Here is a 274,486-nt window from a genome sequence, read left to right as displayed (position 1 = left end):
GATTTTCTTTCTTTTTTTTTTTTTTTTAAGATTTTATTTATTTATCTCTGAGAATACAGAGAGAGGAGAGAGAAACAGAGACACAAGCAGAGGGAGAAGCAGGCGCCATGGAAGGAGCCCGACGTGAGACTCGATCCCGGGTCTCCAGGATCAGGCCCTGGGCCGAAGGTGGCGCTAAACCGCTTGAGCCACCTGGGCTGCCCCATACATGGATTTTTGACTGTAGAGTGGGGAGAGCAGAGTGTGACTGCCCCTAATTCCTGTGTTGTTCAGGATCAACAATAATATCTTTATACAAACATCTAGTAACTTCCAATTTTTTCTCTCAGATAAAATCCTCTGGGTATAATTGGTGAATCCAACAGTATGTGTGTCCGTAGTGAAACACATTTTGCCAAATCACCCTACAAAAAGATTCTACCAACTTGAACTGTACCACTGAGGCCACGAAACACGGGGTACCTGGGGGCTCAGTGCTGGAGTGGCCACCTTGGGCCCAGGTCGTGACCCTGGGGCCCGGGACAAGTCCCGCATCGGGCTCTGCGCAGGGAGCCTGCCTCTCCCTCTGCCTGGGTCCCTGACTCTGTCTCTCATGAATAAATAAAATCTTTAAAAAATTAAAAATAAAAAAGGCCGTAAAACAGGCCATGCCATGGTCCGCTTCTCGGCAGCCTCCGCCTGGCTGCACGCTGACGCGCTACCGCCACCCCTCACGACAGCTCACGCCCCCAACCTTGCAGGCTTCTCTCATCGCTCTCTGGTCCCTTCATCTTGGACACGCCGGGTGAGCGCACGAGCACGAAGTCCAGGTGAACCTCTGGGACGTCAGACAAACGAGGATTAAGGCCCCAGCACACGGTCACCTCAGGTAGGCTGCTGGACTGGGTGACATCAGGAATTGTGCACAACAGGTCACCTCTTATTTCTAGATACTTGGGTGTGTCACCGAGGACCCTGCCCATCTTGTTCGTCACTGTCCTCTGCCCCAGGGCAGCACTCGACACGGGAAGGCACCGGTCACCACCCGCGGGCTCAGGAACAGGCGGGCCTCACCTGCGCACCGCCTGTCTGTCACATGCTGTGCTTTCTTGCGGTGTCCTCACTACTTCCCCACATACGGCTGCCGACAGCCCATGGAGAGCACGGGTCACATGGAGGGACAAGTGAGGGACTCGGAAAACGGGAGCCCCTCCGAACCCCTCTGCCCGCCTTGCAGGCTGTGTACGCTCACTGAGCGTGGGCTACGCAGGCTCTGATCACCTGTGCACCACAAAAGAGCTGTTTCTAAATGAAAAGGTGAAATTAACTTTTAACGAGTACTCCTTATTGGGGATCCCTGGGTGGCTCAGCGGTTCAGCGCCTGCCTTTAGCCCAGGGCGTGATCCTGGAGTCCCGGGATCGAGTCCCGCGTCGGGCTCCCGGCATGGAGCCTGCTTCTCCCTCTGCCTGTGTCTCTGCCTCTCTCTCTCTCTCTGTGTGTGTGTGACTATCATAAATAATAAATACAATTTTTTAAAAAAATACTCCTTAACTTCTATAATCACTGGGTATTATTCTATCCAAATGCATCATTCCTGAACCTTCCGTCTTGTGTATGCTCAGATGTGAATCCGAGTCCTACACTCGGGCCCCACAGCATCACCGTGAACGCCAGGCAGTCCTCCCTGGGCCTCCACGGCTTTCCTGGAGCGGAGCAGAGCTGCAACCGCTTCAGGTGTGAATAAGACCCAGGACCCTCAATGCTTAGGAGGGTCCAACAGCTCCTATAGCTTCCAGTCCCTGCCAGCGGCGGGCACAACTGCAAGAGGCAGTTCACGGCCAATCACATCTACTCAGTGCCACAGTCACACTGGAGACAACAGGGCCGACAGCCCAGATCTGGGGGTGATTGCTGAAGTGCAGGCACACTTCCTTCCTCCTCATTTAGGAAACACAAAGCACCGAGATAAAACAGAAACAAGGTCCAGGCTGTGTTGCGTCCAGTTGTCAGTTGCCAGAAATGTAACAGCAGACCAAGTACAGTGCATAGGCATGGACTTCTCCAGATACACCATCAAAAAGCACAGCGTGGCCCCACCAGGATCCTTTTCAAACTCACTCCGAGCTAAGCTGAGGGAAAGCCTGCTCCAGACACAGACACAGTTCAGCTGAGCAGCAGGAGGACAGTACTTGCCCTCAGTGTGACAATGGCAAACCTTTCTGGAACTTTTTCTATGATTTTTTAAATTTATACATGAGAGAGGCAGAGACACAGGCAGAGGGAGAAGCAGGTTCCATGCAGGGAGCCCGACGCGGGACTCGATCCCAGGTCTCCAGGATCACGCCCTGGGCTGAAGGTGGCGCTAAACCGCTGAGCCACCTGGGCTGCCCTGGAACTCAGACTTTTAAAGCTTCTTGACTAATGTATTTTTAGAAAAAATCCTGAATTTGTTATAAACATTTCAGTAATTAGGAAATAGCTGTCAATATACTGCTAATGATTCAAACTAAAACTAAGCCTGTAACTCCTAAGCTTCTGGAGCACTTTAAGTAAAAAGTATCCTGGAATTTACAAGTCAAATTGTTTCAAAGTATTTTGTAACTATTTATCTATATAAAGCAGAGTTGTCTTAATTCACTAAGCAATCAAAAAATAAAAGTCAGATACTTAGAAGACTGATAGGAGACTCCCACCATGACCCGTGCCCTGTAAGAGCGCAGGGCCGCTGACAGAGCAGGAAGGCACGAGCTTACACAGCACCTAAGAGCGTGCCAGGCACCAACCTACGTGTTTTGAGCACCTAATTCATTGATCGTCACACTAATCTTGGGAGGTAGACAGGTATCACCTTCATTTCCCGCAAGGCGCGGGGCCCAGGGGAGGTGAGGAACTTGCCGCCCCACGTCACACAGCAGCTGGTGAGGGATAGAGCCAGATTCCGCTCAACAGTGTGGGCCTAGAACCTGAGCCCTGAACTAGTCCCTGCGCCGTCTTTATCTGATAATGGAAGTTGTACAGCTGAGCCCACAAAGTCAAGTCCTAGGTGGAAAGCACCACTGTCTTACAAGCCACGGCCACGGTCAGAAAGATTTCTGAAAATCCCTGAAGCTGGATTATTGGTTGTGATAATGAAAGGGGGCTGTTTAGTGGATGCAGTAACTACCTCCTACAGACAAGAAACAGTTCCACTCAGAAAATATAACTTGTGCACTGAATTAAAACAAAAACCACAACTGTAGGAAGAAAAAGGATGTTTCTCATTTTCTTTGATCTGAGATTTGTTCATCTGTTGACAGAGCTTGATTCTCCAATCAAGTAAAGCGTAGGAGACACCAAAAGCTTAAGAAAAATATATTAGGAGAAAAATAAATTGGAAAAATTCTACCTGTAAAATTTACCACTTTTTCCTGTCAAATGGCAAAAAAGCCCACCATTATATTAGCATACAGAAGTCCTGACTTCACCTAAGAAGCTTTTGAAAACTTGTATTCCACAAAAACATAACTTAAAACACTGAAATATGTAAACAGAAGCCACTATAATTTATGGCTACAGGGCAGCCCGGGTGGCTCAGCGGTTGAGCATCTGCCTTCGGCCCAGGGCGTGACCCCAGGGTCCTGGGATCAAGTCCTGTATGGGGCTCCCTGCAAGGAGCCTGCTTCTCCCTCTGCCTATGTCTCTGCCTCTCTCTCTCTCTCTCTCTCTCTCTGTGTCTCATGAATAAATAAATAAAATATTTTTTTAAAAAATTTAAAAACACTTACTGTTACAAATATTATTTTCTAAGCAGTCATTTATCAAGGGTCAAGAGTCCCATATACTCTATTAAACCCATTACTTGAGTTCTCTACGCCCTCCTGTTCAGCAGGGACAGAGAATGGCCCGCAACAACTACACCGTGTTCTCCCACTGCAACCAGCGAGACCTGAAGACGAGGCAAACACACACGACGCTTCAAGGTTCACACCCACCAGAGCAATCAGAGTTGGGCCGTGCCATCTGGACCACCCCTGCACCCCCACCCCGTCCAGGGGGGCAGAGGGCCATGAACCTCCTATTTAATTCTCAAAACCAGCACCCCACCCACCCCTCCGCTCTGCCAAACATGAGATAAAATGCAGATTCTTTGAGGGCTGCAAAAAGGGAGACACCGTGAAATGTCACCTACTCTTACCTTGTTTCTCTTTTTCTTTAAGCGGATCGGTGTTGTAGACTCGGAATCCGTTTTCCATCCCACATGCAAAGCATCCTAAAGTGTGAGAGAGACACGTTAATCACTGCAGTGAGATCTCAGCTAAGGACCCCAGGCCCAAAATGGCAAAAACAAGGGGACTGGAGAAAGCTGCCTTTCCTAAGCCCCTTGCAGATGCTCTGACCACACGGACGTGGTCTGCTCTCGCCACAACTACCCTCCCAGGGCTGCTATCACACGACGTGCATAACCCAGCACAACACTTTCGGCCATCTAACTTGAAAAAGAGCCTTTGGAATCACTCCCGCTTCCTCCTGCAGGGTCGTTCTCTGGCATTGCTGAAGACCAGCTCTGCCCAAACACTAATTCCGGGAGGGGCTCACCAGCTACCTCCACAAGCCCTTCCACCGCCACACGCTTCCCTTAACACCTGCCTCTAGCTAACACTCACCACTGGCTTTCCCACTCCGAACATGTCTCTCCAGTGCTGTGTGTCATACACCAAGATCTGGAAAGGCAATGACAGAACAGGAAAGCCCAGGCCTCCCAGAGGACAGCTGCGAGCCAGGAATGCCAGCAAGTGTGGACACAGCAAACCGGGGCAGGGGAGGAAAGGGCTGCTGCAGTGCGGCCTTTCAGAGGTGGCCTGAGGCCTCCCACGACCTCCTCCCACCTGTCAACAAGCCTAAGCTTTAAATCCGTCACAGTCACACACCAGGTTGTTAATGGTCCAATTAACGTCCACCCAAAAGGCCAAGATGGTGAACATGACAAATATACAGTACATTTAGAGGCCTGGGACCTCTCAACCCGCTGGTGGACTGCAAACCACTACCACGGCTCTGGGACACTGTGTGCGCGAGGTACGACAGTGGTCAGCTCCACCCCGACGTGCATATGCCCTGCAGAAGTGACAAGGCATGTTCGTCCAAGGCGTGCATAAGAATGTTCACAGCTGCACTAGTACGTCCTAATAGCCAAAAACTGGGAACCCACCCAAATGCCCCCTCACCCTACAACGGTAGATTGATCTACAATGATCCTCAGCAGTGTGGAAAATGTGTCACAAATGTGATGTTGAAGAAAAAAGTCAGACACAAGAATAGAGACAAGCAAAACTAATGCACACCGCTGTGAGACGGCAGCGGGGCGGTGACTGGACGGAGCACAGGATGGCCAGGTGGGTTGGGTTCCTTAACCTGACCGCTGCTGGAAGGTGATTTCAGGTTGGCAGACTCGCCAAGCTCAACACTTAGGGCGTGCGTGCTGTCAAGGATGGCCTACTCCCATAAAAGATAGAAGGAAAGGTATTGCAAACATCCAAGGTTGGCGACCGCCCTCTAGAGAGGCTGGGCATCATCCTTGCTGTCTTCATCCAACTTTTTCCCACAGAGGAAGCCCCGCCCAAAGCTGGGGACCCCACGGAGCCCGGGTTAGCTGGAATCACGGCAGAGCTTGCCCCACAGACAGGCACACCTTGCGTCATTCTGCTTCCCAGATCCTGGCGTCTTCCTAACTGAAGGTTGGCAGCGCTGCCTCCACTACGTCTATCAGCACCCTCGCCCACAGCACCTGCTCACTCAGGTCTCTGTGTCGCGTTCTGGTAACTCTAGTAAGATGACAAGCTTTTCCATTATTAGCTCTGTTACGACGATTGGTGATCAGTGATTACGATGGAGACGCAGATGATGGCTAGTGTTCTTCTAGCGATGAAATAGTTTTAAGACCCTACCTACTCGGGCAGCCCCGGTGGCGCAGCGGTTTGGCGCCGCCTGCAGCCTGGGGTGCGATCCTGGAGACCCGGGATCGAGTCCCACATCAGGCTCCCTGCATGGAGCCTGCTTCTCCCTCTGCCTCTCTCTCTCTCTCTCTCTCTCTATGAATAAATAAATAAAATCTTAAAAAAAAAAAAAAAAAAAAAAAGACCCTACCTACTCATCTGACAGAGTGAGAGACAGAGCACAGCAGGGGGAGCAGCAGGAAGAGGGAGGGAGGAGCAGGCTCCCCGAACAGGGCGCCCGATGCAGGGCTGGATCCCAGGACCCTGAGACCATGACCTGAGCCCAAGGCAGGTGCTCAACTGGCTGAGCCACCAGGCGCGCCAGCAATGAAGTATTTTTAATTAAGTTATGTGCAGCGGTTGGGTCACCCAGCATCTGCAACCCCCAGCATCTGCCTTCAGCTCAGATCATGATCCTGGCATCCCAGTATCAGGGTCCTGGGTTAGAGCCAGAGCCCCAGCCCCACATCGAGTCAAGCTTCTTGCTCAGGGGGGATCGGCTTCTCCCTCTCCTTCTGCCACTCTCCCTGTTTGTGATCTCTCCTTCAAATAAATAAAATATTTCTTATTTTTAAAGATTTATTCATCCATGAGAGACAGAGAGAGGCAGAGACACAGGCAGAGGGAGAAGCAGGCTCCATGCAGGCTCCCTCCAATGTGGGACTGGATCCTGGGACCCCAGGGTCATGCCCTGAGCCAAAGGCAGATGTTCCACCACTGAGCCCCCCAGGTGTCCCAAATAAATAAAATCTTTAAAAAACTAAGGTATATATACATTTTTCTTTTATTTTTTTTAAGATTTTATTTATTTATCCATGAGAGACACAGAGAGAGGCAGAGACACAGGCAGAGGGAGAAGCAGGCTCCCTGCAGGGAGCCCGACGCAGGACCCGATCCCAGGTCTCCAGGATCGCGCGCCCTGGGCTGAAGGCTGAGCCACCCGGGCTGCCCTACATTTTTCTCTACGCGTAATGCCACTGCCCACTTAAGAGACTATGGCATAGTGTAAACGTAACTTGTACATGCCCTGGGAAATCAAGATATTCATCTGACTTTCCTGTGATCGCCCCTTACTGCAGTGGTCTGGAAGCAAACCTGCAGTATCTCCAAGGTGTGCCTGTCCGGCTCCTCACATAGAGCCCACGTGCAAATACACCACGACTACACCACCCCCTGCCCCAGCCCCCACCGCCCACCGCCCCCTCCCAGGAACTACAGTGAAGCAGGCCAAGGATAGCAATCCGTGGCCTCAGGTCTTGATCCAGGGACGAGAAGCAACTATATGGAGAAAGGGTACACACTCAAATTTGAGTTTCCCAAGGGGCTAGAAAGAACATTGGGAGCCAAATTATAGAAATGTACATGTCAACACTTTTAAGAGTCTTGAAGACCATCACGCAAATTTTCTCTAGAAGATAAAAGTTTAAATGTTAAAAATTATGAGCCAGTTTTTTCAAAAATGATTTCTTGTATACCTGAAATGAATGCAATGCTATGTGTCAACTATATTCCAACTAAAAAACTCTTAAAAAGCAATGACTTCAAGCCAAAAGTTGCAAGGAGCATTAAAAATGCTGAGTAGAAGGGTGCCTGGTGGCTCAGTCGGTTAAGCATCTGACTCCTGGTTTCAGCTTAGGTCATGGTCTCAAGGTTATGAGATCAAGCTCCCTGTCCACAGGGATCCCTGCTCAGCAGGGAGCTGGCTTGGGGTTCTCCTCGCCCTCTGTGGCCCCCTCCTGGTGTGCACACGCACACACTCTCTCACACACACTTTCTCTCTCAAATCTAAAAAATGCGGAGTAGAAATTAAAAGTCGTATGTGTAAAAACAAAATATAATAAATTCAACTATCTAGCATAAGTTGAATAGAGAACTGACCCAAGGGTAACCAGAAGGTTAAGTATAAAAGCATATTTTTTCCTTCAAAAACATTAACTTTACAATTTGTTACAATGAAATGAGCTAGGCCTACAGAAAGGGATTTTTCAGACAATTGAAATACAGCCTTTTAAGAGCCACAGCTGTATTTTATTTATTTTTTGAGAGGAGAATTCCAAGCAGGCTTCAATGGATCTCACGACCTGAGACCCCTACGTGAGCCCAAGCCAAGACTCACAGGCCCCACCGACCAAGCCGCCCAGGCGCCCCACGCAACTGTATTTTAAAAGAAAACAACCTTTGATGAACCTTTGTAAAAATACCGTAAACTTCACTGGTTTCTTAATCCACATCATTACAAGCCCTGATCACTATACTGAAATTTAATTTGAAGATTCCTCCCTCAGGATCAAGGCAGGTCTAAGAATGATCGTCTTGCGTTCAATGAGTTCAAGTCACTGAACTTTTTTTTTTGTTGTTGTTTTAGATTTTATTTATTTATTCCTGAGAGAGGCAGAGACGCAGGCCGAGGGAGAAGCAGGCTCCCTGCGGGGAGCCCGACGCGGGACTCGATCCCGGCCCCCGGGGTCGCGCCTGAGCTGGAGGCAGACGCTCCACCCGAGCCGCCCGGGGCCCAGCTGTTCACTTTTGTAAACACAAAAGGTACCACCAGTTTTCACAGTTACTTCTCTCCTTTGCTACTTGGCTGCCATCTCTTCCCATTTTTTTTTAAAGATGCTATTATCCGTGAGAGGCGTGGGGCGGAGGCGGATCAGACTCCCCAGCGAGCGGCGCGCCAGGTGCGTGACTCAATCCCAGGCCAGGTCGTGGGATCGGGCCGGAGCTGGAGGCAGACCCTTCACCGATCCCGGCGCCCCCACACCTACTTCTTAGGGATTCGTCACGCCGCCGTCAACTCCTTCAAGGGATCTCTCACGCGGGCCTCCTCTGCGCGTCAGACCCCAGCACGGTCGGCCCCACTCCTGCTGCCCCGGCAAGCGCGTGTCCCCGCGGCCCCCGCGGCCCGCCCCGCCCCAGCCCCGCGGGGCCCCGCGGTCAGCGCCCGGGCAGGTGTGGCCCCCGCAGGCAGCCCGCGACGCCGAGCGCCGAGCACCGAGCGCCGAGCACCGTCGGCTCCGCCAACGCCGCGAAGCTCCCGAGCCGCCGCCCCCGCGGGCCTTCCGCTTGCATCACCCGGGCCTCGGCGGCCGCAAGCCCTTCCCGGAGGAGCAATCACCGGGGCGGCCCTTGGCGCCGCCGACTTCACGCAGCGAGGGAAGAAGCGCCGGCGGGCTCGGGGCCGCTCAGGACGCCGCCGCCGCCGGGGCTACAGCGGCCGGGCCGCCTCGGGCCGCCTCCGACGCGGTGCAGCCGAGCCCCCGAGAGCGGAGCCTCCGCCGACCCGGCACACGCGGCGGGGGCGAGCCGAGGGCCGAGGGCCGAGCCGAGGGCCGGGCTGCCCCGGAGGGTGCGGCTCCCGGAAGGAGCGCGGGCTCGGCCCGGGTGGGGGCGGCGCCGGGGGGCGGGGCGGGGGGCGGCCGGGAGGAGGGAGGGACGGCGGGGGCGGGGGCGGCGGGGGGCGGCCGGGTCGGGTCGGGGGGCGTCGGGGGAGGACTCGGGTCGGGTCGGGGGCGTCCGAGGAGCGGCCGGGTCGGGTCGGGGGCGTCGGGGGCGGGCCCGGCCGGGGTCGGGGTCGTCCGGGGAGCGGCCGGGTCGGGGTCGGGGGCGTCGGGGGAGGACTCGGGTCGGGTCGGGGGCGTCGGGGGCGGGCCCAGCCGGGGTCGGGGGGCGTCGGGGGGCGTCGGGGGAGCGGCCGGGTCGGGTCCGGGGCGTCGGGGGCGGGCCCGGCCGGGGTCGGCGGGCACCGAGGGAGCGGCCGGGCCGGGCGGGGGCTGAGGCTCCGGAAGAGCCCGGGTCGGGGCTCGGGCGCGCGCAGGGGCGCCCTCACCGTGGTCCTGGTTGAAGCCGGCGTAGAGCAGCCCGTTGCCGTGCGGGTTGCACGGCAGGAGGTTCATGGCGCCGCCGCGGAGGTCCGCCGCCCCTCAGCGCCGCATGCCCTCGGGGAGGCCGGGCGCCCGGTCCCGTCTGTCCGGCGGAGGCCGCCGCGCCGGAAGCGAGGGGCGGACGTGCGTGCGCGCGCAGCCAGGAAGCCGCGGAGCGCCGAGCGCATCCACCTGGGCCCGGCCAGGGCGGCGGGGGAGCGCCGAGAATGTCACGTGCGCGGGGCGGGGCCGCGGCGGGGGCGGGGCCTCCGCGGAGGGGCGGGGCCTGGGGCGGGGGGTCCCGAGGGCAGCCCACGCGGGACGGCGGTGCGGCTCCCAGGGGCGCCCGCGCCCCACCGCGCCCCTCGCGAGCAGCCGGGCCCAGAGCCCCAAACGCAGGGAGAGGCTCCTCCCCGGGAACCATGTAAATTAAGTGTAAGAGACTTCTTATTGGTTGAAAACAGCGAAAATAATAACAATACAGGGCAGCCCCGGTGGCTCGGCGGTTCAGCGCCGCCCGCAGCCCAGGCAGTGACCCCGGGGTCCCGGGATCGAGTCCCGCGTCGGGCTCCCTGCGTGGAGCCTGCTTCTCCCTCTGCCTCTGTCTCTCTCTCTCTCTCTCTCTGTGTGTGACTATCATAAATAAATAAAATAAAATAAAAAGTTTTTAAAAAAAAAAAAAAAGAAAAGGCGAGATGATAGAGGGGATGGCTACCTGAGGGGAGGCTGACGCTGCTGCCGTGCAGCCACAGCCAGCACATGCTGAGCATGGCCGTCGCCCCCAGGAGCTGGAGGGGGTTCCCCTCGGGGCCCCCAGGCTGTGGGGACATGGGTGTCCCTTGTTGAGCCATCTGCTTGCGGCAACCCCAGGACACCAGCACGGCCCACTGGTAGCTCACAAGCCTTCAGGCCAAGATGGGAGCAGTGGCTCGAAATGAGGGCCAGGCTCCTCACTGACTCCCTCTCCTAATGGGGTGGGGGAACATTCTTACCTCTCGGACGCACACCGGGGCTGGGCGGAGATGGAGGACGTAGGGAAGAGGTGCGTTGCTTCCCAAAGCCCAGCTCCCTATCTCTAGGAGGAAAACGACATCTAATGTTTTAACAACACAGGCCACAGAAATGCTTCACGGAGCCTCAGGATACCCTGTGTGTCCCCGTGACCCGAGGAGGGTCTCCATGGGGGGGGGGGTACTCTGCGAGGTGTCTGGGGCCATGATGGGTTATTAAGGGTTTTCCAAAATGGGTGGAAATGCTGCACAAAGCGCCTGTGGGGAAGCAAGCGCGTGCCACCACCCACAGCACGCGGTGGTGCAGAGGCACGAATGGGACCGACTGAGCCGCTAGTGTCTGGGTGATGAGTCTCCAGACAACGTCGAGCATCAGACCCAGGTTGCAGAAGCGCACCTCTGGTGTGAAGCTCAAAACGGCGAACGGAGCACGGCTGTTCGGGGGCAGGTATGCACGGGGATGGTCGCAGAAGGAGGGCAAAGGGTGTGGTGTACGCAGAATCGGGGATGGCGGCGCTCCTGGGGGCAAGACCCGGATCGCCCACTGCCGGGGGCACACGCGGTGGGCTGAGTGATGACGATGTCCGCATCCCCACCCCTGTACCCTGTAAATGTGGCTCCTTTCGGGGCAGAAGAGACTGTCCTGGATTGTCCAGGTGGGCCCTGAAGGTAACGACATTTCAAGGAGTGTCACTGTCACCGCAGAGGCAGAGACTGGGGACAGCCAGGAGCCAGGGAGCTGGAGCAGCCCCGAACTGTCTCCAGGAGCTTCCAGAAGGAACCAGGCCTGGCTGGCGGGCAGTGCCCCGGCAGAGCAGCCGTGGGAGACGCGCAGCGTGCGGACGGCTTCGGAGGCAAGGCTCCAAGGCGGCTGCACGTGATTTATTTCACGGGTAAAATGGCTAGAGAGCCTCCCAGGAAGCCGCCACGCATCATCCCCATTTCGAAGGCCGAGTGTGAAGCAGTGGCCCAATTTCAGGGCGGCATCAAGCCCGCAGAGCACGCAGCGGCCCCGTGAGGCGCTCCCCAGAGTCGGGGCGGGAAGGCTGCCCGAGAGGCTGGCACTCGGGCCCACGCCTGACCGCGGCCCCGGAGGGGAGAGCCCGTGGGACCGGGAAGCGGGCAGTGTCCGGGCCGCCTGGACCTGGGCCCGTTCTCCCGCCTTCCAAACACGCTCGTCCGCAGGCGGCTCACAATCGCCCGGGGTCTGGGGAGCTGGGGGCGCCCCGCTCCGGGCTCGGCTCCCTTCCCGCCTTCCCCCTCCTGCCCCAGAACTCAGGGGCGCTGCTCGGGTGGGAAGGGGCGGGAGGGAGCCGCAGCGCGGAGCACGGTGCGAAGCCGGACTCGCACGCTCAGCTCAGCGGCGGATCATGGGAAGAAAGGCTGAGAGGACCCAGAGAGGAGAGAAAGCGGCCGCGGGCTCAGCGGCCCAGCAGACCCCGCCGCGGGTCGGCCCGGGAGGAGGGTCGGGGGCGAGGACGGCGAGCCCTGCCTAGGACGCGGCTCAGCCCCGGCTCCAGCCGCCCCGGTGCCACCGCGGGCCCGTCCCTGGCAGCCATGTGCCGCCGTCCCCACCATGTCCCTCCGTCTGGCCAACAGCCTCCGGTAGCTCTGGGCAGCGAGCACACCCCCTCCTGGCTGGGCCCTCCTGTGTCCATCCGGCTGTCCATGGGGATCCCCTGCGGCTGGACCGCCTCCCTTGCCCCCCAGCACTTGCCTCGATGAGGAGGCTCTCTGGAGAGGGCAGCCGCTCCACCTGCCGCTGCTGGGCAGGCCGATGCCACGGAGCCTCACGTGACCCTTTCTCCCGGGTCAGGGTCCGCTTGTGCAGCCCCTCACCGACGTGAGTTCTCTGTCCCGGAGGCTGCTGCATGGGGCCATGACCTTCACAGGGCGACGGAAGATGCACTTGTCCGTGATGTTTTGAATCTAGATGCTTAAAAAGAGAATTAGAAACATCTGGGGCACAATCAGATATTCCTGATTCCACTCTGGGTGGGTTTGCCAGCGGGGTGGGCCGGGGAAGACACAGTGTGGGAGGCGGTTTTTCCAGGGTTCACTTTACATATTTTAGTACATTCACCACCAAAACATGCACACTTTACTTCCATACCTTCCGTTTGCTAAGAGCACTTTATACTGTGAAGTATGACTTGCAGAAGCATCCTCGGGCCATCCCAGGGCCATCCTGGGCCATCTTGGGGCCATCCTGGCCCATCCTGGGCCATCCCGGGGCCATCCTTGGGGCCATCCTGGGGCCATCCTCAGGCCATCCTCAGGCCATCCTCAGGGCTATCCTGGGGCCATCCCAGGCCATCCCAGGGCCATCCTGGACCATCCCGGGGCCATCCTCGGGGTCATCCTCTGGGCCATCCTGGACCATCCCAGGGCCATCCTCGGGCCATCCCACGGCCATCCAGGGGCCATCCTCGGGGCCATCCTCAGGGCTATCCTGGGGCTATTCCAGGCCATCCCGGGGCCATCCTGGGGCCATCCCGGACCATCCCGGGGCCATCCTGGGCCATCCTGGGCCATCTTGAGGCCATCCTGGCCCATCGTGGGCCATCCTGGGCCATCCTGGCCCATCCCGGGGCTATGATTACAAAGTGCCCCACCCTGGGAGTGCCGAGCATGGTAGAAATGTACCCTTATCCCCGGGGGGCAGGAGCCTGAGATCCAGGTGTGGGCAGAGGCCTGGAGGCTCCTCACTGGCTCGGCCAGCTTCTGGTGTCCCCCTGGGGACCAGTGTGCTCCAGAAACACCGGAAGAGCTCCAGGTCACAGGGGCTTGGGGAACTATAGGATATTCCTTCTAGAACATTACCAGTCGTCTTAAGGAGTGGCCTGGAGCCTGGGCCTAGGCCCTCAGCGGAGACCAGCACTGGCCGGGCTCATTTCTCCTCTCTAGGCCTCACCTGCCCATCTCCAGATAGAGCTGTTGCTTCCAATTCTCAGGCCCCTTAAATATCTAAAAATCTGTATATTGTGTATAGAAACTGAGAACACCTGGGCATCTTCTCATTGATAGTTTTTCTTTCTTTCTTTTTTTTTTTTTTTTTTTGATTCCCTGTAGTAACCTCCCGCTGCTGCAGGGAGATGTCAGGCAGGTACCCCCAGGAAGCTGAGACCCTGCCTGGTGATCAGTAATATGATCAGAATCAGAAAGGACCAGCCGACGGCCCTAAAGAAACAGGTACGCATTTTATTGTCCAGAAACATGTTCTTCAACAACAGGGCGCACTGCATTCCTTACCGAAACGGCCCAAACGGTAGTTTCCTTGCCGATCTGGATGTGTTGTGACTCGACGCAACTAGAGGTATCTTTGGCATTTTCTTCCCTTAGTTTCATAACCTATGGAACGTCTTGTACAAAAAAATGTAGATTTACAGAAAAATATGCATATAAATCACTTATTAATCCCCAAACATGGTAAATAACATAGCAAAAACTGTATCAAATCCGTGTCAGACCCGAGCTGGACGGAACGGCCGAGCGTGATCTCCGACTCCTGCCTCGCCCGTCCACGAGCGCGTGGGTGTGAACTGCAGGTTCACAAAGGGCCCTCGTGAGGTCGTGGGGTCGAGGGTGATCTCTCTCTCCCGCTGCTTTCCAGAGTCGCTGCACCTCACAGTCACTGCGTGAGCCGCCGCACCTCCAAAGCAGGTCTACGAGGGAGGCCGCGCCGGTGTCGTCGAGAGCCAAGCCCCCGGACAAACACGCGTGTCAAACGAGAGCTTCGTGCTTGTCCGCGGAGAAGCATCGGAGTCAAGCTGTGTCCTCAGCGCTCGGAGCGGCTGGGTCGCAGGAGCGATCGGCAGGTGCGTTCCCGGCCCTGGAGCGGGCTCCCGCCACCCTGTCCCTGTCCCTGTCCCTCGCGGGACTGCCCAGCCTCTCCTGGAGGCCCGTCCGTGCTCCTGCTTCAGGAGACCTTACAGCTGTTCCTGGGGCAGCGCTTGGGTGGGCTCTGCGGCGGCCGGGCGGCCTTCACCTTGCGGAGGCCGCTCCTCTTGTGCGTGGAGCTGGCGGTGAGGGAGTAGGAGCGGCCGTGCATCATCCTGGCGTTGAGGCCGCTGGCCATGGAGAAGGATTTGAGGTGGCCCCTCAGGGCCATGGGCAGCGGGAGCTTGTCCACCAGGTGCACAGGTGTGCAGGACACCACCGCTCGGCAGCACAGGTCCTGCAGGCTCAGCACTTGGGGAAGGAAAGGAAACCGAGTTTAGTTCACGTGCCCGACACAGAGCGACGCCAGGGTGGACCTGCCGCCTCACGGCCTCCCTGCCGCACGCCCCGGGCCGGGCTCTCAGCCCGCCGCGCCCGCTCCCGGCCCTCGGGACACGCCCACCGGCCACCCGGCCACCCGGCCACCCGGCCTCAGGTGCCTTGGACTGGAGACCCGGCTGCCCTCCCTCCAGGCCCCAAGGTGGGCAGACCCGGAGGGGAGATGGCGGCTGCTGAGGTCCTCCCCCAGGACTCGCCTGACCGCGGCGTGGGGTGAGAGACCCCGGGTGTCAGGGTGACCGCCCTCCCACGTGTGACCAGCTGTACAGGGGCATGTTCGAGAGCACGCCTCGGAAGCCAATACTTGGCTCTCGTCTCCACCATTCTTCGTGGGTCAGGCCCCCCGGGATGGAGATGGGGGGCCTCCTGGCACAGCTGCCACCTCCTAGGCCCGAAGGTCAGGCCCGGGGGGCCCAGCAGGAGCTCTCTTGGCACCGTGGCTCTCAGCTGGGGGTGGTTTCGACTCCGCGGGACACTGGGTGTCCATCCACAGCTGGAGGCGGGGTGCACATACTGACCCCCCGGGAAACCTCCCGTCCAAGCTGGAGGCAGGGCTGCGGCCGAGAATCCCTGATTAAAAGAATCGGATTTTGCTCCCTCAACCTCGTGCTGCCCCACTCTACGACTAGCTTGTCTTTCCTTCCTGTGACAGTCGCCTGCTGACGGGGGTGTCAGAGGAAATCCACAGCGGCTGTCCCAGCGGGGTCCCCGCAAGGTGGACGGAGTCGGCACAGGCGTTCGGGTGGATTGACACCGAGGCTCTGAGCAGTTTCCAGCCTCAGGTTAGAGACTGCCAACAGCGCTCGATGCTCCTCTCAAGCTCCCCTCTTTGCAAACAAAATGAGTTAAAGTGAGTCATTCCCGACGCGGTGCTCTTCCCAGAACCGTGGGCGCAGGGCGCCTGCCCAGCGCCTGTGCACACGCGCCTCCGCCTCTGCGCCCACACAGAAATGCCTCTCGTGAACTTCCCGACAGAAACGTTCTAGTGATTTCTCTCAGATTAAACGCATTTACTCGGAGGGTGGACGCGGGTGGGAGGCGGCCCGGGGCGGGAGGAGGTGCCTACCCTTGCTGGGCCTCCAGAGCCGGTCCATCCCGTGCCGCAGCAGCACGGTCCTGGCCAGCTCCGTGAACGACTCCGTGATGTTGAAGTTGCACAGGGGGCTGACCTCGAAGAACGTGACGCCCAGGCGCTCCGCGTAGGCCTGGGCCTGCTCCGTGGGGACCTGCCGCTTGAAGGCCAGGTGCAGCCGGTTCCCCACCAGGATTTTAGGGACCCCAGGGGCATGCTGCAGGGCGAGAGAGAGGCAAGCGGGTTACCTGCGCCAGATCTGGTGCTGGCTGGCACCACTGGGCGCACAGGCAAATGCACTGTCCCGGACTCGTGCCCACCCAGAACCACGGACCGTGTCCTACGGAGGCAGGGTCTTTGCAGATGTGCTTAGTGAAGACTAGGTTGGGGGGGGCCCTAAAGCCAGTCACTGGTGTCCTTGTCAGGGGAGGAGGGGACACGGGACTCACGGGGCGCACACCGTGTGTTGGCAGAGGCTACAGGGGGCGGGAAGGACCCTCCCCTGGGGCCTTGGGAGGGAGCCGGCCCTGTCGACGCTGGATTTTGGACTTCTGGCCTCCAAACTGCGAGACAATAGATTCCTGTTGTTTCCGGCAACGTGTTTGGGCAGGCGGCGGGACAGCCGTGCCACGGGGCGGTTCTGACCCCTCCGCGTCCACACTGGCCGTCCGGTGGCCCAGGAAGCATCCACACTGCAGGCCGGGTGGGTCCCCACATGAGGGCCCATGCTGTTCTGGGAGGTGACTGCCTGCATGCTGCCAGAGCCTCGTGTCTGGGCCACGTGCCCACCCCCCACACGCCACGCGGACGGCGCCTGCCACACCGGGTCGTACCTCGTCGATCTCCTTGATCCACCGGTCGATGCCATCAAAGGACCAGCGGTTGGCGATGTCATAGACCAGGATTACGCCCTGCGGGGAGAGGCACCGGGCTCACCTGCGGGACAGGCGGGCACAGCTCGGGGCCGCGCCGGCCGGGCCACAGGCGACTCGGTCACGGGCTCACAACCAGCTCAACTACCAGTTTACTTATTTTAACAGAAAACCTATTATTCTTACTTATCTACCAAGTAGAGCAGCTAAATAGTCATTCCTGGTGGTATTTCAGGAGCTCGTCAGTGAACCCCCAAATGTCCAGGTGAGGTGGGCATGGGCACCGCATCCCCCATGTCCAGCAACCGCTCTAGGGACGCGGCATGTGGGGGACTGCAGGGCCACCCCCTGGACGGAGCGCTCCCCTGAGCGTGCACACGGGCACACGCACGGCCGCAGGCACACGCAGGCACCACCGTGCCTCTGGGCTGAAGAAGGGCCTCTTGCAGACCTTGCACCAGTCCCCAGGCCAGAGCCGCCCTGCCCTCCAGGTGCCCACTAGAGAGCCGCGCGGGGTCATACTCGGTGAGGCCGACCTCCCGGCTCGGGGGTGTTACCTGTGCGCCCCGGGAGTAGGAGCGGAATATGGTACAAAATCTTCCCTGCCCGGAGGTGTCCCTGCAAAAGACGGTGGAGGCCAGTGAGAGGAAATCACGGCTGCCCCGGAGCCGAGCAAACGTGCTGCACGGGGACGCAGGGACGAGGGTGGGCTGCAGCTCCAGGCCTATCCTCAGTATGAATGGCTCCCCCCACCCCCCCCCCCCGCAGGTGGTGACCCGGGCCTGCCTTCTGAGTCCTCAAGGAGCCGAGGGGGGGGGGAGGGGGCGGCGGGCCCGAGGTTCTGCAGGGCCCGCGCCGGATCCGGGGGTGAGGAGCCGTCGAGGGCAAGGAGGCAGGCCTGGGACGCCAACCACTGGCTTTGCAGGGAGCCCGGGGCTCTCGCCAGGTGGGAACACCCGCCGCACATGAGGGCGAACCCGGGGGGCCGGAGCAGCCGAGGGGGCGCACATGCCGCTGTTGACCGAGAGGGTGGGCCCTGCTAGGACACGCTGCTCACGCGAGACAGGGAGTCTGTAGGAAGGTCTAGTGGGCGCTTGGGGGTGGCGTGCGGGAGGGATGGGCTGAGAGTGGGGCCCAATGGTCTCCCGGGAGAGAGAAGCCCTGGCCTTGCAGGCCTCAGGCCTGGACAGGGGTGGCAGGTGGCGGGCACAGCAGGCAGGGGTCGGGCGACAAGAGGCGAGGGCAGGACACCTGGACCTTGTGGACCCACGGCAGCGGGGAGCTCAGAGAACACCAGGCAGGGCCGTACCCACAACCCCGAACATCCTCGGGGGCTGGGCAGCGGGAAGGGGCCGGGTGCTGACCTCCCCGGGCAGGGGCACCTGCGGATGGCAGCAGAGGGGCGTCCAGCTCATGGGGCTTAGGCATGTCCAGGCACAGAAAGCCATGCAGGTGGTCCAGGGGCAGGGGTAACATGGGGACAGTCGTCAGGCAGGTTGCAGGGGGGGCGGCCAACCCAGTGGACGGTCAAAGCAGGAAAGCCTGATTCTCCCCCCAACCCGGAGCTGGAGGGGCAGAGGCCGGGGGTGACCCAGACCTCAGAGCCAGGGGTGCCGGGGGGTGGGGGGCGGAGATAGAGGCCCGTTCAGACCCGGGCGAGGGCGACTTGCTCCCAACCTCCCACACCTGCTGAGGTCTGTCCCCGTCACATGCGTGGCCCCTCCTGGTACCAGGGAGGCCCTGGGTCTGTGGGGGCCGGGGGCCTCGACTCACCAGAGCTGCAGCTTCACCCTCCGGCCGTCCAGCAGGATGGTGGTGGTCTTGTAGTCGATGCCTGGGGGAGGGGAGCAGCTTAGTGCAGCTGGCCTCGAGGTCACTCTCAAGCCCACGCACCGGAGAAGAGAACCCTCCTGGGGGACAGAAAGGACTTCCCACCCGGCACAGTCACAGTTTTCGAGGTGGACGGACTGGACCCTGCTTGGGTCTCCTGGACTCGCTCGGCCCTGCCCCCCGCCCCCTCCGTGGGGCCTCGGCCTTCCCGTCCCTCGCGGCCCGACCCGCTGCCCGATGCATGCACAGCACAGCCAGGGGACCAGGTCGGGGACTCTGGTCTGGAACCGATTGGCCTGGGTGGGGGGGACCCTGACTGGCCTCTGGCCTCCATGACCCCACCTCCTGTCCTGGGGCTGCTCCCCTAAGCTGCACTCCCAGGCTAAACCCAGATCGGGTCCCCAGGTTATCACACTAAGGACGTGAACTGAAACGTGTCATGTGGGAAATGAGATACGAAGAGTTACTGCGACTGTGTAAAGATAAACCCCGCGTGTATTTGTGCGTGTGTGTGCGGGGGGGCGGGAGGCGGGCGACACCGAGGAGCAGCCCACGTCCACCCGGAAGTTTCTGGAGTGCATTTATGTTTGTTTATCCCAATCTTTCCCTGTTGCCAAGTTTCTCCAAGGAGCATGTGTTTTTCTTCTAAAATCAGAAAAAGCAGGATGCCTGGCCCAGGGCGTGATCCAGGACAGATGGCCATGCCGAGGCTTCGGCGCCCCCACAAAGCCCCGAGAAAGAACAGCACATCCACGAACCGTCCTGTCTTTCAAGTAGGTTGAGCGCGAGACACGGGGTGGGGGGCTCAGCCATTGAGGGTCCGCCTCCGGCCCAGGGCGAGACCCCGGGTTCCCGGGATCGAGTCCCGCGTCGGGCTCCCCGCAGGGAGCCTGCTGCTCCCTCTGCCTGGGTCTCTGCCTCTCTCTGTGTCTCTCAGGAATAAATAAATAAAATATTTTTAAAAATAACAAAGGCTGAGCGCATCCCTGGGTGTGCACGGTGGAAGGTGACACCGGGCTGGCTTTGCATCCTGAGGGGACAGTGCCCAGAGTCGGGGCAGAGCGCAGACATCCCGGGTCGGCAGCTTCAGGCTCCGAGAGATGACCCTTTGGAGTGACCCCAAGGGCTCTTCACAGCCCCTCAAGGTCCCGCTGAGGCATCTGAGGGGCAACCAACGTCCGCCGTCTCGCTTTCGCAGTATCGGTGCTGCGCACAGTGACAGACGTGCGACACACGCGTAACCGAGCACGAGGCGCTTGCCTGTAATAGGGTCCGTGCACATGCAGGCATCAAGCGGACCATGTGCTAAAGAGGGTACGGCCGCATGATACACACGCAGGACGCGCCCATCGAACGTGTAGAAGCAGTCAAAAGCCCACCCGGAGACTGACTTCAGAGTTAATTTCAGAATGTTTCCTTCCCGCCCCGAACCCCCACGGCCGTGCCCCCGCGTGCAGCAGCGAGCAGGCGCCCACGGAGCCGGGCTTTGGCGGGGGGCTCTCGGCGCTCACGGGCTGCAGAGCTGCTCCATCTTTGACCTGGGAGGTGCACCCACTGTTTGGATTGGGTTGGCTCCTTTGACTCACAAAACGTCCTCATGTACTTATTTTTTAGGTCCACAATAAAAAAAATAAGTTTTCATAAATTTAAAAGAATTTTAAAGGGTTAGGCTTTTTTCCCCCGTTTTGTTTTGTTTTATTTTAAGTAATCTCTCCACCCAACATGGACCTTGAACTCACCACCCTTAGATCAAGAGTTGCATGCACCACCAACCGAGCCAGCCAGGCCGTCCCAAGCACCCTTGTATTTTTAAACCTGTGCTTTTTTTTTTTAATATTTTATTTATTCATGAGAGACACAGAGAGAGAGAGGCAGAGACGCAGGCAGAGGGAGGAGCAGGCTCCGTGCAGGGAACCCGACACGGGACTCGATCCCGGGTCTCCAGGATCATGCCCTGGGCTGAAGGCAGCGCTAAACCGCCGAGCCACCCAGGGATCCCCCTGTGCTTGGTTTTTGGTTGCAGCCGTCATAGATGCACATGGGATCAAGTGTCAGAGACTTAACATGGAAAATGACAGGTCCCGGTCCACAGTCCACCACTTTTCTGTATTTCTTCTGCTATGTATCTCCAAATTTGCAAACAACATACTTGTATTCCTACTTCCTGACTTTTCAGGTTTAGGCGTTAATCCAATTCCCACGGTGGAAGGTGAAGATGCAGGTCTCTTTCATTGACTTACTCCACATACTTCTCTCTCCCTTACACACACACACACACACAGTTTAGTTATTTGCATTTTAGCTAGATCAATGTCCAATTTTACATCAATATGACCAAGTAAACAGTATCTGTGGCTGGACCACGTGGTATCCTGTGTTCATATGTCCTTCACATACAACTTTTTGTTTTTACTAGAATTATAAATTGCCTTTTTGTTTACTTGCTTAGTTTTCTCTGCATTTAGCACTAATGCATCCCTAAAAGTTCTTCCAGTTTTCTTTTTTTTTTTTTTTAAGATTTTACTTATTCATGAGAGACACACAGAGAGAGAGAGGCAGAGACACAGGCAGAGGAAGAAGCCGGCTCCATGCAGGGAGCCCAATGTGGGACTCGATCCCCGGTCTCCAGGATCACATCCTGAGCTGAAGGTAGATGCTTAGCCACCCAGGTGTCCCGCTCGGGTTTTGTTAATAAGATGTTGGGCCTCCTGAACCTACTCCACGATTTTCTTAGTGTCTCTTATTTTGCTTCTCTCTCTTTTTTTCAACATTCTGGAAAATGGTCTCAATGTTCTCTTTTATCCTTCCTCTGAAATTTTTATTCCATCACATTTTCAATTTCCAAGATCTTTATTGTTTTTGGATTGCTCCCTTTTGAGGTTCTGCTTCTGGCCATGGCTGCACAGCTCCTACCGGACTGCCTTCTGCAGACAACAACTCAGTGATAGACGATATATAAAAACCAGTGACCCTAGAACACCAAAGAGGGACCGGCTTTCACCACTTTCTCCACTTTGGCGTCATACCTTGCAGCAATCATACAGTTCAGGGCTCACCAGGTGGAAGATGAGCTGGGAAGTAAGATAACACAGATGGGGAGAGAGCAGTAGAGCATCCTGAAAGGCTCAGGCACCAGGACCCAGCCTAGCCTCAAAGGAGGCCTGCCCTTCAACTACCAGGCAGGCCAGGCCGTAAACTCCTCTTCACTTAAGCTGCTTGGAGCTGACTTTTTTTTTTTTTAATTCAAGTTAGTACATATAGCGTAGTATTGGTTTCAGAAATAGAATTTAGTGATTCCACAAGTGACTCCACCCAGTGACCCCATCCTCCCACCGCCCCCCCTCTAGCAACCCTCCGTTTGTTCTCTATAGTTAAGAATCTCTTATGGTTTGCCTCTCTCTCTCTCTGTTTTTATCTTTTTTTTTTTTATTTTTCCTTCCCTTCCCTGATGTTTATCTGTTTTGTTTCTTAAATTCCACATGAGTGAGATCATAGGAATTTGTCTTTCTCTGACTGACTTACTCAGTCAGCATAATACCCTTCAGTTCCATCCACGTTGTTGCAAATGACAAGATTTCATTCTTTTGATGGCTGAGTAATACTCCATTGTATACACACCAATCTTCTTTATCCATTCATCTGTGGATGGACATCTGGGCTCTTTCCATAATTTAGCTATTGTTGATAATGCTGCCATAAACATTGGGGTGCGTGTGCCCCTTCAAATAACTATTTTTGTATCTTTTGGGATAAATCCCCAGTAGTGCAATTGCTGGGTCGTAGGGTAGCCCTATTTTTTAACTTCTTGAACCTTCCACACTGTTTTCCAGAGTGGCTGCACCAGTTCACGTTCCCACCAACAGGGCAAGAGGGCTCCCCCTTCTCCGCATCCTCGCCAACATCTGTGGTTTCCTGACTTGTTCATTTTTGCCATTCTGACTGCTGTGAGGTGGGATCTCGTTGTGGTTTTGATTTGTATTTCCCCAATGCTGAGTGACGCTGAGCATTTCTTCAAGTGTCTGTTGGCCGTTTGTATGGACGTTTCTTTGGAGAAATATCTGTTCATGTTTTCTGCCCATTTTTAACTGGATTATTTATTTTTGGGGGTGTTAATTTTGATGAATTCTTTATAGATTCTGGATACTAGTCCTTTATCCAATATGTTGCAAATATTTCCTCCCATTCTGTAGGGTATCTTTTAGTTTTGTTGTTTCCTTCACCGTGCAGAAGCCTTTTATCTTGATGAAGTCCTAATAGTTCATGTTTGCTTTTGCTTCCCTTGCCCCTGGAGACGCGTCTAGCAAGTTGTTGTGGCCGAGGTCAGAGAGGCGGCTGCCTGTGTTCTCCTCTAGGATTTGGATGGTTTCCTGCCTCACATTTAGGTCTTTAATTATCATTTTGAATTTGTTTTTGTGTCTGGTGCAAAAAAGTGGCTAGTTTTGTTCTCCTGCATATGATTATCCAATTTTCCCAACACCATCTGCTGCAGAGACTGTCTTTTTTCCAGTGGATATTCTTTCCTGCTTTGTCGAAGATGAGTTGACTGTAGAGTTGAGGGTCCTTGTCTGGGTTCTCTGCTCTGTTCCATCGATCGGGGTGTCTGTTTTTGTGCCAGGACCATACTGTCTTGTGGAGCTGACTTTTTGTTTGCACCAAAAATGTCCAGTCCGATAGAAAACCCACAAAGCACAGTGAGTGGAGAGAGGAACAGAAAATGTCTGACATACAAATCCTGGAAAAAGCTATAAAAGATAATGGGTTAACATCTTCCCAGAACAACGTACGCTGACCCGTGTCTCAGACTTTCACTAGCAGTGAACAAGAACTTAAAAGGGAACCCAGCTCCACATTAGCCCATGTGACTGACCCTGAACTCAGTGACTCAGGTGCCAGCTCCCATCAGAACGGCCCTGCTGAATAACCTGCCCCTCCGCTAGGCTCACCCTCACCCCTGACCCCGGCCCCTGACCCCGGGAACACCGACCTAGTGGTTTCCTCTGGAGCCGCGAGTCCCCACCTTCTCCAGGTCTCTCGCACGCCGCGCCCCACAGGCAGCACCTCCCAGAGTGGAGACTTGGGGATGGGGTGGGTGGCGCAAGCGGGGTGGGAGATAAAGCTTGAGAAAGCGCTGCTTCCCCCTGCGATGTGTGCCTTGGTTTCTCCCGGTGGGGAAGGTGGGAGTGGAGACGGGCCACGGCCGCTGGACCACGTAGGTTCCCAGCTGCAAAGGCCCCACACAGAGGAGCTCAGTGGGGCCGGGGATCAAATCCCAGTCCTGACAGGCAGCGGTTTGCTGGTGCTCCCCCGTGCCTCAGTTTCCCCTACCACCTGCTACAGCGCACGTGCCACGGCTACGTTACAGCCTGCGCGCCTACCCCGGCAGCGGCCTCACCTCAGCCAAAGCTTCACCCTTCCCGAAGGCCCGGGTCTCCGCCGCCGACCCCCCTCTGTGGCCAGAGTCTCCTGCCCCCACAAGCTCGTGTCCTGGACCTTTCCCTTTCATCCCTGCCCTGGGTCCTGTTCTCTCTCCTCCTACTTCTCCTAGCTCCCCCTCCCCGACTGTGGCTGCCTCCACACCTGGACATCCGCAGTGTCACGGAGGGGATCAGGACTCATGTTCGCAGCACTCCACGGATTCCCTGAAAACTCTGTCCATCAGAATGAAATAAAAACACGCAAAACCTTCTAGAACAAAGCCTGTTGGAATGCTCATTGAGTGAGTCAGAATAACGCGGAGGAGAGATATAATTTTAGCCTTCTTTAAAAAAAAAAAAAAGGAAGCGTCAAATGCCAAGCCATTCACTCCACTTTTAGCTCCGCATGATGAATAAATAATTTAGTTCAGCTCATGCACCACCTGCTTACTTCTATTTTAGTGAGTGAGCAGGCGTTAAATGTGTGCCGTCACATAGCAGAATTCTCTTCTGGTGTAAATATTGGTTAAATATCACTTACAAACATGTTCATCTTTGAGTAGCTGACTCTGGAGACGTGTGTCTGATGCTGAATGAAAACATCAGAAAGCAGAGCCGGGCCTGCTGGAGGCGGGGAGGGGGCTTCCCTGGGGGGGGCGGGCACATGCTCTGCGGCGGTGGCGGCTGCGCCAGGCTGTGGGCGAGCCAAGCGCCACTTGCTCACTCACTTTAAGATCGTTCCCTTTGGGACCCGGCCTGGCTCAGCCAGAGGAGCGGCCGACCCTTGATCTCAGGGTCGTGAGTTTGAGCCCTGCTTTGGTCGTAGACGTCACTTAAAAATCTTGAAACGGGATCCCTGGGTGGCGCAGCGGTTTAGCACCTGCCTTTGGCCCAGGGCGCGATCCTGGGGACCTGGGATCGAATCCCATGTCGGGCTCCCGGTGCATGGAGCCTGCTTCTCCCTCTGCCTGTGTCTTTGCCTCTCTCTCTCTCTCTCTCTCTCTGTGACTATCATAAATAAATAAAAATTAAAAAAAATTTAAAAAAATCTTGAAACACTGAAAATAAATAAAAATACAATTATATGATGTGACCCTCGCCTCAAAGAAGACAAATGCTCACGGTTCTTCCCTGAGCTGGCTGTGCTTGGCTCTCGGGGTCGGAGGGACCCTCTGGAGGGGAAGCCGAGGGCGGGGAGGGCGCGGGGCGGCCCCAAGCGACCAGATGGCTCTGAGAGCAAGTCACATTCTAGTCGGGGACTCGAGGTGCGATCATCGCGTTCACGCAGCGGCAGAGACTGGAGCGAAGGGCCGTCATCTCTTGGCAGATCTCCTTGGGGAAGTACGTTCCCTGAATGTTTCTCCTTCCTTGTTTTCCTCTTTGACACAACAGAGCGGTGGCTTCAGCTGCTCCCGGAAGAGGGACGGTCCAGGGGCCTCCGGTCACTCGTCCACACAGCTCCTGCCCCTCGCGGCCCGGAGCCACTCGCTCCCCACTCGGGAGCTAGGTTTTCCCGTGTGCCCGGCCGGGGTCAGACGCCCGTCACGCTACCGTGGCCCTGGGCGCCCGGTGCTCGGCGCTGGCCAGCTGCATCGGGAGCCCCGGATTCTCACAGCGTGGGGCCCGGCACCCCGCGCGCCCACCACCAGCGACACCCGGAGTAGCCAAGAACGCCTCTGAACCTTTCCTCGGGTGTGGCCAGGAAACAGCCTCTGTCTCCAGAGTCGCAACACGTCCCATTCACAGGGCTGCCCTCACTGTGGCTCGGGGCCGCCCCTCAGCTTTGGTCCCGGGGGACCTGCACTCAGACCACCGACGGGGCGTGGCGGGCCAGCCCTGCTGGGCCATCCTCCCTGTTCCCTCCCTACTTTGCACGGCCGGGAAGTCTTCACCATCGTCCAGGAAAGAAATGAGGGCAGCAGCATCTTTGACGTTAAAGTGCCCGGTTCTTGATGTATTGGCCCGTTTGCGGAAAGCCCACGTCAGCCAGGGGCTGCCCTCCCGGCCCGGGGGGCACTGTGCGCCCAGGGCCCCAACGCCTCCTGTCCGGGGCAGTCGGGCTGCTTGGTCAGCCGGCAGTGCTGTGTCCTGGCCTGTTCCCGCGCACGGGGGCTGCACGTGTCTTCAGAAGGAGCCCCGACCTCTGGCGTTGCAGAAGCTGGGGTGACATGACACCTGGGGGGAGATGCTCTCGTCCCTGGGCACGGCCATGCCCGCTGAGTGAGTGGCCCAAAGGCGGACAGTAAACCCGCTCACCTGCCTGCGCTCCTGAGGATGGTTTAGGATGAACCACCCCGCACTCCCCTTCCCCATTCGTGGGGAAGACGCGGGGCCTTACTTCATGGTCAGTCACTGTGGTCCCAGGCACTAAGCATCAGAGGGCGAGGGGCGCCTGTTTGTTACCATGGATAGAGGGAGGGGGTGAGGCGCCCGCCAGGGAGGTGCTGGGCAGTCAGCACCGCAGCCGACCAGGCACAAGCACACGGGCTGCCCGGGAAAGCCCACTGAAGACGTCTGCGTGGGTGGCGGCAGGGGCTCCTGTCGGGGCGGAGGCTGGTGGAGGCCGGTGGGTCTGCGAGCAGAGCGTCCAGGGCCTGGAGCCGCCTCCCAGGCTCATGCGGCCGGGTCCTCACAGCCCAGGGGAGCGCTGGGCGCCGCAGCAGGCCCTGGTTGCCCCCAGGCTCTCCACACCCACGGGCACATCCTTTGGGCCACGTGTGCCGAAGCCAGGTCAGCGTGGGAAGGAAGGAGGGAGTCCCCGTGCCAGCTCCCGGCAGGCCCCAGCCCGCTGGCCCACCTGCCAGGGGAGGGCTGAGGCGGGGCGCGCGTGGCAGGACACGGAGGTCCCTTGCAAGGCCTTCCCTCCCTCATTCAAAGGGCAGGGCGGCAGGCAAGCAGCAGCCGCCGAAGGTTCCAGGAGGGATTCTATTCTCCCCTGCAGCCTTGGGGCGGGGGGCTGCCCACGCCGTGACGTCAGAGGCCTGGCCTCCGGAGGGGATAAGCACCCTCCGCCATCAGGCCCCCGCCTGTGGTCGCTGGCAGCGGTGGCCCCGGGAGATGGACAAATGTCCAGCCTGGCCCCGCACAGGCGCTCAGGGCCCGGCGCAGACGCCCAGGCCTGGGGGCTCGGGCTTTGCGTCTCCCGGACGTCAGGCCAGCACGACGCTACTTAGACCCACAGGCAATGGTCCACCCTCCGGGCCGCGCTTCACTCTAGACCTGAAGAAACAGACTTTGCTTCCGAACGAACGAAATTCCTTAGCCTGGAGGTGAATTCAACGTTCTCCACATTCACCACTTTCTTTTCCTCATTAGGGTTACACCTTTTGGCCTTCTGGATTGGGGTCCACTGGAGTTTAATACAGATATTTACGATTCTGGCTCCGTAGATTTTTGTGAGAAACAGAGAGAGAGAGAGAGAGAGAGAGAGGCAGAGACCCAGGCAGAGAAGCAGCTCCCTGCGGGGAGGTCGATGTGGGACTCGATCCCGGGACCCGGGGTCACGCCCTGGGCTGAAGGCAGGCGCTCCACCACTGAGCCTCCCAGGGATCCCTACATAAATAAAATCTGAAAAAAAAAATCTCTTAGCGGGAGGTAAGTGCACAGCCTGCGATGCCAGCGGTGGGCCCCGTGGCCTCCGACACAGCTCGCTGCTTCTCTTCGCCCCAAGGGGCCGGGCGAGGGGTTCGCGGTGCGAGCGGCAGGCCCAGGGCAGGAGCACGTGGCTGTCACCCCGCAGCCCCCGCGGCGCCGTGGCCGGGCCGCTCCCCGTCCTCCGGGGTCGGCGTCACCCTGGTCCGAGCACAGTCCCCGCTGCAGGGAGGAGGCCCCGCAGGACGCGGGGAGACGGGGCTGGATGACGGCTTCTAAGGAGCAAATCTGACCCAATGCAGCTTCAACAGCTTCGGCCACGCGGAGGCAATCGCGACAGGCGTCAAGGGCGGCCACGCGGAGGCCGAGCCGGTGCGGCCCGCGGGAGGCAGAGGCAGGAGCGGGCCGTCCTGAGGAGCGCGCCGCACACGGCAGAGGACGAGGAATGGAGGCTTCGCGCTCCTCAGACCCGGAAGTGAAGGTCTTGTAAATCGTGTTTCGAATCTGCAAGGGGCCGCCCAGGGAGACCGGCAGAGTCGCCGTGAGGTCTGCACACCCGCGTGCGTGTGTCTCCGGGCAGAGCCCGGGCGAAGGCCCCGTGACGAGGTCGCTAAGTGAAAGCAGCCGCGGTCCTCACGGACAGAAGCCACTTCTCCGGGCGCTTCTGAACCACAGGCCCAGCCTCAGCAGCCACCGCCCGCGCTCTGGGCCCGTGACTCACCCTCTCGGGGCCTAACGCCGCGACCTACCTCGGGATGGCCCCTGTCCCGTCTGGGCCCGGGGAGGGCGGCGGCAGTACTATTAGCTGTCCCCAGGAACCGAACAGAGGCCGAAAGATGGGATTTTCCTGCTGGCAGAAGGAAGCTGGCGGAGCGGCGGGAGAAAGTCGTCAGAAAACACCCAGTTTCCGCGGGAAATGGCTGGGAGGAAGGGGGGTGTAGAACTTACTGCCCGTTCCAGCTCCTTCCTTCTCCCAACGCAGACTCGGCAGTCAGAGAAGGGAAGGCAACGCGGCGCTGGAAGCAGGGCCGGCTGGAGCCCGGGAGCCCGGCGGACCGCGACCTCACCGCGACCTCACTGTCCCCACGGGGCTGGGCCGTGCAGGCCTCTCCCCCAGCACCTCCACCCGGAGAAGGCGCTGGCCGGGCACCCACCCTGCGGGCCCCGGCGCGGGGGCTCGGGCCTCGGCTACTCTGGGGGTACCGCGCTGCAGCAGGTCTTCAGAGGAAAGACAGACGCGGAGGGCCCAGCGTAGAAGGAGACGGGCCCAAGGAACAAAGGACAGTCACCCCGATTACTTCATGCGGTGGAACAATGCAGCAGAAGCTGTAAGCCGGTAAAATAAGAGATTTTTAAATGAAATCAATCATTTAAATAAAAACAACTTATTTAAAGATTTTATTTATTTATTCATGAGAGACACAGGGAGAGAGGCAGAGACACAGGCAGAGGGAGAAGCAGGCTCCCTGTGGGGAGCCCGATGCGGGACTCGATCCCGGAACCCTGGGGTCACGCCCCGGGCTGAAGGCGGCGCTAAACCACTGAGCCACCCGGGCTGCCCAAAAAATTTAAATGAAAATTGTACAAGTAAGGAAAAAAAACTGCAGACCGAAACAACCCCACCACTAAACTAATAAAAAAAAAAAGTTAGAAACGTCTAGAAACAGTTTACTAAAGTGAAAGTTAGCAACCAATAGGAAAGGCTTGAGATGCCCACAGAGATCCAGAAGGGAGAGGCAGGTCCGGGCCTCGGAGGGAAGCGGAGGCATGTGGAACGCGACTGAAACCCAGCCGGAGGGTAGCGGGTGGAGCAGGTGGCCTCAGCGCCCCGGGGGGGTACCCACGCTGTGACCCTCACAACCCGCGGGTCTCCGGGGCTACACGGCCAAGGAGGAACCAGGTGTGCTGACCCGGTGACCGTCACCCACGGAGGTCGTCCTGCACTGTCACGAGGGCGCCTAACAGCAGAGGAGGGAGACCGAGGCAGGTTGGATGGTACAGCGCAGTGGACACTGCCGCTGCGGCAGCAGGAAGGGGCCCAGAGCCGGGGAGTGCAGGAAAGTTCTAGAAGCTGGGCAAGCAAGCAGACTCACCGCTGGCACCTCCAGGAAGGACACAGCCCCAGGCCAGGGACACTCAGATAGTAAATCTGTGTGGGGGCCGCTCAGCAGCCTTAAGAGACCTGAAGCACGAACACCAGTCAATGTAACAGTGTTTTAGGGCCACAGAGTCAACTTCCCTGAAGTTAAATATGAAATCCGCAAATTCGGAGGGTGCACAGCGTGCCTGAGGTCCAACACCCAGCGTCCGCGCTGACGCACGCTGACCTCGGCCTCCGCTGACCTCGGCCTCCGCGGCTCACCTGGGGCCGAGGGCGGGGAAAGGCGGCCTGAGGACACCTTCCACCCTCTGACCCCACCCGCATACTCTCCACGGACCACACAGCGGACAGATCTCCTCAAACATGAAAACGCTCAGGAAATACGCCCCTTTCCTGGAAAATGGCTGGAAATGAAATGTAGCTAATTAGAGGGAGAGCAAAACGCAGAGGTCCCAGACCCTGGCGGGGAAAGGATTCCTGTTGCGCAGAAGCCCCGAAGCCCGGGAAACACCTGATGCCGAGGGCCTGCAGGCAGGTAGGCCCAGGACAGGGGAGTGAGAGCCATGGGGGCGGGCGGGGGATGGAAGCGCGGGCTGCAAACGCCCTCTCCCTCCCCAAGCCCCCAGCACAGATGCAAAGTAGAATGTGTCCTTAATAATAATAATAATACTGGGAAAGACTTCAACTTCTTAAAATTTCCTGGAAAGTGTCTTTTTTAACCTAAGTCCTCCCTCGGGGTGGAAGAAAGACCTTTGGGGGAAAGTGCTAATTCTTTGCTTTTACAAATGCTCAGTCTGCAAATAACAAGAAAGAAGGTAACGCAGCAGAGCCACCCAAGCTCTGTTCAAACCACCAGGACCCCCACTCTGTCCACACTCCTCCCACCGGCCCACATCGCTCACCCACTGGGGCTCGTGCCCCCAGCCACGCAGTTTTAGGAGCGCCGTGCTCTATGTGCCCCATGTGTCTTCCTTCACCTCTGCGAGCTCCTGCACCCACTGAGCCCCGGGCCCTGCGGAGGAAACTGCAGACACAACCCGCTGCCCTCCTGGAGCCCGAGCCCCAGAGCGGCGCCGGCCAGCAGGGCCCTGCCACACGGTCACAGGCCTAGGGCCGCTGTTGAGCACTTGACCCGCGATTCATAGGAACCTTTACTTGTGTTTCATTGTAACTACTTTATTTTTTTTTTAAGATTTATTTATGATAGACACAGAGAGAGATAGAGGCAGAGACACAGGCAGAGGGAGAAGCAGGCTCCATGCCGGGAGCCTGACACGGGACTCGATCCCGGGACTCCAGGATTGCACCCTGGGCCAAAGGCAGGCGCCAAACCGCTGAGCCACCCAGGGATCCCCCTACTTTAAATTTAAAAATCACATGTGGCTGATGGCACCACCTTGGATGACACAGATCTGGAATTAGAAACGGAATCTGTATTTTCACAAGCGCCCAGGTTGACTCTCACACCGTCAACCTCAGTAATAGTCCAGGTCCTTGGCATCGGTTCTCCGGAACCTTCCCGACCTCCTCCCAACTTTCTCCCCGGCCCAACACCTCCAATCCCACAGGCCCGCCCCAGGCCATTCCACCCGAGCCTCTCCTCCCTGCTCAGAAGCCCCAGGCTCCCCTCTCTGCCAGCTCTGCTGACCACTGTTTCCCTTCACGTCCCTCACCCCGCAAACTGCCCTGCACCCTGCCCCTCTTGCCTCAACTCAAGTTCATTTGCTGCTGAGGTCCTCTGGACCCAGGACGTCCTCCTCTGGACCGTCGCCTCAATTCTACCCTGGTCAGGGCAGGAAGCACACCTGCTGGCTTGAACATCAACAGACCCCTTGCTGGGCCGCCCTCCTCTGCTCCTGGAGACCCCGACTGCAAGCCCAGGAGATACCCGTGTTGGAGGTGCACCTGGAGCCTCCGACACAAGGGCTGACAGGTGATGGAAGGCAGGTGCCCTTTGCAGCCACCCGCACCGTCAGAGTGGCCTGCCCGGGTGAAGACCTGACTCGGCCCCTGCCCGCTGGTCCAGCTGGATGCCCACCTCACTGGCCTCCCTGGCAGTCTCTCCCTCCTAACGCCGCACACCGCCTTGGGGCCTCTGACCCTCTGACCCCCAGACCCCAGCTTTGAGGATCCTCCGCCCCCTGCCCTCCCTGAGCCCTGTGGCTTCTCCGCCACCTGAACCCTCGCTCCTTCCCTTTACCTGGTGCTTCCCTTCCCGCCCTCAGGCCGCATTCCCCAGGGTCATTTGGGCTTCTTGCCCCCGGGGGCTGTTTGCGGCGGAGGAGCCTCTCCAGGCTGGTTAGTTCTCTTGCTTCCTCTCCCCTCGGCTTCCAGCCCTCCCACGCGCAGAGCCTCCACCTGGGAGCCTCGGCCCCGTCCCCTCCCGCGCGCTCCGCTACCCCCACGCATCCTCTCCAAACGCGCTCGCGGCCTCCTACCTCCTCCCCAAAGCCCACCTGCGTGGTCCGCCCGCCTCCGCCGGGGCCGAGGTACCCCAGAGCCCTGCCCGGCCGCTGGCTGCGCGGGGAAGCGGACCTCGGGGAGACCGCAGACCCACGTGCCGCGCTCCCCACGCGCGGACCCGGGGTGCAGCCCGGCCTCCTGCGGAGCGCGCGCCCGACTCAGGCCGAGGGCCCCAAGCCCCTGGATCCCGGCCCTTCGCGCGCTCCACCGCCTGGCTCTGCGCCCCTGGGCGAGGGCCTCCCCGGCCGCGGCGCCCCCGGCTCCTCGGCGCGCTCCCCCGGGCCCTTGCGCTCCGCCGCTCCACGCCCCCCGGCCCCCCGCGCGCTCTCTGGGCCCCCGCGGGCTCCCCGCCCGGCCCCGCCCGCCCCCTCCCAGCCCGCCGCCAGGACCCCAGCCCCCCCCCGGTGAGCTCCCGGCCCCCCCCCGCGAGCTCCCGGTCCCCCCCCGTGCGCTCCCGGCCCCCCCCGTGCGCTCCCGGACCCCTCCCGTGCGCTCCCGGCCCCCCACCGCGAGCTCCCGGCCCCCCTCCCCCCCCCCGTGCGCTCCCAGGCCCCCCCCCCGTGCACTCCCGGCCCCTCCCGTGCGCTCCCGCCCCCCCACCGCGAGCTCCCGGTCCCCCTCCCCCCCCCCGGTGCGCTCCCAGGCCCCCCCCGTGCGCTCCCGGCCCCCCACCTCGAGCTCCCAGGCCCCCCCGTGCGCTCCCGCCCCCCCACCGCGAGCTCCCGGCCCCCCTCCCCCCCGGTGCGTTCCCAGGCCCCCGCCGTGCGCTCCCGCCCCCCCACCGCGAGCTCCCGGCCCCCCTCCCTCCGCCCCCCGTGCGCTCCCGGGGCCCCCCCCCACCGCGAGCTCCCGGCCCCCCTCCCCCCCCGGTGCGCTCCCAGGCCCCCGCCGTGCGCTCCCGCCCCCCCTCACCGCGATCCCCCCGGGCTCTGCTCCCGGGTCCCGGCCCCGCGCTCACCCGCCGGGTGGCCGTAGGGGGACTCGGCCGCGCCATCCTGCAGGCTCGCCAGGATCTCGCCTTTGCCCACGTCGCTGTCGCCCACCAGCAAGAACTTGAGCAGGAAGTCGTAGGCGCGGACCGGGCTGCCCAGGGTGTTCATCGTGCGGCCGCCGCCGCCTGCGCCCATGCCCGGCCCGCGGGAGGCACCGAGGCCCCGCGGTCCGCCGCTGACAGCACGGAGCCCCGCCCCGCCCGCCCCGCCCCGCCCCGCTATTGGCCAGCCGCAGTTGCTAGGGCGGCTGCGCACGCTCATTGGCTGCGCTGCCCGTCCATCTGCCCTCGTCTCCGCCCCTCCCGGGAGGCTCTGGTCTTCGCCGCCTCTGCCGGCCGGGGGCGAGGCCGGGGCGGAGCGGGGCGGGGCGAGACGCGGCTGTGACGGCCCCAGCCAATGAGGTCCGGAGGTGGGCGGGGCCGGGCGGGGCCGGGGCGGGGCCTGGCCGCCCGGCTGCTGCGCCCTCCACGCGCGGCCACCTGCAGACTTGGCGGGGCCGGTTCGGTTGGCGGACGTGCAGCCGGGAGGCCAGAACCAGGTCGCCTGGCGGCCGGGGTCCCTGTCCCGCGTGAGCCTGGGCCCGCGGTGTCCCCCAGGCCTTCCCGGGGCCTCGTCTTTGTCCCCGAGCGCGTGGGCGCGAGTGCCCGTGTGTGTGCGTGCGCCTGTGCACGTGTGCACGTGTTCGTGTGTGTGCATCGCCGCGCCCTGCATGTGCATGGGTGTGCGCACGTGAGCCTGTGCGCGTGTTTGTGGGGGAGCTGAGGGACCCGCAAGGTGGGGACCCTCCAGGCCTCAGACTTCTCCCCGCATCTAGGGAGTCATGGACGCTGGGCTGAGATTGGCCCGCTTTGCTCTCAGATCCAATCCCCAAATTCCCTGCGGGGATCACCCTGATGGGAATCCATGCCCCCTTCTGGACCAATAGAAGGGCCCTGTAGCAGAGCCTCTGGCAGCACCCGACGGGGAAGATCTCCACATCCTTGGCAGCCCTGTGTCCATCTTAGAATGTCCTCTGAATATGCATAATCAAGGTCCCCACCAGACGACCTCGGGGCTCTAATTACCTTTCAAAGGCCACATCTCCAGGTATTATCACACTGGGATTTAGGGGTTCAATATATGGATGGGAGCATATTCAGTCCACAGCAGGCATCATGGTGGGGAGGGGGGCAGGCCTACCCCGAGCAGGAATGAGCTCTGGGGTGAGGAGCTCTGCCCGCTGAGAGCCAGGGCTGGGAGGTTTGTGCTCACCAATCCCTCAGTCAGCCTTTCCCGGGGCCCTGGGACAGTCTCGAGGTCCAGTGTGGGATGTTTGAACCAGCCCCAGGGGTCTGGATTGTTCTTTGTGGTGATTGTCCTGCGTTGCTGGACAGAGCAGCATCCCTGACCCCTATCCATTAGATACCAGGGCACTCCTCTCCCAGCTGTAACCACTAAAGACGTCTCCAGAATTGCACATCGCCATTCCTCACCTTGAGATGAAAACAGGTCGCCCCCAGCAGTGCCCATGAACACGTCTTGGCTCACGGTGGCATTAGGTGGTAAGGGCAGGTCACCTGTGACCCGGGGGAAGGGGGAGGACAATCTTCCCACACTGTCCTTGGGGCTAGGGGCAGGGGTGTAGAGTGCTCCAGGCCTGTGGTGAGAGCCCCAGGACGTCTGTGCTGACCCTCTCATGGCAACCCTGGGGGGTGGGCTTGTGATCCCTCCTGCACTGAGGAAAGGAGGGCCCAGAGAAACCGGGAGGACCAGAGGCCCTGACCACAGCTCCCAACATTGGAGCTGGTCGGTACAGCAACACAGCCCCAGTTTTATTTTCTTTTGATTTTTATTTAATTGTGGTAAAATATATATAACAATTTACCATTTCACCCATGTTTGAGTGTGCAGCTCAGTGGCATTAAGCACAGTTGCACTGTTGTGCAACCAACACCACCATCCCTCTGCAGAGCGTTTTCATCTTCCTCAAGCTGAAACCTTGTCCCCATTCTGCACGAACTCCCCACCCGCCGCGCCAGCCCCTGGAGACCGCCATTCTACTTTCTAGGAATGTGACCGCTCAGGAACCTCGTGTAAATAGAATCAGGCAATATTCATCCTTTTGTGACTGGGTTATTTCCCTGCGCATGTCTGCACTGTTCACCCACGTTGCGGCAGGTGTCAGAATCTCCTTCCTTTTTAAAGCTGAATAATACTCCATTGTGTGGAGGGACCACATTTTGCTTGTTAATCTGTGGATGGACATTTGGGTTGTTTCCACGCTTTGGCTCTGAGAATAGAGTTGCTTTGAACATATGGGTACAGGTTTCCGCGTGGATGTATAAGCTTTTCTGTCTCTGGTGTCGGCCTGGAGTCACGGGGTCCTGTGGGGACTGTTTAATTGTGGGCCGGCCAGGCACCTGTCCTGTGTCTGCAGCACAGAGCTCGTCCCCCACAGTGGGCGTCGGTGTCACACTGCGCAGAGCTCCATCCAGGGGCCTTACGACGGGAGGTGGAGGAGAGAACGAATACCTGCCATCTCTGGGTGAGATGCAGAATCTCTACATATTTTTATCCCATTTGACTATGGAAACGCGTTTCTTAGGTTTCTTTCTCTGATGCTTAGGTAAAAATAGACTGAGGAACTAAAAAGGGACTGACCGTATTTTCTCCAGAGCCAGGCACTTGCACACACCAATTAACTCTTCTCATTTCTCTCCCCTGCTGACAAGAAGTAAATAGCAACCAGCAGCTGAGCAGAGCTTCACACCGACTGCGTGCTTGCTGGTGACTCACCAAGAATTCTCAGCCAAGGTGCCAGTTGTTCTTCCGCCATAGAAAGAAAACCTATTTTAGGCAAAACCGTAACCTCATGGATGCTCCAGAAAGTGCAAGAGTCAATCCATTTGATGCAGGTGTCCAGGTGCATTCGCTCCGCCGAGACCCCGCCCACTGCCCCGCCCACCCGCGAACCCCGCCCACCGGCCCAGCTCAGACTCCGCCCGCCCACTGCCCCACCCCTCCCCCCAGACCCCGCCCACCCGCGGCCCAGACCCCGCCCCCTGCCCCGCCCACCCTCAAACCTCCGCCCACCGGCCCAGCTCAGACTCCGCCCACTCGCTGCCCACCCTCCTCCCAGACCCCGCCCACCCGCGGCCCAGACCCCGCCCACCGCCCCGCCCGCCCCCAAACCCTGCCCACAGGCCCCGTTCAGACTCCGCCCGCCCACTGCCCCACCCCCTCCTCCCAGACCCCGCCCACCCGCGGCCCAGACCCCGCCCACTGTCCTGCCCGCTCTCAAACCCCGCCCCCCGCCCGCCCTCCTGACCCCCGCCCGCCTGACCCGCTAGAGCCCCGCGCCGGCTCCTGCTCCGCTGCCAGCCTGCTTCGCTCTCGCTGTCTCTATTGCGCTCTCTTTCCCTAAAAGAAAACAATAACCCTAAAGTGAACAGTCAGGTTATAACTCACCCCAGGTCGGGAAATGCAATATGTCCAGGCGCCTCCCCAGTGCGACAGCGTCCCTACTACGTGGCCAACCACTGCCCTGGGGTGGCCTCCCCCAGAAGCAGGTGCAAGGCCCTTACCCGGGCATGACCCAGGGAGCCCCACAGGGTGGGGAGGTGACGGGAGTGCACCCCCTCGGGGGGACCCTTCAGGGTCCCAGGAGCTGGAGAAGCTCAGGCTGGCCGCGGGGGTCCGTGGCAGCTGAGGTCACAGTCAAGGCACCAACGGCATCCGGCTCCGCCACCACCTCTGTGAACTGTGTCCACCGCTCCCCATCCACGGTCCCAGCCTAATCCACCCTGCGCCGCCTTTGGAGCTGGGCTTCCGGTGGGCAATGCGGTCACCCGGGGGCAGTCACCTGGGGGCGGTCACCCCGGGGGCAGCCCGGGCCAGAGAGGCCGCAGCCCGCTTGGCAGGTGACAGGTGCGCAGTACACGGGCCACACAGGGGGGTCTGCGAGCCCCGAGGCCAGGCCCACCAGGAGCCAACCCCGACGACAGCTCGACCTCGGGCTTCTGGCTCAGAACTGGACGAAACTAACTTTGTTGTTAACCCGGTGCAGGGCACTGTTAAAGGGCCGCGCTCAAACCGGGTGTGACCGCTGGCTGGCTTCACTTTATCTTCCCGCCCAGATGTGAATTCCTAAATTACAGAGTTGTGACTTTATGAAAAATGGAATCTGTGTCTCTTATTTCATGTTTTTCCTTTTTGGTAAAGGGCGTGTGCAGCTGCTGAATACAACTGCAGGTTTTGTAGGTTATTGCTGGGTTGTATTCCGTTGATGAACAACCTGAATTTTATTCATCCCTTCTTCAGTTAATGAGATCAACATGATCGTGCCTAGGACCTAGCAGGGTAGGCCATGCCCACCTACGTCACGGTTCCCACGGCTCACGGCGTGACCGGGTCTCCTGCTCGGGGAATTGCACACCTGCCAAGTGTTGGCCGAGCTGGATTCTCACCTGGAGGCTCGATGGGAAGAATCTGCTTCCCAGGACACTGTTGGCTTCAGAATTTGTTCCCTTCTGGCTGTCAGCCCGGGACCCCCGGCCTTTTACCAGCTGCTGACTGGACCCACGTTCACGTCCCAGAAGCTAGGTGCCTGCTCCACGTTTCAGACCCAGCCTTTTCCTTCTGCAAGGACACCAGGAAAATCTCTCGCTCGGGTCTGCTCATACAGAGTCACATAATATAACGTGATCACAAGAGTGATATCCCACGACCTTGGCCACATTCCCCTGGTCAGAAACACGTCACAGGCTCTGTCTGGACTCAGGGGAGGGGAGTAAACAGGTCATGACTCTCGGGGGTCCTTGTAGATGTGTTCACCCCAGGCGATTTATGTTTTACGCTATTATAAGTCATTCTACTCTAAACATCCTTTTGGTGCACATATCCAGGAATTTCTTTCTTTTTTAAAAAAAAGATTTAATTTATTTATTCATGAGAGAGGCAGAGACACAGGCAGAGGGAGAAGCAGGCTCCCTGCGGGGAGCCCGACGTGGGACTGGATCCCCGGACCCCAAGGTCACACCCTAAGCTGAAGGCAGATACTCTACTGCTGAACTACCCGGGCACCCCATATCCAGGAATTTCTATTGGGTTTATCCTGAGACACCCAGGCATCCCCGTAGAAGGTTTTTACATTTTAGGGATTAAAAAATAGAGATTCTAATTCTTTGTGAGTTATACGTATTGAAAGTGCCCTTTCCTACTTTGTGGTTTGTGTTTTCATTCTCTTATCTTTTGGTGAGAAGAAAGTCTTCATTCTAATGACTTTGATGTAGTTTATGGCTAAGGCTTTGCGTCTTGCTTAAGACATCCTTCTCTTAGTTTTTTTTTTTTTTCTCCTGAAAGAGTTATAGTTTTGTCTTTCATTTTAGGGAGAGGCACCAAACATTGTTATGCAGGTTGTGCACTGCCCAGCTCACAGGGTGAGGCTATATCCATATTTTTTTTTTTAATTATTTATTTATTTATGATAGTCACAGAGAGAGAGAGAGAGAGGCAGAGACACAGGCGGAGGGAGAAGCAGGCTCCATGCACCGGGAGCCTGACGTGGGATTCGATCCCGGGTCTCCAGGATCGCGCCCTGGGCCAAAGGCAGGCGCCAAACCGCTGCGCCACCCAGGGATCCCTATATCCATATTTAAAAATGTTTTTCCGGGCAGCCCCGGTGGCACAGCGGTTTGGCGCCGCCTGCAGCCCGGGGTGTGATCCTGGAGACCCAGGATTGAGTCCTGCATCGGGCTTCCTGCATGGAGCCTGCTTCTCCCTCTGCCTGTGTCTCTGCCTCTCTCTCGCTCTCTCTGAATAAATAAATAAATCTTTATTTTTTTTTAAATTTATTTATGATAGTCACACACAGAGAGAGAGAGAGAGAGGCAGAGACATAGGCAGAGGGAGAAGCAGGCTCCATGCACCGGGAGCCCGATGTGGGATTCGATCCCGGGTCTTCAGGATCGCGCCCTGGGCCAAATGCAGGTGCCAAACCGCTGCGCCACCCAGGGATCCCCCCCTTTTTTTTTTAATAAATAAATCTTAAAAAAAAATGTTTTTCCTTCTCTGTGTTAAACCTTCCATCATTATGAAACGACCACCTTTGTCACTAATGCATTTTCCCAGTCCAGCGAGTTGCACCCCTGCAGGGAGTTTATATCATGGTCCGTGAAGCTGACACCCCTGGAACTGTGTGATGTGGAGGTGTGCTTGCCTTAAAATCTATGTGTCTGATACCAATGTAGTTATATTTATAACTTTCGCTTACCTAGTATGGTACTTCATCTGACTTTTCTTGTTTTTAATAAGTTTATTATCATTATTTTTAGTAATCTCTACAATCAATGTGGGGCTTGAACTTATGATCCTGAGATCAAGAGTCAGATGCTCCTCCAACTGAACCAGCCAGGTGCCCAATCTTTTCTTATTTTTATGCTCTACTTTTGACTCTTTTTAAAATTTTTAAAAAGATTTTATTTATTTATTCATGAGAAACACAGAGAGAGAAAGGCAGAGAGAGAAGCAGGCTCCATGCAGGGAGCCCGATGTGGGACTCAGTCCTGAGTCTCCAGGATCATGCCCTGGGCTGAAGGCAGCGCTAAACTGCTGAGCCACCTGGGCTGCCCATTTACTTTTCACTCTTACACAGAACATATAACCAGTTGTGTTTTACTTTTTTCAAGCGTCATGTTTTTAGTTTCTCAACTGGGTTATTTTGTTCACTTATACTTAATGTAATTATCAATATGTTTGGCTTAAATCTACCCTCTTGGGGCACCTGGGCTTCTCAGTCAGTTAAGTGTTTGCCTTCAGCTCAGGTCATGATCTCAGGGTCCTGAGATCAAGACCCACATCGGGCTCCCTGCTCAGCGGGAAGACTGCTCGTCCCTTCCCCACTGCTTGTGCTCTCTCTCTCTCTCTGTCTCAAATAAATAAATAAAATCTTTAAAAAATTAAAAGTCAATTGCTTTTCAAATTCTCTTTTTATCGTACATGGCTCACTGCTATTTTGTATGACCTATTTAATTAGAGTTTCTCATTTATGTACCACTCTCTTTGTTCTTTGCTCCTTCTTGCGTTACAGCTTTACAACCTGTGATTACTTTTCTTTTGGCTGAAAAGCATCTTTTTTTTTTTTTTAAACTTTCCTTTGGCAGCGTCTGCTGGTAGAAAATTGCACCACTAGAAATAAAAGCAAATGGCCTTCAGTCTGAGTAATGTCTTAAAGTTTCAAGTGTTAAGCCCTACAGACTGTATGAACTTGTGCAATTATGCCCCTCTGGTTTCCATGCAGGCTTCCCGTGCCCGGGGTGGCTGGCGTGAGGTTCTGGCCCTCTCCCTTCCCAGCACCTGCATCCCTCCCTGCCCAGGACGGTCCCTCCATCTGCTCGGCTCCCTACCGCATCTCCGCCCTTCCTACCCTCGGCTCTGTGGCCGCTTCCCTCCGTGTAGCTGTGGAGAGTCTGCTCTGCCAGTCTTGAGGTTATTTTCTAGGTTGATTACACTGATGTGGGTGTCCTACTGCACCATCTTCCTGAAGAATGTCTTTATTTCATTTTCACTCTTGAAAAGGTATTTCTCCAGGGCAGTCATATTCCTTTGGTGACAATCATTCCACTACTTTTGGCCTCCAGTATTAACGTCTGGAAACACGTTAGATCTTTTCAAGCAATCTGACTTTCCTTGCTGGTACATTAGGGATTTCATGTGCCCTTGGTGGCTTGCAATTTCACTGTTATTGCCTACATATAAAATTTTAGTCTATGTAGCTTAAGATTTGGGGGGAACTTGCATCTGAGAGTTGGTGTATTTTGTCAGTTCTAGAACATTCTCAGTCATTTTCTGTTCAAGTATAGACTCTTCCTTTCCCCTTTTCTGGAACTGCAGCTAGATATCTACTGTTTTCCATGTTTCCTAGCTTGCCTGCAATTTCCCTCTTTGTCTCCTTGTGCCACATTCTTAATTACTTCTTTAAAATAAAAAAAAAAAGATTTTATTTATTCATTTGAGATAGAGGGCACGAACAAGGGGCAGAGGGAGAGGGAGAAGCAGACCCCGTGCTGAGCTGGGAGCCCCACGAGGGCTCGACCCCAGGACCCCGGGATCATGACCTGAGCTGAAGGCAGATGCTTCACCAATTCAGCCAGCCAGGAGCCCCTCTTCGTGACTTCCGACATCTTCCGATTTGCTAATTCTCTCATCCAAGCTGTTAAATCCGCCCAGTAGGCTCTACATTTTAATTTTAATGTAGGTGATGTAATTACTTAATTAATTAGTGTTTTTTATTTATAAAACCTCTTTTGGTTCTTTATAGAATCTGCTTAGTTAACCTTTCATAGTAAGCTGTGAAAAATATTCAAGGCAAGTCTCACCAAAATGGAGTCAGGCGACCGGCAGGGGCCGCTGGGTGCCCAGCACCGTTACCACTTACAGACCCACGGGGAGAGAGACTCCTCGCAGGTGGTACTACTTTAGCAACCAGGTGCAGGACGGAAGGTTTTCTGCTGCCCTGGCAACAGCCCAGCCAATAGGAGACAGCCGTGGATCAGCCAATGGGAGGCGGCCACAGCCCAGCCAATGGGAGGCGGCCACAGCCCAGCCAATGGGAGACAGCCAGTCCCCACTCCCCGCTAATTGTTTTAATTCGGGCGCGAACTCGAGTGCACAACTTACATATACTACTGTTCGCGTACATCAACTGAATTGATCCGCATCAATTGAATTGAGCTGATCAACGCACAACTCTCCCCCTGAAATGCTTAGCGTGCCCGTCTGCAGCGGAAGGGGGCGCGCAGCTGACAGCCCCGTGACCCTGGCGAACCCCCGGGTCCTGCTGTCCGCGCGGCCTGCACGAGGCTCTCCGCGATGTGGATCGTCGGGCTCTCCGGGCGCCTCCGGGCGTGGACCGGCCGCCCTCCCCGTGCTCCGGTCCTGCCTCGGGCCCTGGGCTGGGCCTCCGCTCTCCCAGAATATCCCATCTTCCCGGTCCCTGCCCTGCCATCCCCTCCGTGGGACGACCGCATCCCGGGAGCAAAGGACTCAAGTCACCGGTTTAGTCGCGAGACGGAAGCCAGCTGGGAATCACGTGCATAAAAACCAAAGCAAACCTCCCTTAAGATGCGGCAGAGGCCAGAAGGGGGCGCTCTGTCCCGGGCCCCGGGTGCGACAGCCAGGACCCGGCCCGGCACCTGCGGCGCCTCACCCAATCCCGGGGCGTCCTGGCGGCTCGGGCCCGCCCCTCAGCGCCTCACCCAATCCCAGGGCGTCCTGGCGGCCCCTCAGCGTCTCAGCCAATTCTAGGGCGTCCTGGCGGCCCGGCCCCTCCCGTCAACGTCTCACCCAGTCTCAGGGTGTTTTGGCGGGTCGGTCCCGCCTCTCAGCGCTTTACCCAATCCCAAGGCGACCTGGAGACCCGGCCTCTTAATCCTCGGCACCTCGCCCAATCCCAGGGTGTTGTGGCGGGCCGGTCCCGCCTCTCAGCCAATCCCAGGGCGTCCTGGCTCGGTCCCGCCTCTCAGCGCTTTACCCAATCCCAAGGCGACCTGGAGACCCGGCCTCTTAATCCTCGGCACCTCGCCCAATCCCAGGGTGTTGTGGCGGGCCGGTCCCGCCTCTCAGCCAATCCCAGGGCGTCCTGGCTCGGTCCCGCCTCTCAGCGCTTTACCCAATCCCAAGGCGACCTGGAGACCCGGCCTCTTAATCCTCGGCACCTCGCCCAATCCCAGGGTGCTCTGGCGGGCCGGTCCCGCCTCTCAGCGTCTCAGCCAATCCCAGAGCGTTCTGGCTCGGTCCCGCCTCTCAGCGCCTCACCCAATCACGTGCGTCCCCGCTGGCGGCGTCTTCCGACCCCGGCGGTCGGCGGCCGCTCCCCGCGCACCATGGAGGCTCTGCTGAGGCGGGAGCTGGGCTGCGACTTCGTCAGGGCGACGGGTCACTCGGGGGGCGGGTGCATCAGCCAGGGCCAGAGTTACGACACGGACAGGGGACGCGTGTTTGTGAAAGTGAACTCCAAGGCGGAGGTCAGGGCGGCCGTAGGCGGGGCGTGGGGTCGGGGGTCCGGGGTCAGGTCAGGGGTCAGGGGTCCGGGGTCCAGGGCTTAGGGATCTGGGGTCGGGGTCTGGGAATCCAGGGTTGGGGTCCGGGGGTTGGGGTCCGGGTCCAGGGGTTGGGGATCCAGGGTCGGGATCTGGGGTCAAGGTCCAGGGCCCGGGGGTCGGGGATCCGGGGTCAGGTCAGGGGTCAGGGATCTGGGGTCCAGGGCTTAGGGATCTGGGGTCGGGGTCTGGGGATCCAGGGTCGGGGTCCGGGAATCCAGGGTCCAGGGGTCTGGGGATCCAGGGTCGGGGTCCGGGGATCCGGGGTCGGGATCTGGGGTCAAGGTCCAGGGGTCGGGGCCCGGGGTCGCGGCCGTGGTGTGGCTGGGGTGGGGGTGAAGCCGCCGCCATCCTTGTGGCTGGGACCCCGTGCGCAGTCCTGCCCGGGAGGCCTGCGGGGTCAGTGGGCTGCGGGTGTGCCGTGCCCCAGGCCGCCCTCCCTCCGGCAGCGTCCTCGCCCTTGTCCCGCCTGTTGTCCCCCGACGGTCCCCCAACTGCTCAGCAGCCCCCCTTGTTCCCGGTCACGTGGCAGCTCCCTGGTCTGACTCCCACCTGCACGGGGTTGGGGCCTCGGGGAGACGGGCCTTGGGCGACCGCCGTGCTGGCGCTGCTGCAGCTGCCTCTTGCATTTCCTTTGTCAGCAGAATCCATTGTCTTTTTCTGTTTTACTGGGATTTGATCTTTGAGTCACTCCCCATGTGGGGGCTGGAGCACAGGACCCCAAGGCCACCCCCCACCCCCGCCCTTGGCGCCCCTCAGAGCCGTCCCTAGCAGAAAATGTTGCCCACGTGGGGGCCTCCACCACCCAGCGTGGCCCTCTGGCCCTGCCCTGCCCTGCCCTCCCCCAAGCTGCTTGCATCTCCCACCCCCACGGAGCAGTGGTTTCTGAGGGAGGCTTCACCTGTGCTGGGCTCCCGAGTCCCCGTCCCCCCCCCGCCCCCGTCCCGTCCCGGGAGCTGCCCCTGACTCTCCTTCCCCGACCCTGCTCTGGGACAAGGTGTGGCCGCGCAGCTGTCTTCCCCGTGTCCCCGGACCCGGGAGTCCTCAGGGCGCGGCCCTTATCTCGACCCACAGGGAGGGTAGCGCCAGGGCTGCTGAGCGCCCGGGTAGGAGGTAGGAGGTAGCAGGTAGGAGGTAGCAGGTAGCAGGTAGGTAGCAGGCCCGCGGTGTCAGCTGCAGCTCAGCTGCTCGTGAGGAGAGCCCGTGAGGTCGGTGCTGTCACCCCTTGTGCCAGCGCGGGGCCTGGGTGACTTGCCGCGGGCCCTGGAGTCCGTCCTGACAGCGGGCGGGCAGCTGGAGGGGCAGCTGGAGGGGCAGCTGGAGGGGCAGCTGGACGTCGCAGGGGAGGGGGCAGCGGGTCCGGGAAGCTGGGCTGCGGCGCCTGTGCTCGGCCAAGGTCTGCGGGGACCCGGGTGCACCCCGTGGCCTGTGCCGATTCCGCTGACGTCCCTGTAGCGTTTTGAGTGAAAAACAAAGAGCAAAAAACCTCCTTTAGAGGGAGCAGGTGCTTGGGGGGCGGGGAGGTGGGGAGACTTGAGAAGTCGGAATGAATTTTGTTGAAATTTCAAGCGCAAGGAGGAAGGACCTGACTTGGCAAAGGTGGGGTCGGGGCTGCAGGCAGGGGTGCCCCCCCAGGAGCAGGGCGGGGCTGCAGGCAGGGGGCCTCTGCGCCCGCGGGTGTCTGCACACTGGGGTGGGCCGGAGCAGTGACCAGGTGGGGGCTGTCGTCGTACAGGTTGCCAGCTTGGGGCGTGTTCCGGGCTAGGACTTGCCCTGGGGAAGGGTCCTGCGGGGTGGGCACAGCGACAAGGGGAAGGCCGGGCGCTGCGGCCTGGGGGAGCCAGGACTGGGGAGAGGACGGGGTGGGCCGCTGGGCCACTCTCCCCTGCGAGGGAGGAGTGGTGGCGGCGTGCACCGGACGTTGGGTGGCACGTTCGAGGCCTTGGACTGCCCCCGAGCACAGAGCAGGGTCCCGGACAGCGTGCCACCCTCGGGCTCCCCCCTGCTGGGAAGCGGGCAGGGCGGCCTTGGTTTGACGTCGCCGCGCTTGAGAAGATGCCGCAGACCGTTTCCGGGAGTGACCTTGCTCCCCTCGCCTTCCCCTCCGTTGTTTTCCGGAAAGGCCAGAAGAATGTTTGAAGGTGAGATGGCAAGTCTGACTGCCATCCTGAGGACGGACACGGTCCGCGTGCCCAAGCCCATCAAGGTCCTTGATGTCCCGGGTGGCGGCAGCGCGCTGGTGATGGAGCACGTGGACATGCGGGCTCTGGACAGGTCTGTGCCCCCCCGGGTTGGCTTTGCTCCTCCTCTGGGTGGTCCCTTCACCCTGAACGCCTGCACCGGGGGTGTCGTTTCAAGGAGCTCGTGGCCCCACGTGTCGTGGGTGCTGCGGGCCGAGGGACACGTGCTCAGCAGCCCAGGGCAGACGCGGTCCCCGAGGTCTGCCGGCAGAGGCCAGGACGGAGCATCAGAGCCCCGGGGCCCGTGTCCCCCGACCCGCTGACGCCCACTCCGTGTCCCCGGACCTGCTGCACGAGCCCGAGAGCAAGCGGGAGGTGTGAGCATGGTCACGTCCACGTGCCTGGCGACGCTGTTTGCTTCACAGCCACGCCGCCAGGCTGGGAACCCAGCTTGCCGACCTACATCTGGAGAACAAGAGGCTTGGGGAGACGCTCCGGAAGGAGGCCGGCACCGTGGGTACGTGGCCGTGTGGGCACGAGGCCGGGTCTGTGCTGGGAACCCCGGGCTGGGGCTCCGCACAGTGGGGGCCGCCCCGTGCAGTGACGCAGCGTTAGGAGGGCGACTATTTCCGAGACTCGACCACCGACCCCCGTCCTGCTGTGGCCCCTGTACCCCTCCTTCCCCGGAGTTGCCTGGCTGCCCCCATGGCTCCTTCTCCCTGAGAACGGCCCGCGCGGGGCTGGGCCTCAGCCTCGGGCCTTAGCCTGCCGTTGGCGTCCACAGAACCTTCCGGGCTCTTCCTCTTGGATGTTTGCTAACCCGTGTGTGGCCCCGGGGCCAGTGTGTGGGCGGACAGCTGACCCACCAGGGACAGATGGCCGCGGATCCGCTGCCCCGTCCGGCCTCAGCACGTGCAGGCCTCGGCACGTGCTCGGGTGCGGGGGAGCTGCAGGGGATGCAGAGGAGGCTCCGTACCTCCGGGCGCGGACATGGGTGAAGGGCACAGCAGGCACAGGCCTGGAGCCCTCCGAGCCCGGGGCCGCCTGGGCAGCGCGGGTGCCAGTTGTCTCTCTATGTTGCTTTTGCCCCCAAGGGAAAGGAGGCGGGCAGGTGGACCGGGCCTTCGTGGACAAATTCGGGTTTGACGTGGTGACGTGCTGTGGATACCTCCCCCAGGTGAGCGGCACCAGCGCCTGCCTCCCCCCCGCCCCGCCGCCCGCCAGGTGGGCCACTGGGGCCCGGACAAGCCCGGCCTCTACGGAACTTAGCTCAGGTCTTTGCCCCCTTCGTCTTTCCTAATTTCTGAGAGGCTGACGCGAGGCCTGCCCACATCACCTGTGGGTGAGCTCGGAGATGCGGGACCAGGTCAGGATGCAGGTTCTCCAGGTGGCGGGGTGCGAGGGCCTTGCATGTTCCAGTGGTAGGATTTCGTGGCTGGCTGCCCGCGAGCATCCCCCCACTTTTCCCGGGGCCCAGCACACGCTGAGCGGGGGGCCAGGTGGCTTCACGAGGGGCTCCCTGGGTGAGCTGGGAGCCTCCTGGGGTCCGCAGGGGGACGCCAGCAGGTTGGCAGTGAGAGGGTGTGCGGTGGGGGCTGGGCTCCCCGGGGCCCTCGGCCGGTCCTACCCCCTGCCCCCCGCCTGCAGCTCACCCCGCGTGCGTGCGGACACCTGGCTGGCAGGTGGGCCCTCCTGCCGGTCAGCGTCTCCAGCGTCTCCTCAGAGCGTCTCCTCCCACGACTCCTCGTGCTGGTGCTCGGGTGGGCAGTCCTGGGGGGCTGGGGGGGGGCCGGGGCTGTGCTCCACCTGAGCGTGGGCTGCCCAGAGCGCCTGGAGCTCCTCCGACCAGCCTCTGTGCTCTGCCCCGGGAGGGTCCCACTCCTGGGACGGGGTCTGGGTCCCAGCCTGGCCCAAGACACCCCGCCTGCTGGCCGCACACCCCCGCGGCCCAGCCCTGCAGCGGTGCCCCTCCGCTCTGGGCCTGCTCCTTCAGTCCTGGCATTGCCCTCTGTCCACGCAGGTGAACGACTGGCAGGACGACTGGGTGACCTTCTATGCCCGGCAGCGCATTCAGCCCCAGATGGACATGGTGGAGAAGGGGTCTGGGGACAGGGAGGCCCGGGAGCTCTGGTCTGCTCTGCAGGTGAGGGGAGGCCTGAGGCAGGGCCTGCGGGCGAGTCTGCACAGGAGGAGGCCTGGGCCGGGGTGGGGGCTCCGTGGGGGCTCGTGGTCCCTGCGCCCCGCCCGGGCGTCTGTGCACTACACCCTGCAGGAAAGCATCCGTGTCCCTCCCACACGTGTCGTGTCGCTCACTTTGCTGAGGGCGCCTGTCCTCCCTGCAGCTGAAGATCCCCGACCTGTTTCGTGACCTGGACATCGTCCCGGCCCTGCTCCATGGAGACCTCTGGGCCGGAAATGTCGCGGAGGACTCCTCTGGGCCCGTCATCTTTGATCCGGCTTCCTTCTACGGCCACGCGGAGTACGAGCTGGCGATAGCCGGCATGTTCGGAGGCTTCGGCCGCTCCTTCTACTCCGCCTACCACGGCGCCATCCCCAAGGCCCCGGGCTTCGAGGCTCGCCTGCAGCTCTATCAGCTCTTCCACTACTTGAACCACTGGAATCACTTTGGATCGGGGTACAGAGGGTCGTCCCTGAACATCATGAGGAACCTCGTCAAATGAGCTCCCGGGCCCGGAGGTGCAGGTGCACCAGGTCCGCGCCTCCCGCCCCCGACGCCCCCCGGCTCCCCCCCCCCCGTCTCCCCCGATTCTTCACACTGACTTCCCAGCCCTGTAAGTACCAGGAGGAGAGGCTCCGTCCTCCCGAGGCCGCACGTTTCGTTAGACCCATAGCTGGATCAAGCCTCACTGGAAGTGCAGTGCCCGGAGGGACCAGGGCGTGTGGGTCCCATCGAAGCAGCTGCCCGAAGCTGAGGGGGACACGGCCCGCGAGCCAGGTGCTGCTGGGCACTCGCACCTCGGCTCCTCCCGTCTCATCTCTAGGAGCGACTCCGATGTCCGGGGTTAGACGTGGTGTAGACATGAATCCAGAACCGAGAGTGGCTCCGAACGACCAATTTCAACCAAGCACATTCCCTTTCCTTCTGTGCCGCAGGCCGACGGGTCTGGATGCTGATTCTGGGAGCGACCAAACTGCTAGTCTTGGGTAAATTTAGGAGCCGCTGAACCCCCGTTAGCACCCGTCCCGATGCTGTTTTAAAGCTTGCGAGTTACGTACTCCCTTGCATAAACAATGCCGAACCAGTGGCCCTCCCTTGGTCCTGATCCTCCAGCGATGGGCCGTGTTCCTCAGTGGCATTGATGCTGAGAAAGTCTTTTGCATAAAAATTTGAATAAACTTTGAGTGATTTGAGTGATGCACAAGACTGTGTATTTCCTTCATTTGCGTCGTAATTCAACATTTATCTTTCCTGTTTGCAAAACCTTTGTGACCATAAACAGATATGGTCTTGTTTCTTTTATCTTTTTTTTTTTTTTTTTAATTTATTTATTCATGAGAGGCACACAGAGAGGCAGAGACACAGGCAGAGGGAGAAGCAGGCTCCGTGCGGGGAGCCCGATGCAGGATTCAAACCCTGGACCCCGGGGTCACGCCCTGGGCCGAAGGCAGACACTCCACTGCGGGGTCCCCCAGGCCCCCCGACTGTTTCTTTTTTTTTTCCCCACGACTGTTTCTTAAGAGCAGTTTTTTTTTCTTGAGTGTTCAGTAAGAGAAGAGCACAGACCCCGGGTCAGGACGGGGCAGCCTGAGGCCTGTGAGCGTGGCCAGGAGAGCGGCCCCGGGAGGCAGGGTGTGTGTGCAGGGCGCACACGCAGGACGCCCCATCGCGCAGATGCCGCGTCTCCTGGCTGTGGTGCTGCTGCGGGACTTGTCAGCTTTTGAAACTTGGCAGTTTGTCCCCGTCGTTCATTCTAAAGTATCTACGTATGTACCCAATTTTGTACCCATTATTTTTTATGCGTGTACGTATTCTTAAAGTTTTTTTTTTTTTTAATTTTTATTTATTTATGATGGTCACAGAGAGAGAGAGAGAGAGGCAGAGACACAGGCGGAGGGAGAAGCAGGCTCCATGCACCGGGAGCCCGATGTGGGATTCGATCCCGGGTCTCCAGGATCGCGCCCTGGGCCAAAGACAGGCGCCAAACCGCTGCGCCACCCAGGGATCCCTGCGTGTACGTATTCTTATATAAAGAGTTGTCAGCATTGTGTGACCCGCAGGCGGGCACACCCAGGAGCCCGCCCAGGGGACCCGCCGTGGGGGAGGGTGACTCAGCCCAGGGGCCGCTTGGAGGTACCCGAGTCACATCTCCCAGTTGAGCTTGTGACCACACCCAGACTCAGATGCAAAGTCACAGTGCTCTCTTGGGCGGCTCGCACCTTCACGCCGAGGACTGGGGAGCCGGGAGGCCTAGGAGGGGACCCCAAGGGCCTGGGTTTCGGGACCAGTAAGACGGTGTGCAACCTGCCACGTTCAGACCCCGCTGGGCCAGCCCGTGCCCGGGGCCCAGAACGAGGCTCAGCGAGGGCCAGGGTGTCCCGCAGGCCGCGCGGGGGCTCAGGGTGCCTAATCTGGCCGCTCCGGACCCACCTTGGAGCACATATTTGTAATTCTGAAGGAGGGAACAGAGAAAGCAGGAAGGAATTCCTAGAGAGCTGAAGACAAGTTCCCCGGTAGAAGGACCAAGTTCCCTCCTGAACCAGCTCCCCGACCTGCCGGGGTGGCAGGAAAGTCGCCGCAGCCCCCTGCCCAGGGAATTGTCGGGCACCCATGGCACAGGAGACCCTACAAGCCTCCCGAGAGAGGACAGTTTCCACACAAAGAGGAAGAGTCAGCGCAGCTTCAAACGTCTCAACACCAAATGACCTGGGAAGTCACGGAGCAGGACCTTCTCGTTTGTGAGAGAACAGGACCTCATTTCCACCCCGGAGGCCGGCCCCCCGCAGCGTCAACAGAGCAGCGACCTCCGCAGATGTGCAAGAGCCTGAGCCTACCTTCAGGGGTCCCTCCTCCGGGCTTCACCAGGCTGGGGGGGGGGGGTCCTAGGAGGAGGAAGGCACGGAGGAGGAGGAGGAGGAGGAGGGGCGGACGGCCTCTCCACAGATGCCAGTCTCCTGTCCCACCTGCCCTGCCGCCGTGAGCTTGTGCGAGCGTGTGCACAGGGGTGTGCGTGTCTGCACGCCTGTGTGCACATGGGCTTGTGTGCTCTAAGATTCTATTTATCTGACAGAGAGAGAGAGGGGCGGGGAGGGGCAGAGGGAGAAGCAGGCTCCCTTCTGAGCAGGGAGCCCGATGGGGGCTTGGTCCCAGGCCCCGGTCATGCCCTGAGCCAAGGCAGGTGCTCACCGACTGAGCCCGCGGGCGCCCTGGCAGGTGTGGCTTGAAGTTCCCTTTGGGGGCAGCAGGTCTCTTATCGGGGGCCCCGTTCTGGGCGCGGTTGGCCACGTGCTCTCAGAAGCTCCCCGGCAGCCCCTTATCTCTGGAGGCCACTGAGTGGCCTGAGGAACAAGCCCAACAGCAGCCGCGGGGGTTCCCGGGCCGAGCCAGGGCCTCCAGCCTTGTGCAACCGCCTGGGACCCAGCTAGGCCGCGACCGAGGCCGGCGGGCTCCACCCCGGACTGTGTGCGGAGTCCGGCGGGGCCCTGGGCTGGGGTCCAGCAAGGCTGTGGGCGCCCTGACCCTGCGGGCACCGGCAGAGGCGCCGCCCGACTCTGTCCCCCAATGGAAAGCCTCGGCCCGCCCCGCCCCTGTCGCCGTCCCTGTCCCCGCCCTCCAGCTGGTGCGGGCGGTGGCGGCGGCGGGGGAGGCAGACCGCGGCATCAGGACCCATCAGTGGGGGGACAGCCTGCAGGCGCGCCTCCCTGCGGACCAGGCCTGGACCTCGGCCCGGACAGCGCCCCTGTGCACCCCCCGGCCTGGACAGCGCCACCCCCTGACCCCGCGGCCCGGCGAGCCCCCCATGGAGCACCTGCTGCGCGCCGAGCTGCGCACCGCCACCCTGCGGCCCTTCGGGAGCCCCGGGGCGGGCTGCATCAGCGAGGGGCGCGCCTACGACACGGACGCGGGCCCCGTGTTCGTCAAGGTCAACCACAGGCCGCAGGTGCGGCTCCCGCCCCCAGGCCCCTCCACGGGAGCCGCAGGCCCGAGGCTGCAGGGGCGGGTGACAGCTCGGGGCGGGCGGGACGGGCCTGAGCGTTTGGCGGGGAGGCACTGCGCGAGGGTCCGGTCCGCGGGAAGAGGCGGGAGGGGCCGGGACTCCGTGGACTCCGCCGGCGGGGCCTGGGCTGCGACCTGGTCTCTCCGCCCCGTGGGGCCCGCGACTGAGCTGTGCGTGGAGGACATGGAGGCTCTGCGGATGCGGCGGCCCCAGGGCGCGGCCTAGGGGCCCCAGGGAGTCGCCTCCTTCCCCCAGCACCTGCCACCCCGCGCAGGGAATTGTCCGGAACCTCGGGTCAGAGCCAGAACCCCTCAACATGAGCCGCACCCCGGGCAGGCAGTGGGGCGGGCTCCTGCAGCCCTGGAACCCTCCCCTGAGCCCCCCCTGGGCCCCCACCTGCCCTCGAGGCCCCGGGCGCTGGCTCAGGCCTTCTGCAGCCCCCAAGTCGGGGACCGCCTGCCCCGGAGCATGGGGGGGTTGCGGGGTTTAGGGCCGGCCCCCACTGACGCTAACCACCCCGGCCTCACAGCTGCACGGTGGGTTGACAGTCCGGAGGACCCCTTGCCTCGTTTTCCCCTTGGGTGCTTTGGGTGCTTGCCCGCGGGGAAGCAGATGCTTCGGCCTCGCGAGGGTAGTTCCAGGGCTGGAGGTGCTCGCAAGGCTACGCGCAGGCTCGCTCGGAACCTGCTGACCTGTACCTGGGCCGGGCGGCCACCTGGGTCAAATCGGGGTCTCTGCGGGAAGTGTTTTAGAAATAGGACGGCTCCTGGGTCCCGGTCCCGGTGGGGGCTGTGGTCTTCTTCCTGGGTGGGGTGTGTGCCCCCCCCCCCCGCCCGGGCCAGGCCCTGCTGACCTCCCCCTGCTTTCCCTTGGCCCAGATGTGTGTCCCCGTCACTTTGGCATGCCCCCCTGTCGCCCCTGCCACCCCAGCTCCCCCAGCACCCCCTGCTGCCCCCTCCTGCTGCCCCCAGCCCCCCCCTGCTACCCCCCTGCCGCCCCCTGCCTCCCCCTACCACCCCCTGCCTCCCTATGCTGCTGCTCTTTCACTATCATTGCTTGAGGCGGTGAGGTGGGCAGGTAACTGGACGCAGGGGTCCAGTGCAGACCCTCCACTAACCCACATTCTGAGCACCGCACAGTACTTCCTGGCACCCCTGGCACTCCCACAGCCCCAGAGCACCATCCAGAACCCCTGCAGCACCCTAAGATACCTCCAGGACCCCCACAGCCCCCCGAGGAACTTCACAACCTCTATGGCACCCCATGGGCACCCCTGGGATCTCCACAGCACCCCCTGGCACCCTGCAGTACCTCCATTGTACCCCAGCACCCCCAGAAGCTCCCCTGCACCGGCGCTTCCTCACCTCTCAGAGCAAGCACCCCAAGTCCCAGGCACAGCCCCATCCTGGCCGCCTCTTCCTGTCTGAAAGCAGCCACTTTGCACCCCAGCCTCTGAGGAGCCAGTGGCCTACTCTCCAGCTAGTTCTCGGGACCTAGAGGTCCTGGGTGCCCCTGGGCGATCCCGGGTGGTGGCTCCCGTCCGGAGCTCATGGCTTACTCTGGATGCAGGCCCGGCAGATGTTTGAGGGAGAGCTGGCCAGCCTGGAGGCTCTCCAGGCCACCGGCCTGGTGCGGGTGCCTCGGCCCGTCAAGGTGATTGACCTGCCCGGAGGGGGGGCCGCCTTTGTGATGGAGCATCTGAAGATGAGGAGCTTGAGCAGGTGAGTGTGCCCCAGTGTGTATGGGGGGGAGGGAATGAGGAGGGAGGGGGAGGGGAGAGGAGGGGGCAAAGAGGAGGAGGGGAGAGGGAGGGAATGAGGGGGGAGGGGGAGAAAGGGGGAGAGAGAGGGAGGGTGTGGGGAGGGAGGGGGAGGCCCAGAGAGGAGGGAGCAGGCTCTCTGGTTGCCTGGGACCCTGCTTCCCGCGGTTCTGGGTAGAGGAAGCCTGTTGGGCCCCGCAGCCTCGGCCTCTGCTTTGTGGCGCTCCCGTGAGGGCGAACTGGCTGGTGAGGTGCCCCTAGGGGGTAGCTGCAGTCCTCAGGATTTTTTCTGTTAAAGGTGTATATATAGTCAAGGCCTTAAAAGGTGGAAACCACGGATTGATGTGCAGCGGGCACCTGTGGTTCCCTCACCAAAGGCCACGCTGACCTCTTGGTGCCTGAAGATCATCACAGTTTTTTTTAATATGTGATTTACATTTGCGGTTACAGAACTTTGGGGCTGGTCTTTCTTTCTTTCTTTCTTTCTTCTTTCTTTCTTTCTTCTTTCTTTCTTTCTTTTTTTTTAAGATTTTTATTTCTTTATTCCTGAGAGACACAGAGAGAGGCAGAGACCCAGGCCTAGGAAGAAGCAGGCTCCCTGTGGGGAGCCCCATGCGGGACTCGATCCTGGGACCCCAGGGTCACACCCTGAGCTCCCGCGGCGGCGGGGGGGGGGGGGGGGCTGCTTTTTCTTCCCGTGACGTTTTACGCCTGTGCCCCTCCATTCCTGGCGCCTCCCGAGGCTTCCGCTGAGGCCAGCAGCCTGTCGCCGCTTGGTGATTCTGTTTTTCAGAAAGGGTCGTGGTCTGCAGTTCACTTTTCACTTTTTCAAGGAACGGAGAGTAGTTTTTAAGGGATTTGGAGCACCTGCCGCGGCGGAGCGTTTGCGCGGGGCGCCGTGGTTTCCCGCGTGAAGGGCCGTCCTCTTCCCCAGTCAGGCGTCCAGGCTCGGAGAGCAGATGGCAGAGCTGCACCTCCACAACCAGAGGCTGAGGGACAGGTGCCGGGAGGAGGAGAGCACGCTGGGTACGTGACCCGGCCCCGGAGCGCCGGGCGGCCCGATACCTGGGGTTCCTGCCGCCCGCGGGCTGCCCTCCCGGAGGCGGCGTCCACACCGGCTGTCCTCCTCGTCGGGTGGGGAGGGCCGGCTCACGCCCTGCTTATGCTCAGCCCCGCCGGCACCCGAGGCCGCAGGAGCACGCCTGGGTGCTCAGGTGCTCTGGTGCTTGGGTGCTCCGGTGCTTGGGTGCCCGGCTGCTTAGGTCCCTGGGTGCTCCAGTGCTTGGGTCTCTGGGTGCTCGGGTGCTCAGGTCCCCGGCTGCTCGGGTCCCTGGGTGGTCGCGTGCTCAGGTCCCCAGGTGCCCGGGTGCTTGGGTCCCCAGGTGCTCGGGTGCTTGGGTGCTCAGGTGCTCAGGACCCCGGGTGCCTGGGTGCTTGGGTGCCCGGGTGCTCGGCTGGGCTCCACGTTTATAGCAAGACAGCAGCCCTCTCCGTCCACAGGCCGCAGGGCTGAGGGGGCCACGTTCGTGAGCAGGTTTGGCTTCCACACGGTGACCTGCTGTGGCTTCATCCCTCAGGTGAGTGCCGGGCACCCATGTCCTCCCCGGGCCCCCAGAGCGGGTCGCCTGCGCCCCAGGAAGGTGCTTGCAGCTGTGACACGGGGACGGGGGCAGGCGCAGGGGGTCGCTGAGCTGAGCCCGGGCTGCGGGGCGTGTGGAAGGGCAGCCAGGCAGAGGGAACAGCAGGTGCAGGGCCCGGTGATGACTGCCGGGGCTCCAGGCGGGGGGACGGGGCAGGGGCAAGTCCTGGTCACCCGCCCCGGGGCTTTGTAATCCTGTGGCACAAACCCCATTACTTCGGAGGGTACAGGGGCGCCTGGCTGGCTCAGTGGCTTAAACACCTGCCTCCTGCTCGTGAGTGAGGCCTCGATTGCAGGGTCGTGCGTCCAAGCACCGAATCGGGCTCCCCGCTGGGCATGGAGCCTCCTTACAAGCCCCCAGTGTCTGCCCCGTGGTTCTCCGCACGTCCGTGCTGTGCAGCCATCAGCGCTGCCTCGTCGCGGGACATTGTCATCACCTCCAAGAGAAATCCCCCATCAGTTCGCAGGCGGCCCTCATTCCCTGGCCCGCGGGCGCCTAACCACTCGCCGTGGGCAGAGGGCGAGTGTCCCCCGTGGACAGCACCGGCGAGGGCCTGATGAAGCCCGAGCCAGGCTTAGGGCCCAGCCACGGGGCAGCCCTCCCGTCCGGGGTCCCTCGACGCTACCCGCACAGCGGGCTCCCGGCCCGTTAGGACCGGCAATGCCTGCGGAAGCTGCCCCCGGGCTGCGCCGCCCGGAGCCGGGGCTCGGCTGAATGCGGCCCCGAGAGGTTGGGTTTCAGCGCTGCGGGCTCTCCAAGGACTTGGTGGGCCTCGGACCGGGACTCCCCAAGAACAGGGAAGTGAAATCGTACACGGAGCCCCACTGTGTGACGTCGGTGAGAGTGGGCCTGGACCATTAGGGACACAGGCAGCCCCTCTGCCCCTTTAGACTCCACGATCAGGGAACCCATTCAACTCAGCGGCAACTGGCCGGGAAGGGGAGAGGGGCCCGGCAGGCAGGACGCTCAGTCTACCCCGAGCTGGGACAGATGGTCCCGGGTGGGGTGCCCTGCACCAGCCCGGAGCTGCGGGAGGGTCTGCTCCCCGGGCGGGATGAGTGGGGCGACCCTGAGTGGTGGCAGCGGGCTTCTTGGACGCCTCGTGCACCAAGCCCCCTGGGACCACTGGCTCGGTCGCCCGGCTGGTGCGTTTTGTACGCGGCCACTCCCCGGGCACGTGCCTAAGTGCTTGATCCCACACGGGTCACCGGCTGCCGTAGCGACCTGAGGAGGCCGGTGATGTCATGTGAGTCCTCTTACAGATGAGGAACAGCGGTGCCCTGAGGCCCTGGGCTGGTGAGCGGCGGGGGCCAGGAGGGGACCCACGCCTGCTTCAGAGCGGGGGCCCGAAGCCCCGCGGCCTTGGGCCTCTGTCACGGGGAAGGCTGAGTCCCGCCAGCGGTGCGCTCAGGTGGCCGGCCTCTGGCAGCTCAGGGTAAAGTCCTGTCTCTTCATGGGGGGGGGGGGGGGGGATCACCGTCCCCCTGTCCAGGAGGGGGGACTGGGCCAGCCAGTGCTGGTGTCCAGCTCTCGATACTCCATCTGTGCCTTTCACGACGTGGTTGCCCAGAAGGAAGACGGAGCCTTGGGCCCTGGGAGCCTGTGCAGGCAGATGGGGAAGGAGGGCAGCCACCCACGTGCCTCAGGCTGTTTGGGGACAGGGCCTCCCGCCAGCACCAAGGGGGTGACCCCGGGCTGAGCGGCCACAGCACCCGGCACAGGGCGCGTCCACGCTGAGAGCACTGGCCGGGGCCATGTGTCTGCAGGTCAGCACGACGATGCAGGCTCTCTGGAGAGTCCCTCCCCTGGGGGGCTTCCCATAGTAACCCTTTATATGACGTAAACTTTGCATCTTTTTTTTTTTTAAAACCTCTATTAAGGTTTATTTGACATAAAAAAACTGCACATCGAAAGTGTACAATTTGGTAAGTTTTGACACGTGTAGATACTCGTGAACCAGGCACCGTGGTTGGGACGAGTATATCCATCGCCCCCAAGGGTCCTCCTGCCCTTCGTTGCCCCTGGCAACCACCGTCAGTACGGTGGATAATTTGTATTTCATAGCATTTAACGTAAATGGCATCACACGATACGTGCCTTTCTCTGGGTTTTTCCACCCAGCTTCATCACTTCATGATACTCGTGTATGTTGTTGCATGTGCGCAAAGTCTGTTCCTTTGTAGGATGAGCCACAGTCTGTCATGCACCTGCTGACGGGCACCTATTTCCAGGTTTTGCTTTCAAATAAAATAAAGCTGCTCTGAATCTTTGTGTACAAGGGCATGTAGACAAGTGCTTTCACTTGTCTTGAGTAAATACCTAGGAGGGAAACGGCCAGGTCACATAGTAGGTTTGTATTTAACTTAAAAAAAAAAGATTTATTTATTTATTTATTCATTTATTTATTTTTAAAGATTTTATTTATTTATTTGTGAGAGACACACAGAGAGAGGCAGAGACGCAGGCAGAGGGAGAAGCAGGCTCCCTGAGGGGAGACCAGTGCAGGACTCGATCCCAGGGCCCCGGGGTCACACCCCGAGCCGAAGGCAGACTCTCAACTGCTGAGCCCCTCGGGTGTCCCTATTAGAGTGAGAGAGAGCGGGTGGGGCAGGGGCACAGATCCCAAGCTGACTCCCGCTGAGCGCGGAACCCAACGTGGGACTCGATCCCGTGACCCTGAGATATGACCTGAGCCGAAACCAAGGGTCGAATGCTCCACCGACCAAGCCACCCAGGCGCCCCTAACTTCTAAGAAACCTTAGAAACGATTCCCCAGGCGTTCGTCCGTCTGGCATCCCCCGCAGCAGTGGAGGAGGGCGCAGGTAGCTTAGAGCCCGTGTCCGGGTGGGCGAGCGGTGGTCGGTATCCCAGTGGGGCCCCATTTCCGCTGCTGGCCAGCGATGGGCCCTGTGCCGAGGATCAGTGGCGCAGATATTTAGGATCATTCCGTCCTATTCATCAGCCGGCCCGGCCCGCCTTCCTCTGAGACGACTGTCCGTGATACTCTGGCCCCTGAAATCTGCTGCCAGTGCAGCCACTGCAGCTTCCTTCTGGCAGGTGTTGGCAGGCGCGGCTACGGCTTCTCCGTCCCCGCGGCCTGCTTCTGCCTTCCAATGCGCGCAGCTTGGACTCAAGGCTTTTCACTGGGGTCCTTGGCCCCTTTGCACGTAACGTGCTTACGGACGTGGCTGGGGCCGAATCTGTCATCCTGCTGTTTGTTTTCTGTCCTGTTGTCTCCCTTTGTCCTGCCCGTCGGCCCTCTTCTGGGCTGTCTTTAACGGCTTCAGCCTCGTCCCTCCGTTGCCCAGGTGAACGAGTGGCAGGATGACTGGCCCACCTTCTTTGCCCGGCACCGTCTCCAAGCGCAGCTGGACCTCATTGAAAGGGACTATGCTGATCGAGAGGCCCGAGAACTCTGGTCACAGCTACAGGTGGGTGCAGAGGTCACTCCCTGGGACGGGGGCTGTCCTTTTAGGAGCCCACCACACCTGGGCGGGGGCCTCCAGTACACGGAGGTCAAGTGCGGACACAGAAGTGCCTGGCTATTGGCCCACGGGGAACCTGGGGAGGGGATGGTGTCTGGGGACGTACTCGGCCCCGGTGCCATCTCACCGGCTAGGTCACCAAGTACTCGACCTCGAGCGCGGCTCACATGACACGTGTGCACCTGGCTCATCAATGGTGGCATTTACTATTGCTTCCTCACCCTCTCTTGCCCTGTTCCTCTTTCTTTTCCAAGGCATGAATGTCTGATGTGGGCAGCAGATGCCCCAGAGTGACTAGTTTGGAACTAGAACTCTCAAAATGTTAAAAACAGAACTCGTGTGTCCATTCAGGGTGATCCTGCAGAAGAAACGTTATTTAACTGACTGATGAAGTAGCCAGGAGTATATGGAAGAGGCGCAGGGATGTATGTGCTGAAAAATAACAGAATAGTGGTGAAGATTTGCCAAGTTATTTAAAAAAAAAAAAAAGTCCTTCCACTCATGTTATTTGGTTCCTATTCTACGGGACCACCTCCACTGAGGTCTCTACTGTGTGGAGGTCATTAGTGCCGCGGGGCGTGCAGACCTAAATTGGTGATAGTAAGACAGTGTTGCCTCCTCCTGGACCCCAGGATCCTCCTCTCTGGCTTCACAGACCAGGCTGTCGTTGGACTCTGAACAAACGCGAGGTCATCGTTGCCTTATTTCCAAGTATCGGATGAGGCGGCGGTGGCTCAGAGTCCCCGCGGTAACTCCGTGTGCAATAATTATTTTTTCTTTTAGGTGAAGATCCCGGATCTGTTTTGTGGCCTAGAGATCGTCCCTGCCCTGCTTCATGGGGATCTCTGGTCCGGGAACGTTGCTGAGGACGACGTGGGACCCATTATTTACGACCCAGCTTCCTTCTACGGACATTCTGAGTTTGAACTGGCCATTGCGTTGATGTTTGGGGGGTTCCCCAGATCCTTCTTCACTGCCTACCACCGCAAGATCCCCAAGGCTCCGGGGTTCGACAAGCGGCTGCTGCTGTACCAGCTCTTTAACTACCTGAACCACTGGAACCACTTCGGGCAGGGGTACAGGAGCCCCTCCCTGGGCACCATGAGGAAGCTTCTCAAGTAGCAGCTGCCCTGCATCCGCCGCCTCCCTGCTCCACGAACAGGCCGGGCGAGCAGCGCCAGAGATTAATAAAGTCGGGGGCTGGGGATCCCTGGGTGGCGCAGCGGTTTGGTGCCTGCCTTTGGCCCAGGGCGCAATCCTGGAGACCCGGGATCGAATCCCACATCGGGCTCCCGGTGCATGGAGCCTGCTTCTCCCTCTGCCTGTGTCTCTGCCTCTCTCTCTCTCTCTTTGACTATCATAAATAAATAAAAATTAAAAAAAAAAATAAAGTCGGGGGCTCCCGGACCCAATGGCCGTCAGCTGCCTGTGTGCCACGCTCCGTGCAGTTGGGCCCGGGGCACCCGACAGGTTCCAGCAGGCTCATTATCGTGGTCTGGGGGGGATCTGGACGTTTTCAGGGTAATTGGCATAGAGATCACACAGCCCCGGGATTCGCGTGGATGGGGGTGGGAATCACACCTGTCCCCTGGGCTCAGGCAGAGGTGGGGATGGGGAGGTGGGTCTCCCCTGCCCCGCCCGCGGCATCTCCGGGGAGTGGGGCTCGGAGTCCACCCCTGCCCAGGTGGGACACACGCAGCCACCGCCAGCCTGCCCCGCACTGCATTTTTCAGGGGATGACAAGAGGGTGGGGGTCGGGCCCTGCCCACGGGGTGTCTGGGCGTCCACTGCGGTCAGGCGGCCGGGTCAGGCTGCGTGTCCTCCCTGACCACCGGGCCTTTGCTCCTCTTTGCAAAATCACCAACCTGGGGGCCAGGCGCGCCCGCCTTTCTCTTTCCTGAGTCTGGCCTCGCGGTCCCCGCGAGGTCCCCCGCGGCGGGCGAGCCTGTTACCGCCGGACCCACCCGGGACGCCTCCTCCCGGACCTGCGACATTTCAACCCAGAACCTGCGTCGCGCAGGACCCGCGCTTGCCGGACCACGGTGCGAGCCGCGCCCCAGCGTGCAGGGCGGCGGGGCGGCGGGCTCGGCCTGGGTCTCCTCCCGCGACTCGGCTTGCGCGGGCCTCCCCTGCTTCTCTCCGCCCCCCGCCCCTGCTCCGGTGCCCCCCTCCCCCCGCAGGCTGGGCCCCGTGCCGCACCCTCCCGGCTGCACCCGCGAGCTCAGGCCCCGCCCCGGCCCTGCCCCCGCCGCTCCCCGGCCCCGCCCCATCCCGCGCACCAGGCTCCGCCCCCGCGGGCTCCCCTCCCCGGGCCCCGCCCTCCCTCTGCCCCCGCCCCTGGCCTCGCCCCACCCCGCGCAGCAAGCTCCGCCCCCCGGATTCCAGGCCCGCCCCCGGGCCCCGCCCTCCCTCTGGCCCCGCCCCTCTCGCACTGCAGGCTCCGCCCCCCGCAGCTCCCCTGCCCGGGCCCCGCCCTCCCTCTGGCCCCGCCCCTGGCCCCGCCCCCGTAGGCTCCCCTCCCCGGGCCCCGCTCCTGGCCCCGCCCCACCCCGCGCAGCAGGCTCCGCCCCCCCGCCCCGGCCCCGCCCCCTCCCGCGCCGCATGCTCCTCCCCGGGCCCCGCCCCTCGGGGCTCCGCGCCGCCTCCGTGCGCCTCTTTTGGCGGCCGGCGCGCTCCGTAGCGGCCCGAGGCGCGAGGTCGGAGGTCGCGGGGCGGGGCCGGCGTCGGTGGCGACCGCCTGTGCCTCCGCCGTCGCCCTCGGCCCGCGTCAGCCCGCGTTCGCCTTCCCGGAGCTCGGGTGCGGCCGCGGACGCCGAGCATGGCCCTGGGCGAGGAGCGGGCGGCGGGCGCGCCGGAGGACGGGGCGGAGGACGAGGTGCTGGCGCGCGGCAGCGCCCTCGAGGCGTTCGGCGAGAGCGCGGAGACCCGGGCGCTGCTCGGCCGCCTGCGGGAGGTGCTCGGCGACCGTGCGGCCCGGGAGGGCGCCCTGGAGCGGTTCCGAGGTGCGCGCGGGGGGGGGGGGGCGGGGGGATGGGGACGGGGGGATGGGGGCTGGGGGGCGGGGGCCCGCGGGGGGGCGGGGGGGCGGGGGCGAGCCGCAGACAAAGGCGCGGGGGTGGGGGCGGGGCGGGGGGCCGGGGCCTGCGGGCGCGGCGGGGGCACCGCCCTCCCTGACGCTGATTCTCGCGCTTTCTTTTTAGTGATCATGGACAAGTACCAGGAGCAGCCTCATCTGCTGGACCCGCACCTCGGTGAGGACGGAGGCAGGCGCCGCGGGGTCCCATCCTGCCCCAGCTCCAGCCCGAGTCGAGCTCTTCCTCTTCTTCATTTCTAAGATCTCGTTTGTTTATTTATGAGACAGAGAGAGAGAGAGGCAGAGGCAGAGACCCAGGCGGAGGGAGAGGCAGGCTCCACGCAGGAGCCCGACGCGGGACTCGATCCCGGGACCCCGGGGTCACGCCCTGGGCTGCAGGCGGCGCTAACCGCTGAGCCACCTGGGGTCCCTCTTTCATTTATTTCACCCGTCGTCTTTGCTATCTGAGTGTGCTTGTCTGTCTTTTGGTACTTTTCACAGTCGCCGTCGGGGCTGGGTGTTGCGGTCCGGGGAGCAGCGGCTGCAGCTGGGTGCTGGGTGCTGCAGCCGGGTCGGGCGGTCCGCTGTGGGCCTCCTAGCCCGGAATGCCTGCTCCGGCCTCGGACTGCGGCGCTGACCGCGTGGCTGTCGTCCGCCCCTTCCTGGCTTCCTCTTGGACCCGCTCTCCCCAGAGCACCTCAGTCCCGTAGAGCTTTGTGTGATGACGGAATGTTCTAGATCGGCACCGTCCGGCAAGGTCACCACTAGCCACATGGGATTGCAGAGCACGGGAAGCTTGGCTAGGATGACCGAAGAACTGCATTTAAAATTTTATTGGACTTAAATTAAGAAAGGCTCCAAATGTGGCTAATGGCTGCGGTGTTCACTTGAGAGACGTAAGCCTCTGGCTCCCTGCCCAGCAGGGGCGGTGGCTGCCCGACCCCAGAGCACTCCCGTTGTCTCCCTCTCTGCCCTGCCCGGGGCCCTCCCGGCGCCTGAGCGGGGACTGCTTGCTGGGCTGCTCCAGGCCCCCCGGCTTTCCCTGCTGCTGTCCAGTTTCCAAGGCACAGATGACATCTCTTGGCTGTTGTTTTTTCCTCTCTTCTTCTTTGTGAATTTGTGTCACTCTCTTTCCCTTTTTACTGCAGCTGGAGGCGGGTGGTGAGGATTCCTGAGATGAGCATGTGGAATAATCTGCTCTTCTGGTCTCTGTTGTTGTGACGGTCTCTGCTCTGTTTCTGAGTCCCTCCGTCCAGGTCTGTGCTCTGCTCTTCCCCAGGTTCACCTCTCTCCTCTGGCATCAGCTTTTCCGTGTAATTTGGTCTTTCCGTGTTACTGGTTCTGTCCGCATTTAAGACCAAAGGGATGGAGATGAGGGCTCCTCTGCTTCTGTTTCCCGCCAGGCCTCTCCTGCCCGCGTTCTGTTGGGCAGCTGCATCTGGCCACCCAGGTTTTCCCTGGAGCAGGTGAGTTGGTTGAGTTTTCCATCACACTGAGGCTGTCCCGGATGCCAGAAGGAAGCCCGTCCTTTATGTGGGGTGTTCACGTCTCCTCTGGGGAAGCTTCTCTTGTCCTAAGTGGCCCGTTGAGAGTTTTGCTCTGGGACGAAAGCTGCTTGTGCTGAGGTGAGGGGGTACTTACATGCCACGGGTTTCACCATTTCAAGTGTATACTTCCCTGGTGTTTAGTGTGTCAGACTTGGGCAGCCCTCACCACTAATTCCTGAACGTTTCATCATCCCCAGAAGAAGCCCCTACCCGTCGACAGTCACCCCCACGCCCCCTCCAGTCCCTGGCAACCACTAATCTGCTTTCTGTGTCTGCATGTGTGTGGCAGGAACATTTTCGCTAATAGAGTCAGACAATACGTGGACTTTGTGACTGGTTGGCTTCTTTAACTGGGTGTAACGTTTAAAGTTCATTGTGTGATGAGATACTTTGCTAGCTTTTCCGTTTCTTTTGGGTTTCCTTTTTTTTGTTTTTAGATTTTATTTATTTATTCATGAGACACAGAGGCAGAGACACAGGTAGAGGGAGACGCAGGCTCCAATGGGAGCCCAATGTGGGACTTGATCCCGGGACCCCAGGATCACGCCCCAGGCTGAAGCGTCGCTAAACCACTGAGCCCCCCGGGCTGCCCTCCTTTCAGCATTTTAAAAGAGATGGTCCTACTGCCTTGGCTTGTGTTGGTTCAGACAAGAGATCTGTCTTTATACTTCTCTTTGTTCCTCCATGTAACTTGGGCTTTTTTCTCTGGCAGTTGGTAGGATTTTCTTTTTATTGGTGATCTTCAGCAATTTGGAACATGACATGCCATGGTGTAATTTTCTTCCCATTTATCCTGCTCGGAGTTTGTTGAAACTGTTAGATTAATAGGTGTACAGTGGTCATCAAATTTGGAATAATTTTGGCAGTTATTTCTTTGGATATTTCCTCTGCCCTTAGAACTCAGGATAACTGTGTGTTGATGCACCTGACACTGTTGCACGTGGTGCTGAGGCTGCTCTGGGTTTTCCCTTCCTTCCCCCTGTAGTGTAGAAGTTTACTTACTGGGCCTCTAAGTTCTCTCATCTTCTGCAGGATCTAATCCGCTGTTAATCTCATTTAGTTTTTCCTTTCAGATCTTGCTTTTTCCAGCTCTTGACATTACTGTGTTAATGTCTTCATTTCTTGCCTCATGGTGTTCAGATTGTCCGTTACATCCTTGAGCACGTTTTAGTATTTATAGTATTTATGATACTTGCTTTAAAGTTTAAATATTCGGGGTACCTGGGTGGTTCAGCGGTTGAGCATCTGTCTGCCTTCAGCCCGGGGCGTGACCCCCGGGTCCCAGGATCGTCCCACCCCACATGGAGCCTGCTTCTCCCTCTGCCTGTGTCTCTGCCAATCTCTTTCTGTGTCTCTCACGAGTGAATAAATAAAATCTTTAAAAAAAAAAATAAAGTTTATATCTTTGGGGAATTTCTATTGACTGATTTCCCCCATTAGGAGTCACAGTAACTTTAGACAGCCACATGTCCTATAATTTTTGAATGGATTAAGGGTATTGTATTATGATGATGGTGGTTTTACGTTTTTTGTCTTGAGAGAGTGCTCAGATCTGCCAGGCAGTTTAGCTAATTGTAAACCATTTATAGCTTTGTTAGGGCAGTTCTCACTTTTTCTCTAGTTTTTCTCTAATTTAGCCTCACTATTAAGAAAAGACCTCTCTGGAGTGTCTCCTGGTTGCTCTGGGTGCTCAATGACTTTACTCTGACTTGATGGAATTTGAATGTTGGCCCCATGTCAGCTGGGAACTCTTCACCTTACTGCTTTCTTTTCTTTTTTTAAAGATTTTATTTATTCATGAGAGACAAAGAGAGAGAGAGGGGCAGATACACAGAGACACAGGCAGAGGGACAAATAGGCTCCACGCAGGGAGCCCGATGCAGGACTCGATCCCGGGTCCCCAGGATCACGCCCCGGGCCAAAGACGGTGCTAAACCGCTGAGCCACCCGGGCTGCCCAGCTTACTGCTTTTTGATGGTTGTTCTTAACCCGGGCTTGTGGGCTCCTTCCATGCTTGTGAAAATGCATACCTTCCTCTTCATTGCTCTGTCCTACAGATTTCAGCGGACTTAGCCTCCTTGAACCCTATTCTCTGCTCTGTTTGAGTCCTCCCCTCCATGTACTGAATTCTAAAAATCACCTCCTGGCAGACACCCTGGGCAGCTGTACATCCCTGTTGGTTTGTTACCTTGCACTGTCTGTTGTTCCAGTGTCTGAAAATTTGTCACATGCTTGTCTAGTTTTCTAATTTTTGGTGGTGAAACAATTCCATATAATCTATTCTTTTATAACTAGGAGTGGAGGGATCCCTGGGTGGCGCAGCGGTTTGGCGCCTGCCTTTGACCCAGGGCGCGATCCTGGAGACCTGGGATCGAGTCCCACGTCGGGCTCCCGGTGCATGAAGCCTGCTTCTCCCTCTGCCTGTGTCTCTGCCTCTCTCTCTCTCTCTCTGTGTGACTATAATAAATAAATAAAAAATAATAAAAAAAAAATAACTAGGAGTGGAAATCCTTTTTTTCTGCCTTATTTACATTGGTTAGTATGTGCTTATCACTAAATCCTAGTAGTTGTAGGAAGTATCTTTTATAAAGCGTGGTATTAGATATTTGAGATCGTGTAATTTTTAAAAATATTTCTCCTGCATTTTACTTTATTTTATTACCTTTTTTGGAGAGAGAAAGAGAATGCACATGTGTAAGTAGTGGGGGGGATGGGGAGAGGGAGAGTATAGTGTTAGTGTATGTGCTGCCGAAGCGAGCACAGAGAGAATCTGTTTTTAAAGATTTCACCTATACATGAGAGACAGAGAGAGAGGCAGAGACCCAGGCAGAGGGAGAAGCAGGCTCCATGTAGGGAGCCCAACGTGGGACTCGATCCCGGGACTCCAGGATCACGCCCTGGGCCGAAGGTGGCGCTAAACCGCTGAGCCCCCAGGGATACCCAAGAGAGAGAATCTTAAGCAGACTCCCTGCCCGGGGCTGAGGCCGCTTGGGGCTGGATCGCACAACCATGATCTGGGCTGCCATCAGGAGTTGCATGCTTTACCGACTCAGCCACCCACGAGCCCCTCTCCTGCATTTTAAGAGCAAGAATGAATGGTGTATTCTATGTTCTAGAATCTGTTAAGATAAAAATGTTTTTCTTCTTTTTCTCTGTTGATACTTGGATCAAATAGGTTTACTAGTACTTAACCACTCATATTTATAAAGCCTTTTTTTGGCATTTTGTTTTAATATCATAGTTATGTTTAATTTTGTAGTAAATGTTTTGTGTATGTTTTTCCCTAGAATGGATGATGAACTTGTTGTTGGATATAGTGCAAGATAAGACATCTCCAGCTGACCTCATACACCTGGCTTTTAAATTTCTTTACATCATCACCAAGGTAACATTTACACATAGCACTTTATAGTTGACAGAGCACTGCCTTTTTTTTTTTTTTTTTTTAAAGATTTTTATTTGTTGGGATGCCTGGGTGGCTCAGTGGTTGAGCGTCTGCCTTTGGCTCAGGCCATGACCCCGGGGTCCCGGGATCGAGTTCCACACTGGGCTCCCTACAGGGAGCCTGCTTCTCCCCCTGCCTGTGTCTCTGCCTCTGCCTCTTTTCCTCTATGTCTCTCATGAATAAGTAAATCAAATCTTTAAAAAAAAGGTTTTTATTTATTTATTTGACATAGAGAGAACATAATGAGGGACGAGGGGCAGAGGGACAAGTAGACTCCCCTCTGAGGAGGGAACCTGACACTCCATTCCAGGACCCCGGGATCATGACCTGAGCCTAAGGCAGATGCCTAACTGACTGAGCCACCCAGGCACCCCAACAGGACACTTTTTTATATACTTGGTCCATAACTTAGCTTCCAAATATTATTTTTCAGGAAAGATGGTTCTCACACATAAATTGTGGGTTTCATTCTTTTTTTTTTTTTTTTAACCACATTTTAGGGATCAGATGTAAGTGATAGTGATCGGGGTCCTTTGGCTGAAACCACGTCTGAGATATTTAGCATCTTCCGTTGAAATACATCAAGTAGCACCTAGCTAGAAAGGCAGTGGGGGAGGGGAAGAGAGGAGGGAGAGGGGGAGAGAGAGATGACTAATTAGGAGTTTCTTACAAGGAAAAAGTGGGCAAGTTTGGTGAAAATGGAAGTGCTTGTCAAACTTTAATGTGCAGGTGAATTTCCTGGGGATCTTGTTAACAAGGCAGATTCTGAGTAAGCAGGTCTGGAGTGGAGCGTGGTAATCTGCATTCTTAGAGACTCCCAGGTGATAGGCCAATGCTGACCTGCAGACATCAGCAATTGCAATTTTTTTTTTTAAGATTTTATTCATGAGAGACACAGATAGAAAGGCAGAGACAGGCAGTGGGAGAAGCAGGGTCCATGCAGGGAGCCTGATGCGGGACTCGATCCGGGACCCTGGGGTCATGCCCTGAGCCAAAGGCAGACGCCCAACCGCTGAGCCACCCAGGCGCCCCAACCAGTTGCAGTTTTAACCATGGGAGTGACTCAGAACCGTCTCGGGTGGGTTTTGATGGGCTGCGCGGTATAGTAGTGCCTGCTGTGTGGTGAGAGGTCCTTGGCCAGTGAGACGGCTTCGTGGTGGGCTGCCGTGGGCTTACTTCTCTGTGGCTCAGGTGGTTTGAGTGCAGGGTCCCTTCTGGTGGTGTAGCACTGCGTTTATGGAAGCCATAGTGAATTGGGGACCTTTGAGTTTTTGAGGACTTGGTCTCCTGAGTGTCAGAGGGCACTTGTGTAAACAAGGTGAAAGCAAAACTTTCTAGTTTGTAACATGTTTATATGTGTATATATATATATATATTTTTTGAAATTTTAAGTCTTTTTTTTAAGTTTGTTTTTTATTAGTGTTCAATTTGCCAACATACAGAATAACACCCAGTGCTCATCCCATCAAGTGCCCCCCTCAGTGCCCGTCACCCGGTCACCCCCACCCCCCGCCCACCTCCTCTTCCACCACCCCTAGTTCGTTTCCCAGAGTTAGGAGTCTCTACGTTCTGTCTCCCTTTCTGATATTTCCTACCCATTTCTTCTCCCTTCCCTTCTATTACCTTTCCCTATTATTTATATTCCCCAAATGAATGAGGCCATATAATGTTTGTCCTTCTCCGATTGACTTACTTCACTCAGCATCATACCCTCCAGTTCCATCCACGTCGAAGCAAATGGTGGGTATTTGTCATTTCTAATGGCTGAGGAATATTCCATTGAATACATAGACCACAGCTTCTCTATCCATCTGTTTTTTTTTTTTTTTCTATCCATCTGTTGATGGACACCGAGGCTCCTTCCACAGTTTGGCTGTTGTGGACATTGCTGCTAGAGACATCGGGGTGTAGGTGTCCCGGTGTTTCACTGCATCTGTATCTTTGGGGTAAATCCCCAGCAGTGCAATTGCTGGGTCGTAGGGCAGGTCTATTTTTAACTCTTTGAGGAGCCTCCACACAGTTTTCCAGGGTGGCAATACCAGGTCACATTCCCACCATCAGTGCAAGAGGACTCAGGATGTGGAGGATGTGGAGACATCCTCTCCAACATGTGTTGTTTCCTGCCTTGTTAATTTTCCCCATTCTCACTGGTGTGAGGTGGGATCTCATTGTGGTTTTGTATATATTTTTAAAGATTTATTTATTCTATTTTTTTAAAGATTTATTTTATTTATTTATTCAGAGAGAGCGAAGAGAGAGGCAGAGACACAGGCAGAGGGAGAAGCAGGCTCCCTGCGGGGAGACCAGTGCAGGACTCGATGCTGGGACCCTGGGGTCACGTCCTGGGCCAAAGGCAGATGCTCAACTGCTGAGCCACCCAGGTGTCCCCTATATCTCCATTTTTGATGAAGCACATATAATACGTGTTAAGTCAGAACAAACATTTATGAAATGATATAAGAAGCAAAATGGCTTTCCTGTTTATTCTTAACAAGTCATATCGCTGTAATGTGATATAATTCTCTTTGATCACCGTGTGGAGTAGGTGGTGATCTTTGATGATAGAGAAAAATATAATTTTGCTGCTTTCTGTGTTTTCTAATTATGTAATAATGTTTTTTTAACCTGGTAGGTTCGAGGATATAAAACATTTCTTCGTTTATTTCCTCATGAAGTAGCCAACGTACAGCCTGTTTTAGATATGTTTACAAATCAGAATCCCCGAGACCATGAGGTGAGTCTTTTTTTTCTCCTTTTCATTCCCAGCCGCGTCCTTCCTTCCTTCTTCCCTTGTTTGCTCCACTCCTGACTGGCGGGTTCATCTTCCTGTTTCCTTCAATTTTAACTTCTGCTGCTTTGTATCACTCTCTCTTTTCTTTTATTCTTTTGCCTTTTTCGTTTTGTTGCTTTAAATTAATTCCTTTTAAAACATACTCTTTATGAAGAAAAACAATATGCCTACCTACAGCGTAGTGGTGATAACTATATCAACCTTTCTTTTTTTTCTTTAACTTTTCACATTTTTAAAAATTGAAATAAAACTACTTCAGGGGTTTCCAGGACCACCCCTGGTTTGATGATTCCCTGGGACCACTGTAGGACTCTGCGTGGAGTTCTTTTTTTTTAAAAATATTTTACTTATTCATTCATGAGAGACACAGAGAGAGAGAGAGAGAGAGAGAGAGAGAGAGAGAGGCAGAGACACAGACAAAGGGAGAATTAGGCTCCATGCAAGGAGCTCGACGTGGGACTCCATCCCGGGTCTCCAGGATCACGCCCTGAGCTGAAGGTGGCGCTAAACCACTGAGCCACCCAGGGCTGCTCCTGCGTGGAGTTGTTCTTAATGGTTGTGACTGATTAGTAGCAAAATCAGCACAGGGAAAGGTATATGGGGGGAAGTTTGGAGAAATCCAGAAGGAAGCTTCCAGGTTTTCTCCCAGTTAGGTCACTTGTAAGTTCTCCTGGCCCCGAGTTGTGATGGCACCTATGAAGTGTCGTCCACCAGGGAAGGTCATAGAGGCTGGTGTGCAGGGTTTTTCTTGGGGGCTGGTCACATGGGTACTCTGCCGAGCGTGGACTGAAATGCCAGACTCCCAGAAGGACAGCAGGTTTTGACATAAGCCACGGGGTTTGTACAAGTGGCCCAGGCACAGGGCGTCCTCCTCCTCAGGGAATGGTGGGAAGCCTCCTGAGATCCAGGTTTCCAGAGGTCCATGGTGGCCAGCCTTGTTAGCGCGCTTTTCCAGGTTGCTTTGGGAGCGTTCTTTCGCACAGCGTGAGTTCCAAGGAGCACACAGTTCGCAGTTGCACACCAGTGAGTTGTCTGTGAACGCGCCCGATCTCTGTTGAAGGCGCGGGTGAGCATTTCCCCAGCTCTCCCCTGCTTCTCGTGCCGGATGCGTGATCCCAGGGCCGAAGTGGAGTCTTGTTTCGCTGCCCTCCTAAAATAAGGGCACTCCTCTTTGACTGGAAGTTGAGGATAGTTTTTATTCTGAAATCTTTTGTTCTCCATCTTTTGTTTTTCACTTTCTCAATCTGCTGATTGTGTGCTGAAGGGTGCCAGCCAGGAGGAGCCATTAGACTGGCATGTTGTGCTTTTTCTTTGTTCGTTTTGCTGTTTGTTTCGTCTGCGGAGGTAACGGGCTGTCTGACGGCGGGTGTGTGCGGGGGGCACAGGGGAGGCCGGGGGCAGCTCGTGAGGGTCTGTGCTCCAGGCTCTGAGTGGACCGCACCTGACGGGCCTGTGGTGGCATCGAGGGGCGGGGAGGGCGGGAGGACTGTGAGCGGGGCCTACGGGCTACCTCTGTCCTTCGTGCAGCAGCCGTTTTACTTTGATTTAACTTCCTAGACTTGGGAGACGCGCTACATGCTGTTACTCTGGCTCTCTGTGACCTGCTTGATCCCTTTTGATTTTTCACGCCTGGACGGGAACCTCCTTACGCAACCTGGACAGACGCGAATGTCCATAATGGATCGCATTCTCCAAATAGCAGAGGTAACTGTGATCATGCACGTCATTAGCTGCTAGTTAGTGTTCTTTTTCATTCTCATGCTATCTTGATATTAGAGTTTAATTAGCCACACTTTTAACACTTAGGTTTCTTTGACTGCTGTTACTGTTTTTTCAGTGAGGTAAAATTCCATTTCCTAACCTATTTTGAAAGTGTGATGATAATTCATATAGGGGAGAGGATGAATTACTTAGCAAATCTCAATTCTTTGTAGGTAGTGCCAATTGTCTGCTAATCGTAGTAATGACATATGAGAGATCTCGGGGCAGTTGTAAGAGAAAATAAAGGTCCATTTTATTTTTATTTTTTAAAAAAGATTATTTATTCATGAGAGACAGAGAGAGAGAGAGAGAGGCAGAGATACAGGCAGAGGGAGGAGCAGGCTCCATGCAGTGAGCCTGATGTGGGACTCGATCCCAGGACTCCAGGATCATGCCCTGGGCCAAAGGCAGGTGCCAAACCGCTGAGCCACCCAGGGATCCCCTAAAGGTCCATTTTAAATTTGGTTTTTAATTTTTTAAATTATTTTTTTGGTTTTTAATTTTTAATACTGTATAAATAATACATGATCAGCGTAGAAAAATGAGAAAATAAAGCAAAGCAAGAAAGATGCTAAATCAAAGTCCCTGGGGCAGCCTGGGTGGCTCAGTGGTTTAGTGCCTCCTTCAGCCCAGGGCCTGATCCTGGAGACCCGGGATGGAGTCCCACGTCGAGCTCCTTGCATGGAGCCTGCTTCTCCCTCTGCCTGTGTCTCTGCCTCTCTCTGTGTCTCTCATAAATAAAATCTTAAAAAAAAAAGTCAAAGTCCCTCAAATTCTAGTGCCGAGGAATAATAACCCTTATATATTTTTTCATACTTTTTGTGAGGTAGTAATTTGTCTATGTGCATAGTATTTGCATTACCCCAAACTTCAGTGGTTTAACACAACACACACTTATTATCTCATAGTTTCTGTGGGTCAGGAATTTGGGCAGTCTGCATCCAGGTCTCCCAGCTGAAGTCAAAACTCGTCCAGAGTAAGGCTTGCTTTCCTGTTGTCGGGGTGATTGGCATAAGCCAGACCCTTGAGGGTGTTGGACCAAGGGTTCTTTGCTGGCTGTTCCTTGCCATGTGGCCCCCTTAACATGGCAGCGCATTCCCTCGAAACTGGCAGAGGGCAGGGTCTGCTGGCAAGACAGAGCCGCCATGATGTTAGCAAGTCACAGAAGTGGCGTCCTAACCCCTTGCCACATTCTTGGTTAGAAGCAGGTCACTGTGTCCAGCCCACACAGGACGGGTTCCACGAGGTGTGAACACTCGCGGTCGGGTGTCTGTTGAGTGTCTGCTATGTGCTAGACACTGTTCTAATCATCTTTTGTGTGATGACTCACATAATTCTACTGAATGGAGCAGTTTACATTTTTTAATTTTTTAATTTTAAATTTTTTTAGTTTACCTTTTTTTTTTTTAAACAATACTTTTTAAAAGATTTTATTTATTTGAGACAGCGAGAGAGAGCATGAGGGGAGGGGAGGGGTCGGGGAGAACCCAACTCCCCGCCAAGCAGGGACCCTGACGTGGGCTCCGTCTCAGGACCCTGGGATCACGACCTGGGCCAACGGCAGATGCTCAGCCACTGAGCCCCCAGGTGTCCCAATGGCTAACTCTTTCTATCTTCATTTTACTGAGGGGACGATAGTAAAAAAAAATAACTTAGCTGGTTCACTTTACAGTCAGTGGTAGATCAGATTTGAAGCCAGGAAGTTTGCTTCTTGATCCCGAGCTGCTCACTCTGTGCACGCGCCCTTGGTGTCCTGCTGCTCTGCGAGCTGCTTTTTCCCTGGCGTTTTGTCAGTGTGTAGATGTCTTCTCATAATCTTGAAGGGAAACGGTGCTCCACTGAACCCTAATTTTAACGATATTCTCTTGGGGCGCCTGGGAGGCACAGTTGGTTGAGTGTCAGACTCTTGGTTTTGGCTCAGGCCGTGATCTCAGGGTCATTAGATGGAGCCCTGCGTCAGGTGCTGTGCTCAGTGTGGGGTCCGCTGCAGATGCTCCCTCTCCACTGCCCCTGTCCCCTCCCCCACGCCTGGATGTGCATGCTTTTGCTCAGATCAGTCCATCAATAAGTCTTTATTTTTTTTAGGTTTTATTTATTTATTCATGAGAGACACACACACACACACACAGAGAGGCAGAGACACAGGCAGAGGGAGAACAGGCTCCCTGTAGGGAACCTGACATGGGACTCGATCCCGGGACCCCAGGATCAGGCTCTGGGCTGAAGGTGGCGCTAAACCGCTGAGCCACCCCGGCTGTCCCATCGATAAATCTTTAAACAAAATTCTCTTGTAGATGGACATTTAGTTTGTTTCTAATTCTGTGAGAAGTAGTATGGTGATGAGGCACCTTTACATACACCCTGTGTGTATTTGTCGTGTAAATGGGACGGTCAGGTGAGTGGCTGTATGTTCCTAAGGGTTTGGCACTGGGTATGTGATTGTCCCCTAGAAAAAAGATATTTTGTGGATCATTTGGAAAAAAGTGGAGGTGAGAATTGGAGACTTAAGGCAGGCTTCTGAACACAAAATAGTTATTTTGTTTTGACCCTGGGTGGTCCTGTTTGAGTGGGGCCTCCCAACTGCATTCTCACATATTGGCAGGTCCCACGTGTGCTTCGTGGATGCTATGATTTTTTTTTAATTTTTATTTTATTTTTTTTATTTTTTTTTTATTTTTATTTATTTATTTTTTTTAATTTTTATTTATTTATGATAGTCACACACACAGAGAGAAGGAGAGAGAGAGGCAGAGACACAGGCAGAGGGAGAAGCAGGCTCCATGCACCGGGAGCCTGACGTGGGATTCGATCCCGGGTCTCCAGGATCGCGCCCTGGGCCAAAGGCAGGCGCCAAACCGCTGCGCCACCCAGGGATCCCTCTCTCAAATAAATCTTTAAAAAAAAAATCATAGGGATCCCTGAGTGGCGCAGCGGTTTGGCGCCTGCCTTTGGCCCAGGGCGCGATCCTGGAGACCCGGGATCGAATCCCACGTCAGGCTCCCGGTGCATGGAGCCTGCTTCTCCCTCTGCCTGTGTCTCTGCCTCTCTCTCTCACTGTGTTCCTATCATAAATTAAAAAAAAAAAAAAAAAAAGATTTATTTGAGACACACACACACACACACACACACGTAGAATATGAGCAGGAGGAGGAGCAGAGGGAGAGGGAAGAGAACCTCAAGCGGTCTCCCTGCTGAGTCGGGCACTCGACCGCCTGAGCCACCCAGGTGCCTCTGTGACTCCCTGTGATAGCCGCGTGACACGTGTGTTTCAAGGGGTCTGGCCACATGCCGTGTGCAGCTGGGCACCTGCCCTGTGGTGAGCACAGCACTCGGCAGCTGCTGGCGACTGTGGTTCCAGTTTAGGGATGGTTTGTGCAGCTTTGGGATGTGGCCTCTGCCTAGAAGCTTCATTCCGGGTTCTCTGGGGGCTGCCGCGTGTGGGACTGGCTGGTGAGCAGGTCCCCGAGATTTACATGGTGTGTGTAACGGGCCTGTCCTTTATCCTTGTAGGCCTACCTGGTTGTCAGTGACAAGGCCCGGGATGCAGCCGCTGTCCTCGTGTCCAAGTGAGTATCTCTCGGCCGCTGCCAGCTGCGTTGCTTGATATGTGACTAGTGTGCTCTGAGAGGGTTTGTCTTCCGTCCTCTTCCGTGTTCCCCGTGTTTCTGTGTTACCTTGGAGGAGGACACTGGCTGACGGGCCGTGGCCTGGGAAGTCTTTGCTACTGCCCGTTGCTCGTCTCTCTCTCTGAGGAGGCTGCAGAGACCTCCGAACCCGACAATGTGGTCTGGGGCTTTGGAGGTCAGCCGACAGGCCCATCAACAGTGCACGTTCAGAACAGGTGTAGCGGTTATACGTGGGCAGGGCCTCAGCTTTGGGGTGGTGGTGCTTAGATGAGTCTCTAAAGGTCACTTAGAAAGCAGTTAACGCTGTGGTTTGTGGAGGTCATGAGCTTGATTGGATCACTGTGGCTTGGGATGGAAACCCGCACACATTCCCTGTTGACTGAAAAACAGACTGTGCCTCAAACAGGTGAACGTGGCTTTGTCTGATGAGCTGGGTAAGCTGACCCAGTGGCCTCGGCGTCTCTGCAGAACATCAGAGCTGTACGTGAGAGCTGTGTAAACTTGTTCCAGAAAATGTGAGAATGGAAGGAAGCTGGTTTTTTTTTATTTTATTTTATTTTATTTTTTTTTTAAGATTTTATTTATTTGAGAAACAGAGAGAGAGAACACACAAGCAGGGTAGGGGCAGAGGGAGAAGCAGACTCCTCACTGAGGAGGGAGCCCAGGCTCCATCCCAGGACGCTGGGATCATGACCTGAGCTGAAGGTGGACGCTTCACTCATTGAACCACCAGGCATCCCAGAAAGCAGTTTTCCTAAATTAATCTTTCGTAGGATGGGTGACTTAAAATAAGTGTATAGAGTAAATAGAAAATTTGGCTTTTCCCCACTCTATATTTGTGAAAGTTGAAATGGACTGTGAAAACTTTTGGATATTTTGATTGGGAAAGTGGGTAACATCTCATTCAGGGTCCCCTTGTACCTAGGTGTAGCCGTGACCTTACACAAAGTGGTAAGAGAAACCCTTGGGGACAGCTCGGGTGGCTCGGCGGTTTAGTGCCCGCCTTTGGCCCAGGGTGTGATCCTGGGATCCCAGGATCGAGTCCCCCCTCGGGCTCCCGGCATGGAGCCTGCTTCTCCCTCTGCCTGTGTCTCTGCCTCTCTCTTTGTCTCTCTCATGAATAAATAAGTAAATTAAAAACATTTTTAAAAAATAAAACCTTAAAGAAAAAAAAGAGAGAAACCCTTTGTAGGGCAGTGGGGCCCTGGCTGAGGTGTTTGTGCAAGCACTTCCTGCGCCACAGGGCAGAGCTTGTGTAGAACTGATTTTGGGGGGGGGGGGGGGAACAGGTGAGCTCACCTGCATTGCTTCACTCCTGAGGGGAGGGAAGTACTCACTGGACAGAGGTTTCTTGTGATTAAAAAAATGAGTTTCTTTTTAATTGTAAGAGTAATCCCATGTTTTGGAAAATAAAATATAAAGTACAAACTCCACGTGTACCGTCATCTCCCAGAGACGTAACTGCTTCTGTCTTTTGTCCTTCTGTCCGTGGGCACGTTGGAAAACATTATTGTTGTACCAGGTGCCAACAGATGGACTTGGAGCTTCATTCAGTCTTTTTCCAAAACACGATCATGGTGTGAATCTGTTACTGTTTCTCCAGTCCCCTACGGGACGTGCGACTGCTGCTCTGCAGCTTGTTAGCAAAGTCAATGTCATTGTGAACGTCTTACGTAAAACTTTGGACCATTCTGATTGATTCTTAGGGGTGAATTCCTGGAAGGTGAACGGACATTTTAGGTTTTTTTTTTTTTAAGATAGATTTATTTATTTATTCATTCATTCATTCATTCATTCATTCATGAGAGAGAGAGAGAGAGGGGCAGAGATCCGGGCAGAGGGAGGAGCAGGCTCCATGCAGGGAGCCCGATGCAGGACTCGATCTGGGGACTCCAGGATCACGCCCTGGGCTGAAGGCGGCGCTGAACCGCTGAGCCACCCAGGGATTCCCATTTTAGGGGTTTTAAGTGCAATTAACTGGCAGGGTTATCTCTTCCCCATACTTTCATCAGTACTGTGTGTAATTCTAACACATTTGCCAAATTTGTTAAACGGAAAAAACAATGTTTTTATTATTTATTATTACGAGCAGTCCTGAGGGTTTGGTACAGCCATGCTGAGTTTGACTCTGTGGACCATGGCACCTGGCGCCTGGGGAGCTGAGGCCCTGCCCTGTGGTCCTGCCCTGATGTCCTCCGGGAATGGTGACCTGGGGACACAGGCAACCACTCGGCGGGACTCTCCGGCACCACCTAGTGGTCGGGATGAGTATGCAGTTCGCGTGGTTGAGGCTGGTTTTCAGTGCGTTAGAAATGCTCCTGCCGGTTTGCCAGGTGCTGGGCAGGCAGCTTCTCCGAGTGTTCCGGAATGGGCTGCGTGTAACTGCACTGGCTGAGCATCGTCTGATACACTGGGCCGTGGCTGTTCTGAGGGGAGAGAGGGCCCTGAGGTGGGAGGGCTTGTGGTTGGATGAGAGCTTCCCGCGAGGGTTCTGAGGCAGGTGCCAGAACCACGGCTCTGGAGCAGGCCGTGATGTACATGGTGCCAACACCGGGGAGAAGTGGACCAGCGTGTCGTAAAACGGGTTTGCAGAGCTAAAACGGGTTTGCAGAGCGTTAAGTGCAGGGTCCCGCCAAGCGTGTTCTGTGGGGGGCAGGTGAAGGGAGTGAGGTCCTCTCTCCTGACGCTCTCCAGTCCCATGTGTCCTTGGGACGGTGTCCCTGGGCCCTCTGGGAGGCTGCACGTCTCCCCCCGTCTGTCTCTTCATGTTCTTCGCCTGTTTCCCGTGTTTCTGTCTCGAGAGTGGAAGCTTCCCAAGGAGAGCACGGGCTCAACCTGAGCCCCCGAGTCAGATAGCTGAGGCCAGTTCGGTGTGGGGATGGGGGGTGGCTGCTGGCCTAGACCAGGAGTGTGAGAGCGCGCAGGATCTAGCACGTACCATCTGAACGTCCAGAGAGTGCCGAGCTGAGCAGGTGAGGGCTGTGCAAGGGGCTGTGCAGCCTTGGGTGGAGGGAAGGGGGAAGGGAGACCCAGCGCAGGCGCAGGGACAGGGGCCTGGGGCCAGGCTTTGCTGTACGAGGCGGTCCAGTGTCCTGAGGCGAAGGGAAGGGCTGAGTCGTAGGTGTTGGTGGGTTCAGGGTTCCTGGTAGTGTTGGGGCCAGGTAAACGTGGTCCTGCGGCGTAGGGGGCCTCGGGAGGAGTGGGAGCCCAGCAGGGAGGAGACGGGGTGGGGGACTGGCACATGACCTCAGAGGGGGCCGTGGCCTGGGTGGTGTCTGGTATTTTAGATTGGAGAGCGCCCTGGAGAGCGTGTCCTGAAAGGAGGATGTAACCCACCTGCGGAGAACAGATCCTGGTGTGAAGACTCCTCTCGGTGGGAGGACACGGTGGGCCGCAGAGGGGGAGCTCTCCTCTGGGGCCGAGGTTGAGCGCTCACCCTGCCTGTTTGCGTCCTTCTGGCAGGTTTGTCACGCGGCCTGATGTCAAGCAGAAGAAGATGGCCGGCTTCCTGGACTGGAGCCTGCACACCTTGGCCCGCTCCTCCTTCCAGACCATCGAGGGGGTCATTGCCATGGATGGCACGCTGCAGGCCCTGGTAAGCACTGCCCGGGAGGGCGGGGGGCAAGTCGTGCTCACCTTGGAGTCCGTCCTGAAATAGGCCGAGCATAGGGAGACCATTAACCCCAGCAGCGCGGTCCAGCACCTGGCGTGTCGCCACCAGGGGGCGGCAGTGTCCACAGAGCCGGGCGGCGGGCGGGGCACACCCTCGGCGGGGTTCCTGCTGCGTAATCGTGTAGAGTGTGATTACTGGAACCGGCTCTGATGAAGTAGGGCAGGTGATTCGAAATTTGCTTTTGTTCAGCTGCTCGGGTCAGGATGTTAGTAAAAGTGTGTTAAATACACAACAGCACCCGCCCAGAGCGCACTGCTTGGTGCCCACCCCCTGCTCCTCCTGTCTGTTGTGTCGTCTTTTAGTGCTGATGAGGACGTTCCCAGAAGAGGGGCAGCTGCCCAGGCCCTCGTGGTCCGGGTGTCGTGGGCACGGTGCCTCCTCTTTGCTCTTTAAGTGCAGCGGGTGAAACTTGGTTCTCGGCCTTGTTTCTGGAGCTGTAGAGGCCCATGGCCTACTTTCTGGAGGGCAAGGCATTTTGGACTGCCTTTAAATGGAGGCGTTTGGACCCATGACTCAGCGTGACATTTTCTTGGGTGTTGTCCTGTGTGTCAGCTGTTGCCGGGTGGGACGAGGTGTAGGAAGCTGCGAGGGCCAGTGGAAGGTTATCACCCGGGGCAGTGGGCCCAGCTGTGGGAGGGGAGGTGAGCGCCGGGTCGGCCACGGGGCCTGGGGAAAGCCCTCTCCCTGCGCTCCCTGTCCCGGGCGCTTGGGGCACAGACTGCCTGGCCTCTCTCAGGAATGTTCTCGGCGTCTGTTTCTTTCCACCCCTGCCGCTGTTGTCTTTGGGAAGGCCAGCCTTTCAGTTGATGGGAGTATTTTAGGACATTTTATAAAGAAACCTGGAAAAATAGAACGTGTGCTGAATTCCTGTGGTCTGTTGAGGTGCTGCTTTTTTCACGCTTTGTTCCATTCTGTGTATGAACGTGATAGGCTGTGCACTAGGTTTTCAAAAATATTGAGAGATGGGCGCCAGGGTGCCTCAGTCAGTTGGGCGTCCGACTCTTGATTTTGGCTCAGACTGTGATCTCCTGGGTTGTGGAGCTGAACCCGTGTTGGGAACCCGCGCTCACGGGGAGTCTGCATCTCTCCTCCTTGCTCTCTCTTTGCTTCTCTCCCCTCTTGGACATGCATGTGTGCGTGCATGTACGTGCTCATGCGTGCTCTCTCTCAAATCTTAAAAAAAAAAAACCCAAGATAATTCACATACCGTAAGTAATCCACTTTTTTAAAAGTGTATAACTCAGTGATGATTTTGTTTATGGACAAGGTTGCACACCCCTCACCACGATCTAATTCCAGAATATTCTCATCACCGCTGAAGGAAACCGCACACCCATTAACAGTCACTCCCCATTCCCCTCTGCAAACCTTAATCTAGTTTCCATCTCTGTGGATTTGCTCATTTTGAACATTTTGCATAAATGGAATCGTACAAGTGACCTTCGCCACTTAGCATCATGTTTCCGGCTTAGGAAAGTGGCTTAGGTCAGTAATTCATTCCTTTTCACGCCCACTGGGAGTCCACTGTCTGGGAATTCCTAGCTGTTGGGAGTGGGGCTCACTTAAACCTCTGCGTGCAGCTTTTTGTTGGAGCGTATATTCTAGTTCCCTTTGGGTATGAAACAAGAGCTTTTTCTTTAACAGTTTAAGTATTTTCTGTTTTTGAGGTCTTAATTTTTCTCATGGCCGCACACCTGTTACGTCGATGAGACATGGCGTATCAGCTTGTGTAGACGCGTGGCCTGTGCCCTCAGGTGGCTTTCCTTCCAGCTGTGTGTGGAGGTGGTGCTTACAGAGGGTTTTATTGGGATTGTCAGTGTAATTGCTGTAATGGGAGTCAGTGCGGGGCGAGGCTGGCCTGAGAGGGCGCTGAAAGTGGATGCGGATGGGGGGGACATGCGAGACACAGGCTCTCGTCGCCTGAATCCTGGGGGAGCGCCTTTATGTTTTAGCTAATTCTGGTAAAGGATGGGCGAACAGCAGAGCTGTTTTATGTGAAGGTTTGGGTGTAAGTGGATTCTTCATTTTTTGCTGTGAGTCACATTGAGAAGTCTTAGGTCACGGAGAAACCATTGGAAGGTCTGACAAAATGTAGCTGGGGCCTGTGGTCTGCTGTGGCCTGCAGGGCGGAATGCTAGACCCACCTGAGTGTGGGCGCAGGAGTAGGCACAGGCGACCTAACTTCCTCTTGCGGGTATGGTCCTATTTTAGACCTTCTTTGCTCAGTCGGCAATTTGCATTTGGGACGGGCTCCCAGGGTCTCCTGTAGCCCTTGCCCAAAAGCCACCCCTCCAGGAGCCACGGCTGCCTTCGTGTGCACAGGGGCAGCTGGGCCAGCAGGGCGCCTAGCCTGGGGGGCCGGAGCCTGCCGTGACTGCCCCAGGGACCTGCAGGCAGGTGAGGCCTGTGTGGTTCCTGCCTGGGCTGGCGGCGAGGAGGCAGCTTTCCCAGAAGACACGGTGGTAGGCCTGTGCGCTCAAGCCACCTGCAAGAGCTCCCGGTGGCTCACTTGTCCCGGGTCAGGTCCTTGGGGCGCTGGTGCTCTTACTGAAGGCTGGAGAAGGACATGGGGACCCCTATTTGTCTGGTTCTGCAATTGCTCTGCCCTGGGTCCTTTTATTTTTTAAAAAAAATTTTGATGATTGTGTTGTTTGTCTCTAGATTGTTCCCAGGTTTTCTGTTTCTTGCTCCTAGGTGGGAGACGCATGCCTTTGGTGGCAAAACCCAGGGCTGGTGTGGCAAAGGCAGGCCCCGTGTGTTGTCCCGCCAGCTGTGGGCCTGGGTCAGCATTCTCCTCAGTGGGGAGAGCCAGCCAGGAGTGGGGTAGTGCCCGGGACGTCTCCAGGCTCCACACTTAGGAGACGTTCTCTTGTTCTCCTTCCTGAGGAATAGGGAGGTTTTCCCAAGAGCTCCCACCCCATCCGCCCAGCAGGGCAGTGAAGCAGCGTTGGCAGCTGCTCCTCACTGCCCGGAGAGGCGTGCCCTCAGCAAGGTGGGCGACGGCCTGACAGGGCAGCCCAGACCCCAGGGAGGAGAGTGAATGGGATTGCTGGGAAGCGGCCGCCCGCGGGGTCCAGCCTCCCGGAGCCTTCTGCAGCCCCTAGGTCTTTCTGGAATCACACGTCTTGTTTCCTTTTCTCTTTTTCCTTTTCAAAGGGGTGGTTTGGTGTAATTACTGCCGATGCCGCCTGGGCGGGAGGAAGTGGTGTGGGTGCTGGGCTCTCCGAGCAGGAGCAGGTTTCGCCATGAGCTCGTCAGACCTGCACGGCAGAGGCTGGGCGTCCGCTGTGCGTGATGAAACTTGCAGGTGTATTGTGCTTTCGGATTTCATCTGTTTCCTTTGATGCACTTGGCTTCATTTCTATCCACCTGTTCATTAGTGTGTTAGGCAAAACAGGTGAACTCGTAACGAGCACCATCGAAACTAGGGTTGGACTTTATTTTCCTGGAAGCATGTTCCTCTTGCAGCGATGAATTTTAACTCTTGTAGGGGGATGGGGGGGGGGGACTGGAGTCTGGCAGTTTCCTATCACTCGAAGGTCCTCGGGTTTAGTCGTACTTTAAACAATTGGATCATTGCAAATTGGGAAAGTTCAGAGAAGGAAAACCAAGTATGAAAAGTTGGAAATACGCTATGTGGGCTTCCTTATTGATAGCTGGGCCATCCTGGCTTCCACTGCCCAGATCGAAGGGCCCAGGACTGACTGGTGCTGTGGGGTTTCCCTCCGTGCGTGCCCTGTGTGGCTGCGAGGCGGGGGGAACACCGGGCAGGTGTGGCAGTAAAACACTCTCCTCTTCGCCGGTTACGACCGTGTGCCCTCTTCACCGCAAGGCCACTTACCCTTGATGAAAGCACGGCTCTCGTCAAAGGAGAAGACGTTTTGCTGGAAACCTTAAAAACCAAGTGCTCCTGTCCCTGGCGCTGAGTGCGTGTGTGAGGCGAGACGCCGAGGCCTCTCTGGTTTTGCCTGAAGTCTAAGTCAATAAAGGGAGTGTCCAGGTAGAGCGGCTGTCGCTTCTCCAAGGGCAGGATGTACCAGAAACGCACGTCCTGGGCTGCAGGGTGTGTTGGCTCTGCCCTTGGGTGCTTCGCTGCCCTAAGGGAGGCCGATCTGCTGCGGGCCAGTCCCGAGCCTCGGGACAGCCTGTAGCGACGCCCGTGACCCCAGGCGGAGGTGAAGGCCCTGCTCCGTGCTCCCCGCCTGTGGAAGGGAAATAACAAGCCTCTTACCTCACAGGGTGGTGTGGAGGCTAATTAGTGCGTGTCATGCTCTTTGAAGATGAAGAGAAGCCACTTGATTATCCAAAACACTTCTCACGTAGGCTTTGATTTCTCTCCGGGTTCTCTGGAGACTGACACCCTGTGGTTTCACTTGGGGTGCAGCGTGGCCGGAGGACAGACGGTCCCCACGGGGCTGTGCGGCCCCGGCCCCCGCTGGGGCAGGGTCCGGGTGGGGGGAGGCGCGGCAAGAACCATATGAACGTGCGTGTCTTCCAGTACGTGTGTGCACGCGCGTGGTGTTCGTGCGCTGCTGTGGAATTCACGTGATGGGTACCTGCCGTTCCCGCGGGTCTAAGTCCACGGAGCCGCCAGCTCTGATACTGTTTTAATTTCACGGGACTCAGCAGTTTACGCGGGGCGGGCAGCGGGGCGGGCAGCGCGGCGGCCGGAGTCTTGTTGAAACACGCACGGTGTGTGGCCCGGCTTCCCCCGCAGTGACGGGCCTGCTTTGTACGCCGGCCGTGTGCGGAGGCGACGTGTCCTGCTGGACAGGTGCACGCTCGCAGGGAGCCGGCCTTGTCACGCCTCTTGGACGGCCGGGGCCGAGCTTCGAGGGCCGTGGGCCTGCCCTCGGGGGTCGGGCTCTCACGCCTCCCTGGAAGCAGGTGTTCCTCAGGCTTTTCCTTGCCGCTTGGGGGCAGCTGAGGTTTCTCCCGATCCCCCCTTGACCTCTGGCTCCTGCTCCCCCTCCTCCGTCCCAGGGCCCTAGCTCGGTGCACCCGTTGTGCTTCACGCCCCGTGAGTCCCCCTCTGCAGCGTTCACCTGGAGCCCCGGTGCAGGCTTGGGGTGTGTCCCGGCCAGGCTGTCCTGTCCTGGTACGCGGGGCCCTGTGCCCGGGGCCTCTCCGGAGGGGAGCCGGCCAGCCCCGAGCCGGGTCCCCGGCCCCCCTGCCTCCCCCGCCGCAGCTGGGCTCTGTCTGTACCACCCTCGGTGCTGTCGGGGCCGTGTGGGCTCCCCGGGGTTTCGGGCCCTGGGCTGGCACCTGTCGCCGTGCCCAGGGTTAGGAGACCAGGCAGCGGGGAGGCTCTCTCCGTGGGGCCACCCCTTCTTCCTGCCGCCCTGCATCTCCTCGTCCACGTGGAGGGGCCGGGGCCTCGGGTGGGCTCAGAGCCCCTCCCTGCCCTGGTGCACGCGTGTTGTTGGGTTCTCTGTGGCAGGCGTGTCCTTGCACCTTGCGTCCGTCCTGGGGCAGGCAAGTGGGGGACGTGCGATTAGGATTTCTGGTACTTCTCGATTGATTGAGAAAGTTATTTTTATCTAAAATTGTCAGCTGTTGAAGCCAGTGGGAATAACAGAGGCCTCCCGGGGGCCTGAGGTCCTGCTCATCCTGGGTCTGCCCCGCGTGTCCTGCTGGCCCTCCCCCCTCCGCTGTGGAGGCCGCAGCAGCCCCAGCTCTGTTGCTCACGGGTTGATTCTAACCCTCTTAACGGGGAGCTTCCACTTCTCTCAGCTTTGCAGTGTTTGGAACCTGCTGTTAAAGGTCCTTGAGGGTCTTTGTGCGGCGGGTCAGTGTGTGGCATGTGACTGGGGCCCTGAGCTGGGCGGTGGGGGTCCGAGGGCCGCACCCAGCGTGGTCGTTCTCGAGAGGAGAGGAGAGGGCTTGCGTCTTTGGGGCCTGCAGGTGCCTCTGGCCCCCCCGGCTCGCCCCCTTTACTGGCAGGGCTCCCCCTGGAGGGGGTGCAGCCCAGGTGGGCGCTGCCTTCAGGACCCCCCGCTTCTGTGTTCTCAGTGCTCCTCCCGGCAGCCCCAGCTTCCTGCTGTCCCGGGGGGCGGGGGCGGACATAGGCTCCTTCACAGCCCGCGGGGGCAGTGGGTTCCAGCCGGAGGTGGGAGGAGGGTCATTTGCCCTGAACTGTGAAGTGTGTGTTAGGATTCCTCTGCGAAGCGCCGTTGCGGCCGTCCACGAGAGCTGTGGCCCTCGGTGGGCTTGCTGTGGGGCGGCGGAGGACGTGGCCCACCTCTCAGTGCTGTCCACTCGGGAGCTGGTGGGTTCGCTGCCGGCCGTGTTCACGGTTACCTGCGTCGCGTGTGGCCTGACTGCCGTGAGGGGCCCGGAGCTGCTCCGGGTCAGGGGTGCAGGGGGGAGCACCTGGCCGAGCCCTGCCCGGCTGCTCGCCGGTGATCGTGGTAGCACGCTTTCCTGGGGCGCCCGGGACAGGACCACATGTTGAGGGGCCCCGCAGGCTGGTTCAGAGCGTGCTCACCAGCTCCCAGAGCTCACGGGAGCCGCCGAGGGCCCCCGGAGCTGGCGTGGCGTGGGGGGCCTTTTGCCTGGGTCGTGGGTGGAGCTGCTTTTCTTGGCCTTGACTCGGTGGTGCTTCGGGGAGCCTGAGACCAGCGTCTCCTGCTCGGCAGCCGGGCGGACTGGCTCCCGAGCCGCCGACGGCCTGTGATTCACCGCGCACAGAACATGCCCCGGGGAGGGGAAGCTGGTGTGCACGTTGCAGAAAAGCAGGCTTGGGTGGGTAGCGATGGGAAGGTGTGGCAGCGGAGAGTGATTACTAAGAAACTCCTTTTGTTTGCACCTTGCACTGTGCTGGTTTCTAGAACAACAGAAACAGACCCGACGGTCATTTCTCTCAGATCTCAAAGAGGCGTGATTGCTTGTGCAGCGTGTGCAGCTGCTTCACGTTGTGTGCTTCGTGGAGAGAGGAGCGCACCTCCCGCTTGCCGGCCCGGCCGGTGAATCCTTAAGACGGTCAGGAGACGAGAGTGGTTCAGCCCCCCCACCCCCCAACTCACTGCCCCGCGTGTGTCTGCGGAGCCACATGCTCGCAAGAGCCCACGGCAGCGCACGTGCCCCATTTTTATGTGTGAACACAGACCCGGGCGACTGGGGGCCCAGTTGGTAAAGCACCTGCCTTGGGCTCAGGTCCCGGGATCGCATCCCGCGTTGGGCTCCCTGCTCAGCGGAGAGTCTGCTTCTCCCTCTGCCTCTACTCATGCTCACTCTTTCTCTCTCGAATAAATAAATGCAGTCTTAAAAAACTAGCAAAAACAAAGCGCTTTTCTTCCTTGGTGTGTGTGTGCGCGTGTGCGTGTTGTTCCTTCCTTTTCATCCCTTTGCCCTCCGGAGTCTGTTCACGGGTTGGTTCCCGGTGACCCTCCTCTCCAGGTGCACAGAGCGCTTGGGTGATCCTGTGGGATTCAAGGTTGGGAGGAGCAGAGGGACACAGTCCCGGTACCCTGAGGTCGGTCCAGTCAGTGGCTGGGCCTCGCTGCGGGCCGCCTCGTGGGGTGGGGACAGGCTGGGGCCGTTGCCGTGTGCCCGTGCCCAGCGCTGGGCCCGTGTCAGCCAGCGTTCGCCACTTTTGTTCTGTTCTCTTACACTCTGTAAGGAGTTTGGCAAATAAAGAACGTTCACATGAGCCATCACTCCTGGCATGTCATAATATTTTAAATTCTTAATAGTTGGTGAATGAACCCAAGAAACACTAAAGAAAAAAATTTGAGGGATCCCTGGGTGGCGCAGCGGTTTGGCGCCTGCCTTTGGCCCAGGGCGCGATCCTGGAGACCCGGGATCGAATCCCACGTCGGGCTCCCAGTGCATGGAGCCTGCTTCTCCCTCCGCCTGTGTCTCTGCCTCTCTCTCTCTCTCTGTGACTATCATAAATAAATAAAAAATTTAAAAAAAAAAAAAAAACTTTGTTAAAAAAAAAAAAAAAGAAAAAAATTTGAGCAAGCGAGAGTGAGGGGGAGAGAGCAGGAGCAGATAGGGAGAAGCAGACGCCCTGATGTGCAGGGAGCCCGATGCGGGACTCGATCCCAGGACCCCCATGGTCTCGGGCTCATGACCCGAGTGAGGGCCGACTGAGCGCCCAGGGCCCCCCCGGGGAACGCTTCACCTGTCCGGTGCTGCTGGCTGTGCTCCTGGCTGCTCACCGTCCTCCCCTCCTTCCCTGCAGACCTTTGCACCGGCGTGGACCGTCTCTGTGACCCTGCCCCGCGTCCCCATCCTGCTGCCGGGCGGTGTCTGCCGTCCAGGCCGCGACGGTAGCGCTCTGGCCTACAGGGTGGATTTCCTAAGTTGGGGTTTGTTCTCTGTTGGCTAACGGCCCACCCCGGAGCCTGTGGCTTGACGCCACAGCCATTGTGACGATTCTGTGGGTCCTGACAGGGCGGCACGGGGTAGCCCGTCTGCCCCTTGATGCCAGTGGGGCGGCTCGAAGGGCTGAGCTCGCTGTCCGGACCTGGTGTCGGGGGGCCGGGGAGGCCAGCGCACACGGCTCACGTACCTTCCCATCCGAAACACGTAGTTCTACGTTGCGGCTTAAATGCCATTTTGGAAGGAGAGGAAATTCTCTAAGAAAGTCTTAGAAGTGCTCCGTGCTCGAGGCTTGCATGCTGGTGAGAATTAGCCCCCTTTTCTTCCAGACCCGGCAGTGGAGGGTGGAATTCAGGTTGAGCTTCTGGAGCTTGTGAGGGCTGTGAGTCTGGGGGTGGCGCCTGGCTGAGCGAGGGGGCATGGGAGACAGCTCCCCCGGCACCACGGGACGAGCAAACGTGTGTCCGAAGCACGGGGAGCCCTTGCTCACTTGCTGACCAGCACGCCTGGCGCTGCGGGAGCGTGTGGAGCGCTTGCTCCTGAGCCTGAGAGCTGCTGGGCCCGTAGCTTGTGCCCTTTGGCACCTTCACTTATACACGGGTCGTTGAGGAAAACCCCGTGAGGTCCTCCACTCTCCTTCGGCTGATGCCCTTAATGGCATGTGTCAGTGGTGACGCCTTGCCTCCTCCCTAGGCGGACTGGGCCTTACGGTTGCACCCCCAGGTCACAGTGTCCTTTGGGGACGTGGCCTCTCCTGCCTCTTGTGATCCCTTTATCATGTATGGGAACTAGTCTTCTGTTATTCTGTGCTATTTAGAGTAAAAATCAGGAAAGATGCAGTGAACTGTTTTGATAATTTATGTTCTGGATTTGTAAATATGTATATTTATATATATATTTATATTAAATATGTTTTTTAACACTTAACAGAATTTTTTTTTTCTCTTAGGCGCAAATATTTAAGCATGGAAAGCGTGAGGACTGTTTACCCTATGGTAAGGTCTGTTTGTAACAGGATGTGTTGGCGATGTGAGTCGGCCTGTGTATGATCAACTGTCTCTTTCACTTTTTTTTTTTTTTTTAATTTTATTTATTCATGACAGAGAGAGAGAGAGGCAGAGACACAGGCAGAGAGAGAAGCAGGTTCCCTGCAGGGAGCCCGATGTGGGACTTGATCCAGGGTCTCCAAGATCACACCCCGGGCCGAAGGTGGCGCTACACCGCTGGGCCACCGGGGCTGCCCTCTCTTTCACATTTTATCCTGGACGCTCAACTGCTGAGCCTCCCAGGTGTCCCTCAACTGTGGTTTTAATGTGGGTGCCAGACACAGATTGTGCAATTTGGGAGATCATACAAGATCCTTCCCCCCAGGTGCCTGCGTGGCTCAGTGGTTGAGTGTCTGCCTTCAGCCCAGGGCGTGACCCCGGGGTCCCGGGATCAAGTCCCACGTCGGGCTCCCTGCAGGGAACCTGCTTCTCCCTTTGCCTGTGTCTCTGCCCCTCTCTCTTTGTGTCTCTCATGAATAAATAAATAAAATCTTAAAAAAAAAAAAAAAAGATCCTTCCCCCCCCCCCCAGTCTGAGCTGAACGTGCTGTTATTTGCAGCTGCCACCGTCCTCAAGTGCCTGGAGGGCTGCAACCTCCCCGACAGCAATCAGACCCTGCTCCGGAAACTTGGAGTGAAGCTTGTGCAGCGGCTGGGACTGACCTTCCTGAAGCCCAGGGTGGCAAAGTGGAGGTCAGTGGGCCAGGCCTGAGCGACTGTCGGGGAGGCTGGTGTGGGACTGCCTGGGTGCCGGTGGCCATGGCAGAGGACACTGGTTATCCTTTGCTTTCGCTTCATTTTCTGCGTCTCGGTAGTGTCTCTAATTCTGAAGGAAAGGTTTTCCTTTTAGTTTATTTTTCTCCTGTCCCTACATCTTAGGATAATTGAAGCTGGAGTGGTGGTAAGGAAAGTTTGCTTTTGCATTTTATGTGACGTTATTCAGGTGCAATATGACTACCAGTTGGGGCTCATGAAAGGGAAAGCTCCACTAGGGATCACGCTGAGTACAAGCTTCTTTCAAAGAGAGCAGGCTGTTGCTCCGCGAGGTTGATTCAGAAAGCCAGGCTGTCTCTGCCTGCGGACGGAAGGTGTTTTAGCTAATGGTCTGAGGGTAGCCTGTGTTAATTAACACATTGCTGGGGCACTAGTGGCTCCCACAGACACAGACTTCTCTGCTGCGCTTGGAGTACTGTGTTTTTAACGGTCTTTGAATTTTTTTTTTTTTTTTTTTTACAATTTTATTTATTTATCCATGAGAGACAGGGAGAGAGAGAGGCAGAGACACAGGCAGAGGGAGGAGCAGGCTCCACGCAGGGAGCCCGACGCGGGACTCGATCCCAGGACCCTGGGGTCACACCCTGGGCTGAAGGCAGCGCTAAACCACTGAGCCACCCGGCCTGTCTACTCTTTGGGTTTTTTGTTTTGTTTTTTTGTTTTTGTATTTTCATGAGGAACAGGAACCAAGCTCTGTATTGGTTCATTTCTTGTGTTTGAAGCATTCCTCGATGACATCCCTGGCCTGAGACTCCTTGCTGTAGTCCTTAACCATCACACAACTGCAGCCAACCACTTTATCTTCCTTTTCTGTCAGTTTGACAGAGGCCCGTGCATTCCCCTCTTTTCTCGTTGTCATCAACCTTAATTAGGTTGACTTGACGCTCAGCACAAAGCGCCCGCGCCAGCTCGGCACACACCGGCTCCTCACAGTTGATGCAAGCGCACAGAGGTGGGTCGGGCACGTGTCTAAGGCTTTGGCAGCTTTGCAGATTCCCGTGCTAGGCCGTTGTGGATGAGGGTGGTCTTCAGCCTCTTGTGAATCGGTATTAACGTCCATTGATTGTCCCCCAGCAGCAGTGCCTTCCTCACTCTTGAGTGCATCCGGACCTCTGCCTCCGTGTGACTCGGTGGTGGCAGGGACAGAGCTGAGCGTCTTCCGTTTTATTTCAAGAATTGATATGGGTGGCTTGGGAGGAATTGTTCGGTAAAGCTCGACTCAGCCTTTGGCTCAAATTCCAGCAAATTCCAGAGAAGTGTGTTAATGTTCTAGTGATGTTTTACTTAATTAGCCTTGGGGGTCACATAGCTCATTCTGTAAGAAGTTGTTTATGAGACTAAGTGTTAGTGGTTAGTTTCCAAAATGCCTTGGAAAATTAATGTTCAGTACAGTTACTAGGATTCTCCAGGGACACAGAGCCAGTAGGGTAAGTGGGCATGTGCGTGCGCTTGCACGACACTTGTGAAGAATTGGCTCGTGTGGTTGTGGAGGCTGGCAAGTCCCGAGATCTGCAGGGTGAGTCAGAAAGCTGGAGACCCAGGAGGGCTCACGGTGGCATTTGAGTCTAAAGGCAGGAAGAACTCCTTCCCCCGGCGGACGGTTGGCCTCTTTGCTCTGTTCAGGTCTTCCACTGATTGGACAAGGCCCACCCGCACCGGGGAGGACCATCTGGTTTATTCCGTCTACCAGGTTAAATGTTCATCTCGCCCAAAAGCACTCAGGCACGCACAGAGTAACATTTGGCTGAACATCTGAGTTCTCCAGCTCAGTTGGCACGTGGAGTGGATGATCACAGGGACTGTAAACCTTTATGTGGGAAGGAAAAGAACTCAGCAGCCTAATTACTTTATTTGGTTTGCATTTCTGTGTACATTTAATGGAAATCTATCATCTTGCTATTTTTTTCTGTCTCTTCCTTTTTCTTCCATTTTATCTCCTCTGTTATATTTGTGTTTTATCTTCAGTGTCGTTCTTCTGTCGGCTGCCTTCTTGACCAGGAGCAAGCCCGTCTGGCAGGCTGCTAACTTGCTGGGGCTGCTCCCTCCTCCTGGGGCCACGTTAGGGTGGTCTGTCTTCCGCTCCTCTTCCCCGGAGCGCAGCCCTTGCTCCTTCGTCACGCCCCGTCTTCTAGTGCGCGGCTGCCTGGTCTCCCTTGCTGGGCCCACGTGCGGGGACTCTCCAGCCTTACGTGACCGCCGGACTCCGCTCAGCTCTCAGCTTCCCGCCTGCTCTCTCGCGGTGCTTCTGGTTCTCGTCCTGCCCTCACACGTCTTAGGGGTCGTCCAAGGGGACTCCTGTGCACAATTGTGGATTTCCTTCTCAGCAGTTAGTTTTTCTCCGGCGTCTCTCCCCAGATAGTCACCATCTCTGTGGTCGTGAATTCTTTTCATCACCAGGCAAGACTGCTGCTCTGTGCTTGAGCTCTCTTTTCCTGTGCTGCGGTTTAGAGAGGACCTTTGGGGAGGAAGCAGGTGGAGGTGGGGTGCTCCTGGCACCTCCTGCCGTGAGGAATGGTAGCCTGGCCTTGATTGTCATCTCGTGTGTGCCACTGGCTGGTCTCAACTTCCATCCGGGTTTTGTAGTTGTTGATGGCAGAAGGGTAAGCCCGTGGCCGCCTAAGGTCTGTCATCTTTGTAGTTGTGGTTGCTGAGTGTTCGGGTGAGTACGTTCCCGTGAGATAATCAGCGTGCGTACTGATTTGAGAACAGGAGCAAGGGAACGGCCTCGTTGGGTCCCGTGCCGGGCAGGTTATGAGTCTGAGGACGCTCCTGTGGTGGCGGGGGATGCTCTACCTGAGTTAGTGATGTGCTGCTACTCCCGTTCTGACACCTGCTCTCAAGTGTGGTTTTTCTCCCCACACCAGCAGATTCCCTGGACGCCAGCTGTGGGTGTCTCCCTGTTCTCGCCCTGTCTACCCAGAGGTAGTGTCTGATTCCTCAGGTTAAGGGCTCCGTCCCACAAGACTGTCCTGTTCGCCCCCACCTGCATCACTCAGATGCCCGGAGCAGGTCCAGGTTGTCACCTGTGCCTTGACTAAGTATAAATTGGGATCCCCACACTTCCTTCCTCGGGCACATTTAACGTGCTAGAGCAGCTCCTAGAACTCAGAGAAACATTTTGTTAACTAGAGGACCAGTTTACTCTAAAGGGATACAGGTCAGGAGCAGCCAGGTGGGAGAGAAGCGCAGGTGGGGCGTGGGGGCGGTGTGCTCTCTCCCTGGGTCTCACACGCTCACCACCCAGGAGCTCTCCAGACCCCGTCCTTCGGGAGTTCTACGGCGGCTTCATTACGGAGGCACGATTGGTTAAGCCATCGGCCGTTGGCGGTTCATTGAACCTCAGCCCCTGTCCTCTCTCTGGGGGTCAGGAGGTGAGAGTCAGGTTCCAGCCCTCAGTCTCTGGTTGGTTCCCACGGTGACCAGTCTGCATCCTTAGGAGCCTGGGAGCTTCCAGGTCCCTTCATTAATGTCACAAAGGACCCTCCATCCAGAAAGGGACAAAGACCCCTCATGGATTTCTTGTGAAGGACAGAATCCCAGTCGTGTAGCGGTACCCCCGGATTGAGCAGCTTAAAATGGTGCGTGTTTGATGCCCTCATTTCTGTGGATTGGCATCTGGGTGCACCGTAGCTGGGGCCGTGGTCAGGGTGTGTCTCAGACTTCACCAGGGTGTCCGGTTGGGGGGTGGGGCCCCGCCCACGGGCGCGCATGTCCTGGGGGGCCACATTCCCGCGGCTGTCTGCTCGAGGCCTCCCACAGGTCCCGGCACATGGGGCACAGCGTGCGGTGCAGCGTGGCGACCGGCCTGTGTCAGGGAGAGGGGTGGCGAGGCGGAAGCCCCGTCTCCCTGAGCCTCCCTGGGAGGGACAGTCCCTCGCGGCCGCAGCCTCCTGGCCCGGAGCCGTGGGTCTGGCCGCACCAACGGCAGAGGATGGCACGATGTCACAGTGGGCCGTGGTGGGCGGCTGGTGACTGCTGAGCTGCGGGTGACCGAGTGGGTGGCGTCAGGTTCTGTGTCCCTGAAGCTGTGCTCGTGCGCGGCTGGGGGTCCGCCCCCGCCTCCGAGGCAGTGGCGTGGACAGCCGGGGCCAGGCCAGCCATGGACACGCCTGCGGCTCGGCGGCCGGAGGGCAGGGCAGGGCTGCTGGGGCTCGGGCAGGAGCCCTCGTGACCACGTCCGCTGGTGCGCTCACCCCGGCCTCCGGCGCCGCTGCAGGGGCTCGGGCGGTGCGGTGCTCCGTGCTGGGGGTCCCTGTGGGCAGCCCCGTGGGTGCCTCCCAGGGCTGCGCGGCCGCCTGTCGCACACGGGGAGTCACGGCCCAGGCCCCTGGCTCCCTGGAGGCTCGCTCCTGGCGGCCGCGGCTCAGGCAGCGTGTGTTCGCAGGTACCAGCGCGGCTGCCGCTCCCTGGCCGCCAACCTGCAGCCGCGCGCGCAGGGTCCGGAGGGGTCGCAGATGCCCGCGGAGACTGCTGACGGCGACGGCGACGGCGACTATGACGTGCCTGAGGACGTGGAGAGCGTGATAGGTGGGTGGGGCCCCCATGGGCCGGGGGACGCTCCTCCGCGAGCACCGCGTTGGCTGCATGCCCTCCTCCCCTCTTGTGCCTGCGTCACGTGGCCTTCTGGGACCTTCCGCACCTTTCAAGGAGCTTGTGGCCGTTGGCCTGCAGTCCGGTGCCCCTGTGTCTCTTCACCGAGTGCTTCCCCGGGGTGAGCCCGCCCGTCCCTTCTAGCTCAGGACCAGGTACCCCGCCCTCCACCATGCCTTCCCGGGTGCAGCCGCCGCCCCCAGGTCGCCTCCTTGGGGGAGGGAGTGGTGGCTTCCCTGGGGTGTCCCTCCTGCAGCAAACTTGAGGAGCCCTGGGCCCAGGGACCCGAGGACCGTCCCGTGCTCACACAGAGGGCAGAGCCTCATTGCAGGGGCCCTGACACCCTGCCAGCCTCCTGCCACTCGTCCTTGTCGGGTTCCCCCCTCCCCCACTGCGGGGTCTCCCACCGTCGTTGAGCTGTACCCCAGCCTCCCTGTCCACGAGGGACAGCTTGCTCCTCCCCTGGTCCCTGTCACTGTTTCTCACGTCCGTTCTCTTCCCCTTCACAGTGAGCTGCTTCTCAGACTTGTCTACACTTCCTGCTCCCCCAACCCCTGGGGTCCTACGCTGCCCCGGTCACAGTGAACTTGACCCCTGTCCTTCCTACGTGTTTGGTGACCTCGGTCAAGGTCTCCATTGACTGGGGCTTGCCATGCCCTTACCGAGAGGCCTCTGACATCTCCCACTTCCTTCGGGTCTCTGTGTGGCTCTTCCTGGAGTCTGGCCTGTGCCCGAGGCCCCAGGAGACCCTCTTTTCTACACCCTCTGGCCGACACTGATCTCCGGGAAGCCTTCTCAGCGGTGCTTTCTGCCCTCTTCATGTAGTTTCCCTCATGGTGCTCTTGAGTGACCGGGGCAATGCAGGACCTCCCTAGGACGGCGGGGAGTGCGTGCGGCTCATGGTCTCGGCCTTCCTGTGTTCTTGCAGAGCAGCTGCTGGTTGGGCTGAAGGACCAGGACACGATCGTGCGGTGGTCTGCGGCCAAAGGGTAGGTGCCCGCCGTCCCGCTGCGGGAGCTGGGCCCGGGGCCGACAGCTTTTGCTCGGGGCCCGTGGTCTGTGAGCGCCTCCGTCATTCAGCACTTCATGTGTAGTTGAGAGCTGCGAATGCCTTAGAGGTTTTTCGAAGGTGGAATGGTTTTTCCTAATAGATGTTTATTACTTTATGTTCTAATTTTAAAGAACATAAGCTACTGGGGTATGAGGCTCCTTCGTCATCTGGCCTTTCTGGCCGCAGTGGGCAGGACCATGGGCATGCCACGTTCGCCTTCTTGCGTTGCAAAGGTTCCTTTTCTTGCTCTTCCGTGTCCCATCAGCAGCCCCTCCCACCTTGCGCAGGCAGGCACGGCCCCCACGCAGCAAGCAGACACTAGCACGGCCCCCCGAACCCGGAGCCGCGGGCGGGCAGTGCTGTTGGTCCTCTGGGAACCAGAGAGGCCGGGGGCCCCCTTCTCTTCTGGCAGAGAAGGCGTTCACTCGGCAGCAGGCAGCCTCTGAGCCCAGAGTCCCGTGTGGGCGGAGTGGGCTGGGCCGGGAGGGATGCTGACCCAGTCGGGGTGTCCAGTGTGGATGTGGGGGGCAGCCTCGACGCCGGCACGCTGCTGCCGTATGGGCGCACCTGCCCCGTGTCTCCCTTCCTCGGGATGTGCCTGTGTCCGTGTGTTTTTGTCGCTAGGATGGGGCTCCTGCAGGCAGCTGGCCTCGTGCCGAGCAGAGCGTGTGCGAGGCTTGCCCTGGGCCTGCCCCTCGTTGCCGTTCCCTGGAGGGGGGGAGTTTGTGGGGACGGTTCCTCCTCGATTGTGCCCCTCACGGCGGGGGCGATGCTGACGGAGTGCTGTCTCGCTTGCAGGATTGGCAGGATGGCTGCGAGGCTTCCCAGAGAGCTGGCGGATGACGTGGTTGGGTCCGTGCTGGATTGTTTCAGGTACGTGAGACGATCAGACGGAGACATGCTTCCGGCTAAAAGCGGTGGCTCTTCTTTGCTTCTACCCTTTTACATCGTCGTTCAGCTGAGCTTGTCGTCAGAGCCTCCAGAGCCTTTTTGCTTTCCTTTTGAAGTCAAATTTGAGGACTTTGGTTATTTCTGTTACATTTCTGTTATCAGCTTTAGATCCCATTACATTTAATGTGGTGCGGCTTCTCGGAGTCTCTGTGACTTTGAGAAACCTTTGGTGGCCCTGCCGCGGCCCCAGGGAGCACCTCCCTTCCCCTGATGCACCACATGGCTCCTTTCTATTTTTTTTTTTAATATTTATTTATTTATTCATTCAGAGAGAAAGAGAGAGAGGCAGAGACACAGGCACAGGGAGAAGCGGGCTCCATGCAGGGAGCCTGACATGGGACTCAATCCGGGGTTTCCAGGGTCAGGCCCTGGGCTGCAGGCGACGCTAAACCACTGAGCCACCGGGGCTGCTCCTGCTTTCTATTCTTCTCTTCGTTTTATCTTTGCTTTTGGTTGGGTAATATTTTAGTTAAAAATTCAAAATGGAAGGAAAGATGCTGAAGTGCCTCTCTCTGACCTGCCCCCGCACACATCGTCCCCTCCTCCTGGTACCCGAGGGGCACCACTTTTCCTGTGTCCTCCAGGGATATTGGGTGCACAGGTGAGTACATCAACGAGAATGTCTTGGCCATCCCTTCTACACTGACCGTTGCTTGTCCTCCACAAGCTCCACTCGGTCACCTCTGAGGTCCTCCTCCTCTGTGCTGCTTACTGCCCCTGGTGGTTTGGGGCTGGGGTCCCTGGGCCCTTCTGGGCCTTTCTCTCCTGAACCTACCCACTCACGGCTCTGCCTCTTGCTGTTCTCCATTCTCCCGTGACCCTGTACCCTCCCAGGATTGCCCTGCGCTTGGATCTGCGACAGAACTTGCCCTCTGCCACTTGGCAGCACGCTAGCGTGCCCTGGCTCAGCCGATGCAGTGATAACAGTGTTGTCACCTTGCATGTTTGTGTCCACGTCTGCTTGTGCGGTTCGGGCCTTGGAGAGAGTGAGTGGGCTGACGTCTGGCGGCACTGCCTGAGGCCGTGCGGGAGAGGCGCTGTTCCTGAGCCCCCCTGGAGGGCAGGGTAGGGGCCAGCAGGGCGTTGGTCTTCCTGGTTTCCCCTCGGGCCACAGGCCTGATGGAATGTTGTGCCCCTTTCCATAGCTGTTGACCAGCAGCGGTGCACACGTTTAGTTCGGAAACGGGCATTGGTGTAACTGGTGATTGTTGTGGTCATAAATGAGTCGTCATAATGCTGATCTTTTGCAGGTGTCTTTAAGACATCAAATCTCGGGGCGCCTGAGTGGCTCAGGGAGTCTGCTTCTCCCTCTGCCTCCCTCTCTGCTTGTACTCGCTCTCTTGATCGCTTGCTTGCTCTCAAATAAATAAATCTTTTTTTTTTTTTTTTTTGAATTTTATTTATTTATGATAGTCAGAGAGAGAGAGAGAGAGAGCCAGAGACACAGGCAGAGGGAGAAGCAGGCTCCATGCACCGGGAGCCCGACGTGGGACTTGATCCCGGGTCTCCAGGATCACGCCCTGGGCCAAAGGCAGGCGCTAAACCACTGCGCCACCCAGGGATCCCTCGAATAAATAAATCTTAAAAAATATATCAAATCTTAAGAAAAGCATGAAGCATTTTTTCCATTTAAAATCCTAAAGAAAAAAAAAAAAAAGGAAAAAAAAAAGAAAAAAACCAAAAAAATAAATAAATAAATAAAATAAAATAAAATCCTAAAGAACACAAGATGCAATATTAGATTTTGAAATGGTCAGATGGCCTTTGGGACAGACATTTAAAAAACTTGGAACTTAAACATTTATAATTGGAAATAAAAATTGGCATTAGTTGGTGGTGACGCCCACGGGGCAGCACCTCCGTCTGTCTCCGGGAGTCCATGTCTGTAGGCCCTGGCACGCAGGAGTGAGCAGATAAGACTAGGCTTTCTCCTTTCTGCACGTTCTTTTGCTTGTTGCTAGGAGGGATGCAGTTCAGTTAGTTTTCTTAAACATTTCTTTGCCATCAGAATGATGGATTAGTTAATTAATTACTTAATTAAAGATTTTTCTTCATTTATTTATGAGAGATACAGGTGGGGGGAGAGGCAGGCTCCCTGCGGGGAGCCTGATGCAGGACTTGATCCCAGGACCCTGAGGTCATGCCCTGAGCCAGAGGCAAATGCCCTACCGCCGAGCCGCCCAGGCAGCCCAGAATGATGGATTTAGAACAGGAAAGGGCCCTATAATGCCTCCTGCTTTTTGGCGAAGCGTATTTCCATGTTTATATTGGCAGCCGAGTGTAGAACTTCAGGACAGCCCTTAGCACTATAAGAACGACTTCTCGCTATTCATGATCCCAGGGTGGACCTGTAAATGTGAGCTTCCCGACCACTTCAGGGAAAACTTTATTAGATGTACAATTTTACTACGACTTGATTAATTGGCAGAATCATTTATTAAAAGTCTGTGTTTCAAATAGTGCAAAACCAGTTCTCTCACCGGCATTTCATTCTGACATTTTAATCTCTGCTTTAAGCCAGGGAAGGAGGTCTCCTGCCCTCTCTGCTGATGTAGTCCAGCCTTATTTTGATAGAATCCCTGTGCTGCGAGTCCCCGGGCTTTAGTGCCTGTGGCTAGGGTGAGTTGTTGGGTGTGTAGTCCGCTGGCACACGCTGCTGTGTCAGGAAACCTGTGTGGAGCCTGGGTGTCTCGCGGACGCACACCTGTGGCCTGCTTCCTCGGTTGGCAGCACGTGGGGCCCACCTGGGCCCGTGCTTGTCAGCGGGAGACCTGAAGAGAAGCCCTGGACACGGTGCTTATTTACTTCTTCAGCTGTCCGACTCTGAAAACCCACGAGCAGCTTTCAGTGAGGCTCCCGGGAATAGGACGTGGACCTGCAGTGTGTGTGCACGGCGCGAGAAGCCGGCAGGAGCGCTGCAATCTCAGGCTTTCTGTGTGTCTCAGTTTTCAGGAGACGGACAATGCCTGGCACGGTGGCTGTCTGGCGTTGGCGGAACTGGGCAGAAGAGGCCTGTTGCTCCCTTCTCGACTCGAGGATGGTGAGTATTGCAGACATTTGCTTTGCATCATCAGGACGGTTTGTAGCACGTCGGTGCTTTACTTCACCCAGTGTCTGCAGCGTGGGCTGCCGTGAGCACACACCCGGCCTCTGCCCTCACTCTCTGGTGCATTTCTGTGCAGGAGAAAGCAAACTAGACCTGTGTCTTTCAGCTTGCTTATATCAACCTTCCTGACTTTCCAGCTGTCTCTTCTCCCTGCTGTGAAATTTCAATACCACTGGTACAGTGTGTGTTTGCATTCGGGGAGCCATGAACCATTGTAATGTCTGAGATTTTCTTGTCCCTCAGGACTGGTTTTCACCCCTGTGGGGGTGCTGTTGCCTATTAAGAAGTTGTGTACTGCTGCTGTACTCGTCACGTGGAGTGACATCATGGTCCCCTGGGAACAAGAGGAGGGGACGGAGGGCCCGAGGAAGCTTGGTAGCGGGCCTGAGCAGGGGTACGGGGGCACAGTGTGGCAGACGCAGAGGGGCCACCGAGCTCCAAGCTGTGTGTGCCAGCTGTTGGGCCTCCGCACGTGGAGGGAGGGTGGGGCTGTGGCCCTATGAAGCCCGGTCTGGCTGATGGGGATCCACTCTGGGTGTGGACAGAAGTGAAGGATACCCGCAAAGGACGGAGAAGGCCCTATCCGGGGCTGTGTCGCCACAGATGCTCTGGGCACAGATGCCCTGGGAGTTGGCGTCTGTCCAGGATGAAGATGTCTGTGCAGAGGCGGGTGGGGCCCTGCATTGTGCTCTTAGCATCTGAGCTGTGGGGTATCAGGAGTAACGGCTTTGCCCTTGGCATCGCGAAGCGTGAGGAGCCTCTGAGACTGTCAAGATTCTGTTTCCTATTTCTGCTTATTTTTGTGGCAGCTTTACCGAGATAAAGTTTACATACCGTGAAGTTCACCCATTTAGAGTGTACAGTTCAATGGTTTATGTTTACAGGGTTGTGCAACCATCATCATAATCTAATTTCAGAACATTTTTGTTGTCCCACAAAGAAACCCTGTGCTCAGGGGCAGTCACTCCCCCTTTCTCCTTGACACACCCACTGCAGACAACCACTGATCTGCTTTCTGTCTCTGAATTTGCCTTTGCGGGTCACTTTAAGTGGAATCTACGGTAGTGTCTTGTGCCTGACTTCTTTGACTTAGTGTGATGTTTTCGAGGTTCATCCACGTTGTAGCACGCAACAGTAGTACCTTGTCCCTCTTTATGCCTTAATGTTCCACTCACTGTCTGGATACACCAGGCCGTTTATCTGTTCATCAGTTGATGGACATTTGGATTTGTCCCTTTTGGATTATGGATAACGCTGCTGTGAACGTTCGTGTGCAGGTTTTTGTGTGGACGTACGATTCTGGTTCTCTTGGGTATCTGTCTAGGAGTGGAGTTGTTGGGTCATGTGGTAACTCTGTCTTCAGCTTTTTGAGGAGCTGCCAAATGGTCTTCCAAAATGGTAGTACCATTTAAATTTCCTCCAACGGCATATGCAGCTTCCACTTTCTCCACATCCCCCCCAACACTTGTTTTTCTCTTAATGGGTGTGAAGTGGCATCTCACTTTGGCTCTAATTTGCATTTCCATGGTTGGCCAATGATGTTGAGCATCTTTTCATGTGCTTTTTGGCCATTTGGATATTTTTGTTGGAGAATTGTCTGTTCATATTCTTTGCTCATTTAAAAAACGGGGCTGTCGGGATGCCTGGGTGGCTCAACTGTTTAGCGTCTGCCTTCAGCTCAGAGAGTGATCCTGGGGTCCAGAATTGAGTCTCGCATCGAGCTCCTTGTGGGGAGCCTGCTTCTCCCTCTGCCTGTGTTTCTGCCTCTGTCTCCTCTCATAAACAAATAAATAAAAATAAAAACATCTTTAAAAAAAGGTAAATAAGGCTGTCTTTTTGTTGTTGCTGTGAGTTTTTCATGTATCCTGGTAAGTCTTTCACTAGATATAGGATCTGGAGTTTTTTTCCCCATTCCATGGTGGTTTTTTCACTTTCTGGTTGGTGTCATTTGTACCAAAGTCCTGCATTTTGATTTAAGACCAGTCTTCTGTGTGAGTGTGTGACAGACAAGGTGAAATCCCTAAGTGGGTGGTTCTGACTCCTGTTTAACTGAAGGACATAGAGCCTTGCCTCTGCTTTCCATGCCTGAGACTGGCTGGTGTGCATGTGCCCATCGTATCTTATGATGTTGCAGTGCCCACCGGATCTAGCTGCTGGAGTGAGAGAACGTGGGCGTTGGTGTCAGGAATGACAAGTGTCAAGCTGTTGGCTAAAATCTAGAAGATAAAATGTGTCTCTTCGCTTGATTGGCTGGCTGCCTGTGGCCCGGTGGCGTCTTCCATGTGTGCTGAATCCTCCTGCCAGGCCCTTGCTGTGCCTGGCGGGGTCGCAGGGAGCTGTGCCGTCTCCGGCCCGGGAAGGATGGCACCAGGCCTTGGGAACAGTGATTGTTGTCTTGGCACAGGCTCCGAAGCTGACACAGGCTAACATTTGTTCCTTTTTCTTCTTCTTTTCTTGCTCCTCAGACTGGGTAACACCGGTTACGCTCTCTTCAGGTTCACTGATTCTTTCTTCTGCTTGCTCAGATCTGCCATTGTACAGCTCACCTGAAGTTTTCAGGTCTCTTACTGTGTTTTTCAGTTTCAGAATTTCTATATGGTCTCTTTCTATGTGTTCTGTCTTTTTATTTACATTCTGTGTTTGTTTGGACATTGTTCTCTTGGTATCCCTTAGCTCTTTGAGCCTATCTGAAAATTGATTTAAAGTCTTTGTCTCATTTTAGTACAATGTCTGGGTTTCCTCTGGGACAATTTCTCTGCTTTTCTTTTTTTATTTTTTAAGATTATATTTATTCATGAGAGACAGAGAGAAGCAGATACATAGGCAGAGGGAGAAGCAGGCTCTTTGTGGGGAGCCTGATGCAGGACTTGATCCCAGGATCCTGGGATCATGACTTGAGCCAAGAGCAGATGCTCAACCACTGAGCCACCGAGATGCCCCAAAACTGGACATTTTGAATACTATAGCGTGGTAACTGTGGAAATCAGGTTTTCCCTGTTCCCAGGGGTTTGCTCTTGTTGCTTGTTGAAGGTGATCATTGTCCATTTAGTGACTTTTCTGTTTGTAACGACTGTATTCCTTGTTGTGTCTGGTCACTGAAGTCTCCGTTCCATTATGTTGGTAGACTGCCAGTGAGTGACGTAACAGAGATTTCCTTAAGTGCTGAAATTTTGTAGTTTTTTTTTCTTCACTCAGCACTCTCCCGGGTGCTGTGAGTTTTTGATGAGATTTCAGAGTTCTGAACAAGTTGAGTCTGTTTTTGCTGGCTTAATGGTCGTTGTGGTGGAGGGACAGATTCGTGGAGTTCCCTCCTTTGCCATATTCTGTGACATTATCCAAAACTAGCATTTGACTAGCGTTCCGGCATTAGTCTGGGTCCCCTGAGCAGAGACAGATGCTGAGACGGGATTAGATGTGCAGAGATTTTATTAGAGAAGTGCCTGTGAGAGAAGACTGGAAGGCTAGCAGTGCCACTGTCTGGCCCCAGTGGGGTGGGGTGGGGGTGGGGCTGGCGTCTGCAAGCCAAAGTCTGCCACGGAGGCAGTCCTGTGTCCCCGGAAGGGGCCGTGTTGGTGGCACTGCCATACTGTTTCCTTGGCCCAGGTGCCACGGAGCCTGGAGTCAGCCTGCTTTGGGAGGTGGGGCCCGGCTGTGACCGCAGCTCTGTGGTTGCAGAACATGGACCTCTCCTGACCTCGTCGCTCCCCACAGGCCTGTGTACATCAGTTCCCAAGGGAGCAGCCGGGCCTGAGAGGGGTTGCACTCTCCAGTGCTCCTCACAGTCCTGGCACCTTCCTGTTCTGAGGACCATGTGCCTCTCCGGTTTTTAACCTTTGTGTATTTTCTACTGTTGGACATTCCCGTCTGTAAGGAAAGTGAATCGGGCACCCGGCTGGCTCAGTTGGAAGAGCCACGTGACTCTTGATCTCAGAGTTCGAGCCTCACAGGGTGTAGAGATTGCTTAAAAATAAACAAAAACTTAAAAAAAAAACCTAGAAAGACGTGAATACCATAATGAGACCTCTTTGACTTAGTATGTGAAGTAGTCGTTCGGCCCTTCTGAATTAAAGTGCTTTTCTCCTTGATGAACGTGTGTGTGCTTTATTTCACACCTCCCGTGCCCTCTTTCCCCACGGAGTGTGGCATCGTGGCGAAGGTTGAGCTGGTGGTGGGGCAGATTGCCACGGGCTGCTGGGAAGCCTCTTCAGAAGGGTTCTTGTCAGCATTTTGAACTTTTTTTTTAAATTTTTTTTTATTTATTTATGATAGTCACACACACAGAGAGAGAGAGAAAGAGAGAGAGAGAGAGGCAGAAACACAGGCAGAGGGAGAAGCAGGCTCCATGCACCGTGAGCCCTATGTGGGATTCGATCCCGGGTCTCCAGGATCGCACCCTGGGCCAAAGGCAGGTGCCAAACTGCTGCGCCACCCAGGGATCCCTCTTGTCAGCATTTTGTTTCCCTCTTCAGTACGCATTCAAGGTCCCTGTTAGCTGTATTGAGAGACAGTTCACCTGCTGGGCAGTTTACGTATTTAAGGTACATGATTCAAGGTTTTGGGTGTATTAAAAAAAATACATAATAGAAACATTTGCCTTGCTATTTTTACGTGTACAATTCAGTGGTATCAGCCACATTTACAGTTTGTACAACCATTATCACCATTTCTGAAAACTTTTCATCATCCTGAACAGAAACCGTCCTCGTAAGCTCCCCTCTCCCTTCCCCTGCGGCTCCTGGTAGCCACCCCTCTGCCTGCCTCTATGAATTTGCCCGCTGAGGTGCTCCCACAGGTAGAGTTGTACAAGGTTTGTCCATTTGTGTCGGGCTTAATTCCCCAAGCAGGAGGTCTTCAAGGTTAATTCCTGCTGTAGCGTTTGTCAGAACGTCGTTCCTCTGGACGGTTGAGTGGTCTGCCCAGTGGATATCCCGTTTTATCTGTTCATCGATCCGCTTGTGTTGCTTTCATCTTGTGACTCTTGTGAATAATGTTACTGTGAACTTTGGTGTACACGTACCTGTTTGAGTCCTTGTTTTTACTTCTTCGGGGTGTGTACCTGGGAGTGGAATTGCAGGGTCGTAGGGAAATCATTCTGCATTTAACTTTGAGGGTTTATTATTTTTTACATGTAAAGGTTAAAAACTTAGAACTCTCGAGTTGGGTCACAAGCAAATACAGAAAGGTAGTATAGTTAAAAAAGCAGCAAGACTTTTTGTTACAGAGATCTAGGAGTGCACTGTGCTTTGAAATCATTATTATTTAGTGAGAGAGACAGGGAGAGAGAGTGTGGGGGGAGGGGGGCAGAGGGGGACAGAGAATCTCAAGCGGACTCCCCACTGAACGTGGAGCCCAACACGGGGCTCGGTCAGTCTTACTACCTGGAGATCGTGACCGGAGCCAAAATCAAGAGTCTGACGCTGACCAACCGAGCCACCTAGGTGCCCTCCGTTGTGCTTTCAAGACAGATCTGAAGGGCCTGCCAGGGTCTCCGTGGCTGTGACGTGTGACCTCTGGGGGAATTGCATGAGAGGGGTCCGTCGTCCTGCTGCAGGCACACATGCTCCACAGCGAGAATCCGCAGCTGGTGGCGGCCTCTGCCTCCCGAGAGCTCCGAGGCGTGCATCTCCTCCGATGCGCTGTGGCAGGGGGCTGCACGGTCGTTAACAGTCCTGCTTCCTCTTTTTATCACTTCGGATGATGCCTTACACTTTGGGTGAACTTTAAAACATCGTGGTCTCCGAATCTTTGGGCCCTTGACACGGAAGGTTTGTGTTCTTGTGCGTAAAGCCGGAGGGGAGGGCTTGTCTCTGGGTGCCAGGCTTTGGGTCCCGAGCCTGGAACACAGCCCCTGATGTATGGTGTTGCTTCCTGCAGGGTGTTGATTGGCCGGAAAGCAGGGTTATCCTACTTTTGTTCTTTGTCAGAGCATTTAGGTATAAGAACGAGAGAGCCCTGGCGTCATAGTGAAGGGAATGCACGTGCCCCTCACGTTCGTGTGGTTAACTGCGTTTTGGGTTAACCGCATGTGGTTGTCTGAAGGCACACCTCGGCACCCACTGCTGTGCCCCGTGGCCCTTGGTGCATAGCCCAGCTGGTGCGTCAGAGGGCAGGGGCCCTCCTGAAAAGTGGGAGGAAGGGGTCTCCCGAGGGCCCGTGGGGTGGGGCGTGCCGGTGCGGACGGCCTTTTCTCAGGTGGCAGTTGTAGGACCTGAGGCCTGGGGAGCCCCGGGCAGGTGTGCAGGGCCAGACTTGGTGCCTCCTGTTTGTGGCACCACACATGCACGCGTGCCCACACGCACACACGTACACACACAGGGGCAGGGGCTCTTTTTCTCAGTTTGTTGCCTCAGCTTGTTCCTTCCCTCACCGAGTTTGTTGTGCCAGACTAAAACATCACACAGAGTTCATGTGCTCTTAAAGTCACCTATGAGTTTATTGGAAAATTGGCAATATATACATCATTTTAGAAAGTGGAAAACAAGGCAGAATGAGTCGGGAAATTCACTGTAGCATCATGAAGAAGTAGGAACGTATAGCCACTCCCGCGATACGTTTTTCCCTGGTGGAAATAAATTATGTGTATAAATAGCCTCTTGATGTTCGTGTGTCCTCGTAACAAATCACGTAGTTTTTACCTCGGGCACTTTAATGACAGGACTGGGAATGTTTTCTCCTGGCATTTTTTCCCCCCAGTAACTGTTACTTACTTGAAAACATGCAGCAGAATTGTTAGCAAAACAGTTAAAGCTGTTTGTTTTAGTACTAAGGTATTTATAAGAAAAGTATTTTTAAAGCTTTCCTATAAGATGGTGTACACCTAAAAGCTGTCTTTTAGTCTGTGTATTCCATGTGACATTTTACAAAAATGAAAGGCAGTTTAACTCATCAGTCTTAAGTGTATGAGTCATTTAAATATTTTTACAACCAAAAAGTAGAAGCACCTTTGAATATTCATGCTTAATATTTACAGAAACTGAAGTTGCAGTTTTTTCTTTCTTTTGTTCGTTTTTTATTTTTTTGTTTTTTTTGTGTGTGTTTTTTGAGAAGAAAAAAGAAACTGCATCATAAAAAATTGACCAGATACAGTGAAGGCGCCAGTGGAGATTTGCTGCTCTTGCCACCTGCTTGGGAGGCGTGTCTGCATCCCACGGGGCCCGGGCACTAGGACACCCGTGTTCTTTTCCGGAGAGTGAACACTCTGGCTGTGTCGCTCGGCTTCGTCTTCTTGGTCCCTTGCTGGGACTTCCCTGCATCCCTCGGACTTGTCCTCTTTTGCGCTCTGGGTCTGGGGTCACACTGAGCCTCCTGGTTCCCTGTGGCGCGGACCGTGGGTGCATCCTGCTGGCAGGTGGACTCTGGGGCCGTGGGCTCCCCGTCGCCCACCCGGACGGTCCCCGGGCTGTAGGCTGCCAGCTGGCAGAGGGCCACGGCCGCCGTCTGCTTCTGCTCGTCGCTGCTGTCCACCGCTGCCGGCTCCTGGGCCCTCGCGGGGGGCGCCGTTGGGGGCCGTGCGGCGGCGTCGGGGCTGCTGGGGTCTGTCTGCGCCTGCTCGGGCCCATCCTCGGCTCTGGGCGCGTCGGGGCTCGGGGCGGCCGCGGCGGCCGGGTCTGCGCCTCGCGGCGGGCGGTGGAACGGGGGCCTCGGGGGCAGGGCGTTGCAGGGGTCCTTCACCGACAGGTTCAGAGGCACGTCCTGCAGCTCCGCGAAGTCCTTGTACGCGGGGCCGTGCGTGGCTGGCGGAGCCTCTGGTTTCCTGGAGAGGTTCAGCGGGGCTGTCCGGGAGCTGTCCTCCGGGCTGGACGGGGTGGCCTCCGGGCCGGGGGAGGCACTTCCTGTCGCACCCGCACCCGCAGCGTCTCCGCTCGTGGCGTCCAGGCTGGAGGAGAGAGGCAGAGAGAGGCTTAATGGGAACCTTGCCCGGGAAAGCGCCGCTCTGAGGCGCCGCGAGCCCGCACGCGCTTGGCTGCTGGAGCACAACCCGGGCCACGCTCCGGAGATTTTGAAAATGAAACTTTTCTTACCTCTTTGGAGACTCGTCTGTGTTCTCCAGAACCTGCGATTGTGGGTGCTCTGCGCTCTTCTTGACAGGCCTGAAGGCTGTGAGGCCGTGTTCGGGCGGGTGGAGCCGTCCCGGGACGCCGGGGCCTGGCTTGTCCGAGAGGCCGCACGGCCCGGCGCACGGCTGACTTGTCTGCGTGAAGTTGGTGGGACTCGGCCTTCCCGGGGAGCCCGTGGCCGCGCTGCCGGCTCGAGGGCTCATTTTGGTCCCCTCTGCGTCCCTCTGCTCGTCTTTGGGGCGATCTTCAGCCTCGGGACTTGGGCTCCCCTTCTCACACTCGGTGTGCTTTTTGTGGGTGCTGGAAGGACTTGACTTGGACGGACTCAGGGCCGGGTAGAGCAGGGCAGCTTCTTCCAGGAGGTGGGAGCTTTGATCTCTGGAAACACCTGCGACGGCCGGGAGTCTGAGACCGTAGGAGGAGAACGCAGCCTCTGGTCTGTAAAACCCGTACGGAATGGGCAGGTTGGGGTGGTACTGCTGGAAGAACCTGTAATGGTCGTAGGCCGAGGGGGGGTTCAGGTGCTTCGGGACCGGCCCCGGCGGAGGCAGCAGGTGCCTCTGGTCTTGGGCCCCGTAGACAGGCAGCAGGGGGGCATCGCACTCAGGTGAGTTCCCGGCGAGTAGGTAGGGCGAGTAGATGGTGGCCAGTCCGTGCTCAGTGTAGAAGTGCGGCGGGTACTCTGGGATCGCGGGGTGCACATAAGGGGAAATGGCACTAAACCCCTTTGTAGAAGGGATTTTGTGTGGGAACTCGGGCGGGAGGAAAGGCGAGCCAGCCTTCCATGGGTAGCCGGGAGTGTGGAATGCAGACTTGGTGTGGAAGGCGGTGGCTTTGGCCGTGGGGTTGGGCAGCGCCAGCAGTTCGGGGGCCTCAGCGTGTTCTGGCCCCTTCAGCCTGTGCTCCCCCACTGGGACGAATGCCGAGGGCCGCACGATGCCTTCCAGGACAGGCTGGGTGCCCCGCGGGGCTTCTGGAGCTGGACTCGGGGGTGCAGCTTCCTCGTGGAGGGTGGGCTTCTGTCCTGGGCCCCTGTGGGGCCCACGTGCGTGCAGTTCTAGATTTTCCTTCACGTCATCCTTGGTGAGGCTTTGCTGGAGCTTGGCATCAAAGTGTGGGAGCCCGTTGGCGACGGGTTTGGCGGAGGTGGGCTTTGCTGCCGAGTCTGCCTGATTGGTCTGCTTGGGGTCCAGAGAGTTGGATTTGGGGCACTTCGGCACTCGGTCCTGCTCTGACACTAAGGTGATGGAGTTTTTGCAGAGACCGTACTTCATGTGGTTGAACAGGTGAGACTTTTCATTGCAAGTGAAGGGACACTGGAAACACTTATACTTGAAGGGCTTTCCTGGAGGCCTTGGGATGTAATGCGGCTTTTTTGGTTTTCGCTCTTTGAGGAGACTCATGTTCTCTCCTGTGCTGTAGGCGCTGGTGTCCCCCTGGTCCGAGCACTGCCGGCTTCTGGCGAATGAAGGTCTTGCAGTTTCGTGGCTTCTCCTTTGTTTGCTTTCCAAGAGCTTCTATTTGCCGCCAGCTCCACGTGCCGTGGGTCTGATGGGGGGCGTCCTGCTCATTGGGGCCGGGTGCTGCAACAGAGGAGCAGAGCCTTAGGGTCGGGACACTAGCTTAACGGGTCAAGGAGGAACTAGCCCGGCTGCACAACAGGTCACCTGGGGTACAGGGGTCACCGCCCTCGTCGCTGCCCGGAGGTGGTGAGCGCCGACTGCCCCCGACTTACTACCTGGCCGCCAGCCCCCACAACGTTCCTGTTTTCTCAAGTCTGACCTGGAAGAGTCGCCTTGGGGCCAAGAAGCGTGTGGTGTGTCAGTGTCCGCTCTGAGGACACCTGTAGTCCTTTGAGTTTGGGGAACCTTTATCCTGTGACCTGAGGCCTTGGGTGCCAGGAGGTTGTGGCCTGAGGCCAGGTGACTGTTGAGACGCCCCGTCCCCGGCTCGTCCCCCTGGAGTCTGTGGTGCCGACCTGACTGCGCTGACTGTGACTACCGGGGCCTGGCCTGTGTGGGACGCTCACATGGCTCCCTTAGAGCCGGGAAGGGCTGCGTGTGACACGTCGCCAGGGCTCCTTGACCATCCTGTCCCTATTTAGTCATGCTGTGTTCTACGCGTGGGCGCTTAGAAGAGAACATTTAAATACGCAGTCCCACCCTACCGCTTCCAGAGTCCAAAGAAAAAGTCAGCTTTATCGGTGAGTAGCATTTATGCTGTCTCAGATACAAACCTAAGTGCCGTGTTTATGTTGACTCAGGTGGTTTTGAGATGCTATCAAGGTGAGTTTCTTAGCCCTGTGAGGGACCGAACCTTCTCCTTCACGGCTGTGTTTCCGCCGCCCACCTCGTGGTTCTCGCGCTCAGCCCATGCCCGCCCGGCCGGCACACACAGGTGGGTGTGGACAGCTGAGAGCTAGTCCGGCCCAGGGCCCCTGCCTGCCCTTCCTGGCCTTCCCTCCAAATGGTGGTGCCTGTTGGACGGATGGTTGGACTGTGCTAGGCCACCATCCCGGCCTTTACCCCTTAGGAAGTGGGCCCTGGGTCGTCCTTGGCCAAGTGGCGGGCAGGGATGTGGGGGCCAGTGGGGCCCGTCACCTCCCCCAGGGCCCTGGGACCCCGCAGAGGCTGCAGGTGTCTCTGGCCTTCGATCCCTTCCCGCAGGGCCCTCCTGTCCCGGATCCCTGCCCCCTCCCAGGCTTAACCGGAGATCTCAGCCTGGTTTCCTTCAAGGCTGCTCCGCACACCCCTGGGGCACTCTCTCTGCCTCATAACCCGAAACCGAGAACAAAGACGTGAGGTCTGGGAGGATCTCCCAAGGCCCTGGCGGCGCGGCTGGGTGCCCCGGACCAGCCCATGGAGTGACTGTGTCGAGGAGCAAGCGTGTGGGTGGGGAGGCTGGAGGGCAGCGGGCGGAGTCGCCCGCTCCTTCACTCAGAGCTGCGGCGGCGGCTTTCAGACAGCTTAAGAATAAAGTTAAGAGGAAACGATTTAACAAGACTGTTTTCAGATGTAGTTTTGCTTTAAGGAATAGGCAAATGAGGTCAGTCCTGTGCCTCCTGAGCCTTCGTGGATAAAGCGTCACCTTCTAGACATCGGGGTGCTAAAACTCTCAGCTGGAAAGCAGCCTTTTAAAAATGGTAAAAAACGTATGGGAAATTGAAGAGACTTGTTTTTACAAAATAAAACGTTTCTCTGAAATGCCTTCCTTGCGATCCCACACACTGCGATGAGGTCATCAGTGGTGTGGGGGGGGGGAGCAGGTGGGGTGTGGGTGTTCACTGGGATGCCTTAGATTTCTGAGAGAGCTTTCTGATTTTATTCTTAGCAAACTGGTTTCTCTACTCATTTATTCATATTCCTTAAAAACATAAAGAAGCGCTCCCCGCACCCCCAGATGGACTGCCTCTGTTAACCGGCTTCATCATCGTCCCTTGCTTCTAGAGGTGCCTGCTTATTGAGAAGTGCTGGGAAGTACTTTCTGCCCATGTCTGTGGCCCTTCTGTTGAGGAGTTTCTGCAGAGCAGTAGTGGTGAGGCATGTATTTTGGGTGAGAGACGAGACTTTTGGCTGCCCTGTGACCGGCAGGGGGTGGGGGGGTTGTCCCCAGAGCCCGGGGCGGGGGGTGCACATTGACTCACCTTGCCTGTTCCTGCCCTCCCGCTACACAGCTGCAGGAGTTGCAAGGCAGTGTCAGAGCCCGGCTTGTTACACCGGTAAGCAGAGCTCTGCGTCTTTCTAAACTTCCCCTCTTATTAGAGGGAAAAACGTGAAATAACTCTTTATGAGTTCAGCCCATACCTCGGGGGGGTAGGTATGCTCTGGGCTATAAAAGCACAATTTCCTTGCCGCCCGTCAGGAAGCGATTCCAGCCAACCTGGGCCAGCTAGATAAGTCAGCGGGCGTGTACCGGCACGTCTCACCATGCTCCCTGGTTCTGAAGGCGTGAGAACCTCTGCAAGTCAGGTTCCCATGATTGTATAGGATATGTTATGGCAAAGATCCGAAAAGTGATTTCATCACCAGCTAGAAGCATCATGATCAAAATGATGACAGTTGCAAAACTTTATCAAGTGTGAGCCCAGAGTATAGCACCGAGAGTGGACACAGATGCGGCGCCACCAGCATCCCAAACCCCAGGCGGTGGATGAATGAAAAGTTCCCTCAGGATTTAGGAGAATGATTCAGATGCGTTCTACGACGGTGCGTTAGTTTCAGGAGCAGTATCACTTAGCACCGCTGATACTTTTAGGCAAACGTGGAGAAAAACCTATAGCCTATTGATCGAACATCTGTAGGAGGTAGTTTATATACTTAAGTTACCTTAGCGTTACCTGGACGAAAAGCTGGGGCGCTAATTGGTTTTATGTTAATATACGCTTTTTTCAGTCTAATGATGTCATGTGTAAAGTTCTTGTCTGAATTTTTGTTCTTTGTTCGGTTAGCATACAGGACAGTAAATCGCTTCTTTGGGGATCATGCCAGCGCCCTAGGGGGTGAGAGCGTCCAGGGCGCTGACCTGTGGGAAGGGAAGCCTGCGATGGACTCACAGGTGCAGTAGTGTTAGTAACTTTGGGTAAACTGACCTCTCAGGTTGCACAATTCACTAATTAAAACAAGGGAGCACAGCTGCTTCAGATGCCGATGGAGACGGGCGTATTCACTTGGTCGTAAAAATGCAATAATATCAGAGAAATAGGTGGGACAAAACTGAGGCTATTGTAAGCGCTCAAAGGGGACAGCCCATAGCGTGATGTCAGTGAGTTCTCCTGCCCCAGGGACGTTTACGAGGATGAGGGAACTCAGCCTGACTGCCCAGGACCTCGTCAGGCTCGCCCTCTGCAGGGACGCAGTGTGCGACCGTCTCTGCCAGGCCAGCTTGTATCTGCTGGACTTGATGCTCGCTGGCAGCTGCGGGTGTTAAATATTCTGAAAAAAGGGTATTGTTGCCAAAACAACACAGTGGAGAACTAATGGTAGTAAGTTTGGATTTGCATTGGGAGGTGAGGCTTTTCTAAGGATGGCCGGAGGGGGTTCACATGGCCTGTTCCTGGGGGTGCGGGTCTTTCTCATTGATCTGCGACGCAGGACCCCTTTAATTTGGCTTCTGTTAGAGAACTGCAGGGTTAGCACGTCTTAAAGTCCAGGTGTTAGTGTGGCCCTAAACAGAGGGCCGTGTGTTTACTCTTGATCTGCAGGACGTGCTGGGAGCTGCCCTTCAGGCACCTTCCCTCCCTCCCTCAGGGTGGGGTCAGGGTGGCTGTCACTGAAATGCGGGGTCAGCTCTGCGCTCTGCCTGCCTCTGTGGCCTCCCTTGTGGAGTCTTGTCAGACTGAGTGGCCGTCTGAGGGGGAGAGACCGCGGGGGTGGTGACCTAAGGCCACACACATGGGGCCCGTGCGAGCTTCCAGAAGTTGTCCTGTTTTACCCAAAGATGGCCGTTTGTGACATCAGGCATTTTAAACATCTGCTGGGGTTGAGCTGATGTGCTTTTTTGCCTTGGAAAGCGCCGTGAGCCAGCTGCGGCCGCTGCATCTCTGCTGCGGGGCTCCTGCTCATAGGCCCGCGGCGTCTGGGCATAACTGCCCACACAGCACTTTGAGCAGCCTGTGGTTTCGGTTGGCCACAGGGTTTTGTTTGCTTGTTTTTGAAGTTCTAAATTGCCAATGCGCTTTCGATAGGTTCCTAAGTGTGGACAGTTAATGCACTTGCCAGTTGTTAGGATAAAGCGAGTGGCTGGCATGTTTAAAAAGTTTCTAAGGAGTTTGAAATCCAAAAAACAGCCAAGAGAAAAAGATTTTTTTTTTTTTTTTTAGACTTTGATAGGACACAATAGAGGTAATTACAGCTTAGGTTTATAGGACACTGCTGTGACGGGCTGGCTGAGTACGCTTGTCATGCGTGTTGCCCTGTGAACTGAACTAATGCCGTGATGGTCCCTTCGGTGCAGTCCGGCTGTCTGGCAGGGAGCCTCGTCAGGTAGAGCGTTCTGAAGGGCATGCTATAATTACAATATTGTGATGTGGCGTTATTGCATAACCCAAGGACACGCCATTGTCGCCTACCCACTGGGGTGTCGCAAGAACGAGATTTGTGAGTTTTACTCCAATTGAGCTTTTCCAGTGATTAACCGCCACTCCCTCCCTGACTCTTGGTTCTTCATAGCGAAGGATAAACTTCAGGACAACCATGACCTCGGGAGAAAGACAGTTTTCTAGAATGTAGTTTGGAAGAATGGATGTGGGAATAAAACCAGGGCTCTTTCTAGTTTCAGCCGGAGATCCCAAGTCACAGACACACGCTCTTCCTAGTAAGTGTACACAGCCTGTCACCCAGCAGGGCCAGTGCCCCGCGGCGCCCTGCCTGCCTCCTTCACCCGAATAATACCAGTTCGAGGCTTTGGGAGGACTCAGTTAATGCAAAATAAAGATAATAAATGTAGACAGAGTTTGCTTAAATGAAGTCTGACTTTGGTCAGACTTGGCTGGTTGGCCAATAGTTGTCATAACAGATTTACAAAGACTTTTGTAAGGGGAAAAAACCCTTTTTGTATATTTCAGAGTCCTCTTTGGTTTTGTTCTTTTTGTTTTGTAAGCACGTGTCAAGACAGTACTTATTTTGAACTCCAAGAAGTTTAACCGTAAATTCAGCAATTGTCTAAACACACCCACGTAGGTGTTTACATGTGTCTGTACATATACGTGACTTTAGGTTGAAATTTTCTAGAGCTTTAAGGAGCAGAGAAGCACTTAGATACATTTGAGTTTTAGTTTAGATTTTCTGTAGAAATGAGGACTTAATTTCCGAATAAACTTGCTCGTACTCTTAGAATAAAGCGTCAGCCTTATTCAAGTTCTGCGCTAATGGTTTCCCTTTCCAGCAGTGCACCTGCTGGGTCCCGAGTAATCTTCAGAGGACAGAGCAAGGCAGAGCAGATCCCGGGCAGGTGGTTCCCTGAGCCACATAGTTAATTCGAGATACATCTGAGAGCAGTTTTGAAAGAAAACTTGAATCCGAGAAGGAGTACTCACCGGAGACGGGCAGTGCCGGGCAGTGCTGGGAGCGGCTGGTCGGGAGCCGGGGCTGGCGGTGCCCGAGAGCAGGACCTGTTCTCACGCTCGCTCGCCGGCTGAAACTGGAGCCTGCTGTTCCAGTGGGAGGGGTTTAAGTGTAGGAGTTGAGCCCTCGGGGCGTAGAGATGCACCTGATATTCCTCCCGCCCGCAGCTACGATTCATGTGTTTGCACCCACCGAGCTGCTTAGCAGCAGCGTCGCCAGCCACCCGCGGGCCGCGAGCCAGGCGCCCCCAGGCACCGCTTGTGTGCCTCACGGGGACGCGCTGCGCGGGTCTGCGAGTGACTGCGGGGGCTGCCCCTGCCGTCCTGCGGGTAGGGGAGAGAGGGACGGGCGTGGGCGGGATGCCACAGTGCTGGCTGTTGTCACACAGACACCGCGCGTGAGATCTTCAGAAGCTCCAGTGTGTGTGGCGGCAGGCACACCTGAGAGTGGCTCCTCGGAGGCCACGTTCCACGGTGGCCTCGCTCCGGAGGGTCTGCGCCAGCCTTTTATCTTGTTGCCTTTCCCTCGTCGCCCTGTGCCTGGGAATCTGCCTGCGTCCCCCTCGCGGGGGGGGGGGGGTGGGGGGACCTCAGCCACCCGGCTGCAGGGGCCTGCCGGCGCACGTCGGGGCCGGCACGGAGCACCCAGCTCGCCGCAGGGCGGCTGCGCTGCTGCCGGGAGGCGGCCGTGTGCCTCTCACTGCCCTGTTCTTCCGAATAACCGAGACGCTGGATTTTTGAGCGGGTTGACCTCCCTCCCCGCTTAAACTGTTTGCTGTTCAACCCGTGGCTGCTAGTGAGGCTGGAATGAGATGTGGGTTTGGAGACAGGGGAAAGAGGCGGTGTGAGCTGGGTCCAGCGGCCCCGTCACGTGTGGCGCATCTGGCACGGTGGTGCAGGGTCAGGCTTGCCAGGCCAGATGCTGTGGGTTTTTAATTTTAATTCAAGGCTTAAGATTTTACTTTGTTTTATCTCTTTCTTTCTTTCTTTCTTTCTTTCTTTCTTTCTTTCTTTCTTTCTTTCTTTCTTTATTTATTGTTTTATCTTTATATTGAATTCTTAAAAAAACTTTTTAGTTAACTTTTGTTCAAATTAGGTGTTTGTATAACTTAAAGGGTGAAAAAATAGTTCTCTAAGTCTCATCGCAAAACACTCTAGTTCGTTGCTGTTCCTCTTACCTGTGGCTGGGTAACGAGCACCCCAGACCGTGGTGGCTTAAAGGACCGCTGTCCTAGTTCCTCTCGGGACTCCGTGTGGGTCCGGAGTGTGGGCCGCCTCCGTGGGCACGTGCTGCGTCGGTGGGGCCCTGTGGTATGGAGCTGGCCTGGAGCGTCCTCCGTAGCGCCATCCGCCTTGTGCCCTGGAGGGGACGCTGAGCCCTCCGCCATGTGGTGTCGCATCCCGGGCCCCCCACAGTGCGGTTGGTGAGGCACCTCTTGTGTCCCGCTTGACCTGCCCAGACTGGAGGGGACGGCACAGGCCCCAGGTCTCCGTGGGACACTCGGACCACTGCCCCCTCCCGCCCCCATCTCTGCAGCACCGGGACTTGTTCCTAGCTGAGTATTTTGGTGTTTATGTCCTTGATTCCAAATAACGTTCCTGTTGCTACCTCGTCCCCTCCACCCACTTCCCCCGGCCAGTTTGGGTGCTGCCTGCTGACTTCTCCTGTGCCCTCTGTGTCCTCTGCCCCCGGGCTTGCCTCCCCATCATCCTGGGGTCGCTTTCCTCTGTCCTGTATCGAAAGCCTGCTTCATGGGTCTCATCTTCCCTCTTGCAGTGACCCTTTACGTTGACACGGAGCACACCCGTGTGTCGGCTCCTGGGAAAGCGTGCAGGAGGGGTGGATTTGCAGAGACGGGGGCGGGGGGGGGTGATGGCATCTCTGTTGTGTCTGGCTGGGTATAGAATCCTGGGTCAGAGCCTTCACCCTCGGTTTTCAGGGTGCTTTGCTCCGCGCGTAGCTGTCTGTGTTGCGGCTCACGAGTGCCTGCCCCACTCTGAGGTCTGGTTCTTTCCCTCCAACATTTTAATATGAATGATTCTTAGAGGGAGAGTGCACGTGAGCGGGCAGTGTTGGGCGAGGGGGGAGGAGAGCGGGGGGCTTGATCCGAGCCACGACCCTGACATCGTGACCTGAGCCGGAACCAAGAGTCAGACGTTGAGCCGGCTGAGGCACCGGGGCGCCCTGGCACGAGTGGTGTCAGACGCACAGGTGAGTGATGCGACCCCGACACGTGGATTCTGCGATGAATTGTTGCTGTAGCTGTTTCATCACGGAGGCCTCCCAGGGAGGCCTCGGTCCGGGGTGGCTGGTCCAGGGCTCCACATCTTGGCGTGTCCCCTCTGCCGAGTGCAGTTCCTCCCTTTCGGAGAAGAACTATATGCAGATGGTCGGTGGCGCGCCCGCTGCCGTGTCCGGAGCACCGCTGGTGTGGCGGGGTTTCTTCCCTCAGAGCCGAGTGTATCCTCTTGTAGAATTTTATGCAGGTGGTGGGTGACTCCCGACCCTCCTCCTGACCCTCTTTTTCTGTTTCTGGAGTGTTCTCTGCCGGCCGGCCGGTCGGTGCTACTTCCCTGCTGCCACACTTTTCCGTTTCTAAGTGTTCTAGCGCTGCCTCCGGAGGGTCTTACTCTTGGACCGTCGCAGTGGCTTGTTTCTCTGAGGGTTTTAACAACGGTTGGGGCAGGTGGGGCATCTCCGCCCCCGCACACAGCGTCTCCTTCACGTCTGGCACCTCCTGGGACGCAGCTACTGCTCCTGCTGGGGGGGGGGGGGCTCCAGGGATCTGCTGCTTCGGCGGCCCCCTCGTGCTCCTTGTTTCAGTCCCCCCCCCCCCCCCCCCGCGTTACCGCGAGTCTCGCAGGGACCCTGCGTGTGGCTGGGAGGGAGGGGGGGTGTCCGGGTTGCCTCTCTTGTGCTGAGGCAGGGCCTCCAGCCTCCTGGGTGTCCCGTTCACCCCCCCACCCCTCCCCCGGCCGTCCCCGTCCTCCTTGACCCTGCCGTTTCCGCCTGGTAAGGGAAGGCGCTCTCTGCTGTCGCTGGCGGGAGTCCCCCGGCCGTTAGCGTGCGTGTTCGGCCTCCCTGCTGCCCAGGAATCCCGTGACTAGGTTTCTGACCAAGGTTGAATCTTGGGGAAAGAGCACGGGCCCGGCAGCTGCCCCGGCAGGCGCCCCGCCCCCACCTGTGCGGCCCCGTGCTGGGCCCCCTACCTGCGTGCGTGCGGTTCATCACCCCGGCGGCTGTGCGCGGCCACGAGGCCGGTTTGCGTCGGCGCGGAGAGGAAGAGCCGCGTGGCTGACGTGGCCCGGCGTGGAGGGCGCGGGGCAGGACAGAGCGGGCAGGGGCAGGCTGTGCAGGCTGAGGAGGCGCCTCCCCGTGAGGTGCATGAGGGTCGGCTCAGGGACCCAGTGGCCCGGGACTTCAGTGGGGTGGCGGGCGGGCCCCGACCTCCGGGTTCTGAGCGCGGGCAGGGCAGTGCCAGGGCTGCGGCTGCTGGGGGGTCGTGACGGGCCTCAGTTCCCCTGTGGCGTCAGACCTTGGCCCCTGCTCGAGCGGGGAGTGTGCTTGCCTGCCCTCCGCGCCCTGGGCCGCCGGGTCACCCTGTCCCCGTCCCAACCCTCGTCTAGCAGCGCGGGCCTTGCCCAGCGGCTCCGCCGTTTGCTCCCTCCCGGCTTGGCGGTTACTTGGCGCGGCCCACGTTCCCCTGCCGAGGGCCGCCCGAGGGCCCCTGATGGGCTCGTGTCCCTGTGCGGCCTCTGGGGAGGGAAACGCAGCGCTTCGGTTTTGGACCTTGTAAGTACGCGGGGGCCGCGGCGCCCTGCAGGCGGGATTCCGGGCGCCCTGGCCGCGGCCACGATGACCCTCGTTAGGTCTCCAGGCAGCAGATGCCCCGCGAGCAGCGGAGCCTCAGTGCCCCGGCTGCACCCCAGGGCCGAGCGGGACGTGACGGGGCTCAGGCCCGCGGGGCACGGGTGCTGAGACCGGGGGCCCTTCCTGGCCGGCTCCCGGCTCCCCAGGGCAGGGCTGCGTCGTGTCGTCCACGCCAGCACGTGGGCGTTTCTCGGGGTTTCTTGAGTGTAGTTTCCAGCGGGAGCCCCCTAGTGAGAATCCCGTTCAAGGGGCCTAGTGTGACCTCCTCGGGCTCCTGAAGCCTTGGCCCTGGGGCTGCTGCCAGGCACCGACGTTTGCTCCTCCCTGCAGAGTCTCGGTGCCGAGAGGGCTGTCCCTGCGCAGCTGAGCTCTGCTGCCAGCACCCAGCACCCGCCTCCGGCCCGGGGTCTGTGCGGCCCTCGTTCTGCAGACCCAGGGACAGGCTGTGTCTCCGCATGTGCAGCAGCCTCCTAGGCTCTCTGCGGGGGCTTGACGGCCCGTCAGCCTGGGATAGGAGTCCGGGCCCTGCCCTCCTGCCCAGGAGCCACCAGCTGGGCCTGGGCCCTGTCTTCTGGGATCAGGAACCCAGCAAGGAGTTGCCGGCACCCTGGCTTGGGCCCGCGGGTGCCAGGCTGTGCCCCTGGGAGGCAGGTGGGCCGTGGGCTCCGGGGGCCTCGGGGGAGTGCAGCAGCCTTCGGGGTCCTCTCCTGCCCCGGTGTGAGCGCTCGGCCCCGTGAGGCTGAGCTCGGGAGCACGGAGTCCCCGGCGGGGTCTGCTGGGGTTCAGCTTCTCATGGTGACGGAACCGGGAACGCCGGGGGAGTTGCACTTGGCAGAGTCGGGTTAGTTTGGCCGTCTCGTGAGCTAGGCCGGGGCAGGTGGAGCGTTGGGAAAGTTCTACCGTGAGACATTCATTTTCCTTTGATGAGTAAGTCTGAGATGTGTAAGGTGCTGCCCGAATTTTAATTTGCTGCTTATTCCAGTAATACCACCGCGTGGACTTTTGTGGAACTGGGGCGACTTTGGTTTTGGAGGCGAGCACCCCAGGCCCGTTTTCCGGCCAGGCTGCCTGGCTGTTGGGGGCAGCGCCCTCCACCTGGGACAGGGACTGCCCCAGGCCTCGGGGTCCCGGGCTCCTCCCTTTTGGGGCACGGGCAGTGGCAGCGGGCTGTACGGTGGCCCCAGGCCTGCGGCGGAAGCTCTGTGTTCATTTTGTTTGGATGCTGCCCCCCCCCCCCCCCCAGCCTCGTGTCTGAAGTGAAACCCGAAACCGTGAGCTCTGGCCTGTTTGTCTTGGGTTGGGATTCTGGGGTGTGAGCTGGGGCCTGAGCTGGCCAAGCGGTGAGCATGGAGACTCCTGCAGTTTCCCCCCCTCCCGCCCTCTCCCCGCCCTGCAGTGGGGTGTGGAGGTGTCTCGCGTGCCCCTTGTGCTTCTCCAGGAGAGGGGAGGCCCCTTCCTCTGCCCTGGGCTGTGACCCCGTGGGCGGCCGATCCGGAAGAGGAGCGAGAAGCCATCACAGGTTCCCTCTTCTCGTGTTTTCTCCTGCGGGCCCGCGTGGGCCACGCCGGCGGGTGAGGGCTCCTCCTCTGCGCCCGCGCCCCCCGGGCCCCTGTCGCCCGCTGCTCTCTGCCGGGTCCCGAGTCGGCGGGTCTCAGGCGTGGCAGGCAGACGTACTCTGGTATTTCCAGACGTTGGTTTCTGTGACCGCCCGTGGCTTCCCCGGCTTCCGTCCCTGCTGCTCGTCTCTGCCCGACACACCTCTAGGTGCTGGGGCCTCGCGCTCCTGGGCTCCTGGTCCTTTGTCGCATCTGCAGACTGTCCCTTCCCTCACGGCTCTCCGGTGTGATGGAGGGTGAGTCCTTGGTGCTCGTTTTCAGCGGGCGTGAGCTGCTCCCACCCTGTGGGGCGTACGCGGCGTGCGTGTGCGCTGCTTCTCCAGGGCCCTGGTGGGCGGCCTGCAGGGGGCCTGAGGCCCGCCCCTCGGCCTGGGCCCCCCACCGCAGACCGTGTGCGTGGACAGCCCACCCCGGGGGCTTTGTCTTGTCCTGGGAGCCTCCTGCTTTTTCTAGGACCCCCTTCCCCCCAGGAACAAATGCCCTGTCAGCAGCCCTGGGGGTCCTGCCTGCAGGACCCCGGGGTTGTCAGGGTCTCGGGGCCCGAGGTATCTGTCCTGAGTCTGCCAGTAGGGTCGGTGCTGTTCCCGGGCACGCCGGAGGGCACGCTTGCTGGCAGTCCGACGGCAGTTCACGGGAGCCCTTACCGAGCCTCTGATGTGTTCCGAGCAGCTAGAGGAGTTCCGAGTCCTCAGTCACCCGGGCCGCGGCGTTCAGAGGTGAGCGCAGGAGCCGTGCAGAGCTTCCCTTGCGGGACGCCGCGCTTGCTGCTGTGGCTTCGCATCGCGCTGGCTGAGCGAGGGTCCCTCGCCGGAGTCCCCTGCCCGCTGGGTCTGCGAGAGGGACGCGCCGCCCGTGTGCCCGGGATGCTGGTCCTGGGGAGGCGGCCCTTCTCTCTGCACCCCGGCTGCCTGGTGGCACCTTGCCCGCCCCCGCCAGGCTCCGCCTCTCCGGGCTCAGGGGGCCCCTCCCTTGCTGACACCAGGCCCCGCAGCAGAGGTGGAGGGGACGGGCGGTCGCTCACTGGTCGTTTGGGCCGCGTTAGCGCTGAGCCTGGGTGCGTTGGTTGTTGCGTGCGTGAGCCCTGGCTGACACGGGTAAATGGTACTTTAGGCCGTGAGCTGCAGGCCTGGACTTCGGGGGTGAATGAACAGATCATCTCCCACCTGTCGAAGGTCAGGGAGGGAACAGCGGTGGGAAGCACGTGTTTGGACGACAGACATGACAGATCGGTTCCCGGCTTTGTGCAGAGCTCTGCAGCCGGCCCCAGGGGTGCGCGGTTCTGAGACCTGAGGAGGCCCCCGCGTCGCACGCTTCCTGGGCCATTAGACACGTCTCAGGACGTTTCAGACTCTGCTGCGCAGACTGCATTCTTTGACCATAAAACAGTGAAATTAAAATTCAGATACAGAAGATAAAGGTAAGACATGAATTTTTAGTTTGAAAACACAGATTTCTAAGTAACACATGAATCAAATAAGAAATCCCCAGTAACTTTTGTTTTCTTCCTTGATTGGCTCCACACCCAGCCTGGAGCCCAATGTGGGGCTTGAACTGATGGTCCTGAGATCAAGGGTCAGACACCCAACCGACTGAGCCGCTCAGGTGCGCCCCAGTAGTAACTTTGCACAAATTTAAAGATAGAAATGACCAGTAACAAAATTATTACCTATGACAACTTTAGGGATGTGGCTGCTGCGTGTTTGAAGGGGAGCGTAAAACCTTGAGCAGGAGCTGTGGAACCGTGGCCCGCGGGCCTGGTCCGCCTTGGCCTGCTTCTGTATGGCCTTGGAGCCAGCAGTGGCTTTTCCTTTTTTATTCTTAAAAACAAAACAAAACTGCCTGTGGCCTGCGGAGCTCAAACACTCATGCTCTGGCTGACCCTGCCTTGAAAGTTGTAACCAGGGCAGCCCGGGGGCTCAGCAGCTTAGTGCCGCCTTCAGCCCGGGTGTGACCCCGGAGTCCTGGGATCGAGTCCTGTGTCGGGCTCCTGGCATGGAGCCTGCTTCTCCCTCTGCCTGTGTCTGCGCCTCTCTCTCTCTGTCTCTCTCTGTCTCTGCCTCTCTCTCTCTCTGTCTGTCTCTCGTGAATAAATAAATAAAATCTTTAAAAAAAAAAAAGTTGTAGCAGCAAACCAGAAAGGGCCCCAGCTGAAGCAGAGGGGACGAGATGGGACGGGGTGGGAGCAGCCAGCCAGGCACTGCTGGGCACGCAGAGAGAGGGCAGCCCTGGGAGACGGTGACCTCCCGGCTCGCTTAGGGGACGAGAGGCAGAGTGACCAGACCGTCGTCGGGCAGTGACGTGTGCACCGTGCGGACTAGAAGTGACGCGGTGGGAACATCTTTGCAGGTAAGTTTGGCAGCTTAGACAGAGTAGACGTCCCTACAGAAAAATACAGTTTACCAAAACTGAACAAGTAGAAGTAGAAAGGTGACTTGTCTGTGCCTCAGTATCCTTATCTACGAATATGAATATACATACAATCGGGATAGTAGAGGCTCAGCTTCTCGGGGTCCTTTAGAAATGGTTCTGTTGAGATATAACCTACGTACTCTACGGGTCACCCATTTACCGTGTACAGATCAGTGACATTTAGTGTGATCTGTGCAGCCGTCACCGCCATTAGCTCTAGAACTTTCTTCACCCCAGCACGGAGTCCCACGCTTCTTCATAGTCCCCCTGACGCCCCATCCCCCCGCGCCCTACACAGCACCGACCTATTTCCTGTGTCAGGATCTGCCTCTTCTGGGTGTTTCTCGTACACAGGGTCGTCCGCGTGGGCCCGCTCTCCAGGTTCCCCGTCCGTGGCGCGTGCCAGTGTTTCCTCCAGCGCTGAAGAACATTCCGTCGTGTGGAGTGCTGCTTTGCTCGGGCTGCCATGACAAAATACCCAGACTGGGGGCTTAACAGAAACTTACTCTCTCAAGGTTCTGGAGGCCGAAAATCTGGGCTCGGTGCTGGTGGGGCTGGTTGCTGCTGAGGCCTCTCGCCGGCTTGCGGCGGCCGCCACCTCCCCAGGTCCTCCCAGGGCCACCCCTCCGTCTGTGCCCTGACCTCTTCCTGAGGACACCAGTCATGGTGGATTACGTTCCACCCATAGGGCTCGTTTCCCCGTAATTACCTCCTTTTTTTTTTTAAAAATTTTTTATTTATTTATGATAGTCACACAGAGAGAGAGGCAGAGACACAGGCAGAGGGAGAAGCAGGCTCCATGCACCGGGAGCCCGACGTGGGATTCGATCCCAGATCTCCAGGATCGCGCCCTGGGCCAAAGGCAGGCGCCAAACCGCTGCGCCACCCAGGGATCCCAATTACCTCCTTTTTAAAAAGATTTTATTTATTCACGAGAGACACAGAGACAGAGACCCAGGCAGAGGGAGGAGCAGGCTCCATGCGGGGAGCCCGATGCGGGACTCGTCCCGGGTCTCCAGGATCAGACCCCGGGCTGAAGGCGGTGCTGAGCCGCTGGGCCACCCGGGCTGCCTGATGGATTCTATTTTGTTGTTCGTGACAACAATGGTGAAAGGGCTCTTAGGGTCCAGTCTGTTTCTGCCACGTCTTAATGTCACCCCTGCTTGCTTCTGGTGAGTGTGTTCTCAGCGTATCTTTTTTTTTTTTTTTAATTTTATCCATTTATTCATGAGACACACAGAGACAGAGGCAGGGGGAGAAGTAGGCCCCGTGCAGGGAGCCCGATGGGGGACTCGGTCCCGGGACTCTGGGATCATGCCCTGGGCTGAAGGCAGGTGCTAAGCCCTGAGCCACCCGGGTTGCCCTTTTTTTATTTTTCCCCAGTATATCTTCTTTTATCCTTTAATCATTTTACATTCCTAGATTTTAGGTACATGTCAGACCCAAAACTCCACTCGTTGATTTTTAGTTGGTGAGTTTACTCTGTTAACATTTAGTCTAAGTACTGAGATGTTTGGATTTGGGTCTATTGTCTTACTTTTTTTTTTTTTTTTTTGTCTTGCTTTTGTATCACTTTTTGTATACTTAAGATTCATTTTTTTGTGTGTCCTTTTCAGAATATGGTTTCTCTTAAATACTCCCCCCCCCATCCTGTTGCACATTTTCCCTGCCTATGGAGTTAGAAGTTATATATTCTATTTCTCTTCTTTCTTTTTTTTTAAAAAAGAAAAATTTGTTAGAGCATGAGCAGGGGGAGGGGCGGAGGCCAAGGGAGAAGCAGACTCCTCGATGAGCAGGGAGCCCGATGTCGGACTCAGTCCCCGGACCCCGGCATCATGACCTGAGCCGACGCTTAACCGACCGAGCCGCCCAGGCGCCCCCGTTTCTCTTCTTTATTTTTTTTTTTTAAATTTTTATTTATTTATGATAGTCACAGAGAGATAGAGAGAGAGAGGCAGAGACACAGGCAGAGGGAGAAGCAGGCTCCATGCACCGGGAGCCCGACGTGGGATTCGATCCCGGGTCTCCAGGATCGCGCCCTGGGCCAAAGGCAGGCGCCAAACCGCTGCGCCACCCAGGGATCCCCGTTTCTCTTCTTTAATGATAGTCTTTAGACTTGTATCATGAATATTTAAAGTCAAAAGAACGCACCAGAGATGGCCACGTCTCAGCTGACGTGTTGTGATCGTCAGGTTTTGGATTCTGTCCTTTTGTTGAACGTTACACGTTATTATCTCACAGGCGGTCCTTGTTGAGATGTTCCTGCTTCTGGCTCCTTGCACCTCAGACCTCTCCGCTCACGGATAATGCTACTTCTTTTAGGTTTTTCAGAAGTTCCTCTGCACAAGCATCTTAGTAGCAGTTACACCTCAGGTATTGTTTGTCTCAAGTGTCTTCTGAACCCTCATTCTCGATGACGGTTGTGTTATGTGCCAGCCCGGACCGAAGACGGGCTTCCTGCGGCCGCCTCCTCTGGCACCGGTGCTCTCGGTCGCCTGGGACCAGTTGAGTGGTGGGTCCTTCAGGGGAGCCCCCTCTTCTCTGTGGCTACTTTTTGGAGCTTCCTCTGTTTTTCACGCTTTGTAGTTTCATCATGGTGTGTGAGGTGTGGACTTGTTTCTGTTGGTCTTGTTTTATGTAGCCTTGTTTTCTAGATCTCTTTTCTGTTGATTCTGGAAAATTCTCATTCTTTGCAATTCTCTTTTCCTAGTTTTTCCTTCCAGACTCTGATGAGACCCTTGTCAACCTCATTCTGTCTTCATACTTCCTGTCTTTTCTCTCTTCAGGCTTTCACTTGATCAGACCCTCCCGTCTCTGTCAGAGGCAGACGTCTGTCTTTGATGCTAGTGAGCTCGTGTCTGTTACGTACCTTGGGGTATAAACACTGCTGCCCTTCCCCGCCTGTTGGCTCCAGGACTGAATTTTCAGGGGAGGAAGGCAAAGGTATTCATTCTTTAAAAAAACGTTCGTATTGTGTTGTTGTTTTAATTGAGGTAAAACTCACATCATAAAATTAACTCCATTTTGGAGTCAGCGGCGTGGTAGCGTCTGGTAATGTACTCTGTTGAACAGCTCTCATTCTGTCTAGTTCCGAGACATTTCCTTTTTTCTTTTTTTTTAAGATTTGTTTATTTCAGAGCGAGTGAGTGGAGGGAGGGACAGGAGGGGAGGGAGGGGGAGACTCTCAGGTAGACTCCCCATTGCGCATGGAGTCTGACGGGAGGCGGGATCCCGCAACCCGTGAGGTCACGATCCAAGCCAAAATCACAGTAGGACGCTTACTGACTGAGCCGCCCAGGCGCCCCTGGTTCCAGGACCTTTCCTCACCTTAAGAAGAATCTGGTGCCCATTTCCTGTCACTGTCATTGTGCCTCCACAGCCCCTAGCAAGTGCTCATCTGCGGTCCACGTTTGCAGACGTACTTACTCTGGAAATCGCACATCAGTGGGATCCTAATGACATGTGACCTTTTTTCTCTTAATCTTTAAGTTTGTATTTACTTATTTATTTATTTTTGGGCACGTGGCCTTTTTGTGCCTGGTTCTCTCATGGAGCAGGGCTTTGAGGTCCACCTGCGTTGGAGTGTGGGTCACCTCGTTCCTTTTTATGACTGAATAGTACTCCATCGTGTGGAACGGCCACTCAGCTTTTCACTCACGAGTCCATAGGCACGTTGTTCCTACCTCCTGGCCAGCGTGGTTACAGCTGTTGTGAGCAATTGCGTATAAATGTTTGTTTTCATGTGTTTGGGTGTGTATCTTGGAGTGGAACTGCTGGCTCATAAGGCAGTTCCATACACAGCCTCCTGCACACTGTCTCCCCCGCGGCCGCTGCATTTTCTGTTCCCACCAGCAGCACTTCCTCACCAGCACCCGACCTTTCCTGTTTTCTTTGATTATAGCCCATCCACTGGGGGTCTCTTCATAGCTTTGATTTCTGTGTCCCTAATGGCTGATAACGTTGAGCATCTACTTGTCGGCCTTCTGTGTATCTCTGTTGGAAAAGTGCCTAAGTTCTTTGCCTATTTATTTATTTATTAAATATTTTATTTATTTATTCGTGAGAGACAGAGAGAGAGAGAGAGAGAGAGAGGCAGAGACACAGGCAGAGGGAGAAGCAGGCTCCCTGCGGGGAGCCCCATGTGGGACTCCATCTCAGGTCTCCAGGATCAGGCCCTGGGCTGAAGGCGGGCGGTACACCACTGAGCCACCCAGGGATCCCTCGTTGCCCATTTTAAAATCAAGTTGTCTCTTTGTTGTTGAGTTGTAAGAGTTCTGCGTATATTTTGGAGTGTAGATCCTTTTAAGAAAAACAATTTTTCCAAACATTTTTCCCGTTCTGTGCATTGTCCTTTTACTCTCTTGATGGTGTCTTTGTGTTATGTGTTTCTACTGTAAAAGCTTCACCGTTGTCTTCATTTTTTCAGTTCTTTTTTCTTGTATATGTTTAGCTTTTGGGGTGTGTGTATGTACACACAGACATGTGCATTTACATGCCTTTAAAGGGTATCTTTAGGGGGTTAAATGTCTGACTCGTAATTTCGGCTCAGGTTCTGGTCTCAGGAGCCCCCGTGGTGGGCTCTGTGCTCAGTGGAGAGTCTGCTTGGGATTCTCTCTGTCTCTCTCCTTTTGCCCCTTCCCCCCCAGATAAATAAGAACTAAAAGGTATCTTTAATGTTTTTGTTTTTAAATATTTGATATTTCTTTCATTACAAGTAAGATTCTTTATGAGAGAGTTTATGGTTTAGTGAAGGGAAGTTGAGAGTGCATCAAATTCATACATATTAGAATTTATACTTGGCTTAAATCATAAAATCATAAAATTGACATAAATCATAAAATTTCATAAAAAATCATAAAATCATAAAATTGACATAAATCATAAAATTTCTGTGCCACATGGTTGTGCCTGTTACTTTTAAGAATTGAAATTATAGGGATCCCGGGTGGCGCAGCGGTTTGGCGCCTGCCTTTGGCCCAGGGCGCGATCCTGGAGACCCGGGATCGAATCCCACGTCGGGCTCCTGGTGCATGGAGCCTGCTTCTCCCTCTGCCAGTGTCTCTGCCTCTCTCTCTCTCTCTCTCTGTGACTATCATAAATAAATAAAAATTAAAAAAAAAAAAGAATTGAAATTATAGTTTAGGTCAAAACTAAGATTGTGACGTTAGTGAACATGAAATGGTGCGGTTGTGTGTGTGTTGCCTCTGTACGGTGTGCTCAGGAAGAAGACTGTACTTTAGATGTTTTGTCAGCGTTTGCTATTTTACTGGAAAATATTTTCATGAATCCTCTAATGGAAAGTCTTGCTACCTGGGAAAAAACCCCTTCCCTTAGTAGATTGTGCATCTTCCGGATTTGTTGTCTGTCTGCTGGCTGTGACCCGTGTGCTGTTGAAAACACAGCGCAGGCGGGCTGGCTTTATTGAGGGCTGCGCAGTAAGGCATCTGGACGGTCCCAGTTCACTCGACTTCAGATTTGCTTGTGGAAGAAGTGCAGCAGCCCTGCTCCTGTGACCCTGCCCTGAGGACTGCCTGCTTCGTTCAGTGCACTGTGTGGATGCGGGACATGGTTTCGGTTGGGTTTACTGTTCCTGGGTGGAGGGTGCCGAGCGAGCTTTCTCTGTACGTGCTGTCACACTTCCTGCTCCCTCTGTACCGTGACTGTCCGGCATGCGAGGCTCCTGCTCTGCTAGGAGCCTGTTTAGGGCTGGGTGGGTGGCTTGGTATGTGGCTGCCTGTGGCCACCCCGTGCCTGGGCCTCCCAGGGGTCTTGCAGGCGTCCTGCTTCCATCCTGAGGAAGCCGTGGGTGGCCAGGGGTCCCTTGGGGCCTTGAAGCTGGTGGTGGCCGTGCGGCCTTTTGCTTTTGGCAACGGCTGACCGGCAGGTGCTATAGGTTGTGGAGAGTGTTCTTCCTGCAGGCCCCCAGCGCCGGCTCGCTGGCTCTCCAGGGAAGTGCATCTTGGGGCAGTGTCCTGAGAAGTGGCCCCAGTGGTCGGCAGTGTAGGAAAATGCAAAGGCCTTGGTTTTTCTTCCCCACGGGCAAGGCTGCGGGGTCCGAGTTAGCAGAGCTGTCCTGTGTTCTGAGTGTGGAGTCAGCGTGGGCCCTGAAATGGGCGCACATAGCGGGGATCTGGTGAGAGTCCACAGAAACGAGGGTCTTGTAGGGGTTCGGTGGCAGCGGGGAGGTGCTTTGGGGCTGATCTTGTGAATGGGCTTTGTGGGGATGAAATGAGTTTGCAGCCCTCCTCACCACAGTTGCTGTCTCCGTGTTACGTGGGCGGAGGTCCCGGGAGGAGCGGGGGGAGGCCATGGGGGCCAGAGGTCAGTGGGACAGGTCAGTGGGGAGGGGAGGCCAGACAGTGGCTGAGGCTTGACCTCCGGGTGGTGGACGGGGTGCTGCGCATGCCCGTCTGGCCAGTGCCCATGGTGGGTGGGGAGACGGGAAGCCAGAACTCTTCGGGTGACTTGCTTCAGGACAGCGGCCGGCTTGCCGTGAGCCGAAACCCTAAAGGCCTTCACACCGAGCCTTTTCTCCGCTGGTGGCCTTCTGACCCTGGGCGGCGTGTCCCCTCGGCTTCGTGCGTCCCGTATGGCAGGGCCACGGCCCCTCGGCCTGTGGGGCAGGGTCGCCCCCCGGACGCTCCTCCAGGCCCACCGGGTCTGCAGTGTCCTGCCCCAGCCTTGGCGGGGCCAGTGGAGGACCAGCTCTGGGGCTGGGAATGTAGGTCTGTGACTCAGCGGCAGAACTGGTCTCCGACTTCCGGGTTAAGCCTTTAATTCTCCTGAACGCTTGTTTTTGCTGCTTTCAAGTTGATGTACTTGGGCCACTCTGTCATCAGCTGTGGGCGTTTCATCTGCCGGTGTGGCTCGCTCCCTCCCCCGTGCCCTGGGGGGCCTTTGGCGAGGGACAGATGGACAGGGGTTGGCCCTGTGCTGATCTCCGGGGGCAGAGGGAGGAGGAGCCTTTGCCGGCTCTCGGTGGGGAGGAGGATCGCTCGTCCGTCACAACAGCGTCTGATTTGCAGAGAACAGTCACTTAGATTGCTTGGAAAGAAAGGGTTGCTTTTTTAAAAATTTATTTATTTATTAATTTATTCATGAGAGAGAGAGAGGCAGAGACCCAGGCAGAGGGAGGAGCAGGCTCCCTGCGGGGAGCCCGACCGGGACTCGATCCCGGGACCCGGGGTCACGGCCTGAGCCCAAGGCAGACGCCCAACCACGGAGCCGCCCAGGGGTCCCCAAAAGCAGTAGTTTTACCACAGAGTGTGGATTCAGGCTGGGCCAGCGTCGCGGGGAAGCGGCAGCCGAGGGCCTGGAGCAGCGCCGCGGGCCGGCCTCCTTCCTCAGGGTTTGGTTTGCCTCCCACGGGGGTCCCATTTCCACATCCGGGACCTTGTTTTGTGGCGTGTCCACACGCTGGGGGTCCGTGTGGCGGGCTCCCACGCGGGACGCAGGCGTGTCTGTGACGCGGGGACCAGCACGGGGTGTCGGGGCCGTGGGCGGGGGCAGCTCCCACGCAGGGGCTTCCTGCCCGTGACTTCATGTGCGGCGGCTTCCCCTGGGTACCCTTGGCGTTCTCTGTGGGGACTTAATAAACCAGGGCTGGGTAGGGAGAGCCCGGCTGGTCGGCGGCGTCGCTCCAGGCGGTGTGGCGCTGCCCGTCACCCGTTGTTGACGGGGTGACAGCTGCTCACGCACAGCCCTGACTCAGCAGGAACGTGTGCCGCGGGGCTGCGGGAGCTCAGTGCACCGGCCTGGTCCCCGGTCGTCAGGGCTCCTGCGCTGTCCTTCTGGAAGGCTGGCGGCAGGTGCAGCTGTCACTCCCCATTGCCGCTGCACGAGGCCCGAGAGGACGCTCGCGAAGAGTGGGGTGTTGGATCCTGGAGGGAATGTCTGGAACTATGGGAGCTCGTTACGGAAAAAATTAGGAGCATAGGGCGAGAGGTTGTGTCTTCTATCGGAGGATTATTTATTTATTTATTTTAAAGATTTTATTCACTTATTCATGAGAGGCACAGAGAGAAGCAGAGACCCAGGCAGAGGGAGAAGCGGGCCCCACGCAGGGAGCCCGACGCGGGACTCGAGCCCGGGCCTCCAGGATCAGGCCCTGGCCGAAGGCAGCGCCAAACTGCTGCGGCACCTGGGCTGCCCCTCTCGGGGGATTATTTCTAAGCCAACAATTTACTTTTACTTTTATTGCAGTTGGGCGAGCCGAGGGTCGGACTGACTTCACGCGTCTGCCATTTAGAGGCAGTTCCTTCCCGCTGTGGCAGAGGAGTCCATCCCCTCTTCAGTGGGGGCCTGGGGTGTCTGGCGACGCTCCTTCTGCTCCTCTGTGGCTGGGGGCCGGAGGGGAGGTCTCCTGCATGGAAAACGCCCCCGTCCCTCCTCGGGAGCCCTGACGACGTGGTGACTTGAAGATTTGAGGGTTGCGCTTAGTTTCCTTATGTGAGCTTCTCGTAGCCCAGGATCTAGTGGTGAGAGAGCCAGGCTGGGGTCACACTTGTCCCTTTCCTTCTTGTGGTGTCCACCCCCTGTTCAGGGCACCGCCTGGGTCGAGACCGGATGTTTGGTCACATTTACCTTACGCTGAATAGACAGGCGAGGGAGGGAGAAGGTTTTCCTCCAAAGCTTTATTTAAAAAATTTTTAAAGGGATCCCTGGGTGGCGCAGCGGTTTGGCGCCTGCCTTTGGCCCAGGGCGCGATCCTGGAGACCCGGGATCGAATCCCACATCAGGCTCCCAGTGCATGGAGCCTGCTTCTCCCTCTGCCTGTGTCTCTGCCCCTCTCTCTCTCTCTCTCTCTGTGACTATCATAAATAAATAAAAATTTAAAAAAAAAAAAAAAAAAAAAAAAAAAAAAAATAAAAAATTTTTAAAGATGATCTATTTGAGAGAGAGAGCATGAGGCGGGGTTGGGGGGTGGAGAGGGAGAAGCAGGCTCCCTGCCAAGCTGACACGGGGCTCGATCCTGGGAACGGAGGGCAGATGCTCGCCCACCGAGCAGCCCAGGCTCCGTCCTCCAGAGCTGTGAACTCTGTTGTCTGCGTACGTTAACGTGGAGAAGCTTTGCGGAGGGTAAGTGTATTTTAAAGGGAGGTAGAGAGGTGTCTCGGTTCTCCTCAGTTACACAGAAACGTGTAAGAAAGTCACTCTTCAGTGAAACATTAGGGAAGTGTTTCCAAGAGGAATGGCTTAAGCAGTGTTAGAAAACTGCAAAGGACGTGCACTTGTGGAGAAAGAACGGGAGAGAAGTGCTCACACAGTATTGTACCTACTGTGTGCAGGTACCGTGCTGCACGGTGGGGTGCGGCTGTCAGCTGGAGCAGGGGGCCCCTGCCCGTCGCCCCCATGTCACGTGGTCAGGTCACCGTCGGGGGCTCTACTGGGCTCGCATTCTGTGAGGGAGCACGGCCAGCAAACGAGCCGACCTCAGGTCCTGTCTTTAGAGCAGGGCTGATGCCCACAGTGGGTGGTGGAGGAGGAGACGGACCGCAGGTCACCCCGTCTGCCTTCCGTGCCACGGCACCTGCGGAGGTGCGGTCCCCGAGCCTTCTAAATGCCACAGAGAGTGCACCGCCTGATGCGGGCTCCGTGACAGCTTGCACGGGAATTCACTGTAACACTGTCAGGACGTGTGCATCGTGGACATTTTTTTTAAAGATTTTATTTATTTATTTACTTATTCCTGAAGGGCACAGAGAAAGGCAGAGACTCAGGCAGAGGGAGAAGCAGGCTCCCTGCAGGGAGCCCGACGCGGGACTCGATCCTGGGACCCCAGGATCAGGCCCTGAGCCGAAGGCAGAGCCCAGCCGCTGAGCCATCCAGGCGTCCCTGGTTCTGTGCTTCTGTGCGGGCCTCCCCGTCGTGTGCACGATGTGCAAGGGGACCCTGTTGACTCTCCCCTTGGGGGTCCCATTATTGGTTCCTGTTCTGGCCTGACCCACGTCGCCTTAAGCAGGGTTGCAGGCCACATGGTCGTCTCCCAGCTCCAGAACCTAATGGTCCCAGCAGGTTGCCACTGGGACATTTGCCTGCTTGCTTGCTTGTTCTCAGTGGGTGGTGATGCCGGGTTCACGTCATTGTGTCCCTGAAACACGACAGGTAGGGGTTGGGGCAGGTGGAGTGGGCTCTGCGGGAAAAGCACTGCCCTGTTCCCTGGAGGCCGTCCGTCAGCTCCCGAGGCTCAGCTGCCGACCTTGTGTTCGGGGGTCCGCAGAGCGCTCAGAGATTGCATTTCTCCTCGTTTTCCCTACCGCCAAGTAACTAGGACTCTGGGAGTAATTTTTTTATCCTGAACTGACCCTCACCACTTTGCCAAGAGGCCAGCCAGTGGGTAACCCTGGTCTTCATGGTGTGCAAGTCTGTCCTGCTGTCCCCTTGGCGGTGGCCGTGGTCAGTGTTGGGCCAGTGGGATCCAGGGGGATCCGGAGGCACCAACGAAATGGCAGGGACCCCCCGCCTTGTGGCCCCCGCCTCAGAACTTTCCCACCGGCAGACCGCCCGAGGACACGGCACCGGGGTGCCCGACCTCTGCAGGGACCCTGAACCGTACTTACCCGGACCCCATATGAGGCCTTGGGCAGTTACCACCCCAGGCCGACTTCACCAGCAATGTGCCTAATAGCTGTCACCCTGTACAGACACCCAGCCCCTTGCCCCTCCCCCCTTAAAAAGCCCGCCTGCCCGCCCCTGGGTGGACTCCCGTGCTCTCCCTCCCCCGTGGGCCGCGGAACCTGGCCCGAGAGTGCAGCCCATTAAAAGCCTGTTTCGACCAACTTCTGCCTGGCCTCTGTTCCACTTCACTACCGATCAGATTAAACCTGACAGTCCACCTTCAAGGGGGTGAGGCTTGGTGTGGGACGTGGGCGTGCTTGCAGGGCCCTGAAAGTGGCCCAGACCCTGGACGGAGGGAGGCACCTGTCAGGAAGGACAGACAGTGCTGACGGCAGTGTGCGTGGAGGGCCCGGACCCAGAGCAGGAGGCCCAGGTCTGCAGGCGGAGGTGGGGGGTCGCCTGTCATCCTTGAGGCTCTTGAGAATCGGGCTCCCGGGCAGGTGCAGCTCGTCTGAGTGCTGACCAGAGATGTGAAGCCTTAGAGGGCGGCTACACGTGGGCCCCGAGTGACGAGGTGGGAAGAGCCCCTTGGTGGGCTCGGAGGCCCAGGGTGCCTGGAGACTGGTGCTCGGCCACCACGCAGGGGGTCCCAGCCGCAGCCCCGTGGGACGGCAGTGTGCTTGTGGGCGCACACACCGGATGCAGAGTGACCCAGTGACTCGAACACGGTGACGCGTACTCACGTGTGTGGGTGGGTGTGGGTGCGCATACAGCAGCGACTGGCCTTAGCACCTCCTCCACTGTCAGATTGGACTTGCATGTGTTTAATTGTATTAATTTATTTAAAAATGTACTTACTTTTTTTTAACGTGGAGCCCCGTGAGGGGCTTGAACTCCTGATCAAGACCTGAGCTGAGATCAAATGTGGTCGTTTGCTTAACTGACTGAGCCGCCCAGGCATTTCACGTATTTTGGAAAGATCTTTTCACTATAAAGAGTAATGCTCATTCCTGGCTTTTACTTATTTTGTTGTTAATAATCTGAGCATAGGTCTCATCTGTGTATTTTACGTTACGGGATTTAGCTTCTCAAGTTGTGGGTGTTAAGCCCCTGGGGCAGTTTCTGCCGGTGGAGGATCTGAGCCTGATGCTGGGAGGTGGGGGGCTGCCTGCGACCTAGACTTCTAGACTTCGTGCTGTAACCGCGGCTCGTCCTGTAGCGGCCTCTCTGGGGAGGTGATCGGGAGCTCCCGAGTCGTCGTCACGGCAGCCAGGGCTGACGCCACCACCTGGGAACCTCCCGGCAGTGTTGATTTGAAAGAACGACAGGAGGTGTTTGCAGGGAGAGAGGAGCGCAGACTCCGCGGTCTTCGGAAGCTGTGCTCCTGGGGCGCCTGGGTGGGTGCTCAGGTGGGCATCCTCTGTGGTTCCAGCTCAGGTTGTGGCCTTGGGATCATGAGATGGAGCCCCGCCTCAGGCTCCATACTCAGCGCGGAGTCTGCTTGAGATTCCTTCTCCCTCGGCCCCTCCTGCTGTGCTCTTTCTCTCTCTCTCTCAAATAAATAAATCTCAAAAAAAAAAAAAAAAAAAAAGAAACAGCTGTCCTCCTAATGGTGATGTTTTTTCAGCCCGAGGGTATGGACCGAGCAGCGCCCTGCTCTGCAGTTGTGCACGATGTGGGGAGAAGGCTAGGCCCCCCTGGGAACTCCGGACCCTAAAGGGCTTGGGCAGCAGAGACTCACGCGGCCTACAACACGTCCTTCCAGTGCCGACTCAGAGGGCAGGTGGGAGGTGGCCGTGGAGGAAGCTGGGCGGACGTGTGCAGGGGCACAGCCTGGCACAGGAGGGGTGCTGGGAGCCTCTCTGTGTTCTGGGCCCTGGGCAGCCAGGCTCTGGGTGTGTCCGTGGGCAGCCCGGGTCCCCTCCTGCGGCTCATCGCGGGGTGAGATGGCCGGGCAGTGCTGCCGGCAGGGCCAGACTGGCAGGGAGCGACGGTCGTGCACTCCGAGGGGTTAGTGAGCAGAAGCAAGGAGGGGCTTTTGCTCATGTCCTGTCTCTGCGTGTGGGTGTATTTCGGTTGATTTTATTTTAATTAATTAGACTGAGCATGAGCTGGGGGAGGGACGGGCAGAGGGAGAAGCAGACCCCCCCCCCCCCCCGAGCAGGAGTCTGACGTGGGGCTCAGCCCCAGGACCGGGATCATGAGCTGAGCTGCAGGCAGGTGCTGCACGACGGAGCCACCCAGGCGCCCCGGGATCGTCTCTTAAAATAGGAAAAAGATCCTCGGGATCCCCGGGTGGCGCAGCGGTTTAGCGCCTGCCTTTGGCCCAGGGCGTGATCCTGGGGACCCGGGATCAAGTCCCAGGTTGGGCTCCCGGTGCATGGAGCCTGCTTCTCCCTCTGCCTGTATCTCTGCCTCTCTCTCTCTCTCTCTCTGTGTGACTATCATAAATAAATTTAAAAAAAATTATTAAAAAAAAAAAAAAAAGGAAAAAGATCCTCTGGTTGTTCCACAGTGGAGTCCGCAAAAAGTGACATTTAAACATTCTCTTTTAACAGAGTGCCCTTCTGGTGTCTGAGCGTCCGAGGCTCGTGTTTTCAGCGTCGTGGATATAGAGGTGGGGCGTGCCGAGGCCGAGGCTCCGCGTGGGGTCACTTGGAGCCACACAGGCCGGGCAGCTGCCCGTGGAAGGGTGCCTTGCCGCCCGGCCGAGAGCCCGCAGCGATCGGGGCGGCCCAGCTTCGACCTTTGGCCCTTCCTTACGTCTGGTGGCCAGGGCACTGGGGGGCAAGGAGGTGCCGGGGCTTACCCGGGGGCTGCCCCGGAGCACCACCGGCCAGGAGCCCTCGGCCTTGAACGAGGTCAGCGTCTGGGCTTCGTGCTGTGCTGCGTGTCGTCGCTGCAGCGCCCTGTGCCCGCGTCTCCCGGGTGGTCGGGCAGCTCTCTAGGGGCTGCCGTGGGGGCTCTGGGTGGGTGTCCCGGGGGCGTCTGTGCGGAGCCGCAGCTCTCACCGCCTGGAAGTCCGCGCTGCCGCCGTCCTGGCTAATGGGGCCTGGCACCAGCCGCCGTCCCTTGGGGGAGCCCTGTCCCCGCGTCCTGCGGTGGACGCAGGGCCTGGCGCCTTGGGTGCTGACCGTCCTCAGGACTCAGTACGTGGGTCACAGGACGCGTTTCTTGAGGTGACGTGTGCAGCGCTGTCTCGGGTGGCACGTGACCTGGGTCGAGGGCTCCGGTTCAGTTGACTCCTCCGTTCTCGGCAGCAGGGGCGCGTTGCCGCCGGTACAGGCCGAGGCCGCCGCCCGGGAAGCGCGGCGCCAGGTGGGGTCTGGGGCCACCGAGGTCACGTGATGCGCTGGCGCCCGCCGCTTGGTCATGCTCCTGACCCTGAGCGAGAGTCTGCGTGCGGACTGGTGCCCCCTGCCACGTGCCGGGGGTCACGGGCCCAGCGGCCGAGCGGCTGGTGGGGCTCCGCCCGTGGCCCCTTGCCCGCTCCCTGGCGTCCTGGCCAGGATTGCTGCTGGCCGGTCCGGGCGCTCGGCCTCCCTGGCAGCTTCGTCTGGTCTTCCTGAGCCGGGTGCTCAGAGTTTCGGGGTGCGCGGGCTTTTACAGGCCGCCGCCTCCGTGGCACGTGCACGTACTCGCTTCGGTGTGTTGCCTGCCGAGGCCACGGCACTCCTCACGGGAGCATCGCTCAGCCGCTTCCGTGGGACGGGACGTCTCCCACCTTGAGAGATGCGTTCCTCATCCTGACAACGGGCGACGTTTGTCTGCCTTTTTCTTCTTGCTATTTTAGGGTGTCGTTTTAGAAGCATTGTGAGCTCTCTGGTCATTTGGGCTCCGTCAGTGACTTGTGCTCACGAGCAAGTCCCGCATGTCCTGTGCGTCTGGGTAATGCCAGCCGACCTGTGTTCACTGTGCGGTTGGCACGGGGGGGTGGGGGGCGTGCAGGGGCCTGCGGCTTCCCATCCCTCCCCCCCCCCGCCCCCCGACCTCGCACCGCGTGGTTTGCGCTGCAGCTTGACCTTACTTGAGACACACACCTGGCCCCGCTTTGCCTTGTGTCCTTGATTTCAGGTGGCGGCAGCAGTGGCGGTGGAGGCCCCTGACGCCCAGCTGGTGTGCCATCCCGGCTGTGCCATCCCAGCCGTGCCCGCTGTTGGCCCAGCGCCGCCAGGTGGCCCCCACTTCTGCAGCTGGGTCGCCTGCGGGGAGCTTGCAGTCGCCTCGTCTGACGTCGGCCTTCTCAGCAAGGCTTCTCGAGGCTGTCGTGTGGTCGGTGTGTCTCGTTTGCTCCCTTTCCGCTGGTGGACGGTCCTCCCCAGCAGGACGTGCTGTGCGTTCCAACATCCACCCACCGCAGGGCACGTGCGTGGTTTGTGTCCGGGGATTGTGACCAGGGCTGCTGTGAGCATTCGTGTGCAGGCAGGTCTGCGTTTCTCCGGGGTAACAGCTGAAGAGGGGACTCGCTGGGCCGGGCGAGAAGTCTGTGTTTGCCATTTATTTATTTTTGCGATTGTGGAAACAGAGTTGACATACAGGGTCACGTTACGGTGGCCTCGGAGCGACGGGACTGATGAACAGGTGTTCAGGGAGTTGAGACAGTATTTTGTTTTAATGTTTTCAGACAAGTCGTTTTGAAAGATTGAATCTGGAAGCCTTGCCCCTTCCTCCTGGGCACCGGTTCTGGGGGCCGTTTGGACGGTGTGGGGGCCGCGTGGACCTGGGCTGGCAGCCCCGGGGCCCCGCATTCCTCACAGCCTGGGACGTGGGTTTGGTCCGAGCCTCTGGCTATGGGTCGTACTGAGTGGTCTTTGCTCACTTGCCGTCACCACCATTGGAGCCCGTCCCGGCACGGGCTCGGGTGTGTTTGACCAGGTGGGGCGGCGGGTGGCGGGCGACATTCCCTAGGGGCGGCGCTGCTTGTGCTTCGCCCGTGGCCGTGGCTTCAGAGGTCCTTGCCCCAGGAGAGCGTGTGGCCCCTGCCCTGACAGCGCCGGCCTGCCCGTGGCGTTTCTCCAGGGCTCACGTGCGTCGTACAGACCGCGGAGTCCGCCTGGCCGGACACGTGCTGCCCCTGCTGCCCCCGGAGGAGCATCTGTTCGAGGCCTCGTGACAGGTGCACGTTGGCCTCCCACTGGGCCCCAATGGCAGCCGGGGCCCCATCCGCGGGGACGCTGTGTGGGAGGGCTGCGTGGTCCCCCACGTCGGCTCTGGGGCCGAGACCCCCAGCGACCTGGTGGAGCGACCGCTGCTGCCTGCAGGCCCGTCCGGGGCCACGCTCCAGAAACGTCTGTGGGAACTGAAGCCGAGTGGCTCTGGAGCCAGCTGCTCTGTCTGCCGTTTCCTGTTGCCCCGTAGCACGTTCGGCGCAGGCTTTGTTCCCGAGCAAGTCGGGCTGCATTTCTGAGGCGGTGGCTGAGGGTGTCTGCGGGTGTGCACCGTCCGGGAGGCTGGAGCTCTCGTGGGTCTGCAGCCCCGGCGTGCGACACCCTGGGGGGGGGGGGGGCGTCCCAGGGCCTCCTGGGGCCCGGCTCCAGCCGCGAACACCCCACTGTGGGGTGTAGCTCGTGACTTCCCCGAGGCCCGGCCTCCCGTGCTGGCTCTTAGGGACGTCTTTTCTGGCAGAAGGGTCTCTGCCCCTGCAGGGAGCCCGGGGTCCCTCCCGCGGGGGCCGTCCCGCGGGGCAGGGGCGCTCCGGGGGTTAAGGCAGTTCTCACCTGGAGGCTGCTTTGTCCTTAGGCGGTTGGCGTTAGACGGCGCGACGCGGTGTCTAGAGAGAAGGGTGTTTAAATTACACTGCGGGGCCCCGGGTTGCCAAAAGGAAGCCCTCTGGGGAGTCTTATATATTTGACACGCATCTGCAGTGTGTAATTGGAACCATGAGAAAGGGTTTTGTTCAAAGCTATTGCAGAGTTTCCTTATTTTAAACCTGTTGAATCTGGAAAGAGTGGTTAGGTTTTGAACTTTTTCTCTGATAGTGACTTCTTCCCAATGTCCCCCGGGCCCTGGGAGCTTGCGTGTGTGGCCTGAGTGGCCCCTGGGGCTGGAGTCTCTGGGCCTCCAGGGCTCCTCCTGCACGGAAGAGGTGGGAGGACGCGTGGGGTCTGGAGGCCACGCACGACACCGCCCACAGCCGGGCACCCTGGGCCGTGGCTCCTGCCTCCACCTCGGGATAAATCAGAGCCAACAAGCTCAAGGTTCCATTTTCTTTCCTTTTTTTTTTTTTTAATATTTTTATTTATTTATGATAGTCACACACAGAAAGAGAGAGAGAGGCAGAGACACAGGCAGAGGGAGAAGCAGGCTCCATGCACCGGGAGCCCGACGTGGGACTTGATCGTGGGTCTCCAGGATCGCTCCCTGGGCCAAAGGCAGGCGCCAAACCGCTGTGCCACCCGGGGATCCCAAGGTTCCATTTTCTTGTTCTAGAAATTTACCATCTCACTTTTCTCCTCAGAGCTGTTTCACTTTCTGCAGATTAGGTTCCCTTCTGGCGACTGTGGGGGGAGCGTCCCCGCTGCCCTCTGCGTGGACCCTGTCCAGTGAGGCCCTTGCCAGTTGCCGGCCGCCCCTTCACCTGCACCGCGGATGCCTGCGCGCGTCGTTGTCAGGCTCCTGAGTAGGACAGAGCAGGACTTCAGGGGCATCTGTGCTGTGGGACTTGGGCGGAGCGGGGTCGTGCGGCCACGTGGGTGGGGCGGCTGGCGGGAGGCCCCTCGGAGCCCGGGCAGCGTGAGCCTCTGCTCCTCTGACCCGTTTCTGGGGAGGACGTTGTCAGACCCGGCACGCGGGCACGTGCGGGCGCTCGAGATAGCCAGGCAGCCCTGTGTGTGGGGGAGGCCACCGTGGCCCACTGCTGTCACCCCTGCCGTGTGGGGCTGAGCCTTGCCGCCCCCGGAGGCAGAGCGGGCCGGGTGGGCCAACGTTGGACCTGCTGCCCAGGCTGGCGATCTGCCCAGCGACGAGGTCTGTGTGCAGGTTCTGGTGGAGACAGCGAGTGGAGCGCAGACCTCACGGGCCCGCAAAGTGACGCTTTGGGAGACAGACCGCTGGGCTCCCCGACGCAGCGTGAGGCCCCAGGGTGTGGTGGGACCAGCCTCCAGGCCAGCGGGCCTGCGGTGGGGGCCGTGTCCGTGTGGAGGCGGGCTGCTGGCAGGTGGCACCGAGCGGTCCTGAGCGTGGCAGAGGCTGTGGCGCCTCCGTGCACCCACATCCACAGCACTGGCCACTGTCACTCTTACTCGTCTGCCCTGAAATTGATTTTGTCCAGCGGACCGGTAAATTGGGACTCGGCGCTTAGCATCCAGATGCCCCTCGGGCTATAGAATCGCTGAACGGTCTTACCCAGAGCTGTCCGGGTGGCTGAGTCGCAGTGACGGTCTCAGGGACCTGGCGTGGCAGCGGAACCGTGTTTCTATGCTGCTTTCCTCCTAAAGGTGCCACAGCCTATTAGTTTTGACGTCCGTCGGGCCGACTGGGCTGTCCTGTTAGCGTGGACAGTGCCTGTGGGCGACGCAGGGCACTAGCAGCGGCTCAGGTGACCCGGCCTTCCTCCAGGTAGAACTGCTGAACACCAGTTTTAAGCCTTAAGAGTTGGTCTAGTTCAAGTCGAGATCGTGATTTAAAACTCACTAATTGGCTGTAGCTGCTTTGTCTGCAGCAGCCTCGGTGGCGTCCTCGCGTTGGCTTTGGCACTCGTGCGTGCTCCGTGGGTCGTGATGGTGACCCTCGTCAGGCTCCCCGAGGACCGACGGCTGTTCCTTCAGAAATCTGAGCTTAGTTCCTGGTGTCCTGACTGGTGGAAGCAGAGCCTGCTCCGCAGACTGCCTGGCATGGAAGGAGAGGCAGGGCTCGGGGCGGCCTAGAGATGCAGGCTTGGGGTGCTGGGGCCTCTCTGGAGGGAGCCCGGGAGCCACGTGGGCAGGCTGCTCTGCCAGGTGCGTCGCCTGAGAGGGGCGGTGGTGCAGCCTTAAGGGAGGGGCTGGGTGAGAAGGCGGCTCGGCGGGGCTGCTGGGCGGCTGGCCTCAGCTCCTCGGGGAGGCGAGGAGGGCTCCTTGGGGTGGCCGCCGGGCCCTCACCCGGGCTCCAGAAAACGCGTGTGGGGCTCTGGCTGTAGTGGGACACGGGGGGGACAGGCCCAGTTTCGATGGTTGAGGAATTTGAGGGGCACGTCTCATATGGGCTGTCCTGCTGTCGCTCAGCTGAGGAAACGAGAACTTGGCAAGAGAGTGGGCCCCAGGTTTGGGGTCCCTGGTGGCCTGTGCTCCTGGGGCGGTGGGTGCAGGTGCCCTGGGCTGGTCCCATCCTCTCCCGGCTGAGATAGACCTAAGTGGTAATGCCGTGTCTTTTTTTTTTTTTAAGATTTTATTTATTTATTCATGAGAGACAAAAACACAGAGACACAGAGAGACAGAGGCAGAGACACAGGCAGAGGGAGGCTCAGGCTCCATGCAGGGAGCCCAACGTGGGACTCGATCCCGGGTCTCCAGGATCACGCCCTGGGCTGAAGGCGGGGCTAAACCACTGAGCCACCCCGGGATCCCAACACCGTGTCTTTGAGCTTTTTACTTGTCAATAATTTGTTTTGGAGTATACTTCCATAATTTTAAGTAAACTTATGTTAATATTTTATAATTAAAAATGATCACCAGGCTATATAAAAAGTGCACAGAATCAAATCTATTTCTTGTTATTTATATAGAATCAGACATCCTGGGCAGCCCCAGTGGCTCAGCCGTTTAGCACCACCTTTAGCCCAGGGCGTGATCCTGGGTCCTGGGATCGAGTCCCATGTTGGGCTCCCTGCCTGGGGCCCGCTTCTCCCTCTGCCTGTGTCTCTCCTTCTCTTTCTGTGTCTCTCATGAATAAATAAAATCTTTATATTTTATTTTTATTTTTTTGAGAAACACAAAGAGAAAGAGAAAGACAGGCAGATGGGGAAGCAGCTCCCTGCAGGGAGCCCGACGTGGGACTCGATCCCGGACTGGACTGAAGGCGGCGCTAAACCGCTGAGCCACCGGGGCTGCCCTAAATAAAAATCTTAAAAAAAAAAAAAAAGAATCAAACATCCTTAGATACAGAAAAGCAGAGATGAAATATGTCTGATAGTCACAGTCCTACTGTTGTTTCTTTTGATTTTTTTTGCCCAAGGCTATTTCTAGGTACATTTTTCTGGAAGATAATTTCTGGGATGATAGTTGCATGTTCAGATAATTGCTGCTTCATTTTTCTTTTTCTTTTCTTTGTTTTTTTTTTTTTTTTTTTTTTTTTTTCCTGCTTCATTTTTCTTAAACTCCTACCTGGAGCATTGTGTACACGTAACCTCGCTGGTCTTGTCAAACAGGATGGCGTGAGGTGCACCGCGAGGTGCTCTTGACAGCGCCGGGGTCCTGGGCAGGCCTGGGCACACACGTGCGCGAGGGGCTGAGGCTGGTCCCTTCGGTCCTGCCTTTTGGATCACACGTGGCGCTGCCTTTTAGCTTCCTTCCCGTGCTGTCAGTGATCATGTCCCACGCTGGTTGACGGGGCGATGCGTGATGGTCGTCTGCAGCGAGCACCTGCCCCGGCACCGGAGGCTTCTGTGTCAACGACGTGTGGCCTGAGGTGTGAGGCCGCCGGAACAGGAGGCTCTGGCTGTGTACAGTGATGTGGTCGTCAGGGCCTCCGCAGCTGGTGACCCCTCAGGGCGTGGGCTGGGGTCAGACCTGCACTGCACCGGGGCCTCGGAGCAGGGATGCGAGCTCGCTCACCTCGGAGAGCAGATACTCTCTGGTTTCTACTTGTAATGCTTTCTAAACACGGGTGAGCTGTCAGTGGGCTTTACGGCAGCATCGTTGTTGATTTTGGATCAGCAAATTGGGATTTACGGCAGGGTCTTTCAGAAAATCCTATTTAGGGCTCAGCGGTAGAGCGTCTGCCTCCAGCCCAGGGCATGACCCAGGGTCCTGGGATCAAGTCCCCGCATCAACCTCCCCGCAGGGACCCTGCTTCTCCCTCTGCCTGTGGCTCTGCCTCTTTCTGTGTCTCTCATGAATAAATAAATAAAATTAAAAAGATAAAATAAAGCCTATTGTCTTAAGAAAAACTTATAACATTAAATTCTCATATTTTTAAGTGCTACACATAAATGCAACATATTTTATGTATCTTTGAAGTAGTGTACATGTGTTAATAAGCAAACTCTTCCCAAGTACTCGAAATACATGAATCTAACAAACTTAACAGATAAATACGCTAACATTTTAGCTCCTTGAAACGTTCCAGTATCCTTACCATGGATCTTAAAATTCTCTAATATCTTTACATCAGAAATCACATGTCCAGTATTAAATTACATTTGCAGATGGAACCAGAAGGATAATCTGTTATGGACTTAAATTCATATATTACAGATATTTTAGGTAATTAAATGTATCTTGGTTATTCCTAAAGTTAACATAGAAGTAGCCTTGGGCTTGATTTGCTTCATCATCCGGGTCCTCGATTCTGAAACTGAGCGCGGGAAGGCCCCTGCACCTCGGGGTCCTCCTCAAGGTTGCTCATCGGTGCTGGCTTCTGGCCAGAAGGAGAAGTGGGCTCCCTTCCGCGGTCCCCGTGGCCAGCAGAACCCAGGCATCTCCAGGCCATTCTGAACCCATTTTCACTTGTTTATGTGATTTGGGGGCAGCTTCTTAAAAAAGTCTCCACCTGATTCGAGCCGGCCGGCTCCTCTTTTCCTTCCAGGCGCTTGCTTTCTGACCGGGTGGCTTTGGGGTGGACTGCACCTGCCTCTGGCGCCGGGGAGGCGGCAGGCGTGCTGCTGCTCCGTACTCACAGTCTTTGTCTCTTGTGCCCAGTTGTTCCCGTGATCCTGAAGGCGCTGACCTATGAGGAGAAGCGGGGCTCCTGCAGCGTGGGCACCAACGTTAGAGATGCCGCCTGCTATGTGTGCTGGGCCTTTGCACGTGCCTACGAGCCCCGGGAGCTGCAGCCCTTCGTGGCCGCCATTTCCAGGTAAAGTCCACCAGAGTCGTGGCGGGATCGGGTGCGTCCCTGCGGATGTCCCTGAGGTCACGTCCTCCTGATGACAGTGTGCATCGGAAGCAGCTAGTGTGGTGCCTTTCCCGTAAGTAGGAGGTATTGATGTGCTAATAATATAATTTTAAGGGTGAGCTCTAGAAATGAAGCAGCTCAAGAATGGAGTTCTTCTTTTGTGGGTAAGCAGTTCAAGCCAGAGTGTCTAGGAGGAATGTTCTGGAGGCTCTGGCTGGCCTGTGGCTCGCACATCCGCAGATGAAGGTCGGCATTTGGGGTGGTGTGGAGGGAGCACAGGCGGGGAGCTCGTGTGCTTCTGAGTGTGCGTGTTGTTGTGCTGAGAGAGAACGTGGGGCTTCACGGTCCCGGCTTCCACCGTGGAAGGAGCTCCTGGGGACGGCTCGGGGGTGCAGGAGAACAAAGCTGCTTTTGTTGAAGGGGCTGCATTTTGTCCAGCCTTAATGTTCTAATTGTTATGGGCTTGCCCCCGGAATTTACTCGAGGCCACGTTTCTTACCGAGCTTCATCATCAGAGCCCTTGAAACCAAAGTCCACACTCTGGGGAACAGGTTTGTGAGGCAGGAACAATAGAGTATCTCTGGTTTTCTGGTCTAAGAACTGAAACCGGCAGGCTCGCGACCCCACCAGGACCCTGTGTGGACTGCAGTCCGCCGGGCTCCTACCTCCTACCGCACGTCCAGGCCCCTGGCCCTTGGGCGTCTGCTGTGTGTGTCCAGCCGAACCTCCCGAAGGCACCTGCACCCCTGTGACGTCATGCCCCACTTATAGGATCTGACAGTTTTTTGCTTGAGAAAAGTGCAAGGGAGAGATGTTCCCAGTAGACTGGATTTTTAAGTTAATTTTTGTTCCGTGATTTGTTGCTCTGTCTTTGGACTAAAGTAAGTTTCCTTGATTTGAAGAATGTCGGGTCTCTACTTCTTGTGGTTTAAGTCACCAGGGGCGGGGCCCTGAGCACGCGGTCTGGTTAGTCATACTTACCTGACAACTTTTACTAGGGAGCGGATTTCAGAATGGTGTTCAGGCCGTGGCAGCCGCCTCCCACGGCTCTGAGGACCTGCCGCCCTGTGGTCTGCGTGAGACCCTGCCCGTGTCACGCCTGGAAGCCGGGCCCTCTGCCTCCGGTGTCCCCGAGGCCTGCAGGAGCTCCTGGCCGGGCACAGCCAGGGTGTCGGCTGCCGTGCCCCTCCCTGTGGGCGCAGGGCTTGGGGACTGGAGCGTCGCTCTGTTGTCCCAGGTGCTCCACATCCCCAGGATTTGAGGGCCGGGAGAGGGGCCTCGGGCCTGGTTACGGCCTGTGACATGTGGCCAGGGCCTGTATCGCTCCATCTTGACTCCCACATCAAAGCAAAGCCTCCAGAGGAGCCTGAGGATTCTGATCCCCGTGGAAGGAGAGGAGGAAGTCGTAAAGAGGCCTGGCTCCTCCCGGCCGCCCCACCCGAGGAGGTGCGGGCGGGGCAGGAGGGCGGGGTCTGGGGAGGCACAGTGCTGTGCGGGGTGGCCTGCGGCCACGCAGGCCCAGGGGGCGGAGGAGGGCTGCAGCCTCCCTTGCCCAGAGCCCAGGCTCCTGATCGCCCTCCCCCGGCTCCCTGGTCCTGCCGTGTCTGGTCCCCGCTGCACCGTCAGTCGGCTTGAGGGGGGTCACTGCCGGCTGCTTTTCTGTCCTGCCCCTCAACTTTTTGGAAGTTGCTTCTGTAACTAGAGAATAAAAGCAGAAGACGTACTTACTGTTGACATCAGTCCCAGGACCGTCAGACTCGTTGGGTTGGTGTGTCTCGCGCCGTGAGCTGTGGGTAGGGGCTGTGGCTCTCCCCGTTCCCTTGAGGACGAACAAGGGACAGTGCTCAGGACGCTTGCCCAAGTGTGCGGCAGGTGGGCGCCGGGTCAGGCCCGTGCCGCAGGCAGACACCCAGGCCCTGCTCGGCAGCCGGCGCGGCCTGCCTCTGCCGGGAGGTCCCGGCGGGCGGCCTGCAGCCCGCGCGCACCGACCGCTTCTGGGCTCCGGCTCCTTACGGGGTCGCTCCCGCCTCGGAGCGATGGTCCTGACACATTCGTTTTGCAGTTTAACACGTCTGAGAGCTGTAAACTTCATAGGAATCCGTGTCCCTCCTTTCTCCAGATGGGAGAAGCAGGGCTCAGGGTTGAATGGTCGCCAAGGAAGAGGGACCGGAGTGGGGGGGTGCTCCCCCGGAGGGCAGGAGCCTGCGCGTCCAGAGCCACACAGAAGGGCGGGGGCTGTCACGCACACTGTTCTGTTCCTGGGGAAAGCTGCTTCCAGCACCACGGGGCCCTAACCCTGACGCTCCCGCTGATGTGTGCGGGCCCAGGGCTCTGGCTCTGGGAAGGGGGGCTCGTTTAGCCACAGGCAGGTCTGCTTTCTGCGACTTCAGAGCTTATCGTTGCTCACTGGTCCCTGGTTTTATAAAGCGAAGGATCAGTGAACAGAAAGATGTTGATGAACGTTAAGCCTGGCCTCCGCGTGGCGTGGGAGTGGAGGTCGGGGGTCGGCTGAGTCTGTGGGTCCCAGGCCTGGGCAGGTCGCAGGCTCCTGGATGCTTGGACCGGCCTGCTGGCGGCTTGCACAGCTGTCGTGAGCTCTTCTCTGCAGCGTGTGCGTCCCACACGAAGGGGAGCCAAGCTTTGGGGGCTGAGGGGCACTGGCGCATCTGACGCCAGGGTCACCATCTGTTACTCAGGAAAGGAAAGAGCGGCTTGGGGCCCGGTGAGCTGGCTCTGCACCCGAGAGGGTCCCAGTCTCTCGACTGCCCTCCTGGTCGGTGGCACTAGGCCGGAGGGCTTGGAAGGGACCAGCGGGCGCACCGCGCAGTCTGCCTGGACCCGACTGCCCGCAGTGGAGCGAACTTGTCTTTGCAGCGGTTGTTGCAGAGGAGGTACAGCCGAGCCCGTTCTGTGGGGGTCCTGGGGGGTCTTGCAGGCCCCACCGTGTGTCTGGGACGTGTTGGGAGGGCATCAAGGGGGTGTTGGAACCCCGGCCTTCCTGAGCTGGGACTGGTTGTGAGCGAGTGACCGAGCACGAGGGACCAGACGGCAGTGACAGGCAGAGTCCAGTGTCCGCAGAAACTCCCCGGCTCCCTGGCTCCCTTCCATCTCGGGGAGGGTGGGTTCTCTCGTCCCTGGGATCGCGCACACGGGGGCCAGTAGCTAGCAGGGGGGTCTGGAGACTCTGGATTTCTCCTGAGTTACCCGGGAGTCTGTGTGGAAAGGCCCCTCTTGTCCCCTCTCCGGCGCCCGTCCCAGGGTGGGATCACCCAGTGCCATTGGGAGCCGTGCCCAGCAGGTTTCGGGCCAGTTTGGCAGGTTCTGAGGGAACCTGTGCTCCAGCTCTTCCCGTCCATCTGGGCTGCGGGCATCCGGGGGCGGGTGGGCGGGCTGGGAGGTGAGTCACGATGCCGGGGAGCCTGGCGGACGCTGCGGGCGCGCGCCTCCCTGCCCCAGGAGTATCGGTTGGGGTGTGTGCTTCGAGACCTGCCTCCCTCGGCGTGTAATAAGTGACCACATTTTAATTGTCGGCTTTTAAACCCATTAATCCTGGCTCACGATAAAACCGTGCTATCTTTAATTGTACTTTCACAAACTCTCCAGTGGATCCTGCAGAAGTGGACGAGAGGAGAATGTCATTGTGGCGTGAAGTAGAGACGCCCGGTGAGGGGAACAGGGTGGTGGTCACAGTGAGGGGGGCCTGGCAGGTGCCCACGAGAGGGACCCCGGGGAGGGCGGAGGAGCTGAGCCTCCTGGTGGGCGTGCACTCACCCTCCCTGTCTCACAAATGCCAGAAACCGGGGGTCTAGCTAGATTCGTTCGTGCTTTGAAATCGGTTAGCTTTAAAAACTCCTGTTAAGCATTACACACTGATTAAGAGACCAAATAATTATTTTGTGGAAAAGTAAACAGGCCTACCTGGAAAGCCGCTTGTAATTTAGGAACACTGAAGCACAAGGGTAAAATGGCCCCGATGGCCCTGCGCCGGCCATGGGATACCTTCTCACCCGTAATCAAAAGCTAATTTGCAAGAAGAAAAAGAAAAAGGAGCCGGCTGTTGCCAGCCTGCGTGTTGTTGTCACCTTGCGGTGATTTCCTCACCTGAAACTCTTTTGTAAGCCAAGCCCCTGTTGACATCAGCGCCGCAGGGCCCTCCCGCGCCGGGCAGCGCCCACTCAGCCCGCAGAGCCAGCCCAGCCGGCAGCTTGCAGCGTGGGCAGGGCCTGGGGATGGAGAGTCCCAGATCTCTTCCTCGAGGGCAAGATTGTCCTGAAAAATCAGGAAATGGCAAGCATTGCTCAAAGCTACGTCTTGTTCTCACTCAGCGTTTCTTAATGGCAGACTTCCAGAGGGAAGATAACCCTTTTGTTCTTCAAGAAGTAGTTAAATGGTGGTTGGTGACCAGAGCGCTCCCCTGTCGCTCCCCTCCCCGTCCCCGCCTGGTAACCTCGCTCGGCCTCGGCTCCGGCTCTGCTGGGACACGAAGGCGCCTGAAAGGTCTCGGGTGTTTTGCCACCATGTTAAATGGGGGGAGCTCTGCCTCTTAGGACGCGGGGGACGAAGTCACGGGCAGGTCCTGCGTTTCACTCAAAAACAACGATGTGGTTTGCCCTTTAAAACCGCGTGGACGGTAGCAGGCGATCGCCTGCTGCTTCTCTAAGCTCCTTTACTTTATGATGGGGTGAATGCTACTTAGGGTAAAACCAGTGTATTTTGCCCGTTTGTGTGTGTGTGTGTGTGTGTGTGTGTGTGAGTGTGAGCGTGTGAGTGAGCGAGCGAGCTAAACCTTCTACAGGCGAACAGAATTGAGTCTGGGATGAGATCTGCTCCTTGCCGTGTCTGCTGGAAACCAGGTGCCTGGGGCTCAGGGCAGGTAGAGGCCTGCAGCTTCCCCCTGGTGCGGACGAGAAAGAAAGTCCCTTTCTGTTTGACACGGACCATTTCTCTGTGTTGGGAAATCCTGGTGAAGTATCGCATAAGCTCCTCCAGCGAAAGCAAACAGGTGAAGACACCAGAGACGCGTTCCAGCCCGACCGGGGCCCGCGGGCAGCGTGTGCGGCTGGCCTGGGGCCACCTTCTCCCCTCTCCGCGGATGGAGGTCTGGTGACTCAGGCGCTCGGCCGCGCCCCGCTCGGGAGAAGGGGCCTTGGGCCTGCGGGAGCTTCCCTCACTATGTTGGGCCGCTGTTATCAGACCTGTGTTTGCTTGAAACACGCTAATATTTCAGATAAGCCAGTTTCATTCTGAAAACGTGAAATTAGAGCAGTTTAGAAATTTAATCTGAACAGATTTAGGAACCGGTTACATACACAGGTACCCGCACGGTTGACTTCTTGAACTCACCCCGGAGTCTGTACTCGGCTAAACCCTGTGTTTTCAAGGGGGTGTTGCCGTGCGTGTCCTACTTTGTTAAGTTTGGTAAAATATTGATGAAACAGTATTTTCAGCCATTTACCTGTGAGTGCAGAAGGCCTGGGGCCGAGGCCGTGCGCGAGGTCGTGCGCGAGGCCCTGCAGTCAGGGTCCCGGGCTGCAGCCAACACAGCCCCGTGGAGGCCGGCTTGGGGGAGGCCCCCTCCCTCCCCCCTCTCTCCCTTCCTTCCTCCCTCCCTCCCTCCTCCTTCCTGGACACGGGGGACGTCATGCCTCAAGCTGGGCACCATGTGCCACACACAGTTCTGCCCGGGGTTACTTAGAGATAGAACCTTCTGGGCTCCTGTGAGGCAAGGGGCCCTCGGTAACTGTGTGGGACCCCCGCCCCCGAGCGGCTGCCCGCTGTGTTTTAGGGGGTGGCTGGGAGGAAAGGAAGCAGCTGACACACGTGGCAAAAGTAGAAGCACCTTCACTCACCTGTGAGTACTTGGGCTCGGTCGCAGCAGGAGCTCGAAGACTCGAAGCTAAGCCCCTCGCGTGGGCCCTTCCCCGCCGGCCCCGTAGAGCAGGTTCTCCGCCGGGCTGGCCTCGGGAGGACGCTCACCGCTTGGCGGCCGCACTGGGCGGTCACGAAGAGAAACCGCGAGGTTCTTAGTGGCCTCGGCCGCACCAGGGTGCCTGGCTGGAAGGGGACTCAGCCCGCGACGGCCAGCGCGCCCGCACCCGGTGGCAGCCCGAGTGGGTGGGACGGACCCAGGACGTGCAGCCCCTCCCAGGGCATCCCGGGCAGCTCCCGGGCGGTTTCCTGCATCTTCTCTACATTTGTCCGTTTCTCTGCTCAGTCTTCCAGAACTTAAAAGTTACGGTTTAGGACAAATAGATTGACAGGAAATGTCAAGAACTCAATATAAAATACAGACTTTCGATAGCGTCGGCTGGCCCCAGAGCTGGTGCAGTTGGAAGTCTGCATTTTTCTTGGGTCAGATCTTAAAGCGGAAATTCTTGGTCAGTGTCTTTTCCTAGAACGCTCACGATCTTGCGGATTACGGCAAGCAGCTCTCGTCGAACATACACGTGGTGGCGAAATTTCCGTTAATTCTGAGAATATGTTGAGGATACACACCGCACGTGCTTTCATTAGGAATGGTGGCCATGTAGGGCAGCCCGGGGGCTCAGCGGCTGGGCGCCGCCTTCGGCCTAGGGCGTGACCTGGGGTCCCGGGTTCGAGTCCCGCGTCGGGCTCCCTGCACGGACCTGCTTCTCCCTCGGCCTGTGTCTCTGCTTCTCTCTCTGTCTCTGTGTCTCTCATGAATTAATAAAATCTTAAACCAAAGAATGGCAGTCGTGTAATTTTTAGTTACTGAGACATGACGTGAACACGTCACCATCACTTTTGTATTTCTTATTAACAGAAGCCAGTAGGTGAAGGAGGAGGTGACTTTTCTTCACTTTTAAGCTCAGTATTATTTAAATCTCATTTTGGGTATAGTTTGGGGTCAGGAGTATAGAGGAGAAAGGGAGTAAGCTCTGGTAAGAGTTTTGGCGAATTTATTTTTAGCTTCACCGGTGAAAGGACCCCAGACACTGAAATCTTCGGAGGTGTAGTTACTTTTCACAATTTTAATTCTGAAGCAACTTGAGACTTAGAGTTTTTAGAAGAGTAGGAGAAGCTCCCGTGGGCCCTTCCCCAGCCGCCCGCCGTGGGAAAGGGTCACAGGGCCCACCCCAGACCCCGCGTCAGGGAGGCTGCCCTCGGTCCCTGGCCTCCCTCTGTGCTGCTGCGTGTCCCCGTCTGTCCCCGCTCTGGCCGCCGCCGAGGGCACCCGTCTGCCCGTCTGTGGGTCTTGCCTGCGGAGGCGCGCGGTGGCCAGCAGCGGCTCTCTCCGCCCTCCTCCCGTAAGGAAAGGGGGTTTCCTGTCCCCTTTCTACCCGCGCGTCGTCTGCTGATGTCTGGACGCGGGCAGGATCATTTACCCTCGGGCCTGTCGTCTGACGCTTGCTGGTTGTGCCGCTCAGATGGCTCTGCCTTTGGCCGTGGCAGTGGTTTCACGTTGGCTGCTGTGTCCTTTCAGCGAGACTCAGAATTTTATTTCTTTAAATATTTTTCTGTTTTCTAGAGTGACGAGATTCTCCAGGCTGCTTTTTGTTCCTCTGCCCCAGCCCTGAGGTCAGCTGCTCTGGGGTTCGTGCTGAGATCAGAGCCCTGGACCCTGCTCTCAGTCCATCCAGTACACAGGCACCAGCCCGGGCACCTCCAGCCGAAGTGCCCGTGTCCGTGTGGACGCTGCAATGCCGGCCGGCCCCCCGCCCACCTGGCTGCCCCCCGGCTCTCGGGCTCCTCGCGCGAGTCCTCCGCCGTGTGTGGGGCCGCGAGCCGCTTGCCCCCAGCCTGGGAGGAGCACTGCCCCGTCCAGGGCCCCGGGCTGGCCCTCTGCGTGCTGCTGCGTAAGGCAGGCGCGTTCCCGTGGCCGTCGGGGACCCCCTTCTAGTGGCTCGTTTCCGTGGCGGCACTCAGGTTCCCTCCCGCCGTGTACCATTCGGGGTTTGGCAGACTCCGAGTTGGCTGCGACAGGTACAGTCCCAAACCGTGGTTGCGTCTTCCCGAGTCCCCCATCCTGCCCTTGGTCGTCAGCCGCCCCGACCCCTGGCCACCACCAGACTGGTTCCGGGCCCTGGTGTTGCCGATTCTGGAAGGTCTGTAGAGACCCACCCGACGCGCTCCTTCCGTGTGGCGGACTGCGCGTAGCTTCACCCGGTCCCCGTGATTGGCGCTGCCTGCTGGGCCCTGCTAGTGGGGGGCTTTCTCGGAGCGGGGCGGGGGTCGCTCGTGGGACGTGGGCCTCGGTGGGCTAGGACCGGGGAGTGGGCCGGGCGGGTCCCCCGGAGGCTCCAGGAGAACGCGGCCCACGCCGGCTTCTGGAGGCTGCCCGGGCCTGCGGCCGTCCCTCGGGCCCCCGTGACGAGGGCAGCCCCCCCAGTGGCACCTGCCTCCCGCACTGCTTGCTGCCGGCCAGGGGGGCAGGTGCACGGTGCGGGGCCCAGCACCCCGACAGCTGCACGGGGGGGCACGGACAGACATGCGGCAGCCGGAGGGATTGTTGGGCCCACGGGTCGCTGTCCAGGCTGGCGAGCGGGAACTGTGGATGTGCCGATGGGACGACCCACGTATTTGGAGGAGGAAGAGGACTGAGATGTAGAAATAGGAGTGGGTCGCGTCAGGCCCCAGCTGACGGCCGTGTCGCTGGGAGGTGGCCTCCGTGTGTCCGAAATACCCCTTTCTAAGGGCGTTTTCTCTGGGCTCATGGGAGCTGCAGGTTCTCGAGTCATCCTTAGAAACAGTGCCGTCTCCCCTCTGCCCAAATCCTTTGTTTTCTGTTAATAAAGCCACACAGAGTCAAATGAGTGCTTTCTGCTTTATCAGTGATAATTAAGTGCGATGATCTCACGAAGAGGGGCTTAAGCGAAGCCTGATGAATGTTATGAGCTTGGAGAGGCTTCCTTTTCGCCGAGGTGGTTGGGTTGGTGGGGTGGGCACGGCATCTGGAGGACCTGGCGTCCCCCCCGATAGCTGTGTTCTGCGCTTGGTTGGGTTTCCGAGAAGGGGGAGGGCCTAGGTGTCCCCGGCTGCCCGCGCACGCCCCGTGTCACCGTCCATCCTGGGGTCTGGGGGCCGAGGTCTGTGTCCGTGTCCATGCCAGCCCTGCCTGTTGCCCCGCCCCCCGCCCCAGGCTGAGCACGTTCTCTCCGAGGCCCCTGTGTACGGCGGGTGTCCTCCCTGTGACCTCGCTGGCACTCAGGTGACCGGGGGCAGGCCCCGGGGTGCTGGGAGCTCGCCGCGCAGGGACGCTGAGCAGGCGCTGGCTCCCCAGTCATGCGGCAGGGTCTGTGTCCTTTTACAGACTTCCTTTTAACTATTTTCCTCTCTTTTTCACAGCGCCCTGGTGATTGCCACGGTGTTTGACCGAAACATAAACTGCAGGAGAGCAGCCTCTGTGAGTTTTCCTGTTTTGTTCCTTTGCTTGACGGTGTGGGCGGGTCCGGGCCGTGCCCTTCTCTGCTCAGCAGGCCACACACTCCTGCTCGCTGCCGGGTGCGGTGCCCGGGCAGCCACAGGCGCAGCGCCAGTGCACCCTCCTCCCAGTTTCCGGGAGAAGGGGCTGCCCTTTAACCTGCGAGGCGGGTCGGGATTACATGCGGCACCGCCGGCCGAGAAGTGCCGCCATCTGAGCATCGTGGGTGACGGGACAGTGCCTGACGACCAGGCTCAAGGAGAAGACCATGGGTTCCGGCTGTGACCCGAACATGACAGCGGGGCAGGTGCCTCGGAGCTTCAGGAGGCGTGTTGCCAAGCAGCGGTCCGCTCAGCCCCACGCGGGCGTGCTGGGCCTGGGGCCTCGCCGACGTGCCTGGCGGCCCCAGTGGCCCTTCCTGCGTTCAAACACCAGTGTCTCCCCCGGGCCTGGTCATGCTCGGGGCGGATTCTGTGTGCGAAGAGCTCTCAGGAGGCTGCGCCGTTGCTTCGAGGGGCACTGAGCAGGAGTCTGCACGACGTCCCGCTGCTCCTCCCCGGAGCTGGGCTGTGGCCCTGTGCTCTGCTTCGGGGGTTCCTGCAGATGCTGGCAGACACGACGGCTGCCAGGTCGTGTCCCTGGCACACTTGCTGGTGGTGTCCATGGCCGTGTCCCGGCCGCACACAGGGCTGTGTTGCTGTTGGTCAGTCGCGTAGGTCAGGCTCACACGTGGGCTGCTGTGGGCGCTGAGGGACCAGGCGTACCTTCAGCTGCCGAGCCTGGTGGTGGAGGGGCCTCCGTGTCAGGAAGGGGGGGATGGACATGGGCAGAAAGGCCGTGCTCTGAGGACGATGGGGGAGACCAGGGGGTGAAGCCAGGAGGGCCCTGGTCCTGGCTGAGCTCCGGTCTTTGCAGGAGGAGGGTCTGGCCCGAGAGGCGCAGGGGCCTGGGAGGGATTCGGTGAGCCCTGTGTCGTAGGGGACCTGAGTGTGTCCTCTGGGTGGATTGGCGGCCCTGAGCTGGGGCGTGGGGAGAGCTGCCCACCTTGCCCTGGGGGCCCCCGCCGCACCACGGGGAGCCAGGTCTTCTCGGCCCAGAGGTGGGACAGGGGACAGGATGGTGATCCTAGGAGGGCCTTGCTCCAGACGGCTCTGCCCACACACTTGGGGGCTGAAGCTGATTCTAGGTCCCCCATGGGCAGCAGCCACACTTCCAGGTGCTGGAGGGAGGGCGGACGAGGCATCTGTGCCCCTCGGCCTGGTCCAGCTGGAGCCCGTGGGAGTTGGTGAGACAGAGGAGGCGCAGGGGGTGTCTGCTAGAAGGACTGAGAGCAAGCACCCCGTGTGGCCGCGGAGGAGACTGGTGAGAGAGGGCGCAGGCCAGCAGCTCCCCTTGGGTCAGGCTGGGTCAGAGGTGACAGCTACCACTCGATGCCGGGACACCTAGGTGCGCTCAGACAGCCTTGGGCAGGTGAGGGTCTGCTGGGAATGTGGGATTTGGAGGATCCGTGTCGTGCTGGGTCTGCTCCCACCTGCTCTGGGGACACGTTTGGGGATTGTTTGTGTCACACTCAAGCTGACACGGTGTAGGCTGGAGTGGCTGGGAGCCAGGGAAGTACCTGGTGCAGGTGGGGGCAGGGGTGGGGCCACCCAGGCGAGGGACCCATGTGCCCAGTCCCTGAGAGGGGAACTCGGCCGCGGCTGTGTCTTCCGTACCCACGCCCGGGGTTCTGTTTTCAAGGCCGTGCTTCCCAGGGCCCCTGGCACCACCTGCGGGCCTGGGGGACCCAGTTCCTGGGTGCTTCCTTGCGGTTCCTGTGGGGCTGGCGGCTCCGAGGGGGGGTGGTCAGTGGGGCACGGCAGGGCCTTCACCTCACTCCTGGTGCGTGTGGGCTCCTTATGGCTCCGCGTGCAGGATCTTGTCATCTGTGAGGAAAAGAAAAGTTGAAGAAGACTTTACTGTTTCCTTTCCAGTCTCGATGCCTTTTATTTCTTTTTCTTGCCTAAGTGTGCTGGTGCAGGGGGGCAGGCACCGTGCTGAGCCGACGTGGGGGCCGCGGGGGCCGCCTTGGCGTCCGTCCGGGGATGTGCCGGCTTTCACCATCAACTGGAAAGCCTTTGTAAACAGGCTCTAGCAGGTCGAGAGGTTCTGCTGGCTTGTTGTGAAGGGTTTTGTGGTGTTTGGGTACATCCCGAGTGGATGTTTGATTGTGAGATGCTCGTGTGGTTTTGTGCTTTTTTTCTGTCAATATGTTGTGTCCTGCTCATCAGTTTTGCAGGTATTGAGCCAACCTTGCATTCCCAGGAGAAATCCCACTTGTCCTGTCCTCTTTCGTGTGCTGCTGCACACAGTTTGCTGGGGTTTTGAGTCTGTTTGTAAGGGACGTTTCTGTGTGGCTTTGGAATCAGGGTAATCTGGCCCCATGGAGGGAATCGGGAGTGTTTCTACCTCTTGTATTTTGTAGAAGTCTTAAAAGATTGCTCTGGGTGGCTCAGGTCATGACCCTGGGGTCCTGGGATGGAGCTCACTTGCTCCCGCTTGCTTTTTTTTTTATTTACTTATTCATGAGAGACACAGAGAGAGGCAGAGACACAGGCAGAGGGAGAAGCAGGCTCCATGCGGGGAACCCGATGTGGGACTTGATCCCAGGACCCTGGGATCACGCCCCGGGCTGAAGGCAGGCGCTCCACCGCTGAGCCCCCCCGGGCTGCCCTACTTGCTCTCTTAAATGAATAAAGTCTCTAAAAATAAAGCTGGCTCTTACTTTGTTTCTACTTCAAATGTTTGCTGGGAATCACGGGTGAACCCATCTGGGCCTGTTTTGTTTCTTCGCAGGCACGTTCCTAACTCACTTCCCTTAGCCCGTGTGTTTTTCTAGTGAAGGGACTTCTCCATCGGGAGTCGTCAGGTGCAGCCGCGGGTGCTCCCCTGTGCGCTGTCCCGTGTCCCCGGCAGCACAGGTGCCTGGCCGCGGGCCCTGCCTCACGTGCGGGAGCTCGGCCGGAGCATCCGCTGCCCCTGGACATGCCTGCCTGCCCTCTGCACCCTGAGACAGTGTGACACAGGAGGTCCTGGGCTCTGGCCCTTCAGAATTTTCTCTCCAGGGGAGGTTTGCCAGCGGAGCTAGTTTCCTCTGTGTTGATGCAGTTCTGTTTCTGGAGCGTCAGGAGTCCCGTGACTCCGTGAGGGGCCTTCACGTCTCTGCCCTGATGGTCACCCAGGAACATATTCATGCTTTCAAACACGATGATGATTTTTTGTGAAGTCTGGAGTTAGAAAGTAGCTTTTACATTTTCTTTTTTTTTTTTACCGTAAAGCCAGCATTTTAATGGGAAGCAGTGGTAAAATCAAAGCAGTGCTGCCTTTATAAACCCCGAGAAAGAGGCGAGAAAACCCACAGAAGTCCTCTTGTTTTTCAAGTTAGGACTATAATCCTTCAAAATGTGCAGGGGATTCTCTGTGTTGGGCGTCATCCCGGTACGCTGGCCGACCCAGCAGGTTCCGAATGAAAGCTGAGGGTCAGAGGCACGTGTTGGGGGCGCGCTTGGACACCTGGGACCGAGGAGGTGACAACGTGGAGTTCTCTTACTGTGGAGCTCAGACCAAGGCTTGCTGTGCCCCCTCCGGCGCCTGTTTGTGCTCAGGTTTCACGCCCTCGGTGCCGGGGTAAGGGCGCTCCTGGCCGAGGTCAGGAGGGCCTGGGCCTGTGCGCTGCCAGCCACCCGGGGCCCCCTGCCCCCGCCGGGCCTCGAGCTGCGGTCCTCACGCAGGCCGGGAGGGGCCTACGGGGTAACCGGCACGTTAGCGAATCTGCAACCGCTCACCCTTACGGAGCTGTTCAGTGCTTGCCGCTCTGTTGGAGCGGAGCCAGCGGCACGGGTGCTGGGGGCTGGGGGTCGGGGGCTGGGGGCCGGGGGGGCCAGGGGCTGGGGGCCTGGTTCATCGCAGTTACACAGAATCTCCTCGAAGCCCAGTTAGCTGAACGGTGTGCGGCCCCTCAGCCCCTGTGGTCCTACTGGCTGCCTTTCCGCTCCGTGTTGCAAGGAGGAAGTCCTGCCACAAGTGACCCTTCGGGCTGGCGGTTCCCCGCGGGTCCACCCGGGCTCTGGCTGGGCCGGCAGCTCAGGGTGTGACCCCGGGGTCCCAGGATCGAGTCCCTCGTCGGGCTCCCAGGGTGGAGCCTACTTCTCCCTCTGCCAGTGTCTCTGCCTCTCTCTGTGTCTCTCGTGAGTAAATAAAATCTTAAAAAAAAAAAAATTAAGCTGCCGTGAACAGTTGTGTCCGGGCTTTTGCGTGGACATAACTTGTTTCTCTTGGCCGAACGCTGGGAGTGGTGTGGCAGGTGGACGGTGGGTGCCCGTGTAGCCCCTGGAGGCTCGCCGCCGCACCTTCCCACCGCCTGTCGGGGATCCCGTCCCCCGCGGCCCTGCCAGCCTCTGTGGGGTCGCCGTGTGGTCCCATCGGGGTGCGGTGATGCCTCCCGTGCCGTCCTGTTGCCTTCCTCTGGTGGCGAGCACCTCTCCATGGTCTGTGCCTCGCTTCCTCGCACCATCTCTTGGAGCCTTTGGCCTGTTTCCTCACTGGCTGGCGTGTGCAGGGCTGAGTGTGGGTGGTTCTGCTCCCGAAGCGAGGTGCTGCCCTCGCTGGCACGTGGCCCGCGGGCCCTGCTCCCGGGCTGTGGCTTCTGTCCCCAGGACACGGTGCTGCACAGAGCAGGAGTCCTTTTTTTTTTTTTTTTTTTTTTTAGACTTTATTTATTTATTCATGATAGTCACACAGAGAGAGAGAGGCAGAGACACAGGCAGAGGGAGGAGCAGGCTCCATGCAGGGAGCCCGATGCGGGACTCGACCCTGGGACTCCAGGATCCCACCCTGGGCCAAAGGCGGGCGCCAAACCGCTGAGCCACCTGGGATCCCCAGAGCAGGAGTCTTAACGTTCGGTGTGACCCGTTTGTCAGTTCTTTCTTACACAGGCCGTGGTTTGGTGCCCCCTCTCAGAATTCAGGGCCTGGCCTCCGTCCCAGAGGTGAGGTTCTCTGCTTTTCTGTCGTGCTGCACCCTGTGGTGCCTGTGCTGGCCTCACCCGTGCTGGGGCCCGGGGTCCTTCCCCTCTTCTTCAGGGCTGCTGCATCTGTTCCAGGGCTCTGTGTTTCCACATAAATCTTGTATTATTTTTTGCCTTTTTGATATCATCAAACGGGTAAATGTGTTCCTAAATTTTGCTTGTTACATAAATCGACGTTATATCTTATTTCCGTTGCCTTTTGGTTGGTTTCTTAATTTCTTTAATAAATTTGTTGCAAAAGGCTCAATATGCTACCAAGTGAAAATCGGGTCTCTCTCCTGGTTTGAAAGCCGCGGGAGGGCCGTGGGTGAGGAGCCCGTCTGCTGGTGCCTGGGGACGACCCCGGTTCTGATCCTCCGTGGGACCTGCCTGCGACCTCTGGGTCTCCAGTCCCTTCCGCACCCCTGCGTGTGCTCCCTGGCGGCGCCCTGTGCGTGCAGCGGGAACGGGCCCCAGAGGCTCGGCTCCGGGGAAGGGGCCGCGTCCGCCGGCAGGGCGCTCCCCCGGGGCCGCCCTGGTTTCTGAGCCCTGCTGCTCTGGGCACCGGCTGGGTGGCGGATGGGAAGGAGGTGCTGCCTGTTGTCACCGCCAGGGGCCTGGCCTGGCTGTCACACGTCCCAGGGCAGGCAGAGACACGGGACGGGAACTACTGGGGAAGTCAACGGGCTTTGTCCAGTAAGCGCCTAAAGACACTTTATTGGGTTTAAGTGAATATTTGGAGCTCTGGGCCTGTGTCGGGGGCTTGTCCGAGACGGCCCTGGGGCAGGCCCCGGGGGTGGGGTGGGGTTGCGAGCTGCCGCCCCGAGTTCCCAGGACAAGGGTTCCATGTTGGACTCCGTTCTCACGCCTCTGTCTGGAGCTTGGATTCGGCTGCTGTGAGCAGCTCAGTGTCCACTTCCAAAGGGCACTTTTCAGGATGTGTCTGATTTTATAAACTTGATTAGTGGTTTGAAAAAGCACCAGGACCTAGAGACAGAATGACAGCTACCCTTGGCGCTCTGATCGGCTAACAATGCAGACTTTTATCTAAAAAAATAAAGCCATGGGTCATTTGTGCTGCATGGCATTTGTTTTGAATTTCTCTCCTGATGTTTAGCAAAGTGCAAACCTAACTCACCTGCTCTGTTTGTTCTTCTTCTCCTTAGGCCGCTTTCCAGGAGAATGTGGGAAGACAGGTATGGCTACTTCTTGAAATCTTCATTCCTAAAACTTCCTGTCGCTTTAGCAGTAGAAATACTGAAAGCTACAGACTTGGTATCTCCTCGCACTGTCGGATGTGGGTACGGAATTTACCTAGGATGAGCTTGTGTTGACTCGGTGCCGTCTGGTCACAGACCCACTCGGGATGACATCCAGGAGAGTCGACACAAGTTTTAAACAGTGCTGTGTTTTATGGGAAACCCAAACGTGTAAGTGATTTCACGCACACCCACGTCAGGTCAGCACCTTATGCGTTGCCACCCGATTTAAGCAGTTGCCTGTGGGGCGGGAGGGATGTGGGAGGAGGAGCCCGGCTTCTGAGGGACGGAGGCATGATCCTGCCCATGCTGTGTTGTGTCGGAGCCAGCTTCCGGAAGCCGCTGATCCTGTGGCCTCTCCGTGTGCTCCCCAGCACCGTCGTGCCCCCAGGCCCCAGCCTCTCCTGGCTGGTCAGCCTTGGCTGGGTGGTGTGGCCCTTGTCACCGGGTCATTCACACTGTGTATGCCGGTGGCTACGCTGGGACGTGTGGCTGGCCTGGGGAAGAGTAGACGGGAGCAGGTCATGTTGGGGGAACACTGAGCTGAGCTCTGGTCAAAGCCCCGGCAGGAAGCACTGGGCTGGAGGGATGTGCACTGTGGGCAAGGCCATCAGCAGACGGGGCTGGGTGGGGGACAAGGGGAGACGGTGACGGGCGTCTGGGACTTGGGGGTCAGAAGTCAGGCTGCAGGCCCCGAGGGGAGCCCCTTGAGGAAGGGCAGGCTTCCGCGAGGGAAGACTTGACGTTGGGGTGTTTGGGAGGAGAATGCCTGCAGGCGCCCCCTGTGCCCACCGTGAGGGTCCTGCACGCGGGTCCACGGTCTCCTGGTTCCATTGTCGTGCTCCCAGGGGCCAGGGTGAGGGCTGACCTGCTTCTGCAGGGGAGACGACATGTGGTTCTTGGTGGGAGGTGCTCCCACAATGGGCCCCGGGCGGCCGTCCAGGCTGGCTTCCCCAGCTCCCTGCAGGGCGGCGGTGGTTTCATCGTCCTCCAGCACCTGTCTCCTCAGGGTCTCTCCCTTTCTTCCCTGGCTCGAAGGTGGCTGAGACCAGTGTCCTTGGTGCCACCTGGGGGGGCCCTGGACACATAGATGATAGAGGCTCCCTAGGAAGGGACAGCCCACCTCCGAAGAGAACAGGCTTTGGGGTGTCGGGGCCGCCAGTGTGGAGAGCTCCCGAAGGAGTGCTGCTCGGGCCAAGGAGGGGGCTGGACGGGAAGGAACTTGGAAGCATAGGGGGTAGGTGGGCAGGCGTCGTAGCCAGGGAACCCGCTGGAAGCTGAGCCGAGGGGCTCCGGACACCCCAGCGTCAGAACCCAGAGCCCAGGGGAAGGAGGCGTCTCCCCACCCCTGGCTTCCAGCCGCTGGGGGAGAGCCAGGCCTGTCCCGGGCGCAGGGTGCTCGGGGCTCTGGGCCGTTCCCGTGTCCCATTTGGTGGGGGGACACTCAGGTTGGATGGACCATCGGGGAGAGGAAAGGCCTCTAACCACGGTCTAGGTTTGGAGGACCAGCCAGGAGCCAGTGTTCCAGGGGGTGTCCCCTCAGCCTCCCCACCCCCCTGCACGATGTTTCCCGTGAGCAGCGTGCACGCAGCACGGGCGTGGGGGAGCCGGGCAGCTGGCTAAGAGACACGGACTTTGAAGGAGGTGGAGCCTGGTGGGGGCCAGGGTGCCAGCCCTGCCCGTGGCAGTGTCCTGCAGCTCGGGGGGAACGTTGCAGAGGAAGGACGGGAACCCGCCGAAGCAAAGAGGGACACTTGGGGGAGGGCACGCAAGCTCCCCGACGGGATGGGTGGTGGTGGCGGCGTGTTGGCGAGAATTCCCAGAATGTCACACGCAGACTTGAAGTGCACACGCGGCGCCGACACACCCGTGTGCAGGGTCCTGCAAACCTGCTCGAAAGACACGCAGTGTCCGGGACACCCATTGAACGAGATGGGCCTCACTGTTGAAACCTGATTTTTTATTTTTATTTTTTACGGTGTGGGTGTAAAGAGAGTCTCTTAAAACATTTTAAAGTTGAAAACGTTTGAGTTGCTTGAAAAAAAAAATTCAATATTTTTGAGTGGTTCACGTCATAGTAGCGCAGTGTCCAGCATGAGATGGGCCGCCAGGGAGCCGTGTGCTGTTGGTCCCCAGCGTGCCTGGCGTGGGCGTGGGCGTGGGCGTGGGTGTGGGTGTGGGTGTGGCGGCGGTTCCCCTAGAAAGGCCTCCCCTCACCTGTGTCATTTCTGTGCTCTTCTTCCTCTTGACTCTGTGATTAGGGCACTTTCCCCCATGGAATCGACATTTTGACCGCAGCGGACTACTTTGCTGTTGGCAACAGGGCTAACTGTTTCCTGGTTATAAGGTAAGTTTCTAATGTTTGTCAAAAAATGTAATATTTCCCTGTGATGCCGATGTCAGAAAAGCCTCCACAATTTTCTCTCTTCCCCCTGGAAAGTCCACCAAGAGTAAATGTAATTTATGTGACCGAAATTTGTGTTTCCTGCTGATGAGGCCAGGTGCCTAGTGCGGGATTCTTTTTATGTAAAACCCTAGAAAACACAAACTAATCCAAAGGGACAAGGGGCGTGGGCAGGTCTGGGCGGCCTTCTGGGGGGGTGCGTGTCTAGGCCGCAGCTCTGGGATGAGCTGTGTCTGCTCCTCGCCTCCTCCCAGCCCGTCCTGCTGTGTGGGCGCCGCCTCCGCGCTCCCTGCTTCCTGCGGCCGCCAGCCAGGCCGACGCGGCTTAGAAGGGACCGTGTGTCTGTCCTGTTTTTTTCTTTCCGGTAAAATCATGTTTCCCAAGTTGAAGGTCTCTGGGTTGTTTCTGAGACACGAGTAAGAAGAGTTAGAGAAACCAGGTCCGGGGTTAATACGTAGCGTCGTCACACGGGTCCTGTGGGCTCCGTGGCCTCGCTGCCTGAGTCCTGGCGCGGCGCCCACGCGGGAATGACGTCCTGCTCTGCTTTGTCGCCTCGGACACGCGTGAACCACTCTCCGTCCTCGGGAGAGATTCTCTGCGCACCTGGGCAGACCGTGCAGAAATTACGTCTCTCCATGACCATGCACAGAGTTTTTTAAAAATGTAGCGTTTGCCCTCTTTCTCAAAGACGCTTTGACTAAACTCCCTGTTTTTAGCGTCCTTTCCCTCTCGTCTGGACGTCTAGTGGCCTCCTGGGCCTTAACCAGTTCTTTCCTGCCGTCATCCTGTTTTCTTTGTTGGTAGTTGAACATATATTTTAATGTGGAGAATTTACCCCCTTTCCTGGAGCTTCTTGGGTAACATTAATGCCCAGTTTTTAGCCTTGCTGTGTTTTCCCTGTCGCTGGGGTTTCTAAGCTGATCTAAGACTTCGATGTCACAGTTGTCTGCGTGGCATAGAGATGTTTGGCAAAACTCAATCCTGTGCCAGGCGTGTTCTGACGGTGCCTTTGGCGTCTTAGTGTGGACGAGGGGCAGTCGGTGAGGACACAGTCCAGTGGTCATGGGACGGGGTCCCTGGGGCCAGGGCAGGGCGTACACCCAGGGTCCTGCTGTCCGCCTGGACTGGGGGAGGGGTGCGGTGGGGGGGCCTGTGCTGAGGGGGGCAGCCCGGGAGACGGTCCAGGGCCAGCAGGGCCCAGCTTAGGCGTCGTGCGGGGCCTCGGAGCCAACGCGAGGGTTTGCATCGTCCCACGTCGTGGGACGTGGTTGGACGGGCCTGCACTTCGGCAGCTGGAAGGGGGGGTCGGGTCCCCCAGGGGCGGGGGTCGGCCGGGGCTCCTCTGGAGATGAGAGCTCTGCACAGGCTGGACCGGCGGCCCGCGGAGGCTGTTGGTGGGCCGTGCCCCCAGGCCCGCCACCTTCGCGTTCACTTGGGCTGCTTCGTTACCATCCTGGGTGCGGGGACCCTGCCCGTGTCACGTTCTGATGTGTCAGCACGCCGGGGCGGGGCACCCAGGGCCCGGCCTCCCCCAGTGGCCCCGGCCTGCCGGCCGCTGGGGTGCTTTGCCTTCCTAGGTGGTGCGTGGGCCCCACGGAACGCGCTCTGTGCTGCTCCCGTCACTCACTGCGTGTTGAGGGTTTGTTCTGCGGCCCAGCGCTCCGCTGCGGATACGGCGCATCGGCCCGTCCGCCCGGGCAGGGGCCGCTGGGTGCCTCCGGGTCTGGCCGCTCCACAGGGCGCAGCACTGACGCCACGCGCACGCCTGTCTGTGGACAAGTGCTCCGCTTGCTGGGCGCCTGGGCCTGGAACAGCCGGAGCCCAGCTGTTAGGAGCCTGCGGGCAGATTTCCAAGACGGCGCTCCCGTTCCCCGTGCTCCCGGCGGCCTGTGCTCCCGGCGGCCCGTGCTCCCGGCGGCCCATGCTCCCATTCCCTGTGCTCCCGTTCCCCGTGCTCCCGTCACAGCCGTTCTGGCCGGCGGGCAGGAGGCTCGCTGCTGTTTTCCTCATAACTGAGGACTTGGAGCGTCTTTCAGGGGCTCCTTTGATAAATTTTTTGCCTGTTTATTGGGTTAGTTTTCTTCCTGTTGAGAATTTCAGAATTCTTTACCTATTCTGGATACGAGCCCCTTTTCAGATAAACGGTCTGCAAATATTTTCTTTTTGTCTCTTGTTTTTTGCTTACAGTCACCTGTGTACTCCTGAGAGTAAACCTTTAAAAACGTCACGTTTATTTTTGTCCGATTGTTATTTTATACGACTATTTTACACATAATTTCTGTATAGGAAGAGTCCCCAACTTAAAATGTGAGTTTTGGCCATGAGTGGGCAGCACCGTATGGTCACGCAGGACATGCCCCCGGCCCTGACGGCCCCGCGTGCCCCAGCCCTGGCACCTGGACTCGCCTCCTGGGCCCGGAGTCTGCCTTTTCTGGAACCGGTGTGGACAGAGTCACGTGGAGCCTTTGCTTGCGTCCTGGCGTCCCGTGTTCCTGAGTTCTGCTGTCGCCCGGCCTGTCCCTCGTCCGCCGGTGACTGGTTGCTGAAGCCCCTTTGACGTCAGCGCGTGAACACGGGGCTGCTCCTGTTGGGACACGACCCGTGGTCGCTGGCTCTGTTGGCCTGTCTTGCTGCTGGAAGTTTCCTTGGTGGGTTTCTGACATCTGCGGTCCCGTGCACCCTTCTCGGAACCCCATTTGTCGTATTTTGCTTTCCAGTAACTTGCACATTCCTGCCATAGGACCTCTTCTAACTTAGGAGCCCTCAGAGCAAACTGCCTCCTCGCTGCCTCCTAGCTCCGTGAACGGCTGCCGCCCACACAGTCAGCTCCGTTTTGCTTCTCCTACTGCCTCCTTGTCTGCGTCTGCTTGGTGACCTAGTTCTGTCACTCGTGTCCCTAATAGCCCTCAAGGGCTCCTCCTGCTGCCGATCCCCTCAGCTGCCATGCGGCCCGGCTCCCACTGGCCTGCCGCCGTCTGCTGACCCCCCCCTCCCCCCCGGGCTCTGCACGTGGCCTCTCTGCAGACTCTGCTGCTCGGGGAGTGCTGTGCACCGGGCACTGGTTCCGGGCGTGTCTCCCCCCCTTGGTCCGCTGTCGCCGGGTCCGAGCTCGACGAGAGCTCGGGTGGCTGGCGTCTGTCCGTCTCTTCCTGTGCGGCCATCGGTCGTGGATGCTGGCAGTCCCAGGGGCCCTTCGGTGACGGGGTCCTCCCAGGGGTCACATCTGGGTTCCTCTCTGACGGCTTATCCACTGTCCTGGTTCTTCTGTTTCTCCTTCTGACTTTACCTCTTTTGTCACCGTTGGAGGGTCTCTCCGTCTCCCTCACCTCTGGAGAAGTCTCTGCTTTCTTTCACATCCAGAACACACACTTTTGTGCCCGTGCCCCCAGTCCAGCACCTTGTAGCGCACACATGTTCACGCAGCACCGCGTTCTCCCCGTGCACATGCACACGCGTGCCCACCCAGGATCCGGGTGATTCCAAGTGTTTCCCCCTTCTCGGCCCTCCGTGCCGTCCACTGTGTCTCTCAGCCTCCAGGTAGCACACGTGGCCGATGGCTGAGCCCGTGACGGGGGGTGTGGATGGCGCGCGGGCTTGGGCAATATGTGGGAGCAGCTGGGCGTTCTCGAGCAATGACGCGTACGAGTGTGTGTTTTTGGAGGAGGTGACATAAGGGTGTGGTGTACGGTTCCCAAGGTGCAGCTGATGCTCTGGTGGCCCGGTTCCCTCCCGGGGGTCCTCGGCTCGTCTTCTGGAGAGGCCGGGTTCGTGTCACACAGGCCGCGGTGCTGGCTTCCTCCCGTGCTCGCCAAGCGCTGGCAGCAGGTGCACAGGTGGGCACGGCTTGCGTGCTCATCCGCGGGGGACGGCGGGTCGGCGGGCGGCTCGGGTGTGGTGCCCGCACAGCAGAACCAGCCGAACGTGCACGCGGCGCCTCCCTCCTCCAGTCCTCCAGGTGGACGTACCGCGCACCCTGCGTCCCTCCCCTCCGGCCTAGGGCTGCTTGATGTGATGTGAGGTGACTGTTTGCACGCAGGATTTCCCACCTGTGGGGTTTTATCTGAATGAATGGACTGCGGTGGGACGGCTGGATCTTTACGTTTTACAGTCCTTGGGCGATGCCATTCACCGTCCACGGAGGCTGCTCCACAGGGGTGCTCCCCGCGGTGTTTCTAGATGCCTCTAGGTCCTGCCCACGATGGCTGCACCCGCACCCCCGGGTTTGGCTGTCTGGTGGGTGGACGGAGGCTTCCTGTCTGTCTCCTCCTCCGAGGAGGCTGGACGCCAGCTGTGTCCATTTCCTTCTCTGTAAACTGAGGCTTTTCCTCTGAGGTGATAGTGTTTTCTTACGGGTTTGGAACAATTTTATTTTAAAGAGGCTTCTTATTTGTGGTAACAGTTGCTGGTATTTTTTCTGAGTTTGTTTTTATCTTTTGACTTCATGATGTGTTTTTCCTGGCAGACGTTTTTCTTTTTTGGTCACGTGTTTGAATGTACCGACCGATCTTCCTTGATGGCCTCCGAGTTTTGGCGAGATCGGGTGCGCTCAGGGTGGTATGGCCGTACGGCCTCTGGGTTTTGAGTCGTAGGTAGAGTGCGCTTGTCCTACTTGGAGATTTTTTTCTTAATCCTCCTACAGTGTTTTTACTAGATGTAACTTTTATTTTTATTTATTTTTAAAGATGTAATTATTTGACAGAGCGAGCGAGCGACCACGCAGCAGGGGGAGGGGCAGAGGGAGAGGGGGAAGCAGGCGCCCCGCCGAGCAGGACCCCGGGGTCACGACCTGAGCTGACACTTCAGCGACTGAGCCCCCCAGGCGCCCTGTACCTTTTATCTCTGAGGCAGGATTTACATTCCATCAGCTGTCCTCGAGCGAAGCGCACGGTTGAGCAAGAGCGGACGCCTGGTGTCACCTGGTGTCAGCAAGGTCTCCCCTGGGTGACCGGCACCTGCATGGCACGCAGCCCGTCGCTGTGGACCGCTGGTGCCTTTTGTAGAACATCTCATGGTGGAATCAGGAAGGATGAACTCCTGCGTCTGGCTTCTCAGCTCAGCACGTTGTTCTGAGCGTTACGCCCGCAGCGTGTGCGCCTGGAGCTCGCTCCTGTCTGTGGCTGGTGGCTGGGGGCATGCCACGGCGTCCCTCTGAGCTCACCCGTCCCAGACGGTCAGGCTGTGTGGAGGGTGTGGCTCGGAGGAGTACCCTGCTCTGAGCCGTACGTCTCCATGTGGGTGCTTAGCTTTGGTTGTTTCTGGGTAAATACTTCCAGGGGGATTTCTGTGTCCTTAACTTTATAAGGAACTGCCAAACCGAAGGTGGCCGTACGCGCCACAAGCATCGGCGGGAGTTCCTGCTCCTTCACGTCCTCACCGCCTCTCAATACGGTCTTTTTCAGCATGTTTATCGCCGGCTTTCCTGAGTACACGCAGCCCATGATAGACCACCTGGTGGCCATGAAGATCAACCACTGGGATGGGTAAGTTTTGTGTTTGTCTCATTACTAATGTGTTTTATTAGAATATCTGTCAAAGGGCAGCCCGGGGGGCTCAGCGGTTTAGCACCTGCCTTCGGCCCAGGGCGTGACCCTGGGGTCCTGGGATCGAGTCCCGCGTCGGGCTCCCTGCGTGGAGCCTGCTTCTCCGTTTGCCTGCCTCTCTCCTCTCTCTCTCTCTCTGTCTCTCTCTGTGTCTCTCAGGAGTAAATAAATAAAATCTTAAAAAAAAAAAAATGTAGCTGTCAAATAACAATTTATTTTTTTTCCAGAGGAGCAGTTAAATAGAGCGAAGCCTTGAGTGTGTCTTCTTGTAGATTTTGTCTGTTAAGATGACTTTTGAGAAGTGATAGGCGTTCCAGTCTTCGTGCCTGATGTGCTGGTTAAGGCTCTGACTCCAGTTTTACCTTTGGAGACCTTAGGTGTGCCAGGTGTGCGGTGTTGCCGCGTGGATGCGGTCGTGTCGGGTGTGCCGGAGCGCAGGAGCAGCCCCCCACGCGCTCCCTCAGGGCCCCTTCCCCCGTGCTGTCCCGCGTGGCCGCCCTGGCCGGCGGTCTTCTCCGTTGGCTCCTGGAAGCCGGCAGCTTTTCCTCCTTCTGTAGCAGCCCCAGGGCCCTGAGTGTTGCGCGAGTTAGCGGGGGGCCCCTGTGATCCAGAACCCAGAGGGGTGTCCGCGCTGCCGGCCGCCGTGGCCGCCCCTGGGAAGGCGAGACCGCCTCGTCTAGGAGGGCTTGGCGTGGCTGCTGGTGCAGGCAGCAGGGCTGGAGGAGAGGACTGCCTGAAGGTAGGGGCCGCTCACGGCCCTACGTCGAGGGCCCGGCTGTAGGGCGTCACCTGCGGGGCGTTCTTCTGACCTGCCAGGACCAGCACCCTGCACGGTGGGGCGTTGGCGGGGCTCTCCTGGGAGTGGGGCGCCTCTGTGCCCCCTGCGTGGGTGCGGCCCGCCCGCCAGCAGACCTCTTCCTCGGTTTCCTTGCCAGGGATCTTCTGAGAGTTGTGCTGGTTTCTGACACTTGAGGCGTAACTGCACAAACTCTCCTAATTGGGACAAAGATCCCTTGCACCGACCCTGCGAGAAACTAGTGAGTCAGTAGGACACTTAAGACCAGAACGGCGCGTGTGTCACCCGTGGTGTTGGGCTAAGCTCTGAAGCCGTCGAAATCTCCAGCTGGCGTCAGAGCGTTCCCTTCTCCATCTCCATCTTCCGTGCGTTTTGGGTCGGCCTGTTTGTTAGGTGCGTTTACAGTTATAATTTGTACGTCTTCCCATTGGATTGACCCTTTATCATTGTGACGTTTCCCTCTGTTTTATGCTAAATTCCTGGTCTTGGAGTGTGATCTGAGAGGTCGTGGTGTCGGGGCTCGCGCGCTTTCTTTGAAGGGCCAGGCAGTAAATACTTCAGGTCACTGTTCCGTGTATTTTGTAGTTTTCTCTTTATCTGACCTTCTACGACGTAGAAATCGTCCTTGGCTTGGGGCCCTGCAGAGAGGCCCGGCTGGAGCCCTCGTAGCCGCTACGGCCTGTGCCCTTTGCCCTCAGCCGGGGTGAGTCTTGTAGGGTCTTGCTTTTCTGTCCCTTCTCACAGAGTCTGCCCTTTGCGTGAGGCCTTTGGTCTGCACAGAGCTCATGACATCGTCCGCAGGGTTCACTTCCTGCCCGTCTCTGGCTGTTTTTTATTTTTTTCTCATGGCTTTGGTCTTATCAATTTCGTTAAGAAGATACTTTTAGAATAAGCTCTGAAAACCTGGAAGTGTTCAGGGTGTGTGAGCCGGGCCGTGGAGGGAATGTTGTCTGGTCCTAGTTCTTTCAGGTTTAAAGATGCTCAGAACCACATTGGCTAACACTTTCCAGAACATTGGGCTTTTTTTTTTTTTTTTAATTATTTTTTAAAGATTTTATTTATTTATTCATGAGAGACACACACAGAGAGGCAGAGACCCAGGCAGAGGAAGAAGCAGGCTCCATGCAGGGAGCCCGACGCGGGACTCGATCCAGGGTCCCCAGGATCAGGCCCTGGGCTGAAGGCGGCGCTAAACTGCTGAGCCACCCGGGCTGCCCAAATAAAATATTTTAAAAAGATAAATATAACTTAATTTTTTGGATTGTGGTAGGATGTACATAATGTGATATTGCCTTAACCACTTTTCGTGTACAGTGCAGTAGCGTTGCGTATGTTCCCCATCCACCTCTAGAACTTTTTATCTTCCAAAGTGAAACCGTGTCGCCGTTGACAGGGACTCATTGTCCTCACCCCTCTCGTGGCCCCTGGCACCCACCATCCTGCTTTTTGTCCCTAAAAATTTGATTCCTCCAGGGTCCTGATGTAAGTGGAATCATACAGTCCTTTGGGACCGGTTGAGTTCACCGAGCTTGCTGTCCTTCACGTGCACCACGTCGTAGCAGCAACAGGATTTCCTTCTGTTGTAAGGCCAACACTCCACTGGGTGTGCAGAGCACATTTTCTTCACCCACTCGCCTGTCAGTGGCCGTGGGGTTGCTCCCATCTCCTGGCTGTTGTGAAAAATGCTGCCGTGAATGTAGGTGTGCAAATCTCTCTTCTGGACCCCGGATTCAGCTCCTTTGCGTGAAATACCCAGAAGTGGAATTACTGGATCATATGGTGTAATTCTATTTTTAATGTTTTAGGGAGCCCCTAGAACCGTACTGGTTTCCATAATGGCTGCACTTCCTTACGTTCCCACCCGCCCTGCGCAGGGATTCCAGCTTCTCTGTGTCCTCATCATTCCTTGCCTTGTGTTTTCCTGACGGCGATCCCAGCCGGTGTGAGGTAGCACCTCGTGGTCTTGACTTGCATTTCCCAGGATCGTTGATATCGAGCATCTTCTCTCGGGTTAGTTGGCTCTGTGTGTACTGTCTGCGGAGAAGCGTCTCAAGTCCTTTGCCTGTTTTTAAATCCAGTTACTTGTTTTTTGTTGTTGAGTTGTAGAAGCTTTTCGTATATTCTGATATTGATCAGCTATTCTCTCCCGTCTTGTGGCTGGCCTTATCACTCTCTTGACTATTTCCTTTGATTAACAGAAGTTATAAATTTTAAAACAGGGACACCCTGGTGGCTCAGCAGTTGAGCACCTGCCTTCAGCCTGGCCCGGGGTGTGATCCTGGAGTCCCAGGATTGAGTCCCACGTCGGGCTCCCCGCAGGGGGCCTGCTTCTCCTTCCTCCTGTGTCTCTGCCTCCCTCTCTCTCTCAGGAATAAATAAATAAAATCTTTAAAAATTTTTGTAATGTAGACTTTACCCATTTTTACTTTCTTGCCTGTGCTTTTGGTGTCAGATTCAAGAAGTCCTCACCAGATCTAACATCATGAAGCTTTTCTCCTCTCTTTTCTTCTAGGAGTTTTGTAGTTTTAGGTCTTACATTTAGACGGTAAATATAACTGTTTTAAGTAGAGAACGCTTATGCTCAGCGTGGCACCAATTGGGAAAGATGCGTGTAACTGGTGTCGGAGTGGCCACCTCCTTTGCCTCCTCGGGACCTTTTGCTGCTGAGATAAACGGTTCTCTGCTCTCAGACCCATTTATCACTCACTCTTCGGAACCGGCTTCCTGAGCCCTGACCATTCACGGAGGCTGCGGGGTGCAGCGCTGGGTGTGGCTGGCGCGTCACCGAGTGGTTGGCATTGGGCGTGGTGGTCGTGGGTGCGTGGTGCTGAGCTGCTTGGTGCCCGAGACACTCCTGCCTCGAAGCACTCATGTTTGCTGTTGGAAGTGGACCCCTAAGCAGGACCTGGGGTCCAGGAGGGGTGGGACATGGTCCTGCCGGGGTACGGGGCTCATCCTGCTTTCAGGTGCTCGCTCCGAGCTGACGTGTGTCAGATGTTCAGTCGTCCACATACAGGGAGCCCTCGTTTGTCCTCGTCTGCCCTCAATGCATGTGTGTTTCCACCTTAACGTTTTTATCGTGTTTCTGTGTTGTCCTGTTGCTTCTGCGGTGACACTGTTCCGTCCTGGCGACTGGTGCCTGGGGGTGGGAGGGGGCGGGGAAGCTGGTGGGGGTGGTTTTCAGAGTTTGGTCTGACGCTGTCTGGGCCCCGCGGACGCAGGAGGCCTCGGTCACCACCTCTGGGGGCTTCCTCTGTCGCTCGATGCGTTGAGAGCACGTCGATGTGTTTGATTGGAAATATCTGTACTGACGTGATACCCGCCTCCCAGGTCGCAGCTTGAGCCGGACGACATCTGCCCCGTGAGCCTCTGGTCCTCACAGCGAGGAGGTCACGTGCCTCTGCCCACTGCTTCTACTCCGAATCCCTCGGGTGTGGGAGGCTGGGAGACACGTTGCCCGTGGCGCCCGGAGAGGGCGGCTGTGACCAACACAGGCCTGGCTCCTGCCCGTCGCTTGGTGAATTTGTCCCATTTGTTATCATCACAGGTTCTTACTTGTTTGTTCCTTCGTGTTTGTTTTCATCGGTGGCTCTGAGTAAGTGGCCGGTCGACCCTCCGTCTGTCCTCTGTCTGCGAGATGGAGCAGCTGGAGTCAGAGGAGGAAGGAGCTAACTTTCTCTGCGTCCCTCCGCCAGGGTCATCAGGGAGCTGTCCGCGAAGGCTCTGCACAACCTGGCCCAGCGAGCGCCGGAGTACAGCGCCACTCACGGTAGGTGTGCCCGGCCGTGCGGTGCCGCGCACCCACGTGTGCGCCTGTGTGTGCCGGGCGGGCACCGTGCTGGCGTCCAGGCCTGAGGGCTGGGAGCCCTGCCGTGCTTCCTCCTCCCCGGGACGTGTGTGGATGAAGAGCTGGTCTGCGCCTGGTCGGGGGACGGAACTCAGCCGTGGCCTCTCCGCGGACAGACGCCCTGACCTGGGGCCAGCGAGCCCTGGGTGCACGGACCTGAGGGACCGTGTTCTGCATCTTGCGTGTCTCAGAAGTAGCTTTATTATTATCTTTTTAAGTGAAGTGATTCACAATGTAATAAATTAAAACGCAAGCGTCTTCCCGGCCGCCCCGGGCTGGGGGAATGGCCTGCTGTCCCGTTAGCCCACCTCGGTGGGAGAGGAGAGCGGCCAGGCCCAGAGCGTTGACACCTTATGACGGGCAGGACCCGTATTCCAGGATAAGTAGGCATCTGGTTTCAGGTGGGGAGCCCTCGTCAAACCTGTGTAAATCACGCTTTGATTATTAGAGTAGCTGGTGGTCACGTCGCGGCTCTTCGTCTGGAGTCCGCGGTGTTACTCCCGTGAGCCTCTCACAGCCGGGCCCTCCAGGGGAGGCCTTGGGGCCGCTCATTGCCGCAGCCCCAGAGCAGTGACGCCAGGACATCTTCACGGCCTGGAGGACGGGGGCTCAGCCCTGTCCTTTCCTCCCGCCAAAGAGCGTGAATAGGATAAGGAGCCTCCCCGGTCCCTGAGCACGGACCGCTGCCGGCTGCCTGCGTGGGCGAGCGCCTGTGCGGGTGCTTCTGCATGGACGCCGTGCGCTGTGACAGCTGCCGCAGCAGTGCGTGTGCGCGCTCGGGGACGCGGAGGCTCCAAGGGCTGTGGTTCCCAGGTCGATGGGCAGAGGGGTGTGGCGAGGCTCTAGTCTGCCCTCGGCCCGCTCCCGTGGTGTCCCCAGGGCACCAGAGTCCTGCGGCTTCCTTTGCTCCGAGCCGGGGAGGCGGGCTGTGGCCCCTCTGCCCACGTAGCCACAGCAGAGCCCTGGGTCTCCGCCTCCACTCTGGGTCCCTGCCCCGTGTCCGGGGGACCTGGGATCGAGGAGCTCTGCGCCCCCACCCGCCGTCCCGCTCACGCCTCTGGGCGCCGAGGAGAGTCTGGCGTGTTGACGTGCGTTAACTCCGGGCGTCACGCTAGCGGCCCTCGCGGAGGGAGCTCGCCCCGTAGGCCTCCTGTTGCTCCTGAGTCTGACGCACGGTCCCCGCGCTCGCTCACGTGTCCCGTGGCCCCTGTCGTTCGCAGTTCTCCCCTGCCTGCTGTCGAAGACGCAGAGCCTGGACCTGCACACGCGGCACGGGGCTGTGCTCGCCTGTGCGGAGCTCGCCCGCGGCTTGTACCGACTCGCCGTGCAAGAGGACAGGTGGGAGACGTGCCTGCGGTCTGTGTGACCCCTGTGGCCGCGAGCCGGGGTCCCCGCATCCATCGGGATTCTCCCTGCCCGGTGGCCGTGTCCGCGGGCTGCTGGCCACCGGGGCCCTGAGGGCCCGAGGCACCGAGTAGCTGTTTCCTGACCTCTTGTCTTTCTGGGGATCGAGTTAGCTCAGAAAAGCAGGATGTGTTTTCAGAGGGCGCCGAGCGGGCCCTGTGCTCCGCGTGCTGGGCGGAGCGTGACTCTTCGTAATTTAAAGCATCAGAGGCCGTAAATTGTGACATTTCCAGTAAGGACCCTCTAGCGGGCAGAGTCCTAACAACGTGGGAGCGCGGCGTGGGTCGCGGAGCAGCTCCTCTGTGAGTTTGTGGGACTGCTTAGATTTCTACTTTTCTTTCCCACCAACTTTTCCACGAAAGGAAAAGCTCAGAACACGCTGCAGTGTCTGTAACCTGGGCCCTGCACTGAGTCTGAGGACCACGGTCTTAATCACCACCCGTCCCTCTGGAGGACTCCTGGGGCCACGTGAGGCAGGGCGCTGGCCACAGCCCGGGGCTTTGGACCCGATCAGCCCCTTGCCTCCCCCGGGCTGGACACACACCGTCAGGCAGCTTTGAGGACGTCTGCACGGGGTGACGTGGCACCTGGGGCGGGCCGAGGGCTTGGCGTCAGCCGCAGTGTGCCCAGCACAGCTGCCCAGGGCGGGCCCGGGCGCAGCAGCCTGGTGAGGTGGCCACCAGCCTGGGTGCTGGGGTGTGAGCGGCCCCTGCCTGGTGTGGACGCGAATCCCAGGCTCCCAGAAGGAAAGGTTTCAGCATCGGGCACCTGGTCGGTACCGAGAGGTGGGCACAGGGAGCCCCCTCGGCGGCAGGGGCGGGCGTGAAGCCTCCCGGGATCCAGGAGCCGCAGCGTCTGGTCGCAGGGCCCTTGGGTGCCGGGGGAGCTGGAGGCCCCTGAGCGCTCCCCTCCACTCGTCCTCAGGGCCTGAGCCGCTGTGTTTGCCCCACGCAGGCCCGTCGCAGACTACCTGGATGACGCGGCCGTGCACGGCCTGAAGCAGATCCACCAGCAGGTTGGTGTGCGGCTGCCACGGGCCCCTGCCCTTGCACGCTCCCCCTCAGCCCTGGTCCGGGCCGCGGAGTCTGATGGCCCCACAGGTCCCGCCGAGCTTCGTCTGGGCCCACTGCTCACGGGGAGGTCCTCTGCCCCGCGGGTGGCCGGCACCTGGGGCTCTGCGGCCTGGGGGTGGCCCCGAGCACACCTGCCCCTCCTGCCAACCGGGCCGTCTCCTGCGAGCTGCTCGCACCTCCGCGCTGCCCGGGCACCCAGCGACCCGGCTGCGTTCCCACCGGTGTCCGGACGTGGGCCTGTTCTTGCAGAGGCTTGGATTCCCGCCTGTGCCTCCACGGCGGGACCAGGGTCTGAACTGACCCCCAGGATCTGGGTTCGCACATCTTGGGGGGAGAAGGTGTGTCCATTTCTGTGGGTTCCTGACATTTCCCCGAGCTCTGTGGTTCAGGAGAGGTGCCGGGTGAACCACTCGCCTCACCAGGTGACGTCAGAGTCTCTCGTGGGGACGTGGGTGGGTTGGGGTTAGTTGTATCCCTGAGATTCATCTCTCACGTACGATGCACCATTTTGATACCAGATCCTCATCCGGCCTGTGCCGTCCAGTGGGTGCTGCGGTGCCGCGCGGCGGTGGGGTCGGTGCGTGCCGGGGGGGGGGGGGGGGGGGGGGGGGGGGGAGGGGGGCGGCGCGGGGTGGCCGGGGGACATCCTTGGCCTGTGGGGGGAAGGAAGCCGCAGAGCTGCCCCTTGGGTGTCTGTGGGGCGCAGGGAAGGCCTTGCCCTGCTCACTGCCCACTTGGGGTCAGGGGTGTGGTCCCGGCCGCCCAAGAGGCTGCCTGGCGGCCCTGGAACTAGGATGCAGGTCGGTCCTGGCTCCACTCTCTGTGCCTTGGTTTCCCCTCCACGCGAGGGCACAGGGGCTTCCTGGGAGTCGAGTGGGCTCCGTCGTGAGGACACCCAGCCTGAGAAACGCTTGTCGTGTCCTCGTGACTCACTGATGTCACGTACCCGCTGTGTCATTTTATACCAATTATAGCTAAATAACTTTCCCTTCTTCGTTTCAGCTCTACGACCACCAGTTATACAGGTAAGCGTCCCAGCCCCACAACCCTGTGTTCGGGGTCACCCGCACGGGCACCCCGGCCCGGCTACTTGTTTGAAGGGGTGTGTGTCCCGGTCAGAGGGTGTGAAGGTCCACGAGCATCACGGGTGTCCTAAGCTTCACCGAGGTCTCCGTGTCCTGTGGCAGAGTCAGCTTGTGTAGGGCTGTGGCCTGGCAGGCGTGAGGCCGGGCGGCTGCTGGCACCTGGCCCCGTGACCGCCCCCCAGCCCGCTGGCCCGGCTGTGCTCCCCGGGAGAGCTGCCTTTTCCGACTTCTGTGCAGGTGAAGCTGCAGAGGTTGTGCCTGTCATGTGCGGACCCCAGAGTCGCCTTTGTGTCACCGTGCGGTCGGTGGTCAAGTCCTGGTGTGGACGTGTGCTTGCACTTTGCTTGGGTGAACACCTGCGGGGGTTTAAGGCCCCAGCAGCTCGTCCAAAGGGCTGTGCCGCTTGGCGTCCACCCGTGGTGGCTGGGAGCGCTCCCCGGGCTCTGCACACAGCGGGACGTCTCTGCGGGGAGCCGCCCGGCACGGCCCGGGGACTGGTGCCCTTGGCGTCTTCTGCGTGTGACTGGCCGTCTTCTGCCATCGGTGAAGTGACTCTTCAAATCTTTGGCTTATTCATAAGACTTGGTGGCCGTCTTGTCACGGAGCGGCCAGGGCTCAGACGTCCTCCGCTCCCCTGAGTGGTTGTGGAGGCTCAGCACAGGGAGGCCCGGGAGAGGGGCCGAGCGGCCGTGCTCCTGGCCGGGCCTGGCCGGCTGGCACTGCCCAGTGCCAACGCGGCAGCTGTTCCACGTGGATTTACATTGATCCCGTGCGTTCTGCCTTATTTCAGAATCCCTTTTCCGGACACCTCTGGCTCGAAGGCACAGGCACACCTCTGTTCCCCTTAACAGACCCCTGCCAGGCCTGTGCTGGAGCCAGAATGTGAGTGTGAGGGGGGCTCCCCCCAGCCCGTGAGCCCCGTGGGGCGCGGTGGGTCTGTGTCGGGCCGCGTGGTCACTGCAGGGGTGTGTCTGCGGTCTCAGGACGCCCCCCTAGTGCTGTCCCCCCCTCCCCACCCCCCACCCTGTTTGCCCCGTAGACGATGCACACCCCCGGGGGCTCTCATGGCGTGCTCTCCTCCCCGTTGTGGCTTATGGGCAGCGCGGCTGGACCCCGGCAGGAGGGTGGTGGCGGGGCTGTGCCTTCTGGCACGGACGTCAGCGCTCCGGCCTCACACGCCGTCCCTCATGGCCGCTGATGGAGGCTCAGCACCCGGGCAGCTCCCCTGGGCCTTCCCGCGGCTCTGCTGCTGCTGCAGCTGCTCCAACGGCAGAGGAGCGACTCCCCCTTGAGTAGGGAACGTGCTCGTTGCTTTCTGGCGAGTCGCCTCAGCCCCGGACTGGTCCCGTGGCCCAGAGGGAGCTGTGGAGGGAGCCACAGGGCACCCACGTCGCACGGCTTTGTCTGCTGCCCGACGGCTTCGGCTGCTGTGCACTGGCTTTACAGAGTCTGCACGTACGTCTCTGCTGTTTATTTTATTTTATTTTATTTTATTTTATTTTATTTTATTTTATTTTATTATTTTATTTTATTTTATTTATTTTATTTTTTATTTTATTTTATATTTTATTTTATTTTATTTGTTTGTTTTATTTTGTTTTGTTTCGTTTTGTTTTATTTTTTTTTCTTCGCCGTTTTTAAATTTGCTCTAAATCTCTCCTGGGCTTGGCTGCCCACACTGAGCCTGGAAGGGCCCTTGGCTCGCCGGGTCCTCTCCTGCCAGGCCCCCCCCACCCAAGACCCCTTTCCGAGATTTCATCCAGTTTCCAAACTGCTTTTGTTTTTTTTGTTTTTTAAGATTTTATTTATTTACTTATTCCTGAAGGACACAGAGTGAGGCAGAGACCCAGGCAGAGGGAGGAGCAGGCTCCACGCAGGGAGCCTGACGCAGGACTCGATCCCGGGACCCTGGGGTCACGCCCTGAAGGTGGTGCTAAACCGCTGAGCCCCCCGGGGGCCCCAGTTTCCAAACTGGTTCAGGCAGGATGGGGAGCGACGCGTTACTGTCTGGGCCGGACGCCTCGTAGACGCACCTCGGTGATCCGTGCAGTGCGCTGTGTGCCGTCTGCTGCTCGGCGTCGGGTCAGGTGTCCAGAGCGGCAGCGCCTCTTCCCTGACGCACGCTGCTGGGCTACGTCCTCGGGCCGGACGGTGCTCACTTCCCGTGTCCGTCCCTCCGCGGCAGGAACTGAGCAGTACTTGGGATCTGCGCTGTGTGGCTGCGGCGGGGTTGATGCCTGACGGTCGTCGTGCCCTTAAAACCCGGGGACCAGGGCGGCCTCCTCTGGAGGAGGGTCTTGGCAGTCGGGCTGGACCTAAGCAGCGTCTGTTTGGAACCCGAAGCTCCGTGTGTCACTTGGGATGGTTTAGGTCGTTACAAATAAAAGGTTTTAACTCTGAATGTCTCCGTTCACTTTCAGGGGTCTAGGAGGAGAACTCATGAGACAAGCAGGTAGGTCCGGGCCACGGGGGCGTCAGGGGCGTCTTGCCTGTGAGCGTCGGGGGGCCCTGCTCCCTTCTCCCTTACTCTGTGGTCCTCGTGGTGACCAGGGCCCTCGGGCTCCGCGCGGCTGCTCACCGTGGCTCCTGGGGCCATTGGTCGCCGCCCCGTCGGCTCCGTGCGTTCACTGCAGGCTTTCAGCTCCCTGGTGCCTCGAGGGCTCAGGCAGCAGACGCAGCTGTGGTTGTCGTTTGCGGTGAGCGTCCCCGTCTGTCCTCCACGCGCGGCGCGTAGCTGTACAGCGAGGGGCAGCTTCTCAGAGTGTGTGTACGTGTTCCCAGGAAGTCAGATGATGCCAGCAAGCGGGTACCCAGCGTTCCCGGAGCCCGCCCGGCTGAGCCCCAGCCCTCACCCACTTGTCCCGCGGCTCGTTTGTCAGGCACCTGGCTGTGCGCGGGGCCGCGGGGCGGGATGCGGGGGTGGAGAGGTCGGGGAGGGCCCGCAGGCTCTGAGGCAGGACCCCGCGGGGCGAGCGCAAGGTGGGGGCAGGTCAGGGACGACCAGGTCCCGCCCCTCGGTGTGCGTGGCGGTTCCTTCCCTTCCTGGCAGTCTGTCCTCTTGGTTCTGGGACAGCCGCTGCACTGGTTCTCACGGCTCCTCCCATGCGCCCCGTCCGCCTGCTTGGCGCCCCCAGACCGTCCCAGTCCGTCCCGGCCCAGCACGGGGGTGGCACGTGCCTTCTGCTCTCGTTTGCCCCAAGGCCTCCGCTTCACAGAGAACTGCCGGCTTCCTCCTTGGGTCCCCGTGTGGGATCTGGTGTATGAGGCAGCAGCGGTCACGAGCACATCCCTGAGCGGCTGCACAGAGGGTCTCGAGCTTCCCGCACACCCCGTCCTCTGCCCCGCCGCGCTGTGCGTGGCATCTGTGCTGCTCTGACCTCCGGGGCAGCCCCCGGTGGCAGCAGGGACGTGAGGCAGGACAGGCGTGTGCCTCCGAGTCGCAGGAGCAGCAGTATGGCGAGCGCTGCCCCCGAGCAGGGGCACTGGGGGCTCGGGGGTCAGCAGGACGAGGCAGCCCCTCTGGGCAGTGAGCAGGGAGTGTGTGGGGTGGGCCTGGGGGTCCCGAGGAGCGGACGGCACAGTGAGGGCGCGCAGGCAGGACGGCGGGGCCACAGCTGGTCTCACCAGAGGCCTTGACTTGCTCGGCCCCTGGGATCACCCCCGCTCCTCCGAGGCAGACTGGACGCGCCTGCACTTGCCTGGCCTGTGAGGGGGGGTCACAGGCCCAGGGGTCCGTCTGAAGGGACCCAGTGTCACCCCGTGCATCCTGGGGGCAGCACCCACCCACCCACGCCGGCCAGCACGCCGGGCGGGGGCCGCATCACCACAAGGGGAGCAGAGTAAACCGTGGCCGCACGTTGGGGAGACCTGTGTCTGGAGTCTCTCCTCCGGGGATACCAGTCGCCCCTGGGAACGTGGGAGCTGAGGTGGAGGGGCCCCCGCAGGCCGCGCAGGAAGCACAGGTAGAAACCCGGAAGGGACTCAGACCGTCCCTGCGTCCACCACACAGGCCTCAGCAGCCCTGCCCGCGAGCCACTCGCGCTCCAGGAGCTCCGTCACCAGCAGCCCACCTGGCAGGGCGAGGCCCCGGGCGATGGGGGGGCGGAGCAGGAGTCCGGGTCCTCAGGACCGCTCGTCCCGAGTGGTGGCCCCGGATGAGGCCTGGTCGCTTCCCTGCACACCACCTGGCCCGCTCCTGGGCTTCGAGGCCCGGCTTGCATGGGTGGCTGCAGGCTCCGCAGTTAGTCGTCGCTGGCCCCTGGTGTCTGGTCTCCCGGCTCACACGGCGACCGGGGCGGGAGGGGGTGACGGGCCCCGAGGTCGTGGGTCGGCGGGTGGTTGGGTCCCTGGGGGGGCCGCTCAGCCACCGTCTCTCCAGATCCCCGTCTTCTGTGTGTCTTTCTGCCACCGCGTCTGGGGCCCCAGGCTGCACAGCGTGGGCCTTGTCTGCACCCTCGCACCCCTGCCCCCTCGTCCTCCTCCGTTTCGGGTGTGTGTGGGGGGCCCTGTCCTGGGCTCTGTCCTCAGCTGTGTCTTGTCGTTAAGCCCGTCCGCGGAGCCCCTAATTCTTGGGGTTGTTTACCTATTTTTGAGTGGGCTCCGTGCCCGACGCAGGGCTGGTCTCCGATCCTAGATCCAGCGGAGCCTGAGATCCAGAGTTGGACGCTCAACCGACTGAACCACTCGGGCACCCCTCGATTCTTGGGGTTTTGTGTTTCAGAGTATATTTTTTAATAGTTTCTGTATCACTGTCATAGTTTTTAATGATTTCATTTACCTTTTTGAACAAAAAACATACTAAAAATGTGTGTCTGATGCCATCGTCCAGTGCCTGTGTGGTTGTGCTTGTGTCGGCCTGGACCCAGGCGTGAAGGGTCAGAGAAGGACCTGGAGGCTCCAGCCTGCTTCCCCCCGGGCGTCTGTGTCGGCCTCTGGCTGGAGCCGGGGGCGCCGCATCCCTGTCGGGCCTCTCGGACGTGCACGTGTCTAGCACGGGCTCCCTTGGGTGCAAGGCCCACGTGGGTGTCCTGGTTCCCCTCAGGCGCCCTGGGCTCCATGTTCTGTCCCAGTGGCCCCGAGAGGCTCCGAGAGGCCCGCGGCCACTCCCAGGGACTTAAACGCAGTTGACTTTCCTCCACTTTTTTAAAAATGTTAGCTGGTGAGTGGATCTGAATGACCTTGTCTGTAACTTTTTTTGACTTTTTATTTTTTAAAGATTTTTATTTATTTATTCATGAGAGGCAGAGACCCAGGCAGAGGGAGAAGCAGGCTCCATGCAGGGAGCCTGACGCAGGACTCGATCCCAGGACCCCGGGGTCACGCCCTGGGCTGAAGGCGGCGCTAAACCACTGAGCCACCCGGGCTGCCCAGACTTTTTATTTTGAAATAATTGTAGACTCACTGGGAATTATAAAACCTCAGCCTTTTTTGTTTTTTAAAGATTTCATTCTTAGATGATATCCATGCCCAACATGGGGCTCGAACTCACAACCCTGAGATCGAGTCACATGTCCCTCCCACTGAGCAAGCCAGGCGCCCCCGCCCTTCTAGTTTTACTTGATAGAACGCGTTTAAAGATGACGTGCAGGGCCGATCGCCAAGAAAATCGCCGATGTGATGACGCGTATGAGATGCGCCACGTGACACGGAAGGTGCTTCCATCCTTGGTGGAGAGGTGGTGTCACCAGGGGCCCTGCCTCCTACATCTCCAGAACTAAATTTGTGATGAATTAAAAACTCAGCTATGAAAACTAGAATTTAAAAAGCTTCAAAGAAATTTCAGGAGACATAAGATAGCATCGGTCCCTTAAAAAGTCTTCGTTTGGAAAACTTCAGATGTACACGAGAACGCGGAGAAATAGCCTGTGGAGCCCGTGTTGGCGGTGCTGCCGCTCCCACAGGTGTGTGTGCCACGTCGTGGGCGGGTCCAGGCCCTGGAGGCGTCGTTCCTACCGGGAGGACCACGGTTCTGGGCGGTTTGGGTTTTGTTTCTGGCACGTAACCACCCAGCAGGACGAGCAGTAGCTGCCAACCCGAAACAGCAGGAGAAAGCAGTGAGTGTCTAAGTACCGAGAACGTTGGATGTGGGAACAGCCACGTGTGACGTCAGCAGGCCACGCGGAGGTGGCAGTGCCTGACCGGGGCCAGAGCAGATCCTGGGTGCCCCACGGGAGGGCGCGGCCTCCCCCGTGACCAGAGGGAACGCACAGCGAGCAATCGCCCAGGTGGGCTGCGGTCAGCTCAGCGGCCCCGGTGCCGGCCCCAGGGCGGAGCTGTCACAGGCCTTCCAGTGCGCCTGCTGTCCTGGGTGCCGTCCTGGGTGCCGCCGGTGCCGTCCTGAGTGCTGCCAGGTGCAAGGGCAGGCGGATGCGTGTGGCCGCCGTCACTGCAGTGACAGCTGGAAGGAACATCCAGCCCATCAGGACAAAAGAATGGGTCGTTTTGTGGCCGCAGTATGTGGCATGAGGTCTCCCGCCGTCACTTCCGCTGTTACAAGGGCAGGGTGGTGGCCGGAGCCGCTGCCGGCGTCAGCAGGACCTTGTTCCTGGCCTCGGCTAATGGGAGTCAGGAGCTGCGAGGGGGGACCGTCCCCCAGGCGTGCGGGTGGCACAGTGGTGCTGTCGCTCAGCATGGCCGTCGGGCCTGGGGTCCCTGTGCGGTGGCCGCCAGCGCCCGCAGCCACGACCTCCAGGCGAGGGACTGCTGTCCTGCGTGCAGCAGGGTGACCGCTGTCACACTCCAGCCAGGCCTGGTTTCTGGGGTCAGGGCAGGGAGGGGGGGAGGCGAGTCGCCCTAACAAGCGCGTGTCTGTGGAGAAGCACCATCGTGCCAGGCGCCCAGCGGCAGCTTTTTCTGTTGTGTTTTTTCTCTAGTGTTAGTGTTTTCAGCAAATACAGATTATTTATACCAGCAAGAAAAAACCCACTAGGGCTGTACAGAAGTGGTGGGGGTGCCCCGCTGTGGGGGCGACGGGGAGAGGTCCCCACGGGGCCGTGCTGGTGCAGGTGGCGAGCCAGGGGTGGGCCCGTCCCAGGCGGTGGGCAGTGCGTGGAGAAGGGCCCGCCGGGGGTGCACAGCTCGGGGCCCCATCCCGCAGTGTCCCCGCGGTGGGCGTCTCTGACCCCGTTCACCAGATTGGACCAGATCTGCCCACGGGGGTGGTCGTCGTGCCTTTATTTAAAAAACTGACGCTGACCATTCAGGGTCAGGAATTTACCCAGGATCTCAACCCCACGGCTTCTCCAGGAGCCGTCCTGTCAGTAGCTGCAGCCCAGGGCTGTTGGTGACCTCCTGGGGCCCCTCCTGGGGTCCTCAGGGACCCCCGGCCGCCCCCCCCTCGGGGCTCTGGGCGCTCACCTGTGACAGGAGTGTTTCCCGTCTTTGGAGACCCCCTCCTCCTGGTCCTCCGGCAGGCAGCCGCCCCAGCTCCTGGACACTCGTAGGCGCCCTTGGACTCAAGAGCCGTCCCCGGGGACTGTGTGGGGTCACCCGGGCTGGGGGCGGGCTCTGGAGTGCGTGTGGCCCCGGGGCTGCCCCGCTGAGAGCTGCCCCGGGGGGCCTCACCCAGCACCGAGGTGCCCAGCGCGGCGGGCGGGCGGGCTTGGCGCGGCAGCTGAGCACACGGACGGGGCCCTTCTGGAGAAATGACCTGCAATTATCCTTTTTCTTCCCAGTGTGCGTTTTAATAGAAAACTTGTCCCTTTCCAAAATGCCTTTTAGAGGTGACGTCGTCATTGGTAAGTGCTTTTCTTCTTCTTTGTAGACTCGCTGTCGCATTTCCTCCCAGAGCTATTTCAGTTTAAAAACTAAAAGTGAACCGGCTAGGACGGGCGGTAGGATCCGTGAATCAGGGCACCTGGTTTCGAGGTTGCTCTAAGAACCTGTTGTAGATAACGAGCAGCGCCCCGCCCCGCCCCGCCCCGCCGTCCTCAGAGGACCGGGAGCCCGTCCGTCGCCTGCTGAGAGGTCAGCCTCCTCCCCGCGGGCTCCTGGCTGCGTCGCCGCCCAGGGCGCCTGCCCCCAGCGCCGGGCAGTCCGGGCCGTCCCCGCCCAGACGGGCGCACGGTGCGGGCCCGGAGCCCGGCGCGGTCTGTGGTGCTTAGCCTCGGAGTCACCGTCCTCCCCCCGCTGACCTTATGCTTTCCTGCGCAGCCTCAGGAGTTCTGTGACCAGGAGGGAAAAAAAGGAAATTGGATAGATTTAGTGTTCCTTGCTCGGTTGGGATCTGAGTTGAATGCATAGGGTTTTATTGGTGGGGCCCTGGGGGCATTGTTGGAGGGAGCGGCCCCCTGAAGCCTCCCGTGTCGGAAGAGCAAGTTTCTTGAGGTAACAGCTCAGCATCTCAGCGGCTGAAAGACTGGAGGGGCCCTGGGACCTCTGTGCAACCTGCGTGATGTTCAGATTTCCTCCAGGTTATCTCGAAGGTTGCCCCCTTCAAGACGTAGAGGATCTGTTGCTTTCAAGTTCACCTGCGTGCTCTTAGCTGGGTCAGTGAGCGTCCTCTGTTCCCTTGGCAGATGGCTGGCAGTGGCTGATAGATGACACGTTGAGGAATCTCCATCTTATTTCAAGTCACTCTCGACAACAGGTCAAGGTACGGTCCGCAGGCCTTCCTGGCTGTTGCCTTGTGCAGGGAGTGACGTTTGGGAGCGCCTGGGCGGCGCCGTCGGCTCAGCGTCTGACTCCTGATTTGGGCTCAGTCGTGGTGTCAGGGCCCTGGGATCAGTCCTCACGTCGGGCTCCGTGCTCAGCACAGAGTCTGCTCGAGATTCTGCCCCTTCCCCTCTCATGCACCTGCTTGCACGCGCTCTCTCTGGAACAAGCAAATGATCTAAAAAAAGACCATAATCCTTTTTTTGGTGTTTGTTTTAAAGGACTGTGTGCATTATGGGTCCTTTTTATATATGAATATAATCATTGATAAGTGCCATCATAATTTTTTTGTATTTTATTTATTTATTCATGAGACACACACAGGGAGAGAGGCAGAGACCCAGGCAGAGGGAGAGGCAGGCTCCACGCAGGGAGCCCGATGCGGGACTCGATCCCGGGACCCCGGGGGTCGCGCCCTGGGCCGGAGGCACATGCTAAACCGCTGAGCCCCCCGGGAGCCCCAAATGCCATAATTCTATTTGGAATTCTAGTTGATGTTCTCTGTGTAACTTGTAACCAGGAAAACTAAAGCAGCCAACGACGACCAGAGTATCTGTTTCTCTGACAGTTTCTGGTGTAACTAGACACGGCCTGTGGGCGCCTCTCCTGTGTGTCCACAGTGATTATTCAGTTGGGCCCTGGGCCGTGCTGAGCCACAGAACGTGGGCTTGGAGACCGCTGCGGCGCTCCCGTGCAGCCGGGAGCCACGGTCAGGGTCCTTGCCTGCGGGCTGGCTGCGTTGGGCGAGGACAGTGTGCGAGTCTGGTGGCCCATGTGCTGCTGACTTGTCCTGGGAGGGCCCTTGGGCCTCGTGGAGCCGGGACGGAGGTCCTGTTGCGGATCTCGGGTGCTGGTATCGACAGTGGACAGATGAAGTCCGTGTTGGTTTCCCGTATGTTAATTCTCCAGCCTCCTGTGTCTGCTTTTTTTTTTTTTTTTCTTTTTAAAAGTCACGTTATTGGGGATCCCTGGGAGACTCAGCGGTTTGGCGCCTGCCTTTGGCCCAGGACACGATCCTGGAGACCCGGGACCAAGTCCCATGTCAGGCTCCCGGTGTGGAGCCTGCTTCTCCCTCCTCCTGTGTCTCTGCCTCTCTCTTTCTCTATGATAAATAAATAAATAAATATTTTTTAAAAAAGTCACATTATCATTCTATTGCATCCATGTAGTTTTACTAGTTGAACCTGCGTGTTTCATGGTCAGGGCCTCAAGGTGTCCTTTGAGCAGCATTCCCGTAGTCGATTCAGCAGGGACTGTGGCGGTCTGTCCGGGGTGCGAGGCGGCCCTGGGCGGCCCCCCTCTCCAGGGCTGCTCGGTGGGGTGCCTGGGGGAAGTGGTGGGAAGAACGTCGGAACCCAGCGTTTGCCCTCTGCCGTCTGTCTGACCCCGAGGGGCTTCCCTGGAGCTCGGGCTCCTCCTCTCGACGCCTGGGGTGTCCTGCTGCCCCCTGCGCTCCCGCCCGCCGTCCCTGCACCCGGGCCCCAGCCCCTCTCTGAACGCCACCGTGTCACACACTTTGTCCTTCGCTTATTCTGCTGGGAAAGAAAAAATGCCTCATTTTATTATTAACCGTATCAGAGGGTGTTTGCACAGAACGGTAGGAACCACGTTATCCACTCAGGTTATTATTTGCAGAGAATATCGAAGTGATAACCTTGTGTCGGTGGTCAGCGCACCTGCTGGAAAGGAGTGTGCGACTCGGGTTCTGCTGGTCGCCCGTGGGACCCTGACCTGACGGTGGGAGCGCCCGGCGTGGGGCGCCCAGCCCGGCTGCGCACTCACGGCCGCTCTGTTTCAGGAGGCGGCGGTCTCGGCCCTGGCTGCGCTCTGCCGCGAGTACTACGTCCTGGACGGCGGGCAGGCCGATCCCGCCAGGCAGGGTGAGTGGGTGCGGGGGAGGGCCGGGAGCCGGGCCTGGGGGGGAGGGGGCAGGGGGAGGAGGAGCGGGGGAGGGGGAGCGGAGCTGGGCTTGCATGGGGGCGGGGGGGGATGGTGGGGGTGCGGGCCGGGCCGTGGGGCCTGCTGCTCTGGGTCCCCCAGGTGTGCGCAGCCGCCGCCAGTTGGTCCCCCTCGGGCTGCGGACCGTGGGTCCCGGCGGCGGGAGCAGGCGTCGTGCTCACCACGCAGGCCCACGCCCTCCCCCTGCGCAGCCTTGCCCCAGTTAGGTTTTCCAGCAGCCGCTCGGGAGGTGCGTCGGCCCAGGATGGGTCTGTGTGGAGAAGCTTCATGTTGCGCCCTGAGGTGCCCGTCGCCTTCAGGCGTGTATGACGCAGACTTGAATTATTGTAAATGTAAAAAATCACACGTGCAATGGCTTCAATCTACTTTTTATGATTTTTTTTTTTCAAAAATAAGAAAATATTCTGTAACGTCATCTTCTGACGGACTTTCCAAGGTCATGACGTTTCCGTCCACCTCGGGCAGCGTCACCCAGGGAGGTAGTGACGTTACTGTGTATTTGGTCAGTCCTTAGACCTTGGGATGACACGGTCACCCTTCCCTTTGAGAAGACCGTGGCGTCCGTGGTCACGGGCAGACTGGGCGCTGCTCTGCAGTGACGGCCATCGGGCGCAGAGACCCCGGCCAGTGCTGCGGAGGCGGCGCACCAGGGTGCACAGGCCTTGCCGTGTCCCTTCGCTGCCCTTGAGGTTTCCGTGCGTGTGACGCCACGGTCGTGCTCTGTTGAGACCTAAGCAGAGACGAAGGGTCGCGGCAGTCGGGTTGCCGTGTGTCACCTCCTGGCCCCTCCCGAGCTGCGCTGCCTGGGGACTGCCCGCTGTCCGGGCCCTTCCATCCCTGACGACGGCCGGTGTGCTCTCGGCCTGGGGAGGGCACTGCGGCCACCACGAGCCGGCATTGGGGTGAAGGGGCCGCGTCGTGCGTGCTCAGCCCCTCCTGGAGGGTGAAATCCTGCCGAGATGGCCTGGGACCACCTCGGGACGGCCCCATTGAAACCCTTGCGTTGTGTTGCGCTGAGCCGCTCCCGAGATACGCCTGCCTCAGAGCGGCGTGCGGCCTCCGTCTCGCCGCTGGCTCGCGCGCCCGAGGTGTCCGGGTGCGTGCCGTGTGGGGGGAAGCCAGCGGCCTCTTCGCTTCCTTTCAGAGGAGCTGCTGCGGCAGTACCTGGCCGACCTGCAGAGCCCCGAGGAGATGGCTCGCTGCGGCTTCTCGCTGGCCCTGGGCGCCCTGCCTCGCGTCCTCCTCCAGGGCAGGCTGCAGCAGGTGAGGGCCCCGGGCCGCTGGGCGTGTGGCCGCGGGGAGGGGAACCGGGTGCTCTCCGGGGCGCCCAGCGCACGCTCTTGGGACGGGAGGGTTTGCAGGGGCTGCGTCCAGGTGTGGCCGAGGGACGTGGCTGTGCCGTCGGGTGGCCGTGCTGTGGCCCCTTCCCCTGCCTGGACAGCTGGGGTCAGAGGCACTGGACGGACTGCTGAAGACCACTCCGGGGCCCCGGGCTTACTCGGGAACACGTGGACAGTGCTGCGCCGTCGGGGGCCAGCCCGTCACTGGTCATGGTTTCCGGCTCTGGGCCGCAGGACAGAAAGGGGGCAGCTGCCATTGGGGTGCCTCGCGGAGATGACCTGGGGCAGCGGGCGACCCGGCCACCTGTCCTCCCGGCGCAGCAGGTGGCCTGGCAGGTGCTCGGCCTGTGGACCACACGTTACTGCCTTTCAGGTGCTGGCTGGCCTGGGAGCCGTGACCGCCATCTGTCCCAAGGACGTGAGCTTTGCCGAGTCCAGGCGGGACGCCTTGAAGGCGATCTCGAGGTGGGTCCCTGGGCCGTTCCCCGTCCTTGCTGTCCCGGGGCGGCCGCACGCAGAGGGTGGTCCCTGCCGTGTGGCCGGAGCCCAGCCCCACGCAGCAGCTCTACCCTGAAGCGATGCTGTAACTTCCTGATTTCTCATTTATTTTTTTGGGCGGTCGTCAGAGTATTTCCCACCCAGAGGCTCATTGACTCTGGTCACGGTCGCTGCAGCGGGTATGAGGTCTCCTTGCTTTAGGAACAGCAGCTGACCTGGGACGCGGGGGCGTGAGCCTCAGCTCGTGTGCAGGTGCCGTGGGGGGCGGCCGCCGGCGTGTGTGCTCACCCCCCCGGCCCCCACGCCAGGACTCGCTTTCCCGTCCCGTCCCCCCACCTGCACCCCTCTGCTGTGTGGCGAGGGCGGGAGGGGCTGGCACAGGTGGCCCCCTTGACACCTCTGCTGCCGCCGACACCAGGAGATGTGATTTGGGGGAAGAGCTCCGTATTCTGGATCGCGAGTGTATCCCGTCAGGCTGGGAGGACAGGGTGGATGGGGTCCACGGGCACTCGCCACCGTTCACACACTTCTCATAATTTCAGGGTTTGCCAGACGGTCGGCGTGAGAGCAGGAGGGGCCCCAGACGAGGTCGTGTGTGAAGAGAACGTCTCCCAGATTTACCGCACGCTGCTGGGCTGCCTGCGCGACTACACCACCGACAGCCGAGGGGACGTGGGTGCCTGGTAAGGCGGTAGCGGTCTCCGCGTCTCCTCGTCTCCGTGCCCTCGGGCAGCAGCGCACCCGCAGGCCTGGCTCACAGTGGCCGGCGGGGCTCGGGGCCCAGAAGGCCTGTGGGTTTTCTGCGGCCCCTCGGCAGTGGACGCCGAGGCCCGTGAGGAAGAGGCCAGGAGGGTGGGGGCGCTGCCGGGGTCCGTCCCAAGGGCCCACCGCTGCGGGTGTGGAGCCCAGCCACGTGCGGTCCTTTCTCAGAGGTTCTCACGCTGCACAGGGTCCCCGGTTATTTCTTTTTCTACCTGTTTTCTGTCGGCACGTTTCTCACGGTTGTTTAAAGACTTGGCCTGTTCATTCTGGGATCTGTGGCCACCCCGTGTCTGCTGCTGACCCCCCACCCCAGTACTTAATATTGCTTTTTTAAAATTTTTTTATGAGATCTTATTTGAGAGGGAGAGCACGTGAGTGAGAGCGTGGGCGGGCGGGGGGGAGGGAGAAGCAAGCTTCCCCAGGACTCGATCCCAGGCCCCTGGGCCCCCCGCCCCCAGCGTATCCGCTCCTCGCAGTCCTAGTGAGATGCTACGTTCAGGATTGCGAGGCTCCGGGTGTGCGTGTGCCTGCGGGGAGCATGAAGCTTCAGTGGGTGCGGCCGCCTGCTGCCTTCAGTGCAGGGTCGGGCCGTGCACCCCTGCAGCCCTGCCTGCGTGTGGGACCCTGGCCTGCGCCTGCCCGTCCAGAGCCGATGAGGCCTCGGGGGCACGTGCACGTCTGGGGTGGTTCTGTGAGTGCCGAGACCGCACTCCCGGGGCCCCTCCCGTCTCCCGTGCTCTCCCCACCCTGGTGCCTGTGAACGGGCAGGCAGCTGCGTCGGGCCCCGGGGGCGGCCTGTCCTCCCCTGAACGCGGCCGTGTCGGTCTCGTGCGTCGAGCTCGCCCACACCTGTGCTCCGCCCACCGGGCTCCTTCGGGGCTGGGGCTGCCCTCTGTCTGCCGGTGGAGGGCTGATGCCCGGCCCGTGGGACCTGCCGGCCTGGGTGGGGTGGGCGGGTCTGTGGCCCTGCTGCCCCCACCCCAGGTTGGCCAGTAATGGGGCGGCCTCGGGTTTTCACGCTGAGGAAGCTTCGTTGCCTCCACGGTGGCGACCGTGGAGCAGCGTCCTGCTCTGGAGGGTGGTGGCAGTGGGAGCATGAGCTGCCCGGGCCACGCTGCGTCTGAAGGTCCTGTGGGCACATCTCTGGTCCTGGTGGGCGCCAGGGACCTGCACCTGCCATGGGGCGTGTGTCCTTGCCGACGGGCACAGGAGAGGGCCCCTCGCCGGCCGCGTGTCCCGCGCTGGCTGAACGTTTCCTACTGGAGTGACACTCTTCTCTGGAATTCCCTGCTCGGGGGCATCTCAGCCCCCTGTGGCTGTCGGGTCTCATGGCTCGGGGCCCCACGGCACCCCCTTGTCCCCACAGGGTCCGCGAGGCCGCCATGACCAGCCTGAGGGACCTGACGCTCCTGCTGGGGAGGGAGCAGCCTGAGCTGCTGGAGGCCAGCATGTGAGTGCCTCTGCGGGTGTCGGTGACAGGCTGCTGTCGCTGCTGCCCCCTTCCTGCGTCCTCGTGACTTGGCCTCCCCCTGCGGCTCATCCGCTCGCTGCCACCCGGGACCCCATGCTCAGGCTGCGGTGGGAGGCCCTGGGCAGAGTCCCGGCCCCGGGCTGGGGGGCTGCTGTGCCTGGGGGGCCCTGTGCCCACGGCCCCGGGTACGCCAGCCTAACCCTGGCTCTTGGTTCCCAGCTGTCAGCAGGTCATGTGTTGTGTGGCCCAGCAGGCGAGTGAGAAGATCGACCGGGTCCGTGCCCACGCTGCGCGGGTGTTCATGACGCTGCTGCACTGCGACGGCGCCCCCCTCCCTCACGTGCCCCACCGAGGAGAGCTGGAGGAGCTCTTCCCCAGGTACTCCCAGGTCCCTCGGCTGGAGGAGCTGCTCCCAGGTGCTCCCGGGTCCCCCAGCTGGAGGAGCTGCTCCCAGGTGCTCCCGGGTCCCCCAGCTGGAGGAGCTGCTCCCAGGTGCTCCCGGGTCCCCCAGCTGGAGGAGCTGCTCCCAGGTGCTCCCGGGTCCCCCAGCTGGAGGAGCTCCTCACAGGTGCTCCCGGGTCCCCCAGCTGGAGGAGCTGCTCCCAGGTGCTCCCGGGTCCCCCAGCTGGAGGAGCTGCTCCCAGGTGCTCCCGGGTCCCCCAGCTGGAGGAGCTGCTCCCAGGTGCTCCTGGGTCCCCCAGCTGGAGGAGCTGCTCCCAGGTGCTCCCGGGGTCGGTCCCCAGCTGGAGGAGCTCCTCACAGGTGCTCCCCGGGTCGGTCCCCAGCTGGTGGAGCTCCTCACAGGTGCTCCCGGGTCCCCCGGCTGGAGGAGCTCTTCCCCAGGTACTCCCAGGTCCCCCGGCTGGAGGAACTCCTCCTAGGTGCTCCCCGGGTCCCCCCAGCTGGAGGAGCTGCTCCCAGGTGCTCCCGGGTCCCCCAGCTGGAGGAGCTGCTCCCAGGTGCTCCCGGGTCCCCCAGCTGGAGGAGCTCCTCACAGGTGCTCCCCGGGTCGGTCCCCCAGCTGGAGGAGCTCCTCCCAGGTGCTCCCAGGTCCTCCGGCTGGAGGAGCTGCTCCCCAGGGACAGAGCCCGGGGTCCTCACCGCAGCTGCCGTGGGCGCGGGCCCCCCCAGCTTGCTGGCTTCCTCTCCGCAGGTCTGACGTGGCCTCTGTGAACTGGAATGCGCCGTCCCAGGCCTTCCCTCGTATCACCCGGCTTCTGGGGCTGCCCGCCTACCGCTACCACGTCCTGCTGGGCCTGGCTGTGTCCGTGGGTGGCTTGACGGAGTCCACGGTGAGGAGGCCCCTCCCGGGCCATGGTCGTGGGAGGTTGGCATGGGCACATGCCCGAGGGCAGCCGTCTCCCTGCTGTGCTCTGGGGTGTCAAAGTGGGGTCAGGGTCTGGCCCCCACCCTGGCCTGGGTCCCGGGGCAGGATCCCTACGGGCAGCGGTACTTCTCATGAGTCGGGGTGGCGCTCCCGGTGCGCAGCCCGGTGGTGGGACTCTGTAGGGAAGTCCTGGTCACGGTGGGCTGTGAGCGTGGTGTCCATCGCACGCGGCATGGAGCAGCCCGGCACGCGTGTTCATGGGGCGCAGCGGCCTCTGGGCGTCACCGCTAGCTGCTGCTTGACCCGCATTCTGGACTCGCGTCCCCTGTGTTGTGTTTCTGGATTAGTTTGTTGTGCGTGTTCTGTTCTCTCGTGTCCTTCCTGCGGGCGGCGGGCACGCGTTCCTCCCACGTGCTCTTCCCTGGGCCCCGAAGCTGCAGGTCCTGCTGCCCACGCGGGCGCCTGTGGGTGCTCCTGGGGACGGCGCCTGCGTTTCCCTCCCCTGCCCGTGCTCTGGGCGCCAGGAACCCGTCTGGTGGTGCCGCGCTCCTGCTTCGGCCGCGGGGAGGCCCCTGGTCCCCAGCTTGGCCTCTGCAGCTTCCCCGTGACGCTGCAGCCTGTGATCCTCCGTGCGTCCGTGGTCCGTGTCCCTGGAAGCTTCTGTGCCCTCCTCATTGTCGTTGGGCATCTCCTCCTCCCGAACGCCCCGTATGCTCCCCACGGGCCCCCCCGTGCTCCGTCCTCCCGGTTTTCAGACTCCCTTTCCCAGATACTGTTTGCGTTTGTGCTTTCGTACAATCTGCTGTTTATCCCTCCCCCTCCCGGATTTCTGGTTTCTGTGATTCTGTTTATTACCAAACACTCGCTTTGTTTTGAAATCTTTCTTTAACTTTTTCATTGCAGGCTCATTTTGGTAGTTTTCTTGTTTTATTTTGTTCTTGCTGTTTTTTAAAGAGTGTGTGTGGGGGGAGGGGGATCCCAGGCAGACTCCCCCCGAGGGCAGAGCGCGGCCCTGAGATCGCGACCCCAGCGGAATCCAGGGGTCGGATGCTCTACCCCCCAGCCACCCCGCGCCCCGCAGGCTCGTTTTGTAATTGCACATTTTCCCTGAGGATTAACCTGCGGCTCTCCTGTGCCCCCGGGATCTACGTCCCCCCACTTCCTCGCGTGGACTGTGGCGCAGGGGCCGGTGACTGCAGGGCTTCTTTGGCGCCAGCTCCAGGGCCCCCGGGTCCCAGCTGTGCCCACGTCCTTGGGGTCACCGCGCAGGGCGGCCCCACGGCCTTTCCTTGCGCTCCTCCGCTGGGGTCCGTGGAGGGGGGGTCTCTGAGCCGCCAGCGCCTCGGGGGCTTTGGCTGAGCTTGGAACGGAGCCTGCTTCCCCGGAGACGCCGCAGCCTCTGCTGAGGTCCCTCAAGGGTCATTGCGGTGGATCCGGCGCTCGGTCTGTGCTGCTGCCCAGAGAAGTGTTTGCTTGTCCCGGCTCCTTCCTCCTTCCTCGTCCCTGCTTGTGCCCCATCTGGTGGGACTGTGTTGCCGTCTCTGCTCCATCGGGCACGTGTGACCACCCGGGTGGCCCCGGCGGGGGCCGTCCCTGTTAGACCGCATCTCTGTGTTGCAGGTCAGGTACTCGACGCAGAGCCTCTTCGAGTACATGAAGGGGATTCAGAACGACCCGCAGGCCCTAGAGGGCTTTGGGGGGACCCTTCTGCAGCTCTTTGAGGACAACCTTCTGAACGACAGGTAAGAGGTGGCGCTTTTGTCACGGTTCTCAGACCTCTGGGGTCTCCCGTATTCTCACCAGGATTTGGTCTCAAGGGGGCAGTGAGGAGGGCCCGGAGGGGACGTGGCTGCAGGGGGTGCCGCTGCGGGGCCCTGCAGCCTGCGGTGTGGGCCAGCCAGGACACGACTCTGGTACCCGTCGGGCGTCCAGGGGGCCGAGGCTGTGAGCCCTGGAGGGTCCGTGTGGCTCTTCTCCGAGGCAGCGTGTCCCCAGTCTGCGCCCGGACACACCGACGGTGTGGTCACGGTCTCTGCAGGCAGGACCGGAACGTCGCGGTGAGGAGCCTCACTTGTTCTCTGAGGCATCTTGGCTGCATCGTCTTTGCCCAACTGCGTTTCCACGAAGGCGGCATGTGGATCCCGTGGGTCTTGACCTCGGGATTCGGGGTGTTCCCCAAAGTCCTCCAAGAGTTGATCCTGGACTCCGCTGTCCGCTGTCCTGGGCAGGCGGGCCCTGGTCACGCAGCACAGATGCGGGCCCCGTGGGCGCACCGTGTCCGTGGGAGGCAGCGGAGCTCAGCCTGTGCTCTGCTCCGCCTGAATAGCACCGAGCGTGACTGAGGTCTCCGGACATGAGCACGACGGCTGCCGTCCGGGAGATGTTGACTCTGTGGCATCACCGACACCGTCCCCGCGGTCAGGACACAGGCCACACCTGTCAGCCCGGAATCTTCCTGCGCCCCCACCCCCCCCCCCGCCCCCAGCCGGAGGCAACCGCTGGTCTGTCATGGAGGCTCCGGTGGCGTTTCCTACGAGTATTTCCCCGCAATCTGCGGCGTGTCCGGCTTCCATTGTGCGGTCACACCGCGTTCGGTTCCTGTTGACGGTCGCCAGGGTTGCTTGCGGCTGGAGTTCAGGCGGCGGGAACGTTTGCCCACGTCTGTGTGGACCGCTGCCCACCTCGCCCCTGGGTCCGTGCTGAGAGCAGGCCGGGTCACGGGGCAGGTGGATGCTCAACTTTTAAAACACTGCCACGTTTTCCAAAGCGGCGCACCGTGTTACACCCCGTGGGGCGTCTCCGTCCGAGCGCCGGTCCTGCCCTGTGGTCCCCCCGGTGAGGGGTGTCCGGCCTCCTGCCTGCGTCTCACTTGGTGGTTGTGGTTGCCTCCCCTCCTGCTGAGCTTCGGGGGTGCGGTGAGCTGCGCAAGCCCTGGTCACACAGCGGCCCGCGGGCACCCCCGTCCAGGCGGCCCGTGGCCTTCACAGCCCGGGACCCTGAGCAGGTGCCGCCGCCCCGCACGCTCGGCTGCACCCTTGGTTCTTACGGGCGTGTGCGTTCTTGGCCTGACTCGAGGTCACGACGGTTTTCTCTTAACGTTTCCTAGCAGATGTGTGGCTTTGGGTTTTATGTGGAGACCCAGGGTCTGTTCTGGGTTACGGCCTGTGTGTGACGCGGGTGGCAGACTGTGCTCCTGCGTGCGTGTGGCCAGGGGTTGAGGGACTGACCCTTCCACGGGGCTGCTTGTCCGCTGTATCCGTCGTGGACACCGAAGCCCATTTCTGGACTTTCCTCTCCTCAGTCTGTGCTGTCGTCTCCCTCGAGCTTCGCAGCCGAGACGGGTGCTGCCGGCCCTCTGGCCGCGCTCCCCTGGTCGTTAGGGCTTTTCTTGATCCTAAGGTTTCCATGTGAGTTTTACAGTAAGATTGTCGTTTTCTGCAGAAGGTGTTGCCCGGATCCGGATTGGGACGGTGCGGCCCCGGGGAGCGCCCCATGTTAGCAGGTCCGGGGTGGGCTCCCGGGGCCTCAGCACTCGCCCTCTCCCCTCAGGGTGTCTGTGCCGCTGCTGAAGATGCTGGACCAGATGCTGGCCAATGGGTGCTTCGACCTCTTCACCGCGGAGCAGGAGTAAGTGCCCCGCTTGCCACCCCCTCGTGCCGACCGAGCCAGGGGAGGCCGAGCCGCGACTCCAGGAGGCGGTTTCTGGCACGTTCAGGGTGGCCCGTGCCATCAGGACGCCTCGGCTGCCCCAGTGAGGCTGGGCTGTGCCTCTGGCCAGGCTCCTCCTGTGGCACCTGCTGCCCAGGTGGGAAAAGGCCCAAGCAGCTGAGGTGCCCCCCCGCCCCCCAGCCCCCGACCCCACCTGGGCCGGGGCCTGGCAGTCAGGGCGGTCATGGGCAGCGTGGAGCGTCTTGACTGTCACGGGGGCGGGGCTGGTGCTTGCATGCGGGGCTGGGCATGGGCCCCACCACCCGAGAGCGGGGGCAGCTCCCGCACTGAGCTCCGGCCTGCCTTGTTAGGAGCCTCACGACCTTCCCCGCGTCCCAGGCTCGAGGGCTCTGCCTCTGGTGCCTTGTGTCCCGCGCGTGGGCACGTCTCAGGGCCTGGGAAGGAGCTGCGCCAGGTGGGCCCCCAGAGGTGTGTGCTCGCACCTGGAGTCCTCTTTGTGGGCGGGGGCCTTTCTGCCATTTCTGGGGGCTCTCACCCCCGCCCACCCGAGTCCCCTCCGTGGCCTCCTGTCCTGTGGGTTTTGTTTGGTGTCGAGTGTGGGGTGCAGGGGAGTCCAGGGCCTGTTCCCCGCCTCTGCTGCGTCGCTGACCCTCCGGCGTCAGGGCGCCGTCCGCACTCCCGGGCGCGGCCACCCGCTGGGGGTGGTGTCCTTACGCAGATTGTGTCACCCGGCTCGCCGACCTGCTGTTTGGAGGCCTAAACGTATTTTCCCCCTTTGAAAATCTCAAAATAAAACAGTGGGACAGAGTGTCCTGCTGTAAACGGCTCTTTTTATTTTTCTTTAATTTTGCCAGTTTCTGTTGACGAACCGTGAGGTCTTCTGCTTTGGCGCATGCACGTTCGGGGCAGAGTCTACTGCACGACGCGCTTTATTACCGTTTGCTCCCTGTGGGTCAGGCTGCAGCCCCTTCGTGTGACCCGGACTCTGCCCCGGGGCCGTGCGTGCTGCCGGCCTGGTGTGTCGCTCTCGGGGCTGCGGCCCCCGACGGCCTCCGACCGCTCACGGGCTCGCTCATCTCCTTTGCAAGCAACCCGCTCAGCCTCCCGCCTGCGTCTCTCTGTCCGTCGGTCCGGCTGCCGTGTCCCCTCCGTCCTGTTCTCTCTGATGAATTCAGGGACGTCTGTTATTCCAGCGGGACGTCCCACTCTCCTTCTCTTTCACTGGCCGCCCAGAGGCCAATTTCCTGCACTTTTCCTCTTCCTGGAAAACCAGGGATGTTTACGTGTTCCCTGTCTTCCCTCGGGTGACGTGGGCTCGCTGCGTCGTGTTACACGCACACGTTCACTCCCTGCTGTTGTGTGCACTTGATGCTGAGCGTGTCCACGTCTGCCTCTGCCTCCTACGCGCCTCGCTGGGCCCGCCCCAGCCTGCGTCCTGTGTTTCTGCCTCAAGAACCCCCGTCTGCAGCTCCTCGTGATGCCGCTGGCAGTGAACGTTTTCTGGTTTTATTTGCAAGTTACTTTCGAGGATATGGGGTTCTAGGCAGACGTTTTACTTCGGGACCTAAACATCTTCCGACTTGTGTTCCTGTTGAGACGTGGCCTGTGAACCTGGAGTCCGAGGCGGTCGGGTTTTCACCGCCTCCTTTGAGGATCGTCTCTGAGGAGTCTCAACATTTCTACCCGTCGAGTGGGTCCAGTGGGTCACATACTCCTCTGTCCTACCAGGAATTTCTTAAACTTGAAGATGTGGCTTTGTTTTCATTTGTTCTGAAAAATTCTTGGCCGCCCTCCCCGAAGGCCGGCCACGTCCCACGTTCCTCCGTGCCTCAGTGGTTCTGACTTGTCCTCCACTTGCCGGCTTCCTCCTAGCGTGTTTCTGCCAAATTCACGGCTGGGGTTCTTATTTTTGGTTTTCGTATTTTTTCAGATGCGGCTTTCTGTTTGGTCTGTCGTGCAGCTGCCAGCCCCTTGCCCTCCTGGGTGCGGTGCTGCGGTCTTCCCGCACACTTCTGGTCTCCTCGTGGGGTGTCTGGTTTCTAAGCCCGCGGGTGGGCCTTCTCATTTGCTTATTCGTTGTCTGGACGCTGCATTTGAGACGTTGCGTGTGCAAGTGACTGCGGCGGCAGATGAGCTTGGCTGCAGGGCTCTGCGGGCGGGTGGTAGCGATCCGGAGCCGCCCTGACCCACATCCGCCCCGGGGGCTCTGGCCTGCCCGCAGCAGGTGCACCCTCCACCTGGGGGAGCCTTCCGGGCTTGTCAGGCGCAAGCCCTCGTCGGGACCAAGCTTCGGGTCTTGTGGCGGCTGGATTCTGGGGACGGCATGCTCAGGTCCTCTGGCGGTCGGTCCGCCCGGGTGCTGAGGCGGTGCACGCCCGGTGCCGGACTCCCCCCTGGGAGTGGAGGCAGTGGGCATCCCACCTGCCGCATGCAGAAGGGCCTCGGGGTCCAGGTGGGGAGGTGCCGCCGCCAGAGAGGTGGCAGCGGAGAAATGGGGCGCGTGGCTCCCAGTGCAAGTAGCCGTCAGCCGCTGTGTCCCAGACGGCAGCGGGAGGGTGGGGTTGTCCCCAGGCCCGGAGGACGGCCGGGAGGGAGGGGCAGACGTGGGCCGCTCAGGCTCCGTGAGGAATGGCAGGGAGCGGCTTGCGCAGCAGGTCTGGAGGCAGGAGGTCAGGGTGCCAGCGACCCAGGCCTGGTTTGCTGAGGGACCTTCCACTCTTCGCACAGCAGAGGGCGGCCACCTCATGTCTGTTGCCCTGAAGGCACTCGGGGCATCGTGGGGACTCAGTCTCACGGCCTACGTGCTTCTGAGGTCCCACCTGGTAATACCTTCACGTGGGGTATTCAGGGGGCTTTGTGTGGAGCGGGGGGCACAGGGGTTCAGCCTGGAGCATGAACGCTTGGCCTGAGATGCTCATTAGATCCCAGAGGAGATGGACCTAGAGCCTGGAACCCCAGGGAAGCCCCAGAGGGTGGTGTGTGAGCCCTGGAGGCCAGCACGGGAGTGGCTGTGGACAAGAAGGGGCCCCTGGGGGGGCTGTGGGGTGTCCCTCTGTTAGGACAGGGAGCAGAGGGGACACAGGGCCTGCGTGGTGTGAGCCACGGGGTCATGTGGGTGGAGGACACGGAGGTCACTTGGTCCCGAACAGGCAGGGAGCTGTGGGGAGAAGCCTGCGGGGGGAGGGGGCTGGACCCTTGTGGGCGACAGGGACCTGGACGGGGTGGGTGGGGGAGCCGCTCTCCCTGAGGACAAGGAAGAGGTCACGGGCGGCGGGGCCCCCGGGGCGACAGTGGCGTGCAGGAGCCTGTGTCGTGGGGACCCTTGCTGGTTGGCCCCCTGCTGTCCCTGGCGGCAACGGCATGGAGGGGGACGTGCGTCCACGTGTGTCCAGGGGCCGCGCCTGATTCCGAGCCGGTCGTCCTTCCTTGGGTCGGGGTGGAGCCTGCCCTCGCTGTGCCCGCCGCGGGCGGGGGTCGGGGCGCGCCCGGCTCTGGTCCTCAGGGCCCTCCCGCCGGCTGGGGAAGGTGTGCAGGTCCGTGGGCGCTCGAGCTCGCCGCAGGCCCGCCGCCGGCACCGTGTGCTTCCCTTGCAGCCACCCCTTCGGCGTGAAGCTGCTGGCGCTCTGTAAGGAGGAGACCAGGAAGTCCAAGGATGTGCAGAAGCTGCGGTCGGGCGTCGCCGTGTAAGTTCAGGCGGGACACACCGTGGCTTACGGTCGGCACCGGGCCTGTCGGGGGGACCTGGGCCGCGGCGTCGGGCAGCCGGGGTGGGTGCTGACTGCCGGCCGCTCCCGCCTGTCGCCCGCAGGTTCTGTGGGATGGTGCAGTTCCCGGGGGACGTGAGGAGGAAGGTTCTCCTGCAGTTGTGCCTCCTGCTGTGCCACCCGTTCCCCGTGGTGAGTGTGCGGCCGCCCCGGGTGGGGGGTGGGGTGGGGGTCACACTGGGCCGGGCGGGTGCCTGAGCCACCAGAGGCCGGTTCTGCTGGCTGAGGGCATCCTCGGGCTCCTGCCGCCGAGCTTCACCCGGGCGGGCGTCCTCCGGCTCGGGCTGCCCTGCCTGCCGGCCGCACCCTGCACTGGGGCCTGGAGCTCGGCGGGCAGCTCTGCGGGCAGCGCGGGGTGGCCTGGCTTCTCCCCGTGAGGCGGCCATGGGGCACCCGGCCAGGTGGGGTCGGACCCCAGGCCCGCTCCCCGAGCAGCTTGTGCAGCGGGTGTGAGCAGTGTCAGGTGCCCCTCCTGGCCCCGCCCCGCCAGGCCCCGCCACTGACCCGCCCTGCCCTGCCCAGATCCGGAAGAGCACGGCGAGCCAGGTGTACGAGATGCTGCTCACCTACGGGGACGTGCTGCCTGACGGCGTCCTGGAGGAGGTCATGGCTGTGCTGGGCGCCACGGCCTGGTGAGTGCGAGGGCCCTTCCCGCCTTCCCCGGGATTGCAGAACCCCGCCCCTGCCCGCCCTAGCCCCACCCCAGCCCCCAGCTCCCAGCCCTACCCCCGCTCGAGCCCCCACCCCTGTCCCCCGTCCCCGTCCCCACCCCCGCCCGAGGACCTGCAGCGCCCACCCACAGGTGCCCACAGGTGCCCGCTCGTACCCGAGGGCTGGGCGGGCGCCTCCCGTCCGGCTGGGGAGACATGCAGGGGTGGTGTCCTGGCCACTACCAGTTCACTTCGGTGGACTCTGCGCCGGGGGCTCTGGGAGCTGCAGGGTCGTGGGGTTGCGGCCTGGGAGGTGGTTGAGCCTCCGTGGGGACACACCTGGCGCCGAGGCCTCCAAGGGCAGAGGGCGTGCAGCGCTGGACCCCCCGCAGGTGCCAGGCACCAGGCTCTGGGAGGCGGCCCGTGGACCTCGGTTCGGCCGTGGTGGAAAGGCCCGCGTGGCCACGTCCACACATCAAAGTGAACGAGGGGTCCCCGAGGTGGAGACCCGGCTCCTTCCCGTCTTGGGGGTCCCTCAAGGCCGGGACGGCCCCAGGGCCAGGACAGCGTGGCCCGAGCTCAGTGTCACAGACACACGGGCACCCAGCGCTGCTCCTCCCACCTCGTTCTTCTGTTGGAAAAAGTTCCAAGTGATTTTAAGATGCTGGTATTTTTTTTTATTCTGAAATGAAATTTAATCTTTATTTTTAGTGAAAATGATAAACAGCTTTCCAAGTACAGTAGAACTTTAAAACCCGCCCGCCCACCTCCCTGGGTCGCCGCCTCCAGTTTCCCGAGGAGGAGCAGGGCCTGCAGCACCCACCGCGGGGGCTCGCCCCGTGCTCTCCCCCTGGACTCCTAAGCCGGGCTCCTGGGGTCTGCACCCCGGCAGCCTGAGCACGGAGCTTGCGGGAGGCTGGACGCACACGCCGAGGGCCCCATGGCTGAAGCTGCTCCTCCCCCCCACCCAGGGACGCGGAGCTCCCAGTCGTGAGAGCCCAGCGGAACCGCCTGTGTGACCTCCTCGGCGTGCCCCGACCGCAGCTGGTCCCTAAGGTAACCGCAGGCCTCGGCCACGCTAGGACCCCGGGCCCCCCTTGCGCAGCTCCCCCGGGCGCTCATCCTGAGCTGGCGTCTGGGGCGCTGTGGTCCTCGCGGCCCCTCGCAGGCTGCTTGGGCTCCCGCGTCCCTCGTGCAGGAGGCAGCACCCGGTGTCCCATGGGCACGACAGCCAGGACAGGCTCTCTGCCTGGGGGGTGGCCGTCCCGCGCTGTCGGCCCTCAGTGGAGCTGGTGGTGGCTGAGCTCGCTCCTCCCCCCTGACCTGGTTTTCACTGTCACCGTCTCCCTGGACAGTCGCCCCAGGGTCCCAGGTGCCTGGTGAGGTCACCCTTCCATGGCGTTGCTGCGTGTGGTGCAACTGGAGCTGAGGCCACGGTGGTTTCCCTGCCTCTGCTCCGGGGTGGTGGCCACGTCCACCCTTCTCTCGGGCCCGCGGGTGACACGGGGGTTGGCGGGCCAAGGGCAGCGATGGCTCCAGGTGAGCGTGCTGCTAACCTGTCGTCAGTCCCGCACGGGGGGATGAAGGTGGGGAGCGGAGGACGGGGGACTGTGGCAGCCACGGGGTCCTGGGCACCCGTGGCCTGACCCTGTGCTGTGTCCCCCACAGCCTGGCACCGGCTGAGCCCCTGCTGCCCAGGGGGCGGAGGAGACCGACGCTGGTCAGCACACCTGGAGGCGGCCCCAGGCCGGAGGTGGCCCCACCTGAGCAGCAGCTCTTCCTCACGTGTCTGGGGTGTTGGTGCTTTGTCTTCACACCCGTGGGAACCCCGTCCATAAAACCACGTCCTGAGCAGTTCTGTGTCTCCGTGTCTGACGCTGGTGTGTGCGACCGCGGGGTCGCCTGCTGCCCGGCTCCTCGGACCAAGGGCGCCGTGGATTAACGAACGGATTTGCTTGAATCCGTTCAAGCATTCAAACGTGCTTCCCCCCCAAAAGGAGTAGGGAGCTCTCGTTTTAGATGGAGGCCAGCCGGAGAGCCTCGGGTGGCGGGGTCCCACGGACGGCGGGCGGGAGAGTGGGGAGACGGTGCCCGCGGGGCAGCACCTGGGCCTCGGCTGCAGGAAACCAAGCGCTCATGCAGCGAGCGCACCCGGGAACCGCGGGCAGCCGAGACCCACAGGGTCCAACGCCCCCAGGGGGGTCGCAGACTCACGGCACAGGTGTCCCTCAGCAGCGCAGGTGGACGGCTCCTGGTGTGACAGGCACGACCTGCTGGGGACGCCGGGGTGGTCACCACTGTGCAGTCACACTGGCGCACGGGGACCATGTCCCGGTGAGACATGGACCTGCCCCCCGGGGAAGGGCCGGCCCCACTAGGAGGTGGGGCTGCACGTGCCCTCAGGCCACAGGACACCCCCCCCCCGGTGTACCTGGGAGCCCCCCACCCCCCTACCCGGGCGACCCACGCACCTGGGAGCTGCTGCCCGCAGCCTTCAGCTGAAGTGAAGGAAGTCCCGGCCCTCCTGCAGGTTTAGTGACCGCAGGTTGGCCTCGAACTCGCCCCCGGTGAGGTCCTGTGGGAGGAACAGCACGTCCGCTGGGTGCAGCAGGACCTCCCTGCTGAGGGGAGGGGCTGGGATGGGCAGGGGACGCGGCCAGAGGCCGTCCACGGTGAGGGGGGCCTCTCAGGCAGACACTCCCCTCCCTCAGGAGCTAAGGGGAGGAAGCGTCCCCACTGGCGGCTCTGCGTCACCCCTTTGTCCAGGGCACACCGGCCTCCTGCCTGTGCCTCATCCTAGGGCCCCCGTGACACCCCGTCCCCTCTGCAGGGGCCTGACCCCGACTCAGGGATGTCCACGGACCCCGCCCTCCTCTTCCTTGGCCCATCTGTGCTCCGGGACATGCTGCACGGGGATGGGGACACACCACATGGGGACACAGACATAGGGATGAGAACATGCCGCGTGGGAACGGCGACAGATGAGGGGGACAAGGACACAGGAGCACAAATGGAGATGGGGACACGTGGACATGGAGCATGGAGACAAATGGGGACATGCCACACGGGGAAGGGGACACGTCATGGAAATGACCCGGGGACAGATGAGGACAGATGAGAGGGACATGGGGCATGGAGATGGGAACACGAACACAGGTGGGGACACCACATGGGGATGGGATACGGGGATGGGGACATGGACCCAGGGTGGCCGCACGGGGACACAGGACATAGGGGGACACAGGCCGGGGGCACGCTGCTGCTCGGCTTCTTGCTCAATTAAAAGGCGACGGCAGGGTCCCGTGGCCCAGGCGTGTGGAATACGCTGTGAACGTGTGTAAAAGCCGCGGGACACGGGGTCACCGTTGGCCCCAAACCCGCGCACGCCTGGGTTCGCTGCAGCAGAATATGCCAGAAACAGGTGCGGGGCGCCTCTGCGGGGACACGGGCGGGGACGCAGGCCTGTGCTCCGTGGGGGCCTGGGGGAGGGGCTCCCCGGGCAGAGCCGTCGCCCCAACCGCTGCGGGTTGCTGGTGCAGGGGTGAGGCTCCTCCTAGAGCGGCGGCGCCGTCCTGGGCCGAGCCCTGCTCACCGCGGCTTCAGGCCGCTCCTTCCAGAAACCCCGGAGGCTGCAGGCGCACGCGGGGGGCGGGGGGGCCGAGGGGGGGGGGGGGGAGCCGGCGGGACCGGCCACACGATGTCACAGAGGCCCGTGTCTCGCCGGCAGACCCTGCACGTGTGGGGACATGCGGCCGGCAGCGACCCGCAGGGCATGGGGCCCTCGTTCCCGCAGCGCGGCCTCTGGGCAGCGCCCGAGCCAGACACTGAGGGCACGTGGTGGCTCAGGCGGTGGTGACCCGGGGTCGGGGAGTTGGGCTCCCTGCTTGGGGGGGGGGGGGGTCTTGCGGAGACGGCCCCCCCCCGCCCAGCATTTCCCTCCAAGTAGATTTAAAAGTCTAAAAGAACCGTGTCGTGCGTGGGGGTGTGCGGCGCGTATCACGGGGCTGCGCTGACACGGGGTCAGCCCCCGCAGAACCAGACCTCAGGGCGAGTTGGGGCGGGGGTCAGCCTCCTCCCCCCACCCTCGGGGCCCAGCGGCGGCACCAGAACCCAGCTGAGCCGGGCGCACGGGTGATCGTGGCCCTTGTGTGCGTCCAAGCGCAGAGGAGGGAAGCCGCGGGTGGACACGTGTGCACACCCACCCGACGGGGCCGCGTCCAGGACACGCGCAGGACGGACACGCGTGGCCACGTCTGCACATGGAGACCCCGCACCACCGGAGGTCGGGCACACGCAGAGCCTGGCCGCGAGGGCCCGTGGCGCAGAGGGCGGCCGTGACAACGGGGGGGGGGGAGCACGAGACGCTGCGACGGTTGTGGGAATGGGCCGGTTACCCCGCCGCCACCTCCCTGCTGGGCAAATGTGCACGTGGACCCGCACGCAGCTCCCTGTCACCGGGGCCGCAGCCAGCGGTCGCTGCCAAGGACGTCAGCCGGGCACGGGCAGGCCCCGGGGTCCCTGAGCTCAAGGAGTGAGCCCGACGGAGCCACGCACAGCCCAGCGCCCGGGCCCCGTGACCCCAAGGGAAGGGGGAAGCCGGGGGGGCTCCTCACGGCAGCCCCTCGGCTCAGCTGCAGCGTCTGCCGGGCCGCACGTCGCAAGTTCCCGAAAAGCGTTTTTATGGAAATGCAGCCTCTGTCCGCGGGCACCGCGCGCCCCAACACCCCGGGCGCCCCGCGAGGCCACAGCCCCTCCCTCCAGCCCAGCACGCAGGAGGCCGCACCACAGGCGGAGCCTGGGCAGTGACTTGACCCCGGCCGCGGGCACGTACCAGCTTCACGCAGATGACGAAGGGCGGCCGGGCGGCTCGGAAGTGCAGGATCGGGACCCGCGGCTTGGGTGTCTCCTGAGGGGAGAGGGGCGCTGGGTGCGGGCCTGCGCCGACGGCCCCCAGCTCCCAGGGGCCCGGGGTCACCCCTGCCGGGCAGGGTCCATCCCGGGGGGGGGGTTCTGGGCAACCCCGTGGGGCCGAGGCCACCGGGCGGGCGCACACCTTGGAGTCCTCGTAGCAGTAGAAGCCCTTCCTGATCTTGTTCTCGTCCACGTCACAGAAGGCCACCACCTGGGGGAGGAGCGGAGGGCGGGAGCTGGGGGGGAGGGGGGCAGGGGAGAGGGTGGGGGGACGGGTGGGGGGGCAGGGGAGGGGGGGACGGGGTGGGGGGCAGGGCAGGGGGACGGGGTGGGGGGGCAGGGGAGAGGGCGGGGGACGGGGGGGCAGGGGAGAGGGCGGGGAGATGGGGTGGGGGGCAGGGCAGAGGGCCGGGGGGGGGGGGGGGACGGGGTGGGGGGCAGGGCAGAGGGCGGGGGGATGGGGTGGGGGGCAGGGGAGAGGGCGGGGAGACGGGGTTGGGGGGCAGAGGGCAGGGGGACGGGGTGGGAGGGCAGGGCAGGGGGAACGGGGTGGGGGGACAGGGGAGAGGGCGGGGGGACGGGGGGACCCACCTTGCGCCGCGCCCCCGCAGAGAGGCTGCGGTACAGCCGGCGCCCCTGGCGGCCCGCGTTCCAGATGGTGAAGGCGGCCCAGTGCGGCAGGACGCGCTCCTCCAGGAACCGGACTCGGTGCGTCCAGATGGTCGTCCTGGGGGAGCAGCGGGGGTGGGGGCCTCTGGCGGCTGCACACGGGGGCCCCCCCCAGCCCCGAGCACCGCGGGGCACGACCCACCTGGGTCATATGGCCTCACCCGCCCCGGGGACGTTCCCACGCCTGACGCAGACCCGGGGACCTGGGGGGACGCAGCTGCTGGTGTCGGGGGTTCGCTGAGCTGCCTTGGGTCCCCGCTGCCGGGTGGGCCCTTCTTGGGGTGTCGGGGAGCCTCTGGGGCTCGGTCCTGGCAGGGCACCTGAGCTCCGTGGACGCAGGGCGCAGGTGGTCTGAGCACGTCGGGGCTGCCGAGGAGCACTGCCCGGTGGGGGGCCCTGCACTTCCAGTCCTCGCGGCCAGGCCCACGCCGCCGGGCAACAGCCACGACGGGGGACAAGGCAGGGGATGCGGGAGGGTGCGCGGGAGGGCACGGGGCGCTGAAGGGTACGCGAAGGGCACAAGGGCCTTGAGCTGGCAGGGCACAGGTGCTCCCGCCGCGGCCTCCTGTCCCCCCGCAGCTCCACCAGCGCGTCCCCCCTCCTCCAGCAGCCGGGGCTCCTCGCGGTGAGACGCAGACCCGAGGGCGCGGCCGCCACCAGCTGCGTGGACGGCCCGACCCCAGGAGCCCAGGGGGCCGCCGGGCCCACGCAGGCTGCGCCCAAGTCACTGACGTAGCCTTGGCTCTGGACACCCCTGCAGTTTAGAAGCAGCCCCAGGGCGCTCCCGCCGTCCTCCCCCGTCCTCCCCCGTCCTGCCCGTGCCCCCTGCGCTCCTCCGGCGGGAGGCGTCCCCCCACATCTCCTCACGTGCCGGGGCAGCAGCGGCCTCCACGGGGGCTCCCGGGCCAGGACGGGGGTGGCCGTGGCAACGCTCCAGAGACGCGCCACCTGAGGTCGCACGGGCAGGGCCACCGCAAGGCGCAGCAGAGGCGCAGCGTCCAGGGAGGAGGCGCCGGTACACAAGGGCCTCAGGCAGGTGCCGCCCGCGGTGGAGGCACCAAGCACCAGGTCAGGGCAAGGAGGGGGCCTCCGTCCGCGTGGCCAGGGTGACCCATCGCGGGCGCCGCCGTGCTGAGGGCCGTGGGGTCGGAGCAGGAGTCTGGGCGCACGGGCAGGCCCATCCCCGCGGCGCAGTCACCCCCGCTGCGGAAGCCGCGTGACATTTGCGGTCACAGCCCCTCACCCAGGGCCAGCGGGGGGCACAGGAGCCCCACAGGCCGCAGCCCGTGGGCAGCAGGGACCCCCTCGGGGCCCAGGCGCTCCGTCACCGCCGCCACTCGCGAGCTGCCGGGTCACGGAGGGGGTCACGGGCCAGCGCTCGGGGAACCGCCCACCCCGGAGCCGCGTGAGCGTGGAGGCGGCTGCAGGAGTTAGGGCCCACGTCGTCGTGTGAGGTTGCTGTTGACGCCCTTCCCTGCCATGGGGACGCCGTCCTGGGTCCTGGGCACCCGCCCGGCGTGTGTGGCCCACGGTTCCCGTTCACGCAGCCGCCGGTGCCCCCACTGTCCGCATCTGCCTCCCGGGCCTCCCGGCGTTTCTGAGCCGAGGCTTCGGGTCCTGGTGAAGCCGCCGCCTCCGTTCGCCAATGGTCAGGGGTGTCCCGTGCTCGAGCGGGGCTGTGAGGTCGTGGGGTCCCCGTAGGACCGTCGCCCCCGGCCGCCCCCAGGCTGCTCCTTCCATCAGCAGCCTTCGCCGACTTTGTTAAAAATCCGCCTCCTGCACCGCGTCCCGCGTGTCCCCGGCCTCCCGGTCTCCGGGCTCACGGCCACGCCTGGCCTTTTGCTCCTGTCAAGGTTCTTGGGTCCATCCTGGCTCCTCTAATTTTCCACGTGAATCTTAGAATCCGGTAGTTTCCGCAGAGACGCCGGCAGGTCGTGTACCGGGACCAACGCCCAGCGCTTTGGGGAGGGCGATCTCAGGTCGCCGAGGCCTCGGCCCACGACGGTGGCGTCCCTCCACCCCTGTGACGGGTTTCCTTGAATTTCTTGTAGTTTGCAGAGGACACACACCCCCGTGTTTTATTTTTGACGCCATCATACGTGGTTCTGTGTCTCCCAGTTCAAGTGTGTCGACTGGGGGCTTCAGTGAATTCCACAAATTTTGACAATTTCATTAAAATACATTTTTTTTCCTGATTTCCTTTGTGATTTTTTTCCCCGGATTGCTTATTTTCCAAATATTTTGCATTTTTGCGACGTGTTGATGATCTCTGTTTTAATCCCACGTGGTTAGAAAACACACCGTGGAGGATTCCAGTCCTTGGAAACGTACCCGGAGTTGGTTCGTCTCGCACCAGGACGCATCCCGCAGGCAAGTGGGCCACACGCGCGGCCCCGGGTGGCGGGCGGCTCCAGGCCTCCCCCTGGGACCCTCCCACGTGGGGTCCGTCTGTCCCCGTCCGTGCAGTTCTGGTCGTGCCCAGACACCGTGAGATACACGCACGCGGCCGCAGCCGCCTCCTGGACGTGACCCTGACCCCACGGCGCAAACCACCCCGAGTCCAGCCCCGAACCACGATGCTGCACTCAAGCTGTCGTGGGAAAGTTCAGATTCAGCAGAAAAACCCAAAACCAAGTTCCCCCGCCGGAAGCCAGGAACGAAGCTGAACTTCAACTCCCGACAAGACCCACGCAGACGTCCACGGGCCTCCCGTCAGTCGGGCCCCACAGGGCCCTCTGTGCTCAGCACAGCACGGGACGCGCTGCTGCACCGGTGACGGTCAACCAGCCCTTCCTGCGGCTCCCACGTCAGCCAGCGGCGCCCGGGGCAGGCGGGTCGCGGGGACATGGGGCGCAGGTGGAGAGGAGCAGAGGCAGCGGACGGGCCACGAACCCAGAGGGACGCGGGAGGCGAGGTCACCCCGGGGACCCCTGTCCACAGGCCCCGACGCCTCCTCCCACGAAGGCCACCCGCCCCGCGACGCTCCCAGACGTCCTGCCCCGAGGTGGGACCTGCCCCACCGACCCCGGGGCCCGGGCCCTGCGCCTCGCCGCCCCCGCACGTGTCTGGAGCCCTGGGGCTACGTACTCGAGGACGGAGTGCGTGGCCGCGTCCGGGTGGTAGCGGTAGAGGACTAGGCTCCGGTCCACGCGCACGACCCCGCCGCCCTTCCGCAGGTGGTTGTAGAAGAGCAGCAGGTCCTCGGGCACACCCTGCAGGGACAGTGGCGGGGACAGCAGCAGCGTCAGCCGCACCAGCGACTCCGCTCACAGCCCGAGACGCCGAGTCCCGCTCCCCACCTGTGCGCTGACCCAGGCCTGGACGTGGGCGCCACGGCCGGCCTCGCGCGAGCTTCCAGCGCACGTGCGGGTGTCCCAGGGCGACAGCCCCCAGCATCGCCCTCCAACCCGAGACACGGCGCTCGCTGCCCGCGGGGTGCCCGCCTTCTCCTGGGTCCCTGGTCCCTGGGTGGGGCCCGCCCCCGCGGCCGGTCGGGGTTGGCAGCCAGACGCCGGGTCCGCTGCCTCGACGCTCCTAGCGCCAGTGAGCGGAGGCGTCAGGGCGGGGCTCGCGGCCCCGCTGCCTGCACATCCGGCTGCCGGGCGGGCCGGCTCCCTGCCCAGGACCTCGGGACCTGCTCTCAAGCCAGTCCAGTCCGTAGTAGGGAAGACCCAGGAGGACGAGATAAAATCACGCGAGAAGCGAGGATCCTATTACCAGGTCCTCAAGGGAGCGTGTGTTTGAATAAAAACTTGATAAAAGACATGGAAAAAAAGGCACGAAAATGAGCAAGAAAGGGAAATCCTATACTGAGAACCGTAAAAGCCGGAGAGAAGACTGAGCCCCAGGTCGGGGCGCACCGGCCGCTGCGTCCGTGTCCCAGAGTCACGCAGGCGGGCCCCACGCCCTGAGCCGCCCAGCGGCGAGCGACCCCGTGGGCCGGTTCGGTTCTCCCAACAGAGACAAGTCCCCGGAGCCGCCGGCCGAGGGACCGTGCACCCGGCCCCGAGGCAGGAGGGTTTTCGGGACGCTCAGGCCGAGACCAGGAGCCCAGGGCCAGGGACCCGGTCCTGAGCGCGTGTCCTCCCCATGGCAGTGGAAACCAGGAGGGGACGCGGGGGAAGCGAGGGAGGGTCCCGCTGTGCGCGGCCCTGGGAGCCATGGGGGGGAGGGCGTTTAAGGGGAGAAATCCAGAACCTTCCATCCGGGGGTGGGTGCAGCTCGCGGCGGGCAACGGGGACGGACCGGGTTGGAGGCCGCAGCCCCTGCCCGTCCTCAGGAGAGGGGACCCGGCAAGGGGAGGGGACGAGGCGCCCGCGCGGCCCCTGACGGAGCGGTGACACCCCAAGCTCCGCTCACCCAGCCCCGGACGGGGACAAAGCACCCGGGCCCTCGAGACACCGGCCCATCAGCACGAAGCGTGCAAACCCTCGGCCACGGCGGAACCGCAGACATGGGGACGCTCGGCCGCGGGGGGGCGGCCTCCCTAGTGGGAGAGGGAACCGCCCGTGGGAACATCTGCGCGGCCTGCACCCCCCAGCTCCTGGGGCGCCGGCGCTCCCCTGCACCCCACCCCGACCTCCCCTGCCCCCCCGACCTCCCCGACCTCCCCACCTGCCCTGCCCCCCCCATCTCGGGGCACCTGCCCTCCACTCCCAGCCCTGGGGGCACCTTCCTTCTTCACGGGGCCCACGGACAATCCCCGGGGACCAGGCCCCCAGTCCGTGCCCACCCTAGGGTGTCGGCGTCCCCTCGGAGCACAGCCCCTGAGTGTCATCAGCTGGGGACGGCACCAAGGACCAGGGAGCACTTCCCGCCCCTGGGGTGGTCCTGGGGTCCCGGGGGGTCCCTGACCCATGAGGGGACGGATGAGCTTCCCTGCGGCAGGTGCCGCCTCTCCAGGAAGAATCACTCTGAGCTACCAGGCCTGATGCTCGGGCGCTGAGGCTCAGCTGTGACTTAGGTCGGGTCAGGCCTTTCCGTCCCGGGACCCCGGGACCTCGGGACCTCACGACCGTTTCTGGGCTCATTCTGGGGAAGGTGCTGGGCTCAGCAGCAGCAGCAACAGAGCACGCGTGCGGCAGCTGTGAGGGATGTGCTGGGGCGCCCGGGCCCGCCCCCGTCGCTCCTGCCTCGGGGCTGCCCCCCGGGAGCCAAGGTCGGGCCCCACGAGGTCAAGTTCTCTGCACTTAGGAACGAGGAGCAGGAACAGGAGCAGAGCGGCTGCCCAACCCCTAGAATCAGGCAGCAGCGCCCCTCCGTGACGGGGTGCCCGGGCTCCCACCCAGCCGGGGCGAGCGCCCGTCCACGAGCTGCGGCCACGCGGTGCCACACACGCTCCCGGCCCGGGCCAACCCCGGGGACACGAGGGCGGGCGGCAGGGCTGCGGGGACCCTGTGGGGCAGCCCCCGTTTGTGTCCCGGTGCAGACGCCGCCGGCCAGGCCCTCGGGCGCCCGTGTGAGAACGGCCCTGGGCCCGGAGGCTGTGTGGGCGGCCGCGGGGGGCGCGTCCACGGTCAACGGGGAAGGCTGATGGCACCAGCTCCCGTCACGGGGACCAGACCCCACGTCCCCAAAGCCAAACTTGAGGGAAGTTTAAGGGAAAACAAGCCGACCCAAAGATTCCCTTTTACTTGACTGTAGGCGCTTTCACGGTCCGGCCGCGGGGGCAGGGAGCGGGGTGAGGCCGGGTCCCCACGTTGGGGCGGACCCCCCAGGTGGGGCCGTGGGCAGGACGGGGCCCGGAGGACGAGCCGGCCCCGTGTGGACAGAGGGCCCGTGAGAGTCAGGCGGGGACGCCCCGGGCACCAGCAGCCCCACGCGGAAATCCCGGGCTGTGCCGGGGCCGCAGGCCGTGGGTGGGTGCCCCGTCCCACCGGCAGGACAGGCGCCGGGAGGCTCCTCAGACGGCCCCCCTGCCCGGAGCCCCGACCCCCGAGGACGGGACCGCGAGGGCCCACGCTTACCTGCCCGCCCTCGTCAAACGGGCCCACGTGGGAGAACCAAGTGCGAGAGCAGAACCAGGTGGGCATGACGACAGTGGGGCCGTGGGAGGTGAACACCTAGGAGCAAGAGACGGGCAAGGTTGGCCTGCAGCCCGCTGCCCGCGGGGGCCCTGCCCACCTGCCGGTCACGTCCGCGTGGGAACAGACGCACACGCTGCTTCGCATCGAGACCAGAGAAACGGACCCGACGTGAAAAGCGGGGATCCCTGGGTGGCGCAGCGGTTTGGCGCCTGCCTTTGGCCCAGGGCGCGATCCTGGAGACCCGGGATCGAATCCCACGTCGGGCTCCCGGTGCATGGAGCCTGCTTCTCCCTCTGCCTGTGTCTCTGCCTCTCTCTCTCTCTCTCTGTGACTATCATAAATAAAAATTTAAAAAAAAAAAAAAAAATTTAAAAAATTTGAAAAGCGCAGACGCGAGGGACGGGGTCCTCGAAGGACGCGAGCCGGGAAGTGACCGAAGAAACCGACGCGACGGATCTGTCCGAGGCCGAAACGGTGGTGTAGACAGAAAAACTCAAACCCACGGCCCCCCGGGAAGGAGCGCCCGGGCGGAGCACGTGGCGGCAAGGCCCCGGGACGTCAGACCCTCAGAGTCATCCCGCGGGGCAGCGCACCCCGACCCCACAGCCTGTCCCGTCACAAAACCACACACCAAGGGCCCTTGTGAAAATACAGAAACCCTGTGAACGAGCCCGTCATCCTGGGGCCACGTTGCGACCAGGGACCCCAGGGTCGCCAGGGACACGGCACCGGTCTCCGGAGGCCGCGTTCGCAGGACAAGGACGGGCCCCACAGACCCGACAAAAGCCCACAGCTCTGCGTGAGCGCACGAGCCCACCGAGGCCCCAAGGGCCCCACCGGGTGGAGGCATCGCCTTCCCGCCGCGCCCTCTGCGCCCCGACCGATGCCGCGCTCGGCAAACCCGAGCCGGGGCCAAAGGGCACCTTGTTCCAGGTCGGGGCGAACAGGGACAACGGGTTCACGGTGCCCGGGGCACGACCCTGCGGGTAGGAGGCCGGAGGGAGGCCTGGGGGTGACAGCCGGGTCCGCGGGGTTTCTCTTCCTTTCTTCTTTTTTAAGATTCTGCTTCTTTGCAAGCAGCTGAGCGAGAGGCAGGCTCCGTCCAGGACCCGGGGTCATGACCTGGGCCGAGGGCAGGTGCCCCTTCCAGGGACTCCTTACAGCGTCAGGCTGGTCTGCCCTCCCGGCCCCACCCCGACCCCGTGGGCACCGGGCAGAGGCCTCGGGGGCGTCTGGCCACGCTTACGTCGGTCCGAGGGCCCAAGACGCCCTTCACCCCGGCCTGTGCGCCCTACAGCTGCGGGGCGCAGGTGGCCAGGGCTCCTGGGTCTGGGGCCGTGCCCCTCCGTCCCGCCCTGGGAGCTGGCGTCCTGCCGAACCTGCTGAGCCTGAGTTGGGTGTGGAGCGCGTGTGGGGACGTCTCGGGTGCTCCCCGCGTGGCCAGGTTGTGCCCTCGGGGGACGGGCTCGGCCTCGGCACCGCCCAGCCCCCTCCTAACGCCCTAAAAGCCGCGTGGGAAGGGCCTTCAGCAACACGAGCGCGTGGGGAAGACGCCGCTTTGACGAGGTCCCCTCCGTTTTCCCTAAACCAAGAGGCGCTTTTCTTTTAAGGAAATACGAACAATGACCCTCCTTAAGCTAGTTCTGGGGAAAAGATAGATTTGGGGTTTGCACAGCAGGGCTGGGACGTTCACGACGACCCCGCCTGGTCCACACCCCGGGTGCAGCGAGCAGGGGGCCGGGAGCCTGGGAGGGGCCCCGGGTCCAGGGGCCGCAGGTCCCCGACGGGACGACAGAGCGACGCGAGTGAGGAAGGCGCGTCTCCTCCGGTCCCGTCAGAAGCAGCCAGTTGTCCCCAAATCCAGGCCACGCGGCCCGTGGCCCTTGGTCTTGCCCCCGACGCCTGTTCCTTCCTCGTCTGAGGCCCGGGATCCCCTCACCTGAGACGCGCCGTTTCTCGGCTTCCAGACTCTGAAGGTGTCACACACCTGAGCACAGAGGACGCCGGTGCCCTCCAGGTGCCAGCGCCCTGACCGTGTGACCGCACGCGAGCGGCGAGGACGTCTCCCCGATTCTCCTGAGGGCCCGTGTGCCGTCCTCTCCGGACTCCGCACCCGAGTCCCCGGCAAACGGTTCACATTAACCCTGGAGCCCGGGGACGGCGACACCCGCGGGTCCCCGAGGCCCCGGACGAGGACCACAGGCGGGGCCAGGCAGGGCATCTGCAGGTGCACGTCCTCGTGGAGCGAAGGCCGTGCCCTCGTGGACCCGTCTCCCTCCAGCTCGGGCGACTCGGACACCTGCTCGGGCCTCTTGCTGCCCCAGGAGCTCCGTGACCACCTGGGTGCCCTGCCCTGGCGCCACCCACCGCGGGGGCAGGTCCTGGCCGCCGCGTCGCCACGCAAGGTACGTGGAGCCGGGAACTGCGGATCAACGTGCTCTTCCTGAAAGGGTGGGCGGGGGAGCGGGCAGCGCCCTCCCGAGCCGTCCAGGGGCAGGGCCTCCTGAGGGAAAACTCCCACCTGCTCCCGCGCGGCCCTCGGGGGCTCCGGGCGCTCAGCCCCCCACCCGCCGGCGGCCGCTGCAGGGGCGCCCGGGACGCAGGCTTTTCTCCAAGAGCCACGTACTAAGGTTTCAGGCCTCTCGGGCCACAGCCGCTCGGTGCGGACACCGTGAACACTCCGGCGGCGGCGGACAATGAAACTTCACCCACAGAGGACGCCGCCGACGGGACGGCCGGGAGCCGGAGTGCCCATCCCGGTCTCTCCGGGGAGGAGGCTTCGGCCGAAACAAGGTCGCGTCTCCGTGACTCAGGCCTGGACCGGCCAGTGGCTCCCCAGCGACGGGCGGGCGGGGTGCAGGGGCCTCCGAGCTCTCCCGGTTCCACATTCCTGCGGGGCCGCGTGCGCGTGTGTGTGAGAGATGGGGGCGTGTGCAGGTCGGAGGGTCAGGAGGGCAGGGGGGGAGGGAGGCAGGTGTGCCCGGGGCAGAGGCGGGGTGGGGCGCGCCTGAGGGAGGGCGGCCCACCTGGCAGGCGCCTGCGGTGACAAGTCCCAGGAGTCCCTGGTCTCACCCGATTCCCTTTTGACTTTGTCTCCTGGTTCTGCTGTGTCCCCTACAAATCAGATAATCGAGTTCCTTCGACCTCGTCGGGAGGAGGCGGCTCCCGGGGGGCTCGGGGTCGCGCGCCCAGCCCGCCCTCCGGAAGACGCAGGAGGCGCACAGGCGTCGGTGGATCCCGGCAGACGCTGCGGCCCCGACGAGGCCAGGATGAGCCTTGGCACAACGAGCTCAGTTTTATTCGGGGGGGAGAAGCCTCGGAGCTAAAAGAGGAAGGATCCGACGACGCTCGCAGGCCTCGGCCTCTCACCAGGAAGCGCCGGGGACGCTTCTCCGAGCAGAACAGCGGAGTCTGTGACTCACTTCCAGATTCCTGTGGCTTATTATCCTCATCTCTAATTTGCTGGAAGACTCTCTGGGCAGATAACAGACGTTCCAGGATCCTGACACTTTAACAGCCACGTGGCAACAAGAAGCAGCTTTGATGTTCAATCCAAACTCCGCGGCTTCTGGGTTTGACGGAGAAGCGGCCGTGAGGAGGTTTCCTGTCCCGGGTGCATCTAGGAACCTGCTCGGAACCACTTCTCCACTCGCGGCTGCGGCCCGCGGACGTGCGGCACGACGCTCCCTTTCAATGAGAAAACGTGGAAAAATAGCGCAGCCCAGTGTGCTCCAGCCGCGTAGGTCTGTGAGCGTCGAGGGCGGGTCAGAATCGGGGAGGGGCTCCACGGTGTCCCGTCACCCCGGTGGCACCGGCCCCGCAGTCCTCGGCAGCCCCGAGCCCGGGCCCAGCTCGGAGGCGGCGGCGCGTTCAGCGGCCGGCACGGCGGCGGCGGACAAGTGGCCCCAGCAACGCGGCCTCCTTCGGCTGAGAGCACGTGACAAAGGACGACCTACGTGAGAGGGCCCCGCCTGGATTATTTCGATGACGCTTACCTGTTAGGTCTCCTTAGCAATCAGGACGCGAATCTCGGGCTGAAACTGTGCCCCCTGCCTCTCCACCACGCCCTCGGCGTCGGCCTACGCGGCCCCCGCGCACCAGACACGCAGGCCGGCCCCGCCCCGCAGCCCACGCTCCGATGCTGGCGCTGAGCGGTTTCCAAGGCCTCGCGGCACCGGGTGGCGCCTGGTCGCGTCGCAGGAGCCTCGGGCCCAGGTCGGGGGACCCGCGGGCCGACGGGAGGCCGGGAGCTTCCACGCCCAAGAGGGACTTTAAGTCCCCAGCTGGGAACGTGACCACACTTTCCGGCTCTCCACTGAGTGTGCTGGGATCTTAGGAGAAACCTGACAGGTGCACACGCGTGTGTCCTGACACTGTGTCCGTGAAACGGCAGCACCTCCCTGACGCGTGGAGCCCACCGGCCGGCCCCCGACGCGGAAGGACCAGAGCGTGGCAGCAGGGACCGCAGGCCTCGTGTGCTGCGGCGGTGGCCACGCTCACGCATCCACGGGCGAGTGTGCAGCAGCCCCTCCGCGGCCCTGCGGCCCGGGATCACGAGGTGTGACGCCTCGAGGCCGCCTGCGCCCTTGGGCAGCTTCACCTGCTGCAGGGGAGGAGGCCGCGTGGGGCCGGGCTCAGGCAGTGCCCCTGACCACGCAGAAGGACGCCCTCTGCTGCGGGGAAGCCACCAGGGGCAGCACGGCCGGTGCCCGGCGGGGGCAGGAGGGAGCGGCACGGCCCCCCGCCCCACGGCCCCGAGCCTGCGGACATCCAGGTGAGGGGTGCGCGGGCCACCCGCCGGCCCCTTCCGACCAGCGTTACAGCAGCAGGAAGGCAGATCAGCTTCTCTGCTCCTCGGCCGCCGGACCCCATAAAAGGCCGTTCGTGGGATCTCCCTTCATTGTCCCAAAATGTGATGAGTCAACCCCAATGCAGACGCACCTACTGCGTGGGGGCGTCCGCGTGGGTGGGGGCAGCGCCTCCCAGGGGGCTCCCTCCCACAGGCCCCAGACGGCCCCCAGCCCCCACCGACACCGCCTCCCCCAGGCCCGGGCGGTGGAGCCCCCGACCCCCCAGCGGGGTACCTGGGTGAGGAGCTGCTCCGGCGCCAGCTGGTTGATCCACCGCGTGTACCGCTCCGTGGAGTCGGGGGGCTCCCTCCTCACCTGACAACCGATGATCTGCGGAACCACAAGCCCGAAGGTCAGCGGCGGCTCCCGCACCCGGGCATGCGCACCCGCCAGCACCGCATCGGATCAGCCTGGGACACCCGCTGGGCCCAGGGGACACGAGGGCGCCAGGCTGAGCAGCACCCCGGAACCGCCCTGGGCCTGGAGCTGTCACGGAGGATGCCCCAAAGGTCACCGCCCGCAAGGTCACTCATCCAGGTGCTGCCAGCGGACGTGAGTGCGGGCGGGGAGTCCCACACGGAGCCCCACGCGGGCGGCCCGGGCGCCCTGACCGCTTCCTACGAGGTCGCCAGTGGAACAGGCGTCCCCGACGACGTGAGGCGGGGAGGGCACTGCGCGGGCTCGGCCTCGGGGCCAACGCGGCCTTTGCAGGCGGTGACCTTGGGGGGCGGTGCTGCGGGTCCCGCCTGCGGCAAGTCCTCGGTCCTCTCGCCTCTTCCCACATAAGGGGTGACGCGGTCCACCTCCAGGTAACAATGTGCCCGCCCTCAGTTTCCACCAGCATCGTCTTTCCCGCAGATCACACGTCACAGAACAGCGGGATCCCCCGCGTGGCCCACAGTCGCCCTGGCAGGACGGTCCCCGGGGGTTCCCAGGGCCACCGGAGGAGAATCGGGCCGCGTACACCCTGCGAAGCTGCGCGCCAACACCCGGCACCACGGCCGACTGGTCCAAGGGCGACACGGCCAGGCCACTGCCACGGGGCCATGTGACCTGCACCGTGGCCATCGGAGGGTGCACGTGACCTGACCTGCTCCTGCAGGGGGACAGACGCGGCCCTTCCCACCGCCCCCCAGCCACACGGGGCCGCACAGGGACGCACGGAGGCACATGGGGGACACATAGGGACTGCATGGGGGTGCACGGAGGATGCACGGGGACGCGGCCTGCATTCGCTGACCGGCCCGGGGGCTGAGAGTCGCAGGAAGCCACGGAAACTAGGATTTTAGGCTGTCGTGTTCTCCCGCTGCGGGCGGCCAAGGGCAGGACCACAGCCCAGGTGGCGCCCCGGGGTCACGGGGTCACGGCCTTCCTGAAGGCTGAGGACAACCGCCCAGGACACGGGTCACAGGAGGCCCGCCCGCTGTGCGTGGGAGCCTGCTGCCTGGGCGCTCGCTCACCGCAGGGTCGCACAGCCGCTCCCACTGCGCCCGCACCCAGCGCCGGGAAACCGGGGAGTCAGACACACCGAGCACATGCCGGCCCCGGGCTGGACACGGACACGCGTGAGCAGGCCGTGCTCAAAGGGCGGGTGCGATGCTCACACGTGCGGGGGCACCGAGGGACGCGTGCTCTTCCCCAACAGCGGCCGCCCGGGGCACACGCACCCAGGACCAGGCGGGTTGGCCCTGCCGCAAGCCCTCGCCCTGGGTTACTGTGGGCAGAGGGTCCCACGGCGGCGGTTACGCCTGGGTGGGACGTGGGTGCACTGAGCACGGGCTGTGTGTGCAGACGGAGACGCCAGGCCCCCTCGGCCCCCTCCTGGAAGAGGCGGCACCTGCCAGGTGCACCCACCTTCCCACGGGGACTCGGTGCCCCCCAGGAAGGGTGCTCACAGGGCACGGCCAGGTCACCACCGAACCCTCCCCCACGGTGCTGCCAGGGCCACGGTGGGGGACCCGTCATGGGAGGCACACGTGCTGCAAGGTGCTCCCGCTGGTCCTGCGGGGCAGCCCCTGCCCTCCCGCGCCCCGCTGCACACCCACCAAGAGCCCCCCAGGGTCCCACCCCGCGCCCGTCCCAGAGCCCCGGCACGAGACACCCGGGACTTCTGCGGTCGGCTGGCAACGGGGGGGCTTGTGGAAGCGTCACCGTGTCACCGCGGCCTTCGCTCCAGATCACGCGGCCTCCCTGTAAACGGCCGCGGACAAGCGTGCGTCCAGCATCATCTCCTTCTTTCCAAACAATCGGCAGCGGACGCAGCCAGCGCCAGCTGCAAGCTAAGACGTCTGTAAGTCAGGCCTCACGGGGACACGAGCCCGGCCCACGCGGCAACCTGCTGCCTTTGCTCTGGGCCAGCGAGACGGACGCAGGAGCCAGGCGGTGTGTGCGGGGACGGGGTGGGGACACCGCGTGAGCCAGGGCCCCGGAGCGCGGGGACGGAGCCCCAGGGGACGTAATCTCGGGGCCCGCAAGACAAACTCTCACCTGCGACTTCATATAGAAAAGTGTGAGCCGACGTTGTTTTCATTACGATTAAGCCACGACGACAGTCGGTGTTTTCCCAACTTCCTTATGCCCCTCGACTTGGCGGCCGGCGCACCTGCGCGCAGAGGACCATCCAGCACACACCTGAGCCCTGTGTCTCCGCGCTGACGACCCGGGGCCACGCGCTTCACCGCCCGCCGCAAGGTGCAGCACCTCGGGCCCGGCCGCCGCGGGCACGCAGCTGCTCGGGGTCCCGGGTCCCGAGCAAGGACAGCTGGCGGGGCCACCCTGGGGCCGGCGGGGTGCTGTCTGCGATGCTGCCGTTGCAGCTGCCGGGCCCAGGGAAGGAAGCTTCTGGAAGCCCAGTCTCTCCGTCCTCCTTTCAGACGTAAACCCAAGTCCCCCCAGACACACTTTCCTTTCTTCTCTCCCCAGCAAGGACACAGCACAGACGACACCCGCAGGCGGGGGGCGGGCAGGCCCAGGGCTGCACACCCTCCTCGCGGGACGACCCGCACCCTCTGCCTCTGGGTCCACCCGTGGGGCCGCAGCTCCTGGCCACGGGCTGCCTTCCCGCGTCGCTCGGCCTGGCTCACGCGGAGCGTCTTGGGTGATGCGGCGGGAAGGGCACTGCCGTGTGAACCGGTCCCCCGAGTCCGGGCCGATGGGGGCGCTCGTGGGGACACTCGCGGGGACGCTGGGGCTGGGCTGCCTGCCGTCGGGGGGGGGGGGCTCCAGTGGCCGCTGCCCTCAGCCCCGACACTAGGCCCCCAGGACACGACCTGGGCCGAGGGGCCGTTGCGAGCCTCCCACGCAGCCCCCTTCCGGAAGCTTCCAGACCAAGGAGCAGAGTAGTCGCTTCTCAAGACGCAGCTGAGGGCCCGATCTGATCGGACTTATTTTATTTCAAGGACACGCTTCCGTGAAAACGTGTAACGTTCAGCGGCCCAAGTGGTTGCGGTTCAGGACCCTGGGCCTTCGGGGCCCAAGGGCAGAGCCGGGGCGCGTGTGGGCGGCCGCCGCCGAGGACGCAGCGGGAAGTCGGTGCTGCGGGCCCACCCCGGCTCCAGGAGCGGCGCCGAGCCCGTCCGCAGGGTCCCACGCGCTCCCTGCAAATCATGCCCCGCGCACGTCGGCCTCCCCGGAGCAGCTCTCCCGAGGGCCGGGGTCACCTGCCGAGCCTGCCCCGGCCTGGGACACGCTGGGGGCAGCCTGGGGAACGTGGGGACCATGTGGGGACGGGGTGGGGACGGGGTGGGGACGGGCGCGGGACTCACACTTGTCGGGTGCCGGGTAGCAGCGTCCAGTTGCAGCCTCACCCTCTGGGGCATCATCACGTCGTCCTGCAGCAAAGGACACAATTTAAACTCATAAAGAGCAAATCCCACAAATGAGAAAGAAAAAGACAGAAAACCCGACAGTGAAGTGGGCAGAGACGCGACAGGAGCCGTTGGTGGGCGGGGAGACGGTGGCCGTCCCCACGAGGGCTCGTGCTCTGCCATCGGCTCCGGCAGGGCGCTCGGCCGAGGACACGCGTCCCGAGACGCGGCACTTTCACCCGTTGGGGCAAAGGTTCGGGTGCAGGTCGTCCGGAGACGCCGGAAACGCTCACGGCAGCCGCATCCCGGGGGACCCAGCTGACGTCCACGGACGCCAGGACGCCGCCTGCGCCTCACGGTCGGCGCCGGTCACCAGTGCGACCCACCTGCGGCGCCCGGACTGTCTCAGCAGCACACGCGATGCCAACACCAGGGGAGCCAGAAACCACATTCCTGAGGTGGAGCAAGGTCAGCCGGACGGGGCCGCGGACTGCGGGGAGCCCCCCCACGGGCAGGGGGGAAACGCACGGGAGGGGACGAAGGTGTGGGAACGGGAGCTGACGTCAAGCGCGGGGCTTCTGGGGCCCTGAGCTCAGAGCCTGGTCGGCCAGCCTGGGGCCCTGAGGGGGACACGGGAGCTGGGGGCCGCGGCAGAGCGGGGGGCACGGATGTCACACCCCAGGTCAGCCCGGTCCCCCTGCAGAACGGGAAGGGCAAGGCAGCGGGGCGGGGACACGGGGCCAATCTCCCTGGAAGGGGAGTGTGGCTCCTGTGTCCGGGGCCTCACGGAGACGTCCACGCGGGTGCCGACCTCCTCCAGCCGTCTGCGCCGGGCTCCACGTGGGGAGCGGAAGCTGCCAGCACCCGGCCACGCGGCGTTTCCAGCAAGGACAGCTGGTCTCCCCGCGGCTGCACCGGCCCGGACCCCGCGCGGCCTACGCCCCGGGTGCCCGACCCCGTCCCCGACCTCCCCACTGAGCGCCGGCCCCGCGGCGTGGGAAGGGGCACCGTGCGCGTCGTGCAGGAGCGGGGCCGGCTCAGGCCCGTGCACTTGGCCCCGGGAAGACGTGTGGGACGACGACGTGTCTACTCCAGGCCGTTGTCGATGACGCCATTCACAGACGTCACGCGTTCGTCCTTGGATGCTCATCGGGACCTTCTGCCCCTGGACACACGGAGCCAATGCCGCCGCCCCTGTCGTGCAGCCGAAGGAACGGGGTGCGCTTCCCCACGATCCCGCAGCAGTTGGCTCCGGGTCGGCCTGAGCACAGGTTAACCGAGGGAACATCAAGGCCGACAGCAAAGCTGCCCAGAACCCCGAGCTCCCGGAACATTCCAGGGCGAGCGCCCACCACCTCCTGAGGCAGGACCGCCGCGGCGTCGGAGGCCCACAGCGCGAGCCCGCGCCTGCACCCACGCTGGCACCCACGCCCGACCCGCACCTGCACCTGCACCCGCACCTGCACCCGCACCTGCGCCCACACCCGCACCCGCAGCAGCCGAGCCCCCGGAGGCGCCCGCAGAGCAAACACTCAGGCCCCAGCCCGGCGCGCAGCCAAGTACGGCGACAGGTGGCAATAAACTCGATCTCTGGCCCGAAGTCAGGCCGCACGTTAGTAACACAAGCAGGCCGAGCCTCAGACGCAGGCTGGGGGGTGGCAGGCCCGGGCGACAGGCGACCCCGGGACGGGAGTGCCCAGGACACAGCAACAGGAGGGGGCCCGGCACGGGCGGAAGGGGCAGTGGCGAGAGCCGGGCGCTCCTGCTCCCACTCGCGTGCACCACCCGCGGGGGGACATGCACATCCACCAGCCTCAGGCGGACACGAGTGACGGGGCTGGACGGTGGCGGGGAGAAGGCGCAGTCAGGGCAGACTCGGAGCCGCATGGACGCAGCCGCACCTATGCCGCCAACCACGGGTTTCTCAGGAAACAACGAAAAAGAACAAACTAAACCAAAGGTAAACAGAAGGGCAGCCCCGGTGGCTCAGCGGTTTAGCGCCGCCTGCAGCTGGGGTCTGATCCTGGAGACCTGGGATCGAATCCTGCGTCAGGCTCCCTGCACGGAGCCCACTTCTCCCTCTGCCTGTGCTCTGCCTCTCAGTCTCTCTCTCTCTCTGAATCAATAAATTAAAAAAAAAAATACTTAAAAAATAACAAAGGTAAACAAGAAAATAATAAAGATTTGAGCAGAAAGAGAAAGAAGGAAAACTCCAGAGCAAATCAGGGGAGACAATGATCGGTGCTTCGAAAACCACAGGAAACTCAACCTTGAGCTACACTGGAGACCAGCGAACTTGCACAAAGGGCCAGACGCTAAATATTTCCGTCTTTGTGGCCACATGTGCTTTCTGCCAATATTCTTGTGTTTTATTCTTTTATTTTGTTTTTACAACACCTAAAAAAAAAAAAAGACCATTTTTAGCTCAGAGACCATAAAAAAAAAAGCTGCCTGTGGGTTTGGCCCGTGAGCTGTCATCTGTTGACTCCTGAGCTTGACAGAGAAGACACAAGCAAGTAAAGGCCGGAATGAAAAGGAAAACAGCAGGGAAGTGGGGGGGCTCCCGGGGAAGGTGGGCGGCTCCCGGGGAAGGTGGGGGGCTCCCAGGGAGCCCACATGAACTGCACGCCGCCAACCAGACACTTGGGGTGACGCAATCCCTAAAAAGACGTGGGTTTCTGTAATTGAAGAAACAAAGTCTCAATAGACCCATGAAAGTATAAAATTACATATATTTAATTAGTAACCAAAACTCTCTCTCCACAAGAAAGCCCAAGTTCAGATGGCACGAGGAGCGAGCGCTGCCAACGTTTAAAGAAGAAAAGAGCCTGGCAGACTCAGTTGGTGGCACGTGCGACTCTTGATCTCAGGTTGGTGAGCTCGAGCCCCACCTTGGGTGTAGAGATCATTAAAAATAAAATCTTAAAGAAAAAGGAGAAATGGTATGCTGTTGCCTTCACAGTCTCCGGAGAGGGCGGCGGCCAGCACCCGCCGGTACCCACGCTAGACAAGGACGCCGAGCGGAAGCTACGGGGCGACACCACGCCGCACACGGGCCGGGCGCCGGACCAGAAGACGTGAATAAGACATTCTTCTACAGAGACATCCCGATGGCCAACAGACACATGAAAAAGTGCGTGACATCACTGGGGTCAGGGAAATACAAATCAAAACTACGATGACAGGGAATCCCTGCGGGGCTCAGTGGTTTGGCGCCTGCCTTCGGCCCAGGGTGTGATCCTGGAGTCCCGGGATCGGGTCCCACGTCGGGCTCCCTGCATGGAGCCTGCTTCTCCCTCTGCCTGTGTCTCTGCCTCTCTCTCTCTGTGTCTCTCATGAATAAGTAAAATATCTAAAAAATAATAAAATTAATTTCTTTAAACCTACAAAATTGTTTACATGACGTCACCATCACATCAAAACACATCAGATTATTCTCCTGTATCATTGGTGAGAATATAAAGTGGTTCAGCTACTTTGGGAAACGGTCTGGCAATTCCCGCAGATGCTAAACACAGCGTAACCCTGTGGCCCGGCAATGCCACTCCTGGGTCGACACCCACGAGCACTGAACACGTCTGTCCACACAGGAACGTGCACAGGGATGTTCGTGGCTGCCTTCTGCATAACAGCCAAAGGCAGAAACCACCCAAGAGCTCATCAAACGGTAAATGGATACACAAAATGTGGTCCATGCACACAGTGGACCGTGTCGCCACAACAGGAAGAAACTAAGCTCTGCCACAGGCTGCAACGTGACGGGAAAGGAAAGGACACTGGTCAGTCACAGAGACCAAACCACGTCGGTGCCACTCACAGGAGGGTCCAGAACGAACAAGCCCCAGAGACGGAAAGGGGGCCCGTGGGCCTGGCTGGGAGCTGCGGGGTCAGGAATGAGAGCTCATCACCCTGTGGCGATGGCAACGTCCCCGAATTAGACAGTGGTGGTAACTGCACAACAGTGTGAACGTACTAAAAACCACTGAGTTGTACACCTTAAGTAGGCGGATTTTTTTTTAAATGGGTGGATTTTATGTGAATTATATCTTAGTAAAGCTGATAAAAAAGATGCCTTTTGGAAACCAAATGCCAAGGTATTAATTTACCGAAGGATTGCAAGCCCCCTAGTATGAAAACCATGCGTGGCTACCGAGATAAAGAAACGAATGGGGATCCCTGGGTGGCGCAGCGGTTTGGCGCCTGCCTTTGGCCCGGGGCGCGATCCTGGAGACCCGGGATCGAATCCCACGTCAGGCTCCCGGTGCATGGAGCCTGCTTCTCCCTCTGCTTGTGTCTCTGCCTCTCTCTCTCTCTGTGTGACTATCATAAATAAATAAAAATTTAAAAAAAAAAAAAGTGGAAAAAAAAATGCCTGCATTTAAAAAAAAAAAAAAAAGAAAGAAACGAATGGACCCATGTTCACTGTTAGGAAAACTGAATACCATAAAAAAGTCAGCCTTCCTGTAACTGATCTGTGGATTCAACATGATTCCAGTCAAAAGCCTCACTGGAAATTCTTTGAAAACTAACAAATGTCTTGACATCCTTTTTTAAATGTAGGCTCCATGCCCAGTGCGCAGCCCAGTGCAGGGCCTGAACTCATGACCCTGAGCTCAAGGCCTGAGCTGAAAAACACCAAGACAAATCTATATGTCGCCCACAAGAGACTCATTTTAGACCTAAAGATACCTTCATATTCAAAGTGAGGGCATGGAGAACCCTCTATCCTGCTAATGGACATCAAAAGAAAGCGGGGGTAGCCATCCTTTTATCAGACAAACTAGATTTTAAACCACAGATTATAACAAGAGATGAAAGATGACATTATCTCACATCAAGGGGCCTATCCATCAAGAAGATCTAACAATTGTGAATATTTATGCCCCTACACAGTAAGAGTAGGAGATTTAACACCCAACTCACATCAGTGGACCGATCATCTAAGCAGATCAACAAGGAAACAATGACTTTGACTGACTCACTGGACCAGAGGGACTTAACACATATTTTTTAACATTTTATCCTAAAGCAGCAGAATACATATCCTTCTCGAGTGCACATGGACCATTCTCCAGAGGAGACCACATACTGGGTCACACATCAGCCCTCGATAAGTACAAAAAGACGGAGATCGTACCAGGCAGATTTTTCAGACCACAATACTATGAAACTTGAAGTCAACCACAAGAAAAAATTTGGGAAGACCACAAAGACATGGAGGTTAAAGAACATCCTACAAAAGAATGAATGGGTCAACCATGAAATAAAAGAAGAAATTAAAAAGTACATGGAAACAAAGAAAAATGAAAGCTTGAAGTTTCAAAACCTCTGGGATGCAGCCAAGGCAGCCCTAAGAGGAAACATACAGCAATACAAGCCCCTCTCAAGAAGCAAGGACAATCTCAAACACACAACCTAACTTTGTACCTAAACGAGCTAGAAAATAAGCAGCAAATAAAGCCTAAGGCCAGCAGAAGAAGGGAAATAATAATGATCAGAGCTCAAACGATATTGAAATAAAATAGAACTGGAGAACAGATCATCGAAACTAAGGGCTGGTTCTTTGAAAGAATTAACGAAATTGATAAACCCCAGGCCAGACTCAGCAAAAAAGAAAAGAGAAAGGCCTCGAATAAATGAAATCATGAACGAAAGAGGAGAGATCACAATCAACGTTGCAGAAATGAAATTATAAGAGAATATTATAAGCAAGCATATCCCGGCAAAATGGGCAAGCTGGGAGAAACGGGTGCATCCCTAGAAACATATAAACGACCTAAACCGAAATAGTAAGAAATAGAGAATTCGAACAGACTCATAACCAGCAAAGAAACTGAAACAATAAAAAAAAAAAAAAAAAAAATCTCCCAACAAACAAAAATCCAGACCAGATGGCTTCCCAGTGGAATTCTGCTAGACATTTAATACCTGCTCTTCTCAAACTGTTCCAAATAGAAATGGAAAGAAAACACCCAAACTCTTTCTATGAGGCCAGCATTGCCCCGGTACCAAAACCAGACAAAGATTCCACTAAGAAGACTTACGCACCAATATCCTTGATGAACATGGATGCAGAAATTCTCAATAAGATCCTAGCAAATCAAATTCAACAGTACATTAAAAGAATTATCCACTATGACCAAGTGGGATTTATTCCTGGGCTACCGGGGCGGTACAACATCTGCAAATCGATGTGATGCACGACATTAAAAAAGAAAGGATAAGAACCATATGATCCTCTCAACAGACACAGAAAAAAGCATTTGACAAAACACGGCCTCCATTCTTGATAAAAACCCTCAAGAATTAGGGACAGAGGCAACACAGCTCGGCATCATAAAAGCTACATAGGAAAGACCCACAGCTAATTATCATCCTCAATGGGGAAAAACAGGGCTTTTCTCCTATGGTCAGGAACACGACAGGGATGTCCCCACTGTCACTGTTACTATTTAACGTGGTACTAGAAGTCCTAGCCTCAGCAATCCGACAACAGAAAGAAATAAAAGGCAACCAAATCAGCAAGGAAGAAGTCAAACTTTCACTATTTATAGATGACGTGATACTCTATGTAGAAAACCCAAAAGAGGGATCCCTGGGTGGCGCAGCGGTTTGGCGCCTGCCTTTGGCCCAGGGCGCGATCCTGGAGACCCGGGATCGAATCCCACATCGGGCTCCCGGTGCATGGAGCCTGCTTCTCCCCCTGCCTGTGTCTCTGCCTCTCTCTATCTCTCTCTCTGTGTGACTATCATAAATAAATAAAAAAATAAAATAAAAAAAAAGAAAAAAAAAGAAAACCCAAAAGAATCTACTAAAAATTTGCCAGAACTAATACATGCAGGATATAAAAATCAACAAACAGAAATCCGTTGCATTTCTATACACCAATAACAAAGCAAGAGACAAAGACTTGATCCCATTTGCAAACTGCACCAAAAGCCATAAGATACCTAAGAACAAACCTAACCAAAGAGGTAAAAGATCTTTACTCTAAAAACGATGTCAGACTTATGAAAGAAATCGAAGGGGACATGAAGAAATGGAAAAATATTCCATGCTTATGGATTAGAAGAGAAAACATTATCAAAATGTCCATATTACCCAAAGCAATCTACACATTGAATGCAATCCCTATCAAAATAACACCAGCTAGAGCTAGAACAAAAACTCCTAAAATTTGTATGAAACCACAAAAGACCCCAAATCCTGGAAAAAAAAAAAAAAAAAAAAAAAGCAAAGCTGGAGACATCCTGATTCTAGACTTCAGGCCAAACTACAAAGCTGGGATCATCAAGACGGTGACCCCGGCACAGAAACAGACACACAGATCAACGGAACAGAACCCAGAACCCAGAACCCAGAACCCAGAAATGGGCCCTCACCTGTGTGGCAGCTAGTCCCCGACAAAGCAGCAAAGACTAACCCCTGGAAGAAAGTCTCTTCAACAAATGGTGCTGGGGAAACTGGGCAGCCCCACGCGGGAGAATGAAACTGGGCCACTCTCTTACACCAAACACAAAGATAAACTGAAAATGGATGAAAGATCTGAACGTGACACAGGAATCCGCCAAATCCTAGAGAACTCGGGCAGCCACTTCCGTGATGTCAGCCACAGCAGCGGCTCACGCGACGCGGGGCCAGGGGCAAGGGGAACAACAGCAAAAATGAACTACTAGGACCTCACCCAGATGAAAAGCTGCACAGCGAAGGACACGACCAACAAGATTAAAAGGCAGCTACAGAATGGGAGAAGGTGTTTGCAAATGACAAATCTGAAAAGGGTTAGGATCCACAATCTGTTCAACTCAACACCCAAAAGCCAAATAATCCAGTAAAGGGCAGCCCCGGTGGCGCAGCGGTTTAGCGCCGCCTGCAGCCCGGGGCCTGATCCTGGAGACCCGAGATCGAATCCCATGTTGGGCTCCCTGCATGGAGCCTGCTCCTCCCTCTGCCTGTGTCTCTCTCTCTCTCTGTGTCTCTCATGAATAAACAAATAAAATCTTAAAAAAAAAACAACACATAATCCAGTTAAGAAATGGGCAGAAGACATGAGTAGACATTTTTCCAAAGAAGACATTCAGGTGCCAACAGATACATGAAGAGCTGCTCCACATCACTCCTCACCGGGGAAATACAAATCAAAACTCTGATATCACCTCTCACCTGTCACAATATCTAAAATCAACAACTCGGGAAATAACAGGTATCGGCGAGGCTATGGAGAAAGGGGAAGCCTCTTGTCTATAGGTAGGATGTGAGCCGGCGCAGCCGCTGTGCAGAACAGTATGGGGGAGCCTCAAGACGCTAAACATAGAACTACCCTAAAATCCAGCGACTGCACTACCAGGTATTTACTCAAAAGACACAAAAATACACATTTGAAGGGGCACATGCACCCCAGGGTTTACAGCAGCAGTGTCGACAGGAGCCAAACTAGGGAAGGAGACCAAAGGTCCACCAGCTGACGAACGGATAAAGGTGTGGTCTACACGCGGGGGAGTACTACGCAGCCAGCAGCCAGCATAAACTCTTGCCACTTGCGATGACGTGCATGGAGCTAGAGCGTATTGGGCTAAGGGACCTCAGTCAGTCAGAGGAAGACAATGATCACATGATCTCACTCACGTGTGGAATTTAAGAAGCAAAACAGATGAACAAACCGGAGGGGGGAAAAGAGAGAGAGAGGGAGACAAGTCATGAGACACTCCTAACTGTAACGAACAAACTGACGGCCAAGGGGGGGACGTGAGGGGCAGGTGGGATGGAGGGTGACGGCCTTAGAGGCGCTTGCTGATGAGCACTGGGGGTTTTACATAAGTGATAAACCACTGAATTCTACTCCGAAACCAATATTGAACTGTATGTCAACTACCTAGAATTTAAATAAAAAAGACCTGGGGATCCCCGGGTGGCTCAGCGGTTTAGTGCCGCCTTCAGCCCGGGGCCTGATCCTGGAGACCCGGGATCGAGTCCTGCATCGGGGTCCCCACACGGAGCCTGCTTCTCCCGCTGCCCGTGTCTCTGCGTTGCTCTGTGTCTCTCGTGAATAAATAAAATCTTTAAAAATGAAAAAGCTGAAAGACTTGAAAGACATTTCACACGGGAAGACCCGCACATGAGCAGCGAGGGCCCAAGGAAACACTTGGGGTCGTTAGTCCCCAGGGAAACACGACCCCAGCCCGCAGGGGGCAGGACCCAGGCAGGCCGCGGGCTCAGCTCTCCATGGGACCCCAGGACAACCGAGCTCTCAGGCGCCAGGCCCGGAAAGTGGCTCGTCCTTGTGGACAGCAGCTCCCAAGCCCCTGCGGAGGCGAAGGCGCGGGCCGGTGCCACCGCTCAGCCCCGTCCCTGCGGCCCCATCCCTGCGGCCCCTTCCCTGCGGCCCCTTCCCTGCGGCCCCGTCCCTGCGGCCCCTTCCCTGCGGCCCCTTCCCTGCAGCTCTGTGCCTGCGGCCCCTTCCCTGCGGTCCCTTCCCTGCGGCCCCATCCCTGCGGCCCCTTCCCTGCAGCTCTGTCCCTGCGGCCCCTTCCCTGCAGCCCCGTCCCTGCAGCCCTGCCCCTGCAGCCGACCAGAAGCAAGGCCGCTGGCCAGTGGCACCCGCGCCGGCTTCTCCACCTGGCCTGCGGCCCAGCACCCGAGGCCCCATTATGGGAACGCTGATATCCCGCAGGTGGATCCTTAATGTGCCTCCAGGAAAGCCGAGAGTCCGGCCAGAGTCTAACCTGACTCCAGCCCGTGTTGCCGCCTAAGAACACCACCGGGTCTGGGATCCCTGGGTGGCGCAGCGGTTTGGCGCCTGCCTTTGGCCCAGGGCGCGATCCTGGAGACCCGGGATCGAATCCCACATCAGGCTCCCGGTGCATGGAGCCTGCTTCTCCCTCCGCCTGTGTCTCTGCCTCTCTCTCTCTCTGTGTAACTATCATAAATAAATAAAAAATTTAAAAAAAAAAAAAAAAAAAAAAAAAAAAGAACACCACCGGGTCGGGGTGGCGGCAGGGCCCGGGCCACCGAGTTCCCGGGGCCGCAGTTACAGCCCAGCGCAGCCACCTCCGGGCCCACCGTGGGCCCCACGGAACACGCCCCGCGGACGGGCCCGCCCGGCTCCCGGCTCCTCTGGAAGGGAAACCTCCACCGCAGAGAAGAGAGCGCCCCGGGCCCGGGGTCCCCGGGGGGTCACAGGGGGGAGGGGGTGGGGAGCAGGGGCCCGCGGGGTCACAGGGGGGAGGAGGTGGGGAGCAGGGGCCCGCGGGGTCACAGGGGGGAGGAGGTGGGGAGCAGGTGCCCGCGGGGTCCCCGGGGGTCACGGGAGGGCGGGGTGCAGCTGGCCTGGGGCCCGGGGGCGTATCTGCAGCGGCGGCGGGGGCCGCGGGCTCGGGGACCAGCCCTCATCCCGGCCGGGCCCGAGGCCACCGCACGCACGTCACCCCCCGAAGGCTCGGCGCCCCCTGGGCCTTCACCCTCCAGAAACCAAGGTCAGCGGCGTCCGGGGCGGCCCAGCGCCTCCGGGGACACAGGCCCTGCCCCTCCTCCCGGCCCCCCGCCGATTCGGGGCGGCCCACCTCCGCCTCCCTGGACCTGGGAGACCTGCTTGGCCTCGTAGGGAGCGGCCGCCGCTGAGCTCCCGGGGCCTCCCTCCCTCCTGGCTGAACGCGGTCCCTGGTTTACTCCCGGGAGAGGCGGAGCCCAGAGGCCCCGCGGGGTGTCTGCAGAGCAGGGGGGGGCGCCCCCAACCCCGCCCCGCCCCCAGTGCAGCCCCGCCCCTCACCCCCCAGGGCAGCCCCCCAGCGTGGACCCCCCCCAGGGCCCCCCCAGACAGCACAGCAGGCGTGACCCGGGTCCCTGCGGGCTCCCCGGCGCGGTGCCGCAGGGGCGTCGACACACAGGGTCCAGAACGTCTGCGACAAGATCTCTAAACAAAACTTGGGGTTTTCTGTCCGTTGTTTATTTTAACAGACCGGGTGTTTATTTACCAGGACAGGCTGCTGAGGACGCGGGAGCAGGGCCCAGCGCAGGCTTGAGGCCCTCTGGCTGCCAGCGGCTGCAGCTCATCGGGGTGCAGGCCCACAGGAAGCTGGGTGGGCTCCCCCCGGCTGCCCCCCAACCTGGACTGCCCCTGAGCTGCCCCCCTACCCCCCGCCTGTGCCCCCAGTTTCTAGCTGATGCTCAAGCAGGGAAGCCACCACAGCCGTGCTCCCAGCGGCCCCGCCTGCTGCAGACCTGAACCCGGGCCTTTGCTCGGCTGTGTCCTAGAGTCGCAGCGATTCCAGAAGACCCCACGCTCCACCCACAGGTCACAAGTCAAAACCAGCAGGCATGTGACACAGAGACAAAAACCCAAACCTTCCTTACCTGCAGCTACAGGTGCGTTTAACTAGCTCTGGCCACAGGCCACAGCCGTACACAGGGCCGTGTAGCGTCTGCACCACCCACGGCCTCAGCAACCCCACACCCTGCTCTTGGCCTCGCTCTCCAGACCCTCAAGTCCACTCCCGGGAAGCGTGTGGGGCCTGTCGCGTCCTTGCAACTCTTCTCTAAGTTTGAAGAAGAAAAATGGGCCAAACGGTGAGCTGGTTCACAATTCACAATTGGCAAGCACAGGTCGACACACCAAGAGGCATCGGCACAAAGGAGGAGGCCGTCGGCGCCAAGGGTGGGGAGGCTCTGGAGGCCACGGCCGGCTCCGGGGCTGCAGCCACGGGCGGCATAGTGTCCCTCCCTCCGATGGCCGCACACCCCTGGGCCAGGATCCCACCCAAGAGGAGCTCTTGCTCCTGTGACGCCACATAGCACAGGGTGTAGGGAAGCAGCATCATGCACCAGAGCAGAGCTGGAGCCAGCAGGGGCCCAGGGGAGACGCTCGGTCACACGCGATGCCTGCGGGCCCGGGGCCACACAGCTGGCAAAACCAGCACAGACCACAGAGAAACTGGATGGACTGGGGCCTCGGACGGACCCCCACGGACCTGCCAACTGACTCTCACCAGGGGCGTCGCGGCGCCTCAACGGAGACAAGACGGGTCCTCAACACGGCGCCGGGACTGAGCCACACAGACCCAGGCCACTGAGCCCTGCCTCAGCCAGAGTCCACACAAGATGGATGGCGGCCTGAATATGAAAGGAAAAACCCTAAACCACTGGAAGAAAATATGAGAACAGCTTCTCGTTTGGGGCAAGTGGAGATTTCTCGGGGAAAAAAAGTCAACTATAAAAAGACAAAAATACACTGGAGTTCAACAAAATTCAGAACTTCTGTTCACTGAAACACACCATTAAGTATGAAGGCAAGTCACAGGTGGGAGAAAGTATTCACAGTATCTGACAACGGACGTGCACCCGAGACACAGAACTCTCGTAACTCAGTAACAACAACACAAACAACCCCCCAAAAAACAGGCAGACGAGCCGAACAGACATCTCACAGAAGAAATGAACGGCCGTTAACCTTTGAAAAGGTGCCCAGCACCGCAGGCGCCAGAGAAACGGAAATCGGAGCTGCAACGACACACACTTCACATCTGCTGAACGGTTAAGACCAACAGGACCGGCTGGCGGAAAGCGGAGCAGCCGCGGGCCCCACCCGGACACAGCCGCCCGTGTCTGAGGTTCTCCCCAGGCGAGCAAGCCTTTACCGACGACCACTCAACTCCACGCTTTGCTCTTTTCCAAGAGAAATGGAAACACACACCCACAAAAGGTCTTACAGGGAATGTTCGTGGCACTTTCACTAAAGTAACCCAGACAGGAAACCGCCCACGTGTCAACAGACAATACAGTGTAAAAACAGATCGCGCGTATTCGTTCGCACGATGATAATAAAAAAGAATAAGCCACTGACACGCAAAATACCACGGAGAACCGCTGAGTGAGAAGCTGCACACAAGAGGGCACCTGTATGACTTCGCCTGTGTGGACTCCAGACCGGAGAACACTGTCTAGAAGCGCAGCGGAGTCCCGAGTGTGGAAACGCTCCGTATCTTGACCGGGGGGTTAAGCGCACGGGTGTACACAGTTGTCAAAACTCACCAGGTTGTTCACTTTGTGTGTAATTTTCACACTGAAATCTTGCATTTCACCATATGTAAGCTTTACCTCTGTTTTTAAAAACAAAATGATCTAGGGCAGCCCCGGTGGCACAGCGGTTCAGTGCCGCCTGCAGCCCGGGGCATGATCCTGGAGACCCTGGATCGAGTCCCACATCGGGCTCTCTGCATGGAGCCTGCTTCTCCCTCTGCCTGTGTCTCTGCCTCTCTCTCTCTCTCTCTCTCTCTGCATCTCTATGAATAAAAAAAATTTTTTAAAATAGGAAATATTATAAAAAATAAAAAAATAAAATAAAATAAAAACAAAATGATCTATAAAGGTATATAGCAACGATATGGATAGATCTTAACAACACACGTTTTAAAAAATTATATAGCTCGATGCTCTTTAGATAAAGATTAAAAAAAAAACCCTGAAATTTTCAATTAACTTTTTCAGATCTGTATAAATGCCAGAGTTCCACAAGGATTATGACCTGGCAGGTGGCAGACCAAGTGGGGAGGTGGGGAGGCGGGCAGTGGGCCGGGCTGGCTCTAGTCCCGGGCGGCAGGTTCACGGGCAATCACACCAGTGCCACTGCCGGGGCCCGGGGAATGTGACCACAGAACAAACCAGACAGACCCCACTCGACACGTGAGCGAGTGTCCTGAGCCGAGGCTCGTGATGACTCGGTTCTCTGCTCTGGAGATCCGGAGATCCTGGGGTCTACGTTTAAAAAGAGGATGAAGAAATTGGGTTGGAAGCTGGCAAAGGTGACAATACCTGAGTCACTGTATTCAGGACTTCGGGACACCCATGCGGTCCCTAGAAGAGAAGGAATCGTCTTAAACCTCACGCGATAAACCAAAACCAAAGGCTGAAAGGTGGCGAGTGAGCATGAGAAGTGAACCGAACCCACAAAGATCAGAAACTAAACAAACTAAAGGAAGGTGCGTAGAGAAAAGGCGTCGCGGGCAGCGGTCGGACACCCGACGTCTCTGCCCGGCCCTAGGGACGCCAACCCACCTCCTGGAAGCAGCGTGTCCTCCTGGCCACCCCCCTGGCCGTCCCCGCGTGGCCGTGGGCCCCGTCTCCCTCCGGGCCGTTCCCTTGGGCCTTGCAGCCCCTGCCGGCGCTGTGGCCCATCAGGACAGACTGTTCCATGGTGGCTAACGTGGCTCCCCACGTGGAGGCCATGCTGCCAGGGTCCCGACAGGCAGACAGAGGTTCTGTGCCCGGGCGGCAAGTGACGGCGGTGGGGGTGCCCCTCGGAAGGAAGCGACGCTCTCAGGAGAGCAGGGCCCGCGGACCAGGCCCGTCTGAGCCGCGCTCCCGCAGACGCCGCGGCTGCCCAGCTCACGGGGCCAGGAGCTCGGGCCCCCGACCCGACGCACAGAGTAAGGACCCCTGTTTAGAGGCCAGACTTTTGTTCGCTTCTCCTACTCCACCCACGCCCAGGAACGGCTGCGTCCTCAGTGAGCCAGACGCACCTGCCTGCCGGTGCGCCCAGCCCCTCGCAGGCAGGCAGACGGTGCCGCCCTGCCCTGGTTAGTGCGCCAGGCGGTCGTGCAAACCCCACGGCCTCGCTCACTTCGCTGATTTATTTCAACGAAACCCCAAGAGCAATCCACGTTTCTCGAGCGGGGGCAAGTCCCCCTGCCCAGACTTGGGCAACGCCATCTGTGTCCGACGCCCAGGCCCAGAGTGGAGGCGCAGGGGGGCCAACCCGGCAGCACCGACCCTGTGGCTCTGAGCCCGCCCACCTCCCTGCCCACCTGCCAGGACAGAGCGTGCCAGGTGTCCGCCCCACTCCTCCTCCCCCTGCCACCACCACCACAGAAGGACACCTCGGGGCCTGATGCCCCCCCCCGCCCCCTGTGGCCCGCTGGAGGCTGTGCTGACGCCAGCGGCGGCCTTACCGGGGCCTCCCTGGGCTGCGGTGCTCGCCCCCTAACCCGGCTCCCGGTGCTGCGTCTTGTCTCCTGCCCCCCGGTGAACACGGAGAGAGGCGCGGAGGACGGCAGCCGGCGAGGAGCGGGTACCTGCAGCCCTCCCCTCTCCCCACCCCTGCGGCGGCCCGGGACCACCTGCGAGGAGCACACGCGCGGTCCAGAGAGAGTGGCCCTAAACAGAGAATCGCCTTCTCCGTCCCCCGGGGCTACCACTCGGCGTGGCTGTGTCTGCTGCAAACACGTCTTTGTTTAGGGAAATGTTGGAGGGACCTTGTGAGAGTGAAAACAGGCCCCGGAGCCGGGTCTGCAAGGAGATGAGGGACAGGACGGAGTTTTCATCTAAGGAAAAGCGCAGAAGAGGAGGAAGGAGGCAGCGAAGCCGCAGGATGGAGCTGAGGCCCCAGGGCTTGTCCTCAGGGGCAGGGCTGGCCGATGGGCAGTTCCTCGCCGCCGGCTGGCACGGCCCATGAGGTTGTCAGGCCTCCCCGCGGACCTGGCCCTTGCACAGAAGCTCCTGGTAATCGAGGAAAAGGCTGAGCCCAACGAGACGACACGAAGGGTGGTAGGTGCGTCCGTGCAGCACAAGCAGCAACTGTGAGCCACGGTGACCTCGTGAAGGCCAAGAGCAGCTGCCAAGGAGCGTCCAGAAGATGTGGTGCCCGGCCCCCCAGACCCAGAGGGGCCCGCGCGGAGCCCGAGCACAGACAGCCCGTCTTAAAGCGTGTTTTAGGGGCACCTGGGTGGCTCAGTGGTTGAGTGTCTGCCTTGGGCTCACGGTGTGACCTGGGACCCCAGGATCGAGTCCTGCATCGGGCTCCCCGCAGGGAGCCTGCCTCTCTCTCCATCTCTCATGAATAAATAAATCTTAAAAAAAAAAAAAAAGCACGTTTTAAAGTAAGTGAGAAGGTCCACACATGCTTTCCATGTAGTTATGCCTCTCTGTCACCTGTCACGATGCTTCATCATGTGACTCTGCTTTATAAACAGCAGTTCCCGTAAACACACTACACGTAAGTCGTGGTCAGAGTTTCCGAGGCCCCTAGAAGCGACGGCTCAGAGTCGAGGGCGGGAGCATTTTCTCAGTTCTTGGTACAAAATGCACAATTACGCTGCCAACACCCTCACTTCACACCTTCCAAAGATGCAGCATCTGCACTTGGGGAAACGCTGCTGACGTGGATTTTAAAAACTAGTCTCTCAATGGTGAACATTAACAAGGCAGGAAACAACACATGTTGGAGAGGATGCGGAGAAAGGGGAACCCTCTGCACTGCTGGTGGGAATGTGACCTGGTGCAGCCGCTCTGGAAAACTGTGTGGAGGTTCCTCAAGGAGTTAAAAATAGACCTGCCCTACGACCCAGCAATTGCACTGCTGGGATTTACCCCAAAGATACAGATGCAGGGAAACGCCGGGACACCTGCACCCCGAGGTTTATAACAGCAACATCCACAATAGCCAGACTGTGGGAGGAGCCTCGGTGTCCGACAGATGATGGATAGAGACGCTGTGGTCTGTGTGGACAGTGGGATATTCCTCAGCCGTTAGAAAGGACAAATACCCACCATGTGCTTCGACGTGGATGGACCTGGAGGGGATGATGCTGAGTGAAGTAAGTCTGAGAAGGACAAACATTATATGGTCTCACTCATACGGGAAATATAAACATTAGTGAAAGGGAATAAAGGGGAAAGGAGAGAAAATGAGTGAAAATATCAATGAGGGAGACAGAACATGAAGACTCCTAACTCTGGGAAACGAACAAGGGGTAGCAGAAGGGAGGGGGGCGGGTGGTGGGGGTGACTGGGTGACGGGCACTGAGGGGGGCACTTGGCGGGATGAGCACTGGGTGTTATGCTATATGTTGGCAAATTGAACTCCAATAAAAAAATAAATAAATAAAATAAATAAAAACTCGTCTCGTGTCACTTCAGTTTCCTTGGTCACAGCGACCAGGTGTGTGGGAGCCCACCTGCCGTTCGGGGGCCCCCCCCGTCCACCCCGATGGGACCACCACCGACTCTCCTCTACGTTTCTCAGCACGTGCGTGGATCCGTTCTACCCGAGGCTGCCTTCCCGGTTTATGTGATTCTGCTGTGCAATTCAGCATTTCTAGGTAATTCCATTTATGAAAAATTAACTCATTAAGTGCTATGGCGAGAGCCCACGAACCTTAGGTCTCATCGTTACATACGAGAACGATGATTTTCAAGAATCACGCTAAAGCGTCAGGTCACGTGATCATTCAGCCACTGCACAAACACGCATCTTAAATAAAACAAGAGTTACTTACCGAATCCAAAAAGCAAAGGTAAGACCCCGAGCTCTGTGCTATTGCTTGATTTTTAGAATATCCAACTGTTTAAAGAGAGAGAGAGAGAGAGAAAAGTTCTTTTATGATTCACTTTTCCGTGGCCCCCTCCTTCCTGGACCTTGGGGTATGTGTGCTACCCGGGACCCGTGAGGGACAAAGCCAGCTCCGCTGTGGCCGAGTGAGAGGGAAGCGAAAGGACAGCAGCGCCGAGGGCAGCGCCGAGGGAGGGGTGCCCGCTGCGGGGACCCAGCAGCCACTGTGACGCTGCGCTACGCCACGGGCGGGGTTGAAAAAATAAAAAATAACAAAATCCCCGAATGGAAGCGCCCGAGCAGACGCTGGCGGGAACGCTCTTTGCAGAGTGTGCGCGGCTCCAAGCCGAGATGCGGCCGCCAGTGGCACCTGCACGCGTGTCCCGGGGCCGCCACGCCTGCACACGGCCCGTGACCTCACGGCCCCGCGAGCAGCAGGCCCCCCACGCTCACCGAGGTGTGACCGGCCCGGCGCCGCCGCAGAGGGGACGGATGCGCCTGAACACTCTGGCCTGTGCACACGTGGGTGCCGTTCGCGTGGCTCCACGCAGCGCCTTCACCCGGAGCCAGGTGGCCGCCTCGGGAGGGGCCAGGCTGCGGGCAGGGGCCTCGGGTGGGCGACAGCCCTCGCGGGCGCCGGGGACACACTGTGCTCAGCTTGAGAAAACGCCCGGGACGGTGGGCGAGTGCACTTGCCGTGTGGGCCTCATGTTGCAACAAACGTCTAGAACACTCTCCGCCTTCCAAGAGGGTACAAGTGAGTCAGAAAACGTTAGATGACGACCTCTGGCTACGCGCCCGACGGAAGGGGCTGGAACGAGCCAGGAGGCCCACGGGGACGGGGGCGAGCGGCCCGGGCGTGCCGAGGGGCCTCCAGGCTCGGGGCCTGTGGGGCGCACACCCGCCCGGGACGCGGCCAGCACCGGCCCGTCACCCGTCTGCGGCCACAGCCACAAGGCACACGCAGCCCCCTGGGCTCGCGCTCCAACTCCCCAAAGGACATCCCGCGGGGGCCACAGCCACAGCCACACCCCAGTTTTCCAGCCCTGGGGCAGGGAGGGAAGGCAGTGCCACAGCTGGCAGCTCCGAGCAGACTTGGGCGCCAGCTGGTCCCACAGGCCAGAGGAGGGACATGCCAGTGCCAGGTCGCCCAGGCCATGACCCAGCGCCGCAGCCACGCAGGTTGTCTTCACTCAAGGTAGCAGCTCAGCGGAGTGGCCTGGATCTCCAGGACCCGCAAGTGTAGCACGCAGGGAAGGTGCAGGGGCCGGGGGGTGATTAGCGGCACCAGACACAGCTGTGGTGAAGCCTCACAGGACCTCACAGGATGTCGCCCAAAGAGCTGCACGTGGGCGACACAACGGGAAGAGACGGTCCACAGTCACATTTAAATTAGCAGAGGTTAGGGGCCCCCGGGGGCTCAGCGGTGGAGCGTCTGCCTTTGGCCCAGGACGTGACCCCGGGGTCCCGGGATCGAGTCCCGCATCGAGGCCCCCGCAGGGGCCTGCCTCTCCCTCTGCCTGGGTCTCTGCCTCTCTTTCTCTCTCATGAATAAATAAAATCTTTATAAAAAATAAAATCAACTGGCGGGAGTTCTGTTTAAAAAGCTGCTTAGTGGAGTCACGTTTCAGAACAGGAAAGATGGAAGCAGAACTTGGATGATGAGGGAAAACACGCCTCACTAAGAAGCTGGAAGGTCCTCGCGACGAGGTATGTTTGGCAAAGACAAGGAATTTGCTTTAATATCACTGCCTCGGAGAAAGTCAAATGTTTGCACCAGGGCCTGATGTCTGGGAGGCCGTCCCTTCGTGACGGAGCCAGTTGTCATGGTCACAGCGGGAAACACGCCGCTGTCCTCACTCTTGGAGAGAAGAGGGCGGAATTGCGGTGTTTCATTTAGCAACTCACCACGTCTTTAAGAAACGTTTTGCTCTGTTATGTTATTTCGTATCATAAAATAACAGTAAATGTGTCTTAATCCAATTTAAATAACTTAGCACTCCTGAAAAAGGAAGCACCGGGGATTTCTGTTATCCAATAGTTGACATAACTTCTACTTCAGAAAATACCAGTGTAGGGAGATATGCTCGTTCAGATGTCCTCACGTCAACCCCGTTCCATAATCATGACGCGGGGCCCCCCTGAATTCACCTTGCTGCCTTCAAAACGACAACACGATGGCTTCATTGCTTCACGCTATGACAACTCAATCTTCTCGTCATTGACAAAATACACATGAACGTGACACGAGTTACATCTAATCTATGGCAAGTATTTTATGGGGCCCCTGGGTGGCTCAGTGGGCTCAGGTCATGATCCTGGGGTCCTGGGGTCAAGCCCCAAGCTGGGGGCTTCCTGCTCAGCGGGGCATCTGCTTCTCCCTCTGCCCCTGCCTCCCCTGCTCAGGCACATGTGCACACACGTGCTCTCTAATAAACAATAAAATAGGGGGTGCCTGGGTGCCTCGGCGGTTGAGCACCTGCCTGCAGCCCAGGATGTGATCCCGGAATTCTGGGATCGCATCCTGCATCAGGCTCCCTGCAAGGAGCCTGCTTCTCCCTCTGCCTGTGTCTCTGCCTCTCTCTCTGTGTCTCTCATGAATAAACAAACAAAATATTAAAAAAAGACAAACAATAAAATAAAAAAAAAAAAGGAGATTAGATAAGCAAAGACACACCAGTCACCAAAATGCCTTCAACTTCCTTCATCAACTATGGAAGAGGGAAAATATCTTAATTAAACAATATTTTAAAACAATCTTCAAGCTAGTTTCAGAAACCATGATTTGTTGGCACATATCTCAGAAACAAGTTGAAATAGATGTTCTACAATAACTGATTTCTTTAAAGTTTTCTATTTCAAACAATGAAAACAAAAAATAACTTGGGGAAAAAAAAGTCTTCCAGATGCATGAGATAATGGTGCAGATGAGGATGACAGGAATAGGGCAGCTCCTGAGTGGCTCCAGCAGCTATGTCTTCTCAACAAAGGCCATGGGCACCTGCTGCCCGCAAAGGAAACAGGCCCAGAGAGGTGGGGGTGGGGGGTTGGTTGGAAGTGACACCAGGAGAGCCACTCGACCACCAAAACTGGCAGACAAGTGCAGAGAGAAAACAGGATGGGAAGGGGCTTTGAGGGCAAGCAGCGTCTGAGAAGTGAACATCTCTCCCACTCACACCTCTCCCAACCCTACCCCATACCCTGACCCACCCCCTGCCCACCCTTGAAATGAGGAGACCTACAGGATTCCCTGAAGTCCAAAGCCACAAGGGTGTGAGGCTGACACCACACCACTCCTGAGGTCATTTTATTTTATTTTATTTTTTTCTGAGGTCATTTTAAAGCAGATTCTCAGCTGCAAATGCACCCCAGCATCTCTTAGAAAGCATCCACAATCCCGGTGCAGACGCTGGACGCAAACCAGTTACTCGAGACTATCTTAGAGGGGACTCACGCTCTGGCACCAGGGCTCCCAAAGCTTCGCAGGCACTGCTAATGTGCAACCGAAGTTGAGGCCTGCAATTTAGGGGACAGACTCGACCACCAGCTCCAGCCTCGTCATCTAGCCTACCTCCTCCTCCAACCCAGCAGTATACGCACAAGTACTAATTTCAAGTCTTACACAAAAACTTAAAAGTAAAGCCAAAGGAAGCCCAATATATCACAATTAAAGCTAAGAATACAAAGGTAATCAGGATCCCGGGTGGCGCAGTGGTTTGGCGCCTGCCTTTGGCCCAGGGTGCGATCCTGGAGACCCCGGATCGAATCCCACGTCAGGCTCCCGGTGCATGGAGCCTGCTTCTCTCTCTGCCAATGTCTCTGCCTCTCTCTCTGTCTCTGTATGACTATCAAAAATAAATAAAAAATAAAAAATAAAAAGGAATACAAAGGTAATCATTCAGGATAAAAACAGGGTGCATGAAAGCACCTACACCTTGACCCAGCATTACAAAATTTTAAAACACAAAGAGAAAAATCTGAAACACGTTCAGAAAAGAAAACTTTGAAGAGCCAGACTCTAGAGGACACCAGAAGATAATGAGGCAACCCTTCAAAATTCTAAGGGAAATTGCTTTGAACCTAGAATTCTATACCCAGCCAAACTGTCAACTGAGCCTAAGTACAAAATGAAGACATTTTCAGACACTTAAAAACCCCAAATATTTTACCATCAACAGACCAGATACAGAAAACATGCTTTAAGGACTAGTCCAGGAACACAATGAAAGAACATATAAAGTAAAGATTAAATAAAAGAAAAAGAAAAGGGGAAAACCCCAAAAAGTGGCAGGTGCGTAGACAGTAAAAGAGAATAAGGCATAGGTGTTTACAGGCCCCACAGATCCGGACACTTGGGAGCCCCCAAGCACAGCACGAGCCTCACCCACCACCATGTGGTCGGCAGCGAGAAGTGACTCACTGGTGATGCCGTGAGTGCTGTTTCTACGAGGTTTCAACTGCCAGAATCAATTTATTAGTAAAGCACATAAAACAAGTTACAGAACAGAGTTGAAGATCATGCACCCTGACAACATGATTCAATCATAACAAACCAAACCCTTGAGGGGGGAAATGAGAAGAGCAGCATGGGGCACTCCAGTGGCTAAACCGTGTCCTCTTTCGCCGTGAGTACTGACTGACACTGTGTGAATGAAGTCAAGTGAGAACCAAAACACGCCAGTGCTTCTAAGGTGTGGGGCTTCTGAGTGTCACTGTAGACCCTTCTGTATGCGTGAATTTATTTTTATCACATGATGGTATTCAAATATTTGTGATTACCCAAAGCAGACATTTCTGAGAACAAGGTAAGTGCTTTTTTTCCCCATCATGTACACAGGCTGTAGGGCTAGTTTGTGCAGGAGGTTGAGACAAAGGTTGCTGAGCTGCTACACACAATTACTGCTTGCAAAAACGCTCTATCAGCAAGCCCAAGGCCAACTGCTCTTATTTCTAATCAGACACCAAAACAAGCACCAAAAAGCTACAGATCAATTTTCCATATGTCCATAGACACAAAAATCCTAAAGGAAACTCAATAATTGTACAAAAATACCATCAAGTCATTGCTGATAATTCTAACACTGTTCATTGTTACCAAAAATACTACCATAATTGCTAAATGAAGCGTTAGGAGAAAAAAATATGCAATCACCTTAACAGATACCTAAGAGATATTTAATAAAAGTCTATACTGACCTCTCATTTTCTGAAGGCTAAGTTAGGAATCCTAAGTTAACTCAAGAAAAGTATCGTCAGAAAGCAACAGTAAACAAACTTAACAATGAAACCCCAGGAACCTTCCCTAAGTCAGGAACAGTACAAGGATTCAGTAATATGATTCCACATTGTACTTCTATACTTCTTATCCCAATTAAAAAATATGAAAAGTAAAGTATAAATCAGAAAATAAAAAAGAAGCAAAGCAATAATGTTTCTGCAGGGTCAGACTGCCTAATTACAAAATCAGAGATAACATAAGAAACTGAGTTGGGTACGATGGTGAACCAACAAACCGGGTGTCCACTCACCTACTGACAGTAAGACAGTATGTAAGTTATGTATCACAGGTCTATAACATGCAGAAATTCTTCACCTGGCAAAAAAAACACTTCAAATGTGATGGAGAAATTAAGACATTGCTAGATAAACAAGTGCTGAGGGGGCTCTTCACCCGTAGGCCTGCCCTCACCAGAAACACCGACAGGCATCCTTCAGGGTGTCACAGAAACACATTAGACAGAACCTGAAACCATGCAAAGGAGTCAAAGACATTAATAAAGTTTAAAACATGGATAAACATAAAAGGCAGTATTGTTTTATTTTTACTTTGAATTTTTTCCTCTCTGACTTAAAAGACAAATACATTGGGCAATGATTATAAATCTATGTCAGTGCGTGCATGATATTGATGTAAACTGTGACAACATCAAGTGGGAATGGTGCTCTATACGCTACTGAAGCTAAATTAGTGTTAATTCAAACTAGGCTGTTATAAATTTAATACATTAATTGTAATCTCCCCAATAAGCACTAAGAAAATACCTTACAAGTACACACGATAGGAAATGAGAAGGGAATCACAATGGCACACTAGAAAGAAGTAATCACACACAAGAAAGCAGTAACAGAGGGCTATTGAACAAAATGATGTAAGGTGTACAGATGCACAACAAGGTGGTAAAAGGCCTTCTTTGTCACTAATTACTTTGAACGTAAATGGATTAAATGCTCCATTAAAAGGCAAAGATTGGGAGAATGGATTTTAAAAACACACGGTCCATTTAAATGCTGTCTATAAGAGATTCACCTTAGATCCCAAGGCACAGAGGAGTTAAAAGTGAAAGAATGGAAAAATATATTCCACTCAACTAATAACCCAAGAATACTGGATTGTCTGCCTAACAGATGCTCTATATGACAGTGGAATATCCTTAGACATATTCCTAGGAGATGTTTAGATATTCTTGGGGACATATCCCTAGAGATAAGTGGAAATTAAAGCACAATACACCAAAATTTATGGGTTGCAAATAAGAGCAGTGCTCAGAGAGAAATTTACAGCTATAAATGCCTATGTAACAGGGATCTCAAATTACTAACCTAACTTTATATGTTAAGAAGCTAAAAAAGAAAAGCTAAATGCACAGCTAGCAAAGGAAGAAATTAATAAAGATCAGAGCAGAAATAAATGAAACTGAAAGTAAAAAACAAACAAACAAACAAGAGAAATCAATGAAACCAAATGTTGGTCCTTTGAAAAGATCAATAAAATTGGCAACTTTCAGCTGGAAAAGAGAAAACTCAAAATTACTGAAATCCAAAGTGAAAGTGGGTGCCTTACTACTGATTTTAGCAGAAATTTAAGAGGATTCTAAGAAAATACTACAAACTGTGTGCCAATCAATTAGATAATCTACAAAGGTTTTTGTCCTAAGGGACAAATTTGTATAAATATACAAACTACCAAACTTGATTCAAGAAGAAATAAAAAATATGAACAGACCTATAACAAATAGACTGAATCAGTAATAAAAGGCTTCCAACAGGGCAGCCGCAGTGGCGCAGCGGTTTAGCGCCGCCTGCAGCCCGGGGTGTGATCCTGGAGACCCGGGATCGGGTCCCACGTCGGGCTTGTTGCCTGGAGCCTGCTTCTCCCTCTGCCTGTGTCTCTGCCTCTCTCTCTCTCTCTCTGTGTCTCTATGAATAAATAAATAAAAAATCTTAAAAAAAAAAAAAAAAAAAAAGGCTTCCAACAAAAGGGGCGCCTGCGTGGCTCAGTTGGTGAAGCATCTGGCTTCAGCTCAGGTCATGATCTAGGGGTCCTGGGGTTGAGCCCCATGTCGGGCTCCCTGCTCAGCGGGGAGCCTGCCTCTCCCTCTCCCTTTGCTGCTCCTCCTACTCATGCTCTCTCTCCCTTCCCTCAAATAAATAAAACTTTTAAAACAAAACAAAACAAAACAAAAACCTTCCAATAAAGAAAAGGCCGGGACCAGATGATTTCACTGATGAATTCTACCAAACATATAGAGAATAACACCAATCCCTTCCACTCTTAAAAAAAAAAAAAGAAAAAGAAAAAAAAGAACACTTGTTCTATGAGGCTAGTATCACTCTGATACCACAGCCAAAGACATCACAGGAAAGGAAAACCATACACCAACATCTCTTACAAATATATATGCAGAAATCTCCACAACAGGCAAATCTGTACAGGAAACGTAGATTAGTGGTGGTGCAGGGCTGGTGGGAGCAGGGTATGGGGATCAGTGATGGCTACAGGACAGCAGGTCCATGTCTGAAGTGATGAAAACATCCTCAGACTGACTGGGGGTGCGCAGTTCTGTGAATGCACTAAAAACCATCTGACTGTGTACTTTAGGTGAACTATGTGGCATATGAATCAACCCGTTATAAAAAATATTTGACTAATTCAAAGGAAGGCAGAAAAGGAAGAAAACGGGAAACAAAGAAATGGAAGTAATATAGAACCAATAGCAAGAAGATAGACTCAAACCTAAGATATCAATAATCACACTAAGTGTAACTAATGTAAATAAACAGTTAAAAGGTGAAGATCGTCAGATTGGATTTGCTGTATGAGAATCTACAGGGAAGTGCACTTCAACAAATGGGTTACAAGTTCAAAGAGAAGGAAAACCTATATTATGTTAATACTAGTCAAAAGCAAGGCAATTAAATTAATATCTAAATGTAGATTTCAGAGCAAAGAAAATTAGCAAGATCAAGAGGCGTATTTCATGATGATGAAGGGTCAATTCTTCATAACAACCCTAAAAGTTAACAGTTTCAAAATACTGTTAACCCAAATTGACAAAACTCCAGAGACGGACAGCAAAGTGTACAGAGTTGGAGACTTCAATGCCCCTTCTCAGTAACTGACAGGACACGTCAGCAAGACTCCAGTAGATTTAAATGACCGACCTCAGCTTGACCTGATTCAATTTACAGAAGACTCCATCCAACACCATCAGCTACACAACCTTCTCAGGTGCACACAGAACATCTGCAAGGACAGCCACATGGTCACGCCAAAGCATGTTCTCTTACCACGGAGGAGTTCCATGAGAAATCAGTAACAAAAAAATTCTGGAAAACCTCTCAAATATTTGGAAACCAAGTAACATACTTCTAAATAACCCATAAATCAAATAACTCAAAAGAAAATTAGGTGTTTTGAAACTGAACAAAAATGAAAAGAACGTATCGATGTTGCTAAAGCATTTTATATCATAAAATGCCTATAGAAGGTGTCAAATCAATGACCTCAACTTCCACTTTAAAAATTAGGAAAGAAAAGGGGGTGCCTGGCTGGCTCAGTCCCCTGAGGCTGGGCAGATTCACTTGGTTTTAGCTCAGGTCCTGAGCTCAGGTGCTTGGGGCTCTGCTGGGGTGGGGAGTCCCCCTGACTCTCTATCCCCCACCCCTCCCCCCTGCTCCTGCCCCCCCCCCCACACTCCAGGGCACTCACTCAAGTCTGCTCTCCCTCCCTCTAAAATAAATAAATAAATATTTTTTTTTAATTAGGAAAAGAAAATTTTAAGCCAAAAGCAAGCAGAAAAAAGCAAATACAGATCAGAGTGGAAACAGAAAACAGGCAAAACAGATGAAAGAAAATATAGAAAAGCAGCAAAATTAAAAACTAGTTCTTTAAGGTTTTCAAAACACTGGGCACAAACAAATCTAATGTCACAAGAAAAGAGTTTTAAGAAGTAGAGGTGACCAATAATATGATCATTCACACTAAAAATAAAAACACCCCACAGCTTTTTGTTAAGCTGAGCAAGTATAAAGTATGTGTGGTGGTCTCATACAAACCTTCAGCAAAGAATAAGAAATTTAGGTGCACTGGGTTCTTAATACGTGATAAATTTATTATTCGGGATACTTTACACCAGGATTCGAATATGAAATATTTAGGAAAGTTAATAAAAGCTTAGGGATCCCTGGGTGGCAAAAAGCTTATTAAAAGCGCAGTCAGGGGCCCGGCAGGGGCGCTGGGTGCCCAGCACCGTTACCACTTACAGACCCCACGGGGAGAGAGACTCCTCACAGGTGGTAACTACTTTAGCAACCAGGTCCAGGATGGAAGGTTTTCTGCTGCCCCGGCAACAGGCCAGCCAATAGGAGACAGCCATGGCTCAGCCAATGGGAGGCGGCCATGGCCCAGCCAATGGGAGACAGCCACAGTCCAGCCAATGGGAAGACACTATACATCCAGCTCCCGGTTTACTCCAATGGTTTTTCTGTTTACAAGAGCCCCGCCCACCCCCTCCTATAAGAAGAGGCTCCTCTGGGATCCCCGGGTGGCACAGCGGTTTGGCGCCTGCCTGTGGCCCAGGGTGCGATCCTGGAGACCCGGGATCGAATCCCACGTCGGACTCCCGGTGCATGGAGCCTGCTTCTCCCTCTGCCTGTGTCTCTGCCTCTCTCTCTCTCTGTGTGTGACTATCATAAATAAATAAAAATTTTTTAAAAAAAGAGGCTCCTCTGCTTGCTGCCCTGCCTGTGGTTGGGGTGGAGCCTGCGTGTTCCTGGGGGAGGGGGGTCCTCCTCTGACCCCCAAGCCCCCTTCCCAGGTGGCGGAATGGCTGGCGGGGCTCAGTGTGTGGAAGGACACGAGTCCTAAGAAGCCACCCCACAGGGCCAGACAGTAAAGCAAACAGGGTCACTGACCTCCACGCGGATAAGGAGACTCGTGCCCGCCAATGACCACGGGGATGCCAGAATCTTCCAGCTTCGCCTTCCACTCCTCCAGGATCCTCAGAGACTGGTCCTGAAAGCAGGAGGACACGGGTGGCTCGGGAGCCTTCCCTGCGCACAGAGGGGGCTCCCACGGGCCGAGTCCGCACCTACCTTACTGGCATCGTTGAAAACCGACAGCTCCATGGGGCCTGCGAAGTCCTGCTGCAGAACCGACCTCAGGCACTCGTGCAGCCAGCGCTCGGCGTTGTGCACCGGGAGGATGATGGACTGCAACCCCGAGCGAGCCGGTCGGCGCAGCACGGGCCGGAGCTCGTGCCGGTGCCGGTGCCCGTGCCCGGACTTTCTCACCCGTCACCGGCACGCACCAGCACCGTGCAGCAGCACCGAGCACCGAGCACCCCGCACCAGCACCCACCCTGTGCACCAGTACCAGCATGCACACCAGCACCGAGCACTGCGTACCAGCAAACCCACAAGTACCACTCACCAGCACCAGCACCGAGCACAGCACACCAGCACCACACCATGCACCAGCACTGACACTGCACACCAGCACCTCGCACCAACACTGTGCACACGCACTGTGAACCAGCACCCGCTCCGTGCAATGGGCACCCGCACCAGCATCCGCACCATTCACCGGGACCACGCACCAGCACCGAGCACCAGCACCGAGCGTGGAGGCCAGGGTCACAGGCGGCCCAGAGTAAGGCTTCTAGGGAAATACTGCTCCCCAGACAGAAGGTGCCCGTTCCTTCCCGCCAGGCTCTTAGCGTCCTTTTACTCCGTAAGATTTATACTGTCTTAGATTGCCCTGAGCTAGTCTTTTGGATGCTTTTGAAAAGGAAACAAAAATCTGAAAGGCACCCAAGACTTTCCCAATTCAATGGCAAATTCATGTGTTTTCCAATCACTGGTCGGAAACATCATTTTGGTTGAAACAAGCAGCTCTTCTCCAGCCCACTCATGAAAAGAACCTGTTGGCCTTTTCTCAGTGGAGTAAGCATCTTCCAAAGCCATGACGCTAGAGAAGCTGCAACAAAGTCTTGAGGTCCCTGGACACCCGCTTTAACAGAAATGGGTGGGTGCTGGGGACATGGGGGCCTCTGTCCTTCTGCTCTACTTAGCTTAGGACAGTTTGACACGTCCTCTCCTACAGCAGATGAAACAAAAACGCCCAAAGTGTATGGAGTAAAACCAGAGGAACCGACTGCCACCAAGGAACAGAAGACAGGAACCGCCTTAACTTTGCATGTTAGCACGTGAAGCGAGTACAGGGTGCCCAGAGTTAGAGACTCGTGTCCCCCAGCCTGGAGTGTATACCCCACTGAGAAGGGGAGCCGTTCCTGAACGGGACACAGAGACTCGGGCCGTCCGGGCGTGCACAGCTCACGGGCACGCACCTACGGACGTGTGCACACGGGTGTTCGACATCCACACAGCAAACAGCTCGATAAAAACACCAGCTCCGAAGATGGCTTAGAAAAGCCCGTGGACTGAGCACAGTCTGGTCAAGTTCTTTACTCTGAGGATCTGACTGAACAGTGATAACCCTTCTGGAATTCATCTTTCCAAAAAAGTGGTCACCTAATTTACTTACAGACCTATTTTTAGAGGAAATATGATTCCTTAAAGAAAACAGGAAAGAACATTTTTACTGTTCTCAAGATCTACAACACAAAACCTAATGTGAATTCCTGTCCAGGGTGGACACTGATTAAATTCCTGGGCTGCAGGTTGCTTGGGGGCAAAGATCCTCCCAGGTGAGCCCCCGGGGAGTGCACGCCGCTGAGTGCAGCCCCGAGAGGGAGGAGGGCAGAGGAAGGATGGAAGAGGGGGGCTCAAGGAAGGAGGGCTGGAGGGTGGAGGGAGGAGGGCTGGAGGGTGGAGGGAGGAAGAACAGGGAGGAGGGCTGGAGGGAAGAAGGCTAGAGGGAGGAGGGCTGGGGGAAGAGGATTGGAGGGAGGAGGGCTGGAGGGAGGAGGATGGAGGCTTGGAGGAAGGAGGGCTGGAGGGAGGAGGATGGAAGATTGGAGGAAGGAGGGGTGGAGGAAGGAGGGCTGGAAGGAGGAGGCGTGGAGGGAAGAGGCCTGGAGGGAGGAGGGCAGAGGGAGGAGGATGGAGGGTTGGAGGAAGGAGAGCTGGAGGGTGGAGGGAGAGGGTGGAGGGAGAGGGTAAAGGGAGTTGGACTAGAGGGAGGAGGGCAGAGGGAGGAGGGCAGAGGGAGGAGGGAAGAGGATGGAGGGAGGAAGTCTAGAGGGCAGAGGGAGGGGCGGACGGAGGAGGAAGAAGGCAAGAGGGCTGGAGGGAGGAGAGAGGAGGGAGGAGGGGGGAGAGGAGGAGAGCCGGAGGGAGGAGGGCTGGAGGATGGAGGGGGGAGGGGGGAGGGAGGGGGCGGCCCCGCGCCCTCGGCCCGGCACCTACCACGTGGGGCGCGGCGGCGGGGTCCCCCCGGGGCCGCATGACCGCTCGCTCCTCCGGCCGCCCCTCCCCCGGGGCTACTGCGCGTGCGGCTCGCGGGGGCGGCCCGAGGCCGGCGCGGCCCATTGGCTCGCGGAGCCGTCGGTCGCGGGTGGAGGGGCGCGGCCTGAGCGGCGGAAGCCCGGGGAGGGGGAGGGAGGGGGAGGGAGGGGGAGGGAGGGGGCGCCCCGAGCCCCGCAGCCGCACCCGCACCCGCACCCCACGGCCCCCGCTGCACCGCCCCGCCAGCCTCCCGGGCGTGACCTGCGGCCGTGACCCCCGCGGTCCTCCCAGCGCGCGAGCCCGTGACCCGCTTTACAGCCGTCGCTGCCCGGATCGAAGATTAAACGCAAACCGTTCGATACATTGTATCTGCTTTAGATTTTTGTTTTCTTTTTTTTAAACATTGTATTTATTTATTCCTGAGAGACCCAGAGAGAGAGGGAGAGAGCCAGGCCGAGGGAGAAGCAGGCCCCACGCAGGGAGCCCGACGCGGGACTGGATCCCGGGACCCCGGGTCACGCCCTGCCCCGCCCCCCGCCCCCGCCCCTTGGGTTTTTGAAGCATCACTTCAAGTGTGACCTCTGCCGACCCCACGTCAGCACTTGCCAAGCCTGTCGCCCGGGAAGCTCCTGGGCCACATGAGCGGGGCCGTGCTCCGGCGGGGGATGGGGCAGCCTGGGGGGTCACTGCCGGCCCCGGTGCTCCCCAGCTCCACCGGTTGGACGCAGTTTGCTCTCCGCCAGCTGAGCACCATGAGCCGCCAGCGCCCCTGCAGCCTTGGGGCCCGCACCTCCTCGCAAGCGTCGGGAGCAAGAGGAGAGGGGCCCACGCGGTGCCTGCGCCCCCACGCCCGCGGGGTCAGAACGGGCCTTGGCTGCCCAGCCTCGCTTCCTGTTCGCATCTTGCTGCCAGAAATTTGCTTTTCACCGCCTTTTCCCTGATAACAGTTGGCTGTCGCCTGCCTTTTGCAAACATGCCGAGCACTAAGCGGCACTGGAGGAAGGCAGGGCGGAGGCTGCGTGAACCCCGAGGCCGGGGACCGGGGGGCACTGGGGGCACTGGAGCGGGGCCGAGGGAAGCTGGCTCTCCGGGTGACCTCCTCCACGCAGCCGCCGCGTGTGCAGACGAGCCGGTGCTGGCTGAGTTCCCAAGCCTGGTGCCAGTTCACATGCAGACACGGCCCGGCAGCCCCGTGAGGCGCTGCCGTGGGGACAGACGTGGAGAGGCCTGGGCGCTGGGCCGCAGCTCACAGGGAGCCTGCCCCGAGGGCGGCGGGGGGGCCGGGAGCCCCAGGTGTCCAGCCGGATGGGAGGCCTGCGCTCAGCCTGCAGGACGCAGCAGCCACGCGGCCCAGGGCCTCACCCTGGGACGTGTTCGTGGGAGCAGCCAGCTGCTGGCCCAAGCGTGGTGAGGGCTGTACGGGCTCTTCCACGTTGTTCGAACCCGGGGCCTCACTGGGCCGGCCTGACGGCTCATCCAGGGGTGGCGGCCAGGTGACGTCTTAAGGTCCTGCAGGACCTAGACCTGTTGGGACGTGATTACATCAACTCCCACGGCAGCAGCCTTAGTCCCTGGGTGTCAGACCCGCTGAGCTTCCATGGCCACAGCAGCGACTCTGAGTCATTCTCTCATCCCCTCCACCGGGTCGGCCACTGCGCACAGGGGCAGGGAGCCCCAGGCCCGTCGTCGAGCCCCACAGCCTGGGCGGGGGTCGGCCAGTGGGTGAGTGTGAAATCCGGAGCAGCACCCGCGGGGCAGCCCGGGAGCACCACCTTTGTCTTCTCCCCTGGGGGCTCTCAGCCATCGGGGAGGCACGGACCCCGGCTCAGCTCCTCTCTGGGCCGACCCCGCCCCTGCTGGGCCCAGGGTTTGCCAAGTGCTGTCACAGGAGGATGGCTGGTGGAACTGGGCTGGACTCCGTGGGCCAGACACCTGAAGTCACGTCCCGTGGAGGAGGGGATGGGCAGCCCTCTGTGGCCCACGCCGAGAGCCAACACCCATGCAGCCCCCTGCCCACCCAGGACACGACGAGTGTCTCCTGATGAGCGCCTGATGGGCAGAAGCCGTGATGCTAGCCCACGTGTTGTGCTCTCCGGCCCGGGCTAACCCCACGCAGGGAGGAGTGGCCCCCTCACTGAGCATTTCCCAAGAGCCGGGCGCTTTAGGACTAGGGTGTCATGAAAGCCTGGAGAACACAGTTGACCCGAAGCCCGAGTCTGGACTGCTCCCTGGACGGGCTGGAGGAAGTAATGAGGTTCCCATTAGAGGGTGCATTCAATTAGCAGCTGAGCAAACATCTGGAGTGGATTTGACGCAAGCATCCGAGGATCACACAGTGTTTGTCTTGGCCTCGCGGCCCAGAGAGCCGAGCCGGAGTCGGGCCTTTGCAGTGAGGGATTTCGCTCCTGGGAAGCTGGGAGCGGGACGGCGCGGCAGGGGAGGAGAGGGAGCCAGGACCGGCGCGCTCTGTGGGCAGCTGGGGGCTCTGGAGAAGCGTCCGTGGGGGCGCGCCCTTGGCTCTGTCCTGTGGGGTTGCCCCCTGGGCCGTTGACCGGCCTGCCCCTCTGGGCGGTGGTGCAGGGTCCCACAGGTGTCCCCGAGGTGCGCAGCACACGGTGGGCCAGGGGAGGCCTGCCCACAACTGCGTGCGGTGGGCCTGGCGGGAACCAGGGTCAGGACTGGGGTGGCAAGGGCTGGGCAGGAGGGAGAGGAAGCCAGCCCAGGTTGGGGAGGCTTCGAATAGGGCCTCCGCCTGCCACAGCTGAGGCTGAGTGATCCCAGCCATGTGCCGTCCAGGCTCTGGATACCTCGAGCAGGTGGCCGGTGCCCCCGGGGTGCGTGCACAGCGGGTGGCCGTGCTTGAGCACCGAGGCGCCCGGCAACCAGCCAGGAGAGGCCAGTTAGACGTCTTCCTCCTGTGTCTCCATAGGAAGGTGGCATCTGTGGAGACAGGGTTCCGGTACATTCGCAGAACTCCGGGAGGCGGGGAAGCCAGAGGTTTCGGGGTGACTGCAGCCCTTCTTGCGAGGCCTGTGGAAAGCTGCCGACCCACTGACAGGGCGGGGCCTGGCCCTCCGCCTGCCTCAGCTCCTGGGTCCCCCATCGTTCACGGGGTAGGGGGGGCTGTGTGGGCCCCGACGCCCGTCAGATCCTCCCCATGTCCTTTTATCTGCAGCCACGTGGGCAGAGGGAGAGGACGTGGTCACAGGGTGGCCGGGCACGTGGGGTGAGGCCCCGCCGGGACTGGTTCTGGCTTTGCTGCCTCCTGGCCCGGTGGCCCTATGGCATCTCAGCCCCTGTGCCCGTGCGAGCGTCCACCTCTCGTGCCTTCTTCCAGTCAGGCTGGGGTCTCAGGCTCCGAGTGGCTAACAGCCAGTGGCTGCCCACACCTGCTGCGGGGACCCCCGGGGCCTCCCACCTGCAAGCCTCCACCTGTGGGCCTCCACCTGCCAGCCTCAGCCTGCCGACCTCCACCTGTGGGCCCCTGCCTCCCGGCCTCCACCTGTGGGCCCCCACCTGCCAGCCTCAGCCTGCCGACCTCCACCTGTGGGCCTCCACCTGCGGGCCTCCACCTGCCCCCCGCAGCACCTCCTACCAGGCAGTATGCCTACCGCGCACCCGCTGCTGCCCGCCCTCACCCTCCTCCAGTCCAGCTCTCTGGGCTGTGGGGCACAGCCTCCAGGGGGCTCCTCTTCCTGCCCCTCCCCACGGGCCCCCTCCTGCACCGCATGAGCTGGGTGTCACCCCCCAGGCGCCCTCAGGCCCCCGAGTGGAACACATCCAGAGCCCTCCTCCGGCTCCTGGAGAGGGGGACGTGGTGCGTCCTGTGCCCGTGGCCGGCAGACGCCCCTAAATACTGGAGGACCCACGTTCCCCAGGACGCCCGAGGGCAAGGACGGGCCTTCGCGCAGGGTCTCCTCCACTTTTAACGGTGAGGGCTGCTCTGCTGCAGAAAAGTATGAAAAGACACATTTCAAAGGAGGAAAACCATGACTTGTCCAAACAGAAATGAACCCGCGTCACAGATTTTACCACATTGGTTCACGGGGAACCAGTGGGACCTGACGTCTGGGTGACAGGCCACGGGGCAGAGGCGATGAGGAAGGGGGACGGGGAGGCGCCCACAGCCCGGGCTGGGTTTGCCGCGAGCTGCCCCTGCGTGGGGCCCACACGCGGCTCTGTGGACAGGGTCCCGTTATTTTTTGGCGCAGGGAGTTGTTAGGTCGCCCCCCGTGAGGTTGCGCGCTGACCCCGTGGAGCCAGCTGTCCCCCCGAGGGCTCCGCACAGACACGTGCGACCTCAGTGGCCCCGCGCGATGTTCTTCCCTCTCGGCCCAGGAGGGAGCCTCTCTGTCTGCGCCCCCCGCGTCCAGCCCTCAGGCCACGCCACTGAGGGTCACGGCTGTCACCTGGCCCCAGGGGCCGCGTGGAGATGGCCCTGGGCGCTGCTCCCCGGGTGAGACTGAGGGGATGTCGCCGCGGGGAGGGAGAGCTGAGCGCCTGCGGCTGCTGTGGGGCAGGTGACAGCTGGCCCGGACCCCTGCCGCCCGCGTGTCCCCTGCCTCCCCACGTGGCCCCGGGACGGCCAGGAGCCCTGCACATGCACTGACTTGCTGCCCACGGCTGCTGCTGCGACAAACCGACTCCCTTGTCTCCACCCAGGAGCCCCTGGACAGCCGCGCCCCTGGGTGTCCCGCAGTGTCCCACCCAGAGTCCCGCCCAGAGTCCTGCACACCGTCCCGCACAGCATCCCGCACACCCCGCGGGTCGGGCCTGCGCTCAGCGCCACTGGCCTGGCTCCACTGACACCTCCCTCCGGGACCTCGAGCTTGAGGAGGCGCAGGCTCCTGCCGTGTTCGCCCCACCCGGCCCCGCCGCTCTGCCCCCAGCACCGCCTCCCCCGACGTTGCCGCGTCCGTGGGGCAGGGACACGGTCCTCTGTCCGCTGCCAACTCCCCGCGGCCGGCAGAGTCCACGCGCTTGTGAGCCAGCGCTGAGCCCGGCCCGGGGGTGCAGGGCGGCCTGGGGCCCCCGGCCCACCACCCTCAGTCGGTTGATCATTACACGCGTCCCACGGGGATCCCGTTAAGGGCCCAGCAGTGACCGAGCTCACACGGCGCCCTCCGGGGACCTCGCGGGCGGCCAGCCCAGCCCCACCGTCCCCTCCACAACAAGTGCCGTTGGACTGAAGCTGCAGCTTGGCCGGCTCCTCCGAGGGGCCCCCCAAGCCTGCACCCACACGCGGCCACCGCCATTGTCACCAGCACTTGCCAGCGCTGCGACGGCCACTGTGGGCAGAGCTCCCCCGCTGTCTTCCCGTGAGGGGCTTGGCCGCACTTGTGAACGTATTTCTACTAAAGTGGACACAGCCCTGAGCAAGTGGGAACGAGTTTAATTTTTCTTAACAGTGAACACTCAAAATAATGAGCATCTTATGTTTCCAAGATTTATGTATTTGTTGGGGTGCAGGTGATTGAGGTGCCCGTGGCCTTGCGGGTGTTGTGGGGGAACAGGGCCCCGTCTCCACCCTGCAGGCCTGACCGTGGGGCCAGCGGCAGGGCCAAGGCCCGGGCCTCCTCCGTCCAGCCCAGGGGAACCTGCTCACCCCATTCCCCGAGCTGCACCCAGAATGTTCCCAGTCTCAGCCCTGGCAGCCCGGAGGCCTGAAACCTGCAACCACTGGTCACTGAGCCCCTGCAAGGACCGGTAGCCAGGGCTTGGGGGGGCGGATGTGTGACTGTCTGATGGCCCCGTGGGGAGGGAGGGGCCCGGGCCCCCTGCAGGCGGGGAGGAGAACACCTGACACCTGGGGTGCAGGGGCACCCTGGCCTCTCTGGTCGGCTCCCCTGGCCTTTTGCTGGCTCAGGCGCCTGCGGTGACCGTGGGGGTCATGAGGCTCCGCGTCCTGCCTGGGGCGCCCGTGGCCCCTGAGCACAGCGGCAGGGACAAAGGCTGTCTCCGTCCCGAAGGGCCCGGCTGTGCTGCTCAGGCCGCGTCCTGGTCCAGGCACGACTGGGGCCCCCAGGGTCGCGGCAGCCCCACAGCCTGGGGAGGACACGTGGAAGCTGTCACCGCGCTGCTCCTTCCTGTGGCTGGGGGATTTCCTCCCGTGTTATCTGTGAATCTGGACCGAGAAGCGCTGTCCTCGAGCGAGGGCGTCACTGACTGAGCGGGGCAGCTGTCACCGGGCCGCCCTCCTGCTGCCTCGGGAGACACAGGGACGGAAGCACCGGGGCCGTGGCCAGAGGCACTGGTGAGGGCACAGACCCCGGGGCGGCCGAGGCCCGGCTGCGGGGCAGTCACCCGCCGTCCCTCCCCGGGCGACGCGCTGGAGAAAGGCTGCGCAGAGCGTGGCAGGCGCGTCCTCCGCCGGGCTGGGACCGCGGGCGTCTGGGGGTCCCGACACGGGCCCTGGCAGGGGCGCCCTCGGCCGTGTTCCCCCGCGGACGTGCTGAGCGCGCCGGCCACACTGGCCGCTCCTGGAGCGGGTTCCTCAGCGCCCAGGCCCGCCCCACCCAGGCCCTGGTGCCGCACGGTCGTGGAAGACCCCGATCTCAGAGCGGGCGAGCGACAGCGAGGGGGCCCCAGGGCGCGGGAACTCCAGGGCGCCGCTGCCCGAACTCAGCTCCCTGGGATCGGATCCGCCTGAGCCAGGAGCAAGCGTTGGGCGTCCAGGCGCCCGTTCCATGCACGTCGGCTCGTGTGTGTCCCATGGCCCTGCAGGTGTTCACGCCGCGGCTGGCTCCTCGCGGAAGGCGGCCTGGACGTGGGCCTCGAGCCCGCCCGGAAGAGCGTCTCTTCGGTCTTTCTGGGGTCGGCGGGGTGAGGGTAGGTCGGCTTCACTCAGATTTAAAACGACAAGGACCGGACCCAAGACCTGGGAGTGTGGGCGACACGGGCGGTGACCCGCAGCCCCCCAGGGCCATCTGGGGGACAGTTATTTTTGCCGTTTGAGGTTTTGTGCTTCCTGCTTGGACATTTTGGGAAGCACAGGAAACACATGGTTTGAAGTAAAGAAAGCCGAGTGCCTGCAGACCTCGTCCGCGGGTGTGCCCGGGTGACGGGGGCGGGGCCTCGTTGCCCACGGTGAGGACCCGAGAAGGCTCTTCCTCGGAAGGTGCTGGAAACGGCCCATGGTGGCTGTGCCGCATCTCCCTCCTGAACGACTACCGTGGGTGCTGACTCGCACCCGGGCCCCGGGACACGAGTGGGGCCCCGAAGGCCCATCCCCCATCCCGCCTCCCAGCCCTGGCTTGCAGGTGTCCGCAGCCAGGACAGTGGCTCCCCCTCCGGTCTGGGAACCCACAGGGGCTGGAGGCGGCTCTCCCGGACGGGTGACCTGCGGGACATGGCTGGCGCGCGCTGTGAGGGGCACACGCCCAGCGGCCACGGGGACGGAGCACCCCCCACGGGGCTCCCACGGAGCTGTCTGCCCCAGCTAATGTCCTGCTGGACGCCGACCACATGCAGGTGTCATAGGGGGTCCCGGGGCCCCAAGACGAGCAAGACGCCTGGGGTCCATGCTCCTCAGCACCCCCAGCCCAGCCCGCCAGGGCCTCCCTAACCACCGGCTGGGGATGGCAGCGCGGCCTCCCTCGTGGGGTGCGCGGGACGGAGGGGGGCCTCCACAGGGGGAGGAGGGGGCGCCCGGCAGGTCCTGCCCGCCCCGGGGCCGCTCCCGTCCCTGCCTGCGCCCTGCGCGCGGCGGCGGCACTCTGGGGGCCCGAGCCCTCGCCAGGGTCAGGAAGGACCGTGGGTGGGCAGGCTGGGCGGTTGCCAGGCCGGGAGACTGTGGACATTCAGAGCTGGTCACCCAGGGAGATGGCAGCCGCTCGCCGCCCTCAGCTGGGCCTGAAAGGAGTGAGAACAGACGGAATTCAAAGATGCCCACAAAAGGGCTTCCTGGCGACAGCAGGACCTCGCCCCCTTCTCCTCCGCACCCCCCCCCCTGTGCTGGCGCCTCGGGGCGCTGCACCCCAGCCGACAAGCGGGCCGCGGAAGCAAAGTGGACCCCCGTCCCCACCCCCACCCCCACCCCCACCCCCACCCCGTGTCGTCTGAAAAAGTGGGTTTGAAATCCAGATCCTGCCTCACAGGCACCAGCGTCGGCCTAGAGGGCCCTGCAGGCACCTGCAGACTTGTGTTGCGCGTGCCCTGCCTGGGGGCCCGGGTCCACGGAGAACTCCACGCACACGCTCGTGCTCAACGTGCACCGCGCACAGTGCTCACCTGCACGCACGTGCAGTCATGCACGCTCACGCACACACACAATGCTCACATGCACACACACATGCATACACACACGTGCACATGCACACATTTTGCACACTCACACACAAACACAATGCTCATGTGCATATGCACATGCACACACACACGTCCAATCGTGTACATTCACATACACAATGCTCACATGCATAGACACACTCGCACACGTGCAATTGTGCACATGCACACACATAAACACAATGCTCATGTGTATACACACGTGCACACACTCAGACACTCAAACGCTCACACACACATGCACCTGCAACCCAGTGGGAGAACGGGGAGATGCATCCTTGCACGGCAGCTGTAGAGTGAAGGGAAACCACTCCTTCTTCTCTCGGTTCCTCTGGCACAATTGACTTTCTCCCAGCAAGTGTACTCACTCTCCTGTTCAAGAAATTTGACTGACAACGTTTTCACGGGCTCTCGGGCGTTCCCACGTCACTTTCTCAACGACATTCTGAGGCTGGCAGGCAGGTGGCTGCTCAGGTCAAGGGGGCAGGAGGAGGGTGACGCCCACAGGCACCTCCCCCACTCTGAGCGCCTGTGGCTGCCACGGCCGCTTGGGGGGGACAAGGCCAGGCCACGGCCCCCCGCGCCCCACGCGGTCCCACCGTGACTTCCTCAAGTCCACTTACAGGTGGGAACAGGAGGATCGAAGCAGGGATGGTCGTCCTCAAACACCACACAGAGCGCGCTGGGGGTTGCGGAGGACGCTGCATCTCCGTCTGGCCCTGGCGCTCCAGGCACCACGTGGCCCACGCGACAGCGCAGCTCACACCGCAGCCCGCACCCATCCTGGCGCCTCCTCCCATCCTGGGCCCCACTCACCCCACTCAAACCCCCGGCCCTTAGGTCGTTCGGTAAAGTGGCCGAAGTACTACGCTCTGGGGAGGAACGGTCGCCTCCAGCAGCCGGAGAGACCTGGAGAGACCCGTTAGGTGGTGGCCTCTTCCTGGGTCGTGGGACGTCCGGCTAAGCGCTCACCCCCGAAGACCTGGCTCCGCACTCCCCACGCCACGGGGCCCAGAAATGTTGCCGAGGACTGAAGCCTCTGAGTAACTGTTGGATTGACTCCTGCCTCTGACCGCAGATGTCTTGCCAGTAGGTCTCGAGGAGCCACGAGCACTGTCATCCATGTGACGGACAAGCGTGCGATCTTGTGGGAGGGCTGGCGGTCAAGGTCCCCGAGAGATGAAGTCTGAGGCCGGGGGGAGCATCGGCGTCGGCCCGAGGTCGCATGACCTGGCCCTGGGGCCCAGCAGGTGGGCGCAGAGGCAGGCCTCCTCCCGGCCACAGGCTGCGCTCCAGGGGCCGCTCCAGCAGGGACGTCGCCGCGGGGCTGCTGGAGCCCCTGGTGACCACAACGTGGCCCGCGGCCACTCTCCACGGCCCAGCCGCCCCGGCCAAGCAGGCGAGAATTACGGGAGGTGGCAGGAGCCCCACCGGGCGCTGATCCCGCCGCCTCGCGCCTGCCGCTTTCCCAGGCAGGCGGTTCGGGCCTCCGCCCTGGGCCTCGCTGCCCAGGGAGCCCCCCCGCCCCCGCAGCCCTGGCGCTGTGGGGTCCGCCAGCTGAGCCTGCGTCCACTCTCACCAAGCGTTCTGGAACTCGGGAGGGAGACAGGCTGGGTCCGGGCCACGCGGGACCTGTGGAGACGAAGGCACGGGCCCCCACAGGTCCTCGCCCTGACGGGCCACCACCAAGGTTTGGGTCCCTCGGACTCGGCGTCTGTGCAAAACCAGTAACGGGTGCTCCCTGGAGGCTGCGATCGCGCCTCCTCCCGGGGGCACAGGTACCCAGGGAAAGCCCACAGGAGCCTCTGGGGAAGCCGGGGACGGAGATGGACTGGTGTGTTCTCGGTGGTTGCCGCAGCCTTCCTGGGGGACACTGCCCAACCCCCCACCCCCCTGCTTCAAGGTGTTCTGGGTCCATGACGCACTCGGGTCTGGGAGCTGGTGGAGGGGTCATGAGCCTGTTTCTATGATTCGGGCCAGGTTTTTCCTCCCTTGACCTCGAATATCCCTGCGGGTGCAGGTCAAGTGAGAGTCCCTGTGCTTCCTGGGGTTCCTGAGCAGCAGGGCGCCACCAAGCGACCCACCGCGGGGCCCCCCAGGCCTGTGAGTCGGAGGATTCTGACGTGGCTCCACCCCACGTCCACCCGTGAGACCGCGCCCCCCTCCTTTCGGCAGGTGGGTGCCCCCACTTGGCCCCTGCCACCCCTGCCACCCTGGGACCTCAGCACTCCACTGAGTTTCAGTTTTCCAGTTGAGTTGCATGGTCCCTTCTAGGAAGGGGCCACGGGGCTCTTCAGGGGTGCCGGGGTCCCCACTGTCTCGGTGGGAGGGGCCTCTGTTGGATCCTCTCCATGTGGGTGAACGGCCTTAAATGTCAGAGTCACCTCCATATCCCCAACCCTTTGAATCCCTTTCTCTACATTGGACATTTCTAACCCGCTCACTGTGGGCCACCTTCCAGTCCATGTTTCAGCCACCCAGGCTCTCAGAGCTGACCCTGACCCTGACCCCGATGCTGACCTTAACCCTGACCCCGACCCTGACCCTGACGTTGACCCTGACCCTGACTCCGACCCTGACCCTGACTCCGACCCTGACCCCGATGCTGACCTTAACCCTGACCCCGACCCTGACACTGACCCTGACCCTGACACTGACCCTGACCCCAACCCTGACCCCGACCCGACCCTGACCCTGACACTGACCCTGACCCTAACCCCAAACCTGACCCTGATGCTGACCCTAACCCTGACCCCAACCCTGACCCCGACCCTGATCCTGACCCCGACCCCAACGCCGATGCTGATGCCGACGCTGACCCTGACCCTCTCAGACCCTGACCCCGACGCTGACTCTGACCCTCTCAGACCCTGACCCCGACGCTAACCCTAACCCTGACCCCGACCCCGACCCTGACCCTCACCCCAGTTGAGACGTGAACACGGATGGCCGCTTGGTGAGCCCACGTCAGCTGTCTTGGGTGTGCCTGGTCCAGCGTTATTTTCCTGCCGCTCTTCTCCCACAGCCTCCACATCCATCCCCACACATTTCTGCATATAAAGTAGAAAACTCAGTAGCTCTTGAAGAACAGAGCCCACTTCCTCATGGGTCACACTCTGCACCCACCTTCAGGCCCGAGGCTTCTGGTCACAGGGCTAGAAGCAGAGGGCCAGTAGGCAGGGTCCCGAATGTCGTCCTGCAGGCCGGCTGCCGCTGAGGGGCCATGTGGCCCCCAGGCGGTGCAGGGATGGGGTGCTCGGCGGGTGGGAGCTGTGTGAGGGTCAGAACCCCTCCCCAGCGTCACCCTCGTCACGCTGGCCCTGCTCCCAGAGCCCACCGCTAGGGGCTCTTGAATAAAGGTCTCCTAGGTCATCGTGCTCAAATCACACGATGACGTCTCAGCCCAGAAGAATGAGTCTGAAGAAACCAAGCCACCTGGTTGACCTTGCCGATGGCGTTTGCGACCTTGGGTGCGAAGGTCTGGAAGCTACCCCTATGCCCTGACCCTCCCCCACGTTCGCCGGCACAGGCCCCAGCACCCGCCCCGCCCCGGGGGACCCTCACCACCGTCTCTGTGGTTTCCCAAGCCCACGTGATCACCCACTGCACCCTCCCCAGCCCCCCAGGGCCCCCACTCCACATCCATCCTGTGTGGGGCTCTGGGCGTCCTTCCCTGTCCAGCCCGTGAACCTCAGGCCCAGGGAAGGTGAGGACGGCCGTCATGTCCGGATGGCCTGCAGACCCCATGAGGCGACAGGAGGACACCTGCCGTCCAGGGCCGGCTTTGCCTGCTTCTGGGTGGCACTGCCCGTCCCTATGGAGCCCCCACCGCGAGGGACAGTGGCCTGGCCTGCTCTCAGCCCGCCAGCAGGCGGCAGCCCGGAGCCGCCCGGCCCACTGTGGCCTGCGTCCAGAGCCGTGTGTGGGAGGCAGGCCGGCTGTACTGGAGCGAAGCAGGCCACACCTGCCTGGCCCCGAACGGGGTTTCCTGCAGGTGTCCCCGCCCGCACACCTGGGCTGAGTCACCGAGGTGTGGCTCAGCACTGACCCGGGAGGACCTGTCCCTGGGGCTCCCAGCCGGGCAGTTCCGGGGCAGCGCCCACACTGTGCCCCGTCCGCCCATCTCCCGCCCCGTCCCTGGCGCAGCTCCCCGGGGCCAAGGGGCCTGTGAGGGGACAGCGTGGGTGGGCCTGGCTGCACAGTCCCCGGGGCCACAGCAGGACCCTTCTCTCCTGTCGGGGCACGGAAGGGCTTTCACACCTCGTGCGCTCGCAGGCCGCGGTGTGTGGGCGCAGACGGGCTGGACAGCGTCCTCCCACGGCCGCGCGGCGGGGACGCTGCTGGAAATGCAAGTGGGCGGCCAGCTCAGCGCCCTCCAGGCCCACCTGCCTGGGGAGGGGCTGGGCACCACCAGGGCGGCCCCCGTGGGCCGTGTTCCCCATGCTGCGTGGTTTGGGGGCAGTGGAGGAAATAGACTCCAGCCAGCGAGCTGAGGGACGCCGTGTCCCTGTGAGGCCCCAGGCCGGTGTCTCACGGTGAGCGCGGTCCTGGCAGCTGGTGGCCCCTCGGGTGTGTAGGGCCAAAGGCTCATGACCTCGGCAACTTCCCACGGTCAGGTGGGAAAGGTCCGCATGTGGGCGCTGGGTGGCTCCCTTGGTTACGTGGCCAAATCTTGATTTCGGCTCAGGTCACGGTCTCAGGGTCGAGGCACTGAGCCCCGCGTGGGGTCTGATTCTCTCCCTCTGCCCACCCTCCCCGACTTGTGTGTGCTCTCTCTCCAAGACAAATAATCTTGCAAAAAATTATTTAACAAAGGACAATGTACAGATGTGGGCACGCGGAACGCGGGAAGGGGCGCCACACCACAGCTGCTGAGTCGGGGGGTATGCAGAGCCGGGTGCATGGCGGGAGGCACGCAGCCAAGACTTCCCACACGCACGCCGGGACACAGGACAGTGTGTGCGTCGGACACCTCCCTGCCCTGAACCCGGAGGCTGGTCCAAGCAGGTGCCTGAGCTGGGAGCAGCCCATGAGGAGCACCTGCTGGGGGCACGGGGAGCATGTATTGGGGCACGGGGAGCATGTATTGGGGCACGGGAAGCATGTACTGGGGCATGGGGAGCACCTGCTGGGGGCACAAGGAGCATCTGCTAGGGGCACAGGGAGGACGTACTTGGGGGGACGCGGAACACGTCCTGGGGGCATGGGGAACACCTGCTGGGGACACGGGGAGGATGCACTGGGGCACGGGGAGCATGCACTGGGGCATGGGGAGCATGTCCTGGGGGCCCGGGGAGCACGTCCTGGGGGCCTGGGGAGCACCTAGAGGGAGCATCTGGGAGTATCCACTCGGAGCACACGGGACCATGTCCTACAAGCAGGTGCAGGGTGAGGATGCGGAGGCTGAATGGGGCCTTTCTGCCTCTAAGCTGGGTCTGCGGTGAGGCGCCCCCCGACCCCCCGCCTCGGGCTGCAGGGCCCTGTGCTCTGGCTGGTGACACCGTGGAGCCTGCAAGTGCGCAGACGGCCAACCGCAGCCCTGCCCGCACTGGGGGTGCGAGGCCTCGGCTGAGACAGCTGTGTGCGTGCTGACCGGCGTGCCCCACGGTCGGAGCCCAGCCCAGAGCCCAGGGCTGCCCCTCCTCCTCCCCGGGATCTGGCTCTGAGGAGGGTGGGGCTGCCCACGCAGGGCTGGGAGGGCGTGGCGGGGCTGGCGCACAGCAGGTGCGTGGGGTCCCTCCCACCCCCTCCCACCCCCCCCACCCCCTCGGGGCAGAACCGGGAGCAGAGGCCGGTGACTGTGCCCAGGTCCCTGCTGGCTGGACACCTCCCCCTCCTCCGTGCCCCCTGTGCACGGCTGGCCCCCTCCCCTCCTCCTGGCCCCTGGCTCCAGGGCCGCCTGGGGGCCGCCGGCCCAGCCTGGCTCTGCCCCGTCACTCCCGGGTCTAGCCGAGGCACACATCCGCCGGCCACCTAGGTGGGAGCGTCCCCGGGGATGTCAGGTCCTCGTGACGTCGTGTCTCACGCATGGTCCCTCCTGAGGCCACCCTGTGGCAGTCAGGGGGCCCTCCTGCCCCGTGGGGTGCCACCCTGAGGGAATGTGCCCGTGGGGCCTTCCCACTCACGCGACGGCTGTGGGAGGGACACCCGCAGGGGCCCATGGTCCGCTCAGGGCCAGCAGACTGAGGTGCTGCCAAGGTCTGACGGCCCAGAGTGGCTGCTGTCACCCCCAGTGGTGGGGGTGCGGGGACGATCACATGGGGCCGGCCCACGGCGGGCACCCCCGCCACCACGCAGCCCGGGTCAGCCTGGACTCGAGGCCCACACCCAGAGCTTGGCCCCGGGGGCCAGGGTGGGGAGCCCCTCGGTTCCCAGCGGCCGCCCATTCCCCCCTCCCCCAACGGGAAGTTAGGGTAGGGAGGTGTTCAGGTGCCGGTTACCGGGTGGAGCTGGCTCGCTCGGTTCACGTCTAATTACATGTGGCTGCCGCAGTTGCTAAACATAAGTCACAAGCGTTTGACCACAATTACGGTAATTACGTCCCTATGAGAAGGTCAGCAAAAATGACCTCGGAGGGGAAGCAGTGTGACAGCAGGGACTCGGAGGCCAGGGCGCCGAGCGGGAAGGCACAGGCCCACGCGGGAGCCGCCCCGGGCAGGGGGGCCTGCACTTCTCACCGGGGGACGGGGGGCAAGGCGCGGAGGGGGATGGGCCGGGTCCTGACATTTTCCGGGAGTGTCCGGTTCCGGGGGCGGCTGACTCTTGAGTGAGCAGGTTCAGATGACAGGAGCGACCGCCAATGCATGCCCAATAACCTCAGGCCTGGGCTGGGAATAAAAGCGCCTACGCGGGGTTGGCCGCGGGGAGCACGCTGGGGAGACGGCCCCACGCGGCCTGAGTCGGGCCTGCGGGGCCAGGCTTCGGACGCCCACCAGGGATGAGGCTCGAAGCTGAGGTCGCCCTGAGAATCGAGGCACCAGCCACTTTCCTAGTCACCCAGACTCAACCGAAACAGACCTGGCCCCACAGCCCGTGTGACCCCGAGCGGGCGGGACCGTGTCCTGGGCCCGTCCCAGGACGTGTGGGCGCCCCGACGGCCACTGCCCTGCGCCGTAGGCCTGCCCCCCGAGGCCCACCCTGCACAGGGGCCACAGCCCCGGAACACATCATACAAACGAGCCCAGGTGGCACCTGGTAGACGTTTTTTGATGAAGACACGTGACCGGTGAAGCTTGATGCTGACCTGACCTTGGGCCACAGCCTTGTCCCTCCCCACACTCTCTGGCGCGGACCATGGGGTGGGGCGGGTGGCCCCCTGGGCGAGCATCCTGCCCTCCCCACAGTGTCCACCTGCTGAGTTGTGCTGGGGCTGCTGGCACCGCTGCACCCATGACGGAGCCCGTGGAAGGCACCCGGCCCCTTGGCTGCTGTCACCTCTGGGGGGGGGCAGCGTCCCTCCGCAAAGTCCCTCCTCGCCTTTGTGAGTCCGGCAGATCCGGGTCTTGCTCCTTCCGCGCCCCCTCTGCTGTTGGAGGACAGTGCGGGCGGGAAGTCCCCGAGTGTTGCTCTGGATGCCGGGATGCCCAGCTCCTTCCCGCTGTGCGTGGAGGGCAGTACCGCTGTGGCCTCCTGCTGGCTTTAACTGGAGAAATGCTCACTGGGACTTGACCCCAGCCATCTGTGGATGGGCACATTCCAAGATGCCCTTACTGCCAGGAAGACCCCACACACCTGCTGGCAAGGTCCCTTCTGGTTCAAAATCGATCCCATGGGGGTTGCTTTGCCCCTGACCAGGCCCTAGCAGGTGGCGTGCGGCAGCTGGTCACTGGGCAGCCTCAGACAGCCATGCCCACCCCAGGCCCAAACCTAACAAGCCCCCTCAGAGCCTGACACCACAGGCACCGAGGACCCATTTATGGGGACATTTCACTGCCAGGTCAGGAGGGTCAGCAGCCCCACTGTGCCAGGCACACAGGTGCCCAGCAGGCCCTGAGCTTCGCTGAAGCACAGACCTCCCCAGGAGCTGGGCGAAGGCCCAGGAACCAGTTCTGCTGCTGTGGCCTCACCCCACGGCTGGCTGGTGGCTCATCAGGAGGAGGGAAATCTGGAAATTCCTGCTCCAGAGACCCTCAGGAATCCGGAGGTACCTGTGTCCCCAGGAGGGAGGGCCTGTCACAGCGCCTTAGGTCTGACAGCAGCAAGGCCAGGCCCTGCCCAGGATCCTGCTGGACTCGTCCAAGAACACCGCCAGGTGAGCATGGGTCCCTGAGCCCTTGTTTTTAATGAGTGGACTTACTGTTTTAGGCTCACGAGCAAAACCAAGTAGACCACGTTGGCTGTGCGGCGGCTCAATCGGTGAGCTCATGCTGCCGTCTTCCAACGGGAGGCTGTGACTGTCCAGTCCTGTCTGAGTTCTGTGGCTCTTGACAGCTGCGCGTCCTGCATGCACCGCTGCAGTGGCCCAGTTTTAGGGAAGCGGACCTGGGCACAGGTGGCTTGGCAGTCCTCCAGGTCGTGGGGGCCTGAACCTAGGACGGAACCAGAGATGGCCTCTGCCCGTTGGCCCCGTGGTCACCAGGGGCTTCTGAAACCTTGTGAATCATCACTCTGGCCGGTAGCACTCGGTCTTGGCATTTGTGACATGACGGGGCCCTAAAGCGGCCCCTGCCCTTCCCCGGATCCCGACGACCTTGAGGGGCAGCCTCTTTACCACAGGCAGCACTCGGGTGTGAGCTGCTGCAGAGCTGCGTGGACACGGCTGTGGGTAGGAGGTGGTTGCAGGTTCCTCTCCCCGGGGCCCTGGGTGGTGGTTTCACTTCGCCCACTTCTCATAGCACTTCTGCACCCGGGGACCTGCAGGGAAGGGGCAGGCACTGCAAAGCGGCTGTGGGGAGGGGTGCAGGAGTCCTCAGCCTCCAAGCTGCCCCTGGGCCACAGGGTGACATCCCTTCCACGACTGGGCTGGACCCCGGCGGGGCGGGACCTACCCAGTCCAGGCTTCTCCAAATGGATCCCTCAGCTGTCAGCACGTTCAAGGGGTCGGGGCCCCCGCCCGCCCTGCGGGTTCACCAGGCCGCTCTCAGTTCCAGCTGTGTGGGCGCCTGCAGATGAGACCTCGCCAGAGGTGACAATTGCATCCCTGCAACCAGTGACATTTCTAACCCTCTGACCAAAGAGTGCAATGTGCAAAGCAACAGGTGGAAGAGGTCACTCCCCTCCCCACAGTCACTTGACATTCCTCCTGAAACGTGTCCCGGCTGGAGAAGAAACGCGACGACAGATCAGTGTTCTCCACCACCTGATGCTGTTCGGGGCTCCGGAGCTCAGCTCCACACCAGAGAGCTTGAGGCAGCAGGAAAGCCTGCTTTTGTGAGCACAGAGGTGGCTACGCAGAGCGCCATGGCCCCTCCTTCTGCCGGTAGAGCCCCTTGACCCTTCCAGGATGAGGAGCAGGTAGGATGGCACACCTGGGAGACTGCCATCCACCCTCCAGCCAGACCCAGCCCCGGCCCCGGTGTCGGCCCCAAGCCCCAGGAGGACACCTTCCCCCAGGGGCTGGGGCTGCCTGTGCTCCTCCTGTCTCCTCCGCTGGATGTTAGGCCCATGGTGGCCCCAGTGACTCGCTGGTGAAGGAAGGCACGCTCAGCACACTATGCTCACCAACTTACCATGCGGGGTCCTTCTAGGACAAGGGTCTCCGTGGGAGGTTTTGCACGCAGGGGGCATTTGGCAATATCTGGAGATGGTATGGGTTGCCAAACCCGTGAGGTGGCGGGGGTGGGGGTAGTGACATCTAGAGCCTAGGGGCCAGGATACTGCTAAAATCCTACAGTGCATGAGAGGGTCCCCAGGAAGAATCAAGCAAGAAGTTAGTGAAGCAGGTAGGAGACCAAACTGCAGGGACGAGCAAGCAGAGGTCGGCAGCGATGCTCACGACCTGGGGCAGCAACGCTCACGACCTGGAGCCAGTGATGCTCGGGAGGCTCAGGACCTGGGGTCCCAGTGATGCTTGGGATCTGGGCCCAGCGACCCTTTGGATGCTCAGGACCTGGGGCCCAGTGACACTCATGACCTGGGGCAGCGACCCTTGGGATGCTCAGGACCTGGGGCCAGTGATGCTTGGGAGGCTCAGGACCTTGGGTCCCAGTGATGCTTGGGATCTGGGCCCAGCGACCCTTGGGATGCTCAGGACCTGCGGCCCAGCGACACTCATGACCTGGGGCAGCGGGCTCGGGAGGCTCAGGAGCGAGGGGCGGGTGCTCAGAGCCCACGGTGCGCTCACCAGGGAGGCAGCCGCGCCCGCACCTGCAGCTGGGCCTCCCCTCCCACGCGGCCCGCAGACGCGCAGGAGCCGGAGCCTTGCAGGGCGCACTCAGACGCCGCGAGGCCCGATGCCCGGGGCACCCCTGATGGAACCCGGCTGCTCCCTCAGCGGCCCCGTGGCCGGTCCCGGTCCGTCTGCGCGCTGGGGTCACGGCCTCGCTGCGGCTGCGGGCCTGGGGCGTCCGGCCTCTCCCCATCCCGGCCCGCCCCGCCCCGCCCCGCCCCGCCCAGGCCCGGCCGGCCCCGCCCCCTTAGGGCACGCAGGGCGCGGAGCTAGGAGCGCGCTGGGGGCGGGGTTCCGGTGCGGGGCGTGGCCGGGGCGTGGCCGGGGCGTGGCCAGAGGCGGCCCCGCCCCCCAGCTGAGCCGGGACCCGGCCCCGGGGCTCGCCGGGTTCAGACGCTCGGGCGGCGGCGGCGCGTGCGGAGCTCCGGGCGCGGGTCCGGCGGCTGCAGCGGCGCGGCCGGGATGGGCGGGAGGGGCGGGCGGCCGCGCGGGGCGCGCGGGGGGCGCACGACGTGACTCGGGCTGGGAGCCCCGCCCGCAGGGTCTGCTCGGCGCGCGGACGCGGGGTCGGCGGCCAGGCCGGAGCCGGACATGCGGGGCGCGGCGCGGGCGGCCCGGGGGCTCGCGGGGCAGCTGCGGGCGCGGCCCCCCGCCCCGGGCCCCGGCCCCCCGCCGCCCCCGGCGCCCCCGGCGGCCCCGCTGCTGCTGGCCGCGCTGCTGGCGGTGCTGCTGGGCGGCGCGGGCGCGCAGTACTCGAGCGACCTGTGCAGCTGGAAGGGGAGGTGAGTCCGCGCCCCCCGCCCCCGCCCCGCCCCGCCCCCGCCCGGGCCCGGTCCCGGGGCTCCCGCCGCCCCCGCCCCGCACCCCGCCCCCGGGCCTGGAACAGAAGGGCCCGCGGCGTCCGGGCGCCCCTCCGAGGAGCCCCGGGGGAGGTGCGCCCACCGCGCCGTGCGGCCGCGGACACCTGCGCGGGGCCGGGGACACCTGCGCGGGGCCGCTGCGCGCGGGCCGCCTGAAGGTCAGGGCGCCCTTGGCAGCGCGCGCCGCCCGCGACCCCCCACGCCCCCTCCCGCGCGCAGCGGGCACCCGCTCAGGCGCCACGAGCAGAAGGGGTGCAGGTCACCAGGGGGCGGCGCGGGGCGCGCAGGCTCAGCTCGGGTGGGAGCCGCCCCCGCCCCTCCCCCCTGCCCCGCGCGGGAGTTTGCAGCGGGAGCTGCCCATCTGCCCGCCCGGCCCCCAGCCCCTCGTGCTGGGCCATCCCGGGGCGCTTTGGAGCCAGGACAGCCTTTCCGAGAAGGTGGTGGCGGCCCGCGGCCCCCCTGCTCACCGCTCCGCACCCTCCACCCCTCCTCGCGGGTGCTGCGCCCCGGGCCCGGCGGTGGCCTTCCTCCTCCCTGCAGGCAGCGGAGCCCGGCGGTGGAGGGAGCTTGGGGCCATGAGCCGGAGCTCTGGGGGAGGGCTGGCCCGGAGAAGCCTGGCGCCAGCACAGCGCTGGCTGGGAGCCTCCGACTCTGACACACTCTTTCAGGGCTGCCCTTTCCCCCCGCGCTGGTAATTAAACTCCCTGCTTTGCAGCTTCTGCTGGATGAATCAGTGCACCCCCAAACTGAGGTCTAGGGCATCCTGCTTCAGCGGGTCGGAAACAAGCCCGGCCCCACACAGGGAGCCCGAGTTTCCAGAGCAGGAGCTGACATCCTTCCAGGCCCTCGGAGGCCTATACGCCGGTACGGGATGCGTCTCCCGGGGCCCGAGCAGGGCACCAGCTCCTGGAGCAAGCGGGTGTCTGCATCCACTTTTCTACCTGGAGAAGCGGGGCTGCTTGCCTGCCTGCTTCCCTTCTCTCTCCACCGTTGCCAACACACCCCTGATCCTGGACTCGCTCTGGCTGTCCCCCCCGCAGCCCCTGCGGCCACCGTGGGATCCGTGGGATCCGTAGGGAAGACAGGGCCCCCCTTGCGTCGTACTCGCTGCCGCCGCGGCGGCTGTCAATGCGCCTCGCAGCTCCGCCGACAGGTCCTTGCCGCGGGAGCCTGGGTGCGCAGATTTGCAGCTGACCCCCAGAACCGTTTATGACTCTTCATGAGCTGTTCTAAAGACAGCACAGGGTGGTGCGCGTCCTGATATGCTGGGCGGGTTCTGCTCCCCCGATAGGAAGGGAGTCGCTCTTTATGACACCGTCTACTCACACTTGACAGGCCGAAATGCGTTTCTGGGTGTTTCCAAGCAGCAAAGCAGGAGGTTTTGCAATCCGTGTCCTGTGTGCCGGGGCAGGACAGCGCCCTGATCTTTACGAGGCTGCGGTTGTAAAGATGGACCATGAACTTTCCCACCGCCGTGGGCAGGGCTCGTGGCTCCATCGCACCCGCGCCAGCCCTCCTGCTTGGCGGGGAAATGAACCCTGACCCAGTTACCGCAGCCTCTGGGGTCTCTCTTGATCCCCCAGGAGACTCCCCAGGAATCCTGACTTTAGAGCACAAGCGCTCATCTTTTCCTCCTGCTGCCGCAGGTGAGCCAGGCTGCCGCCACCGCACTGATCCTTCAGAGAATCCCATGTCAATTCGGAATTTGCTGTCCTTTCCGTGAAGGCCCCCCGGTGTGGCCACCTGGGCAGTGACACTTGCAGACTCCTCTTTTTTTTTTTTTTTGAACAACGCAGAACCCAGTTTAAATAACCCAAGAGCAATCCGTGTTCTCAGCTCCCCGAGGCTGCCTAGAACCGCAGATTTTTCTGTTCTCTTCAGCTTCATCACATCAGAAAGCAGTTCTTTTATTTTTGTCCGATAAGCGTGTCCCTTGCTTGCATGCTGTGTGAAAATCATAAATGCCACCCTCAGTGATGTCACAGATGTGCACATTTTTGCACCGCCAGCAGTTTTGCATAAACAGAAGTTTTTTCGGGTTTGCTGTGGTGCTGGAAACGCCGAGGCGAGAGATTTGACCAGATTTTCTGGTAAGAACTAGACAGACTGAGTCCTCGACTTCGATAAAGACCCCGTGGGTGGGGCCCCAGGCTGACCCCAGTCTTGCACAGCACACGCTGCTGGCCTTCACGCCAACACCCTGTGTCAAGTGCCTGGCTGGTCTCTTGGTCTCAGCGCTTCGGGGGAACCCGAGGGGAGACCGAGCGGAGCGCAGGCTGGCCATGGCCACTGGGAGGGGCGTACACCTTCCTCCGGGGGCCAGCGAGGACACTGGGGAAAGGGCGATGTAATGGGCACCTTATTTCTTGTACGTCCACCTCCATGTTGTTCCTGGTCCTCTTTTAGTCGAGGACTTATGAATAAATGGAGCCAGGCGTACCCCGTGAGATGTGCGGGGCGGTACGTGCGGGTGGGGGCAGCAGCCCAGCCCGCAGACGCAGCTCTGCTTCCCCCTGGGCAGCCATGGCTTGGCCACCTGTCCCCGCCAGCATTCCCTCTGCCCTTGCCCACGACCTCCCCAGCACCACCGCCCCCCCCACTGCTTGGATTAGGGTGACTTGGTGAGAGGGACCCAAAGCCTCCGGAATGAGCTTTCCTTCCCCTGGAGCCCCCGGGGCCTCCCCCTGCCTCCTCCAGAGAGGGAAGTGGAGCCTCGGACAGGACGGTTTTTATGGGAGACAGCATTGAGGGTTGGTGTCTGGGCACGGGGCAAGTGTCCAGCTGCCCCTGGAGGCTGGAGACAGGAGAGGAGGGACACTATGATAAAGTTTGTTTTGGCTGCCTAAGAGCAGAGCTGATTATAGTCATCTGTGCCAACCACTCACCATTTAGTCTAATTTTTTCACACAACACTGTAATTATGCTCATCCACACATATGTGTCAGATGAGCTTATGCGAGTTTTATTTGACTGTAATTTGTAAGTGTCCTGCATGTGCGGCCCTGGTGGGCGTCTGAGGCTGGGCTGGCTGCTAGTGACCCAGGCCTCGCGGGGGCGGGGGTGGGGAGTGGGGTTAGGAGGGGGGGTCACCTCCTTGACACCTCCCTCTGATGTGGTCTGCAGGATGACTGTGCAGCCCCAGCCTGCAGCTGGCCCTCGTATGAAAAGTGAGGTTTTTTAGAGCCCAGAGCATGAGTCACCAACAGTAAATGCAAACCATATGTTACGTGTTTTCTCCTCCGTAGAAAGGGTTTCTGGTAACTCGCTCAGGCCAGGGCGCTGAGTATAGCATTGTTTATTGCACATAAAAATCCCAAGAATGTGGGTGAACCTGTCCGAGATCTGATCAGAACCGAATTTCATGTAATAGAACCCTGGGTGGAAGTCACCGGTGCGGTGCCAGGCGGCCCGCTGGGCATGACGCCGCCGTTCGCCCGGGCGGACACTCACGTTCAGACTGGGGGCTGGGGAATCTTTCACGCTTTTGATGGTTTCAACGTCTTGAAAACACCACGTAATGACTTGACTGCAGACCTGTTTCACCCAGAGCATAGCACGCCTCACTTTTTCCTATTTGGCCTTTATTGGGAGGGAGATGGACCTGGGCCTCCGAAGCCTCGCCTTGGGAAGCGGGGCTGTCTGTCCACCGCTTGTGCCTCCCGTGGCTTCTCCCCGTGTCCTCTGTGTGTCTCTCCCGTGCGGGGCCTGGGCCCTGATCTTGTATTTTGATGATATTCGAGTTTATTTTTTAAAATAACGATGGGCAATGGCAGGGTCTTCGGGGTTTAAAAATTTTTTATTTATCTGAGAGCACCTGGGGGGCTCAGTCGGTGGAGGGTCTGCCTTCGGCTCAGGTCATGATCGCAGGGGCCTGGGACGGAGCCCCGCATCTGGCCCCCTGCTCCCCGGGGCGTCTGCTTCTCCCTCTCTCTCTGCTCCTCCCCCTGCTGTGCTCTGTCTCTCTCAAATAAATAAATGAATTAAATTTATTTTTTTCTCTAAGACTTTATTTACTTGAGAGCGAGAGAGTGGGAGAGAGCAGGAGGCGGATGCTTCACCGGCTGAGCCTCCCCCGTGCCTCAAGGTTTGCAAATGAATGAAAAAGCCATCCGGTCATCATTTCAGGGAAAACACAAACACGCCAGTCTGTGAGGCGCTGAGGGCAACACTCGCCAGCAATGCGCCGCCCCCCAAATTGCTTTCATTCATAATTGGTTTATTTATTTTTTTTGAGATTTTATTTATTTATTCGTGAGAGACACACAGAGAGAGGCAGAGACAGGCAGAGGGAGAGGCAGGCTCCGTTCAGGGAGCCCGACGCTGGACTCGATTCTGGGACCCTGGGGTCACACCCTGGGCCGAGGGCGGCACTAAACCGCTGAGCCACCTGGGCTGCCCCATAATTGAAAGCTACTCTCTGGGCCAAGGGCGTCTGTCCTCCCTCCTGGAACCAGGATCGGTGCCCTCGTTCCCATTCTGGAAGATCCCCCTTCCGGGACCCTTGGCTCTGTGATGCAGGGCGCTCAGGCACCCGGGCACCCCCCGCGCTGCAGGCCAGCAGGTGTTGAGAGGGGCTGAGGCCCACTTGCTGATGCGCATCACAGCCATCTCCCCATGACCCCCTGGGACGGGCCAGCCGGTGGGGTCCGGGTGCAGGGGCTGGGTGCAGGGTCCGGGCATGGGGACCGGGCATGGGGGCTGGGTGCGGGGTCTGGGTGCGGGGCTGGGCGACTGCCCCTCCCGGGAGCGGCCCCGCCCCGTAGGCAGGGCAGAGGGGGCTGCAGCCTGCAAGCAGGTGAGGGGTGGAACGGGCACCTAGGCCACTGGGGGGAGGGGGGGTGACCCCAGGTGGGGCGGTGGCCCTGGCTGACGCGTGTCCCCTCTGCAGCGGGCTGACGCACGAGGCCCACAGGAAGGAGGTGGAGCAGGTGTACCTGCGCTGCTCCGCGGGCTCGGTGGAGTGGATGTACCCGACGGGGGCTCTCATCGTCAACGTGCGGCCCAACACCTTCCCGCCTTCTCGGCACCTGACTCTGTGCATCAAGCCCCTCAAGGACTCCTCAGGGGCCAATATTTATTTGGAAAAAACTGGAGAACTGAAGCTGCTGGTGCGGGACGGGGACCGCGGGCCCGGCCAGGTGCGCTGCTTTGGCTTCGAGCAGGGCGGCCTCTTCGTGGAGGCCGCGCCCCAGCAGGACATCAGCAGGAGGACCACGGGCTTCCAGTACGAGCTGACCAGCCGGCACGCGGAGTCGGACCTGCACGCCCTGTCAGGTGGGTGGCGCGCCCCGGGGTGGGGGGCGGCCGCGGGCACCGTGGGGGTCGGACACGCCCAGTGGTCGGCGGGGACAAGCACGCCCTGGACTGGCCGCCGTCCCGGCTCCTGGTGCTCTTGTGCTGGGAGCGCGGGTCCTGGGTTCTGGAGGCATTTTGTGGGTGCGTGTCATCAGGGCGACCCCACGTGGAGTGGAGACACCAGCAAGCTGCCGGGAGCGGGGCTGTGGGCCAGGAGCCCGGCGGGGACTCACCTGCGGGCCCCGTGAGTGGCCCTCGGGGAGCCTCCTCCCCTGCAGGGCCCCCCGGGGGTCCCGTGCTGGAGGAGCCGTGTGCGCCTGGGGCCGTGGGTCGGCTGTAGATGGTCTGTCAGGTTTTGTTTGGAGGCAGGCTTTGCAGGGCCCTGTGCGGAGCGTGGTGTTGCTCACTGAGCA

At 59.5% G+C, this 274,486-nt stretch overlaps 8 protein-coding genes, 1 long non-coding RNA gene and 1 pseudogene across 27 annotated transcripts in view; 4 read left to right on the top strand and 6 right to left on the bottom strand.

Annotated features, from left to right (window-relative positions):
• The window catches only part of WDR45B (WD repeat domain 45B), a 23,214-nt gene extending 13,198 nt beyond the window's left edge, over positions 1-10,016 (bottom strand). Inside the window, exons 1-2 of one of the 2 annotated variants that reach the window (XM_072745379.1) lie at positions 9,779-10,016; positions 4,155-4,229 (exon numbers count right to left, since the gene is read on the bottom strand). In XM_072745379.1, coding sequence (XP_072601480.1) covers positions 4,155-4,229; positions 9,779-9,845 — 142 coding nt within the window. In that variant the 5' untranslated portion in view covers positions 9,846-10,016. Of the gene's footprint in view, positions 1-4,154; positions 4,230-4,623; positions 4,945-9,778 lie in introns of those variants that run through there. The other variant, XM_025999996.2, reaches the window with a different exon arrangement.
• Positions 10,017-14,003: 3,987 nt separating this feature from the next.
• Positions 14,004-33,631, bottom strand: RAB40B (RAB40B, member RAS oncogene family). The gene is made up of 6 exons (XM_025999997.2): positions 33,402-33,631; positions 18,818-18,878; positions 17,602-17,662; positions 17,006-17,083; positions 16,167-16,389; positions 14,004-15,013 (listed from the first exon to the last, which is right to left on the bottom strand). Exons 1-6 carry the CDS (start codon positions 33,568-33,570, stop codon positions 14,742-14,744), a joined length of 864 nt encoding a protein of 287 aa, XP_025855782.2. The 5' UTR covers positions 33,571-33,631; the 3' UTR covers positions 14,004-14,741.
• A 9,585-nt stretch (positions 33,632-43,216) lies between these two features.
• On the top strand, positions 43,217-49,074 carry FN3KRP (fructosamine 3 kinase related protein). Of its 2 annotated transcripts, none has more exons than XM_025999998.2 (6): positions 43,217-43,436; positions 45,634-45,785; positions 46,117-46,208; positions 46,786-46,868; positions 47,712-47,834; positions 48,034-49,074. In XM_025999998.2, the coding sequence occupies exons 1-6, from the start codon at positions 43,296-43,298 to the stop codon at positions 48,370-48,372; spliced, it is 930 nt and encodes a 309-aa protein (XP_025855783.1). In that variant the 5' UTR covers positions 43,217-43,295; the 3' UTR covers positions 48,373-49,074. The 2 variants fall into 2 exon arrangements, with proteins under 2 accessions (XP_025855783.1, XP_025855784.1); XM_025999999.2 differs by having other exon boundaries at positions 43,226-43,436; positions 45,639-45,785.
• A 2,059-nt stretch (positions 49,075-51,133) lies between these two features.
• Positions 51,134-60,163, top strand: FN3K (fructosamine 3 kinase). Of its 2 annotated transcripts, none has more exons than XM_026000000.2 (6): positions 51,134-51,810; positions 53,437-53,588; positions 54,561-54,652; positions 55,127-55,203; positions 58,554-58,697; positions 59,535-60,163. In XM_026000000.2, exons 1-6 carry the CDS (start codon positions 51,670-51,672, stop codon positions 59,871-59,873), a joined length of 945 nt encoding a protein of 314 aa, XP_025855785.2. In that variant the 5' UTR covers positions 51,134-51,669; the 3' UTR covers positions 59,874-60,163. The 2 variants fall into 2 exon arrangements, with proteins under 2 accessions (XP_025855785.2, XP_025855786.2); XM_026000001.2 differs by having other exon boundaries at positions 51,487-51,810; positions 58,575-58,697.
• A 1,292-nt stretch (positions 60,164-61,455) lies between these two features.
• Positions 61,456-200,893, top strand: TBCD (tubulin folding cofactor D). 5 transcript variants are annotated; one of them, XM_072745294.1, is made up of 39 exons: positions 61,456-61,753; positions 61,952-62,002; positions 66,659-66,756; positions 69,449-69,550; positions 71,165-71,311; positions 74,879-74,934; positions 78,457-78,589; positions 87,945-87,990; positions 88,601-88,733; positions 93,199-93,341; positions 94,333-94,393; positions 95,254-95,328; positions 98,352-98,446; positions 142,918-143,074; positions 152,420-152,477; positions 158,706-158,735; positions 161,060-161,145; positions 166,602-166,682; positions 171,234-171,307; positions 172,606-172,723; positions 173,744-173,804; positions 174,865-174,887; positions 177,368-177,399; positions 182,621-182,683; positions 183,464-183,540; positions 185,398-185,479; positions 186,703-186,821; positions 187,272-187,363; positions 187,939-188,079; positions 189,525-189,608; positions 189,849-190,007; positions 190,783-190,921; positions 192,577-192,698; positions 194,506-194,583; positions 198,219-198,308; positions 198,434-198,521; positions 198,912-199,021; positions 200,011-200,095; positions 200,708-200,893. In XM_072745294.1, the coding sequence occupies exons 1-39, from the start codon at positions 61,570-61,572 to the stop codon at positions 200,720-200,722; spliced, it is 3,588 nt and encodes a 1,195-aa protein (XP_072601395.1). In that variant the 5' UTR covers positions 61,456-61,569; the 3' UTR covers positions 200,723-200,893. The 5 variants fall into 5 exon arrangements, with proteins under 5 accessions (XP_072601395.1, XP_072601394.1, XP_072601397.1 ...); XM_072745293.1 differs by having other exon boundaries at positions 189,849-190,472; XM_072745295.1 differs by lacking the exons at positions 61,456-61,753; positions 61,952-62,002 and adding an exon at positions 62,364-63,290.
• LOC112920630 (uncharacterized) lies at positions 89,518-92,915 on the bottom strand (annotated as a pseudogene).
• Positions 105,556-108,095, bottom strand: ZNF750 (zinc finger protein 750). Its single transcript, XM_026000003.2, has 2 exons — positions 106,534-108,095; positions 105,556-106,388 (listed from the first exon to the last, which is right to left on the bottom strand). The coding sequence occupies exons 1-2, from the start codon at positions 107,970-107,972 to the stop codon at positions 105,674-105,676; spliced, it is 2,154 nt and encodes a 717-aa protein (XP_025855788.2). The 5' UTR covers positions 107,973-108,095; the 3' UTR covers positions 105,556-105,673.
• On the bottom strand, positions 199,694-249,397 carry B3GNTL1 (UDP-GlcNAc:betaGal beta-1,3-N-acetylglucosaminyltransferase like 1). Of its 12 annotated transcripts, none has more exons than XM_072745300.1 (13): positions 249,267-249,397; positions 246,993-247,109; positions 246,813-246,912; positions 236,566-236,630; positions 219,260-219,325; positions 215,730-215,825; positions 210,586-210,681; positions 207,707-207,831; positions 204,542-204,677; positions 204,093-204,161; positions 203,871-203,945; positions 201,511-201,614; positions 199,694-201,309 (listed from the first exon to the last, which is right to left on the bottom strand). In XM_072745300.1, exons 1-12 carry the CDS (start codon positions 249,387-249,389, stop codon positions 201,534-201,536), a joined length of 1,149 nt encoding a protein of 382 aa, XP_072601401.1. In that variant the 5' UTR covers positions 249,390-249,397; the 3' UTR covers positions 199,694-201,309; positions 201,511-201,533. The 12 variants fall into 12 exon arrangements, with proteins under 12 accessions (XP_072601401.1, XP_072601402.1, XP_072601406.1 ...); XM_072745301.1 differs by lacking the exon at positions 249,267-249,397 and adding an exon at positions 248,246-248,385; XM_072745305.1 differs by lacking the exons at positions 236,566-236,630; positions 246,813-246,912; positions 246,993-247,109; positions 249,267-249,397 and adding exons at positions 217,647-217,774; positions 217,983-218,097.
• Positions 249,398-264,783: 15,386 nt separating this feature from the next.
• Positions 264,784-268,086, bottom strand: LOC112920931 (uncharacterized). Its single transcript, XR_003235154.2, has 4 exons — positions 266,579-268,086; positions 266,302-266,444; positions 265,888-266,119; positions 264,784-265,269 (listed from the first exon to the last, which is right to left on the bottom strand). It is a non-coding gene; the product is annotated as an uncharacterized lncRNA (long non-coding RNA).
• A 308-nt stretch (positions 268,087-268,394) lies between these two features.
• Positions 268,395-274,486, top strand: part of METRNL (meteorin like, glial cell differentiation regulator) — an 11,296-nt gene continuing 5,204 nt past the window's right edge. Inside the window, exons 1-2 of the mRNA XM_072745292.1 lie at positions 268,395-268,700; positions 273,667-274,052. Of these exons, the coding sequence (XP_072601393.1) occupies positions 268,510-268,700; positions 273,667-274,052 (577 nt within the window). The 5' untranslated portion in view covers positions 268,395-268,509. The remainder of the gene's footprint in view (positions 268,701-273,666; positions 274,053-274,486) is intronic.

The sequence above is a fragment of the Vulpes vulpes genome, chromosome 2, assembly GCF_048418805.1.
Source record: "Vulpes vulpes isolate BD-2025 chromosome 2, VulVul3, whole genome shotgun sequence".
Classification (NCBI taxonomy): Eukaryota; Metazoa; Chordata; class Mammalia; order Carnivora; family Canidae; genus Vulpes; species Vulpes vulpes.
The sequence above is the reverse complement of the archived record's forward strand: the minus strand, read 5'-3'. Positions and strand labels throughout refer to the sequence as shown.

What these genes read in the sequence shown, in the direction of transcription:
- RAB40B (XM_025999997.2), bottom strand. Translation starts at nt 33,570, where the DNA reads ATGGGCGCAGGCGGCGGCGGCCGCACGATGAACACCCTGGGCAGCCCG. An exon ending in CCCCTACGGCCACCCGGCGG is followed by an intron (nt 18,879 to 33,401) that starts GTGAGCGCGGGG and finishes CCCCTCCCCCAG; the next exon opens with GCATCGACTACAAGACCACC. An exon ending in GCTCTGGAGGCCCAGCAAGG is followed by an intron (nt 15,014 to 16,166) that starts GTAGGCACCTCC and finishes TCCTTCCCCAAG; the next exon opens with TGCTGAGCCTGCAGGACCTG.
- FN3KRP (XM_025999998.2), top strand. Translation starts at nt 43,296, where the DNA reads ATGGAGGCTCTGCTGAGGCGGGAGCTGGGCTGCGACTTCGTCAGGGCG. An exon ending in GCTGTGGATACCTCCCCCAG is followed by an intron (nt 46,869 to 47,711) that starts GTGAGCGGCACC and finishes CTGTCCACGCAG; the next exon opens with GTGAACGACTGGCAGGACGA. An exon ending in AGCTCTGGTCTGCTCTGCAG is followed by an intron (nt 47,835 to 48,033) that starts GTGAGGGGAGGC and finishes TCCTCCCTGCAG; the next exon opens with CTGAAGATCCCCGACCTGTT.
- FN3K (XM_026000000.2), top strand. Translation starts at nt 51,670, where the DNA reads ATGGAGCACCTGCTGCGCGCCGAGCTGCGCACCGCCACCCTGCGGCCC. An exon ending in GCTGTGGCTTCATCCCTCAG is followed by an intron (nt 55,204 to 58,553) that starts GTGAGTGCCGGG and finishes TAACGGCTTCAG; the next exon opens with CCTCGTCCCTCCGTTGCCCA. An exon ending in AACTCTGGTCACAGCTACAG is followed by an intron (nt 58,698 to 59,534) that starts GTGGGTGCAGAG and finishes TTTTTCTTTTAG; the next exon opens with GTGAAGATCCCGGATCTGTT.
- TBCD (XM_072745293.1), top strand. Translation starts at nt 61,570, where the DNA reads ATGGCCCTGGGCGAGGAGCGGGCGGCGGGCGCGCCGGAGGACGGGGCG. An exon ending in TCCAGGGCAGGCTGCAGCAG is followed by an intron (nt 186,822 to 187,271) that starts GTGAGGGCCCCG and finishes ACTGCCTTTCAG; the next exon opens with GTGCTGGCTGGCCTGGGAGC. An exon ending in GCCTTGAAGGCGATCTCGAG is followed by an intron (nt 187,364 to 187,938) that starts GTGGGTCCCTGG and finishes TCATAATTTCAG; the next exon opens with GGTTTGCCAGACGGTCGGCG.
- ZNF750 (XM_026000003.2), bottom strand. Translation starts at nt 107,972, where the DNA reads ATGAGTCTCCTCAAAGAGCGAAAACCAAAAAAGCCGCATTACATCCCA. An exon ending in ACAGACGAGTCTCCAAAGAG is followed by an intron (nt 106,389 to 106,533) that starts GTAAGAAAAGTT and finishes TCTCTCCTCCAG; the next exon opens with CCTGGACGCCACGAGCGGAG.
- B3GNTL1 (XM_072745299.1), bottom strand. Translation starts at nt 214,097, where the DNA reads ATGAGGATAATAAGCCACAGGAATCTGGAA. An exon ending in TGGTCTCGATGCGAAGCAGC is followed by an intron (nt 210,682 to 210,777) that starts GTGTGCGTCTGT and finishes TCTTGCTCCTAG; the next exon opens with GTGTTCACCTCCCACGGCCC. An exon ending in GCCACGCACTCCGTCCTCGA is followed by an intron (nt 207,210 to 207,706) that starts GTACGTAGCCCC and finishes TTCCCACGACAG; the next exon opens with CTTGAGTGCAGCATCGTGGT.